This window comes from Ursus americanus, chromosome 14 (assembly GCF_024610735.1).
Source record: "Ursus americanus isolate L20-20 chromosome 14, mUrsAme1.1.p, whole genome shotgun sequence".
NCBI lineage: Eukaryota > Metazoa > Chordata > Mammalia > Carnivora > Ursidae > Ursus > Ursus americanus.
The window spans coordinates 5,783,026-6,028,697 of NC_142140.1; the positions used below are offsets into that span (position 1 = coordinate 5,783,026).

Sequence of the window (245,672 nt, forward strand, 5' to 3'; positions counted from 1 at the left end):
AATATTGGTGGCAGCATTATTTATGATGGCAAAAATTGAAAACAGCACAGGGAAACAGGTAACCAAGGGAACAAAGTAAAAGTAATACCTCCATTAAAAAAAAAAAAAAAAAGATGATACCAAAGCCTGCAGCATCATCGGAAAGGCCACTGTGAAATATTAAATGAGAAAAAAAGCATCTGCAAAACATCCTGGACACTCAGCAAGTTGGTGTAGGGGTAGAAATAAAGTGGGGGAAAAGAAAAAAAAAAAACATTGGAAAGGTGGGAGTGCTTTTTTCTGTTCTGTTTTTTTTTTTTTTAACTTTTCCCCCACTCCTTCCACTTACATTCAGTTTACTTTTTCTTCTTTTCATTTTTTTCTTTTATTGGGTATCTTTCTTATATCAGTTGGCAATGTAATGTTTACTCCAGGGAAGTCAGAGAATATAAGAACATTAAAATACTCCCACTCACAAAGAAACAACCTCTAGTAACACCTTAGAGCAGTGTTCTCGAACATGTAACCAGCATCACCTGGAAGACTTGTTAAAACCCAGAGTGCTGGGCCCCACTCTAGAATTTCTGTACGTGTGAGGCGGGACTCAAGAATTTACATGTTAAACAAGTTCCCAGCTGCTGCTGCTGCTGCTAGTCCCCAAGCCGCACTTAGAGGACCACTGCCTTAGTATGTAACCTCATACAGTCCTTGTATGTGTCACACGCATGGATTCCTCACCAAACTATGATGGGCATTTAGGTGGCTTGTCCAGGAGCATTCTCGTATTCTAAATCTTTGATGTATCCTTCATTATTATCCGAATAATGAAGATTGTCATAATTATTAATTATCTTAATTTTTTAATTATTCAGATGAAGTTTCCAGTTCTAGACACAGAATCGTTGAGTCCAAAGACCTGTGTGTTTTTTACGGTTTTAATATATATTGTCAAATTGGCACCAAAGAATCTAATGTTTGCCATGTACTGGGCAAACGGGTCATCTCATTTAATCTTCACAAGTTTTTCATTCAGCATATATGCATTGATTGCTACTTTTTTAAAAGACTTTATTTATTTATTTATTTATTTATTTATTTGACAGAGCAAAAGCAGGGAGAGCAGGAGAGGGAGAAGCAGGCTCCCCGCTGAGCAGGGAGTCCAATGCAGGAGTCGATCCCAGGACTCTGGGGTCATGACCTGAGCCAAAGGCAGATGCTTAACTGACTGAGCCACCCAGGCACCTTTAAGTAGGCTCCATGCTCCACGTGGAGCCCAAAGAGAGGCTTGAACTCATGACCTGATCGAGACCTGAGCTACTTTGTGCCAGGGCCTTTAGGGACTCAGGATTAAGCATGATGAGGCAATCCAGTGAGGTAGATACTATTATTATTCCCATTGTATAGCTGAGGAAACTGAGATCCACGCGATGACTTGCCTAAGAAGACTCAGCGAGTAGCTGCATCCTGGGGCTGGCTGCTTCAATCATTTGCACAAAGAAAGTCACGGCCTGCTCCAGGCATGCTGCATTGTTCCACAGCGAAGGGAAGATTTTAATTTTGGGTGGCAACTCTTTTCCCTCCTCTTTTTTTTTTTTTTTTTTTTCCATCACGATCCTGGAAAAGTCAAATGAGGAAACATCCTGGCATACAGCATTTGGAAATAAAATTCATCCATAAAGCTGCCAGGAATAAAAGCTAACAAAACTTTCTCAACTGGGCTTGATTTCCCACTGTTAAGAAATTAGGCAGAACTGGCCCCATTTGATCCCAAAGTTAGACTTGTTAGAAAAACCTCTAACAAAAAGCACGATAGATGTGTATGGACATGTAGCAATTCAGTCAGATCTTGTTTTCCACTTTCCCAAATTAACTAATTACAAGCGTGGGCTGTGTATCTCATAGGGTTAAATGCAAAAGCTTGTGAGTCAAACAGATTTGACAGAGCAGAGGATTTTACAATAAATTATTATAACCCTGGAAGCTTCAGTTTCCTCATTTGCAAAATGGGGCTAAGAATCCTTTCTTGATAGGTCTTGATATAAGATCTAAAGGATTCAGGGGTGGTGGTCACCATCTATCTCCCTTTTAATCCACTACTCTGCCCCGTGCAAACCCCAGCAGTAGCCCATGCCCCAGTGGCTGTGTTGCTTGAGGCAGCTTTCCTGGACAGAGTGACATGGCTTGAAGTGCATGTTGTCCAACTGTGGATCTGGCTTATACGTTCTTTTTCATCCCTAACAGGAAAAAGGTCCAGAGACAGTTCACTCTTTCGTAGGGCAGACAACGATACACATTTATAATCTATCTCAAGGCTGTGTTCTCCCTTCTGTTCTCTGTCATAATAAAGGCTGAAGGGACTGGACCATCAGACATTCTGCAAAACATCACATTGGTCCACTCTCCTAGTGAAACCGTGTTTATAGGGCTGGATGAAACTGGTCTGTGTCTGGAGAGTAGGAGATAAACCCTATAAGAATTCAAGGACTCTAGAGGATAGGCAACTCCCCCGAGTAAGTGTCGGGGGCTCACCACATCAGTGTAGTTTTGGGGGAGCGGTCTGGGGCATGCTGGGACAGCCCCTGCAAAGTAAAGAACATGTGATTACATCTTGTACCTCCCTCCATTCAGAAGGAAGCACAGTACCCGGTAGGCTTCTGCAGGCTGAAGTCAGCATATTTTATACTTAGGAATAGGAATCCAGCCTATTTTCTGAATGGCGTGGATGGCTGTCATTTTCCGAGCAGGTCCTGGCCAGAAGAGAGCTCCGCCGTAGATCAAGGCTGGACTGCAGGCTTCTCTGCCTCCAGCGCCACATGGCCCAGAAGACCTTACGGTCTTCAATGTCTCTGTGGTGGGAAAAGGTGCCACATGTCTATGGCAAGCCCAGTGAAATAAACACCATCTAGACCCCAGGCATTCTGGAGCAAGGCCATTCAATCTGCAAGAGAGAACTATCACCATGTGAGAACCTCCTCCCGGGGTGGGCACTGGGAGAGATGAAGAAACTGACCAGGCACATTAAGGAGCCTATAGCCAGAACGGCCCATTACCAGCTGGGATTGTGAGACCTACCAAGTCATAAGGTCGGGCGGGCTTGACAGTCATCCGAAGTAAGATGGTGCATCTGGGATCAGGCACAAGCGGGGCTGGAGGCCACCAATAAGCTGCACACGCAGGTGGCCTAGACCCCATGTCATCCATCAACATTGCACCAACCCCTCTCCTTCATCTCACACCTACGGCGGCATGGGGTTCCCTTATGGCCAGCTAACAAGGCGAGGAAGGCTAAGCTTGATTCCCAGGTGGGTCTGTTTGGGAGGTGGGTGTAAACGGAAAATGGAGGACAGGTACGTTAGAGTGTCACCCAGAGGTGACCTTTAAAGACAATAAGGAGGTGGAATCTCACCAATGGACTGGGCCTTGGGCAGAGCACTTGGGCGTCCACTCTGTGGACAAGCGAAGTAGCAGGAGGGAAGAATAAATACAGACTCTGGGCAGTGGCAAAAACAGACCAGATAAATATTGAAAGACTGGGGACAAGGCGGTGGGAAAGAAGGTTGCGTGGGGACCCACGGGCATGGGCACAAAGCGTGAAGATCTTGCATCATATGTTGACCTCCATCAGAGAGCATCCATTATGGAAGAGGTACTAAACAACCAAGCAGGCCAGAGTGACTCGGCCAGGTCATCAGTCAGTCTCTGCCACCCCAGTTTTGGCATAATAGACTCATAACGAAGAAGCCACGAGGCAGGAATAGACGTTCCACATTCACTAAGAATGATCTAGCTACTACTGCTGCCGAATGTCCACTTTTCCAGCAGCAAAGATCAACATGGAGCCATCAATGTGGTGCCATCATTCGAAGAACCCCACCAGCCACCTGGTGGCAAGTTAATTAAATTGGACCTCTTTTACCTGGAAGAAGAAGCGATTCATCTTGACTGGGACATATCTTCCTACTACGGATTTACCTTTCCTGGCTACTGGGTCTCAGCCAATCTAAAGACTTGCAGAGTGTTTGGTCTATTAATGTTTGGTCTCAGATAACATCATATTAGACCAAAGGACTCCCTTTACAGAAAAGGAGGTGCAGCAGTGGGCATAGGATCATGGGCTCCCCCGGACTTATGACATACCACGTTGCCCAGAATGCTGACCTCTGGAGGACTTTAGACTTTGGAGGATTTGGGTGCCGAAACCTACGTCCAAGCCAGTCAAAGTGGAGCTCAAGGAAAGAACAGGTTTTGGGTCTCCCAGTTCCAGCCCAGGAGTATCTCATTTCTACCCCCACAGACTTTTAAAAAGCAGGCTCTTTAGTTCTTAATTCTTTCTGACTTGTGTTCTTTCTCTCTTGCACATATGCAACCAATTCTGCCTAAAAGCCATTGTACCATCATGCTCTCTTGAGTACCACTGCCATGAGCCTCTTCCCACAGACCTCCCTGGCCTGCCTGGAGGCTTTCTTGGTCAATAGCTGGCAAGGCTCCAGTCCTGTTGGGCCAAAGACTCTGTCATTCCTTCCCTTTCCCAAACATCTGAGCAGATCCATGACTCCAGCTTTCTAGAGTCATAGGCAAGGAATCTTGGTAGGAGGTAGGCTCAGATTCAATTTCTGTTCTTTTCCCAGATGCGTTCAGCTCTTGCCAATCTAACAATCTCTAGAAAACTCTATTTTATGCCCAAAATATGTGATGAGTAGAATCCTGAGGAATGATAAGGCTCCTCTGGGTAACAACGACTTTCCTGTTGTCTTCCAGCTGGATCCGGCGAGGGATCTACAGGTGGTGATGATACCATGTTAGAGGGTCCTACTGAACCTAGAGGCCACCTTAGAAAGGGCTCGAAGGCCCCTACGCCTCTGGCTGCCCTGACTCGTCCTCTTGCTAAGACCACGTTCTCACAGGCAGCATGGGAGATGGTGGGTGAGAGAAACAGTCAGGAACCTGAAAACCTTCCCCTCTTCGCTCCGCAGCCCTGCGTGCTGTCCTGTGGATGCTCTTGTGATCACAGTTTGTATATGAAGGAGTTTATATTTAAAATGTTAGGTAGGCCTAAAAATAAAAAGTACTTTAGCTAGAAAAAAAGTGATGCAACTGAGGCACCGATTTGGAAATGACACTCTGCAGGGAAAGATACACTGCAAGGGGGCAGCGTGCACCCTAGACCAAGAGCATGGAGGGGTGCGGTCTGCAAGCAGAATAAATGGATTCGGGAAGCAGGGGGTGGAAATAAGAGCAACTCCTCTCACCATACTCCCAGCAAGCCACTGGGAGAATTTGGGCTTCCCATCCTCACAACTGGGTTCTGTAGATCGAGAGGTCCTGGTTCCCGAGGGTGAGGGGGGGCAGGGGGTGCTTCCACCAGGAGACACGAGAGTCCCATTGAACCTTAAGCTGTAGCTGCTACCTGATCATTTCAGGCTCCTGGTGCCAAGAGACCAGCAGGCAAGAAGAGGAGTCACCCTTCTGGCAAGTGAATTGACCGCAACATCAGGAGGAAGCAGAGCTGTCGTTACACAAAGGACAGAGAGAAATACATCCGACGCTCCAGGGCACCCACTTGTGTGTTTCTTGATGGTAAATAGACAGACGGCAAATACACAGACGCAGCAACCACAACTAAGACGAGCACGGCGACGACACAGACGCAGCAACCACGACTAAGACGAGCACGGCGACGAAGGTCTCAGACCCCTTCGAGAGGAAGGGCTGGGCCATCTCGCTGGGGAAGCCCTTAGACAGCAGAGGTCTGAGCTGAGGGTTAGGGAGTCTAGAACGGGAGGGAGATCGCGAGTATACCAGCTGCAGCGCGAGAGCTGGAGCTCATTCCACCAACCCGCTAAAGCCGCCCCAGAAAAAGAGAAGGATCAGAACGCTGGAGGAGTCGCTCTCAGATGGTGTTAACTTATTTTACAAAGCGAGGGATCCACATGATACAGAAGCGTAGTGAACGCGGTGGTGCGTGCCCACGTCTCCTCCTGCAGAAGCCGCACGCGCCCTCTGCGGCTGCCGGGAGTCGTGCCCTGTACGGATGGGGCTGCCTCGTCCAAGGTCATGGTTCCTCTTTGGAGATAGCCCCAGCCAGTGACTGGCCAATGTCGGGGTACAAAGGCCTGGCCCCCTTCCATCAATTCAGGACATCTGTAAAGAGCCATCCCATTTTCAGAGCTCCCAGTGCCTGAGGTCTCTGTTGTCACTCCCTTGCACTTCTCCCTTGTGAAATTCTGCTGTCCTCGCCCCCTCGCAAATGTTGATCCCAAGAGCACTTCATTAAATCTCTTGCGGGCGAACCTCCTCCCCCGAGTCTGTCTCCCGGGGAACCTGGCCCAGCACACCGAGCACACCCTCAACCACACGAGTTAATGTCAAACCAGTCCCAAGATGGTTGTACCAACTTACATTCCTACCGACAATGCATGAGAGTTCTATTTGCTCAACATCCTCGCCAAATCCTGGTATTGTTAGGCTTTTTATTTTTAGCCAATCTGATGGGTGTGAAATGGAATCTCATTGTGGTTTGAATTTACATTTCCCTGATGACTAATGAGGCTGGGCACCTCATGGGTTTACCGGCCACTTGGGTTCACTCTTTGGGAACAGCCCCGGCTCCCTCGCCAGTTCGTTTCACAGACCCACTCCTGTAATGCTGTTCGATAAGGGAGCGAGGCCACCAGTCTCAATGAAGCCCTCCGCCCTCTTCTGACTTGGCATCTGAGCAGTGGGACATTTGATAGACCACATCGTCCCCCATCACCCTCTTTTCTTGGCTTGCTTGACATTGCACTGTCCTCATCTTCCCCTCCCTCACTAGCCGCCCTTCGTCGGTCCCCTCGGCAGGCAGAGGCATGACTGTCGCGTGTTGGGGGTCCTCAGGGAATAGTCCATGCTCTCTTCTCACCGCGCTCCGACCCCCTCTGCAGGCACGCTCACACACACCCTCAGCTGCGGTCACCATCATCACACACCGAGGATTCCCACGTTCCTCTCCGTTGACACTTCCTCACGAATGTCTCAAAGCCTTTCCACTTCCATCCACACAAAAGAGAAATCGTGACTTTCCCCCCCAAACCTGGTTGTTGGCCAGCATTTCCTGCTCAGTAACGGTGTCACAATCCTCCTGATTCTAAACATCGAACACCCAGGAATCCCTCCCTCTACCTGATTCAAGCCATCAGGTTCAAAATTGGTGATCTTCAGTTTACCTCCATCCTACTCCGTTCTACTCTCTGCCTCAGGAAGTTGATTATATGGCCACCATGAATGGGCTTCCTCGTTCTTCAGTTTCTGATTAGGTTGGACCAATGGTGTTTTAGTTATTGGGGTGTAACAAGCTACCTCACAACTTGGCAGCTTAAAAACACCACTACTTTATTGTCTCTCATGATTCTGTGGGTAGACTGGGGTCATCTGGGGTCAGGTCTGCTCCACCTGATGTCTGCAGTGGTGGCAGTCCCTTGGGGACTCAATTCTGCTGGAACATCCGAGATGGCGTTCTCATGTCTGGCCAGCTGGAGCGGATGGCTAGAAGTCTGGACTGAGCAGGAATAGGAAGGCTGCAACTCTCTTTTTCCAAGTCATATCAGGCCTCTCCCTCTCCCTCAGGCCTCTCCCTGTGGTCTTTCCAGCACAAGGTAGACAGACATCTCATAAGGCAGCTCAGGGTTCCCCAGCCTGCAAACGTTGGAATTGCCAGGCCCTCTCAATCCATAGGCCCAGAGCAGTATCACTTCTGCTCCTTCTGTTGGTTAGAGTAGGTCACGGGACCAGCCCAGATACAACACGGGAAGGGAATACACAAAGGCATGAACATCAGGAGGCATGATTCACCAGGGGCCATCCTTAGAGACTAGCCACCCTAGTCTGCTTTCTGGTCCCCAAGGTCTTTCTTGCGTGCAAAATAAAATCTGCCCCTCTTCCCACAATCCCCAAAGTCTTATCCATTACAGCCTCAGACTCGGGCCTGACGTCATTTTCCATCAACTAAATTTCATCATGGTTGAGGAGGCACTTGGGCATGGTTTCTCTTGATCTGAAGACCTGCGGACTGGAGGAAGAAGTTATCTGCCCCCACATACTCAACTCACACTCCCATTCTACAAGGGGAAACACAGAGGAGTCGCAGGTCCATCGCAATTATGAAATTCCTCCGAGTACAATTCCCTTTGCTCCGGGGGTAAGGAATGCGTGCTGACGAAGGCCTGCTCGCTGGGACTGGCTCCACAGGCTCGTCTTATTTTGTTGCACTTTATTGTACTTAGCAGATATTGCAGTTTTTACAAACTGAAGCTTTCAGACTTCCATGGAGGGAGTCATTGCAGACGCGGTGGGAAGAGCAAGAGAACTAGAAACCAGAAGTGGAGCCTGAAGACGTGACTGAATTGCGACGATCTCATGATCAAACGTGAAAGGATGAGGAACTGCTTCTTACGGATGAGCAAAGTGGTTTCTTGAGACGGAACCTACTCCTGCTGGAGATGCTGTGAAAACAGTTGAAAGGGCAATAAAGGATTAAGAATATGCCATAAACTCAGTTGATAAAGCAGTGGAGGGGTTTGAGAGGACAGACTCCAATTCTGAAAGAAGTTCTACTGTGGGTAGAAAGCGATCAAACAGCATCACATGCCACAGAGAAATTGTTTGTAAAAGGAAGTCAATCAATGTGGCCAATTTTATTGTCTTCTTTTGAGAAACTGCCGCAGCCACCCCAGCCGTCAGCAACCACCCCTGAGATCAGCCAGCAGCCGTCCACACCGAGACAGCACCCTCCAGCGGCAAAACAGTTAGGACTGCTGAAAGCTCGGATCATGGTTAGCATTTTTTTAGCAATAAAGCATTTTTAATTAATGTGCATTTTTTAGACATAGTGCTATTGCACACTCAAAACTACAGTATAGGATAAACATAACTTTTATACACACTAGGAAACCAAAAATGCGCTTGACTCGCATTATCGAGGTGCTCATTTGATTGCGGTGGTCTGGAACAGAAGAATCCACGATACCGCATGTGCTGTCTGTGGCTCTTGGCCCCACCCTCTGAGGCATCCTTCTTTTCCATAAGAAACGCCCCATGTTGGCCTGTTGGGGTCACAAAGGCTCCTTTTTGTTTTATAATGTCTCTGTTCTTTTCAGTCCAAGTTAGTCAAACAGAAAAATGTGTGATTTCCTATATAGCAAATCACCCGCTCCAGTAGACAAAAGCCAGACTTCCATTTCTGCCCAAAACAGGCCCTCTTCTACTTTGGGCCACAGGCAAGCTGCTAAGGGACAACGGCTCCAGAGAACCTCAGAAGCCTTTTTGTCTAGCTGAGAGGATCTACCTGAAAATACCCATAAATCCAGCAGAAGTCCCAACACAGGGTTGCGTGGCTGCATGCTTCATCTAACCTTGACCCTGAGGCCACAGCTTACTGGCAGCACCCCATATTGGATCTTTTTAAAGATTTTATTTATTTATTTATTTATTTATTTATTTATTTATTTATTTATTTATTTATTTAAGAGAGCACCAGGGCCAAGCAGGGAGAGGAGCAGAGGGCGAGGAGCAGAGGGGAAGGGAGAGGGAGAGGGAGATCATCTCCAGCAGACTCCCTGCTGAGCGTGGAGCCCAATGTGGGGTCTGATCCAATGACCCTGAGATCATGACCTGAGCCGAAATCAAGAGTTGGACACCAAACCCACTGAGCCACCCAGGTGCCCCCTTAGATTTGATTTTTTGCCACCAGTTTCCCTCCGTCTCCCTAGGTTTTTATTTTCTTTGAGAATCTTTATTGGGCTATGCAGGGTGGGAATGAGGTGATTTCCCAACCGGGCAAGCTTGAGGTTAGAAGCTTTTCCTTTAGATTCACTTGAATACCAAACAGTTCTTTCGCTGGGCCATCTCTCTACCCATACCTCAGCTAAAGTGAACCATTGGCTCTTCCAACGTTCTGCCTTGAAATCTTCTTAGCCAAATCAACAAGTTCATGAACTAAATTTTCTATTTTCCACATTATTACAAGGAACAGTTTAACTAAATTGTTCTGTCAGTACGTAAGTTGGGTTCCCTTTCCTCAGCCTTTTATAACAATTTCCTCACAGTCCTTCCAGGTTCCAATAACAACCTCATCAAGGCCCTTTGAGCCTCTGCCCACTGCCCTGTCCTTCAGCCAATGTCCCAGCTTTTGGTGGTGTTTATTGGAACTCTCCACTTCTCAACAGCAATTCCTGTTTTGGCTAAAGTTTAAACCAGCAAACATTTATGATCTTCCACGATTCCGCGGATTGACTGGGCTCAGCTCCACACAATGTTGGCTGGGACAGCAGTCATCCAGGAGCTCTGCTGGGCTGGACTATTCAAGATGGCTCACCGGCATGGCTGCAACTTGTGGGGACAGCTTGAAGGCTGGGCTCAGCTGGGGCACTGGGACACTGGGCCTCTCTCTTTTCATGCCTCTCTCATTCTCTCGACTTGGCTCCTCCGTGTCGTCTGTCCTGGTGGTCTCTTCAACAGGGCAGGAAGACCTAGGACAAGTTTCATAAATTCTCTGCCCCTACCTCTGCTTATTCCTCACCTGTCCCTGTTCCCCCAAGAAGGCTCTGACTCTGTACCTTTCTGACAGAGCAGTTGTCTTGTTGAAGCCACCATTTATGGCCCACTTGGGATTGTTCTGTCCTGTGCTGAGCCCTGTGCTAGGGATTGGGCATGTATTTTTTTCCATTAAGTCTCAAGCAATCCCTGTTCGGCAGACACGACTTTCTCATTTTGTAAATCAGAAATGTTCTGTGACTTGCCCAAGATCATAGGACTAGATAAGGGGCAAAGCTGGACTGGAATCCAGGTCCATCCAATGCCACGGTCTTTGCCCTCTTCAGTCCACTGTCAGTCAGTGAACCCCAGGACTAGGTCACTGCTGGTTGAGGAGAATCTCGATTTTTTCAGGTATAACATACACTTGGCAAATTCATAAAGTTTCCTAACCTTCCTTGTACAGCTCAGAGATCTTTACGTACGTACACACCCACGCGACGGCTATCGAGATCAAGATACATACGTACCACATCTGACCTTAACAAGCTCCCTCCCTCTTCGCAACCTCTACTCCTCTGACCTCTGCCGTCATCCATTAGTCTTGTGTGCTTTTGAACCTCGGAGAAATGGAATCATAGAGTATGGGCTCTTTGGTCTGGCTTCTTTCAGTCAGCGTTGAGTCAGGCTATCAGGTTTGCTCCCGGTAGGCAGCTAACAGCAGACCCTCTTCACTGGCTGTGCTATTCCGTTGCTGGGACACATGACAATTTCGTTATCTAGTCTCCTGTGAGTGGGTGTTTGGGTGTCTCGGTTTGGGGCTGCTGTGAATACAGCTGCTAGGAACATCCATGTACTTGTTTTCGTGTGGACTTCAGCACTCGTTTGTGGAATAGAACAGCTGTTGCATAGGGTAGGTATAAGTTTAACCTCACAGAAAGTACCAGTTTTCTAAACTGGTTGCTCCATTTTACATTCCCACCAGCAATGTATGAGCGCTCCAGTTAGCAGATTGAGATGTAATTCACATACCCTAAAGTCCACCCTTTTAAGGTATACAGTTCCGTAGTTTTACTATACTCACAGAGTGGTATGACCATCCCTGCTAATTCCATAACATCTCATCACCCCAAAAGAAGGCCCACGTTCATTAGTAATCATTCTGCATTCCTCCCTTCTGCTCCCAGCCTCCCCTCTCCTGGCAACCACCGATCTCCTTTTACTCTCTATGGATATGCCTGTTCTGGACATTTCATGCAAAGGGAATCCTACAAGGACACCTGGGTGCCTCGGTCAGTTAAGTGTCCAACTCTTTTTTTTTTTTTTTAAGATTTTATTTATTTATTTGACAGAGACAGACAGCCAGTGAGAGAGGGAACACAGCAGGGGGAGTGGGAGAGGAAGAAGCAGGCTCTCAGCAGAGGAGCCTGATGTGGGGCTCGATCCCAGGACTCCGGGATCACGCCCTGAGCCGAAGGCAGACGCTTAACTGCGGCGCCACCCAGGCGCCCCAAGTGTCCAACTCTTGATTTTGGCTCAGGTCACGGTCTCAGGGCTGTGAGATCGAGCCCCACACCAGGCTCTGTGCTCAGCTTGGAGTCTGCTTGAGATTCCCTCCTTCTCCCTCTGCCCCTCCCCCCCACCTGCACGTTCTCTCTCTCTCTCTCTCTCTCTCTCTCTCTGTTAAAGGGGTGCCTGGGTGGCTCAGTCAGTTAAGCATTTGCCTTCAGCTCAGGTCATGATCCTGGGGTCCTGGGATTGAGTCCCATGTCGGGTTCCCTGCTCCATGGGAAGCCTGCTTCTCCTGCTCCCTCTGCCTGCTGCTCTCCCTGCTGTGTTCTCTCTCTCTTTCTCTGTGAAATAAATAAATAAAATCTTAAAAAAAAAAAAAAAGAAAAGAAAGAAAGTCTTAAAAAAAAAGGCAATCATACAATCAGGCCTTTCGCGTCTGACTTCTGTCACTTCTCGTAATGTTTTCGGGTTCCATCCATGCTGAGGCCTGGGTCAGTACTTCACTCCTTTTGATTGCCAAATAATATTCTATTACATGCCAATATCACACTCTGTTCATCCAGTTAACAGATGATGGACATTTGAGTTGTTTCCACATTATGGCTATCATAAACAACGCTGCTGTGAACATTGGTGTGCAAGTCTCCGTGGGGACATCCATTTTCTATTCTCGTGTGTGTGCACCTAGGAGAGGAATTACTGGATCTCTCTGGATCTTACAGATCCAGGGAAAGAATTCCTGCTGCAGAAATTTCCAGCATGAAGACAGTCCACCCATACATCTGGGCCTCATCATCCACTCTGCAGAAGATGATTCACAGCTGGGAGGCATCCAGAGTCTTCATGATCAGTGGCAAAGTTAAAATCTAGATTTATCTAGGCGACAGTGTGCAGAGCAACCTCCTGGGTTATAAAGGACGACAGACCTGAAATCCCACAGTTCGCTGTTTCCTAGTTATGTGAACTTGGGCAAGTTACTCAACCTCTCTGAGCCTCAGTATTCTTATCTGTATGATGAGCACAAATATCCCCTGCTTTACAGATAGCAATCTTCTAGCATTTTGGTCCTGACCCGCGAGAGAAGCATGGATCGAGTAAGCTCGAGTTCCATCCCCTTTTGTCTTTCTTCATCCGATTCTTCCTGTGTCTGAAAAATGTGCTACTCTGAGCAAAAAATAACTTCAGGCAGGAGCACTGGCTCTCAACTCTGGCTGCGCATTAAACTCACATAGGGATTTTTTTTTTTTTTTGAAACATCCCAGTGCCCAGTGCCCAGCGCCTAGCCCAGGAGTGCTGATTTAACACTCCTGGGTTAGAGAGTGGGCATCTGCTTTTCACTGAAGCTCCCAGGGGATTCCGAGGTGTAGCCAGGGCTGAGAACGACTGTGCTAAGTAATGAATTAACTGCGATTGAAAGGCTGAAAGAAGGTTCTAGCGACCAACCAGCTGGTTTGCCCAGGACCAACAAAGTTTTAGCACTACAATTTCTGCATCCTAAGAAACCTCTCAATTCTGGGCCAACTGGGCTATTTGGCCACCCATCAGGAAGATGATAGACAGATGTTGAGATGTGGAAGATATTTAGGATTTCCTTTCAAGTTTCAGGTTTGAAGACAAAACTCTTTTGAATTTACAGAATAAAGACTATAAAACTGCTTACTACACTCCAGCTCATCTGTGGCATCTCAGCACAGAGTTTGAAATGCACAGGGAAGCTACCAGCTCTGCAGCTCCCCCACAAGCAGTGGGAAGGAGACAAAGGTCAGGAGGGAAGGGACTAGTTAGCACAGTACTTCCCAAACTTAAGTGTGTATGAGAATCAACGGAGAATCCTATACTGTAGCTTCTGATCCAGCAGGACTGTGGTAGGCTTGGGATGGCGCTTTTCTAACAGGCTCCCAAGTGGCTCCAAAGCTGCTTGGTCTAGAAACCACACTTGGAGAAGCTAGGGTCCAGGGACAATTTTCGGAGCATAAGCTTTGGGTGCAAGATGTAACTTCTCTCTTAAAATCCACATGACTCTGGAGAAATTCCTTCTTCTTTCATTTTCTTACTTCTTGCAATTTATCAGCTATAAAATGGGGATAGAGGGGCGCCCTGGTGGCTCAGTCAGTTAAGCATCTGCCTTCGGCTCAGGTCATGATCCTAGGGTCCTGGGATTGAGCCCCACGTAGGGCTCCCTGCTCAGTGGAGAGCCTGCTTCTCCCTCTGCCTGCCACTCTGCCTGCTTGTGCTCTGTGTCAAATAAATAAATAAAATCTTTAACAAAATAAAATGAAATGAAATGGGGATAAGAATATCTACATCACTGGGAACATCTAGAAGTTCCGACGCAGTTTAGGAAGCAGGTTGTTGTGAAGATCCCACATGCCTGACACATATTAAGGGCTGGCTGAATATTGGTTCTCTTTCCATCCCCATCTCCACCCAATTTTACCTTCTGTTTCTCGAAGGGCTCTGATCAATTTCTTTTTTTTCTTTGTTGTTGTGTTTTTAGAGAGGGTAGGGAAGAAGCAGAGGGAGAGGGAGAGAGAATCTCAAGCAGACTCCGTGTCCAGCATGGAACCCAATCTGGGGCTCCATCTCACAGCCCTGAGATCATGACCTGAGCCGAGATCAAGAGTAGGACACTTAGCCGACTAAGCCACCCAGGAGCCTTTCTGATCAGTTTCTTAACAGCACAGTCCTTCATGTTGTAGTGGGCATTGTATTGCCCAATGAGAAGTAGGCATTGAATTGCATTGCCCAATAAAAAAACTATTGTTAGGGGCGCCTGGGTGGCTCAGTTGTCTGCCTTCAGCTCAGGTCATGATTCCAGGGTGCTGGGATGGAGTCCCACATCGGGCTCCTTGCTCAGCAGGGAGTCTGCTTCTCCCTCTGCCTCTGCTGCCTCGCCCCGCCGTTCATTCTCTCTCTCTCTCTCAAATAAATAAAAATTTTTAAAAATTTTTAAGCAAATAAAAAAACTATTGCTGAATTGTTCAGAAGTGCTGAGTAGAGGCACGTGACTGCAAACCTGCCAGGATTGTGGGGCCAGCTGTACCTTTAATTTAACCAATTGTGTGCTACACAGAGGGAAACCTCTTTTAGATAAGATGCAGATGTTGGCACTCAACAGTTTTTGTTTCAAGGAAAAAGAAAAAAAAAGAGAGAACAAAAGAGAGAGAGAAAAACCATGGGAGGACATTTTTTTTTCTTAATTTGCAGTCTCAAAATGCTGAGGTGCATAGACAGCCCTAGAAGCAATCGCTTTGGGGGGCGCCTGGATGGCTCAGTCGTTAAGCGTCTGCCTTCTGCTCAGAGCGTGATCCCAGAGTCCTGGGATCGAGTCCCGCATTGGGCTCCCTGCTCCGCTGGGAAGCCTGCTTCTTCCTCTCTCACTCTCCCTGCTTGTGTTCCCTCTCTCACTGGCTGTCTCTCTGTCCACCTCCCTCCAACACCATGCTTCTGTGACTCCTGCCCACCTCTCACCAGTCAGCTGCTGGGTGTCAGGCTTCCTCTGCGGAAGCAGGGCCATTGAAGCAGGACGCCCGAGGGAGTCAGGCTGCAGGCTGGCAGCCGGGGGCCAAAGGGCTCTGCATCTTTTGTTGTTCAATTTGAGCCAACCTTAAACCTTCAGGGACTTCTAAATAGCATCCTAGAGTTACACGTCCCTCAGAAAATGCATCGGATCTAAAAGCACTGCCACCCCTTCCAGCCGCAATTTTACACTCTGCAGCTTGCTACAGGCCTTATCCTTTCGAGTACTGACAGCTGTGGCGGCTCTACCGCCTGCCCACGCCTGCCAGGCCTTTGCCTTCGCATCTCCTTGCCCTTCCTCTACAGTCTGGGCTATCAGATGGTGGCAGGCTCTCATACGATCCCTACTGCGAGCCAGCCCGACGTTGCCGAGAGCGCTTTGCACTCGGCAATCCGCATGCGCATGTGCTGACGCAGGTGCTATTATTAGCCTCCACTCCCTGAGTGAGGAACCGAGCAGCAGAGACGCCAACTGATCGACCCGAGGTCACACAGCTGGGAAGCGGCACCGCTAGGATTTGAAGTCAGGCGGCTTAAACACTACCCCCACTGCTTCTGCCAGTGCCGTTGAGTGCTTGCTCCTATTTCTTTTTCTCAAACTAGCATTTGTTTTTCTGCTATTAAAAAAGATACATGCTCATAAAAAAAGATACAGAAAGCTTTAAAGAAACAAGGAAAAAAAGTCTCAAACTTGCACTCCCCATCCCTCCCCAGAAGTAGCCCTCGGAGGGCGTCTCTGCGGCCATATACAAATACACGGTATACACAACTGGATAATAGCCTACAAAACAAAACCCGCAATGACGAGAAAATGATCCAGAACTCACCCTTGGCACCCATGCAGCCTCCGTTCCGCTGTCCCAGGTCATCCTCTGCCTGTGTGACCCCTGGGCAGTTCATCTAAGTTTCAGTTTTCCTTCTGTAAAATGGGGCTGATGATCATCCAACCTCATGGTTGACCTGAAAATTCAATAGCAATACACGAGGAGTACTTAGCATGGTTCCTGGAATTCAGTGAGTGCTCAATAAAAATGTAGCTTCCATTATGATTATTCAAGGCTGATATATGCTCCTTAGGTCAGGGAGCCTCCAGAAGGAAGATCCAGATTCCGGCCACAGAGAGAAGCAAAAAATGAAGGCTGGTTGCACATGGTCTAGGGGCTGAGATGAGGCACCCAGCACGAAAGCCTGTGCTCAGGACCTGGAGGTCTAGAAGCAGTTTAGAAAGCAAGGTGCACGGAGAGTGGGGGGTGAGGGGGCGCCAAGATGGGGATTATGTACTGGGGGTGGGAGTAAGGGGTGGAGATGCTCCTGGAGTAAAGTTGTACTCGCTCTCCCGGGTCTGGAATAATCCCCCCCGGCGCTGAAACGTCCCTGCAGCCTCCTCCCTCCAAGTAAATAGGTGTTGCTATTCCAAGCAATGCGTGTGATAAAAATACTTGCTTTGCTTTGGAGGGATTTTTTTTTTTTTTTTTTTTTTTTTTTTTTTTTAAGCCATGAAAATAACAGGGCAGTAGGCTGTCTATTTTAGTTTGGGGCCTTTGGCTCGCTTTCAAAGTCACGGCCCAAATGAGATCTATTTAGAAACAGGTCACTGCACACTCTGCACGCGTTGATCGTCCGGTAGAGCAAGCCTGGATGGGTGCACCTAAGAGACTCTGGGGCCTGTACCCGAGGGGCAGAGTTGGAGCGAATTGCATTGCGAGCCATTGTTTATGCCCGAATGTAACAGCGAGCCCTGGCGTCTCCCCTGGGGGCCCCAGAGCCCTCCCCACGCCCCGAATTGTCAGGAGGCGGAGCCGCCAGTCAGCCTCTGTCTCCACTTCAAGAATCCCGGGTCAGGGTGGGGCTGGGATGTGGGAATGCTCTCCACCTTCTCTATAAATCTGCGGGGCACGCAGCGGCCTCGGAACCAGGCAGGCGCTCCAGTCCGGGCTGGCCATCTGGAAACGGACTGAAAGTTTTCCATCCTGTATAGACCAAAGAGTGCCTTTGGGAACTGAGAAAGACACTCTGGAGGGGATGGCCTGGGGTGGAGTGAAAAGAACCTGAACAGATTTAAGTTTGAAGCTTGGTCCTGTCCCTCACTAGCTGTGTGACTTTGGGAAGGTAACTTCACGTCTCTGATCCCTTCTTATTAGTGAAATGGAGGTAATAAAGCAAACCTTACAAGACTGTTGGGAGGATTAAAGTAGATAATGTATTTTAAAGTATCTTGTATGTATAGAGTGGCCATCAGATCTGGAAACAGATGGATTTTCAGAGTAAATGGTTTATTGGTAATACATAACAAAATTCTATTTCCAGATTTTAGGGTTACTTTTTGGTAATAAATAATTGTTAGCACTGATATGGTACTTATAATGTCCAGGGCACTATTCTAAATGCTTTGCATATATCAACTAATTAATGCTTTTTAAAATTTTTTTAAATTTTTAAAATTTAAATTGAAGTTGGCATCAACTCATTAATCTTTTTTTTTTTAAGATTTATTTATTTGGGGGGAGGGGCAGAGGGAGAGGGAGAGAGAGTCTTAAGCAGACTCGGTGCAGAGCCCCTTGCAGGGCTCTATCTTACGACTCTGAGATCACGACTGGAGCCGAAATCAAGAGTCGGGTGCTTAACGACTGCACCATCTAGGCGCCGCAACTCATTAATTCTTAATAACCCAAGGAAATAAGCACTACATCATCTCCATTTTACAGGTGAGGAAACAGGCTCAACAGTCAAATGACTTACCCAAGGCCACACAACTAGCAAATGGCATAACCAAGAATCAAACCTGGGCAGTCAACCATTGCACTAGAGCTAACCATTATGCTATACTTGTTTTTTTCTAATACAATTGATGTCTTGACACTCAGATGATGCTAACAGGTAAAAATAATGACAGCAACAATTATGGGTCATAGAGTCTCAGCATTGCAAAGAATCTTAAGAGGTCACCCAGTGGGAAAAAAAAAAAAAGAGGTCACCCAGTGGGGGCGCCTGGGTGGTTTGGTCGGTTCAGTGCCCGGGGTCTTGCTTTTGGGTCCAGTAGTGGTCTTGGGGTCCTGGGGTAAAACCCTGTGGTGGGCTCTGTGGGGAGTCTGCTTGGGGATTCTCTTCCTCTCCCTCTGCCCCTCCCCCTCATGTGTGCACACACTCTCTCAAATAAATAAATAAATAAAATCTTAAAAAAAAAGGTGTCACTCAGTGATTGTGGTCTTAACCTTCTGCCTTTCCAGTCAAAAATACACTGAAAATATTTGGAAAGTAGTTAACAAGTGATTTTTTACTTCGCCCAATCTGATAGGCGAGAAGCGATCTCTCAGTGTGGTTTCTCTTATTTGGATGGCGGCTATCTTTCTCTGATTTATTTGGATGTTCCTTTTTGTGAATTGTTTGTTCCTATTTTCCAACTATTTTTCTGTTGGGTACTTGGTCTTTTCTTACTGATTTTAGAGCTCTTCTTATAGTAGAGAAACCAACTCAGGATGAATTGAATTGCAAGTAGTTTCCCCCCAGTGCGCCACTTGACCTTTGAGCGTGCTTACGGTATTTATTACCATGCAGAAAGTTGACTTTATTGTGGTTGAATTTATTAACCTTCTCTCTTTTATAGCTCCTGGCATCTGTATCATGCTTAGAAATGCCTCCCCATGCTGAGAAAACTTTTTTTTTTTTTAACTTTCACACGTTTTCCTCTGGAATGTCTACAGTTTCATTTTTATATTTAAATCTTTCAGTCATTTGAGTTTCATTCTGGTATTTTGGTATTTCCCTAGGAGCTAGGAAAACAGCACTCTTGGTCCCATTCTTCTCCATGCCTGGCACTTCCATGTTCCGTGTGAGATCATTTCTGTCCAGTTCTCCTTGGTTCCAATTTTGATACGAACATTTGGCCTTAACTTGGCGTCTATATTAGTTTCTAGGGTTGCCTTGACAAAGTCCCACAAACTGGGTGGCTTAAACAATCAGACATTTATTCTCTTGTGGCTCTGGAGTCCAGAAGTATGAAATCAAGGTGTCGGCTGGCCTGTGCTCCCTCTGGGACTCTGGGTCCAATCCTTCCTTGCCTTTCTCTTAGCTCCTGGTGGTGTCCGGCAGTGTTCCCTCCGTGGCTTGCAGCCACCTCACTCCAACATCTGCCTCTGTCATCACGTCGCCTTCTTCCTGTGTGTCCGTCTTCTCCTCTTCTAATAAGGACACTAGTCCTATTAGGCTAGCGCCCACCCTACTCCAGTACGATTTCATTTCCACTTGGTCACATCTGCAAAGACTCTATTTCCAAATAAGGCTGCATTAGCAGGTGCCGGGGATTAGGACCACAACATAGCTTTTGGGCAAGACACGATTCAACCTATAATGTTTGGTTCCTCAAAAATAAGCAAGCCTCCAGAGAGACAGCTTACAAGTTATAGAGTAGGGGCGCCTGGGTGGCACAGCGGTTAAGCAACTGCCTTCGGCTCAGGGAGTGATCCTGGCGTTATGGGATCGAGCCCCACGTCGGGCTCCTCCGCTATGAGCCTGCTTCTTCCTCTCCCACTCCCCCTGCTTGTGTTCCCTCTCTCACTGGCTGTCTCTATCTCTGTCTAATAAATAAATAAAATCTTTAAGAAAAAAAAAGTTATAGAGTAAATCATAAAGAAACAGATGAAAATACAGGTGAAAGACACCTGTAGCTTAAAACCCTTCTAAACTGGCACAACAGTTATAACTATAAAATCACTACAAATAAATGAAACAGCCTCAAAAAGGCAAAAAAAAAAAAAAAAAAAAAAAGAAAGAAAGAAAGGGAGAGAGACTAGGAACAAACATTTGTCATCAATATTTAAGAAGTAAATAATTCACAAGAATTCAACACATGTTGATAAGAAAAATATGCCAATACCCCCACAGTCGAAGGTCATGCACAGATAAGTCAGAAAAGCTGTATGTGGGAAAACATTCACCTGCGTGATTAATCAAAGAGCTGCAACTTAAAGCAGTGAGAAAGTACTTTTCTTTTTCTAATAACCAACCGAAAAAAAGATTATAATATTTCTGTGCTGGCGCAGTGATGGTGAAACTGGCAATCTCACACGCACCGGTGGCAGCGCCCTTCTAGAAAACAAGCTGGCAATAGAGATCAAGGGCCATAAAGAAGTTTATTCCAGTTGATCCAGTAATTCCACTCCTGGGACTCTATTCCAGAGAAATAATCTGAACTGTGGAAGCTGTTTGAAAAGGCAGAGCAAAGGGACACATATTGGATCGCTGCTTGATGCCAAGCTCTTTACATATCTTATCTTGATTCTCTCAATAACCTTGTGAGGTCCATTTACAGATAAGGAAACCAAGGCTCTCTGAGGTTAGGCCTCTGTCCAAGGTCACACAGCATTTTTTTTTTTTAAGGATTTATTTATTTATTTTAGAGAGACAGAGCCCACACTGGAGGGAGGGGCAGAGGGAGAGAGAGAATCTCAAGCAGATTCCCAGCTGAATGTGGAGCCCGAAGCCTCGATGTCACGACCCTGAGATCACGACCTGAGCTGAAATCGAGAGTCTAACACTTAACTGACAGAGCCATCCAGAGACACTGGGCTCTGATCTGAGGTCTTTTTTTTTTTTTTTTACGACTTTATTTTTAAGTAATCTCTACCCCCAATGTGGGGCTTGAAGTCGCAACCCTGAGATCAAGAGTCACATGCTCCACCAACTGAGCCAGCCGTGCTCCTGATCTGAGTTCTAAAGCCACTGGGCTCTCAGCTCCCCCTGGCTGGTTGGGAGGCAGAGCATCTAGTCCCTCCTTCAGGCCCGCTCACTCACCTGCCAAACACGAGAGGCAGCGAGGGTTGCCCCAAGGGTCTCTAAGATTTCTCCGGACTCTGAGGTTTTGTGAATCTATTTATTGCTGTAGGTAAACCTCAGGAAGGATAAATACAGAAATGAGTAAGAATTATGCAGACAATATTCAACACACTTCGTTTCCACCTTCATTTGGGACTTTCAGCCAAGATTGATCTTTGTTTTGGATTCTCATTTTGGGTCTATTGATGTGTTCTTAATTAAGATTCATTACTATGTTTAAGTGTCTATTTATTGAACAAATATATTCTAATGATTAAAAGTACAGAATCTATATATGTGAGCTCATTATAGTACTGTTGCAAATTTTCTCTTTGAAATTATATAAACATAAGTAGCTATTTTTTTTTAAAGTAAGGGGAGAGGCACCTCTTATTAAAAAAAATAAGAGGGGATAGAATTGAAGTGCTGGGAATTGCATCCAGAACTCACTCCCTGTTAGCTTTGAGTCCTCGCCTCAGTTCCTTCATCTGTAAAATGGAATGGTAACGGTACCTGTTTTGCAGGATTGCTATGAGACTCAATCACACGATTTATTACCATATGCCATGGCATTATGCCTGATATATAGTTAGCTCTCAATCACTGCTAGCTATTGTTAATATAAATTCCCTTTCTATGTTAACCAACTTGTTTTGGAGTCTTTTGGCTTCTGAAATTGTTTCTAAAAGAAAACATTGATCTCTCTCTGTCTCTCTCTCAGATAAATTAAACAAACAAACAAATAAATAAACAAATAAAATTTAAGAAATAAAGGGGGCACCTGGGTGTCTCAGTTGGTTATGCGTCTGTCTCTTGATTTTGACTCAGGTCATGATCTCCGAGTCTTGGGTTCAGGTGCTGCATGGGCCCCACACTGGGCTCCGTTCTCAGCATGGAGTGTGTTTGGGATTCTCTCTCTCCTCTCCCCATTCACACCCTCTCTCTCTCTCTCAAATAAATAAATAAATAAAATTTTTAAAAAAGAAAACATTGACTTTCCAAATGTGGACAGGACACCAACATTATTGAAAGGACTCTGAGGAGGAAGATAAAACCAAAGTTGCCCAGAGGAAACGAACTGAGAGAAAACAATCTAGAATTTTAAATGCGCAGATCATATCCAAGGCTGAGAAAAAGGCTGTACAGATGGGCCCAATTTCTATTGCTCTGGTGTCAGAAGGCTGCCCTCTTGTATCATTCTGCTAAGCCTTTCCCTTCTAGAGAGGTAGGCGCAGGGGTACAAATTCAAGCTGGTTACCAGAGGATCCCATCCCCACCTACTGAACAAACAAAACTCCTCAGTTCTCACCTACTCAAAGTTATGAGGCCAATGTCTACTTGTAAAGGATGCAGATATTGCTAATAATAGAATACCCAAATTCTCACAATGTGCTTAACCTAGTGTGGTGAAGGTGGAGAGGCCAATACCAAAAATTGTGCGTCCGCAAGAGCCTGAGAGTCTGGCAGGGTGAAGCAGGCCATTTGAGGGCACAGAGCAGAAGAAGGAAGGCTGCAGGGTGCTGGGCAGACTTCTCCTTCAGTGGTCTTTGGGGCCTGGAACACTCTTCAGTTCAAAGATGCTCTCTCTGGAAGTGTGTGCATAGCCCCCCCCCCCCCCCCAGTGATTTCCCTGTTCTAGGAGCTGGCTCTCGAGAAGAAAAAGAAATGACCATACTAAATGTCCATATCGTCAGAGGAAAGCAACAGGTAATCACTGGAACATCTGCTAGAACTTTATTACAAGTGAAAAAAAACTAATTAAATGGTTTTAAGTTTAGAAAAAGGGAATATAATGCTGCATGGAACTGAAGAGCCCACATCTGGCTGGTTGCAGGTCAGGTTGGTTTCGGTGCTTAACAGATGTGAAGGACCCTGCAAGCCCCCAGGCTCAGCTCTCATCTGTAAAGGTAGCTGAGGCAGCCCCAGCACCCCCCCCCCCAAGTTCAAGTCCATGGGAAAATTCAGAAGACTCATTTGGGAGCAGCTTCAAAAAGCTGGAGATCCACTTTGATTGGATCTAGTTGGGTCATGTGCCCATCCCTGAACCAATCACAGTGACCAGTGCCACGTGCCACTTAGATTGGCCTGCCCTGGATTACATGCTCTGTGTAACACGGGCGCTATAGAGACGGTCTGTTATGTTTGAGTTCCTCGAACGTGGCTGTGCTTCACTTGTTCCTCCCTTTTCCCCCCCACCGCCACCCCCCGCACAGTGAGCCCCTGGAAGGCAGGGACCACGCTGAGCATCTTTACATCTCCAGCGGCAGGCTCGTAAGTGACCCCCAGCATGCAGATGTGCTCAGTAAATGTTCAATGAAATACTTAATTGGAGATAATGAAGAATGAACTGGGCGAACTGAGATGTTTGTCCATAAGGTTCATGCAAAACAAAGCAGCACAAGCACACCTCTAGCCCTGATTATTTCATTCTCCCTTTGGAATCAGCCAACCCAAGCTAATGAAGTAAACTACCCATTTTAGACTCTGGACATTGGTGACAATGAAATAACCGGAAATTAAAGTTTTAGTTGTTCGGTAAGCCTTAGGATTTGCTTCCAAGCTGGAGCCACAGTTCCTCTTCTGCCTTAGTGACTAGTGAAATTAGTGTATATTAAGCACCAACTGTATGCTCAGTGGTACATGCTGGGGGATGAGGGTGGTAGAATATCTCAGAAATGAATAATATGGCCCTCATTCCAGAGACCGAGGCAGGCCACAGCCGCTTCCATTTTCGATGCTCCTGGTATATTTTCTTACATGTACAGGTGCCAAAGCCGATATTAAAACGTTGCCATAGGGGCGCCTGCGTGGCTCAGTTGTTAAGCGTCTGCCTTTGGCTCAGGGCGTGATCCCGGCGTTCTGGGATCGAGCCCCGCCTCAGGCTCCTCCGCTGTGAGCCTGCTTCTTCCTCTCCCACTCCCCCTGCTTGTGTTCCCTCTCTCGCTGGCTGTCTCTATCTCTGTCGAATAAATAAATAAAATCTTAAAAAAAAAAAAGTTGCCATAATGTATTTTAAATGCTTATATTCAACAAATTAATGTGTTTAAACCATAACCTCCCATTTCCAACATAACACAAATTAATAATGCTCTTTACAAGGTAATGACAACACTTATTTTGGAAACTTAACTCAGAGTTGTGGCTGATGGTACTTTTCACAGATGGCTGTATCCCACAAGAGTTTCTGTAACCTTGCCAGTCCTCCCATCAAGAGACGGAGCCTGTGTTCCCCGCAGTTGACCTGCGCAGGACCGTGACTGCTCTCCCCAGCAGAGTGCACTGGCGGGGATGCTGGGCGACTGAGTCATAAAAGACCGCAGCTTCTGCCTCGTTTACTGGTGCTCCGCAAAGCCACGTCGGAATTCTGACTACCCCGAGGCCACCGTGCTGGAAAGGCCAGCTGGAGGTGCGTTGGCAGACAGTCCCGGCTAACCACTCCCCCTTCCCCCACACATACCGTCCAGCCATCTCCACAGAGCTGCCAGCCAGAGGAGTGAAAAACCATCTTGGAAGCGGACCCTCCAGCCCCAGCTATTCAGGTCACCTCCGGCCATCAGAGCCCTGACACCTATGGCCCCAGACCTCCCGGAGCAAGCCATCCCTGCCAGGCCGTCTACATTCCTGACCCACAGAATCTGTGAGCATAACAAAATGCTTGCTGTTTACACCCCTAAGTTCGGAGTGGCCTGTTGCACAACGGGCAGCTGCAATAATAGTCCACCAGAGACAATGTGGTCCGCTGATAAGGCTTCAGGTTAACCGTAGGATGAGTGCTTTCTTTTATTCTTGTCAGTGTAACCTCTGTGACTTTGCGGAGAAGCTTCCAGGGCTCTGTGGCCCTCCTGACCTCTCTCCAGGGTCATCTACATAATTTGTGGGGCCCAGCACAAAAACGAAAATGCAGGGCCCCTCGTTCATAAAGTAGGAAAAAATGACTTGAAAGGTATTAAAATGTAGAACTTTTCCCTTTCTCTCTCACCTTGTCATGGTGTTTTGCCTGTGCTATTTAATGTCCGATTCCCTGGGCGTAGGGATACTCAGGGCGAGGGTGGACCACCGACCGCTGCGTGTGTGGACCACCGACCGCTGCGTGTCTGCTAGCTGCCGGAGTCCCGCTCCGGGCTGGCTGCCAGACTGAAAGGCTAGACCTGGGCCGGAAGCAGGAAAGTCAATCTCCCCTTCCCATGGACCCACATCTCAACTCCTGGTGGATAGTGTGACCTCAAGGGACTGCAACCTCTGTGCCAGGTTGTGCTCAGTACCTGGATCACAGGTGAAGGGAGCCCTCCCGGACCCGGAGGGCCCCCCCCCCCCCCGCCCGCCACGTTGCCTGGATCAGAGGTGAAGGGAGCCCCCCCACGTTGCCTGCCAAATGTGCAGTGGTCCTGCCACACTGGCGAGGGCACATCAAGGTTAAACATGCCCTCTCCCTCGCCTGTGCCTACGCCTCCCCTGGGCCACGGGACAGCAAAGGTTACTGGGTGGGAGTGGAGACAGTGAGGCTGGGCAGGACCCGGCGCGGGTGGGGGGTGGAGGGAAGTGGCAGAGAGGAAGGGGAACAGGCAGCTGAGAACCCCAGGGAGGGAGAAGCCAGGAGGCAGGACCACTTGTGAGCAGGGCTTCCAAGCCTCTAGGGTGTATGCTCCATTGTCCCACTGGACTTCACTTAACAAAACACAAATTCAAAGATAAAATTTATTATGCATTTCAAAACAGAGACCACGGAGCCTTAAACCCCAAGAGGTGGGCCTTCTGAGTGCAGGGGCCTTGTGTGACTGCACTGACCTCGTGCCCATGAAGCCCACCCCGGCTCTCCCTAACACAGATGCTTAAATCTTAAAAGATTTTTATTTTTAAGAAACCTGGCATGGTGTCGAACTCACAACCCTGAGATCAAGCATCACCCACTCCACCAACTGGTGCCTGAGCCAGCCAGGTGCCCCTCCCCAACACAAAACGCCTTAATAAGGATCTCAGCTTCACCAAAGTCTTGTGAGGTGGGCATATTATCCCCATTTCAGGGATAAGAAAATCTTTCAGACAGATGTAGTAGCTTATTTGCCTGGCCCGGAGTCACACAGCTAATAGAACAAGGAGATGGAAATCAACGTCTGCTTCCAAGGACCGTACCTTTCCAAAGACCAGCTGAGGCAATGAGAGGTCAGGAAAAGGCTGCGTAAGAAGGTGTGGGCTACCGCAGGAGCTGCATGGCAATTCAGAGAAAGGACAGAACATCGGAGGTTGCAGCTGCCAGAGCAGACTTTGTGGAGACACATGGCCATTGAGCTGGGATTAAAAATAGGGAAGAGCGGGACGCCTGGGTGGCTCAGTCGGTTAAGCGGCTGCCTTTGGCTCAGGTCATGATCCCAGGGTCCTGGAATTGAGTCCGGCGTTGGGTTCCCTGCTCAGCGGGGAGCCTGCTTCTCCTTCTCCCACTTCCCCCACTTGTGTTCCCTCTCTCACTGTTATTCTGTGTCAAATAAGTAAATAAAATCTTAAAAAAAAAAAAAAAAGCATCTGCCTTCAGCTCAGTTCATGGTCCTGGGGTCCTGGGATTGAGTCCCGCATTGGGCTCCTTCCTCAGTGGGGAGCCTGCTTGTCCTTCTGCCTGCTGCTCCCCCTGCTTGTGTGCTCTCACTCTCTCTCTCTCACTCTCTGACAAATAAATAAATGAAATCTTAAAAAAAAAAATAGGGAAGAGCATTTCCAGCAGAGGGAATAGCATGAGCTGTTTCACCTCGTGTGCGGGGTTCCACAGGCCTGAGAGGAGAACAGGTGTCATTCACCGGACGGGAGGCGTTAGACCAGTGAATTAGGAGAGAATTTCTACAGGAAAAGAACGCTCTTTACCAAATGTCATGAAGGGCACTGAGGCCTCGGCTTGAGAAACTCTTCTGGAGGGATGTTTCAGTGTGAAGGAGAGGCATTTCAAAGGCGGACTGTTGGGGCTTAGCGGAGGGATGGGTGAGAGAATTGAGCCTGAGTCTAGACCATTTTTGGACAAATTTGGCCCTAAAAATTTGGGGGAAAGGGAAGAAAGAATCAGGGTGGTAACTGGAAGGGGGAAAGGGACATTTGAAAGCGCTGGTGTTTTTCTTTGTCAAGATTGGCAGAGTTGTCCAGAGAGAGCAGAAAGCAGTACGTCAGGGAGAGACATTGGAGAGGGAAGGGAGGAGGAGGAGTGCTCCCTGAGCACCTACTGCGTGCCAGGGCCTGTACTTTCCTGTTTCATTTCCTCCCAAGAACCCCTGATGGCAAGTCTTCCTGCTCCTGCACCATCTGAGGGAGAGGCCAAGAATCGACCGCAGTGAGGACAGGGCTGGGATTGGATCTCTTATTCGCCTGACTTCAGAGCCCAGAGCCTACCCCTCTGAGCAGAGGGGAGATGAAGGGTTGGGTTTATCAAGGAAAAAAAATGTGTGTTCTCCTCAGCAGCTGCTGCAGGAGGAATCTGCTGGAAAGAGGGCAGTGAACAGCGGCTCTGGCTCCTGTTGCGGGTGGGTCTTGTGGTGTGGTCTGAGGCTGGGAGGAGGCAGGTGGAGGTTAGCCAAGGAGGTGGTGGGAAAAGGCTGTGCACTGGCCAAGCCCAAGAGGCAGGTGGACCCCATCAGTTGTTGCATGTGGGGCTGCCTATAATCTCAGGGCTCTGTAGCTGAGGAGCTAGCTTGGAAAAAGGGATGTGCTTCTGGGAAGCCTGGTGAGGTGGGCCAGGCACCGGAGGGCATTGCCTGAGGCCTAGCCCTTAGAGTCCTGGGCGATTAGTCTTGGTGAAGGTCACATTGAGTCGGGCTGGGGGCGGGGGCGGGTAGTTTGTGTGGAGTGTGAACACTGGAGAAGGTGGGAAGGCTGTGGGACAGACTGTTGACCCCCCTCTCCCCCCTGTTTCTTATTCCCCCATTCTCAATGTCCATTTCCAGTGTGCGTCATTTCATTGCACCTCCAGGCCCGGGTTGTTTTGTCGTTTTTAATTAAATTTTTGAGTGGGTAACACACTCACATGGTTCAACAGTTAAAAATTATTAGAAGTTTAAGAAAGAAAAAAATGAATACAAATAAGATCAAAATTCTTTAAAAATTAAAAAGGAAAGAAAACAAAAGAAACAAAAAAGAACAAGTAAAAATTATAAAAGGTAAGGCAGTGCAAACTATTTTTTCCCCTCCTATACTCCATACTCCCAGCTCCCACCCTCCCCCTCGCCTGTGATCACTGTTAGTAGCATTTTGTGTGTCCTTCAGACTTAATTTAAGCAGATGTTTTTCTTCCTTTTCCCAAAAAGTAGCATACAGTTCACACTGTTTTGTCCCTTGTTGTTGTTGTTGTTGTTGTTGTTTTTTTACTTCAATAGTATTTCTTGGCTGTCTTCCCATATCGGTACATAAGAGAGTTCATCTTTCACCTAACTGCACGACATTTCTTTGTTTAGATTATAAGCAACGTAGCAAGGAATAACCTTGTACACACATCACCTCACACACAAGTGTATCTGTAGGATACATTTCCGGGAGACTACCTTTGACAAAAAGTATACACGTTTATAATTTTGATATTGCCAAATTGACTTCCATAGAGATTGTTCCAGTGTCCCCAAGTAATTTCTGAGAGAACCCAGGTATTAATTTCGACTTGGTTTCCAAGATGACTCCTCTAGGCTTTCCTGTATAAGATACCACAACATGTATTGTGGTTAACACCCCAGTAGCCCCTGAACCACTCCTCCACCCCCGTTAAGGACTGCCTCATTATGGTTTAAGGGAGACTGACTCTAGGGGAGACATCTTTTGTCCCTCCAGACCTCCCCTTTACCATTCTCTTCTGCCTCAGGGAGGCAGTCTCCAACTGAGAACTGCATGCTGTTTCCCAGACTATCCATATTGTTCCCACCTCCTGCCCCGTCCTCCCACCCTTCTCAGTCTGGAAAATTCTGACTCCTCCTTTAAGACTTAGCTTAAGTGTTGCCTCTGCAGAGGCCTCTCTGACTAAACGGGTCACTCCCTCCCTCCTCTGGTGTGGTACCACGGAACTCCGGTCTTCTGGCCTTTAGAGCACATTTGGATCACCAGGTGGGGTAACTGTTTGTTTACAAGGCTCTGTCTCTCCCAGCACCCAACCCAGGTCAGGCCCACACTTCAAACTCCTCTGTAACTAAAATTAAACTCACTGGAGAGGCAGGTTGGCATGGAAAAGCATGGAAGTTGTGGGAGTCAGACTGCATATGACTCCATCCTTTGTCCTCTTCCCACCTCACCCTCCCTCATTCTCTGTGCTCTAAACCACACTGGTCCCCACTCCTTTCCCACCTCATGTCCCTTCACGTGCCCGTTCTCGATGCTCTTCCCCTGGCTTCCTCATCCTTCATTGCCCAGCTTAAGTCTTACTCCCTAAGAGAGGCCCTCCATGGCTGCTGAGCCTAAAAGCACATCCCCTTCCCATTCTATCATTTTCTAGTCATTCCCTTCATTGATTGACCATGATCCTAGTTCTTAGGTTGATTTGTTTACCAGTTTGCTGCATGTCCTCCCCCATCAGACCTTCAAGTCCTTGAGGGCAGAGACCTTGGCTTATTCACTGCCACGGGACCAGGGCTAACACAGGAGCTGGCCCATGGTAGCACAAGGAAATCTTTAGCAGCTGAATGATGAATGAGTGAACAAATGAACAGGTCCAAACCCCCTCTCCATCACTTCCCAGCTTTGTCCTTGGATTAATTACCCTCTCAGAAGGGTTCCTCATTTGAAGATCAGAAATTTCAGGTAGTAATGTGTACTGGAGATTGTATAAAATGCCTGATACATGAAAAGTTTCCATAAATGGTAGCTATCACTAGTTTTTCTTTCCTTCACCTGAAAAATTCATCCTTTTTGCTAGGTTTAAAGACCGTGTACATTTTTACAAAGAATTTTTTATTGAGGTGTAACACATGCATAGAAAGAACACATATCAATTTCCACACACACACACACACACACATACACACACACACATCCATGTAACCACCTCCCAAACTAAATAGAACATTCCAACACCCAGGTAAGTTTCCATGTTAGCCTCCCCCTACCAATGACACATATTCTTTCCCTCCTCTCTTTGATCTGAGATCATGGCATGTCCATTCTTCCTTCAAACTATTTCTGACTCATTTCCACCCCTATTCCTCTTTCTTTTCTAAGAACTCTAGCTCTTTTGACTTTCCCTACCACCATGCCAGAGGTTTTTAAAGTAGAGGACATTCAACCCAGTGGGGTGCGAGATGATGTCTGCAATTGTACTCCTAGGTATATGCCTAAAGGAACTGAAAATAGGTACTCCAACAGTACATGTATACGCATGCTTACAGCAACACTATTCACGATAGCCTAAAGATGGAAACAGCCCAAATGTCTATCAACCAATTGTGTATGGTGGAATATTATTCAGTCATAAAAAGGAATGAAGTACTAATAAATGCTGCCGCGTGGATGAACCTTGAAAACATGCTAACTGAAAAGAACCAGACACAAATGGTCAATTGTTGTATGATTCCATTTATATGAAATATCCAGAAAAGTTAAATCCTCAGTTATAGAATGCATCTTGGTGGTTGTCAGGGGCTGGGCGGGAATGGGACAGAGAGAAACTGCTTAATGGGTAAGGAGTTTTGCTTCGGAGTGATGGAAATATTTTGGAACTAGAAGTGGTGATTGCACAATACTGTGAACATATTAAATGCTATTGAACTGTTCACTTTAAAAGGGTTAAGTTTTTGCTATGGGAGTTTTACCTCAATAAACTAATTTTTTTTTAAGATTTTATTTATTTATTTGAGAGAGAGAGAGACAGCGAGAGAGGGAACACAAGCAGGGGGAGTGGGAGAGGTAGAAGCAAGCTCTCTGCTGTGCAGGGAGCCCAATGTGGGGCTCGATCCCAGGACTCTCGGATCACGACCTGAGCTGAAGGCAGACGCCCAACAACTGAGTCACTCAGGTGCCCCTCAATAAACTATTTTTGAAAAAAATAAAATAGCCACTTTTACTTGTCCGCTGAGAGGTTTGAATGAAGCACAGGCTCCCTAAGCTTTCTTAGCTGTTAAGTGCTGGGGTAAATACCAGCTGGGGACCACCAAAGGAAGAAATGGCCTGGGGGTCGGCAAGTGTGGTTTTGCTGCTCTACCCTAAGTAGTAATGGTGTTATGAGAAGAGATAGCTATAATAATTACAGCTAACCCTTCTATGTTTAATTCGAGCCAGGCACTGTTCCAAGTGCCTTACATCTTAAACTCACTAAATCCTTACAACTCTAAGAGGTGGATACTATTCATGTTTTCTTTACAGATGAAGAAACTGAGGAACTGAAGTTTAAATGACTTATCTCAGTCACAGATGAGGAAGTGGCAGTCAAAATATGAAACTAGGCAGTCAGACTCCAGGTACTGAAGTCTCAACCCCCAGGCTCTGTGCTAAGTGCTTTCCATGTTTTATCTCATTAAATCCTGTGAGGTAGACATTACTGCTATTACTCCTATTAAAAAAAAAATAAAAACAACTCTCGTGGATCTTCTATATTCAATGTCCTCCAGTCTTTCCTCTGAATTTATTTCCATGTTGATCCTCACATAGTTGTCTTTATCTCACATTGCTTCATCTTCATTTTTCTATAAACTGCACATATTACTATCTGAATTTATTATTTATGCTTTCTTTTGTTTTCTCATCACTAGAAGGCAGGACTTTTGATTGTAGATTTCCCAATAACCAGAACAATGTGTGGTACACAACAGGCTCTCATAAAAATTTAAATAAATGAATGTTGTACATGGTATTGGGCAGTTTTGTGTGCCTGTGTTTGAATAAATAGCATCATACCATAAAAATGTTCTACTTACAAAAAATTGTAATGTCTTGGATTAAAAAAAAATCAGTGCATAGATCCTGCTCATTCTTTTTTTTTTTTTTTTTAAGGTTTTATATATTTATTTGAGAGAGAGAGCACAAGCTGGGGGAGAGGCAGACTCCCCGCTGAGCAGGGAGCCCACACGGGGCTCCTTCCCAGGACCCTAGGATCATGACTAGAGACCATAACCGCAATCTTTTTAAGACAGATAATATCCCATACTGTGGGTGTAGCACCGTTTAAAGTTTTCTAATTAACTCACATCTTTTCCAGTGTATCTCTAATGCAAACAATGTGGCAATAAACATCTTAGCACATGCCTGTTTGTACTATGGGTACACATTTCTCTAAAATTAGTGCCTAAAAGCGAAATTGTTGACACGAGGGGTATAAACATAAAAAATGTCAGTAGATAACGCCAAACTGCCCTCCCCATAAGCATTCCTGCCAGCGCTGAATTAGGGTACAGGGCAGGTTTTCATATACTTTGGACCAGACTGGATATTATCAGTCCTGTTAACTTTTTGCCAATCTGATGGGGGGAAAAGTTCCCCTAATTTACGGATAAGGAAAGTGAGGCTCAGAAAACTTTTATGGTCGGGGTGCCCGGCTGGCTCAGAGCGTAGGACTCTTGATTAGAGTCCTGTGTTCGAGTCCCACGTATGGTGTAGAGATTACTGACTTAAATAAACTTTTTTAAAAAACGGAAACTTTAGGGGCTTTCCCACACAACCCGTAAGTGGCTGAGTGGCGATTCGAATTCCGACGTGCCTAAGGACAGGACGCGCCAAAGCTATATACAGTATACTGTGTGTCCTCCGGTAAGTCTGGTTATCTCCGGGCCTTGTGATGCTGGCACACTGGCGTTGCTCTCGCCGCTAGGCCCCGGACCCTTCCGGGAGTCCGAACACCGACCCTTCTCGATTACGGACCCCCTCCCGTGCCGGGCGCCGACCAGTACCAGTATCAGTCTTCACGGCTCCGAAATGGCGACGAGCTACATCGCGAAGCCACGCCCCCTCACTGGGGGGCGGGGCCTGAGTTCAGGCTAGAGTGATAGATGCCCGAACCAAGTTTGAAGTCCGCTGCCAGGCGGGCTCGCGCAGAAGCAGAGAGCTGGTGGCGCCGCAGGTCGGGAGGAGGAGCACCGAGTGGAGGGCTGGTTTGCCGGGGCCGCCCGAGAGTCTCTTCGTCGCGGGCGTTGGGGCCGCCATCTTAGATGGCGGGAGTAAGACGAGGACGAGCGTGAGACAGGAAGGCTTTCCTGCCGCTCTCCTTGGGCCCGGAAGAGGGCCAGCTGGCCCGGCTTTGGGGCGTGTGCCCCGAGGCGCGGAGCGCGAGTGCGACGATGCGGGGACTGCCCGGGGCCCCGTCCCCTGGGCTGGGGACGCGCCGAATGTGACCGCCTCCCGCTCCCTCACCCGCCGTGGGGAGGAGGAGCGGACCAGACGCCGCCGCCGGACGACGGGACACGGAGGCGGCTCGGCTCCTTCAGGTAGGCGGCAGGGCCGGGCCCTGGCTGCCGGGGGATCCGGGCGGCGAGGTTGAAGGGGCAGAGTTCCCCGGCGTCCGGGGCTGGGCGGCGTTGATGGAGCGACCCTGCGGCTGCCGGGTGAGGGCCCGGGCCAGGCCTCTGTCACCCCGGGTGGCGCTGGGCGGGCGGGAGCCCTGGGGCCCGGTGTCATGGCCGGCGAGCCGAGTTTCCACATCCCCACTCAAATTTCCTTGTGTTTCGGGGAAACGTACTAGCGCCACCCCTGTACTCGGTGCACATTCCTTATATTTGGCAATGGAAAAATCTGCCCAGAATTGCCCCATATCTATGTTGTCATTCAGGTGAACTAATTCCTTTTCTTTCTGAGCGCGGAGGGGGTCCGGGTCTTGCATCTTATCTGAGTCCGTCACTCAAGTGACACCCTTACGGGGAGGACGAAAAGAATCGGGGACGAGAGGAGGAAGTGGGCCAGTGCCCGACCACAAAGGCACTGGGGCCTCGCCTTGGGTTTCGGGACTCTGTGGGTTACTAATGAAAGGTTTGGGATGCGTATACTGAGGTTTGGCCCTGGGATGCTTTGGAATGAAGATCCGGGGCTGTCTTTGTGTAAAGTGAGAGCCGCCGGGACGCTTCAGTTCTGCAGCTGCAGAGGTTCTGCAGAGAACCTAGTCGATGCCCAGAAAGAGGAGTTTGGGCATCATGAGAGGAGAGGCGGTTGTGTTCATTCATTGTTCTCTTTTCAGAGCTCTGGGTGTGCCCTCTGGTATTCATTTCTCTGGTGGGAAGAGTGTTAGGATCCCCTGTGCCTCCTTGAGATGTGACCGGGCTCTAGAGGGTCGTTTAATCTAAGTAGGGACGAATTCAGCTCACGTTCATGGAGTATTTCTGCTTGCTTCGTCTTCTGTGCTTTGAGTGGAGGGAACCTGCTCTTCTTTCTTTCCACCAAGGCGTGAAAACAACGCGCTATGATAAGGATGGACTCACCGAGTGTTGTGGGAATTTGAAACAGCTGGTTTTCCTTGGGGGAGTTGAGGAAGCCTGAACACTGGAGGGAACTTTTGCGGCCGGTTTTGGACTGTTGAGTAAGTGCTTACCAGGTGAGGAGGAGGGGAGAGCATTATAAGCTGAAGGGACCGCTGGTACAAAGGCATAGACGTGCAGGAGTTGGGATGAGTTTGGGGTGCAGGAAGGAAGTGGTGAGAGATGAGGGTCTAAAAGAAAAGTCGTGAAGGATCTTTCTTTGTTGGAGAGAGTGAAGTAGTTGATTTAATTTGAGATTTAATTTGCAGAATATGAATTAGAATATGAATATTCTGTTTTTTTCTTGCTGATAACTAATTTCCCCCTTGATGATGTTGAAGCTGATGGTAGTTGAAAAGATTCACTGTGTTAACCCATTTAAGAACATTTTTGATAAGTGCTTTACGTCAGATGTTTTGCACTTACACAGTGGTGAATGAGCTGAACTTCATATTCCTAGGTGCTCTTGTAAAAGATTTTTCTAAGGTTTTTCTTGGTCACCAAAATGTTGACTTTATGCATGTAGTGCACGCTGCTAATACTGTATTTTAAATGGCTCTTGGCAATAAAAACCACGCTCCCCAGCCGTGTAGAAATTGGGAGATTATATGAAACAGCTGAAAGTATTTTTAATTTATTAAGTGTGTTGTATATAGTAAACTTTCTTTGCATTGATTCCATGGTTTCCAGTTTTGTTATAAAGTCGTTAGCTCTCTAAACATAATTTACCCCAAGTTGCTGTATTGTTGTAATTAATGCTTATGCTAAAGTGATTATTACGGACTTAACAGACTTCAGCTAGCAATTCCTGAGTTTTTCTTGGGTTGTGATGGTTATATGCCACTGAAGAACATTAAGATACTTTTGGCTTGTTTTCACCCTTATCACTTCAAGGGCTAAGCTGTTTAAAATGCACCAGAAACATTTGACCCGGTTGAACACTGGGTCCTTGGGAAAATAAACCTGTTAGTGTTTCTGCTGGAAAAGCTTATCTTTTAGGTATGTGGTGTTTGTGATTAAAATTTGTAGTGGGGTTGCTTAGCCTTGTTAAAACTTTTGTCAACAGTTGAAAAGTGTAAGCCTTCAAAGTAGAAGGCTTGAGTGAAATACATTAGAACATATTTTGTGGGATTTGGGTTAGCAGAAGAAAACAGGGAAACAGATTAAGCTGGTCATTTGTGATGAAAAGTATCTAAAAGTTGAAATGGAGGATGGTTAAACATCAAGTACTGTATTACAACTGCTCGGAAACTAGTTGTGTTTAGTTTAAAACGTGCCATTTGTGAAATCCAAAGTAGGTGGTTTAAACAACAATTTCATGGAAGTTAAATTTGAGTTTTCCAGAAATACTAGGTTACTTATTAAATGGAAAATACAATTAATAACTTTAAATTACTATTTCAAGTAGTTTGTTAGTGGTAGATGTATGGTTCTACTACATTTTAATTTCAGATAAAACTTTGTTAGTAACCTGCCTAAAAATAGAAAACTGTTACATGAGGGAGTGCTTTTGTTTGCATGTTAGGAACATAATAGGCCATACATAATAATCCTGGTCTTGGGAGGAGCTTGTTAGCCAAACAGAATGCTTTAATGTTGACTTGCAGAAGAGAATTTTAAATATTGCTTTTGAAAGGCAGTGGACTCTGACAGTAGGGGGTTTATGAAACCATAAAATGGAACTTGCAAAGGTTTTTTGTTTTTCAAATTGTACAAGTCATGGAAGTCATTTCTTTAAAACTGTAGTTGGAAAATTGCTCACCTTGACTAAGTTAATTGGAAAACCAAGGAACATTGGACTTATTTATGATGAGGTTGTGTAGAGTTTGAGGTTGTCATATTGTGTGTGTGTGTGTGTGTGTGTGTGTGTGTGTGTATGGATGGTTAAGAATTCCTATTTGCTAAACTGGGTGCTAAATGTAACACTAGATATTTGTGTTACAATTTAGTATTTCTGGTATAGGGCTAAATTACCTTGCCTATCATCCTCATGATAGTAATGGCTGGGTATTTTATTTTTGCCCTAAAAGTGGAGTGAAAATTCCTTAATTTCATATTAAAGTTTTCATCTTTTATTTTGCAGTGGTTGAATCATTTTGTTCCTCTATTTCTCCCAGAATACTTGTGTAGCTCGCAATGGTTTTCGTGATTAACTTCAGAGCTTTTAGCCTTTCTTCTAAAATTGCTCCTAAAATCTCAGTTTAACCAAGGAAAATGTCAAGTGGGTGTTGTTTCTTTGTTATTGGTTTTGGCCCAGGCTATCTCAAGTCTCTTTGGCAAATCACTCCCAAAGTGTGTTAATTGCTTCACATTCCAATCAGTGTACATAGTTTTTTCTTGAGGAACACTTGACACATAGTTTTATTTTTAGACCAGATTCTAAAGGATCTTAGGGGGTGGGGATTAACAATCCTAAAGCTAGTTTCAAATTTTAAAATCTTTGTGATTTTGAGATTGTTGGTATTTTTGGTTAACTAATGGAAAGCAGCAGGCAATGACAATGTTTTAGGGGACCCAGTATTTTTTAAATGCTAGTGAGGACTTTGTGGACTTTACTGGTGTCCTCTTCCTCCTCTTTCTACCTGTTGGATTCCATTTATTGTCATACAGTTACAAGCATAAGTACATTTTTACTGTTGGAATCAAGGTCTTCTATTTTTTTTCTTCCATCCTGCTATGGAAAGCAAAAGTGGTCTGATTTCTTTGAAGCTACTTAATACTAGGCATTACATTTGGACAGTGTTTACTTTTTTCCATCCCTGTACTTTTCTGATGGAAGAGCCAGGCTAGTTAATGTTTAACTGTGTTAATATGTCTTTAAAATTGTGAATTTTCATTCCTTTTTTTTCCCCCCCCAAGTAATCTCTACACCCACCGTGGGGCTCGAATTTACAACCCTGAGATCAAGAATTCGCACGCTCTACCGACTAAGCCAGCTAGGTCTTAATCTAGGTATTTCTGAGGCATCCTTTTAACTATGGATAGCTTTTAACATCTGTCCATGACCTGGGTTTGGAAGAGATGAAATCCTTAATTTTCCCTGAAAGTATATGACTTTTGTTCTTTGTGGCAAATCTGATTAGGAAGCTCAAAGTTTCTAGGAGAGGCATTTCTCTGGATCCAGAAGATCATTCAGAAAGGAGCTGCCATTTGCATTTAAGAGAATTGTTTACAATAGAAAAGACTGGAAAGAGTTCAAATGTCCAACAATAGTGAAATGATTAAGTAAACTGTGCTACAGCCACTTGATGGGGCACTGTACTTGTCATTAAATATGGATTATATGAAGCATTGATGACATGGAAAATGCTGAACACAAAATTGTGTATCTGGAATGATTGCAGTTGTATAAAAAATACAGTGGAATATTGTTTAGTAATAAAAAGAAATGGTGTACTGATACATTCTCCAGTATGTATAAACCTTGCAAACATTATGTTAAATGAAAGAAGCTGGTCATAAAAGACCACATATTGTATGATTCCATTTGTATGAAATGCTCAGAATAGGCTAGTCCACAGAGGCAGAATGTAGGTTAGTGGTTGCCAGGGCCTGGAGGGAGTGGGGAATGGGCAGCCACTGTGATAGGGGTTTTTTTGGGGGGAGTGATGAAAATGTTCTCAAATTGATTGTGGAGATGGATGCACAACTCTGAATATGATAAAAACCATTGAATTGTACACTTCAGGTGGGTGAGTTGTATGATATGTGAATTACATCTTAAGCTGTTTAAAAAAAAATCTCAAAACCTACACATAGGGAGAAAATACATGTGGATGTTAACAGTGGTTGTTAAACAGTGGAAATAAGGACAGTGTTTTTAAACTTTCTGTTTTCTCTGAATGTGTTGCTTTTATAATAGAAGAGTACATTTAATAAAGTTATTTAATTGTATTCATGGTGTGGGTCTTTATGTTACCTCAGACATTCAGTTGCTGTCAGATTCCATTGACAACTACATTTTTGAGCTTCTTTCAGCCGTTTTCTTTTTTCTCCAGATTAGTTCAAGCTTTTCTTACTATTTGCCTTGACTGTTCTTAGAACCTCTGAAATGAACTCCTTTTTCTTATTTCTTCCCATGGTAGCGCTTTTTCCACATTGATGTCAGATTCACTCTTACTGTGCAAATTCTTAAAAATTAAGTTTTATTAATTTTTTTGAATAATACTGTCACATGCCACAAAATTAAAAGGATACAGAAATTTAGGCCGATTAAGTAAGGTTGTGCAGAGTAATTCTACCTCTCCCTTTGTTCCCCAGCTACTCAGCTTTCTTTCATGGAGGGAAATAATGGGGTTTTTATGTATCCTTTTTTTTTTTTTTGGTAAAGATTTTATTTATTTATTTGACAGAGAGAGAGAGAGCATGAGTGCGCAAGCAGGGGGAGCTGGAGGGATAGGGAGAAGCAGGCTCCCTGTTGAGCAGAGAGCCTGATGTGGGGCTTGTCGTGGGGTTTGACTCCAGGACCCTGGGATCATGGCCTGAGCCCAAGGCAGATGCTTAACCGACTGAGCCACCCAGGTGCCCCTTATGTATCCTATTTTGTGATGATAACAATATTCTAATGTAGATATGCTGGCCTTCTGTTCGAAAATCTTCCAAAAGTCTCCATTGCCTACCAGACTAAACATAGTTCTTGCTTAATGTAGATTCCTCATACTATCTTTGGTGGAATTCAAAAGTCTTTTTTTTTTTTTTTTTAAGCGCTTATGTAGGCGCAGGCTAGTGAGCTTAGTGCAGTGTGAATGAGGCAAGTTCCTGCCTTCAGCGACCTTATCTAATGAGGAGAGATTGACACAATTTCCTCACTTTTATCTGTTCCTCTTTTAAGAGCCATTTTGAACACCGTCTTCTAAATATCATTTCCTGATCTCTTTTTCCTCTTCTCACTCATTATTTTATTTCCTTCCTTGAGCGCCGCCTTAAAACTTTACTTTGCATTTATTTTTCTAATGGCCTCTATCATGTAATCTGTGAGTTTATTATCCCGTTAGATTATAAACTGAAGGGGCGCCTGGGTGGCTCAGTCGTTAAGCGTCTGCCTTCAGCTCAGGTTGTGATCCCAGAGTCCTGGGATCGAGCCCTACATCGGGCTCCCTGCTCGGTGGAAAGCCTACTTCTCCCTCTCCCACTCCCCCTGCTTGTGTTCCCTCTCTTGCTGTCTCAAAAAAAAAAGATCATAAACTGAAATTAATGCTTTCTGATACATATGCAATTCCTTATTTATTGATATTTGTAAAAAATTTTCCCTTTGAGAGGCTGAGGGGCCATGTTTTGTGTTTCAGTGAAAGTGTTGAGTCTACATTCCAGCACTTAATACTAGGTTTTATAAGACCTTCTATTTAAACTTAAATGATTTTTTTTTGTACTATGCACTATAGATTTTATATGTATTTATTGTGACACATATGAAAGTATTTGTTTACTCCTTTCCCTAGAAGATTGTATCTTAATCACCTTTGACTACCCAGAGTTTAGCATAATGGCTGACATCTGATGGCAGCCAATTTGTTGAGTGTAAGGTGCTAAATAGTGTTAATTGAATTGAATTTTTTGTATAGATATCCTCCAACTCTGGCTAGACTTAAGTTCCTTAAAGGTGGGGCATATCTTACTCTCATTTATAAATCTCCAGTTCTTAAAACTTTGTCTTGATTATTTAACAAACATTAACTGAATGAGTGGAGATTCAGAGATTAATCGCCTGTGGACTTAGTTCCTTTCTCCTGTCCATCACAAACACACAGATGCTTACTATTAAGTGAATATGCTTACTACCAACTCAAACTCAGAACTTTGTAACTTCGGATATCTTAGCGTCCCCCTCTATGGGGCATTATTTGTAGATTGCTCTGAGTTCTCACTGCCAGCTCCATGAGGACGTTTGCCTGCTTTAGCAGCTCCCTTATTCACTGGCCCACGCGCTTTTGTCATACTGGCTACTTCCTTTGCATTCATAGGCTTTATACATGGAAGAGAATTTTAACCAGAGGGAATGTGAGAGGGTACGTGATAATTCTACCTTCCTTCACGTTAGTCTGGACTAAAATTAGAGTGCAGTTGTGAATTGTGAGCGTAGAGATCATAACCTTTGTGACTCATATTTAGCTGACAGTGTGAAATGGGCCCCTTACGCTTTTTTTGGAGGGGGGCAGGTAAACTATACCTAAAATTTACCATTTTAACCATATTTAAGTGTACTATTCAGTGGCAGTAAGTACATTCACAGCATTGTGGAGCCATCACCACTATCTGTTTCCAGAACATTTTCATCAACCCAAAAAGAATACTCTGTACCCATTAAACAAAACTTGCCATTCCTTCCTATTTATCTCTGGTAAATTCTACTTTCTCTCTATGAATTTGCTCATTCCAAGTACCTCATATAAGGGAAAATCATACAGAATTTGTGATACTGCATTTGGTTTGTTTTACTTAATGGTTTTCCAAGGCCCATCCATATCGTACCATGTATCAAAATTTCATTCCTTTTTATGGCTGAATAATATTCCTGTGGGTGTGTGTAAGGTGTTTTGTCTGTTCATCTGTTGATGGATTCTTGGGTTGTTTCCACCTTTTGGCTGTTGTGAATAATGGTGCTATGAATATTTGTTTACAAGTATCTGTTTGAGTCTCTGCTTTCAGTTCTTTTGAGTGTATGACTACGAGTGGACTTGCTGGATCATGCGGTAATTTGGTTTTAACTTTTTGAGGAACTGCCAAACTGTTTTCCACAGCAACTGCACCATTTTATATTTACACCAGCAATACATGAGGGTTCCAATTTCTTTCATCCTTGTCAATGCATGTTATTTTCCGTGTTTTTGTTTTTGTTTTTGATAATGACTATCCTAATGGATATGAAGTGGTGCTAGGCTTTTTTCTTACTGCTAATTAAATCTAATGAGCAAACAAGAAACTTAGAAGTTGGCTATATTTGCATCTGATGGATTTTTTTCACCCTTATAAATGTATTTGTACATAATCCTCTTCAAAGAGATATCACACAACTAATGACTCATCTTTTTTGAAAAGAATAAACTTTTTTGATAAGCTCGTATATGTAGTTGGTGTAGTTACCCTCTTTATATCCTGTATCCTCTTAATCTAAAGTGTATTCTGCCAAGTAGTGAAAGATGATTTCAGTTAATCCTGTTAGATAAGTTCTATTAAGTGAAAAAAGTCGAGTACTAAAATTAATACACAAAGATCTCATCTGTATAAAGAAAAATATTTACAAGTATATATTTATGTATAGAAAAGATTGGATACATATGTCCACGAATGTTGGCAAGGGCCATCTACAGGTTATTATTTTTTTGTGTTTTTTCATATTTTTCTGACACCCCTTCCCCCCATGAACATGTATTCTATAATTAGTGTTTTGGGTTTTTTTTTTTTTTTTAAAGATTATTTTAGAGTGCTTGTGCGTGAGCACGGGTCGGGAGTCAGAGGGAGAGAGAGGATTCTGAAGCAGACCTCTTGCTGAGTGCGGAGCCCCACATGGGGCTCAGTCGCAGGACACTGAAATCATGACCTAAGCCAAAATCAAGAGTTGGCTGCTTAACCGACTGAGCCACTGAGGTGCCCCTGTAATTAGTGTATCTTTTAAAAGAACTAATAGATTGGAAAATACAAATTATTACAAAAAGCCTGTGTATGCATGCGCATATGACATCTGTATGGGCTTATAAACATGGAGAAGATACCAAAAAAGTAATTGGAGGTTGTTAACATAGGTTACTTGGTGGGGTTAGATGGAGGGAAGAAAGGGAAGGGTAAAGCAAAGAAGGGATTTTAAAAAACATTTAGGTGCTATAGAAAAATAAGGCAGAGTAAAAGTTTTAGAGGGTACTGAGGATGGGGAGGGGCTGCTATTTATAATGGATATGTTTGTAAAGTCATTAAATATGAAGATTTAAAATAAAAGGAAAACAAAATTGTGTAAAAAGTAAAAGACTGTACTATTCTTCATCAGACTTGTTTCCAAACTTTTCGTCTACTCTTACTCCCTAGATACACTTTGGCTTTTGTCTTACCTCTGCATCTATCTTTTGAAATGCTACCCCTTCTAGTTCAAGTACTATAGGGAAAGGTTTTTCCACGCTCCCAATTTTAGAGTTTTCTTAAGGGGTGCCTGGGTGGTGCAGTCGGTTGAGCAACCCACTCTTGGTTTCGGCTTAGGTCATGATCTCAGTGTCGTGAGATCGAAATTGAGTTCAGTGAGGAGTCCGCTTCAAATTCCCTCTCTTTCTTTCAAATAAATAAATCTTAAAAAAAAAAAAAAAAGTCACCACCCCCTTCCTCTCCCCAAAAAGGCTGCCACCTTTTGTTGTAGGACTGCTTGTAATCCTGAAAGTTCTTAGCACAATGCCTAGCACACAGTCAATCTTTGGTAAATGATGGTTCTTTTCTTCTACTTTAAAAGCTTCTGGGAGGCAAGGGGCAGTGTCTTTCTGAATTGTATATTCTTCAGAGCAGCTAGCAGTTGAAAGTAGATTCTTAGAAATTGTGGTTTTTTTTTTTTTTAATTTTATTTATCTATTCATGAGAGACAGAGAGAGGCAGAGGCAAAGGGAGAAGCAGGGAGCCCAACGTGGGACTCGATTCCAGGACCCTGGAATACTGACCTGAGCCGAAGGCAGATGCTTAACTGATTGAGCCACCCAGGCACTCGATTCTTAGAAATTGTTGACTGAATAGTGCTCCTTATTCTTTTTTTCTCTCAGTTCTATGCCTGGTTGCAGTATATACAAAAGCATCTGGTTCCTTAGATATTTTTATGTGGTAGATAGTGATTTAGTGTCCATGAAAAAGGTTAGGATAATATTGTAATTATATCTTTTCTCCATTAACATTTTATTCAGGTACTTGAGCACCTAATTTTATGTAAGGTGTACTATACTGGATGACGGAGTATAACAAGATGTAAGAAATACATATAGTTCTTTTCCTTAAGGCATTCATATTTTGGTATATAATTACGTAGGTTACATTTTCATGTTTTTTTTAATCCTGTGGCGAAGTATCTGGGTATAATTTAGAGCTTTAATGAATTAATGGTCTAATTACAGGGAAAACTTGTGCACATGTTCTTGTTTTAAGAAAATTACTTTTTTTTTTTTTTTTTAAGATCTTATTTATTTGACAGAGACAGCCAGAGAGAGGGAACACAAGCAGGGGGAGTAGGAGAGGAAGAAGCAGGCTCCCAGCGGAGGAGCCTGATGTGGGGCTCGATCCCATAACACCCGGATCACGCCCTGAGCCAAAGGCAGATGCTTAACGACTGAGGCACCCAGGTGCCCCAAGAAAATTATTCTTAAAAAGTTGCTTTAAAATATTTTTTGAAAAAAAAAAAAAGATACTATAGATTTTTATAGGTGCCTTCTTGTAATTCTAAAAAGTTCTTAAAGCAAGCAATCTGGGTACCTTTGGGGATACCACTAAACACTAAGGAAATCTTTTCTATATGAGAGCCATTGACTCTGGAAGGAATTATAGGAGATTTGACTGAATCAGGTGGTTACTTCTTGAAATTGTTCTGCCAAGTGGTAAACATGAAGAACTGCCTCCTATCTCAAGGATAAATTCCAGTGTCTGCCTGTGCCAGTGTGCATTTATTTATTTTATATTTCATGTCTTTATTCTTGAGGAAGGCAAAATGCTATCTTTTAAGTTATTTGTTGATTATGCAAGATTTGCCACTAAAATTCATGCCTTTTATGTGGATTAGAAATTAGCAGTACAAGACTGCCTGGCTGGCTCAGTTGGTAGAGCATACAGCCCTTGATCTCGGGGTCTTGAGTTCAAGCCCCACATTGGGCATAGAGCTTACATTTAAAAAAAATTATAAATAAATAAATAATATAGTGATACAAAGTTAAGTCAGTGTTTCCAGGTATTAGCAGGGTGAGATATCTGGTTGGTTTTTGTTTCCCTTCCTACCCCTTTGACTGCAGCTATTACCTCATTATTATATGGCCATCAGAGTGTTCATCCCTAAACCGGATTTTATTTGTGCGTTGTATATTTTGGTACACTTTGTAAATGGGTCTGTGCATTTTAAAATTAGTAGTTACTGCCTAAATAAAGAAACTGACAGGTTTGGAGATGAAAAGTAAAACTTGGGCTGAAAAAGAGTTCAAGATAAAGTGACTTTTAATGAAAAATAATGAAAAACTAATTTGTGGCAAGAGTTAAAAATGAAGTTGTTCCTAGAGGTCTTTTACTGTGGGGCTGATTGCTTTAACATACTGTTTTGAACTAGCTGATTTTTAACTTGTATTTTTAAACTAATTAAAAAGTTAGAATCTTTTCTAAACTTGGGCAGCCCTGGCTTGCTAACTTTTCAAAGGGTAAAGTGTCACATTTCCTCATGTGCCTTTATGCTACCCAGTCATCTGATGAAGTTGCCAGTTTGTGGTCAGAAATTGAGAAAGAGGAGTGAGGAAACTCAAAATATTGACACACATACCACCTTGCAGTGCATCAGAGTGCCCTTTTGGACTGGTTGGAAAACTGTAACCTAAGCCTTTTCCAAACTAGACATATTATTTCCTAGCTTGGATGAGATGACATTTGATTTTTTTAAGTATTTGACCATGTCTGTCAGCAGAAACTTTTTCTATGTGAGGGTGATTTTTTTCCCCCCAGGATTGTGTGACCAATTGAATGATGATGATGATGATGATGATAAAAAGAACAAAACACTTACTAAAGGAAGCTTGGGGAAATCATGCAAAATTGATCACCCGATCTCTCAGCTGGACCAGGGCTTGACTGAAGAAAGGAATGAGCTTAAAGGAGAAATGAATAGTGAAGTTGCATTATATAAGCACTTTAAAATATATTCAGTTATGTTTTCGCTCTGCCAAAAAAAATAAGTTTTTTAATAGTGCAGGCAATTTCAACCACCATTACTCATACTGAGTATATGTTCTTGTGAGATTTTTATTGCATTTGAAAAAAGTGATCTTTTGTTATTCTCAATTCTCGCAAGCCTTATAATTTGTGGCACAGTTGAGTGTGCTTTTTTGTCTAAAGATACATTAAAAACAAAAAAAAAGAGACTTATAGATAATAGCCTACCTATGTTGACTGCTACCTGCCATGTTCTTTTAATAGCTGACCTTAATTCATTTAATCTTCCCAACAGCCTGATGATACAGGTAAATTATGATCTTTATTTTAAAGAGGAAGAAAGAGAGACATAAATACCCTAAATACAGCCCGTCAATTTAGGGAGAGATTAAAGGGATTTTCCATGGCAATTTCGACTTCATCCTACACCCTGTCTTCACCCTAGAATTTAGTGCCTATGTATGATGCAGACTTAGTGTTTTTGTTAGAATTCTGGGAATGCCTTCCACTTCATAATTTTCTTTATGATCCATGGTAGTTTTATTTCCTTCTTACAGACCTTATATTGTTGACCCCTCCTAATCCCTGTTTTAAACTAAATTCTGAAGTTATTGAAGGCAGAGATCCAAGTCTTAAGCTAATTTGCCTCTCCAAGTACTTATTTTTCATAGAACCCTCAGAGATAGCCCCTTTGAAGAGTTTTCTTTCCTTAACTTTTGTTGACCTAAGTGGAAATACTTATTTCCATTACTTTTTTTGTAAGACAATAATGAACCATTTTGCTGATACTTTATCTGTGAAAACTTTTCTTCAATATTTGATTTAGGGATTTAGTTTAAAATAACACTTTAGAAAAATTCTTTCTAAAATGTTCTCTTTCCCCACTAATCAGTGTTTCATAAACTTCTAGGAGACATCTTATGTGTAAAGCATACCCAGTTTATTCAAGCACAGGGTGAGGATTGTGTGTCTACACGGAAGCCTTTAATGTAAAGCTTGGAGTGATTGGTGGTACTCACCTGGTATTTTATCTTAAACATTTATCATTTAATGGAGGGAACTTCTCTTTTTGGAAAGTTTTCTGTGCTAATTTTGCCAGTTCTTATGAGAGTGTTTAAAATGCTTGGAATCTTAGGGGTGCCTGGGTGGCTCAGTCGGTTGAATGTCCGACTCTGAATTTCAGCTCAGGTCATCATGTAACGGTCCTGAGATTGACCCCTGGGTTGGCCTCCTCGATGGGCATGGAGTCCGCTTGAGAGTCTCTCTCTCCTTCCTTTGCCCCTCCCCCTGCTCACTCACACTCTGTCTCAATAAATCAATAAGTAAATACATAAAGTCTTTAAAAAAGAAGATTCTTGGAATTTTATGTAATAGATAATTCTCTGAAAAATGAGAATAGTGGAAAGATACCTAAAATGATTGATTGGCTTTTATTTTATAAAAATAAAATTATAAATATAAAATAAAATATAAAATTATATTTTATTTTATACAATTAAGTAATTAAAGCTGAGTAGAGACACATCTTTGGAATTGTATTGTGATCAGAATGGCTATTAGTGGCTTTAAAATTTATGAACTATTTCGTTTATTTCATTGTTACCATTTCTCCTGCTTTATGTTCCCAGTCTATTTTCTAATTTTCTGATTTATCAGAAAGATACTTAAGTGTTAGATTACTTGAATTAGTTTACTGGTTAGAATATAAACGACATATACTTCAAATACAGCTGTATACCATGTAGTGTTAATAGAGCTACTTTTACCCGTATTTTACTTAAAGAGCAGTGAATTGGAATATTTTATATTTTTCTTACACATTAAGTCATAAGTTGTACATAGCATTTGGCTTATTATCTCTTATCTTTGATATTAAATTTTATTTCTCCTATCCTGACAAAGTAAAAATAACCTTTTTGAGGAAATGATAAATCCAAGCAGAAAAATATTTTCCAAAAAAGTTGTGTTGGTTAATTGTAGGTAATTTAGCAGTGTGTTGATGTCATGTACAAGTCCAAAATAGGCTAATGGGTAAAGTATCCAGAATTGCCCCATGCAGGCTCTGCAGAAGATCTCTGGGAATATGGAGACACTTTGCAAAAAAACCAAATGAATAAGATAGTGTATAGCCAGTGTTATTCTGAGTAATGTGAGAGCTAAACAAGGTCTTTCACAGTTGATCTGTACTTTGGAACTTGGGGCTTAAGTTTTGAACACAGTATAGCATAGTGGTTAAGAGCTTTAGGCTTTGAACTCAGGCTGGAGGTTTAAGGGCTATTTAGAAGAGTTCCTGATTATTATAATCAATAGAACCACCATTGTTTAGATACAAATGATAATGGGTAACATTTTCTATCTCAGGCTAACGCTATGTGCTTTCCATATGTTATTTAACCTTTACATCTTAAAAAACCTGCCCAGTAGAGGAGAAAGAAATACAAGTAAATCTTAAATTTAGATGACAGTAAGTAAAAGGCTATTTAAAAATACAGACACCTGGGGCGCCTGGGTGGCACAGCGGTTAAGCGTCTGCCTTCGGCTCAGGGCGTGATCCCGGCGTTATGGGATCGAGCCCCACATCAGGCTCCTCCGCTATGAGCCTGCTTCTTCCTCTCCCACTCCCCCTGCTTGTGTTCCCTCCCTCGCTGGCTGTCTCTATCTCTGTTAAATAAATAAATAAAATCTTAAAAAAAAAAAATACACCTATGGGACACCTGGGTCGCTCAGTCGGTTAAGCATCTGCCTTCGCTCAGGTCATGATCCCCGAGTCCTGGGATTGAGTCCCGCATTGGGCTCTTTGCTCATCGCGGAGCCTGCGTCTTCCTCTGCTCCTCCCCCCACTTGCGCTCGCTCTCTCACTCACTCTCTCTCTCTGGCAAATAAGTAAAAATCTTAAAAAAAATAAATAAAAATACAGGCACCTTAGTATAGTCAGGTCATTTATGCCAGATGTGTAGAATTTTAAAGCTCTTGCTGTCATTCCTCCTCCTCTCTGTTTTCAAAACAGAGAAACTCAAGGCAGCTAGATAAAATTATCACAGAACTCTAGAGTAGTGCCCAGGTTATTTTGATGTATAGGAATTCTTTTATATTGACTAATATTCAGAATTAGTGAGTCATGGTTTATAATTCAGCAGTCTTCTACTTACATGGGGATTTTATCTAACGTGCATTTATTACCAGCTCTGGGGAGAACATTTTTGGAATGAATGTAAAAAAGAATTACTTAGAAATCTATGTAATCTTCACTGTTTTGTATTAAATTCCTATCCATTTGTTGCAGATTATAAGAGCTTTCTGAATAACAGATTATATTTTTGATATATTCTCTATTCTATATTGTTTAAAGGATAAAAAGAAAGGCCAACTTAGAAAAAGCAGTAGAAATACAACTGCTGTAAGGTAATGAATTTAAATGAAATCGCTAATAATTTAGAAATAAAGTAAAAATCTTTTAAATATGAAGAGTAATTTAAATTGCTTGTGTTATATAAGGCATGGTATGTATTTTCCCGTCTTCACATACAGGTTTGATGCATTCCTTATAAACAGTATTTATTTCAAAGTAGTATTGTAGTAACAACATTAAGTATTTTTATTTTATTTTTTCCAAGATTTTATTTGAGAGAGCGCGCGTATGCACACACACACATACACACACACACGTGGGGCGGGAAAGGGCAGAGAGAGGGGGGGGGGAGAAGCAGGCTCTCTGCTGAGCAAGATGCCCACAGGGCATAATCCTAGGACCTTGAGATCTGACCTGAGCCAAAGACGGATGCTTAACCCACGGAGGCGCCCCTAAGTATTTTTTATTTTATTTTATTTTTTTTATTTTTATTTATTTTTATTTATTTATCTATTTTTTTAAAGATTTTATTTATTTGACAGAGATAGAGACAGCCAGCGAGAGAGGGAACACAAGCAGGGCGAGTGGGAGAGGAAGAAGCAGGCTCATAGTTGAGGAGCCTGACGTGGGGCTCGATCCCACGACGCCGGGATCACGCCCTGAGCCGAAGGCAGACGCTTAATCGCTGTGCTACCCAGGCGCCCCTATTTTTTATTTTTTAAATCAGTGTGTTGTAATAGAGTTGGAATTTACAGTCTGAGGATTTGAAAATTTTTTTGCTTTGCTTCTTTTAAATTGTGACTAACTAAGCCTTTTGAATTTCACATTTTCTTCATCTAAAAAAGAGAGAGGAATAGTACCTGCTTTAGCCTAATTCTAACAATCCTGTGAGGTAATGGAGAGGAGAGCTGAATAAACTGTGAAGCTTGTCAAATTTTAAGTTCTCTTGACTGAGGTAGACTTTCTGAAATTAGTCTCAACCATACGGAATGCATTGCTGCTTTCTCAGAAATTAGATTTTAGGTAGATTGCTTAAGAAGTTCTTAAAACCTCGTTTAACACCAGCATGCTGGCTGCTTTAGGTATGTTTGCTCTACCACTTTAATATTTTTAAGTGAAATGTTAAGACAGTATTTGAAGAACTAAAAAATGAGATTTTTTGAAATGTCTGATTGTTAGAAGAAAATTTAAAATGTGGGCAAAGTATTTACATTGTTTGGGGTGTGTGTGTGTGTGATCTCAGTAAGATATATTTGGCACATTGGCTTGGCCAGGGTAGGGAGAGGTAAAACAAAGCTTTAACCCCAAGTTTGCCCAACTGCTTCTTGACTCTTTAGGCAGAAGTTTTAGGACTTTTTTATTTTTATTTTTTTTAAGATTTTAAATATTTATTTGAGATAAGAGCGAGAGAGTAAGCATGAGCTGGGGGGAGGTGCACAGAGGAAGAGGGAGAAGCAGACTCTGGAGGGAGCAGAGAGCCCAGCTTGATCCCAGGACCCCATGATCATGAACTGAGCCAAAGGCAGATGCTTAACTGACTGAGCCATCCAGGCGCTCTGACTTTTTGATTCTTGTATGCTGAATTCCTGAAAACCTCCTGATTTAATCAGGATTGTTAAAATTGATTTTTTCTTACCATGGTTCAATGGAATCTAACCCCATCTTTTAGCAGAGGAGCTGTGATAAGATAATCAATGAGAAGTGTTCAGTGAGCTCTCTAGTCTCCATCTCCAGAAGTTGGTAGAGTAGCATTTCCAGACAAACACTTATGCCTCAGATTAGGCTTTAAGGTGGGAGATGGACCTTGAGGCAGACGACTCCGATCACTTAAAATTATACCCTAAGAACTGGTAGTTACATTTTCATAATTATAGTCGTTTCAGATTTGACTTGTCCTGAGGCTACTTAAAAGTACTTTGTATGTGTTGCTCCCTAATAATCTTGTGCCTTAAACATAGTCTTGTTTTCAAAACATTTTTTAATACCATCTGCTAAATTCAAAATGCAGAAACAACAAGACCCTCCCAGGGCTTTTGAAAAGTTTATTTTCTAACTTATGTTTTATTAATCTGACATGATTTTTGGAAATACCTCTGAGTGCAGCAATTCACTGAAACTATTGTTGGAGCTGGGCCACAAGGGTGAGAAGGCTGAAATGAATGGGTTGAGTTTAAAATTGTGCCGTTATCACAACCTGGTGTTCTCCTGGATTATGAGCATCAGAATAAATTATACAAGTTTTTTTCTAAGATCACTTCTCTACAGCATATTAGGAATTGTACTAGGAAATAATTTGATTTCTTTAAAATTTTTCACAAACATAGTATGGCCCTATATTTACTACCTTCTTACTTTGTTTGATCCTTAACATGTTTACATACCCAGAGTGTTACCTGCTGTAACCGGTTTCTCAGCTACATGGTGCTTTGTGTAGATGGGTGCATGAGAATTGTGGGAACAGTTCTCAGAACTCTGCAGACTCTCTGGAAATGTTAGTAAGCTTTTTGCCTTTGCCAACAGAGTGGAAGAAGGGCAGTGGTTGAGTGGTAGATGCTGTTCTCTTAATAGCCATTTGATCTGTTGCCTGAGAACAGAAGTGCAGTATTATGGGGAGAATTTATACCTTGCCTTACCAATGTTTAGATGTTTAAAAAGTTAATCGTATTTCTGGAAAGTGTAAGGAGATGAAAATCAGTGGCCTCCTGCTTCCGTTGTCTTCAGATGTTTCTGCTTGGAATATAGTAGAAAACTCATTGGCTATATTGGTGTGTGTTCATGGAAACCCTCAGGAATGTATTCCTGATTTTATTATTTTTTAAAGATTTCATTTATTTGAGAGAGAAAGAGACAGCGTGAGAGAGAGCACGAGAGAGAGCACGAGTGGTGTGAGCGTCAGGGAGAGAAGCAGGCTCCCCGCTGAGCAGGGAGCCCAGTGCAGGGCTTGATCCCGGGGCTCCTGGATCATGACCTGAGCCGAAGGCAGACGCTTAACCAACTGAGCCACCCAGGCGCCCCTGTATTCCTGATTTTTTAAAAAATATGAATTTACTGTAAAAGATAAGTTTTTCGTAACAATCCTATATTTTTCAATTATTCAGGAAGGAGTTTGAGGAATTTATGTTGAACTGTAGAAATCAGCTAATTAGCTCTGGCTGATAAAACTTGACATTCAACAGTCTTTTGTTTTTAGTCACAGAGAAATTGGTTTTATCCTTTTACTAAAATGAAGAATTATTCTTAGGGCTCCTATTATGGCCTATGGTATTTGAACCACAGGAAATACAGAGAAAGTAGTGACTGCTATCCAATTAGAGAATCATTTGCAAGCAAGATGTGAAAATGTGGCAGCTTCCCCAAATTTTAGCTTTTGCACGTTCTGGAAATTGTTGTTTTTTCCTCCTTAATTTTACTGAATGTCTGGTTGGTTTTGTGGTTGACAACATATGTACATGAAGAACATGTTAAATTAACATCCGGGAATCTAAACTATAACTAGCATTGTATGGTTATGCTTAAGAAAGCGTTCTTTTTTTGGGACATGTACCCAGTATATTTGGGGATTATTGTATTTTCTTTAAGCTGAACTCTTCCCACTCCCCCATTTGAAATCGTTCTCTTTGTAGACATTCTTTTGCATTCTATGTGATCTTATGCTGTTTAAAAACACAGTTCTATGTTTTCTTTAGTAGGGGCACTGTGGTTTAAAACCATTTTTTATTTTCAGCGGTGTGTATTTAGGACAAAGTGGATATTTGTGTAGGTGGAAAATGTTTAGTTCCATGTGCCAGAGCAGGTGAACAAGAATGGTGCTTGGTTTTATTTTTAAAATAAAACAGCTGTGAAGGGAAATGCCAAACAACACTAGTAAATCAAACTTTGGAAATAACTCCAGCATTGTAGAATTCCATAATGGCTTCAGTTGGGTGTTAACAGCTGGTTTTTGTCTGTTTGGAATCTGTATGATGAGCTCTTATGTGAGTTTAGCTGACTTACAGTCAACGGTTGTATTGTGCATATTCTGCAGTCGTAGAATTCCGTAATTGTCTCGTGTTTTAGTCTTAGAGTGTAGCCGCTTAGCATAGTGTGTTTCATAAATGACTGCACTGATGATTTGTTAGAACTCCGCACTCATTGGACCCAGTTGCCAGCATCTGTTATTCCCGGAACCGTCTTAAGGACCTGCTGCTATATGCCAGACACTGTTGTTGTTGTTGTTAAAGATTTTCTTTATTTCAGAGAGAGAGCAAAAGAGCCCAGGTGTGAGGGGGGAGGGGCAGAGGGCGAGGCAGACACCTTGCTGAGCAGGGAGCCTGAGTCAGGGCTCAATCCCAGGACCCTGGGATCATGACCTGAGCTGAAGGCAGACACTTACCCAACTGAGCCACAAAGGCTCTCTGATGCCAGACACTGTTAAAGGTGATGGGGTTATAAGGGCGAACTGAACTTAGCTTCTTGGAGCATACTATCTAGTGGGGAGGCAGATGTTAATCATTGGATAGGCAGATAACTAATATAATTTCAAAGTATTCTGTTAAATGGTGTAAAATACCATGAAAACTATAAAGCTGAACAAAGGGAAAAATGACGGGGAAGGGCAGAATACACTTGAAAAGGGGATGCTGGAGGGCAGTTTATTTGGAAAACTAGGGAAGCATGTTCCATATTAGAAAATTTAATATATGTTAGGTTATCATGACTAGAATCATGGTAAGATGTTAAAGCTAGAAAGGTCAATAAAGGTCATCTCACTGAACTCCGTATTCTGCAGGGGATGTAACTTGAGATCCAAAAAGGTAGTGACTTATTTATGGTCTAGGTTGCATAGATTAGATTTAAACTCATTTAAGGCAAAATTACATAATTTTTTTTAGGTTTTATCCTTAATTGAAACAAAGAACATTTTCCTCAGAGTTATGTGGATTAAATGAAATAGAGAACAAACACCTGTATATATGCTCAGGGCCTAACTCATGGTAGTTGCCTGGAAGATGCTGGGTTTTGTTTTTCTTTATCTGTCAAGTCTCTTTTATTATATCTCATATTTCACTTTTTGGAATTTTTATTTCCCTGCTCCTCGTAACAGATGTGTTCCAGAGAAGCAGCTGAACAAGAATACTTCTGATATCATGTCCTCTGCCTGTTCATAAGGCTTTAGTCTTCCAGGGATCATCCCCTGAGATTTGCTAGAGACCAGAGCCACAAGGGCTTAAGAAGACCCATGTTGCTTGCTTGATTTGTCATGGGTGGGTGTTGTATGAAGAGTGTCAGTGTTTGAGAAGCTTGAAGTTAAATATATTACCTGAATTTTGGTTTCTACCATTTTTTTTTAAAGATTTTATCCATTTATTTGAGAGGGAGAGAGCGCGCTCTGTGGGCGCCCACATGCAAGCATGAGGGCGGGGGTGGTGCAGAAGAAGAGGGAGAAGCAGACTCCCCGCTGAGCTGGGAGCCCAACGCGGGCTTCAGTCCCAGGACCCTGAGATCATAACCTGAGCCAAAGGCAGATGCTTAACTAACCGAGCCACCCAGGTGCCCTTTGGTTGTACCATTTAAGAATATGCCCAATTTAAGGATATTTCTCTAAGTTCCTCCTTTAATCCCTTGAGTTTTAGTAATTGTTACCTGTAAATGACTGAAGTAGACACTTGTTTCTATCCCCCCCTCCCTTCATGGTAACTGTATCCCATATTTTTCTCTGAAGAACTGTCAACCCTTACTCCCTATTATAAAGCCATTCAGTTTGGGTTTTGTTTTTTGTTTTGCTTTGTTTTTAAGATTCATTCATTTGAGAGAGCATGTGTGCTCGCGCATGCACAGGTGAAAGGAGGAGCAGAGGGAGAGAATCTCAAGCAGACTCCCTGCTGAGCCTGATGAGGGACTCATCTCATGACCCACGAAATTGTGACCTGAGCTGAAAAACCAGGAGTAGGATGGACGCTTTAACTTACTGAGACACCAGGTGCCCCACAGCCGTTCAGTTTTAATGACATTGACCTTATCCTTAGCGTTAGGGGAGAGTTTGGTTAGCTTAAAGCAATCAGTAAAGCCCAGCCGTTGGGACACAATGATTTGCTCACAGTGACTCACTGAAGGTCAGTGAGATGTGAAGTCATGTTTGGGGGTTCCTTATTCCAGAGAGCTTCCTTGAGAAATGCTGTTTACCTCTTAGACTTAGATGAGAATGCCCGTAGCTCTCACAATCTGCTTGCAGTCACTGATACTTACGGCTTGGGGTGGGGGATTGCTAGCCTTAGAACAAAAACACCAAGGAAGGCAGAGAGAAGAAAGCAGAAGAAACCAGATCTTTAGTGATATCATTGGACCAAGCTTTCCTGAAGCCATTCTACCTTTGGTCTTATTAGTTAAATGACCCAGTAAATTATTTTTATTTATGCAATTTTAGTTGAGTTTTCTGTTACTTGCAACCTCAAAACTTTTAAATAGTAGCACCCAGCTTAGCCCTAAACCACCTGTAATTCACTTCAAATATCTGGGAGCCTGTACTAAGGAAAATCAGTGCAAAGAGTATGCTGCCAGGTGAATTAAATTTGTCATTAAGTACTGGTTGAGCTGCTCATCCATTCATTTATTCAGTTTATGTTTGAGTACCTACTCTGCCAGATCCCATGCAAGGTGAAGGAGCTGAAGATTGATTCCTCCCCCCAGGGAACTTATAGTTCAGAGCAGTCAAGTCCTATATCAAGTAATAGTTAAGTACTTGTCTTTTTTCTTGAAATAAGCTCCTCCCTACCATTGTCTCGGTTTTCTTTTAGAATGTGCTGCTCTGTCTCATTTGTATCTCTTTATTGTAATATTTCTACCTTACAGTGGAGTGTAGTTTTACTACAGTTAAATAATATATATGTATCCCCCATCTCATTTGTTAGTCTCCATAAAAGTATAGTGGGTATATATACTTGAACTGTTAAAAACTGTGTTACTGGCATATAAAGTGGCAAGTTAGAAATGAGCAAAGGTCAGAGGGTTTCTAATTGCTGCTGATCCTTCTCCTAGTGATACTTGATTACTTATGGATCATGCATTGCTTTCAAATGTCGATAGAAGCTAAGGACACTCCCCAGAAAGATGTAAATATGCACATGCACAAGATTCTGTATTCAGTTTCTGGGAGTTCTTGAATTCACTCGAACTCTCACAAGTTGAACTCTCAGAGGTCTCAAGTTAACCTCCATACCTGCTACTAAATGTTGCTCTAGTTTTTAAGCTTGCTAGTGAGCATAATATACACCACCCAAACTGAGTAAGTTCAGCTTCCCACCTGAAAAATTTGTAATAGAAGAGGTGCACAGTTTTTGCTCACTTTCAGAATGCTGTGTACTAGACACTAAGCTAGGTACTTTACGTACATTATCTTATTTATTCTTCACTGTGATTTGGTACTGTTTGGACTATTACTGTTTTAATTTTATAGCTGAGGAATCTGAGACCCAGGTAGTTTAAAAGTAAGTTGCCCAAGTGTAGATAAGACTATAAGTAGTGAGGTTGGATTTCAAACCCAGTACCTTTCCTCTTTCCACTAACTGTTCTGCTTCTTAAGTAATTGATAGAAAGTGCTTAGTTTGGTCCCCAGAATGTAGTAAGCAATCAAATTGTTGCTGCTGCTGCTGCTGTTCATTTATTTAGCAAATATTTTTTTGAGTGCTCTTCTTCATACCTTTACTTCTTAAGGATAGAAATGTTTTTTCTTAGGACTCTTAGATGCAAGAAAAAGTATCCTTTTCAAACTAGATTAAATATAACAGTGTATCTTGTGGGTGGATACTTGTGGGGCAAGAAAAGTTGCAGGATGTATGAGAGTGGAGTCAGGGAATAGTTCAGAAACCCAGATGGCCACCACTGAATTACTGCAGACCTGCGTTTTTGCGAGATAATAGCTTTATTGAGATATCATCCACACACCATGCAATTCACCCATTTAAAGTAGATAATTGAGTGTTTTGGGGGGTATATTAACACACTTGTACAGCCATCACCACAGTCAAATTTAGAACATTTCCATCACCCCCATTAAGAAACCCCTTAGCTATAACCCTCCAAACCTCTCTATCTCCCCAGCCCTAGACAACCGCTAATCTGCCTTCTATCTCTATGAGCTTACCTGTTCTGGACTTTTATATGAATGGAATCACGTATTATGGATTTTTGCGATCGACTTATTTCATCGTCCATGTTGAGGCATGTATCAGTACTCCATTCCTTTTAATGACTAAATAATATTGCATCATTTGGATGTTCATTCCTCTGTTGGGCGTTTTTGCTATTAGGAATAATGCTGCTGTCTAAGGTTCTAATAACTTACAAGTGCAACCTAATTTTAATTTAGGTTTTAACTGTAATTTCAGGCTGTAGGAAAGAGAGAAGCCTGATTTTTTTTTTTTTTTTTTTTATTGCTCTGGGCAGTCTTTTGGAAGAGAAAAGGATAATTTTTATTAGGTTTTATTTGGAAATATTGAGAGTAACAGGAGGATGCTTTTTTTTTTTTTTTCTTTTTTAAAAATATTTGAAGTCCCTGGGTTCAAGACTTTAAGCTAGGAGTAGAACTTACCTACTCCTACCCACCTCAATTATAAGATGAAACCATAAAGTCCAGGGAGGTATATGGGTTTCCCTAGTGTCTCCAGTTTTAGTATCTGTGATATTAATTGTTTGATCATAATAATCAACATGCAATCTTTTTTTTTTTTTAAATGACAGTAGGTTTAGGCAACTGTACATTCTTTTTTTAAGAAACTTTATTGTGGTAAAATACACATAACATAAATTTACTACCTTAACTATTTTTATGTGTACAGTTTAGTGGCATTAAGTACATACACACTGTGCAACCATCCACCACTATCTGTCTCCAGAACTTTTTCATCATCCCAAACCGAAACTCCACTCTCATTGAACTCCCCAGTGCTACCTCCCCCTGCTGCCCCTGGCAACTACAATTCTACCTTCTGTTTCTATGAATTTGACTAGGTATGTAAGTGGAATCACAACAATATTTGTTTATTTTTATTTTTATTATTATTTATTTTTTAAGTAAGCTCTACATCCAGCATGGGGTTTGAACTCTTGACCCTGAGATCAAGAGGTGCATGTATCAGTACTTCATTTCTCTTTTATGTCTAAGTAATATTCCATTGTTTGGATGTACTACATTTTATTTATCCACTTACGGGTCTGTGAACACTTGAATTGTTTTTTGTTTTGTTTGAACACTTGAATTGTTTCCAGCTTTTGGCTTTAGGAATAATGGTGCTATGAACATGGGTGTGTGTATTTTTTTTGAGCCCCTGCTTTTAATTCTTACGTATGCTTTAATTCTTCAAGTAGACGTGCTGAATCATAGAATAATTCTATTTTTAATTTTTTGAGGAACTGCCATACTGTTTTCCTTGGTGGCTGCACCATTTTACATTCCTACCAGCAGTGCTGCATAAAGGGTTCCAATTCCTCCACATTCTTGCCAATACTTCTTTGCTTTTCTTTCTGTCTTTCTGGTTAATAGCCATTGTAATAGGTGTGAAGTGGTATCTTGTGGTTTTGATTTGCATTTCCCTCATTAGTGATGTTGAGCACTTTTTTGTGTTCTTTTTGGCTGTTTCTATATCTTCTTTGACAAAATGTCTATTCAGGCTCTTTGCCTAATTTTTAAATTTGGTTGTCTTTTAAATTATTGAGTTGTAGGAATTCTTCCTCTAGAATATTCATATTGTATATGCAGATCCCTTGTCAGATATATTATTTGCAGATATTTTCTCCTATTCTTTGGGTTGTTGTTCACTTTCTTTATGGTGTCTTTTGAAGCACAAAAGTTTTTAGTTTTGATGAAGTCCAGTTTATTTATTTTTTCTTTTGTTGCTTGTGCTTTTGGTGTTGTATCTTAAGCCACTGCCAAACCAAGATCATGAAGATTTACTCCTGGGTTTTCTCCTAAGTGTTTTATAGTTTCAGAGTTTTAGCTCTTACATTTAGGTCTTGAACCATTGAGTTAATTTTTATGTATGCTGTGAAGTAAGGGTCCACCTTTATTCTTTCGCAGTTGCTATTCAGTTGCTGCGACCATTGAATTATTTGGCACGCTTCTCAGTTCTGTTCCACTTGTCTGTATGTCTGTTCTATGCTGTTACCACACTGTCTTGGTTGTGGTAGCTTTGTAATAAGTTTTGAATTGAAGTGTGAGTCCTTCAGCTTTGTTCTTTTTCAAGATTGTTTTGGCCATCCTGAGTCCTTTGAGTTTCCATTTGAATTTTAGGGTTAGCTAGTCAATTTTTATGAAGAAGTGTATTCTGGTAGGAATTATGTTGAATCTGTAGATAAGTTTGGAGAGTATTGCCATCTGCAGTAAACTGGCTGTTACTGTTTTGGACCTACATGGACCAACATTCTTATCTTTTAGCTCCTGAGTTTACGTGTTTTCAGTTCAAAGGACCATTCTGTCTAGTCTCTCAATTTCATAACAAGTCCCCAGCTTGGATCCTTGCTGCATTCTGTTGTGGGGCTGAGAGGGGCAGGATCATGAATATGAACATATAAACATTGCTGCTCTGGGTTTATTCCTGTGGGTGAAGGAAAGAAGTTCTCAAAAGAGTAGTGTGGGTTTGAGAAACAACATAGAGTTGTCCAGCATACTTTTTACTGACAGAGGCAGTAATTCAGGGTAGAAAGGCTGTGGAACACTTGAAAAGGGAAATAGAGCTTTACGGTAGTACATCCATGGTTGAGCCAGCAAAACAGATAGAAGAGATACAATTGGGGACAGAAGAAACCACTGGAAGTGCAGTATAATGGAAGTCTGTCTGTCTTTAAATTTTCTTTCTTTCTTTATGGAAGTATAGTTGACACACAATGTTACATTATTTTCTGGTGTACAACATAGTGATTATATGTAATGCTGTGCTCACCACAAGTGTAGCTACCATCTGTCACCATACAATGCTATTATAATACCATTGACTGTATTCCCAATGCTATACCTTTTATCTTTGTGACTTATTCTTTTCATAACTGGAATGAAAGCCTCTTCAGGAGGAAGACAGAAGGACCGTTAGGCTGAGAAAAGCTCTAGATTTGATTGCTAGGATTTTATTCATGATAAGACTGGCTTAAAACCTGAGAGGTAAGTAATGGCAAAGTACAAGCTCATTTATTTAAAGAATATTGCCTATTTTAGACAGAGATGGCTCAGTCGGTTAAGCGTCTGCCTTCAGCTCAGGTCATGATCCCAGGGTCCTGGTATGGAGTCCCGCATCGGACTCCCTGCTCTGCGGGACTCTGCTTCTCTCTCTCCCTTTGCCTCTCCCCCCGGGCTTGTGTGTGTGTGTGTGCGCTCTCTCTCTCCCTCTCTCGTTCACTCACTCTCAAATGAATAAATAAAATCTTTAAAAAAAAACCACAATGAGATTATCACCTCACAGCCGTCAGAATGGCTGTTACCAAAAAGACTTGAATTAACAAGTGTAGGTGAGGATGTGGAGAAAAGGGAGCCCTTGTGCTTTGTTCGTGGGATATAAATTGGTACAGGCACTATGGAAAATAATATGGCGTTTCTTTAAAAAATTAAAGATGGAACTACCAAATGATTTAGCAATACCACTTCTGGGTATTTATCCAAAAAAAAAAAAAAGAAAATGTCAATTTGGAAAGACATGTACCCCTGTGTTCATTGTAGCATTATTTACACAGTAGCCGAGATAATGGAAGCAACCTGTATCCATCAGTAGATGAATAGATAAGGAAGATGTGGCATGTGCGTGTGCGCCCACACACAGGGGTATTGTATTACTCAGCCATAAAAAGGAATGAAATCTTGCCATTCGTGACAACATGGATGGACCTAGAGGGTGTTATGATAAGTAAAATAGGTCAGGCAGAGAAAGACAAATACCATATGATTTCACTTACATGTGGAATCTGAAAAGCAAAACAAATGAACAAACAAAACAAAAAGAAATAGATTCATAGATATAAAGATATAAAGAACAAACCAATGGTTTCTGGAGGGGAGGGCAGTTGGGGAATGGACCAAATAGATGAGGGGGATTAAGAGGTACAAACTTCCAGTTATAAATAAGACATAGGGTGTAGTGTATAGCATAGGGAATATAGTCAGTAATACTGTAAAAACTATGGATGGTGACAGACTGTAAGTAGTATTACACAGTGATGATTTCATAATGTATATAAATAATGAATTACTATGTTGTATACCTGAAATTAATATTGTATGTTAAATATACTTTAGTAAACAAATATATTGCCTTTGCTAGACTAGTGTTTCACCAACTTTAGTTACTCATGTACTACCTACCTTTTACTAGAACAGAGAATCTTCTATAGTATTACTTATTTAATATTTTAAGTAGGTCATGTTTAAAAATTAAGTATATTTATAGTATATGTATTGTTTAAAGGAAACTTTAAAACTTTATATAGAAAACCAATATAGGTATTTCTGCCACAATGTGATAAATGTTCCTGAAAATCCATACATTTTTGTCAAATCATACACCAGAAATAACAGGGCTTGTGGGTAAAATGAGGACAGACCCCATAACATCTATTCCAGCCTCCTAATATCAATGTGAACTCATAAATATTAGCATAGTTCCAAAGACAGCTTAAATTCTTAATAAATATATGCCATAGTAAATATAGAGCTTTAACCTTTTTTTTATTATTATTATTAGAACTTTAACTTTTAAAAAGGTGAAAGTAGTTTGGTGCTGTTGAGTTACAGAGTTAAGGGCTGAATGATAACATCATCCTAAAATGCAGAGGCAATGCGGATACAAGTTTCTTTGCTGAAACTGTAGTGATGTATTAAGGGTGAGTGGATGTGACTCAGTATCGCATGTTGATTTCTTTTTCGCAAAAATGGAGAGAACCATGTTAAAAAACACTTTCAAAGTACATAGTCAAAATGAACCCAGAAGAAGCTGCTAGGAGAATAGGAGTCACATGTAGTAGTAGATTCCTTGCTGCTGTTTTAATGAAGACAACAGTATTAGTTAGTTAAATATTATGGTCTGTCAGGTTAACTGTCACTTAACTATGTCTTTTTTTGAGTTGGAAATCTTTTTATGTTTTTATTCTTTTTCATTAAAAAAATTGGGAAGTGCTAAAGAAGTATTAAAGATACCAAACTGAGACTTTTTCCTTATCATGATCTTTATCTGTGTTGTTTTATGTCATGTCCACAAATTTCCTAAAATCATTTTATAAACCATGAATAATATATAGGCTATGCTTTGGGAAACCCTATGCTGTTAAGACCCTTTTATTCGTGTTGTTCAACTACCTAGAGTATCTCAAGACCCAGCACAGGTCTCACTACCTCCTCTACAACAGTGTTTTTAAAGGGATATAGGAACATGTAAAACTTAAAAGTGTGAGCTTTTCCCCTACTTTTTCAATCCTCTGAAGAAAAGAAAAAGCCATCATATGGATGAGTGCTGTTGGTGGTAGTTTTAGGTTGCTAATCATATAATTATGGCCTCTTTAAAAAAAAAAAAAGATTTTATTTATTTGAGAGAATGAGTGAGCCTGAGTCGGGGTGGGGGGGAGGGGGGGCAGAGGGAGACACTTAACCGACTGAGCTACCCAGGCACCCCATAATTATGGCTTCTTGTCCCTGATGCACAATTGTTACTTAGGGATTTCCCTCCACTGGCCTCCTGGAGATTACATTTGTTTCTTTCCTGTGTGGATGCCATTTCCTAGCTTTCAACTTTTTCTCTTTCTTGATTTACTGTTACTCATCTAACAAATTCCTTGAGGTAAGGATCATGAGGAATAAACATTTTGTAAATTCGAATGTCTGAAAGTAGCTCTCTTCTACCTTTATTGATAGTTGGGCTGATAATTCTAAATTGGAGATAATTTTCCTTCAGAAATTAGAAAGCTTTGCTACATTATGTCTTCCAGTGTTGGGAAATTTGAAGCCATGTTTTTTTTCCTTTTTAAAAAGATTTTAGGGCACCTGGGTGGCTCAGTCAGTTAAGTGTCTGCCTTTGGCTCAGGTCAGGATCCCAGGGTCCTGGGATTGAGTCCGGCATCAGGCTGTGGCATCAGGCTCTCTGCTTGGTGGGGAGTCTGCTTCTCCCTCTGCCCCTCTCCCCATCATGCATGTGTCCGCATGTGCTCTGTCTCTCTCTCTCTTGCAAAAATAAATAAAATCTTTTTTAAAAAATTAAAGATTTTATTTATTTATTTTTTTAAAGATTTTATTTATTTATTTGACAGACATAGAGACAGCCAGCGAGAGAGGGAACACAAGCAGGGGGAGTGGGAGAGGAAGAAGCAGGCTCATAGCAGAGGAGCCTGATGTGGGGCTCGATCCCACAACGCCGGGATCACGCCCTGAGCCGAAGGCAGACGCTTAACCGCTGTGCCACCCAGGCGCCCCTGAGCCAGCCATTCTTATTCCTGATCCTTTGTAATTTTTTCTCTAGAAGTTTATAGAATCTTGTGGTCTCCCATTGTAGAATTTAATGTGGTAGGCATTTGACGGGCTCTCTTCTGGTAACTCCAGTTAATCTGATAGCCCAAGTCATTTAGTTGTGTGTTTTTTCATGGATGGTCTTTATCATCCATGTTAGAGGCTTTGCTGAAATGTCTGGTAATTCTTAGCAGTCTGTATTTTTATTTTTAAAAGGATAGGATTAAACGGCTGATGGGAATCTTTGCGTGCAGTGGATTAAGCTTGTTGTCTTTGAGCTTCATTGTAAGGTAGGGGAACTCATGTCAGTTTCATTAGGCCCCAGTGCCCAACCATGGAAGAAGCTGTTGGTCTCTGCATTCAGTTAGCATTGTTTTCAGAATGGCATGCATGCCTTCACCTGTCCCTGGCATCTGCCACTCTAGAGACCTTCCATTTTACCTTTCCAGGAATAAAGACCTGGGCCGTCTCGTTAGAAGGGTTTCAGAGAGCTCTTTGGGGACTAGGCATTGAGTTCTAATTTTCTTTGAAGGAGTATTAAAAAAACACAAAATAATCTCACTCAACACTTAACCTGCTGATGGAAAGCTGACCTAGTATGAAATTCTTAAAATGTTTCACCTACTGATACTGCCTTTATCAGTCTGTATCTTTACCCTTTCTAAACTTTTAGAAGCTTTTATCGCTTCTAAGAAGTTGAAATAGCATCACAACCCTCCTTTTCCGGGTTAAACCTCCCCCTACCAAAAAAAAAAAAAATAGCGGCCAATTACTTCAGAAAATAAACTTAGCTTAAAAACAAAGTCACTCAAGGCCAGTTTTAAAATACTAAAAATATGACAGTAGCAACACTCATACATAATTCTTTTTTACTCAGTAATTCCATCCCTAGGGTGTTAGGCAAAATACCTTATATACCTGAAGGTGTTTATTTCAAGTTCTCGGATAGCACAAATAAGGCACACTGTTGTTTGTAAAATGGGTTCTAATTTCAGAGATTTTAAAATTTGAAAAAATGTGACTTAAAATAGTAAGAATTACATCCAACACAATGGAGTATCCTTACAGAAATGATTATCAAATATTTAAAATTAAATTGGAAAGAGAATAATGTAGCACAGGATTTGGGTCAAAAATACAATTGTGCATATATATGGCCAAGGATTAAGGCCATGACCAGCTCTGAGGCACCATTGCTAAATAGCAAAAGGTCCATAGCTCAGATAGCAGGGCTGCCTCCTTCATATAAATTAGGAGAATCCCTTCCTCTAGGCTGATGCTATCTGAGTTGAGTACTAGGCACATTGCTTAGCAAATGAAGCATGGGCTGAATTTCTGCCCTCTCTTATTTTCTATGGTAGGTGTCCTTGTATATGGCAGATGCTATAACTGTATCATTTACTGTGTAAGGCACAGTGCTAAGATCTTTATAAACCTTGGACAATTTTCATTATAACTCAGTGAAGTAAGTATTATCTTCTTTTACAGTTAATTCTTCAGCTCAGGCATCTTTTGAACTCCGTAAGTATGAACCTACTGCTTGTGTAGTTAATTTGCATTATAGCAGCTGGAGTAGTCCTTTTGTTAACACCTAAGACAGAGTGTGTGTTTCTCTGCTCAGAACCTTTCAAAGGCTTCCCATTTCACTCAGTTAAGAGGTAAAATCCTTACAGTGACCAATAAGGCAGTATGTTATCTGCATTGTCCCCCCTCCCCTCAACCGTACTTTGACTGCACTGAATTTTATGATCTCTTTGCTGTTCTTTGTACACAGGACACTCCTGCTTTAGGGTTTTCTCTGGCTATTCCCTGTGCCTTAAATATTTCCCCAGCTACCTGCAAATCAAACTCCCTGACTTCCAAGTCTTGGCTCAGCTGTTACCTCCTGATTGAGGCCTACACTGACCAGTATAAATTGCAGCTTGCCTCTATTCCCCCAGCAGTGATTATAACCCACTATCATATTATATAATTTATTTTACTGTGTGTCTCTCTGCTGGTAGATGTACTTCTGACACCAGGGATCTTTGTTTGTCATTCACTGAGGTAACCTAAACATTTAGAGCAGCACCTGGTACATAGTGGGTGTTCAGTAATGTTTATTGCATGAATGATTGAGTGAAAATGGTGTGGGAGAAGTTAGGCATTTTGGCAAATGTCCACACAGCTAATAAAAGGTGGAGGTAGATTTTGAACTGATAACTTCGTGTTGTGTTTCTACTGTTAGAAAATAATATCCAAAGAACGTGTTAGGATGAGTAAGATTATGGATAACTTTTTTATCCTCTCTCCCCAAATTTAATTTTTATTATGTCCTATTTTTTTAAAAAAAGCATAATTAAAAAATAAGTTACCAGAGTAGAAGGAAAAAGCCAGCTATCAGGAAACTAGAGTAGGCAGCCACAAGGTTGAAATCTGGCACCACATCTGAGGAAGAGCTTGTCTCACAAATGCACTGATCTTATCTGCCTTACGAATAAAGAATGATGGTGTGATAAAGTCCTGGTAAAAGTTGTGAGTGCTTTTGACCTTAGATATTTTGGGAGTACTCTTGGTGCTCTGTGTAACCTTAGACAATTTCACTTAACCTTTTTGGTCCTTCAGAATCAGGATAATAGTCTCAGAGTTGTTGGGAGGATTAAATGATATGGTATGTAAAGAACTGATACTTATTATGTACATATTGAAATATAAAGAGCTAAATACTATTATACATAATATTGTATGTTCTTAATAGTGTTGTACACACTGAAATGTAAAGAACTCCATAGCTATTAGCTAGTATTATTATCTCAGCAGGCAGGAAACCGAAGGCCTCATGGCAACAAAGATCATTATAAGAAGTGATAAGTGAGAAAGTAGAGGAAGGGCTATTTTTAGAGAGAGATGAAATTCAATAATTAATTTAATAAATAAGACTACATAGCGTAAGAACCATGGGTCTATACCTTCCATGCCTTAAAAATGGCTTATTATTGGGGTGCCTGAGTGGCTCAGTTGGTTAAGTGCCTGACTCATGGTTTCCACTCAGATCATGATCTCAGGGTTGTGAAATTGAGCCCCACATTGGACTCCACACTGGGCATGGAGCCTTCTTGGGATTCTCTCTCCCCCTCTCCCCCTCTCTAAAGAAAATGGTGTATTGCTTAAAGTCAACCATGTTAACCCAATCAGCATGGGAGAATGGTCTCAGATTGCTGTCAGTGTATCCATTAAAGTAGATATCTTCACAGTAAATTTGAATGATAAAGTCACAAAATAAATGAAACTGAGAAAAGAATGAAAATTTAATACATGGAGTTTTTTGAGTACACATAGCAATGAGACATGAAAACGGGAAGACTTACATGAAGTAGGAGAGATGACTATTTCTAAATGTAATATAAGGTAGAATTACACACAGTGCAAGTTCATTAGGAGGGCTAAGAAAGACTTTGGGACTAGATGGATCCTTTAAAAAAGTGATCAAGGGTACGAAGATGTATTTTGTATGGATTAATGCATTTGCAGAAATCGATGTAAGGTGGTCTAGGGATTCTGGGCTTTCAAAGTTAGTGGTCCACATTAAACAGTACTTTAAAAAATTTTCTTAAAGTAATCACTACATCCCATGTGGGGCTCAAATTCACAACCCTGAGATCAGGAGTTGCCCGCTCCTCCGACTGAGCCAGCCAGGAACCCCAAAATGTACATTTTTATAATGTGTGTGTACCTGAATCAAAGATTCCTCAAAATAGTACTTATCTGTACTATGTGTGATGTATTCTGTTCTGTCTCATTTTTGAAGAAAGCTGATCATAACTCACCAAAATGATTTCCTGACAACTAATGGAACATACCACATAGTTTGAAAAAGTACTCAGTTACACTCTAGGAAAGAAAGAGACTTGAGTTTTTGAAGTCTCTTCTCTGGAGAATCTGGCTGTTAAGGTCCTGATTCTTGGGGTGCCTGGCTGGCTCAGTCAGTAGAGCATGTGACTCTTGATCTCGGGGTTGTGGGTTTGAGCCCCATGTTGGGTGTAGAGATTACTTAAAAAGTCTTTAAAAAAAGAAAAGGTACTGATTCTGTCCCTATTTGAAACCATGTTGGTGCTATTTTAGTTATACCACAAAAAGGACTCAGGCTGTTTCACCAAACAAGTGTTTAAGATCAGGGAACTTTTGTGATAAAAAAGCTACTACTTTGTGCATAGGTGAAGAGAGTTACCTAAAAAAAAAAAATTGTTTTTTTTTTTAATCATTGGACAGAAATGAACTTTTAAAATTAGATTCCATATAAACTCTTTGTTACCAAAGTTATCTTCAAACGGTGTACTTAATCCTCTTTTAAACAATATACTTTTATGTAAGAGTTGAAAAATTTGCATAAATACCAAGAAATACGTTATGAACAATTTTAATTTCTTTTTTTTTTTGATGTTTTACTTTTGACACTACACAACATGTATAGTCCTTTATTTTTTTTTTAAGTCTATTTGTTTTAGAGGGAGAGGGAGAATCTCCAGCAGACTCCCTGCTGAGTGAGGAGCCTAATGTGGGGCTTGATCCCACGACCCTGAGACCCTGACCTGAACCAAAATCAGGAGTTATATGCTCAACTGACTAAGCCACCTATGAGCCCTTATGGTCCTTTAAAGTATTTTAAAAGTTTATTGCTGACAGATAACATGACATTGGCTTCATTCTGACATTATGGAAAATAATTTACCATTTTAGAAGTGAAACCCAGTAGTTCTTTTTCCCTTAAATGTAAAAGTATATAAAATACTCCCTATTTAAAACTTAAAAGTTTTCTTTTTAAAAAGCTTTCTGAGGCAAAACAAAGTAGGATTTTTCATAACTTTTCATAGTGTTTTTCCTAGACAAAGAAGTCTGGTTAAATATTCTTTAATTAATTAATTTATTTATTTAAGCTTTTATTTATTCAACAGAGATAGCGAGAGAGGGAACACAAGCATGGGGGAGTTGGAGAGGGAGAAGCAGGCTCCCTGCCGAGCAGGGAGCCTGACGCAGGGCTCGATCCCAGGACCCCGAGATCATGACCTAAGCTGAAGACAGATGCTTAGCAACTGATCCACCCAGGCACCCCAAATATTCTTTATTTTTAAAATTTTAAAATTTTTAATTGAAGTGTAATCGACATAGAATATATTAGTTTCAGGTGTATAGCATAGTGAATGGACATTTATATACATTACAAAATGTTTACCATGGTACCTGTCACCAAAGTTATTACAATATTATTGACTATATTCCCTAATGCGGTACTTTTCTTTCCTGTGGCTTATTTATTTTATAACCGAGTTTTTACCTCTTAATGCCCTTCACCTATTTGGACCATTCTACCACTCTCCTCCCCTCTGGAAACTACCAGTTTCTTTTCTGTATATAGAATCTGTTTGTTTTTGTTTTGTTTTTTTTTAGATTCCACGTTTAAGTGAAATCAAAAAGTATGTGTCTTTCTCTGACTTATTTCATTTAACCTACTACCCTCTAGGTCCATCCATGCATCCATGTTGTCACAAATGGCAAGATCTCTCTTTTTTATGGCTGATATTCGTGGTGGGTGGATGGGTGGGTGTGTGTGTGTGTGTATGGATGTAGCACGCACCACATCATCTTTATCCTTTCATCTGTTGTGAACTCTTGGGTTGCTCCCATATCTTGGCTGTTGTAAATAATGCTGCAGTGAACATAAGGGTGCATATATCTTTTCAAATTAGCATTTTTGTTTTCTTTGGGTAAATACCCAGAAGTGGAATTACTGGATCATGTAGATCATCATCTATTTTTACTTTTTTTAGGAACTTCCATACTGTTTCCGTAGTGCCTGCACCAGTTTACATTCCCACCAACAGTGCACAAGGGTTCTCTTCACAGTCTCACCAACACTGGTTTCTTAAATATACACTAGCCATTCTGACAGGTTTGAGGCGATAATCTCATTATGGTTGTGATTTGCATTTCTCTGATAATTAGTGATGTTGAGCATTTTTTCATGTGTCCATTGGCTGGCTGTATGGTGGTTTTTTGTTTTTGCTTTTGTTTTTTGGTTTTTTTTTAGAAATGTCTTCAGGTCCTCTGCCCATTTTTTAATCAGATAGTTTGGGTGTTTTTTTTGGTGTTGAGTTCTGTGAGTTCTTTATATATGTTGAATATTGATCCCTTAGATATATTGTTTGCAAATATCTTCTCCTATTTAATAGGTTGCCTTTTCATTTTGATAGTTTCCTTGGCTATGCAAAAACATTTTCATTTGGTATGATCCCAGTTGTTTATTTTTGCTTTTGTTGCCCTTGCCTGAGGAGGAAGATCCAAAAAATATTGCTAAGACCAGTGTCCAAGAATTTTCTGCCTATGTTTTCTTTTAGAAGTTTTATAGTTTCAGGGCTTATATTTAGGTCTTTAATCCAATTTCAGTTTTTGTGTGTATGTGTGCGTGTGGTAAAAGAAGGTTATTTCACTCTTCTGCATATAGCTGTCCAGTTTTCCCAGCACTACTTATTGAAGAAACTGTCTTTTCACTACTGTATATTCTTGTTTCCTTTGTTGTAGATTAATTGCCAGTGTAAGTGTGGGTTTATTTCTGGGCATTCTGTTCCATTGAACTATGTATGTGTCTGTTTTTTTGTGCCAGTGCCATACTGTTTTGATTATTATAACTTTGTGGTATAGTTTGAAATCTAGGATTGTGACGCTTCCAGCCTTTTCTTTCTCAAGATTGCTTTGGCTATTTGGAATCTTTGTGGTTTCATATAAATTGTAGGATTATTTATTCTACCTCTGTGAAAAATACTGTTGGTATTTTTGTTAGGAATTGCACTGAATCTGTAGATTGCTTTGGGCATTTTAACAGTATTCTTCCAATCTATGAGCATGGTGTATTTTTTCATTAATTAATTGTCTTCATTTTCTTTTTCAGTGTCTTAATAGTTTTCAGAGTACAGGTCTTTCACCCCCTTGATTAAATTTGCACCTAGGTATTTTATTCTTAAGATCTTTTTTTTTTTTAAGTTTTATTCATTTGAGAGAGTGAGAGCGTGCACACAAGCGGAAGAGAGGGAGAGAATCTCTGAGCATGGAGGGAATCTCTGAGTGTGGAGCCCGATGCAGGGCTTGATCCCACAACCCTGAGACCATGACCTGAGCAAAAACCCAAAAGTCGGATGCCAACCGACTGAACCACCCAGGTGCACTGCTGGGTTTTTTATTCTTTTTAATGCAATTGTAAGTGGGACTATTTTCCTAATTTCTCTTTCTACTAGCTTGTTATTAGTGTGTAGAACTGCAACAGATTTTTATATATTGATTTTGTATCCTGAAGCTTTACTGAATTCATTCTAAGTTTTTTTTGGTGGTCTTTAGGGTTTTCTATATATAGTATCATGTCATTTGCAAATAGTGACAATTTTACTTCTTCCTTAGCAATTTGGATGCCTTTTATTTCTTTTTCTTTTTTTTAAAGATTTTATTTATTTATTTGACAGAGATAGAGACAGCCAGTGAGAGAGGGAACACAAGCAGGGGGAGTGGGAGAGGAAGAAGCAGGCTCACAGCGGAAGAGCCTGATGTGGGGCTCGATCCTACAACGCCGGGATCACACCCTGAGCCGAAGGCAGACGCTTAACCGCTGTGCCACCCAGGCGCCCCTGGATGCCTTTTATTTCTTGTCTGATTGCTGTGGCTAGTACTTGCAGTGCTATGTTGAATAAAAAGTGATAAGAGTGGACATCCTTATCTTGTTCCTGATCTTAGAAGAAAAACTTTAAGCTTTCTACCCATTGGGTATTATGTTAGCAGTCAGTGTCATATATGCCCTTTATTATGTTAAGGTATATTTCCTCTGTACCCACTTTATTGAGAGTTTTTTATTTTTAATCATGAATAGATGTTGAATTATTAAATGCCTTTTCTGCATCTATTGAAATGATCATATGATTTTTATTGTTGATTAATGTGTTGTATCAAATAGTTGCAGCTAATGAACCATCCTTGCCTCCCTGAAATAAATCCCACTTGATCATGGTGAATGATCCTTTTAATATATTGTTGAATTTGGTTTGCTAATATTTTATTGAGTATTTTGTAGCCATGTTTATTGGGGATATTGGCCTGTAATTTTTTTTTTTTTTGTAGTGACTTTGGTTTGGTATCAGGGTATGCTGGCCTCATGGAATGAATTTGGAAGCATTCCTTTCTCTTCACTTTTTTGAAATAGTTTGAGAAGGATAGGTATTAAGTCGTCTTTACATGTTTGGTGAATCTGGGACACCTGGGTGGTGCACTCAGTTGGGCATCTGACTCTTGGTTTCAGCTCAGGTTGTGATGTCAGGGATGTGAGATTGAGCCCTGCATCGGGCTCCTTGCTGAACACAGAGTCTTCTTTAGATTCTCTCTCCCTCTCCCACTCGTGTGCACGTTCTCTCTCTCAAATAAGTAAATAAATCTTTTTAAAAAATTAAAAAAATAAATGGTAGAATTCACCTGTGAAAGCATTGGGTCCTGAACTTTTGCTTTTTTTAGGAGTTTTTTGAATTACTAATTTCATTACTAGAAATTGGTCTTTCCAGATTTTCTGTTTCTTCCTGATTTGGTCTTCTAAGATTATATATTTCTAGGAATTTGTCCTATTTCTTCTAGGTTGTCAAATTTGTTGGTGTATAATTTTTCATAGTCTTTTATACATCTTTTCTATTTTTTTGGTCTCAGTTTATTTCTGTTCTTTATTATTTCCTTCCTTCTACTAACTTTGGACTTTGTTCTTCTTTTTCTAGTTTCTTTAGGTGTAAGGTTGGATTGTTTGTGATTTTTTTCTGTTTCTTGAGGTAAGCCTGTATTGCTGTAAACATCCTTAGAACTGCTTTTGCTGTGTCCCATAGATTTTGAGATCAAGCGTCGCAAGCTCCACAAACTGAGCTGGCCAGGTGCCCGTATGTCCCATAGATTTTGGAACATTGGGTTTCCGCTTTCATTTGTCTTATTTTTTTATTTCCTCTTTGATTTCTTTGTTGACTCATTAGTTGTTTAGTAGCCTGTTGTGTAGCCTCCACATGTTTGTGTTTTTTCCTGTAATCGATTTCTAGTTTCATACCTTTGTGGTCAGAAAAAATGCTTGATAGGATTTCAGTCTTCTTAAATTTGTTGATACTTGCCGTGTGGTCTAACATGTGATCTATCCTGGAGAATGTTCCATGTGCACTTGAAAAGAATGCACACTCTGCTGTTTTTGCATGGGATTTTTTGTGTATATATATATGTTAAGTCCATCTGGTAATGTGTGTCATTTAGAGTCACTGTTTCCTTACTGGTTTTCGATCTGTATGATCTGTCATTGATGTTAATGGGGTGTTAGTACCCTACTATTACTGTATTACTGTCAATTAATTTCCTTCTGTCCCTCCCTTCCGTAAACCTATGTCCAACATGGGACTTGAACTCATGACCCTGAGATCGAGTCACATGCTCTACTGACTGAGTTAGCCAGGCGTCCCTGTCAACTTCTTTCTTTATGCTTGTTAATATTTGCTTTATATATTTAGGTGCTTATGTTGGGTGCATAGATATTTATAATTGTTATATCTTCTTGTTGGATTGATCCCTTTATCATTACGTAATGCCCTTGTTACAGTCTTTTGTTTTCAAGTCTATTTTGTCTGATACAAGTGTTGCTGCCCCATTTGTTTTTGTTTTTGTTTTTCATTTCCATTTGCACAAAGTACCCTTTTTTATCTGTTCAGTTCAGTCTGTATGTGTCTTTAGGTCTGAAGTGAGTCTTTAATAGGCATCATATAGCTGGGTTTTGTTTTTTTAATCCATTCATTCATTCACCCTGTCTTTTGATAGGAGTGTTTAGGTCATTTACATTTAAAGTAATTATTGTGGTATAGGTATATACTTATTGCCATTTTGTTAATTGTTTTCTTGTTGTTTTGTAGTTCTCTGTTCCTTTTTCCTTCTCTTACTTTCTTTCCTTGTGATTTGGTGACTTTTTTAGTGTTATGCTTGAATTCCTTTCTCTTAATTTTTTTTTTTTTTTTTTATCTATTACAGGTTTTTGGCTTGTGGTTACCATAAGGTTCATTTATAATGTCCTATGTACATAGTAGTCTATTTTAAGTTGATAATCACTTAAGTTCATACATTCTAAAAACACTACATTTTTACTCCCTCCATGTTTTTTTTTTTTTTTTTTAATTAATTTATTTGTGTGTGAGAGAGAACGAGGACAAGCAGGAAGAGCAAATGGAAAGGGGGAGAGAATCTCAAGCAGACTCCATGCTAACCACAGAGCCCAACATGGGGCTCAATCTCACAATCCTGGGATCAGGACAGAGCTGAAACCAAGAGTTGGATGCTTAACCAACTGTGCCACCCAGGTGCCCCCTCCCTCCATGTTTTATGTATATGATATCACATTTTACATTTTTTATTTTGTGTATCCCTTAACTAATTATTGTAGACATAATTGATTTTATTGTTTTTGTGTTTTAACCTTCATAGTAGCTTTATAAGTGATCTGTTTTTACTATATGTTTGCTTTTCTTTCTTTCTTTCTCCCCCCGCCCCCGACAGAGAGAGGGAGCACAAGCAGGGGGAGCAGGAGAGGGAGAAGCAGGTTCCCCACTGAGCAGGGAGCCTGATGCGGGGCTCGATCCCAGGACTCTGGGATCATGACCTGAGCCAAAGGCAGACACTTCACTGACTGAGCCACCCAGACGCCCCTGTATGTTTGCTTTTAGCAATGAAACTTTTTTTCTTTCATTATTTTCTTACCAGCCTATTCTTTTCCACTTAAAGAAGTCCCTTTAACATTTCTTGTAATGCTGGTTTAGTGATGGTGTACTCTTAACTTTTGTTTGTCTAGGAAGCTCTTCAGTTGTGAATGATAACTTTGCTGGGTTGAGTATGTTTGTAGGTTTTTTTTCTTTCAGTGCTGTGACTATATCATGCCACTCTCTCTGGACTGCAGAGTTTCTGCTGAACACTCAGCTCATAACCTTATGGGGTATGAGCTTTCCTCTTGTATGTAACTAGTTGCTTTTCTCTTGCTGCTTTTAAGATTCTCTGTTTATCATTAATCTTTGACATTTTAATAATAATGTATCTTTGTGTGGACTCTTTGAGTTTATCTAGTTTGGGGCTCTTTTTGCTTCCTGTACCTGGATGTTTATTTCCTTTCCCAGGATAGGGAAGTTTTTGTTGTCATTGTTGTTTTTAATGTAGGCTCCACACCCAGCATGGAACCCAGAGTAGGGCTTGAACTCACAACCCTGAGATTGAGACCTGAGCCAAGATCAAGAGTCAGATGCTTAACCGAGCCACCCAGGCACTCCTAGGATAGGGAAGTTTTTAGCTGTTATTTCTTCTAATAAATTTTCTGTCCCCTTCTCTCTTTTCTCCCCTGGGACCCCTATAATGCTATTATTATTACAGTTGACATTGTTTCAGAGTTCTTGCTCTTTTTTTTTTTTCCCCCTGTTTGCAAGAGATGCACTTTATTTTTTTAAGATTTTATTTATTTGACAGAGAGAGGGAGAGAGCAAGCACAAGCAGGGAAAGTGGCAGGCAGGGGAGAAGCAGGCTCCGTGCCGAGCAAGGACACTGACATGGGGCTCAGTCCCAGGACCCTGGGATCATGACCTGGGCTGAAGGCAGATGACTAGCCAACTGAGCCACCCAGGCACCCCGTTTCAGAGTTCCCTTAAGCTATCTTCATTTAAAAAAAAATTTTTCCCTTTTTGCTATTCAGTTTGGTGATCCCACTACACTGTCTCCCAGATTAGGGATCTGTACTTTTGCATCCTCTAATCCGCTGTTGATTTCCTCTAGTGTATTTTTCATTTCAGTTATTGTATTCTCCAGCTCTGATTGGTTCCTTTTATATTTTCTCTTTGTGGAAGTTCTCACTGAGTTCATCCACTCTTCTCTCAAGTCTGGTGAGTATCTTTATAACCATTACTTTGCTTATTTCTGTTTCATTTAGTTCTTTTTTTCTGAGGTTCTGTTTTATTTTTTCATTTGGAACATATTCTTCCATCTCCTCATTTTGTCTGACTCTGTTTCTGTGTATTAGATAGGTCACCTGTATCTCCTAGTCTTCAAAGTAGTGGCTTTAAGTAGAAGGTGATGTGTGGATCCTAGTAGCTGAGCAGAACCAGGTGTTTCAGGGGTGTCTCCTGTGTGGCCCTCCTTGACTGCTCTAGGCATCTTAATGGTTGGTGCTAGCCCCCAGCTCAGCTGGCTGCAGTGACTGGGTGTAACTACTGTGGGTGCCCTGCTTGGCAGGACTGGCCCTGGCACAGCTGGCTGTTGTGGGCATGCTGGTGGGAGGGGCACCAGTCCTGTCTGGGGCTGCCTACTGGGTGTGGTGGGGCAGTAATTGTTTTAGGGGATTGCTGGTCTCTACTGAGGGTGTCCACTGGGTGTGGTGGGGTGGGAGCAGCTTTGGAGGGTCACCTGCTACAGTGGTGGGCAGGTGAGTGGTGTAGCAAGGTAGAAGGGGAGTGTCAGAATTGGTTCCCACCAGTTAGGCTGAAGGAGGGCAAAAAAACCCGATGCCCATCAACTCTTCGTTTCCTGGAGAAAGTTCCTACAGATTTTGCCCCATTAGCACACACCCTAAAAGTAGTTAATAAATCTCCTTCATATATAATTCAGGTGCTTTTCAAACTGCTGCCTTTGTGCTGGGTCTTGGAGTGACTGATACAGTGCGCTGGCCATTTAAGAACAGTCTTAGTTTTCTGTAGCCCTCTGGCTCCCTGGAGTTAAGCCCTGCTGATTTTCAAAGCTAGGTGTTGTGGGGGCTTGTCTTCCGGGTGAGGATCTGGGGCAGGGGTTGCCTTATGTACGGCTAGATTAGTTTGCTTCCCTGGGAAGTCCTACATGTGTGTGATATCCCTCCTGCTTGTGAGTTACCACACTGGGGGTTTCAAAGGTTCTCAGCTGTCTCAGCCCCTCTTAACCTTCTCAGTATAGTCCTTTAAAAAACATCTTTAACTATGAAAATACTATTTTGCTAGGCTTTGGGTTGTTTATGGAGTCAGTTGCACTGAATGTAGTTGCAGCCTTGATGCGTCTGTAGGAGCAGGTGAGCTCAGTATCCTCCTACTCCACTGTCTTCCCAAGCTTTCCTGGATAAATACTCTTTAAATTAGACCTTTAGCCAGTGTGTTGGGGTAGCATCCTTCCCTGGGAGGTCTTATTTTTGTAAACTAGTCTTGCTTTAAATTGTTTCTAGTTTGGTTTTATGGCTTTGGCTCTGAAGTAGTTTATTGATGTTACAAATAATGCTGCAGTAAGTATTCCTTAGTAGTGCTGGGTAGTCCTGTAGCGCTGGCTGTTGTATTACCCCTGTAGGGTAGATTGTCAAATGGTATAGAAATTCAAATATTTAAATGCCTGTGATGGATATTTTCATTTTCAGCCTTAAATTTTATAAATCTGATGTTAAAAATAGTATTTTGCTTTTCAGAATTCGCATTTCTCTACTATATGTATGTGTGTATATACACACACACACACACACACATTTACACATGTGCTTCTATTCTGTGAATTTAATTCCCTGGTTTTTTCTGTGGCATTGTTCATGTTTTTGTTAATTTTCAGGAGTTCTTTGTATGCTAGGAATAGTAATCCTTTATAGAAAAAGAGAGATACACTTTTTAAAAAATGATTGCTTTCTTCCAACATAGTGAATTTCTCCATTCATGAGAGAATGCATTTATTTCGAAACTTTTCTTTGGAACCGAGAAGGACTTTACATTTAGAATTTCATTTCTACTTTGGGCTGTCTACTTTTAGTATGTCTGTAGGTATGTTTTTTGAGTATATATGTGTTTTTAGCTGAGATTTGGTCAACAGATCAGAAGGAGAGATCAAAATATTAGAAGCTAGGTTTACATTTATGTTACATTTATATTTATTTGAGAGTAGTATCAATGGGGTTTCTGAATGTCTCCAGTTAAGATAAGTGTGTTGATGCTGAATGGCTTTTAGAAGCTGACTTTTTCTTGTTTTCAGATGTGTGCCCTTTAGTAATTAAGGAATACCTTAGAATAGAACTTCCTGTCATGAACAGGTTAGTGGTGTATCCATCCTCCCTGGGGCAGCTGGTAGGGCCCTTGGTCTTCCTAACCTGTCTGCTGACCTCAGCATGCCTTACAAACACGATTCGTCATTTTGTATGAGTGACGTGAAAAAGGTTGGGAAACACTGACTTAACGTGCTTCTTAGCCTAGTAAGTGGTCTTAACAAACCCACAAAGAAAAATAAAAATAACAAATGATAGTCTAAAACTTGAGAATTTAAGTGGGTTTGCTTTTATTTTGTCACTTTTAACAAACAGTTATTGTAGTAGTTCTATACTAAGTGCCTTTGAGACTTAGAATTCATCATGAAAGATGTATGTTCTTGGAGTTAGGCCACATTTAAGTTTTGTAAGTGGGTTCTTTAGCTAATAATTTATGGTACAGTCTCTCCACCCCTCCCCCCAATTAAATACAGTATGCTGTTTACTGCAGTGTGTCATTTGCTGAATGGTAGATATTTTTTAAAGGTATTCTGAATGGAGATTTAACTAACGTTTACTAGTTCTGACAGGTCTGTTTAAAAAAATTATGCTGTATAAATCAATTAATCCAATCTTTTAAAAAGGCAGGATGGTGTGGGGCACGTGGGTGGGTGAGTCGGTGAGCACCTGGCTCTTGGTATCAGCTCAGGTCATGATCTTCCGGTCCTGGAAATTGAGCCCTGTGTCTGGCTCCGCGCTCTGTGGGGAGTCTACTTGAGGATTCTCTCCCTCTCCCTCTGCCCACTCACGCTGTCTCTCTAAATCTTTAAAAAGTTACATATGTTTTGCAACATTATTCTGGTTTCTAACTTAATTCGTTTAATGTTTTGAGTGCCTTCAGGTTCTAAGTACTGTATTAAGGACTAAGAATCAGTAGTGAACAGGATTTGGCAGGGTCCTGCCTTTGTGGAGTAGGAGGGTGGAGGGTACTAACCTAACTCTGTACTAACTAAATCTGAACAATTTAACTGGGAAGTAAGTGCCATGAAGAAAATAAGGCAGGGTTATTTAATAGCAGTAGGGAGGAAGGTCTCTTGGCTGGGGTGGCTAGGGAAAGCATCTCTATAAAGTGAGCTGTAAGATGAAGGCCTTAATGATGTGAAAGGGCCAGCTTGTTTTTTTTGAAGGTGTCAGCCTTCCAGGTGGAGGGAACAAGAAGTTCAAAAGTCCTGAGACTTTCAGCTTGACATGTTTGTTCAGGAAGGAGTTTGGCTTATATTCTGAGTCTAAAATCGGGGAGAGTTTCATCTTTAAGATTGCTCTAGTTGCTCTGTATTTCTAGATCAAGGGAGCCACATCATTTCAGGCTAGTGAGATGCTCAGGTGAACCCTCTTTCCTCATGTTTTTCTCTCATCTAGTTCTAAACTTCTTCATCTCTTCCTTTTTTAGTTGGGAAAAAAGATCTAGGGAAAAGAGGAGCTGTGGGTGTCTCTAAAAAGTGACCTTATGGTAATGAAGGGATAGAATTAGGAGTGTGAAGGGGCTGAGGTTTACGTGCCAGAGGTGGAAGGCAGTGTGCCATGGCCCTGCCACTTGAAGGCTGTGATATCTTGTCCTGCCTCTCCTCCTTACACAAATAAAATAGGCTTTATAGAAGTTTATAGTTGTAGTAGTAAAACACAAAAATACAAAAAGTAGATAGATAACATATAGAAAGTAAAAATTCCTCACAATCCGGCTGAAATAATCAGGTAATACTTCATTATTCTAGATTTTCTCACCTCTTTATGATTCTGGATTTTCTCCTTCTAGATTAATATAAAGGAGGTTCAAATTCTATTTTTCATTTTTTGTTTTGTCTTGGATAACTTTTTTCCATCTGCACGTACAGATTACATTTACCACATAGATACTAGCATTTGTTTAGTTCCCTATTAGGTATTTGGTCTCTCCCAATTTTTAAGTACATGAACAGTGCTATAGCAAAGATGCTTGTACATATATCTTTTTTCTTTTTTTAAGTTTTTATTTAAATTCCTGTTAACATAGAGTGTAATATTAGTTTCAGGTGTACAATGTAATGATTCAGCACCTACATACATCACCCGGTGCTCATCACAAGAGCACTCCTTAATCCCCATCACCTATTGAACCCATCCCTCAAACCCCCTCCCCTCTGGTAGCCATCAGTTTGTTCTTTGTAGTTAAGGATCTGTTTCTTGGTTTGCCCCCCCCTTTTTCTTCTCTATGCTTATTTGTATATATCTTTATACACTTGCCTTATACTTCTGTAGGATAAATTCCTAGAGTGCAATTGAATTACTAGGTCAGTCTTTAAATGTTTTCAGCTGTAAAATGGGGATGTAAGTCCTACCTAGAATATTTCTCTAAGGATTAGGTTGGATAATACTAGTGGGGTGTATGCAGTATATTCTTCCTCATAATAGTAGGCACCTAGTAGATGGTAGTGAAGGGAAGAAGGTGTGAGAAGGATGGGAATCCCTGTCCACATCACCATTTTCTAGAGAAGGAGATAAACCTCACTTCTTCATGATTGCCAATTCCTAGTCAATGCCAAGGGCAAGGTGTGTACTAACTGCACAGTGTCTGACTTTATTGTCGTTGTGTGACTGTGGACTTCTTTTACAGTTTTCTTGTTGCCCACTTAAAACATTTGGTTATTTTTGGTTAGGTGACTCTCTGCTTGCTCCTGTTTGTAAGTTCGTTTTTGTAACAGAACTGAACTGTGAATGTTATGGTGGACAGTTCATGAACTTTAAATTTGAACATCCATAGAATCTGGTTATTTTACCTATCATTTGGTATTTGGGGGCAAGTGTGATTTTTCTGTGCCTCATTTGTTTAAAAGGTAGATGGAGGATGGGATTTAAAGTCTTTGAGGTTCTTATACACATTGAGATCATTTATGTATCAAGTGTCTAATACATATCCCAGAAATACAAATTTCCTTCCTTTAAGGCAGAAAATTATGGCTTACAGTTCTTTTTTTTTTTTTTTTTTTTTTTTTTTTCACTTCTCATGGTACTTACATGTTACTGATACCAAGGGTGGTCACTTGCACTTAATATACAATAACTAAAAAAGAAGAGAAATGTAATTTTAAAACTATTAGAAGTCAGGAGACCTGGGCCCATGGTCCAGGCTGGCTTTTAACTGGTGGTATAACCCTTGATGAGTCTTTTGATTTCCAGTCCCAATTTTGCTCATTTTTTAGTTGTCTCCAAAATATTTTATGGAAATACACTAATATAGAAGTTTCCCAATTTACTTAAGCAGAGGGTGTCACTTAAGAGAAAGTCCACATACTGTTTTCTAATTACTGTATCTATTGTGTTGAGTTACTTGCTTTTGTTCTAGAATTAAGTTTGTTTTTTTCTTTTTAAATCTTGATCAGGTTTAAGTATTGTGTAAGCTGCATCAATGGAGCACATACAGGGGGCCTGGAAGACGATCAGCAACGGTTTTGGATTCAAAGACACAGTGTTTGACGGCCCCAGCTGCATCTCCCCTACAATAGTTCAGCCCTTTGGCTTTCAGCGTCGGGCATCAGATGATGGCAAACTTACGGACTCGTCTAAGACAAGCAACACTATCCGTGTTTTCTTGCCAAACAAGCAAAGAACAGTGGTATGTAAATGTTCCTCTCAAAAAATTTCGCAGTCCTTCTGCCTGTGAAAAGCATTTTGGATAATTTTACTCACCTTGTAGATGGGCAAAATCTTCACTGTCACTTAGCATCTTTATTAATTGGCTTTCCATTTGCCGATTTTATTCCTTTATATTGCTGTGTTCCTTCTACACCCTCTACTTTCCTCCCACTCCTTGGCCTGCCTTTTATTATTACTCTTGCCTGGAATGTCTTCTGTCCTGCCACTTCATTCAAACAAATAGTACGTTTTTATGGGTGTTTTCTTGAAAAGACTTTTCTTTTGAAAAGTTCCCTCAGACCTTTCCAGCCAATTTTGTGTATGTATTATGGATATTAAAATGCTCACTAAATTTTTTGGACATTATAGTCAAGTATATGGAAGAAAATAAAATTACCTAGAAAAAATTATTTTGGTAAATTTTGTAGGCCCCAGGCAAAGCTGGAGATAGCTTAGAAAGCACAGTAACTTAGAAACTGCCACTCGGTTTTCTGACATAGAATCCCAACTTTTCCAAGAAATTACTGCTCAAAATGGTGAAAAAACCCCACCTGGTTAAATCAGGAGAGTGAAGTTGTGCTAATTTTGCTTGGTGGGACATTTTGAGAAAACCTTAGTTCAAAACCACGTCTCCTCCTGTCCCACCCCCCATTCTTTGAGTAAAACCAGGGCATTGTGTTTTTTCTGTGTACCTAGGTGAGACAAAGTTCCAAGGTTGGGAAGTCCAGTCCAGAATTTTCTGTTTGTTTCTAACAGTTCCACTCTCCTCTCCCCAGTTGACTAATAAATTCCGTTGTACTTCTTTTGTGACCTTCAGGAGCCTCCCAGTTAGAGTGTTGTACATTTATGTACGTTTTGAACTGAAGGCAAAATTCAAAAGCTATTTAAAGTTTGAGTAAATTTATTTTTGTTCCCCTTACTAAAAATAAAAGTTACATTGCTGGCAAAATAAATAGTAATAACCTCCTTATATTTCAACAGTGGCCTTTCATTTGCAAGGTGCTTTTTACCTATTATTACTCATCAGTTTTCTTTCTAACATTAAATGGAGAGCCCAGATGCGGAGTGTGAAGGTAATGGGAAGCTGAAGACCAGCTGAAGACCATATAGTACTGCTTCAGGGTGTTACTGTGCTTGTCTTCCCTATTCTCCTCTACTACCAGATTGCCTGAAGACTGGGAAACTTTGTTTGGCATAATGATTAAGTGTATGGACCTTTAAGACAACCAGGCCCCAATTTAAATCTCTGTATTGCCTTTTATTAGCTGTATCATCTAGACAAGGTACACGATACTTCGAGCCTCTGTTTCCTGACCTTAATGAAATGAGGCCCATGCTGACTACAGGAGCTAGTTTATAAGAAAATGGGAGCTGTGATTATTTGAGTTTTTTCTACATCTGTGTAGCCCTTGACAGCTTTCAGTTGAGCACAACTAGTGGTTGGGAACCAGTGACTGGAAGCCTGACTTCTCGTACAGCTTATAAGAAGGGTCTAGGGGAGAAAGTTGCTCCTATTTCTTTGGCAGAGGGGGATCATCACTGTCTGGAAGAACCGCCTTCTTTCAGCAGGCACCCATCTTTAGGGGACCATTGGAAGAAGGAGTCATTTGCTGGCCCCACAATGAGTCAGTGGTTTCTAGGCATCCCCAGGTTGCTTCACTGCTTGGAAGCCAGAATGACTCTCATAATCACTTAGTGGGCTCCAGAAATTAGTCAGACTTAACTAATTTCAACATGTATCCATGGGGAGTTGTAGAGAAGAGAATGACCGAAAGGATTACATATATGATTTAAATAATTGTAGAAGTATAATTGGTAGTTGATTGGGGGGGAAAAAAACCCCTTTTTGGGGCGCCTGGGTGGCACAGCGGTTAAGAGTCTGCCTTCGGCTCAGGGCGTGATCCCGGCGTTATGGGATCGAGCCCCACATCAGGCTCTTCCGCTATGAGCCTGCTGCTTCCTCTCCCACTCCCCCTGCTTGTGTTCCCTCTCTCGCTGGCTGTCTCTATCTCTGTCAAATAAATAAATAAAATCTTAAAAAAAGCAAAAACAAAAAACCCTTTTTCTTGTCATTTATTTGTATGTGTGTCTCTTTGCCACTGCCTGTTTATTGGATGGGTGCTTAGACCATAGCTGAGGACCATTAATTTACCATTAGAATTACCTGACACGGGTTAAAATACGTATTCCTAGGCTTCATTCAAGATCAAGTGAATCAGAATCCTTGGATGTGTTGGAGTAGGTAGGCTGGGAATCTGTATTTTCAAAAGCTCCTTGGATGAGTCTAATGCCAGGTCACATTTGGGAACCCCGCTGGATTAGAGACTACTTAAAGAACTGTCTAGCTCTTAGAGTCTGTGTCTTTCATATATTTATTTTTAAGATTTTATTTATTAGAGCGAGCATGAGCGGGGGCGAAGGTACAGATGGAGAAGCAGAGCTGGGCAGGGAGCCCGACGTGGGACTCAATCCCAGGACCCTGGGGTCATGACCTGAGCCGAAGGCAGACGCTTAACCAACTGAGCCACCCAGGCGCCTGAGTGTGTGACTTTTAATGAAGATTAATGATAGAGCACAGATAGCACTTTATATTTTTCAGGGCCACATTACACAGTATTTGATGTACGTAATGATTCTGTTAGTGTGTGTGTTTATTACTCTTCATTGTCCTCATTCTTGGTGTCTTATCTTCATAGTTCAGATCAGTGTATCTCACTTTCACTTAGTTTTGTTTCTGAAAAGCTGGAAGTTAGTGGCTCTTTCCCCCCTTGTGCACTCACTCACTCTCTCTCAAAAATAAAATAAAAACAAAATATATAGGGCTTTTATCAAAACTCATAAGGTCTTAGTCGAAATTTTTATATAGCTGCCATTACTAGCACCCAGAGTACTCACACTTCTACTAGGCCTCTGAGTGCCTGCCTAGCTTTTGAGGATTGGGTATAGGAAAATGTGGAGGGACATACACTAAGACAACCTGGTATGGTGTGCACATTTATTTAAATTCATGGTGTGTGTCCTTGTAGCAGGACAGAAGCTCTTTTTCCTCTCCTTGCTTGCCTTACAGGTGTGAAGTGTGTATGAAATTGAATTTTTCTTAGGAAGATAAACCATTTTGTTGAAAACAGATTGAAATACAAATTTTGACCAGAAAACCTATTGTTTGCTTATAGATGAGATTGGTTTATTTTCCTTTCTGGTGGATGTTCATGTTCGCATGTACGTTTCACTGAGTTAAACAAATTAGAGCTGTGTAAAGGGAAGTTTGATCATTTTATCTCTCTCAGCCACTCTCCTGATGTTAATAGCTAGAGGTATATCTTTTCACGCTCATGCAACATATATAAACATATATGGGTTTCCCGCCCTTTGAATAATCTGAGTCTTTGTATGTACAAATACTCTTTGTATTTTCCCACAATTAACATATCGTGGACACTTCTCCCTCTAGGTCATTATAAATAATATAGTAATGGCATAATGTGACATATGCAGATATTCTAGGCTTTATTCAAGCACTCATCTATTGCTGGACATTCCACCTATTTCCTGCGTGTGTATGTATTTACCATTACAAACATTGCTATCATAAATCTACATAATCCTTATAAACTGGTGCATTTATTTCTGTGCTCACTAAGGAATGTGCAGTCTTTGTTGGTTCTGAGTATGGTCTTTTGTTTCTAGGTCAATGTGCGAAATGGAATGAGCTTGCACGATTGCCTTATGAAAGCACTCAAGGTGAGGGGCCTACAGCCGGAATGCTGTGCTGTGTTCAGACTGCTCCATGAACATAAAGGGTAAGAACTCAAAAGTCAGCTTCTTTTGCATACTAGTAAGGAGCTGATGGCTTCAAATAATAACACTTCCCATTTTTTAAAAAGTGTACTAGCTTCCTATAGAATATTATGTATTTATATGCTCTTGTTCATAGACAACTCAGAAAAATAAAGTGCTAAGAACTTGAAATTATTTCTTGAACATTGCATTGAAAAAAGAATACATGTTAGGTGTTGATAGTATTCCATAGATGGAAACAGTGGTGTCAGGTGTGTTTCTTGAGAGCAAAAATTTTTGTGTTTTGTGGAATGCATTGGACAGAATGGGTACTCAGAAAGTGTTTGCATTATTATTTATAAAGAGTCTTATCCTCAAGAGATTAACTCTTTTGTAATTTATTCATTCATTTTTTTAAAAGTTTTATTTAAATCGCTACACACTCAATGTGGGGCCTCGAACTCAGGACCCCGAGATCTAGAGTTACATGCTCTTCTTATTGAGCCAACCAGGTGCCGCTCATTCTTTCGTTTTTATACAGTTAATCTTTACAGTTAATCTGCAGTTCAGCAGACATAGGACTAAAAGTGCAGGAGAATTTCTGCTTCAAGGAAGATCCATAGTTAATATTTCTGATGGGGGTGGCAAGATAGAGGCATCCCATCAAAAGGCTAGGAGTAATAACCCAAAGCTTCCATGATTATCCATTGTCCATTACTATCCACCCCCAATTTGGGGGAAATAATCTTTACTTTCTTCTTGGAAAATGCTGGTTCTGTTACTGACCTTTAGCTTACATCTTTTCTCTTTCAAGGAGTTCCCCATTTTGAGAGAATAGCCTAGAGAATTTATCAACTCAAAAGGGCCATCATAAATTCCATTATGCTGTTCCTCTCAGCTTAGGGGGCAGTTTGTTGATGTGCAGATCTCTGAAGCAGATGTCAGCTTTATCTGGATATAGGCCCAGGGTTGGTCTCAAGCTAATCTGTAGTATTCCTTAAAGACTAGAGGGATTCTGGTACAGTGAGGGGCTTGTCCACTCTCATCTAAGGCCATGTTGGTTTGGAGCTACCCTCACTTTTCTCTTGGACAGGGCTTGCCCCTCTCTGTCTTCGTTAGGGCGAAATAGGACTTTGGAGTCCTTGTATAGGGAATTATATTAAGGAATGGATTATTTACTATTGGGTAACCAGAAGAATGGCTGGAATAGGCTTCTGGTAGGCAAAGGGAGAAGTCTGAATTGTGCTATATATGTGTTGTTCTCTCCCTGCTTGAGAATATTCTTCCTTCAGGAAGTGGGCCTGATGAACTAACTACACAAGACATGAGAAAGGAGCTTCATTTTTTTTGAAGCTTTTTACTTCGTTGTATCTATTTTCTGTGTTGTCTAGGCACAGAAAGAATGGTGGCAGAGTAAATGTTAAGACAGTTAAGTCCCCTGTCAACTTATATTTATAGACCCTGCAAACAACTCTACAGATGTGAGGCTATTATTAATAGAAAAGTGCGTTTCATTCACGATTCCTTTGTATTTATGTATCTGCCTGATTGAAGTAGGCTACCGAAGATTAAATTTTGCTATTACAGCAATATTTATGCCCAATTTTAGGATTTTAGAATTTTTAAAGGATTTTAGTATCACAAAGTCCAATTTATTACATATTTACTTTATCATGAGATCGTTATAGTTCATTTTTTTATGCTTTTTTTTTTTTTAAGGGAAAGAGAGAGAGAGAGTGGGAGGTGGGGAAAAGGGAGAGGGAAAGGAGAGAATCCCAGGCAGACTCCCGCTGAGCACAGACCCTCACATGGCTGGATCCCACAACCTTGAGATAATGACCTGAGCTGAAATCAAGAGTCAAGACACATAACCTACTGAGCCACCCAGAATCTCCGGTGTATATAGTTCATTATTTTAAAATAAACTTTATTCTAAGAGCATAAGCTTTGGAGTCCAGCTGAGCTGGATTCCAACATAGGCCTTTACACTCACTGTGTGGCCTTGAGCAAGTAACTTTCTTAGGGCTCCCATTCTCTCAGTTTTAAGGTGGGGCTAATAATGTGTACTTGACAGGTTTGTTGTATGAATTAAATAGCTAGTGTTGTATGGGATTAAGTTTTATGTTTATATAATAAGAGATAAATGGTGGCCGTTGATGTTATTGGCCTTGAACTCTTACCTTGTTTAAACATTTCCCTTTTATATTATGTTTATTTTTAAATACCCTTCAGTAAAAAAGCACGTTTAGATTGGAATACTGATGCCGCCTCGTTGATTGGAGAAGAACTTCAAGTAGATTTCCTGGATCATGTTCCCCTCACAACTCACAACTTTGTAAGTTACAGAGCTCTTCCCTTTTGTGGCACGTTGGGTGCTTTGGCTGGCATAATAGGACTTCCTCAGAGGTACTAGGCATATATATTGTTGGATTGTTCAAAGTTGTCATTATGCCATTGTTTACAGTAAGGCAATTTCGGTTTAATTAGCCATAGATAATACTCTAATTTCTAGGCATGAATCTTACAAATGTCGGAAGTACAGTTCTTCATTCTGTAAGATCTCTTGGGGGCCAAGAAGGAATTTACTTTGTCTTTTGTTGTCTTTCATTTATTCAAGGTAATTTACACCTGTGTTCTTGTTGTAGGCACGGAAGACCTTCCTGAAGCTTGCCTTCTGTGACATCTGTCAGAAGTTCCTGCTAAATGGATTTCGTTGTCAGACTTGCGGCTACAAATTTCACGAGCACTGTAGCACCAAAGTACCTACTATGTGTGTGGACTGGAGTAATATCAGACAGCTCTTGTAAGGCATCGTTCTTATTTCAAAGAATTTAAGTGGGTGGGGAGGTGTAAACTCTTTTGAAACTACTTATTGTATATTTGACTGACAAGTTGGGATTTAGACTTATTAAATGAATTATCATGATCTGGAAACCATCTACTTTAGAAACATGACAGTTCTGAAGCCAGTGAGTTTTAGTGTGGCATAGCTCTCTAAAACAAGCAGGTATAGGACTGTTATCTGTCAAATAGGGATTGATGTGCTATGATTCAGTAAAGCAAAGAACAAAAGGATATGAAAACCAAAAGACTTTTGGCTTTTCTCTCTAAACAGTATCATTTATTAGGTTGCTAGTAGACACTGCTCTTTATTTTGTTAAATATGCTAAACAGACCTTTGTTGTTGAGAAGGGGCAGAAAGCATAGTTGGTGTTATTTTCTTCACCTCAAACTGGAGAAAACATTATTAGTTTTAAAGCGACGTAAAACCTCAGAAGATACTTGTGTTTAGTGAGGTTTAAATTAAAAGTACGTGTTCCAACTTGCCTCTTAAGAACTGTTAATGGGGGTATGAAAAGTCAAAGTTTGATCTCAAGAGTACTAGAAAAACAAAGGGATTGTTATCATTAAACCATGATGGGAATGCCTTTTTTGCTTTTGTGGTAGTCACATTGCTTTTGCTTGTGTAGCCTAAGTGGCACAGGCTAGGAGTTCAGTAGACACGGGTGAGAATCTTAGCGTTACTATTAACTAGCTACAATCACCGCTGAGCCTCAGTCCGCTCATCTGAAGAAAAAAGGTAGTACCCTCCTTGCAGGTTTCCCGCGAGGATTAACTGAGGTGGCTAACCTGTGAAATTGCCGGGCGTAAGTGCTCGTCTCATGGAAAGAAGATGTCCAGTTAATGCTAATATCACTTTTATATATGATTTTTGGTGCTGATTGACATTTATTTTTCATATTCAGTCTTTTCATCATTGCATTTCTAAGACAGAATATTTCCAGAAAAGTTCTATGTGACTTAGGTTATAACGTGCCCTACGGTAGTGTTAAAAGGCATTATTTTGATATAACTGGATACTGGACCAGTATTTTTTTTTTTTTTTTTGTAAGAAATGCACATTAGAGCCTGTATGTTTATTAGCAGGTCAGTATTGTTCATATTCTGTACTCATTCAAACCCAAGTCATTTGGGTTGGTGGTCCCTTTTGCTCTGGGTAGCCTAAAATGATCAAGCAAAATGTGACTAGAAGATTTAGTTTGAGTAGCTGTTAGCAAGAGTAGTCTGACTCTATAAAATTACTGCAATTCTAGTAAACCAGTCTTCCTCTGATTTCATGTAGATTGTTTCCAAATTCTACTATTGGTGATAGTGGGGTCCCAGCACTGCCTTCTTTGACAATGCGTCGAATGCGAGAGTCTGTTTCCCGGATGCCTGTTAGGTAATTTTTTTACTTAAAGCTTTTCTTTGGAAAATTACATTGAGGTGGGTGGGATTGAAAGCCTGAATACAAAAGGCTGGAGTTCCTTTGCGTTCGCCTCTCTCTCTGTGTAAACCCTGTACTACTTCTGTGGGACTTAATATTGGTGTTAGAGCAAAATGTGGTCCTGTAGCTTTTATATTCTGGAAAGTGACTCTGACTACAGTTTTCTTCTGTTATCATAGCATGTCCCTTAATAGCTCATCACATTTTAAAGAGCTTCCGATTTTGCCTCCCTCAGTGTGGTAGCAAGTTGCACCTCAAGGGAAGGGTCCCAAAACTATATACAATGATCCAATAAAAATAAAACTCTTAACTTTGAAAGGCTAATTATGGCCTTGCATTGCTAAAACCATAGTATTTAATAGACTGCGGTCTTTCAAAAGAGTCTAGATTTTTAATACAAATATCCTTTCTAATGTGCCTGTGAGTTTGGACATAACTTGTTTTTATTCTGTTCTCCAGCTTTAAAGTCAGAGCTTTGTTGAGTTCACATGTCTTGTTCAGTGTTACACATGAATTTGGAACCTAAAAAAGAATCTACTTCTTTGTCAAAGTATCTGACTTTAATGAATATCATTTAATGACCTTTTAAAAACTACCATGGACGTTGTTAAAGGCAGCATATATCTCAACAAGGAATTTGTATTGAAATGATATCTGGATATACATTCGTTTATGACTTTTATTTTTCTTGATAATTTGAAAAGCAAGTCTGACGAAAATTGAACATGCTTCTGAAGATTTCATACTAGAAGACCAGCTTCTGAGGGCCTAAACATCAATTACCCGAGAAGGCAATTTTTCAAGGCAGTAGAACAGTTTCTCTTAGAAAAACTAGCCTTCTATTCCTAGAATTCATGCATGGTGTTACTTGAATCTGAAAAAACTCAAAATAATCTGTAGAGCAAATAATGAAAATGTTATGCTTACTGCATTTTCCTAGTGTGGTTGATGGGAGAGTGGGGTTGGCTGGAAGAGGTCAGTGATTATTTCCCAGTTGCACATTGGCATCCTGAAAACTGAGTTCACGTTAACTGACTGAGAGCTGGTTAAGTGGGGAGAGGGTGCAAAGTGGCTAAAATGCTGGCCTTGTTGCAGGGATGCTCAATAGTTTGTTTTAACTGTAAGACTCTTCCTTTAAGCTCTCTAAATCAGTCTCTCAACTGGGCAAGTGCCAGCTCGCTTGGTTGGTGGTGGCATGGTTGGCAAATGCTACTCTATTCTGTCCTAGAGATGGTCTGCAAATTTTGTATATTCTATAGAGGTGATTTATTAAAAAGACAAATTAAAATGTATTGTTGTTTTCACGTGAATTCCAATTCGCATATATTCTTTCCTTTTCAAAAACTGGCATGCAAAAACACCTAGACAGAAACACCTAGAATTTTTTTAAGTGGTGCCTGTTGAAAGAAAGGAACATTTTGTCCAAGGTTTTAGTACAAGTAGGATTTGCCCGAGTATCTTAACGAAGTGCTCAGTTGATGGACTTTAACCAGTGGGGAGGTCTCAGTGTCATTCATGGCGTTTTCTTTTTCCTCCTCGGCTAGTTCCCAGCACAGATACTCCACACCCCACGCCTTCACATTCAACTCCTCCAGCCCTTCCTCCGAAGGTTCCCTCTCCCAGAGGCAGAGATCGACGTCCACACCTAATGTCCACATGGTCAGCACCACCCTGCCTGTGGACAGCAGGATGATTGAGGTAATGGGGCCCCTTCTGGGTGGTGAGGAGTATTGGAATTGGTTATTGGGGTGGGGTTGACTGTTGTGTCAGAGAGTTGGGTTTCAAACCTGATAAAAGAATGTTGCTGTGCTTTCTCAGGACCCTGGACTTTGTGAATTTATTGAACCACTACATTTGTAGACTGGCTGAATAATCCAATTGGTATATCATTCAAGTGGAGAACTAAAATTCCCTGAAGAAACGTTAACATTTGAACTCCTTCTTTCCATTTTAGATTTGAATAGGACTTGAGTGAACTAGTGAATGAACTATATAAAGAATAGTTTCATATTGGTATGGGAAAGAAAATAATAGTGATGGAGAACTACAAGCTCTCTGAGAGACTGTAAGTGGTTTTATTTAGAAATAGAAGGGTGGAGTCATCGGATTACTAAATAGGTTTTAGGGAGATGTGAAAGTACTCAAAGCTAATGTTTTCAAACTGCTTTTTCTTTTCTTGGCTTTTTGGTATGTTCTGTTTGTTTGGTTTGCTTTCTAATTCATCTTTAATAACAACTGAATACACTTAAAATACTTCCTTTGTTCTTTATTCTTCTTTATTTCTCATTGCTTTGGACTAGAATAACAGCCTGAATGCTTCTCCCAGGGCGTGGTCCAGACGATTTTGTTTGAGGGGAAGAGTAGGTATTCTTCTTCATGCCTTTGCTTTCTTGTACATTAACAGGATTGCTAAGACTGTCGGACAGTAGCCTATCAAAAATGAAACAGTCACTAAGTTAAATTTATATTTCTTGCCAGACTTGTTTTCCTGTTTTCTTTTTTGACAATAGAGTATATAGGAGTAAAAAAAATACACACACACAGTGTATGTGGCATTGCTGACAGGTGAAATAAGTTTCTCAAATGAGATTTTGAGGCCAAGGGCATTAAAATGTTTTTTTAAAAAATTATTTCCAACCAAAGACTAATGCTGGATTTATCTAGTTGGTGCTGTGAGCATCACTGTTGTATTTATACCTCATTTAGAAACTGGATATGCCCGTTTGGTTGATATGCCCTGAAGATCTTTTGCTAACTCTTATCAGAGACAGCTATGCTCTCTCTGCATTATGAATTGTTCTTGAAAAATCTCAGGGACACCTGCCACTGCGGGTACAACTGTACCTCACTTAGACCTTGAATCACTTTCCATATACTTGTCCTACCAGTCAGAGGTGGCAAGGACTCAACAAAAATGTTGACTTCTGAATGTGGGGCCTGAACTGGCCATTTGGGGGCCAAGTTTGAACAGCACAAGATTATTGTGAGGAGGTCATGTGTATGCAAGCTATGAATTTTGTTATTTCTGTTCTGTCATGATTAGCCCTGATAATAAAATGATATACTAGTGACTTCTGTTATATGATTTGTTTCTGTGTAAACACCCTGATATTTAAAGGGGACATTAAAGGTGAAAATTCTTGAATTTTTATTAAAAAATAACTGGCACTATTATATTAATTCTCTCTCAGCTTTAGAGGCAGAGCAAATTTTGATCCTTTTTTAAAAATCACATATGATTCAGCTTTTTTTAAAGGATACATTCTTTGTTCAAACCGTTTGTCATTGTCTTTAATATTTAGATTCCAAGATGATTGAAAAGTTCTTTCTAGGGTAAATCCAACTTTAGAAATCGGCTCAGAATAAAATGTGAGGTGTATAGTGGATACAGGGAAGAAAATCACTGTGACATTAAGAAAAAAATCCTAGTGCATGAGAATATAATTCTTGTCAGTAGAAGTACATTGTGACATGCTTTGACCAAAAACAAAGAGTGGGTTAGTTGGATAATAAGGCTATACCTGCTGAATATTCTGTTGAAATTCAGGTTATTTTTGGCCAATGTTTTGCCCATCTGGCAGTCATCCTGTCTACTTAAAAACAGAGATTCCTTCTTCCCTCCCAGAAATGCTTAATCAGTCCTAGTTGAGGGAAGGAGGAATCTGTATTCTTAAACACCTCTCCAGGTGATCCTGAAGACTGGCCGGGTTTGGGAACCCCAGGTCCAGGCTTTATTGCTTGGGTGGGGCTGCCAAAGGTAGGGGGAGGGGTAGCTTGGTTTATGATTCCTTTTATCTTGTAAAAATGTTATGGATTGGAAACATTCCATTAATAGTTGTGTGAAAAAAGTTATCTATTGTGGTTACACAAAGAAAACAGAGTTGGGGTTCCCAGAAAAATACCTTTTTGAAATACGGAGACCAAATGGTTTTATGTAATAGTTATTTACATATTGCACGTGAGGATTTATAAAATAGGTATTTAGGCCTTATGGAAGGCCTTGTGATTTAAACTGTTCTACCCAAACAGTTTCTAGTAAGTTCTAAAGGCAGCCGTTGATTTCTCACCTAAGTAGAATGTGACTAATTTCAGAGCTTACCCATAAGGTCTCAGGAGCATTTTGTGGTGAATGAGCTCAGGGTTGAGGTCCATGGGTGATGGTTTCTGGTTCCGTTTCTGCCACCTACTGGCTGTGTGATCCTGGCCAAGTCTCTTTATCTGTTTATATGTGTTTACTTATATGTAAAATGTAGGTTTTGGACTGAGAGATTTATGGTCCTTCCAGTGTTTCATGACTTTAGGCTTGGATACAGTTGCGTAGTCATGGTGCTTACCCTTATCAAATCCAACTTCTGGTCAGTGTGCCCTGAATTCCTAGAAGAGTAAGAGTGAGTTTGCCACCTAATCCCCAAGTTCTGTTCTGTTTTGTTTTGTTTGAGCCTCAGTGGAGCAAGGTCCTCAATCATTAAAAAGATCTCAGCTGATAGTAACTTTGCTAGCGTTCCTGCATGAGTATCGCTTTGCTATATGTGCATTGCTTCCTCCTGAGAAAAGGAATGTAGTTTCCATTCCAAAAGAATGTGGTATACGAAAAAGCTAACATCAGTTCTCCTAATAATTAATGATAATCTTGGAGATAATCGGTCACTGACATTTGGTAAATTCAATCAAAGAAAAGTTAAGAGTATATGATTAGACATTCTGTATTTTAGAGGTTTTACAATTTATTTTGTTCCTGCAAATTCTCCTCCTCCCCTTTCCTTCCCCCAGAGAACATCTTTTCTGGTGCAGAAATTGACCAGCTTTCCTTTTCTGTTTCAGGATGCAATTCGAAGCCACAGTGAATCAGGTACTTGTCCAGAGTTACTTAGCAAATAATAATGGGCTTTTTCTCTTTATGCTGTGTATCTTCTGTTGGCTTATCCACGTGTGGATTCTATTTGTCTCGTCTATTAAGCCTCACCTTCAGCCTTGTCCAGCAGCCCTAACAATCTGAGCCCAACAGGCTGGTCGCAGCCCAAAACTCCTGTTCCAGCACAGAGAGAGCGGGCACCAGGATCTGGGACCCAGGAGAAAAACAAAATCGTGAGTATGGCTTACAGTGCCTCCTGCATGTTAGGATTTACCAAGAAAAACCTAGTCAGAAATGAGAATACTTTTAATTGGGGTGGGGTGGGGTGCTAATAAAAAAAAACACTTAATGAAGGATATTATAAACGTCAGTGCCATTTTTGGCATGCTTATGTTGAAGAATTTGTTGGCTTATTATAAGGCAGGACACAACTAAAATGCTATTTTTTCAAAATATCAAAATTGGAATTACAGTTAGTGTTCAACTTTAAAAAAGATAGGAGAATGGGTGGATTTGGGGGTGTTCTTTTCTCTGACACCCTCATTAAACAGAGCTTTACCATTCCATGGAGTATGTTAATGATCTCTGCTGGTTTCAGAGGCCTCGTGGACAAAGAGATTCAAGCTATTACTGGGAAATAGAAGCCAGCGAAGTGATGCTGTCCACTCGGATTGGGTCAGGCTCCTTTGGAACAGTGTATAAGGGCAAGTGGCACGGTATGTTTGGGGCACTCCCTTTATCGCAAGGCCCAGAAAGGGCCAAGAAGGGGGTACTGTTGATTCACTGCTGTGCCGCTCACGGTGCTGCTCTCCAGGGATACTTGATTACATCTGAAGATTGAACTTAATATTTCAGTGACATTTCATAGCATTCTTTTTAGATTCAGTGATGCTGTAATTGGTATGATATGGTTTCCAGGTGAACCTGGAAATTGGTGAACAAGAGTTGAGCCCTCCAGTCAAGTGTCAGGAACTGATTAAATACAGGCTGCACAGGGGATATGCTTTCAAGTTCCTTAGATGAGTAAGAGTCTGCTGCTGTGAGGGGGGCATGGATTCTAGAAACGGAAAGCTGGAAAGAGCCTTAGAGATTTGCGTGTAGAAAACTGAGGTCCCAAGCAGGGAACTAACATGCCCATGGTCACACGGCTGGGCTCAGGAAAGCCAGGCGCCTCACGAAGCAGGTTCTCTTGCGCTGCCCTGGGTTGGTTGTGGGGAACCCCCGTCAAGCAGGGAACGTACAGACTTCGTTCTTGAATCTGTGTGGGGTGTTAGTGCTCTTATTGTAATGGAAACGCTTTGTCACTTGGAAGAAATGTACTATTTTAATATCTGTGGCCACAGCTTGTGTATTTTGGCAACATACCCAACATTTTTCCCTCAGATTTTTAATGCTTTAGGATGTTAGCAAATATAGGGAGTATTTTTTTTTTGAAAATGCTACATGTTCCCCAAAAGGTGTCCTCCTAGAGTCACATTTTAATGATGCAAAAAAACAAAAAAACAAAAAAAACAAAAAAAAACCCTAATGTGCCTAGGTATATTTCTAGTTTGGATGGTTTCATGTTTATCTTTATACATGGAGGGGCAGAGATTGAGAGAAGTTAAGAGCATCAAATGAACAGAACATTAAAATCAAGATGTTGAAAACTGAGAAACGCCTCCAGTCTTCTGAGTTCCTTACGTTAATTAATATATGGGTTTGCCCCTGGTAGCTAGGTAGATAAATTTCTTGTTCTTTAAGGAAACTGGCATAAGACTGAATGTGTGATTTCTTTTCCTTTGAAAATCGTATCTAATATACTACTGGCTTGCCTCCCCGGGTCACACAGAATTTATGCTCTTGCAGAATATTTCCCAAATAGACCTCATAAATGTCTTGGCGATTCCCTCAGAAAGGAAAACAATTAAAATATTTTTTTACTACTGAAGTATAGTTGACATATGATGTGTTCGTTTCAAGTGTACAACGTAGTGATGTGACAGTCCTGTACGTCGTGCTCGGCCCACGGAGTATGGCCGCCGTCTCTGTCACCCTCCAGTGTTATGGTATTACTGACTGTATTCCCAACACTGTACTTTTTATCCCTGTGACTTACCTATTTTATAAGTGGAGGTTTATACCTCTTAATCCCCATCACCTGTTTGGCCCATCCTCCCACTCCCCTCTCCTGCCACCACCGGTTCTCTGTATCGCTAAGTCTGTTTCTGCCTTTTTTTGCTGTTTGTTCACTTGTTTTATTTTTTGGATTCCACATGTAAGTGAAATCATATGGTATTTTTCTTTCACAGATTTATTTCACTTAGCATAATACCCTTTAGGTCCGTCCATGTTGTTGTAAATGGCAAGATCTCATTTTTTTTTAATGGCTCAGTAATGCTCCATTGTGTATATATATGACATCTTTATTCATTTATGGCTGGACGCTTAAGTTGCTTCCATATCTTGGTTATTGTAAATAATGCTGCCGTGAATGTGGGGGTGCAGATAGGTTTTCAAGTTAGCGTTTTCATCTTCTTTGGGTGAATGCCTAGCAGTATAGTTACTGGGTCTTATGGTAGTTCTGTTTTCAATCTTTTGAGGAACTTCTGTACTGTTTTCCACAGTGGCTGCACCAATTTATGTTCCTCTGAACAGTGCACGGGGTTTCCTTTTATTCTGCATCCTCTCCAGCTCTTATTTCTTGTCTTTCTGATACTAGCCGTTCTGACAGGTGTGAGGTGATATCCCATTGTAATTTTGAATTCTGATCTGCAGTTACTTGGTAATCACTGATACTGAGCACCTTTTCGTGTACCTGTTAGCCTTTTGTGTATCTTCTTTGGAGAAATGTCTATTTAGATCTACTCTTTCCATTTTTAAATCAGATTTGTCTTTTTGGTGTTGTGTGAGTTCTTCATATATTTTGGATATTAACCCCTTATATAAATCATTTGCAAATACCTTCTCCCATTCGGTAGGTTTTCTTTTTGTTTTGTTGATAGTTTCCTTCACTGTGCAAAAGCTTTTATTTTGGTGCAGCCCTGTGGAAGAACAACACAGTCTGTGGGGTAGAGCGCCTGTATCTGAGACTAGGCTGTTAGTAATTATAGGAAGTGGAGCAGTGCATATTGCTTTTAATGCTTCCATTAGGAATACTTAATCATTTTTTAAAAAGATTTATTTTAAAAATTTTTTAAAAAGATTGATTTAATTCATTTATTTTAGAGAGCGGGGAGAGGGGCAGAGGGAGAGAGAGACTCTCCCAGTAGACTCCTTGCTCAGCACGGAGCCTGACGTGGGGCTCAATCCCAGGACCCTGAGATCATGACCTGAGTTGGATGCTTAACCAGCTGAGCCACCCAGGTGCCCCTGCACTTAATAATTTTTATACCACATTTTTAAAGCATCAGCCAAAAGCCAATAGATGTAGTTAAGTTGTACTCAAATGTAAGTTTCCTCTTCTTGAGCATTTTTATTTGGGGGGATTCATAATTTTTCACAGCCTTAGTTAACATTTGCCACAGTACCGCCTGTGAGCCTGTGTTTTCTTTCAATTCTGTAAGCTTTTGGATTGTGGTAAGGGGATACATTTGTTACAGTGTTACTTCCAGAAAGACTTCTGTTAGAATGTAGATAACATATCTTACACTTTTAAGATTCTAGTTTATTCTAAGTTTCAAAAGTCAGAAGAGCAAGGAACAAAGGACTTTTATGTCAGCCCCTCAGAAAGCAAGCCATGGTCTGTGAATGAAGAAATAAAACAAGAGGGCCAGGGAAGCCACAATTTCTGGATTGTTTGTGCTATACTTGCTTTTGTGTGTGTGTGTGTGTGTGTGTGTGTGTGTGTGTGTTTTGTTGTTACTGTTTTTCTGGTTCCTGTATACAATATAATGTTTATTCAGTTTCTTAAAAACTACAGTTGTGATTTTTAAAATTTTTGATTCTGCCTAGGAGCTGTGAAAGTAGAAAGAGTCTCAGAGCAGCCAAGATAGAGGCCTCAGATCCATGAACTAAAGCTCGCTTACTTCGTGTAAGAAGCTGTCCTTGGGCTCACACACAGAGCTAAGTTTGGGATCTGATCGGCCAGCCTCTGCACATGGTCAACAACACAGTAACAGGGATGCAGACAGTAGCGCTGACGTAGCCGGGACGGACGGTCACCGACGGCCCGAGGAGAAGGCAGCAAAGCCCCTGGTCTCGGGCTGCTTAGTGTTGAGGCCACCACCCTGGTGGAACCTATGTCTTGGTCCCCATCCCAGCCTAGCACAGGAGTGGTGTTCATTCTATTCTGTTCTAGAAAGCAGCGATGTACCTATTAGGTTTTAGATAACCCTAAATGTTACCTAAAACAGGAAACGGGTGTTTTTAAAAAGGTAAAAACATTCCACATTTACCGACTGATAATAGCTCTTCCTTCTTCAGCGGTAGCTGAATGAGATACCAGTATCTTACTAAAAACACGATAAAATCAATAGGAGTGTGTCTTAACTCGTTTGTAGTACATTTGCCTCTGACTTCCCTGTTAAGGGAAAGTAAGACGCTTCCCGCAGTTTTGAGCTACCCTCCATGACGTGTTCCCTGGCCATTTCCCTCGGTCATTATATTACTTGCTAAAGGAAAGAAGTGCCATCCTTTATGTTATAAGATTGCCAACTATAAGGGTGCGTGGATAATTCCAGAAAGAAAAGAAATGTTAATACTATACAATTTTCTTTTTTTTTTTTCTGTTTTAAAGATTTTTTTTATTATTTATTTATTTGACAGAGATAGAGACAGCCAGCGAGAGAGGGAACACAAGCAGGGGGAGTGGGAGAGGAAGAAGCAGGCTCATAGCGGAGGAGCCTGATGTGGGGTTCGGTCCCATAACGCCAGGATCACGCCCTGAGCCGAAGGCAGACGCTTAACCACTGTGCCACCCAGGCGCCCCAATACTATACAATTTTCTAGTTATCTTAGAAACATATTCAAAGGAAAAGATTAGCAATAACCAGTGTTACTAAACGTCTATTACGTGGAGTGCTGGAGAGGTGGACTTGAGTGGTGGACTTGGCCCTGAGGACTTCCAGGGCAGGTTGGAGAGCAGCCTCTGTTGGAGGCCCAGACCTGATTGTGCACACCTGGGGGCCTCCAGCTGGGCACCGAGTCTCCGCTTCCCCGCCAGAAGCTGACTGCTGACCTGTGCTGCGAGCAGCCGGGTCTCTAGTATTCGTGCCAGCGGCTGTCCGCACGGACTACTCCAGAGCTTCAGATAGCTTGTCCGTTCATAACATTCCCTGCGGACAGTTGCACCCTAGAATTCATTCGTTTCTTTATCTGGTGTTTCCTGAACATTCTTCTAGTACCAAGCATTCTTCTAGGGGCTACGAGTGAAGCAGTGAACAAAACAGATAAAAATTCTTTCTCTTGTGGAGTTTCTATTCTGGTGGGGACAATAACCAAGCAAAGTAAAGTATAAAAGTGTGTTATAAGTGCTAAAGAGAAGAAAACGGAGGAAAGCAGGTACGGAGTGGCAGGCCCCGTGCCCAGTTCTGGTGGGTGAATAGAGAAGGGCTCTGCTGAGGAAGTAGCACTTGCATGACGCCAGGGGCTGGGCAGTACCTGGGGAAGCAGCAACGGGGGGTTCGAAGTGCTCCACCCGCCTGGCTGAGGAACTCAAAGAAGCTAATAGGAGTGAGGTCCAGGGATGGGGAGTTGTAGGGTCCCATAAAGATGTTGGAAATCAGTGGTCTCAGATTGTGCAAGACCTTCAGGAGGCTTGGCGAGCCTTGGCCTGAAATTCAGAACACTGGGGAGCTTATTACCGGAGAACGCATTCTAGTTCGGGGCAGTCCTACTAGTACAGAACCGTTCGTTCTTTATAGGAGTTGAAATCCATTTTCCTGTAATGTTTGCCCCTCGCTCCTGGCAGATTGAATTCCTTTTACGGCGGTGCCTGGAGTATTTGTATGAAAGTGAGGGAATGCTGTAGTACACAGTCTTTGGGTTTCGGTAAGAAATTGCGTATCACCTGTTACCCTAACTGCTAACCGTGAGCTGGCAGGCAGGACGGTCCTTGTAGGCGCCGAAGGGGCTCTCTGGTTTGACCCGATTCAGCCTTCCCGCCAGTGACTTGCATGAAGACACAGGTCTGGACAGCAGATACGACTTACACGGAGCCGTAGTGTCGATTCGGGTAATAGAGTTTAGAAAGACGAGAGGATTTGAACTGGCTCTGCTGATGGAACAAGGAGAATATGAACTCTGAACAGGGCTAGTAAGTCCTGCTCACTCTGCCAAGAAGTAGAGGCCGGAGGTGGAGGATATGTGTCCGATGGCAAGGTCAGAGTGAGTCACTGCAAGCAGGCTTTGGCTGCTGGTGAGTCTTCTGAGCTCTGAGGTTACATGTGAGCAGGTCCGAAATGGGTGAAACAGAAGGTGGTTTCAGTGACGACTGGAGTGCGCCCCTGGGAGAGCTGTAAAAAAGGGACGGTCCCAAGGAGCATCCCCTCCTGAGGGCCCATCCAGCATCTCCCCAAGTCTTCCTCTACCCACCCTGGTCTATGCCTTTAAAGCCCTGTCTAGTGCCTGGGCCACCAGCATTGTTCTTTCCTGGCCCCACCCTCAGTTGACTGCTGTGTCAGATCAGCCCACCTTCCTGGGGTTTCTTGCCCCCACCCTTCCTTTCTGTCACCAGTGTCACCGCTGTTGCCTGTATCTTGTCTGAAGATGCAAGGCTCTTTGGGCAAGACTCCTCCTGGCCTCCGTCGTAGTCTGCAGGGGCCCGGATCTCATAGTAGAGTTCCCCATACATAGCTCATGTTTCTTACACCCCCCTTACCTTACCTTTGTTCCTGGGGTATCTAGTTTGGAACGGCCTGTCCCATTTAGTTAAATCCTCCCTTGACTTATATCCCATTTGTTTCAGAAAACCTTTCTACATCCTCTGTGCAAACAGATTTACTTTCTCTCTGTCCCCCGCCCCCAGCATTCTTACCTTGGCTCAGACTGCTCCAGAATGAACAATTCTGCAGGAGACTCTTAACGTCCTACTCAGTCATAAGGAACTTTAGGTGGGCCTGCACGGTTTGTCAGCTCCATCTTCCTGGATAGAAAGCCGCTCTGGGCCCTCGGTAAATCCATGTGCCAGTGAATTGGATGGGCTCCTGCTATTGAGTGGGCACTTCAGCTCTGGATGATAAAACCAGAGATCTCAGGGCAACAGTTTGGGACCTGTCATAAGAACCATCTCTTTACCAGTTGGTTCTCAAGTGAGGTGAGGAATGCTCCCACAGAGGCTGCAAGGGGGTGCTGCCGAGGGGCCATGTTTGATAAGTGGAGGAATTCCGTTACCTCCAAGGTGCTGTCAACCAACTCCTACTTTGTTTGATCCTCAGAAGTCTGTGTTTTAGTAAAATTCATTTGCCAAGAAAATCCGAGGTCTTTACAGCGCTTTGTGTAATTTATTGTAATTACTATTATAAATATAGCGTAGAAACACTTCTGAAAGTGGCTTCTAAATCAGCAGCACACATAAAGTAGAATCAATCTCTGGATGTTTCTATGGTTGTGCAAAGAGGTTCACAGTGTGACACACTGTTGTCAGTATGGAAGTTAGAAGGGCAGCCATTGGAGTCAGGCCGGGGTTCTGATCTCGGCTCCAGCCCTTCTGGTTTTAGGCCATATGACTTTGGACAGTGACTGAGCTTCTGTGTTGTCTGTGAAATGAGGCTAACAGTACTTACGTCATAGGGCAGCTGTGGACTGAAGGTGATAATGCCGGTGAGGGCACACGCCATGCCAGGGCACAGTAAGCAAGCAGTGTGAATCACTAGGATTACTTCTTCATGGTATTAAAGGCAAAGAAGCTTAATTTCAGTGTCATCTCTGAATTTGTATAAGGCACCATCTCAGGTCTCACTAAAAATGTGGCTGCTGAGGGGCGCCTGGGTGGCTCAGGTGGTTAAGCGTCTGCCTCCGGCTCAGGTCATGATCTCCAGGTCGTGGGATCCAGCCCCATGGTGGGCTCCCTGCTCAGCAGACAGTCTGCTTCTCTCTCTCCTTCTGCCTGCCACTCCACCCCTCCCCTTGCTTGTGTTCTCTCTCTCTCTGTCAAATAAATAAAATCTTAAAAAAAACAAAGAAACAAAAAACAGAACCAAAAAAGGAAAAAAACAATGTGGCTGCTGAGTTTGGCATCAACTGCTTGCTAACTGGCCTGTCTCCTGGCCCCAAAGACCCTGTGCCTGCTGGCCCCCTCCGTGTCTGCCCGCCACTGCCACCCCCACAGGCCCGGCTTCGACCCTTCATACGTGACCTCACCGCGGGGGGGGCCAGGCTTCATAGGAAGAGTTGAAACCAAACCTGTTCAAGGCCTGTGTGGTGGTATTGAAAGGATAGTAGTGTAACACATTTAACTTTTTTCAGCCACTTGAACAGTTTAGAAATGTGCTGTTTGTTCCATGTGTGGGTACGTGATATCTGAATAAGTGATTCACTATCTTTCTCAAAACTAGGGTATATGAAAAACAACAAAATAAGGTCATTCAACTGATTGCACTGACTACAAACTAATTTGCAGGAGATGTTGCAGTAAAGATCCTAAAGGTTGTCGACCCCACCCCAGAGCAGTTCCAGGCCTTCAGGAACGAGGTGGCTGTCCTCCGGTGAGTAGGGTGCTGGCCCTTGCAGCCTCGCCGGCGGGGCAGCGCATGGGCATGGCTGGGGGGGCAGGAGCTGCGGCTGGTGCGCCGGTCTCTGAGGGCCTGCGGCTGGGACTGGTGCTTAGTGAGTGTTCACTGCCGAGGCCTGAGGCTGGAACTCCTTCCTTACCAGCGAAAGGGTGTGGAAGGTTTCCTTTCTGCTCACGTGGTTGTCAGACCTCTAGGAGAGCCGCCTGTGCTGAGGACACCCCCGTTCCGCTCCTCCAGATCTCTGGACACGCTGCACTCAACAGCCCAGGTTTTTCTCTGGGCTTTGGTTTGAGACAGGGAGAAATAGGTTCTATTTTTGCATTTATTTCCAAGAGCTCTTTTTTTATGGCCAATTTGCCTTATTCTGGGCTTACAGAACCTCAGCGTCTAAGTCCTTGAGTCATTATTTAGACTTGTAGGACTAAGGTGAATAATGCCGGACTCCACAGATTCAGGTCCCGTGACCCCTGCGGGAGGAATCGTGAGCGCACGCTGACGGGAGAACGCCCTCTCTCTAAAGGCCAGCGCCGAAGTGAGTAACAGTGAGGTTCTTTTGTCACAACACCAACTCGATGATCAGCAGTCTCACCTGTTTGCTTAGCCAGCCACTCGGATTGTAAGCACGGTGGCGACAAGCACAGACAGGATCCGGCGTCAGTGCGAAAGCGGAGTAGACGCTCTATTCTGCAGCGACTGAAGATTCAGAGCCTTTTTTCTCCAACCCTCTGTAGCAAAACACGGCACGTGAATATCCTGCTCTTCATGGGGTACATGACAAAGGACAACCTGGCAATCGTGACCCAGTGGTGTGAAGGCAGCAGCCTCTACAAACACCTGCATGTCCAGGAAACTAAATTCCAGATGTTCCAGCTGATCGACATCGCCCGTCAGACTGCTCAGGGAATGGAGTGAGTAGATGGCTTGTTGACTAGAGAGTCTGGGGTCCCGGCATCCGCGTGCCTTACGTCGGGACCTGAGTTAGGAAGAAGCCACGTCGGCTAAGTGGTTTCTGTGATGTTGCTCGGCCGGAGAGTAAGCCTCTGGGGTGGGCTGAAGGCGTGCGCGCTCCGGTTCCTCGCCCGCGCTGAGGCGGCCCGCCCTGGGGCTTAGATTCAGGCTGGAGCCGCTGCCCTCAGAATCTACCCAGACACCAAGAGCGTGGCGTGGGCTCCGAACCTTCTGCTTGGACAGCCGTGGCACTGCCGTCTGCGGGAACGCGCGCTCTGATGCGTGGCACGTGTGCTCGTTCCACGGCAGGGTCCGAGCAGATGGTTTTGGATAATTCACTTACCTTTTGGATGATGCTTTAAAGTCACCCCAGCACCTGCACGTAACACTACCCATGAGTCTCTGCTTGAACACATTTCTCTGTGAAACGGGTGTGAGTGTGTGTGTTGAACACATTTCTCTGTGAAAGGGGTGTGAGAGTGTGTGTGACACTTTCCCTCTCAGGTACCCTCTTACGTGGAAGAGCAGGAACACCTCGGCCCCGATGTCTGGGGTGCAGGCTGCAGCTGTGCTTGCACATGCTCTGTAGAACGCACGGTCTACTTTTGAAATTCATATGGAATTTACATTCTATACGTTCTAAGAAACAACTGGTCGGGGCACCTGGGTGGGTCAGTCAGTGAAGCATCTGCCTTCAGTTCAGGTCACGATCCTGGGGTCCTGGGATCGAGTCCCGCATTGGGCTCCTTGCTCAGCGGGGAGCCTGCTTCTCCCCGTGCCTGCCGCTCCCCTGCCTGCGTGCTCTCTTTCTATCTCAAGTAAATAAATAAAGTCTTTAAAAAAAAGTCAGAATTACTTTTTAGAAAAAATTATGGATATAATCCACATATTCAGTTCTTAAATGCATACAGCTCAGTGGTTTTTAGTACATTCACAGAGTTGTGCAGATGTCACCACTATCTAATTTTAGAACATTTGTCAAGAAAGATGATGAGGTCGGGGCACCTGGGTGGCTCAGTCGGTTGAGGGTCCAACTCTTTGTTTCAGCTCAGGTCGTGATCTCAGGATCCTGGGATCAAGCCCCACGTCCAGCTCTGTGCTCAACACAGAGTCTGCTTGTCCTCCCTCTGCTCCCCCCCCCCGCATGTTCACTTGCTCTCAAATAGAAAGATGAGGTCTTTTGTGTCTGGCTCGACTTAGCATAACGGGTTGTAGCATGTGTCAGTACCTCATTCTTTTCTGTAGCTGAATAATATTGCACAGTATGGGTAGGCCACGTTTTATTTATGCATTCATTAGTGGACAGACATTTGGGTTGTCAGAATTATTTTGAGCAGAAGTGATGCTTCACTCACTGTGGCCTCACCTTGAGGTAAGGGCCCATGTGGCCCAGCCTGCACCAGCACCCACCAGTCCCCACCTGTAGCCCCTTATCGGGCGACAGGCGTTCAGGTGGCTTCCATCCTAGCCGTAATTTGAAGCTGCTTTCTACCCATGTCCCTCAGATTGTTTTTAATAGATTTATTTTCCCTTCACAGCTATTTGCATGCAAAGAACATCATCCACAGAGACATGAAATCCAACAGTATCCTTTGATGGTGGCTTCATTTGTTCAGTTCTAAATTTAGAAAAACAGAAGGGAGACTTTTTAAAGTTTATCCCAGCAAAAGTGACTTTGGAAAGATTTCCACAGAAGTTGAGATACATGTTTGGGTTATGCTTGAAAGTTTTATTCTCTTCATTACTAAATTTAACTTGGAGGGATGGGGCTTTTGTCTTTCATGTTTATTTCTAGCATGTGGACAGTGTGTATCTGGTCAGAAAGTAGCTGCAGGCCAGATGTTTCAAGACTGTCAAAGTGACTACTAAACATTGTCTTTCTTCGGTGTACAGAAGTGGTTTCTTGAGAGGTCAGTGTCAGAACCAGCCCTTCCCCTTTCTGAGACTGTTCCTATGGAAGGGAACTGCAGATGGAGTTTTCGTGCTGTAGGGCAGGAAGTGTCACTGTTGTCCATGTGCCTCCGGCCCGCAGCCTTTCTCTCTGAGAGGAGTGTGAATGGCGGTACAGCCCTACTCTGCTTCCTGGCCAGTGAGAGGAGCACAGTTGGGTTGGATCGGATCGTGGGATGTGGCCTTTGTGGGCCACGTGTCGGAGGCATGGGATACATTTTAGTGATGGGTTTTTGGGAGTGACGGGTGTCCCATCGTGAGCGGAAACCCCGCAGATTTGAAGGAGGTACGTGTTACTGGGCACTGGCAGGTCCCAAGTCAGCTTTAAACTGCCTGACTTCTTTATCCAGAAATGAGGTGAGTTTGGTCCTGATTTGAAGTCACCAAGCGGTACCTCTTCTAGTGAGAAATCTTAGGACAGTATTCAGTGCTCAGTGAGGGATGTGCCATTTTGTTCTTCACACGTTTGTCATTTGAGGGCACAAAGCAGGCAGAGACAAATGTAAGCCATCACCAGCCAGGCCCGGCCCCAAGGAGCACAAATGGCAGCCCTTGCTCTTAGAAATCTCGGGGTTTAAGGCACCTGTGCTATATGGGAAGGTCAGAAGGCCAGGGACCTGGCACCTAGATGGGAAATCAGGGAGAAGCAGCACGGGGAAACTGCCTTATTTTTGGCCAGAGCCAAATCATCTGGCACCCTGAGCAACTGCGGCATGCCTCCTGGAGGAAGGGGCCTTTCAGAAGCACTTTTAAAACTAAAGAAATCCAAGCAAACCAGTGCAGAGAAGGCTGGGGACAGGTAGGCAGAGAGATGCTGTGCTCTTAAGACCTTCAGGAAGTGTTTCAAAATTAACTTGACCATTCTCTTGAAACCAGAGTCCTTAACAAGCATTGAGATATATTTCTCCATGAAGGCCTGACGGTGAAAATTGGAGATTTTGGTTTGGCAACAGTAAAGTCACGCTGGAGCGGTTCTCAGCAGGTTGAACAACCCACTGGCTCCGTCCTGTGGATGGTGAGGAGGCGAGGCTCCCACGAGCAGGGTGCAGGGCAGAAGGGGTGCCCTGGAGGTCTCTGTGCAAACTTAAGCGTTTGACATTCCCCCAATGTCCAGATACCTCAGTGAGGCCTTCCGTGACATCAGACAGCCCGAGGCAAAAGGGGGTTTCCCGGAAGCTGGGGATCAGAACCAGACGGGGGCATAGGTGCTGGGCCCCGGAGACGAGGCCTCCTGAGCCTGTGCGGGCCTGACCCGAGCAGGGAAGACTGTAGACTCTTGTGCCTGGGGGAGGGACAGCCTGGCACCTGGGTGTCTGTGGGGTCCAGATGGTGATGAATGAATGCGTTTTGTCCCTGTAGGCCCCCGAGGTGATCCGAATGCAGGATAACAACCCGTTCAGCTTCCAGTCGGATGTCTACTCCTACGGCATTGTGCTCTACGAGCTCATGACAGGGGAGCTTCCTTACTCCCACATCAATAACCGCGATCAGGTACGTGCCCCGGTGCTGACTGGCGCGGAAGCCTCTGGGCCTCCAGCCAGTTTGAGCAGCAGGAGGGTTAGAAGTTGCTGCTGTCACTGTTGTCCCTCCACCCAGTCCCTCAACTGTTTCCTCTTAGATCATCTTCATGGTGGGCCGAGGGTACGCCTCCCCAGACCTCAGTAAGCTGTATAAGAACTGCCCCAAAGCAATGAAGAGGCTCGTAGCCGACTGTGTGAAGAAGGTTAAGGAAGAGAGGCCTCTTTTTCCCCAGGTAAGACTTGGCTCCGGGCGCAGGAACCGATTCAAGTAGGAGACCCTAAATAGAAATGAGGAGGGAGGTGGGCTCGCGGTCTCCACCAGGTGCCGCAGGTGGGGTGGGAAGGGCGTGCGTTTGGACTCCTCACTGAAAGCTGCTCCTGCTGTGACACCACGGCCACCTAATGACACTGCCTCGTTTCAGATCCTGTCTTCCATTGAGCTGCTCCAACACTCTCTGCCGAAAATCAACCGGAGCGCTTCCGAGCCATCCCTGCACCGGGCGGCCCACACTGAGGATATCAACGCCTGCACACTGACCACGTCCCCTAGACTGCCTGTCTTCTAGCTGACTTTGCACCTGCACTCAGGCCACCAGGGGAGGAAGGGAAGTCAGCAGGCACCACCTTTCTGCTCCCTTTCGATGGAGGCAGAGAGCTCATTTTCAGAGAAGCTGCTGCTAAGGACCTTCTAGACTACTCACAGGGCCTTAACTTCATGTTGCCTTCTTTTCTACCCTTTCTGGCCCTGGGAGAAGGAAGCCATTGAAATGCTGGTTTGTCCTGCTCCCTCCCTGCATCCCTTATGCTCTTGAGCCGAGCGCCTTCTCCAGATGCACCCGCGGCTGCCCGATGGCAGTATGTGATCTGGGGCCGCAGCTGTTGGCTGAACGAGTATTTTTTTTAGGGCAAGAAAACGCACTCAGAGGGGAAATGAAGGTAGCAGACAAACCAGCCCTGATGTGGACATGTGGATTGTGGATATCAGCTCCTAGGAGGAATGCTTGTCATGGGAAGAACTCTTCTTCAGAGAGGGGTGTGGCGTCAAACAGGTAGTTTGCACATAACACACCGAACAGCCCAGGACTGTCGCGAGACCACGGCCGCCTGAAGGAGCGTTGGTACTATGGACCTTGACTTTGGGGACACTGCCTTTCCTTGGAGGTCTCCAGTGCATTGGGACGGTTTTCCAGAAGAGGCGCTTGGCCCGCCCCTCCCAGTCTTCGCCCTGTCGGGGAGCAGTCTTCCATCTCGCTGAATCTGTCTTCCAGGAGCTGCCCCTGTGGGGCGGGGCCACCGGGCCAGCCTCTCTCTTCAGTCACATCATGTGGATGCAAGGAAGCCAGGAATACAGGTTTTCTTGATGATTTGGGTTTTAATTTTGTTTTTATTGCGCCTGACAAAATACAGTTATCTGATGGTTCCTCAATTATGTTATTTTAATAAAATAAATTAAATGTAGGTTTAATGGCTGTTTCTTCCTTCTGCTGAGCTCACAGCTTGAACTCTCCCCCATCTGTTCATCTCTCCTGGAGCAAGAAGACAAGCAGCAGGAAGTGGGCCCAGAGCCTCTGCTGGGAAGGAATCTAAGTCAGCCTTTGTGCTGTCACCCTTCCCTTCCCTAAAGACTTAACTATAAAAATTATGCAAAAAGCACTCTTAGGTAAGAGTAGACCTTTTTCTACCCACACTTTAATGCATTTTATAAAATATTTGGTATCTATAGCTGTTTGTTTATAAAAATAGATTAATTCAGGTTTGGGGTGAGTTCTGATTCACAAAGTAAGTTCTGTTCCTTCAATTAAAGTCACAACCTAACGACAGCTGACTTATTTTTTTTCAGGACCATTCCTGGGTCAGAACTAGAAACTTTGGTGCCATTAACTTTTTACAAAATTTGAAATCAAAGCCAGGCTTTACACATCAAATGTGTGGCTTTGAGCAGGGGCCACACGTAAGAGCATATGTGTGTTGAACCCTCAGTAAAAGGACCCTTAGGGCATGAGCCCAAAGAGAGTCCCAGGGAAGCCCACAGGTGACAGCCGGGATGTGTTTCCCTGGAGCACGTGGCCCCAACACCAACCAGAAATGAGGGCCCGTACCTCCACTTCGCTGTGCTACACTTCCTGCTGCTCCGAGAGCCCCCGCGCTTATAGGGAAGAAGGTTTATAGTCTTTACTGAACACGCGGGCAGCTAGACTCCTGCCCTGGTGGCGGACGCCGAAGAGCACTGCAAGTTTCATGCTAAGGTGTGTGGTGCCCACGGTTAAGTTGATTTATACAGAGCTTTTCGAGAAACGGTTTTTGACTACACGCTATTTAAGTACACTAGGGAAATCCACTACAGAGGAATCGTCTCACGGGGGGTGAAGAATCCTTTGTCAAGAAGAACACATCTGCTTTAAGGGCAGTTGCAAGGGGACTGTTTCTAGGGAGCTAAAGCTCAAGGACAGGAGCCAGGCTGCTTTTAAAAGCAATCGACACTCTGGCTGGTTAACTGGTCCCCCTGAGGAGCCTGAGGTGCAACTAAAAAGATCAACTAGAAAAGCAGCGATTCCATATACTTGTTAGGTTATTTTATATCCTCCACTCCTCCCATGGCTGTAATAATGGAGAGGGGACGAGACCAAGGTTAAGTACAACCCCAACCAAATCCAAGCAACGTGCCACCGCGGGCTGCAGTAAAGGAAGCTCTGCACACCCCAGCTTGGGGAAGGCTCGGCCGGCAGAGCCCCAGACGCAGGGTAACCGTCTACTCCTTAGGGTTCTGACGACTCCACTCCAGACAGGTGCATGAAGAGGTCCCCAAGCTCTGTCATGTCGACATCTTCAGTGTTGGGGACATGCCGGGTTTCTCGATTCTCAATGAAATCCCAGAGCCGCACTGAATTCAAGAACTGCAAAAACAGCCAGCAAACACGCCTGGTTATTATTAACGGCAACACGAAGGCCAGTTTATTTTTCTTTGGTTACCCCATTCCCTGCTGCCAAAGCTATCAGAGAAGGGGGCTAGGAGCAGTACCTGGAAATGCCACCAGTAAGTGTCCTTGACAGACGTGGCAAAGTCCTTACCCTCACGGTGCCCTCGGAACTGAGCTGCTTCCGAGGCTTCTCCGGCTCTGCCAGCCGCCCATCAGGATAAGCGTGGCGGTAAAGGCATTTGCTTCCAAATGGGCACGTCCCCTTGCCTTGCTCAAAGTATTTACAAGCTTTTTTCCTGAAAAGTAGAAAGAAAAAGTCAGGAGGATGGTGGGAGAACCTGGGGCCCAGAAGAACCAAGGCCTTGCCTTCCTCCGACCCTGCCCATGATGCCAGAGCTAGATGAGCCTTACTTTCTAGGTGGGGAAGTTGAGGCTCAGAGAGGTTAGGATGCTGATTTCCAAGCTGGATCGTGTTGCCACGGTGACATGCAGCCTCACACAGAACTGAACCCCCATGGGGGACTCCGGTCTTTCAAGCTCACAGTGCTCCAAAAAGGCCTTCGGGGGAGCACAGACCTGACGTCTCCTCTGGGCCGGCTGTCTGGGCTCCAAGGTTCTGAAGCTGGGCTACTTGCCTCAGCTCAAAGTCCCAATAGGAGCCCCACCCAGGGAAATTTCCCTTCCTCCTGGCCAGCAATGATGTCAGGGGGAGCCTTGACTTAGGAGGGACAGAAAAGCAGTGAATATTAGTGGCTGCCCAAAGTTACAGGTCTCATTCCAATTTTCTTTGGTCTCCACCCTCTAGCTCTAGCTCTAGAGCGGGCTTCTTAACTCAGGTTAACTACGGACTCCTTCCCAGGGCAGTTTTTAAATGGATACGGTAAAACACACAGGCCTAAAACAGCAAAAAGTTAATTTTTTACCCTATCTTCAAATTCTACTCATAGACCCCTATTTTAAGAACCCCTGCTCCTGAGGAAAAACACAACCAACTAGAAAATTCCCATTTCTTTTTACGTAAATGAAATTTGACTTCTACAATCATAAATGGCCCATGGTGAAGAGGTGATGATGCCCAGGAAGGCAAGAGGGCGTCTGGGAGTGCTGAGGAAGGGAAGTTGCACAGAGAAAGCCAAATCACAGTAGGCAAGGGCAGGCTGCTACCAGGGGCAGCTGGGGTATGTGCCAGGGACAGATGACAAGGAAGGGGGACTCCCTGACGCCAGTGTTTCTCCTGTCTTCTCAGACAAGGAGATGGCAGAGACCGGTGATGAAGGTCTCTGAGACCTCAGAGCAGCACGAAGTTCCCTCACAACCGTCCGCCGAAGGGAGGAGTGCCATGCTTGCTCCCACCCGGTCTGACCCTGGTGCCGGCTGGGGAGTGGATCCAAGCAGAGTTGTGTGCATCCTCCCGTCACGGCCTCCGCCCCCGAGGCTCCAAGCCGACCTTCCGGTGACTGCTCAAGCAGCGAGTTCTCACCAGACTGCGGGACACTGGCTTTAATAAACTCAACAGGTTCAAGAAACCATTCTCTAGTCCTGCCCCCCAAATAACTGTGCTTTTTCCTTCCCCAGCCTTACCTGGTCACCAAGGACAAAAGCTTCCAGGGCACACGGACTGCCACCCGCTCTCAGCTCTCCCATCCGACTGTACTCCTGCTTACAGAGCACCTCCCCAGTCACCCCGTCCCTTCCGTCCCCACACTAATGAAGCCACAAGGGTACTGTTCTTAACTGGCCTCCTTCCCATCAGCTTCTAGCTTCTTCACACTACGACAGCGGAGCATGCCAAACAGCGTGTCACTTGTTCTGTCCATTTGATTTCACTCTAGTCTATCCCGTAGGTCCTACTATGTCCTTTTACACACCTCGTTCAACCCCACGGCCACTCCCACTGCTCCCCACGCACAACATCTGTACCATTCTGCACCCATGCCATTCCACTCACTCCCCCCTCACCCCCAACACACGCGGATAGCTGCTCGTGCTTCCTGGCTCAGGGTCCCCATGCTGCTTTCCCTGATGCTCCCAGGTAGACCCAAGTGCTTTCTCTGGGACATGTGGCTTGGGCCTCTCATGAAGAACGTGTCACCAGAACATGTATCATAATTGCCTTTTTGCAATTTCCCTTGAAATTATCTTACTAATCTGTACTCTGTGTCCCCCCCCCCAACTGGCGCTTAGCTTGAAGGTGCCTAGCCCGTAGTAGGTGTGCATTAAATGTGTGTGAAATACATAAAAACACCATCACCAATGAAAACTAAGGGCAGGAAAGACCCAAACAGAAAGAACATGAGAATTTCCAGACCACTCCAGCATAGCAGCTTCCTACAGGCTGGCCCCTCTGCCTTGCCACTCCTGCCCTCTGGTGGACACATGCTACCACATGCGGGAGGGGGAACCGGTAAACAGGAAAGTATTAGCCTTTAGTAACTGACAGGCAATTTGAAGGAACCATTAAAAGAGGTGACATGCATGGGATGCCTGGGTGGCTCAGCCGTTAAGCGTCTGCCTTCAGCTCAGGTCACGATCCCAGTCTGGGATCGAGCCCGCATCGGGCTCCCCGCTCAGCGGGAAGCCTGATTCTCCCTCTCACACACTCCCCTTGTTTATGTTCCCTCTCTCGCTGTCTCTGTCAAATAAATAAATTAAAAAAAAAAAAAAAGTGACATGCAGTGCCCTTTAGTACGGCCAAGCACACTTCTCCCAGAGCCGACCCCCCCGGCAGTTAACTAGCAATACCAATTTTTAGAAGACCTGAAGACACTGGAGAATGAACAACCAGCAGGAGGATTCTTTAAGAAATTAAGACACTGGGAAGAACAGAATGGCAAGAAAGGAGTTACCTTTCTCAGAAAAAAACAGCTTTTAGCCTAGAGCAAGCCAAAGTCAGGTGTCTAAAACTCCAGGGGCAAATCCACAGTCTCCCTGGCCTGAAGGACCAACGGGGCTGAGAGGAAAGCACCCGCTGGAAAGTGGGGAAGCAGTCCCACGCAGAGAAGGGCACAAGAGGGAGGCCTCCAAATAGTATGTATTAATTCAGCCCAAAGGGCTGGCCTGGATAGCAGAAGCTCATGGCCACTTAGCTGAGGATAAGAAAACCAGACAGAACAGAACTGCTGTGCAAGAGCTGGAATGTAAACACTTTACCTGCATATGAAAACATCAACGCTTTATTGTTTGACTTAAGAGAATCCAGAATCTCAACAAGATAACACTGGCAGTGTCTAGGCTACAATCCAAAACGGTTCAGCACACAAAGAATCAGGAAAACATGACCTAGAAACCAACTTCAAGATGACAAGGAGTTCAAAGCAGCTACTACTGGACAAGATAACCGTGGGGGGGGGGGGTGGAGGAAAGAAACGAGCAGACCCCAGTGCCCCTTTAGCAGTATCAAAAAGTCTGTAACATGTTATTAAGAGTCCCAGAAGAAGAAAGAACGGGGCAGGAAAAAAAATCTGATGGCCAAAATTTCCCTAAATTTGGTTAATAACCTTACAGATTCTCAGAAAACCACTCCCAGGCAAAATAGCAAACTGCCGAAAACCAAGATAATGAAACAATCTTGAAAGCAACCCCAGAAAAACAACATACTACAATCAAATTACCACTGACCTCTCAGAAACTAGAGGCCAGAATATAGTGGAACATTTGCAAAATACTAAAAGAAAATAAACTATTAACCCAGAATTGTATTCACTGAAAAAGGAGACAAAGATGGAAATAGTACTGATCAGACCAGTATATTCAATGAAAATATCCTTTAAGAATGAAAAGAAAAGCTATTTCTGCTAAAAAGAAAATAATTCAACAGATCAACAAACGTTAAAGGCAGTTCCTGAGGCTGAAGGTAAATTATACCGACTGGCAGGAAGTAAATACCAAACCACAGAGCACTAGAAATAGTGAATATAAGTAAATATAAACCACCTTTTTTTTCCCCTTAAAAAAAGAATCACAGTATTTACCTTGCTGGGTTCTAATGTATGTAAATATTACATCCATATCTCGTACCTATAAAATTGCAGGATACAAAATCAATATATAAAAAACCAGGTGCCTTGCTACAGACTAACAATGAACTACTAGAAAGAGAAATTAAGAAAACAACCCCATTTACAATTGCATCAAAAATAAAATACCTAGGACTAAATTAAGCAGAGGACGTGAAACAGACTCGTACGCTGAAACTATAAGACACACTAAAAGAAATGAAAGGCATAAGTAAATGGAAAGTATCCCGTGCTCATGGATTGCAAGAATGTTGTTAAGATGTCTACACTACCCAAAGCAATCTGCAGATTGAAAGCAATCCTATCAAAATCCCAGCAGCATGTTTCAAAGAAACAGAACTCCAAAATTTGTACAGAACTATCAAAGACCCCAAATAGCCAAAGCAATCCTGAGAAAGAATAAAGGTGGAGATGGCACACTTCCTGATTTCAAGCTACAAAGCTACAGTAATCCAAACAGTACAGTACTAGCAGAAAAACAGACACATAGAGCATAGAGGATCATAGATCCTCTGTGGAATAGAACAGAGGGCCATGAAACAGGCCCTCGCAGATATGGTCAATTTACGACAAAGGAGCCAGGGATATTCAATAGGGAAAAGACAATCTTTCCAATAAAGGGTGTTGGGGAAACTGGACCACTATCTTACACCACACACAAAATCAGCTCAAAATTGAAGACTTGAACGTAAACCCTGAAACTATAAATACTCCTAGAAGAAAACACGGGGTAAGCTTCTGGACATTGGTCTTGGCAATGCTCTTCATGGATTTGCTGCCAGAAACAAAGGCAACAAAAGCAAAAATAAAGTGAGACTACATCAAACAAAAAAGTTTCTGCACAACAAAGGAAACCAAACAAAATGAAAAGGCAACCTACTAAATGGGAGAAAATATTTGCAAATCATCTATCTTATAAGGGGGTAATATCCAAAATACATAAAGAATTCATGTAAGAGCAAAAACCACCACCACATTCCATTTAAAAACGGGCAGAGGAACTGAATAGACATTTTCCCAAAGAAGACATGCAAATGTCCAACAGACACATGAAAAGGTGCTCAACATCACTAATCGTCAGGGAAATGCACATCACAACCGCAATGAGATAGCACCTCACCCCTGCTAGAAGAGACATCTACACTTCCATGTTCGCTGTCACATTCGTCAATAGCCGAGACACAGAAAGAACCCAAGTGCCCGTCAACAGATGAATGGATAAAGACGACGTGGAATATACATACAAGAGAATACTATTCAGCCATGACAAAAAGGGAAATCCTGCCACTGGTGACAACATGGATGGACCTTGAGGGCATTATGCTAAGTGAAATAAGCCAGAGAGAGAAAAACAAATCCTGTATGAGATCACTTACATGGTATCTAAAACCAAACCCAAACACAAACTCACGTAGTACAAAAAGGGTTGCCAGAGGCTAAAGGGTAGGGTAAATAAGGAAAAGTTGATACAAGGGTATCGACCTTCCGCTATATGATGAATAAGTGTCTCATGTAAAACACGGTGACTAGAGTTGACAACACTGTGTATAAAACTGAAATCTGCTTAAGAGAGTAGAACTTGGAGGTGTTCACAAAAAAAACCCACAAAAAACAAAAAGCGATAGATATGTTAATGAGATGGGAGTATCCTCTCATCATGAAGATCAACCATGATGACACTTGAAATAAGTTTTATTAATTATACCTCAAAACTGAAATTTTAAAAATTACATTACCTTGTGGGGTTCGAAGTTATGTACGTATAATGCATTTGCCAGGCAGGCACCGAATCCTGTCTGAACTCAAAGTAACTTACCCCATTCCCTGTTTGAAAGCTTCAATCAACTCGTTCTTTTTATTCTGATCTTCTACCCAATACACACTTGGAATTACAAACTCGGATATCACACGGCATTCTGGACAAGACCTGAAATTAGAGTAAAGGTTAGTGTGGGAGAGATGAAGTTATAAATCCTGCACCACCAAGCCGCTTGCCCAAATGCATGAGCACTCCATGTTTCCTAACCGAAAATTCCACAAGGTGCAATCACAATCCTCTAAGAACCTTCTTTACTGTTTTCTTTTTGAAGTTTTTACTTAAATTCCAGTTAGTGACCATATAGTATAATATTAGTTTCAGGTGTAAAACCTTACTTACTGTTAAAAACATGTTCTTCTCAACAATAAGACGAAAGCCCAATTTGGGGCACCCGGCTGGCTCCATCGGTGGAGCACACAACTCCTGATTTCGGGGTTGTGAGTTCAAGCCCCACTTAGGTGTAGAGATTACTTAAAATATTTAAAACAAACGAACAAACCAACTTTAAAATGGGCAAAAGATTCAAGTAGGCATTTCTGCAAAATGGCCAAGAAGAAGATGCTCAAGATCCTTAGTTATCAGGGAAACGCAAAGAAAACCACAAGTACCACTTCACACCTACTAGGATGGCTACAGACAGACAGACAATACCAAGAGTTGACGAGGCAGGGGAGCAACCGGAACCCTCCTACGTTGCTGGTGTGGCCACTGTGGAAAGCAGCCTGGCAGTTCCTCAAAATGCTGACCAGTTACCATATGGCCCGCAATCCCACTCCTAGCCATCTACCCAGAAAAATAAACGGGCACACGACAACTCGTCCATGAGAATTCGCAGCAGCATTATTCATAATAACCAAGAGAAGGAAACAATCCAAATGCCTATCAACTGAGGACCCCACACAGGGCCATGCCCCCCCGGCCCAGAGGAGGGAGGAGCGCTGGCGCACGAGCCGGAAGGCGGGAAGGCGGAAGGCGGGAAGGCGGAACGCGGAGAGCAGACGGAGAGCTGTCTGCCGGCCCCGATCTAGTGTTGTAGGACTCCATTTACAATCAATGTCCGGGCAATGCCAGAGGCCAGAAAATAGAGGAGTGGCTGCCGGGGCCTAGAAGGAGCAGGGAGGAAATGGGCAGTGAATGCACAGAGAGGTTTCTTTTGGGGATGATGATAACATTTTACCATTAGACTCAAGTAATGGTGGCTACAACTGCCAAAGGACTAAAAACCACTGAACCACACACTTTTATCTCAATAAAGCCGCTATTTTACCACACAAATGTGTGACTTCAGGCACGTTACTTGACTTCACTCTACCCCAGTTTTCTTATCCGTAAATGAGAATGATCGCTGGGCCTGAGAGAATTAGGAGTTATGAGAATGAGGAGTTATGTGTGCGAAGAGCTTCTAACAGTACACAGCACACATTCACTTTTCAGTATGAGTAAGCTCTTCCCCATCCCTCTGCAGAATTTAAGAATCCTGGGTTGTTACAGGTCACGGATATCTCAATAAAGCTGGGGACAAAAAGAACCCTGCACTGGCTCCACGGAGCACATCTCGTGTATCATACAGGACATGAAGTGTGTAGATGTTTTATTCCATTTACAACAACTGTATTTTACAGATGGAAAACAAAGGCTGAAAATGTCGAGAGGCAATCAGCCTAAAGGCAAACTACTAGTAAACTGCTAGTAAACTACTAGTAAACTGCTAGTAAACTACTAGTAAACTACTAGTAAACTGCCAGTAAACTACCAGTGCTAGAGTCAAACGAGCCGGTGCTATGAATCCCTTCTCTCACAGAGGGACCCCGCCGAGTGTCCCCAAACACCCTGACGGTCGGCAGCAGTTATTACCCATATTTTAAAGGAAAAGGCACTTGGGCTCAAGAAGGCTGCCTGACATGCCCGGGCTCCTGCAATCACGGGCTTGGATGCACTAGTTATCTTCAATCTGGAGGACAAGGGGAGGGATGAAGAGTAGACAGAACGCCCCCAATCTAACGCTCTCCCCAGCTTCCAGAGCTAAGACCCCTAGCTGGACTTACTTAATGATTGGGTTCTCAAACTGCTTGGCACATCTCCACTGCCGGATGCAGGACAAGCAGTACGTGTGATTGCAGTTGGAGAGAATCCCAAATCTCCTCTCAGAAGCAGACGCCTTCTCAAGGACCACTTCCATGCAGATACTGCACACTTTGTCCTGACTTGCTTGGAAGGCAAAGGCCTTTTCCATCTCATGTTCGAATGTTGACATGCAGATCTGAAGTACGGAGAGAGGAGGGCCACACTGTTAGGTTCTGGGCTGCTGGACACAAAGCTCTTTCAGACCACAAAAAGGACTTCAAACCATCACCTGCCCAGCCCCTTGCTTTCCTAGCATGGTACGGTCACCTCCGGTTCAGAGCCAAGGCTATGAAGGTCCCAAAAGATTCGAGGACCAGCGTGGAATCACAGAGTTCCCAGAGCCTGGGACCCCGGTCTCCCGGCTCTTCTGGGCACTCGTCCCCACTCTGAACTACACCAGTATCAGAAATGCTGAACAATCCTTACCTTGAAACATCAGGCTGGTCAGTCAGAGGTAAGCAGCACCACTTCTCAAGAGCGCAAGTTATTTAATAAATGTATTCAGTAAGCGGGTGCTGAGTACCTCCCAGGTGAAGCACCGTGTATCGGGCATGAGTCAATGCGAAGAGCATGAAGACCCAGACTCTGTCCCTGGGAGCTCATGATGGACAGATGGGAGACACACCAACACGTACAGCACAAAGACCTCAACACCCTGGGTGCAGCTCTCATTCTGCACTCACCTGAACCCCCCCCCCCCAGGGGAGACGATGGAGAGTGGAGACTCAGCCTTCCTTCACACACCATGGCCAGCTCACCGTCGTGAGCTCCAACACTGAGGCCGTGGGCTCCTTTCTGTCCCTCCTACCCATCTTCATACCAAGCACAGAGCCTAGTGTGAGGCGGCACCTCCATAAACACTGGGGACCTAATGACCTGAAAGGTCCCTTCCAATACTTGGCTCCTCAAATTCTCTAGAACTTGGCCCGGCTGGACCCCAGGCACAAGGATATGTAAACCTAGGCAGGATGTGTGTGCCCCTCTCTCTCTCTCTCACACACACACACCCCCACTCCTGAGTTAAGATTCATTCTCTGAACTTTGCATGCTTTATGTTTCCAATGCCTCTTCCCTTTTTCTTTATTTTAAATAATCAAAAATTGTCAAAATGACAAAGGGGAAAAAGGACTTGAAAATATGATTATAAACATGCCAAGTACACGCTGAAGGCATTACTGGTAAAGAGATGATTACAGAAATACCAACAATTTTGTCACTTAGCACATTTTAAATTTAAGTAAGTTCATGCAAAAGCTTGCAATTTTACCTTCTCATGAGTTTTCCTTTGCTCTGGGTCGAAGGGATGCAGGACTCGTAACCTACAGATTTCACACACTTCTCCATGCAGGTAGACACAAGCATCCCCAAATCGGCACTCCCCAGCCGCCGCGTAGGGGCACAGCTGCTGCTCACTGCTGTAGGAGCTGCTGGCTTCTAAGTCATCAAGGCCACTCCTGATCGCATCGAGGTAGGAATGTGGCTTCATCTCTGGGCTGTTCTGGGGATCACTGCAGCCTCCTGGATTACTCACGACACTTGGGCAAGTCTTCTCCTCAGCCATGCCAGAGAGATCTTAATACAAAACACACAGCACACACATAAATGAAAACTGGCCTAAACTTTCTGTCTGGTAAGCAGTTAGTGAAAACCTAACAAATTAAGTAACTCTGACCTTGGGAATTCCACTCTTTGGATCATACAGAAAAACAAACAAACAAACAAAAAAAAAAAAAACAGGCCAAGAGGGAAAAACAGAAGGAACAGTACAAAATGTTCATAGGGACATTACCATAATCGTGATTTGTTTTTTTTTTTTAAAGAAAAAACATAATTGGCAACACAGGAAATTTGCAAAACAGACCAAGATATACAAAAGAACAGTAAAGTTGCTGTTTAAAAATGACAAATATGGAAATGTCAACCAATGGACCAGTTAACACTAAAAAAATAATAATGATAATTTTTTTAAACACCAAAATTTAAGTCATTGGGAATTTAGAATGAAGTCAATAAAAGACAGTACTTTCCTTTACATTAGTAAAGATACCTATCATTTTAAAGTAAACTAGAATGAAAATCAGTGAGTCTTTGGGTCCCAAGGCCAGTGTTGAACCCTCCTATGGCCCCCTTCTCCCCTATAGCCTTCCCACCGCTTGCACTTCTGGCCTTTAGAGGGAGGACATTCGACTAGCATGATTACTTGTTTGGTTAGGATGGAATCTACCTATCTTACGCCACACAATTCCAAGAACCAGAAATCCCTTTACTTGCTGAGGACCAGCCAATAAAAATAACTTTTATGATCTGTAGCCTACTTCCTCCCCAAACCCCAGTATGTTGCTCTATTACCAAAGCTGCAACTGAAAATACCAACACTGGCTGAGCATAACAACTAAGACTGTGAACTGACCCAGAAGCAAAATAGTGAAACATAAAAATATGGAGCTTTGAAATGAGTCGCCTGGTGCTCCTCATAATTGGGGAACCACCCCATGGAGACAGCAGTTACACACTGACAAAGGTCCCTTTGTAAGTCCTGTCAGGCCAAACTTGGCAGTGAGCCTGGCCTGCAGGCAGAACGCATCACCTAAACGCTCTGCAGCCAAAGGAAGCTGTCTGCAGGACAGCTCTGGTGTCTACACTTGAACAGCTGGCAGGGGGACTAGATGAGGAGCCCTCTGACAAGAGAGGGCCAGAAAGGAGCATCACGAACAAACAGGACCGCTTTTCCAAAAGAGGCAACAAAAGGACTCTGCTCACTCACTTCGGTCTCTAAGTACCAACGTTCTCTTTTCACGTTTCCCAGGCTCATGTAAGTTAGTTTTCACAATAGACGCAGTGAGGTCGGAAGCAGGGTGAGGACCGTGGAAACCCGGGGAGGGCACACCGTGGGGCACAGTGCCCACGGCACCACCAGCTGCAGCAGAAGGCCTCGTGTGATCATATCTAAACAAAACGCACAGCAAAGGCATTAGGGACACACTAGTTGCACATGCCTCCCACGCTACCTAGACGGGGACCATCTTTTCCTCCGCTCCACTTGTGGAGGTGGAGAATGGGACAACCTTTTCCCATATTTTGAATGATAAAAGGCTTATCAATTAGTAAGAAATGCCTGGTAATTCAGAGTGAGTGGTCGGTACACTGCCATCTGTCACCACTCTTGGGAGATGTGATTGGGGCAGACAAAATACCGCAGACCACACACACAGAAATCCTGAAAATTCCAGCCAGATGTTGAAGTGAAATCTCCTGACACCCAAGCCAGTGTTCTTCTGCCAGGAGTCCCCCAAAAGTTAACGATGGTCAATGTAACAGCTGGAGACAGGCCTTTCCTGGACTGTCTCTCTGGGGCATGCACTGGTGGGGCGGGCGGCAGGGGGGCAACTTCTACAGCCTCCAGTCAGCACAGGAAAGAACATACCAGCCCTTCACTATAAAAGCACTTCAACAGGTTTTTGGAATGTTTCCCTGTTTAGAATTTACAAAACTTGCCTATACATGTACGTGGGAAAAAGGCAGACTCTATATGCATATAAATGTTCACTGCAAGGGTACTCATAGCAAACCCCCCCCAAAACCACCCTGGAAACCATTTAACTATCTAAGAGAGGAATCGTTAATAAAATGATGGTATGTTAACATTATGAAACATAAAATTACAAAGTAGTGCTTAGGGAAAAGCTTGTGACATGTTAAGTGAGGAAAAAAGCAAGATATATATACTGTGAGTGCAATTTTCTAAGAGACTCATAAGAATAAGGCCTGAAAAGTGATTTTGAAAAATTAAAATTACTTTTATTGTAATGAAACTGAGATTTCAAAATGATCTGCTGTACTTTTTGTTAAATTACTTTCAAATTAGAACTTTCCCCTCATCAGGGCGCCTGGGTGGCTCAGTCGGTTAAGCGTCTGACTCTGGATTACAGCTGAGGTCACGATCTCAGGGTCTGGAGACTGAGCCCTACATTGGGCTCTGCACTGGGTGTGGAGCCTGTTTGGGATTCTGTCTCTCCCTCCCCCCTCTGCTCCTTACCCCCCATGCTCTCTAAAATAAATAGAATCTTAAAAAAAAAATTTCCCCCTCATTGACACCCATGCTCCAAATGAAGGATCTGAGTCCCGATAATGTTTAAGCTAACAGAATAGTTGGGAGCAGCTGTGGGGTTCTTGCCTGCAACGAGTCCCATAGGCGCAGTAGCCCTTCTGATAGTATTTGCAGATGGTGGATGGCTTGCTGTTCGCCAAGTCATGTGAGAACAGGCACTGGTTTCCTTCCCGACACACACCATGCATAAAATACCTGAAAAGACAAGCAGAGGTATAAAACTTTTATTAAAAGGCACACTTTGCTTTCTAAAATCACCACATTCTTGAACCTAGTGTACAAATGCTTATAATACATGTATTATGTATCACGGCTCTATTAGGCACTGGAGTTTACATATTTCCTTGATTCTAAGACACAGTGATTTTTGACGCATCACAACTAATTCAATGACAGTTTTCTGGAAGGAAAAAAATCCCATAAATTTGTTTTAAGATATACCCTCTTGATTTGAGATGCTACATATGTAAATGTGAGGCTCCAAACTGAGAAAGTAACTCTGAAAAACTGTTCTCTGCTCTCATGGAGCTTAAAGGGTATGGTTGTAAAGGAATCACAGACCTGGACCCAAGATCCAGCCCTGCCATATACGAGCAAGTCACAACGCAAACTTCCCTACGCCTCACCACCTTCATCTATGAAATGAAAATTACACTATCTACTTTACTGGCTTGTGGCAAGGATCAGACTAGATAGTGTAGCACCAAAAGATATACAGAAGAATGTTTCACTGAGAGGTCTCGTTCTGGTCCTGAAGAAATAACGGGGAGGCATTCTAATTCTGTCCAGCTGGAGTAGAGAGACCTGGCTAAATACTCAGAGGAAATAGTAGAGAGATTTCAAAGGCACATGCCCTGGTATTAAGGGTAAAGAGTCCTAAAGAGTATTTTTAGACCCACCCTTACAAAGCTTAAAAACAAGTTTCAAAAGGATCAAGCTGATAGTGAATTAACTGTCAGCAAAAGGTACTTGAACACTCTTTGAAGGAAGACAATAAAATCCAAATGCTCAAAAATACTCACAGTGGCATCCAGTAAAAAATAAGCAGTTATGCCAAAAAGCAGACAAATGTGACCCATAACAGGAGAAAAATTAGTCAATTATAAGAATGACAGATGATGGAATCAGTAGACAGGACTTTAAAAACAGCTATTATAGGGGCGCCTGGGTGGCACGGTGGTTGAGCGTCTGCCTTCGGCTCAGGGCGTGATCCTGGTGTTGTGGGATCGAGCCCCACATCAGGCTCCTCTGCTATGAGCCTGCTTCTTCCTCTCCCACTCCCCCGCTTGTGTTCCCTCTCTTGCTGGCTGTCTCTCTATCTCTGTCGAATAAATAAACAAAATCTTTTAAAAAAATAATAAAAAATAAAAACAGCTATTATAAATATGTTCAATTATGCTAAGCATGAAGAGAAATGGAAAATATAAAAAGAACCAAATGGAACTTCAGAAATGAAAAGTACAATATCTAAAATGAAGACTACACTGGACAAACTTACTGTAAATTAGGATGAAAGAAAATCTCAGAAGACCTGAAGACACAGCAAAGGAACTACTCACACTGAAGCACAGAGAGAAAGAAAGAGAAAGAACAGATTTTTGCTTCTAGCTATGAAGGAGCATGGAATTTGCCCTCCAAGGTAAAAAAAGTAGAAAACAGAACAATATATATGAAACAACTGCTCTGAGACAGAGACAAAAGACAACACAAGACGGTCTTTGAGAGAAGGGAAGCAAGGGATGTGAGCCCAGGTTCAGCCTGGCTTTCTGCTGGGAGGTGTATTCTGGACCTCAATGGAAGGTGAACCCTGAGCAGAGCACAGCAGTCTTGCTGAGCTGAACAGACAGACTGAAGTTCAAGGAGGTGGAGGCAAGCTCTTCAAAAAGTTGTAAATAGTCACACACACATGATCAACTGACTTTTGATAAACGTGTCTGGGCAATTCAATAGGAGAGAGAATTGTCTTTTCAACAACGAATGCTGGACCCAGTATCTACATGGAAAAAAAATGAAGCTCAAATATTATATTATGTGTCTGCTGATGTGACCCAATATGAATTAAGTATAAAACACAGCCTGGATACATTCTAGCCAAAAACATTTAACTCGAATCCAACAAAACTCCAGATCTAACTCACAGTTTCTAGGAAATACAGGCGAATGGGAACAAGCTAAAAGCCATCATGCAAAAGCAATTAGATAAATACAAAAGAGGTGGTATGTGAATCAGGTTTCTTTAACAAGTGTCCTGGAAGGTGGGAAGAGGGAACCTGAGCTTGGAAAATAGATTGGTGTTTTTTTAAAAACTTAAATTTACCATATGACTCAACAATTCCACTCCTGGGTGTTTACCCAAGAAAAATAAAAACATCTATTCATACAAATACTTGTACATGAATGTTCATATAAACATCAATCATAATGGCCAGAAAGTGACAACCTGTACAACTCCGTCAACTGGTGAATGGGTAAGTAAAATGTAATATATCCATACAATGGGATATCATTTGGCAATAGAAAGGACTGAAGTACTGATGCATGCGATAACTTGGATGAAACTCAAACACACTATGGTGAAATGACCCAGACACAAAACACCACATTTTGTGTGATTCCATTTACATGTAATGTCAAAAAAAGGGGGCAGAGGCACCTGCCCGGCTCAGTCAGAGCACATGACTCTTGATCTTGGGGTGGTGACTTCAAGCCCCACATTGGGCACAGAGCTTATATTAAAAGGGGGTGACAAATCCGTAGAGACAGAAAGTAGATAAGTGGTTCCCCAGGCTGGGAGAAGGGGTAATGGGGAATGACTGTGAATGGGCACAAGGGGTCATTCTAGGGTGATGAAAATGTTCTAAGATTTAATTGCGGTGTTGTACAACTCTAAATTTACTGGAAATCTTTGACTTGTATGCTTAAAATGGGTGAATTTTATGGTATGTAAATTCTACTTCCATAAAGCTGTTGAGAAAATTCAGGGACACCTGGTGGCTCAGTCAGTTAAGTGTCCGACTCCTGATTTCGGCTCAGGTTATGATCTCAGGATTGTGAGATCCAGCTCCCTATCTGGCTCCACGCTCAGAGGGGAGTCTGCTTCTCTCTCTCCCTCTCTCTCTGCCCTCCCCTCACTCATGTGAGCTCACTCTCTCAAATGAATAAATCTTAAAAAAAAAAAAAAAGAATAAAGAAAACTTTAAAAAGGAGACAGCTGTGCTAGGTTAGTAGATATTACATAAGGTACATAATAACCAGGTGCAATATTTAGTCCAGGATTATACCCTGGTTTGAACAAACCAGATGAACACACATTTTTGGAACAAATGGGAAAATCTGAATATGAACTGGGCATCAGATAAAATGAAAACTTATTGACATGGGAAGTTGAAGATTAACTGAAAAAAGCAGATTATAAAACAGCATTTACAGTAAAATGGTGCAGTCACTATGGAAAACAGTATAGTGGTTCCTCAAAAAATTAAAAATAGAATTACCATATGACCCAGCAATTCCACTTTTGGATACATATACAAAAAAACCCCAAAGCAAGGACTCAAGTATTTGCACACCCATGTTCCTAGCAGCATTACTCACAGTAGCCAAAAGGTAGGAACAATTCAAGTGTCCATCGATGGATTAATGGAGAGACAAAATGTAGCACATACATACAATGGAATATTATTCTGCCTGAAAAAGGAAGGAAACCGACACATTCTACAGCATGGATGAACCCTGAGGACACTGTGCTAAGTCAAATAAGTCAGACACCAAAGGACATATACTGTATGATCCCACTTACATGAGGTTCCTACAGTAGTCAGATTGCTAGAGACAGAAACAGCATGGTGGCTGCCAGCAGTTATGATGAGGAGGGATGGGGAGTTAGTGTTTAATGGCGACAAAGTTTCAGCTTGAGGGGCGCCTGGGTGGCACAGCGGTTAAGCGTCTGCCTTCGGCTCAGGGCGTGATCCCAGCGTTATGGGATCGAGCCCCACGTCAGGCTCCTCCGCTATGAGCCTGCTTCTTCCTCTCCCACTCCCCCTGCTTGTGTTCCCTCTCTCGCTGGCTGTCTCTATCTCTGTCGAATAAATAAATAAAATCTTTAAAAAAAAAAAGTTTCAGCTTGGGAAGATGAAAAAGTTCTGGCGACAGATGGTGATATGGTTCCACAGCAGTGTGAATATATTTAATGCTACTGAATTGTACACTTAAAAAATTGTTAAGATGGTAAATTTATGTTATGTATATTTTACCACAATTAAGAATTTTGAAAATAACACAGTACATTCTCACTTTGGAAAAATCAACATTTAAAATACATACACATATACATACATACATGAGCTTTAAAAATCCAGAAAGAACCATAATTGCACATTAAGAGCAGCAATTCTTGTGGGTAAGGTATATGGTAATTTTATTTTCTTATTTTTGCTGATCTGTACATTCTAACATTTCCACCATGAATATACACTGCTTTTGGAATAATAAATGATTTTAGTTAAAAAATATATACATTTTGGTGAGGCAGGGTTAAAAAAAATTAATAAAATGCTCAGCTCAGTACTTCTCTCACAGCAGGTACCCCTAAAAGCTCCGCTCTTATTAAAAGTCCAGTAAAGCACAATGACAATTAAGCTGACAGTTACAAAAGTGACCTGTGCCTTATTACAAAGCACGCAGAGTGCTGAGGAGACACATACCATGGACTGAGAGAGGGCAACATCCCAGAGGAGGTCAGGCCCAAACACAGTCCGCAAAGTGATGCGGGTGCCAATGGGAGAGGACAGAGAAGACAGAAAAAAAAAATGCACAGAAGGCAGGCACTGTGAGGGAATGCAAACAGGCCTGCCAAGGGACGAGGCTGGAGTATCATTAATTGTGCTCCAGGCTACCCTGGTGTCAGCTGAAATATTGATGAGTGCATCTTAAAACAAGGAATAACAATGGGCCCGTAGTCAAATCAACTTAGGAAATGGCACAGTCTAGTCTTTCTCAGAGATTTACAACAGACAGTAGCGGAGGAAAGGTTCGAGAGTCCTGCCATAAAGAAAACTGTTTACAGGCATAGCTCGATTTATTGTGCTTTGCAGATACTACATTTTATAAATTGGAGGTTTGTGGCAACACTGTTTCGAGCATGGTGCTATTTTCCAACAGCATTTACTCACATCATGTCTCTGTGTCACATTTCGGTAATTCTTGTAATACTTTAAACTTTTTCATTATTATTATATTTGTTATGTGATCTGTAATCAGTGATCTTTGATGTTGCTATCGTAATTGTTTTGGGGTACCATGAACCTTGTCCATAGATGATGGGGAATTTAACCAATAAATGTGTGTTCTGACTGCTCCACCAACAGGCTCTACCCCACCTCTCTTCCTTCTCCTCAGGTGGCTCCCCATTCCCTGACATACAATATTGAAATCAGGCCAATAACCCGACAGTGGCCTCTAACTGTCAAGTGAAAGAGTCACATCTCTCACTTTACATCAAAAGCCAGATATGATTCAGCTTGGTGAGGAAGGCATGTCGAAAACGGAGACAGACCAAACGCTAGGCCTCTTGCACCGAACAGTTAGCCAAGTTGTGCATGCAAAGGAAAGGAAAAGAGCTACTGCAGTGAACACACGTGGTAAGAAAGTGTAACGACCTGAATGCTGATACGGAGAAGGCTGTAGTGGTCTGGAGAGAAGATCGAACCAGCCACAACATTCCCTTAGCCAGAGCCTAAAGGAGAGCAAGGTCCCGACTCTCTTCACTTCTGTGAAGGCGGAGAGAGGTGAGCAAGCTGCAGAAGAGAAGTGTGACGCTGGCACAGGTGGTTCGTGAGGGTGAAGGCAAGAAGTCGCCTCCGTGACATGAAAGCGCAAAGTGAGGCAGCGAGCGCTGATACAGGAGCCGCAGCGGGTCACCCAGGAGATCTCGCTGAGATCATTCGTGAAGGTGGCGGCACGAAACAAGGGATTTTCAGTGCAGATGTAACTGCCTTCTAGGGGAAGAAGATGCCATCCAGGACTTTCAGAGCTACAGAGAAGTCAGTGCCTGGCTTCAATGTTTCAAAGGACAGACTGACTCTCTCATTAGGACCTAACGCAGCTGGTGACTTAAAGGGGAAGCCATCATTTACTAGATGAAAATGCCCGGGCCCTGAAGAATGTGCTGGATCTCCTGTGCCTGTGCTCTGTGCCTGGAACAGCAGAGCCTGGGGGACAGCACAGCTGCTTACAGTGTAGTTTACTGAATATTTTAAGTCCACTGTTTAGACCTGCTGCTCGGAAAATAAGATTCCTTTCAAAATATTATTGCCCACTGACAATGCACCTGGTCATCCAAGAACATTGGTGGAGATGTACGAACAAGATTAATGTTGTTTTCATGCCTGCCAACACAACATCCATTCTGAAGCCTAGGGATCAGGGAGTGATTTCAACTTTCAAGTCTTCTTATTTAAGAAATACGATGTGTAAAGGTATAGGGGCCATAGATAGCAATTCCTCTGGTGGATCTGGGCAAAGTCAACTGAAAATTTCCAGAAAGGATTCACCATTCTAGATGCCATTAAGAACATTTGTGATTTGGGGGCGCCTGGGTGGCTCAGTCATTAAGCGTCTGCCTTTGGCCCAGGGCTTAATCCCAGCATCCTGGGATCGAGCCCCGCATCGGGCTCCTTCGCTGGAAGCCTGCTTCTTCCTCTCCCACTCCCCCTGCTTGTGTTCCCCCTCTCGCTGGCTGTCTCTGTCAAATAAATAAATAAAATCTTAAAAAAAAAATTTGTGATTTGTAGGGAAAAGTCAAAATATCAACATTAATAAGAGTTTGGAAGAAGCTGATTTTGACGCTCATGGAGGACTTTAGGGGTTCAGGACTTCCCTGGAGGAAGTAACTGCAGATGCAGCAGCAACAGCAGGAGAACTAGAACTAGAAGTGGAGCCTGAAGACGTGACTGAATTGCGAAGATCTCATGATCAAACTTGAAAGGATGAGGAACTGCTTCTTGCGGATGAGCAAAGAAAGTGGGTTTATGAGATCTGCTCCTGGTGGAGATGCTATGAAGCCTGCTGAAATGGCAATAAAGGATTAAGAATATGCCATAAACTCAGTTGATAAAGCAGTGGAGGGGTTTGAGAGGACAGACTCCAATTCTGAAAGAAGTTCTACTGTGGGTAGAAAGCGATCAAACAGCATCACATGCCACAGAGAAATTGTTTGTGAAAGGAAGAGTCAATCAACGTGGCAAATTTTATTATCTTATTTTGAGAAACTGCCGCAGCCACCCCAGCCATCAGCAACCACCCCTGAGATTAGCCAGCAGCCATCAACATCGAGACAGCATCCTCCACCAGCAAAAAGATTGCAACTTGCTGAAAGCGCAGATGATGGTTAGAATTTTAGTAAGAAAGTATTTTTAAATTAAGGTATGTGCATGGTTTTAGACATATGCTATTGCACACTTAATCGACTACAGTATAAACATAACTTTTATATGCGTTGGGAGACCAAATAAGTTCATTTGGTTCACTTTATTGTAGAATTTGCTATATTGCGGTGGCCTGGAACCGAACGTGCGCTGTTTCAGAAGCATGCTGGTATGGTTATTACACACACCCTCTCCCAGGCTTTTTTCAGAAAAAGTCAGTTGAGCTGCAGGGTAGAAGACAGATATGGAGAGGGCTGCAAGCACAGGGGAGGAGCCTGTTAGGAGGGTGCTTTGTAAAGGAGCTTTATCTGTGAACCCATGTTTTAACTTATTTAAAAAAACATTTTATGGAAAATTTCAAACATATACAAAAGTAAACTAAAGGGCAGAATGAACTCTCAAGATGTCCCATGCTGAGGCTCAAAGAGGAGCGATGACTTACTTACAGAAGGTGAAACTGCTAGGATGGGGACCCCAACTCCGGTCTTCCCAGATAGCCCTGACCTCACACAATTCACTTCCCTGTCACTCTGCCTTTGCCCATGCTGTGGCCCCTGTCAGAAACACTGCACCCCATCTTTCAGTGCACTGAATGGTTATAAGCGCCTTCCTTCGTGGACCAGCCCAGGAAGACTTCTCACCCTCCAGCCTACTGTGCACTTTCCCTCCTTCAGCCCAGAAGACTCACTAGTGGCAGCCACACACTATGGTGCTTCCCAGCCTGAGGCCTCTGACCGGAGCAGGCCCGTGCTCTTCAACACACAGTCGGGAACATGTGGTCTCTAATGAAGAAAGCCTGGCAACAGCTTCAGGAAGGCACAGCTGGAACATCACTAAATGTGACTGAACACAGAAAGCCTAAACCTAACCAATTACATGCCTCTGCCTGTAAGTGGAGATAGGCTTGGCAACAGAAGGAAGGCAATGGAAGGCCTGAGAGACCAAGGCTGCCCTTTCCAGAGAACACAAGTGACAATTCATGCTGCACATCAGACTCTGCGAGGGGTCTGGGAAGCTGGCTCAGCTGGAGGCCACAAGATTCGAAGACCTTCAATCCCTCCTTACTCACTAACCGTACTTCCCACTTTCCACACCTGTTCATCTTCCCAAAAGCAGAGGAAGTGTTGACCAGGCCCACCTAACAGTTCCTTTTCTCTCAGGAAAGTGAGAAAAGGCTATCTAGTCGTTAGGTCTCTCTTGAGTTTAGCTAACAGAGCCAGCTCTAAGTACACCAACAGAATCAAACTTCTGAGCCTACAAAGATGAGAACAGGACCCTATGACATCAGTGACCATATACAGGTGCCTCCTACAGGGTTCTTCCTAGGTGATAGCTAGGTTTTTCCCAGGCAACACCTCCCTGGGGGTCTTCCACTGGATCAGAGGTTATACAGTAACTTGCTTTAAGGTGGCTGTAGGTTAACCTAAGGAAAAAAAAGGGGGGGGGGCACCGAACCTGACAAACTATACAAAAGAGTATTTTTTTTTTGTTGGAAACTAAAAAGGAACTTAAAAAAAAAAAAGGCTTATACCAAAAGGATCTTTTTATTCACAGCACTGTCTTTAAAAGTGTGCAGAAAAGAGTTAACACAGCAAGTCTGAGCCTGCTATCCTTAGAAAATCCTATTCACAAGCTGGCTCCTGCCTAGCCTCTGGAGCTAGACTGATAAATAGTTTGCTATATGGTTAGAAAATTTCCCTAAGTGATAAGAATGGCTCACTGTGCTTAAACTCTACAATGTGGTTTGTGCTGAACATCTGCTTTCCTTCTGGGAGACTGGAATTTTGGAAGATGCTAAGCAGAGGGTGACCAGCCTGGGCACTGAATCTCTAATGGGCTTCTTTGGGTACATGTTGCTGCATTTTTGTTGCTGGGGGAAGAGTATGCTGTGTGACCTTCTATGGGAAGGAGTGAAAGCAGGAAGCCTGCACACTGGTTCCTGCGGATGCTACCTGTGCCTTTTCCCCATACGATCTAGCTATGACTTCTTACTGTATCACTGTAGTAAATCTTAGCCTGCAGTACAACCATATGTGCTGAGTCCTGTGAGTCTTTCTAGCCAATCTCTGGATGTAGGGGTGGGTCCAAGGGATCCTGGACACAAAAGTGTATTACACATCTAAAGAGTTGAATAATTCTTCTGAGAAATGCTATAAGACTACATTATTTCAACAGTCCTTAAATACGGCCATCTTTGAATGTATAAAAGTTTAAAAAAAAATTCAGCACCAAAAGCCAACTCTGAATGACAAGGAGGTATCAGGATTAGTAAAATCATACATACTGGAAGAGAACAGGCTCAAAGTGGCTATATGAACAGCTCCACAAGTAAGATCTAATAAATACTTCATTAATAGTTTATTTTGGAGAAACTGAACAAGAAGAGTTCCTTAAAGGGGGGGGGTTGGACAGTAGAGGTAGGAGACTACCAGAGGTTCTTTACCAAATACTATTTGTTAACCAGGCATGCAAAAGGGCAGATACTTAGTGGTGGTCCTACAAGGGCACCTTTTATAATTCTACCGCCTCCCATAAGTCCTATTCAGACAACCTGCCTTTCAAACTCTACTATCTTTCTCATTAAGAAAACAAATATTTAACCATCAACTAGAGCTTCTAGTTAGTTTCGCCACCTATAAGCCAGTGACTTCATGCAAGGCATTTCACTTCTGTAAGTGATTAAGCTGAGATTTAAACAGCTTCAAAAAGAACTCCTAGACCACCATCAGTGCATTCAAGAAAGGGGAGCATGAAACAAGGGTTATATAAGAGATGATACCAGCCCAGTCCTATTTTTGTAGCATATGTCATCATTTCCACTCCCCAGTGACAAATACAAAACTAGCTTGAACATATATTGCTTGTCCTTTGGGGCATCTTGTCAACTGCTTAGAGCTATCCCTCCCCATCTACGTTATACTACGCTTAACCCAGGCCTCTTTCATATAGCACCCTGTAATGAACTTCCAACAGCTCAAACTTCCTAATGGTCAAACCATCCCTTGTATCTTCTTAGAGAGAAGACTGAGACATGAATTGGGGTGGGGGTGGGGGAAGGTAGTATGAAGGGGGAAGTACATAACTGGAGACCCAGAGTAGGGAGATTTCTGGGGGACACTCCAAAAGGGTCTTTTATGCTGTGTGACCCCAAAGGACTGTTTCAGACAGTGTAGCTATTATATGTTGCAAAGGACATTGGGTTCACTTTTAGCCACAGAACCACTAGCAGCTCTAGCTGCAGCTGAGGGCTGAGCCAAACAAAATCACTCTAGTTTCTTATAAGCCTTTCAACGGGGCATATCTCTAGCAAAATGCTTCTGCAAATCATATCTGAGTATATGGGTAATTTGCATTCTCAGTGTCACTTTTCTTTACATTTCTCTACATATTTTCAGACTTAAATTTTATGGCTGTACTGCATGTGATAACAGATCTACTGAGGGGGAAAGGGGTTAATGCTGGGCCCAGTGGTAGACCTGAAATAAATGTATGAGAGGTAGGGATGAAGTATAATTTAGTGGTTAACACTCCGAAATCAGAGAACTTGCCACATGACCTTGAGCAACTTATTTAAATTTCCAATTTCCCCATCCCTAATGTAATGATTGTATTTCATAAGCTGCTGTGATAGACTACTCTGAGGTTTGGCTGAGACAATGCAAGTAAGTGCTTAGCCTACCACACCAAAAATACGATCATTTGTTGTTACTATCTAATCTGTTAACCAACCCTGCTAGTCAGGCATTATCAAGTCCATTTTACAGACAAGGAAGTTGTGGCACAGGTGGTACCAGGATCAGAATCCAGAACCACCCAACTCCAGAACTCAAGCTCTTCTACCACTTACTAGCTGACAAGGTCCTTTATGTTTTGTGACTTCCAAAGAATTAAAAGCTCTAAGCTTGATGCTCTAAGGAAACAAATTCTAGGTCTTCACCTAGTGATGATAAGACAAAGGGGCCTCCATCATAAGAGGAAGAAAAGAAAGTGGTTGTTAAGCTATCATAAAGGCCTGCACCAGCACTTTGAAAACAGATTGGAAGACACAGGGAAACAGACACAGGGAAATGGTTAGCAAGAAGAACCAGCAAAAAATAACCCCCAAGTTGAGATTCTAGTTAGAGTGGCATGCTGAAAAATCAGGAGAGCTGACTGACAGCACAACTGTGAGAGCAGCCATTCTTGCCATTCCAAGCGGTAAACATATGGAATGTCTTTGTCATTAAACTTGGGAATCCTAGCATTTCATGTCCATCTCCTGGAGAGACATCTGTGTATCAGAATAGAAGCAAAACTAATACTTTCTGTGTTGCTGCTATTCAGAATAAGCATGTACATCATATCCCACAGCCAGGAAAACAAACCCAAAAAACAATTTGCACCCTCAGATAAATTAAAACCAGCTGAGCACCCTGTTAAGGTCCACTCCCCAAAATAAATCGTTATCTTTTTTTTTTTTAAAGATTTTATTTATTCATTCGACAGAGACAGCCAGCGAGAGAGGGAACACAAGCCGGGGGAGTGGGAGAGGAAGAAGCAGGCTCCCAGCGGAGGAGCCTGATGTGGGACTCGATCCCAGAACCCTGGGATCACGCCCTGAGCCGAAGGCAGACGCTTAAGGACTGAGCCACCCAGGCGCCCCCAAAATAAATCCTATCTTGAACATTTCCTGTGAGTTACCAACGTCTGGAGGTAAGACTTTAGTGAATAAGATAATAAAGTGAGAAGAGGTTTTCTACCATGAAACATTAATGTAAACTTGGTACTCTAGGTAATATTGCGGTTTTTTTCATTTAAATGTGTTCTGGTTTTGGGATGCCTGGGTGGCTCAGTTGGTTAAGCATCCGCCTCTTGGGACTCCCGGTTTCAGCTCAGGTCATGATTTCAGGATCCTGGGTTCAAGGCCCATGTCAGGCTCCGAGCTCAGCAGGGAGTCTGCTTCAGATTCTCTCCCTTACCCCATCCCTGCTTGTGCACTCACACGCACTCCCTCTCAAATAAATAAATAAATCTCAAAAAAAAAAAAAGTGTTTTTATTTGGTGAGGCAATCCTTGTGAGATCTGACTCCTTCAGACCCTTTTGCAAGTAAACTTCTTCTGCTTTCTATGTCTTCGCATGCATTTTCCTTTCAAATGTGCATGTGAAAAGCTTTAAAAATTCCTGCAGTGAAGAAACTTTAGCATCTCCCAAATTTCTTTGGAGGCCAACCAATCAATGAAAGTATGGACTCTGATGCCACACCTTGGCCACTCAGAAGCTGAATGACCGGGGCCAATCACTTCAGTGCTGAGGCTCTGTTTCACAACCTGTGCAACAGTGAGGGTTGTTGGGTTACATGCTGTGGCTGGTAGAGCACCTCAAAGAGCACGCTGCACATTATACGGTCCCCACCAAACAACAGTTAGTACTTAAACAGAAGTGATCCCTCTCCAACATTCCAACCCACTCCTGACTTTATATGCAACAACATCCTGCAGGATGCCCCTGCCTGGGAAACGCAGAATTAAAGTTTTCAGGTTAGGCCATTTCCCAGTGCAGAAGAAAAAAGCCAAGATGATCCTGATTTAAATTTTTGCTCCTGCATTTCGATGTGAAGTTAGGGGCAAGTCTCAAGTTCTTCTGAACATAAGATTCATCCATAAATCTAGATACTACACAGAGTTAAGATTCAATTATAAAGCATTATATAAAAGCGTACTATTTTGTGGACACATCTTAAGAGGAGTAACCAGAATTTGCTATACAATTACTCAGAATACTTGCTTCATAAAAATAAAAACAAACACACACAGGTCATCACAAAGGATATTCTAGCACAAATAACCAAATAAAATTATTTTCTATAGACCCTAAGTGCAAATTTCTAACAATTGCTTCATATAAGCCACCTGGGCTTTGGATAAACTGTTTGAACAGTTAATATATACTAATACTAACAGAAAACTTTTTACATAGTCCCTTCTCAATTATTCATGCTAATGAAGAAAAGGAACAACACAGATACTTAAACTGTGTATTACATAATCAAACCATACGAATGATTTTGGGGGCATTGTTTTCCACACAGGTTTTACTGAAACCAATTATTAAAATCAAATGTGCACTCTCCAAGTATCAGTTCTGTAAGACTAGGAACCCAGTACTGATAAGCCACAGGTTCGCCAAGGAACGGGGGTGTTACACAACCAAGCTCTTTCTGCTTCACAGGAGCAGTCACACTGCAGCATCCGGTTTTGAATTTTCTACACCATCCATCCATCACCGTTGTATTTCTCCACGTAAATGGATGTCTCAGTGAGAGTATCCCTTAATCTCTTTCAGTCTGAATGCCCTGCACTGTAAAATGGGTATCGTATCTGCTTAGTAGCGTTACTGTGAAGTGTACTGACAATGAATACAGAGCACTTCGAAATACGCGAAGCACTTCACCAACTTCCAGTAAACGCTACCCGCCATTATTATTTTCGCACAATTCTTACTTGCCGACTCTCTCTAAAAACTCTTAGGAAACGAAGACCGCTTTCGGGCCCCCAGCTTCTTCGAGGCCCTTATCATCGATCAACAACCTATTCCTGTGTGGTATCCCCATTTGTAAAAGGCCATTTAGCTTCCCTTTCCCCAAATCTCCTTTTCCAGCTAAACTCTAAGTTCCAAGGGCCCCACCCCCACCCCCGGGCCCCAGCGCCCTGCACGGCTCTGGCTAGCACGCCCTTCCAGCCCACAGGCCCCGCGCTGGCGTCGCCCGGGTCTCGGCCCCAACACACCGCCACACGCACGCCGGGTGCCCGGCTCCGGCCGCAGCGCGAGCTCCGCGCGGAAAGGCCAGACAGCGAACAGCTGAGCAACTTCTCAAGAATCCGCTCCAGCCTCAGTTTCCCTGGCGGTGGGGCTGTGGTGCGCCGGCCGCCCGGGGCGGGGGAGGGAGGGTTTGGGGGGAACAGAGGGGAAGTGAAGTGGCCTGCCGCTCCCGGCCCCCGCGGCGCCGCGCACTGACCTGCAAGTGACCTGCTTGGTGCTCATGGTGGTTGGGCTTGAGGGCCCTCGTCGTGCCGCCGCCTCTAGCACTCGCCGCCGCCGTCGCCGCCGCCTCGGCCTCGGCCCTGCCCATCCCGCGCGGCCGCGTCACGCCGGCGCACACCGCCCCTCCCGTGTGTCACCTTTGTAGCGCCGGTCGGAAACCTAGGCGCCGTCATAATTGGTTCCGCCTGGGGGCTGAGGCCGGTCCGACTCCCCATGCCCGCGCTCCAGGTTAGGCATTTCCGAGCCTGCCGGGCCTCCCAGCCTCCCTGGCGTCCCAGTCCTCGCAGACTTATCCCGGGTGTTGGTTTCTACGAATCTTCCCCCGTCCGGTCCTTAAAATCGCCTCACTCCACATGATGCCAAGTTCCCGCTTCCTCAAATGCGCGCCTTAATCCCAAAAGCTTTTTCTTACCTAAACTTGCACCCTTTAGGTCCCTTTCTCTGGCGCCGCCTCAACTGTTCCCGACCGACCTCGCCTCCCCCTTAAGGAATTCCTCAGCTCTCTCCCCGCTGATCTTTGTCAAGAGCTCTACTCCCACCCCAAGTTTTAGTTGTCTTCCATTTCCTAGGGTGAATACCCAAAAAGATGCTCGTGGCAATTCCCTCTGCTTCTCTATATCCTTCAGATCTGCTCCCACACCTCTCTCCAGTGCGTCCTCTCATTTCCCTCGTCACGGTTCCTGTCTAAGCAACCATTACTTCTTGCCTGGACCTCCTACCTGGTTTTCCTGCTTCGGCTCCCGCCCTCTTCCAGTCGGTTATCACCCAAAACATATTTTTAAAAACATAAATAGGATCATCTCACTCACCTCCTTTAACCCTTTCAATGGTTTCCCATTGTTTTTTTTTTAAATACTCTTTTTAAATTTTTTCAACGTTGGGATGTAACAGTCTGAAATATACAAAACACATACATGCCTCTGTGAATTTTTAACATGTGTATAAAATCATCACCAGATCAAGATGAAGAACATTATCCATACCCCAGAGAGCTCACTTATGCCCCTTCTCAGTCAATACCTCCCAAAGGTAACTGCTTGTTCTCACCTGTCACCACAAATTAGTTTCGATTGTTCTTGACCTTGATATAAATGATACCATTCAATATGTACTCTTTTGTCTGTCTTCTTTTGGCCACCATTAGGTCTATGAGATATATCCGTGTTGTTGTATATAGCTGTATGTTAATCTTTCTTTCACTTTGCTGTAAAAATATTAAATCTTACAATGAATGAGCATGGTATAAACTTCCAGTTACTTAAAACTTGAAATTCTCTCAGAAATTTAGGAAGTATATTGGAAAATTAGTGTTTTCAGTATATAGGTCTTCAAAGACTTTTATCAGATTTATTCTTAGGTATCTAGATGAGTTTTTTTATGCTATTTTAAATGATTTTTTTAAAATGTCCTAATCATTTGTTGCTTGCCATATGCTAAATTTCGTATATTAATTCTAGTGTGTTCACTGTTTGGGATTTTCTACACACACAATCATGCCATCAGCAAAGAATGACAGTTTCCAAACTTTATATCTTGTATTTCTTTTTCTTGCCTTTCTTGCCAGGGCACTTTTGAGAACCTTCAGTGTAACCTTAAATAGAAGTGGTAATAGTGGAGGGCCTTGTCTTGTTCCTGAATTCTGGGAAAGTTTTTAGTATTCACCCTTTAGTAGCCCAAGGGTTTTTGAAGCCATTTTCAAATTAAGGAAGTTCTTTCTCTTTCAAGTTTTCTAAGCTTTTTTTTTTTTTAAATCATGAATGTGCTTTTTTTTTAAATCAAGTTCTTCCCCCCCATCTATTGAGAAAACCGTATTGTTTTATCCTGTCTTCTGTGTAAATTGTATTAATTTTGTAATGTTAAACCAACCTTGAATTCCTCAGACATACCCCACTTGGCATATTATTCTTTCTATAAATCATCAGATTTTATTTGTTAATATTGTGTTTAGGAGTTCTGCAACCTTTTTTTGAGAGATAAAATTGATCTGTAATGTTCCTTTCTAGTAATGTCCCTGTCAGGTTTTAGTATTTGAGATATGCATAAAATGAATTCTCTATCTCCCTCTTTTCTCATCTCTGGAAAAGTCTGTGTAATATATGTATGAATTTTTTCCTTAAATATTTGGAAGAATTTACCACTGAAGCCATCTCAGCCTGCAGTTTACTTATAAGAAGATATTTGATTAAAAATTTAATTGATGTATTACATATAGGACTCCAGATTTTCTCTTAGTGAGGTAGGTTTGGAAAACTTCTCCACACGCCCCCAGACAAATTAGTCCAGTTCATCTAAATTGTTGAATTTATTGTCATGGAGTTGTTAAAATCTTCTTTTTTAAAAATGTCCATTAGATCTGTAAAAATGTCTCTTTTTCACGATTGATATTAATATTAATGTTTTCTCTCTTTTTAAAAAGTCAGATTAGGCGTTTATCAATTTTATTAAGCTTCTCAATAAACAACCTTTTGACCTGTTCATTTTCACTATTGTACATGCGTCTTCTATTTCACTGATTTCTGTTTATATCTTTACTATTTTCTTTTTCTGTGTTCTTTGCATTCAAATCCCTCATTTTCTACCTTCTTGAGATGAAAGTTTAGATTACAAATTTTCATAAGTTCTTCTTTTTTATGTATTTAAAGCTATAATATTTTCTCTAAGCAACTTTTAGTTGTATTCCACCAGTTTTTATGTCATATTTTCCTTATCATTTGGTTCAAAATATTTTCTCATTCTCACTGTTATTTATTCTTTGACCCATAAGTTATTTAGAAGTGTGTTGCTTAATTTCTAAACTATTGAGGATTTTCTAGTTATCTTTTTCTTCTTGATTCATTTTCATTTCTAGTATAATCCCACTGTGGAATTGTCTATTCTTCTTTTAGTTCGGTCAACATTTGATTTATGTATTTTGAAGCTATGTGTTTAGGTTCAAACAAATGTAAGATTGCTATATTTTCTGTTTTGCCAACACATATGACTAAGAAATGTCCCCCGTTGTGCTAGTCACACATGTGAATCAGGACAGTGCTACATCAGTACATGTAAAACACATGTATAAAAGGTGTTTCTAAGAATGCTAGTAGTTTGTTGCATCAGGGTAATGTTTTCAATGAGAATGTGTTGACCACACTGTAATGCATGCAACACACTGTGTAAAGACAATAAAAGATGTTCCTGAGAGTGCTAATTTAAAAAGGAAAAGTCTAGCAATTCTTGTCTTAAAGTGTACTTTGATATTAACATAATCATATCAACTTTCTTTCAGACAGTTTTTGTGTGTTATATCTTTTTCCATACTTTTATTTTCAACTTACTGGGTATTTTTATATCTTCACTGTATTTCTTATAAATGGCATATGGTTAATTTTCAAGTTGGATAATGTTTGTTTTTGAATTATTTAGTCCACTTACATTATATGTAATATAGTTATATTTAAATCCATCATCTTGTTATTAATTTTCCATTTATATCATCTGTTATTTGTTCTTTATTTTTCCTTTCTTGGATTGCTTTGAATTCCATTATTCTACATTTTCTTCATTGGTTACACAATTTCAAGTATACATTTTAAAAATTATTCTTTTAGGGGTGCCTGGCTGGCTCAGTTGGTAGAGCATGTGACTTTTGATCTTGGGGTGGTTTGAGCCCCATACTGGGTATGCAGTTTACTTAAATAAAAAATGAACTTAAAAAATTATTCTTTTAGTGATTACTCTGGGCATTACAATATGCATCTAAGACTTATTAGAGTCTACTTTAAATTAGCACTATTACCAGTTCCTAAACAATGCAAACAGCTTAACTGCATTTACTCTCCTCCCCACTTTCATGCTACTCTTGTCATATGTTTTACTTCTGCATATGTTTGAACCCAACAACATACTGTAATAAATGTTTTAAAATCTGTATTCTTAAAAAATAAAATAAAATAAAATAAAATAAAATAAAATAAAATAAAATAAAATAATATTTGGTATTCTTCATTCCTTTCAACCATTTCATGTTTCCATTTAGGATCATTTTTTTTTTCCAGCCAGAAGAACTCTTTTAGTATTTCTTTTACTGAAGATCTCCCAAGAATTAATTTTCTTAGCTTTTATTATTTGAGAAAATATTCTCTACTCTTTAAAATATACTTTTTTTTTAAGTTTTTTTTTTAATTTATTTATGAGATAGAGACAGCCAGCGAGAGAGGGAACACAAGCAGGGGGAGTGGGAAAGGAAGAAGCAGGCTCACATCAGAGGAGCCTGATGTGGGGCTCGATCCCATAACGCCGGGATCACGCCCTGAGCCGAAGGCAGACGCTTAACCGCTGTGCCACCCAGGTGCCCCTAAAATATACTTTTAAGATAGTTTTAGATCTACAGAAAGTTGTGAAAATAGTATAGACTTCCCATATACTTCACAACCAGTTTCTCCTTTTAATAGTATCTTAGTATATATGTCATCATGAATGAAACCATATTAATACATTATTAACTAAAGTCCACAGTTTATTCAAATGTCCTTACTTTATACCTTTTTCTATTCCAGGATCTCATCCAGGATGCTACATTGCACCTAGTAATAATGTTTCCTTAGGCTCCTCTTGGCTGTGACAATTTCTGAAGTTCTCCTAGTGTTTGATGACCATGACAGTTTTGAAGAGTTCTGGTAAGACATTTTGTAAAATATCCCTCCATTGGGATTTGTCTGATACTTTTCTCGTGATTAGACTGGAATTACAGGTTTTGGGATGAGGAAGCTGGACCTAAAATGCCATTTTCGACATATCATATAAAGGGTATGTACTGGGATGCCTGGGTGGTGCAGTCGGTTAAGCATCTGACTCTTGATTTTAGCTCGGGTCATGATCTCAGGGTCCTGGGTTGGAGCCCTGCATCAGGTTCTGTGCTCAGCATGGAGTCTGCTTGAGATTCTCTCTCTCCCTCTCTCTCTGCCTCTCCCACTCGCGCTGTCTCTCTCTCGCAAACAAATAAAATCTTAAAAAAAAAATAAAGGGTACTACAATCAAGATAACATCACTATTGATGGTAACCTTGGTCACCTGGATGAGGTTGTGTTTGTCAGGTTTTTGCACTGTAAAATTTCCTTGTTTCCATACTGTCCTCTCTCAGAGGAAGTCACTATACACGGCCCACATTTAAGGAGTGGGGAGTTATGCTCCACCTCCCCGACAGTGGAGTATCGCCATAAGTTATGTGGAGTTTTTCTGCATGGGAGATTTGTCTGTTGCTGCCCTATTTATTTAGTAATTTATGTATATCAATATGGACTCATGAATATTATCTTCTACTTTGGCTTATAACCTAAGACTAATTTATTTACTTTATTGTTCAAATTGTTCTGTCTCTGGCCACTGGGAGTTTTTTCATTTGGCTCCTGAAAATACTCCCTTAATTGAGTTTTATTCTTTTTTGAGGACTTCACCACTATCTGGGACTATAAGATGTTCCAGGCTCATTTTGTATATCACCTACTTCAATCCTAGAATCAGCCATTGCTTCAAGGGAGCCAAGTTACTTCTTTTGGAGAATGTTATTCAAAACCAAGATCCAGGTACTAGGTATATTCATTGCTACTGGTATGTCATTGCTTATCAGCCATCTCAGCTGACAAAGCAAGCAAATATATGTGTGTGTGTGTACTAATTCATGTATTGATTTTGTTTTTGAAGGGTATTTTTCCTGGATATATAGCTCTGGGATGATACTTTCTCCCCTAAACACTAAAATGTCATTTCCTGGGCACCTGGGTGGCTCAGCTGGTTAAGCATCTGCCTTTAGCTCAGGTCATGATCCCAGAGTCCTGGGATCGAGTCCTGCATCAGGCTCCCTGCTCCATGGGGAACTTGCTTCTCTCTCTGCCTCTGCCTCTCTCTCTTTCTCTCTCTCTCTCTCATGAATGAGTGTATAAATAAATCTTTAAAAAATAATAAAATAAAATGTCATTTCCTTGTCTTCTGGCTTCCTTTTTTTCTGTTATAAGGCATTCATCGATCTTATATTTACATCCCTGAAGATAAATGTTCCTTTTCTCTGAATACTTTTCAGAGGTTTTATGAAGTTCTAGAACAGCATATAAGAACAAACAGGGAATGGAGAGAATTTGACTTTCAGAATTGTCACGTTATATTATTTAAAATGCCCAGTTGTCAACAAAAATTACAAAACATTCAAAGAAAGAAGAAAATATGGAAATCAACAGAAATTATCCCTGAAGAAGCCCAGATCTTGGATTTCCTTAACAAAGATTTAAAAGTCAGCTATTTTAAATATATTCAAGGAACTAAAAAGGAACCATGTCTAAAGAACTACAGGAAAGTATGAGAATGATTTCTCATCAAATAGAAAATATCAATAAGACGCAGCTAATGAATCATCGAGCTTTGCATCAAAAACCATACTGTATGGTGACTAACATAATATAATAAAAAAAGAAAGAAAGAAAAAGAAAATATCAGTAAGAAGATAGAAAGTATAAAAAAAAAGAACCAAGTAGAAATTCTGAAGTTGAAAAGTACAACAACTGAAACAGAAATTTACTAGAGGAGCTTAATAGTAAATTTGAGCAAACAGAAAAAGAATCAGCAGTGAACCTGAAATATGAGTCAATTGAGATAATCTAGTCTGAGGAACATAATAAAGAGTAAATAAAAATGAACAGATTCAATGGGTATAAAGTTTCAGTTATACAAGATGAGTAAGTTTTAGATATCTGCAGTGCAACATAGTGCTAACAGTTAACAAAACTCTATCGTACACTTAAATTTTTTTAAGATAGTACATCTCATGGTAAGTGTTCTTGCCACAAAACAATACAACAGCCAAAAAACAAAAAGGCACAAGAAAACTTTTGGCAGTGATGGCTATAACTATTACTTTGATTGTGGTGATGATATTATGTGTGTATACATATGTCCAAACTCATCAAATTGTATATATTAAATGTGTGCACTGTTTGTATTTCAACCATACCTCAATAAAGCTGCTAAGAAAAACAAAACAAGAAAAAACAAAACAAAACAAAACAAAAACAAAAACAAAAACAGAGCCTCGAAGAGCTCTGGGACATTCAAGCATACCAACATATGGAAGTCCCAAAAAGAGGAGAGAGAGAAAGAAGCATGGAGACTATTTAAAGAAATAATGGCAAGAAAACTTACCCCATTTGATGAAAAATATTAATCTACACATCCAAGAAGCTAAACAACCTCCAAATAGAACAAACTCAAAGAGATCCATATGTAGATACATCATAATAAAAATGATGAAAGACAAAGAATTTTGAAAGTAGCAAAAGAGAAGTAGCTTATGATGTACAGGGATTCTCAATAAAATTAACAGCTGATTTCTCATCAGAAAGCATAGAAGCCATATGGCATGGAAAGACATAGTAAAAGATATGAAGGAGAAAGATTATCAACAAAGAATTCTATATCCAGCAAAACTATCCTTCAAAAATGAAAGAGAACATAAGAACTTCAGATAAACAAAATTGCAAGAATTCCTCCCTTGAAAACATGCTCTACAAGAAATATAAGAGGAGTCCTTCAGGCGGAAGTAAAAAGGGACTACACAGTAACTTGAATTCACATGAAGAAATAAAGAGAACAAGTAAAGGTAACTACATAGATAAATATAAAAGGCAACATAAATGCATTTTTTTTGTAACTTTAAAAAAAAATATATCCTATCTGGTTTGAAAGACATCTCCATTAAGAATTATAAATCTGTATTGATGGGCACACATATATAAAGATATAACTTGTATGACAACAAAGGATAGGGAAGGGAATGGCACGATATAGAAGCAATGTTTTTGTATGCTACTGAAATTAAATTGGTATTAACCTGACCTATATTGTTATAATTTGTTAATTGTAATTTCCAGGGAAACCACTGAGATTTAATAAATTTCAAAATATTGAGTAAAAGAAATAACAAGGGAAATAAAATGGTACACTAGGAAAAAATATATATATTTCACACAAAAGATAGCAGTAATGGAGGAAAAGAGGAACAAAAAGACATAAGACATATTGAACACAAACAACAAACATAAATCTTATCTCATCAGTAACTACATTAAATGTAAATGGATTAAAGTCTTTAATTAAAGGCAGGAGTTGGCAGAATGAAAGATAACAACTATGATCTGACTACATGCTGTTTACAAGAAACTTACTTTATAGGAATAAAAGTACACTGAAAGTGAAAGGATGGTGAAGGTATTCAATACAAACAGTTACCAAAAGAGAAATGGAGTGACTAGACTAATATCAGATAGAATAGATGTATGACAAAATTTTTACTAGAAACAAAGCTTTTAGAATGATAAAAATGTCAACCCATTAATATAACAATTATAAATATATATGCACCCAAAACAGAAGCAGTAAAACCTCACAGAACAGTCGGAAAAATAGATCAACAATATTTGAAGACTTCAATGTTCCATCTTCAATAATGGATAGAAAACCTATACAGAAGATAAATAGAATATAGGAATAATGCTATAAACCAACCAGACCTAACAAATATCTATCAAACTTCCAACCTGACAAAAACAGAATATACATTCTTTTGAAGTGCACAAGGAAAAAATCTCCAGGATAGGCCATATATTAGGCTATAAAACAAGTCTCAATAAATGTGAAAGGACTGAAATCATACAAAGTATTGTCTCAGATGGACATGAAATAAAATTACAAATCATAATTATAGAAGAAAATTTGGAAAATTCACAAATACGTGGAAACTGAACAACACACTCTGAAATAACCAATGGTTCAAATAAGAAATTACATGGAGAATTTTAAAAAATTCTGGGATGAATAAAAATAAAAATGCAACACACCAAAACATAGAGCATGCATTGAAAGCAGTGCTTAGAGGGAAGTTTATAGCTGCAAATTACTACGTTAAAATGAAAACATGAAAAGATGCTCAACATCACTTATCATCAGGGAAATGCAAATCAAAACTACAATGAGATATTACCTCACAACTGTCAGAATGGCTAAAACCAACAACACAAGGAACAACAGGTGTTGGCGAGGATGTGGAGAAAGGGGAACACTCTTGCACTGTTGGTGGGAATGCAAACTGGTGCAGCCACTCTGGAAAACAGTATGGACATTCCTCAAAAAGTTAAAAGTAGAGCTACCCTATGATCCAGCAATTGCACGACGAGGTATTTACCCAAAGAACACAAAAGTACTAATTCAATGTGATATGTGCACGATGACGTTTATAGCAGCATTATCTACAATAGCCTAATTATGAAACATCCCAAGGGTCCATCAGTTGATGAATAGGTAAAGAAGATGTGGTGTATATATACAATGAAATATTACTCAGCCATAAAAAAGAATGAAATCTTGCCATTTGCAAGAAGGTGGATGGAGCTAGACAGTATTATGCTAAGCAAAATAAGTCAGTCAGAAAAAGACAAATACCGTAAGATTTCACTCCTATGTGGAATTTAAGAAACAAGACAAATGAGCAAAGGGGAGAAAGAGAGAGAAACCAAAAAGAAACTCATTTTTTAAAAAGATTTTATTTATTGAAAGAGACTCTTAACTACAGAAAACAAACTGATGGTTATTAGAAGGGAGGTGGGTGATGAGATGATTTAAATAAGTGATGGGGATTAAGGAGTGTAATTGTAATAAGCGCTGGTGGTGTATGGAAGTGTTGAATCACTATACTGTATACCTGAAACTAAGATTGCACACTATGTTAACTACTTGGAATTTAACTAAAAACTTAAAAAAAAAATCTTAGGTCAGTAATGTAATCTTCTACTGTAAGACACTAGAAGAGGAAACTAAACATAAAACAAGCAGAAGTAAGAGAATAATAAAGATCTGTGTGTAAAGAAATGAAATAGAGTATAAAGACACAATGGTGAAAATTAATAAAACAAAAAGTTGGTTCTTTGAAAAAAATCAACAAAATTGACAAACTAGTTAGAATGACAAAGAAAAAAATAGAGAAGACTCAAATTATTAATATCAGGCATGAAAAAGGGGATATTACTACCAACCTTACAAAAATAAGTTATAAGCTAATATTATGAGCATTTGTATATCAACAAATTAGATAACTTAGATGAAATGGACAAATTTCTAGAGAGACACAAACTACTGAAACTGATTCAAGAAGAAATAGCAAGGAGTGCCTGGGTGGCTCAGTCAGTTAAACATCTGGCTCTTGATTTTGTCACAGGTTGTGATCTCAGAGTCATGAGGTTGAGCCCTGTATCAGGCTCTGTGCTGGGCATGGAGTCTACTTGGGATTCTCTCTCTCCCTCCTCCTTCTCCTGCTGCTCATGAGCGCTTTCTCTCTCTCTTAAATGAAATAAGATAAATGTGAAAGATGAACATTAAAAAAAAAAAGAAATGGAAAATATGAATAGACCCTTAACAAGTAAAGAGATCGAATTAGTAATCAAAAAACTTCCCACAAAGAAAAGCCCAGAACCAATAGCTTCACTGATGAATTTTACTGAACGTTTATTTTATTTATTTATTTGAGAGAGAGTGACAGTGAGAGCTGACTGAGCCACCGAGGTGCCCCTGTACTGAACATTTAAATAAGAATTAACACTAAAGTTTTACAAATTCTTGCAACAACAAAAACAAACAAACAAACAACAATAAAAACAGAAGAAATGCTTCCCAACTCATTCTTTGGGGCCAGTACTACCTTGGTACCAATCCAGACAGAGAAAACTATAGATCAATATACTTTAATAATAAAAACATAAAAATCCTCAACAAAATAATAGCAAACCAAATCCAGCAGCATATAAAAATGATTATACACCATGACCATGTGAGACTTATCCCAGGAACACAAGATTGGTTCAACATACAAAAATCTATCAATGTAGGGGCACCTAGGTGGCTCAGCAGTTAAGAGTCTGCCTTCAGCCCAGGTCATAATCCCAGGGTCCTGGGATCAAGTCCTGCATTGGGTTCCCTGCTTCTTCCTCTCCCTCTGCCTGCCACTCCTCCTGCTTGTGCTCTCTCTGTCAAATAAATAAATAAATAAATAAATAAATAAATAAATAAATAAATAAAATCTTTAAAAAATATATCAATGTAATTCATCAAGTAAATAGAATAAGCAAAAATTAAAATCATATGGTCATTTCAAGAGATGTGGGAAGAGCATTTGAAAAAATCTAATACCTTTTCATGACAAAAACACTCAAAAAACTAGGAAAAGAAGAACTTCCTCAACGTGGTAAGATCATCTACCAGAAACTCACAGTTAGGGGCGCCTGGGTGGCGCAGTCGTTGAAGCGTCTGCCTTCGGCTCAGGGCGTGATCCTGGCGTTATGGGATCGAGCCCCACATCAGGCTCCTCCACTATGAGCCTGCTTCTTCCTCTCCCACTCCCCCTGCTGTGTTCCCTCTCTCGCTGGCTGTCTCTCTGTCACATAAATAAATAAAATCTTTAAAAAAAAAAAAAAAAGAAACTCACAGTTAACATTGGACTTAATGGTTAAAGACTGGAAGTTTTCATTCTAAGATCAGGAACAGGGTAAGCATATTCACTCTTCTCACTTCTATACAACACTGTACTAGAGTTTCCAGCTACAGCAAGTAGTTAAGAAAAAGAAATAAAAGTTTTTCAGATTGGAAAGTAAGAAGTCAAAGTATACTTATTTGCAGATGACATGATCTTGTATATAGGAAATCTTAAGGAATCCACAAAAAAAAAAAAAATTAAAGAAAGAAATGAGTTCAGCGAGGTTGCAGAAAACAAGATCAATACACAAAAATCAATTGTATTTCTATACACTAGCAATGAATAACCTGAAGAAGAAATTGAGAAAACAGTTCCAATCTACAGTAACATTGAAAAGAATAAAATACTTAGGAATAAACTTAACAAGGGAGTGTGAGATTTGGACACTGAAAAGTAAGAAAAAAAAATCATCAAAAGAAATTAAAGAAGACCTGAATAAATAAACTAACTGGAAGATCTGCAGTTGTTAAGATGGTAGTACTCCCCAGTTGATGGTACAAATTCAATGCAATTCCATCAAATTTCCCACTAGCTTCTTAGCATGAATTGAGGAGTTGACCATAACATTTATATGGGAATGCAAGGGACCCAAACAAGCTCTTGAAAAAGAAGAATAAATTTGGAGGACTCACACATCCCAATTTAGAAACTTACTAGAAAGCTACATTATTCAACACTGTGGTACAGGCATAGAGATAGACAGAGAGATTAATGAAATAGATTTGAGATTCCAGAAATAAATGCTCACATTGTGGTCAATTAATTTTTGTGTTTTTCTCCCTGTTTTATTGATGTATAACCGACAAAAGTGTAAGGTATTTAAAGTGTACATGATGGTACTTTGATATACGTATACATTGTGAAAGGATTTCCATCATCTATTTAATTAACACATCTCTCACCTCACATGTTTAACTTTTCTGTCTGTGTGTGAGAACATTTTAGTTCTATTCTGTTAGGAAATATCAGGTATATAGTACATTGTTATCGACTATAATCACCATCTTTTACATTACATCCCCAGACCTTATTCATCTTTTAGCTGAAAGTTTGTACCCTTTTACCAACCTCTCCCTATCTCCCCCATCCATCCTCCTCACTGCAATCACAACCATCATCTCTACTCTTTGTTTCTATGAGTTTGACTTTCTTTCTTTTCTTTCTTTCTTTTTCTTTCTTTCTTTCTTTCTTTCTTTCTCTTTCTTTCTTTTAGATTTCACATATAAGTGATAACATGCAGTATTTGTCTTTTTCTGTCTGGTTTATTTCACTTAGCATAATGCCTTCAAGGTCCATCCATGTTGTTACAAGTGGCAAAATGTCCTTCTTTCTCTTTCTCAGGGCTGAATAATATTCCATTGTATATCCATACACCACATCTTCTGTATCCATTTCTCTGTTGATTGACACTTAAGATGTTTTAATAACTTGGCTATAGTAAATAATGCTGCAATTAATATGGCAGTGGAGATAACACTTAAAAATATTTTATTTATTTATTTGAGAGAGAGCAGAGTGAGAGAGAGAGAGAGAGAGAATACACCAGCTGGGTGGGGGGGGGGGGCAGAGGGAGAGGCAGAAGCAGGCTCCCTGCTAAGCAGGAAGCCTGATGCAAGGCTTGATCCCAGGACCCTGGGACCATGACCCAAGCCAAAGGCAGACACTTAACTGACTGAGCCACCCAGACACCCTAGAAGATAACACTTTGGGATTCTCTCCTCTCCTTCTGCCCCACACCCCACCACGCTCTCTTCCTCTCTCTAAGAATAAATAAATAAAAATTTTTTAAAAATGTGGTCTATACATTACAATGCACTATTATAAAAAAAACGGATACATGCTACAACATAGATGAACTTTGAAAACTTGATGCTAAGTGAAAGAAGTCAGATACAAAAGACCACATATTGTATGATTCCATTTATGTGAAATGTCCAGAGAGACAGATCCATAGACAGAAAGCGGACTAATGGCTGCCAGGAGCTGTGAGGAGCAGTGGATAGAGAATGACTGCAAATAGGCAGAAGCTTTCTTTTTTGGGGTGATGCAAATGTTCTAAACTTAGATTAGACACAAATCACTGAACTGTAGACTTTAAATAGGTGAGTTTTGTGATGTGTATATTTATTTATTTATTATTATTATTTTTTAAAAGATTTTATTTATTTATTCGACAGAGATAGAGACAGCCAGTGAGAGAGGGAACACAAGCAGGGGGAGTGGGAGAGGAAGAAGCAGGCTCATAGCGGAGGAGCCTGACGCGGGGCTCGATCCCATAATGCTGGGATCACACCCTGAGCTGAAGGCAGACACTTAACCGCTGTGCCACCCAGGCACCCCTGTGATGTGTATATTTAATCTCCGTTTTTAGAAGTAGTGAGAAATACCAAAGCTAGGCAAAGGGATCCAAGAAATTCTTCAAGAATTTCTTGAAGAAAGCCAGAACAAAGAAAACAGAAAAAATACTCAACATTACAATTTATGAAAAATTTCCTGAAATAAAAATGATGTGAAACTACATATTCAAAGAACACATCACAACCCTGAGTAAATCAATGCCAAATAACCAACATCAAGACATACTGTAATAAAAATATTGATCTTAAAAAGAAAGAAAAAATTGGGGCACCTGGGTGGCTCAGTTGGTTAAGAGTCTGCCTTCAGGGGCACCTGGGTGGCTCAGTCGGTTAAGCAACTGCCTTCGGCTCAGGTCATGATCCCAGGGTCCTGGGATTGAGCCCTGCATCGGGCTGCCTGCTTGTCGGGAAGCCTGCTTCTCCCTCTCCCACTCCCCCTTCTTGTGTTCCTTCTCTCGCTCTCTGTCAAATAAATAAATAAAATCTTAAAAAAAAAAATCTGCCTTCAGCTAGGATCGTGATCTCAGGGTTCTGGGATGGAGCCCAGTGTCGGGCTCCCTTGCTCAGTGGGGAGTCTGCTTCTGCCTCTCCCTCTGCTGCTCCCCCAACTTGTGCCCTCTCTCTCTCTCAAAAAAAAATAAATAAAATTGTAAAAAAGAAAAAAAAGAAAGAAAAAATCATCTGGCCATATTGGCAAAAAAGAACACATGGAGGGGTGCTTGGGTGGCTCGGTTGGTTGGGTGTCTGCTTTTGGCTCAGGTCATGGTCCTGGGGTCCTGGGATGGAGCCCCGCATCGGGGGGGGGGGGTCCCTGCTCAGCAGGGAGTCTACTTCTCTCTCTCTCTCTGCCCTCCCCCCTACTCATGTGCTCTCTCTCTCTCTCTTTAAAGTAAATAAAATCTTAAAAAAAAAAAGAACACATGATTTACGAGAGAAAGATTAGTTTGTCATCAGGCTTCCGGACAGCAGTGCTTTATGCCAGAAGAAATGGAATGACACATTAAAGAAAATGGCAGCCAAGGATTCTATATCCAGCAAAACTGGCCAAGTATAAAGAACAGAGAGAAATTGTTACCAACATGCAAAAACTCAGGAAATACTTTCCTTAAAGCCCTAAGGAATCTTCTAGAGGGTGAACTTCAGATAACTATAATTACTAGAGAGTGAGGAAAAGACAAGTAGTGACCATTAAATATCAGTTTGTGTGTAGAGCTAAGTCTCAGTGAGGATTGAAGGAGATTATTATTTACAATGGCAGATGCTCTGACAACGAAGATATAGAACAACCCTTTAAATAAAGAAGGTGAGGAGAGTATATGCAAAAATAATGTTTAACTCTATTTAGTAATCATAATTGGAGGTGGGGTATTGCTATTCTTATCCTGAGATTGTTGTATGTGTAAAGCGGGGTTAAGCAAATGACTAATTATGGAACATTCTAATTCCATACCCCCTGTATCCTTGAGAATGAAAATTTTCAGTGTGGAAGAAAAGAGATGCAAATGTAATATAGAAGAGGATAAGTAAAAACCCTGTAGTCCTGAATTTGAATTAGAAATAGCAGTCTGAACTCATGAAGTATTTTATCTTCATGTGTGCACTTGCTTTATCCCGCTCTGCTCAGTGAAAAGGTGGAGAAATAACCAATAAACATCCTTAGTGAGAAGACTGTACTCCTGAAATACCATTTCCCACTGAAAGAAAGGAATCAGGGCTTCTTGGAGAAATGGCCGATCCCAAGTCTGGGTTTTGGAAAGGTCTGAGATGAACCTGGAACAGCTCGATGGACTAGATGGCAAGGAAATCATCAGTGACTAGTAGGTTCATGTGGAAAGGACTCAGGAGCCATTTGAAGAGGCCAAAACGGGACAATCTGAGCTTTGACAAGAATTAAAACCACATTGGGTTGAAAGCCAGCTAATATGTTCACATCTAGGAGTTCATTAAGTGATATTAGAGTAAAACAGATATGAAACCAACAGGGCACTTTCTGAGTACGTCAGAGATGTCCTCATTATCTTGAAATGTGAATAAGGATTCAGGCACCTATCCAATCCTTCCAGTCTGCCTGTGCCGCTGTGTAAGTAAGGAACAGCTGAGGGGAAGCATCTTCTCATGCTATTATTCCATCTAATGTATGAAAACAACACGATGGGCTTAGAATAGCATCACTGTACCACTGCTGGTGAATGAATGGATCTCTGAGCACTGAGAATAATGGGGACCAACATAAAAAAAGAGTGAAGACCAGATGTGATGTGATGAGAGAACACATTACCACCCACAGTCTTGACAAGAGGATCAGACTTCAGTCTCTGGAACGAGCTGGGAATTTGAAGGATCTACAGAAGCCACAGCAGTGCGTTGAACTGAACCCCCGAGTAAGCAGTCGGCAACAGACCGTGGGAGACGCTACAGGTCCAGTGATCTGGATGCTTCACAGATATATGATAACAAAAATCAAAGGAAGGAAGGAAAAGCAACCAAAACTTAAAATACAGAACACAAACGTTTAAGTGGGTAAGACTCAACCATGGTATTTACGGATGCACACTGGATGCTGAAACCAAAATGAAGCACAAGGAGTCATTACTATAAAAGTGGGGGTGGGGGTCACTTTTGGAGGAAGAGCGGGGATGGACACGGCAGGGGCCTCTGAGACGGCTGGAAAAGTTCTAGTTCTTGACCTGAGTGGTACTTACAAGGGTTCACAGTAAAATAAGTCCTTAAACTATACATTTGTTTTGTGTTTTCATCTGTATCTATGTTTTATTTTTACCAAAAGATTTTTAGAAATAGAGAAAATAAGGTAAAAAAGGATTTAAGATGCCTGTGTTTAAGAGTTTTTGAATTTATTTTTAAGTAATCCCTCCACCCAACGTGGGGCTCACACTCAACCCTGAGATCAAGGGTCACATGCTCTACTGAAGGAGCCAGCCAGGTGCCCCAAGATGCCTGTGTTTTTTGAGAAAGGGAATGCTAGTATATTAAAAACCTTTATCAAGGCATGATGCCTCAGTTCCTTTTCATAAGATTAAAAATTCCTCATGAAGATGAATATATTCTCAGTTGAAAATAGAGGCACCTGGGTGGCTCAGTTGGGGGCACCTGGGTGGCTCAGTTGGTTAAGTATCTGCCTTTGGCTCAGGTCATGATCCCAGGGTCTTGCTCGGCAAGGAGCCTGCTTCTCCCTCTCCTCCCTGCTCATGTTCTCTCTGTCTCTCTCTCTCAGATAAATAAAAAAATATTAAAAAAAATTTAAAATTAAAAGAAAAGAAAGTAACTTGGGTCACTCAATCAATCAAAAAATAGCTGCATGGTTTATGTATTAATAATGAACCACCACAGACCTTGGTCACCCGAGCTGGGCATCTAGCTATAGCCTGTCTGCCTTCACTGTAACAAGAGAAGATGGTTGAAATGATTTCTAAGGTTTTTTCTAGTTCTGTGAGTCTGATGATTATTTTCATATTATTAATACTTAATATGCACTTTTCTGCATTTCAGCGTACTGTAATCTATTTAAACGCATGCTATGAAACACTTTTCTAAAGCAACTATACCCATCATGATACCCACAGGTCTTCCCTTTACCACTGCTTTTCTCTGGAACTATAGGCATCGACAGGGAATTGGTTAAATAACGTATGGTGCAGGGTGCCTGGCTGGCTCAGTCAGAAGAGCACGTGACTCTTGATCTCGGGGTTGTGAGTTCAAACCCCATGTTGGGTGTAGAGATTACTTAAAAAAAAAAAAAAGTGTGGCGCAACCAAACTATGGATTCCTATGCAGGAAGGATGAGCTGGACCTATAGTCTTAATACTGTAGATAAATTTCCAAGATGAGAGAAATACACACATTTCAAAACAGTACTGTTATCGCAACACTAGGATTTAAACAATTATGTGGAAATACTCATTTACCTTACTATTCGTTTTCTCAGGGAACATGGTGAGTGGAAAAATGTGATGGAGGAACAGGGAACATTACTTTTTCTTCCCTTTTTTTGCGGTTTCTCAAAATTACTTTAAAATTGAATAATCATACAGTGCATGTAGTAAAATGTCCAGCTCGATGAATTTTTGCAAACTGAATACTTAATACAACCAACCCTTTGATAATGAATCAGAGCAGCTCCAGGCTACAGAAACTCCCTCCTGCCCTCTCCTAGCCAGTACCTGTCCCGCTCCCACCTAGGGTGACCACTATCCTTATTTCTAACTCCTGTTAATTTTTTATGAGCAAGATTACTTCTACGATATAAAACATCAAAAGAAAACAGCCTCCAAGGATATCACATATTTATCCAACAGCATAATAACCTGTTCTAGAAACACAAAAATAAATGTGGGTCCCTAATTGCAAGAAGCTCATAGACTAATGACTGATGAAATATCAGAGCCCTAGTAGAAACACAATTCCATTTCTGCCGGTGCAAGGGAATGCTCAAGGAAGCAAAGGACGGCTTCACAGAAAAGTAGGATGGGAGTAGGAGCGGTGTGTTGACAGTTGCAAACATACGAGGCTGGAAAGAAACTTCGCAAGTGAGCGCAAATGATAACTAGCTCTTTAAGACACCAGTTTTTGGGGCGGTCTGGTTACTGGTTAATCCCACTTGGTTTGGCTTCTGAAGCCGTCAATCAGAATGACATCACTGTGGTTCAGGTTACTGGGGAGGCGTAAGCTTGCTAGCCAGGTAATGAGGAAAAGGAAGTCTTGGGAAACCTGTCCTGGTTGCCCAGGACAGGAAAGCCATGCAGCGTCCAGAGGCTGGAAAGCCTTTAATTAAATTCAACCACTGTAAGAAATACATCTACAGTTTCAGCATGCCCCAATGCTGCCCCCTCTGCGGCCAGGTCACGGGCTCAAGGAAGCTGGAGGAAGCACCCGTTAGCATCTCCAATCCATTTACCAACGGGCATCAAGAAAAATGTTCATTCCTCCTCAGACCAACTCAAGGGACATTTCTTAGGTACAGTGTTTTTTGAGTGTTATATTAAGTGATTCTGTAAACTTTTCCTTCTGTGTTGTAGTCACTAAAATTTATTCTTTAAAGATTTGAGAGAGTGCGTGCGGGGGGGGGGGTGTTGGGTGTGGGGGGGTGGAGGGGCAGAGGGATAAGAAAAGGAAGAGAGAATTTCCAGCAGACTCCCTACAGAACGCAGAGCCTGTTGCGGGGGGCAGGTCAGGGGGACAACGCAGCCCAAGGAGATCCCGTGAGCCTGAGATCATGACCTGAGCCGAAACCAAGAGTTGAACACTTAACCAATCAAGCTATCCAGGTGCCCTGGAAACTTTCTTTTTCTAACATGTACTATACAGTGTGAGGTTTGGTGGAAAATCTTGCCAGTGTTTTGGCATTAAATCCTAAAACGTAGGCCTATTCATTTCATAAAGATAGATGGTGTATGTACTTTCCTAGAGTGATAAGTGCAAGACTATATGAAGAATAAGGGAAGGTCAAACCTGTTTATACAATCTTAAAAGAGGAAAACTCAAAGCTTGAAGCTTTTTCTCTGCTCATAGATTTGGTGCTAAGGGGCTAACTGGGAAAATGACCCAGTATCTACTTTAATCAAAATAATTTCTTTACTGCGCGTTAGTCTGTAATTTTTGACAAACAGGTACAACATACGAAGCCTGAAGAAAGGCCACATACAGACTATTCCGCAATAAAGATGAATTAAATTGAAGACCAGAGGTGGTCTACCACAGTGGTGGATACCACCTGACTTTAAGAAAGATTTCAGAAATCAAAAGAAAGGACTGTGCCTGCTTAGTGTCCCTGTGGAGTTTACAAATGGAATTAGAATCAGCCCAGCAGGAGCCAGGTGTGAGAGCACGGACACAGACGTTACAGAATGAGCACCCCTGCGACCTGATGCTGAGACCCCCGGCCTCCTGGAAATCTACCCTCTCGACTCCCATGTGCCCTCGAGAGCACTGGTTTGGGATAAGACAGTTGGAGTGGTGTCTTCACTTCCCTGCTTACTGACTGCCTTGATTTCCTTCCCGTCTTATGTGGGTGAAATGAACCGAAGTGTGCAGAGCGCTGCACGCCTGCCCCTTCCCGGAGGCTGCAGGGTGCAGAGAGAACAGTGCAGGCTGTGTTGCCACAAAGCCCCCAATTCCTATCTCAGTTCAGACCAGCTCCAGACCCTCCAGTCTCTGCTCCTCATCCGCAAATTGAGGGCCCTGCTGACCTGGCAGGGTGGTGAGGTTCAGTGATAAGGCAGGTCCACCTGCTCAGGCACCTGTCCCCATGTTGAGCCAACATACTCCTTTCCATCTTATTCTTTTTTTTTTTAAGATTTTATTTATTTATTTGACAGAGATAGAGACAGCCAGCGAGAGAGGGAACACAAGCAGGGGGGAGTGGGAGAGGAAGAAGCAGGCTCATAGCGGAGGAGCCTGATGTGGGGCTCGATCCCATAACGCCGGGATCACGCCCTGAGCCGAAGGCAGACGCTTAACCGCTGTGCCACCCAGGCGCCCCTCCATCTTATTCTTATACTCGGTTCTGAATGTAACGGGCAGAACCTTCTTTTCCCTTACCTGAATCATGAAGCCCAAAATGTTTCATAAGATCCCCTCACTCATGCTAACTTGGGAGGATTAACTGGCTGGATCCCAAAAGCTTTTGAATAAAGTGACTAAAACTCAGAACTTGTTCGCCATAACATTGGTTCATTCAACAAATACCTTACTGAGCAGTTCTGTGTGAGAAACCCTAGGGATGTCACCGTGAAGGAGCCACAGCCCTGCTCTCTAGAACATGACAGGCTTTCAGGCTGGCCCCTAATAAGCATTTATTTATTCTATGACGTGGTAGCAATACTGATGGGCCTAGCCTTGTTTGGCATCAGCAGAAGGGAGGTGGTGATGTTTAAACAGGTTACATGCTTTGGCATCTTCCCATCCCCGCAGACCAGGATCTGCAGAAACCTAAGTAGCCCCTTGCCCACCAGACCTTCTACCGCCAACTTCCAAACTGTTCCTTTCCCTCTCATCCAATTTCCAAAACCTCAGGACTGACTTCCACAACTCACCTTGAGACAATTTCACCTACTTTGTAAAAGAGAACCCACAATAAAGGAATCACTGAGTTTCTTATCAAACTAGGTTAAGATCTCTCAGGGCTGCCACATGTGGTTGTGCAGGGTGTGGACTGCACAAAGCTGCCTCGCCAAGGTGTTTTGGGTCCTGAAACTTAGTCTGCACTGTACTTAACTAAGTCAAAAGCTCTGCGCAGAGCTGTATCTGCAGGAAGAAGGGGTACCTTTTCTAAATTTATACACAGGTGTTGTATGGGAGAGGAATGGCCCTGCCACTATGACATGCTTCTGTAACATTCTATATTTCTTTCCCCTTAAGAGCACTTAACTATTAAAAACTTGTTAAACTAAAAAGTCTTCTCTGGAAGCGAGCAAACTCCAAGACGGCATAGACCTCGTCAGTCTTATTTCCTGTTGTGCCACTACCCTTCACTTCAAATGACAGGCCCACAGTTCCCACCCAGTAAACATCCATGCAGGACTGAGAAACCACTGAAGGATGGGGGAGGGAAGGAACAGCTGGGACTCGGGCAGGAGACAAAGTGCCATGACACGCTCGGGCAGCGATCTCAGGGTAGATGACATGGTAAGTGCAGCGCTACAGTCAGACTGGTACTGTTTTACCCAGCTTCATTCTCAGCTTTGAACACATGGGGTCTCAAAACACTCAGAGTGGCTGCAAGAAGATGACCTGGGGGATCACTCTGAAGGTGGGGCAGCCGTTTGTGTTCTTGGTCATTTTAAAGCCTGGAACTGCTTGCTTTCCCGAGGAACCTGCGGTCTCATGAAGGAACCTTATCATTTAACAATCACCTCTGATTTATTCAACACCTGTATGTGGCAGACACTCAACAGGCATTTTATTCTTACAACCAGCTTGCTGGGAGGTTTGTGATATTCCCATTTCACAGACGAGGAAACTGAGATCAGAGAAAGTGACTTGCTCATGTCCCAGGGCTAGTGAGTGAATGGCCTGGGATTGTACACAAAGATTAAATCATATGGAGTCACAGATTTAATGAACACTCTCAGGTAGAGAGTAATTTCAGGAAACAAGGGCTGTCCAGGAGAAGTGGGTGTGACCGTGGGCTACAAAGACCAAAAGACGCTGTCTCAGTTGTGATGGTAGAGGTCCACTGAGATGCACCCGGGATCCTTTCCCCAGTCGGCCTGATGAACAGGCCGTAGCCTCACCTATCAGGAGGAAAGAATGAGGAGCTCCTTCAACAACCGACCTCCAAGTGCGCCCCTCTGCTGGACAGCCAGGAGTTAAGCTGACTTTATGCTCCAGCAGGGCTGGCCTTCCAGCACACTACCTTCAGTAATGGGTGGCGGGCTAGAAAATCCAGGTGGGGGGCCAGGGGAGTATTTTCTACCTCGAATGTACTCTTGGCTCAACCAGTTTTGAAACAGTGCTTCCAGGGCGCCTGGGTGGCTCAGTTGTTAAGCGTCTGCCTTTGGCTCAGGTCGTGATCCCGGGGTCCTGGGATGGAGCCCCACATTGGGCACCCTGCTCGGCCGGAAGCCTGGTCCCACTCCCCCTGCTTGTGTTGCCTCTCTCGCTGCCTCTCTCTCTGTCGAATAAATAAATAAAATCTTAAAAAAAGAAAAGAAAACAGTGCTCCCACTCACCTGGCCACTGATGGCAAGTTCCGGCACTAGCCAAGATCGCTCTCCTACTTTAAATACCGACTCTTCGTTTCTTTCAGGGAGTACGATGGAAGGTCCGATCTTCATGTCGGAATAACCAACACAAATGGTGAGTGCATGGTCACTGCTTTTTTTTTTTTTTAAGCTGAAAAACTCCCCACAATACCTAGTTAGGGGACAGTGGTATTTCCAGAGAAGTGATGACAACATTTAACTAGGGAATTCCTCTTTTCCCTGGGTTCTCCTACTGCACTATGAGGTGTGTGATGCTACCCTCCAAGAAGAGAAATACTTGACTTTACAGCAGCTTAGTACTGACAACACTAAATATTTGAAAGCTCTTTGTTCTGTCAGCCAAGAGTATCGCAAGCCTGTTTTGTTAGTTTTTTAAGAGAGGAAGAAACAGATGTGTGCAGAGGTTGAAGTGCCCATCATTTCTTCTTGTGTTGGAAGTGGAATCTGGGCCCAGCCCACTGCTACTGGGTCCTCACACTCCAGGATCTCCAGGGTCCAGGAAGGGGTCTCAGGGATAAATCAGGGGATAGAGCCCCTGAGCATGTGGTGGGGCCCACTGTTGTTCACTTTAAAAAAGAGGGGGGGTACATTTAAACAAAGCAGTTCCTTTGGCCAGAGTTAGTGTTGAGGGCACAGCCTGGAAGCACCGAAACCAGAACATCTGGTCTGCAGGCAAAGGGGCTGGCACCCCAGCCACAGGGAGGTCTGGGCCTGGGGATGGCGAGTGAGGCCAGGCAGGGGAGGCTGTGATCACAGGCCTCACAGGTGAAGTCTGAATGCAGCCTTTCTGTACCTGCTCCAGGCAGGAGAAACACACCCGTGAACAGAAATCCAGGACTGGACTCCCGTTTACTCACATGAGCCATCAAACTTACGACCCATTGTCTCAGTGGAAATTTAGTGCTGATTTAAGGAAACTAGATAGACCCCACTTGTACATAGAAAACTTCAGCAAGATTATTTGGAGATGATTATGGCTCTACTGTTGTCTCCGTGTGCTGGGGGCAACTTCCCAGAGCCGAAGAGCGGGTGGGGCAAGAGCTTGGTTTCCCTGAAAGAAATGATGTGCTGAGGGCAGGAGAGGCAGGGGCTCCGACACCCCCATCCTCCCTGCCTCTAGGGCAGGCTCTAGATCTGTTCGGTGGGTGACTGCCTCCGCAGCTTGATCCTGGAGGGGATTCTCGTGGTCTCCTGCTCTCGGACAGGCAAAAGAGAGTGCGATCTGGCTAACTTCCTGTACTGACCGCGGTGGCTGTTGCCGTTTCCTGCTGACCCCTTCTCCCAGAGGTGCTTCCCTTTGGCCTCCGCGTGACTCCAGTTTCGGTTGCAGGAATTGTGTATAATTACACCACGCATGGCGTGCAGCGAGATGAAGCAGGGTGGGAGCAGAGTGTGAGTATCCCGTTACTGCAGCCTGGCATGTTTGGACTGATGGATCAGTGGGACAAGTACCTGGAAGACTTCTCTGCCACGGAGCCCTGGCTGCCGCAGAGGTACGGGGTGGCGGGGACCGCCTGCTGCCTGGCCCTCCTTCCCCACGCAGGCGTGGCCGCAGCTCAGAGGGCTCTTGAGCTGCGTTGAGTCCATGTTGAGCCTGTACTGAGGCAGTAGTACCTGCAACAAAGCTTCCGCAGGGTTTGAATGGCTTTGGGTTTCCTGCAGAGCTGAGCCCGCCTACGTTTACACAACAGAATCACCGGATCTTAAGAACCCAAAGGACCACAACTTAGTACTCCAGTTATTTGATTAGACATTTTTACATACTTAACATTTAATTTGTATAGCAAAAGCCATATTATAGTCCCTTAAAATTTTAAAAAGTTTAAAATGTAAAACTACCTAAAACTTTTTTTGGATTTAGTGATTTTGAAATTTATTTCTCAATTTCTTGCTCCCTCAACACTTGGATATATAGCACACTTGTGGACCTAATTGTTTTGAGGCTTCCCTTAAAATAAGTGTGGACACAGAAATGGAACTCCATTTCTAAAATGTCAGTTCCCCAAGCTGGCGGTTTTGTACAACTTAAGTCAGCACTCTGAACATCTAGGTGAGTCCACTCCTGTCTTACTTAAGTTGCAAGCAGAAATAGCCCGAGCTGCTGAGCGTCCCTCAGAACTGCACTCTGGGAGCTCAGTCGTCCAGGGGGCCAGCAGACCCAGTGTGCAGGGAGCCCCATTTCAACCCTGCAGGCCCTCGGCAGCTGCACGGCCTGTGCCTGAGCCGCTTTTAAACCCCAGCCTTCCCCTCTCAACGTCCTTGTTTTGTAAGGTACGAAGAAGACCATCACAACTGCTACAGCTACACCCTCACATTCATTAACTGCGTTCTGACCGCAGAAGGCAAGGAGCAACTGGGCAAAGGGGAGTTCACGGAGAAGTATGTGGTTCCAAGGACGAGGAAGGCCTCCAAGTACATCACGCTCTACCGGGCGATAGAGGAGCGCGGCTTCTACGTGACCGACCGCCCTGATGAAGAGACAAACCCTCCTGAAGGGAGCGGTTCGTGCTGAGTGCGCTAAGAACACACGGACGGCACCCTCAGCAGGTATGAAGGATTTCTACGTGTGTTCATCTGTGGTTAATAACAATGTGTTATGGCTTTCTTTTTAGCACACTTCTACTTACTGCAGTATAAATGTTTACGAAATTAATAAAAATTGCCCTGGGTTTTAAAAATTGTATGCATTACAACGAAATTATTCTCGTAATGGTTAGGTGTTGAAACTGAGGTTCCATGTTACAGCATAAAGTGGCAGCATCTTTTATTTGTAGAACAATGAAACTTATTCCCATAATTAAAGCTGAACAAATTCACTTCTCCATGTGAACCCAGAAAGGGGATTTGTAGGAAGGTGAGCAAGACACAATTTATGAAGTAAATTCTCCTGATTGTTTTTATTTAAAAAGCACATGGCAACCTTTGACAGTCAGTAATAGTCTGCAAGGAAACAAGCAAGGGTTTCTAAGTTAGGAAATAGGCTCCACTTCTCAATTAGCCTTTCTGAACCTATATGCAAAGTGGAGGGCAAATTCCTCAAGTCCTCTGTTTCCCTCTCATATTACTTGACCTGACGTGAGGAGACTGGGGTGTTGCGTTGACCAAGGCAAAGTACATCCCCTGTCTACTGTATTTATTTTTTAAACTTTATCTATTTAAAATAATCTCTACACCCAACATGGGGCTCAAACTCACAACCGTGAGATCAAGAGTCGCATGTGCTTCTGACTGAGCCAACTGGGCGCCCCCTCCTGTCTACTTTAAATGCAGAATTCAGGAAAGACACAATGAAAGGTTGACTTCTTTCTTTAATACCTTCAGGGGAGGAAGGGGACAACTGGGATGAGTAATTATAAAGAAATGAGGTGATTTTTAACAATCACATCAGAATTTGTATACCCAAAAGATCACTGAGCTTTAAGTAGCCAAGGAGCAAAACATTTCATCATTCCTCTCTGGAAACTGCTTCCAGACTTCTTTGTTTTTGACCAAATGTGATATACTACCACACCTAATCTTACTCCCCAGCTAGGGCACCAAATAAATGATGCCCCATTTCCAAAAACCAAATCCATCTTCAAGGAACCAATAATTCACTCATAATAAAGATATTTAGAAAACTTGTTATAGATCCCTCCAAAAGGGCAGTTGGGTAATGTTTCAGCACTTGGGAGTTTCAGTGGGAAAAAAACGCACGGCACACCATTTGCATCTATAAGTTCTGGTACTTTTAAGAAAAACAAAACTTCTCACCCAGAATATGACACCACTTTAAACAGAATCATGACTACTATTCTGTGGTGTTCAGGACGTCATAAAGACTGCACCAGGTAAAGATGGAAGAAGTGCTGAGTGGGAAATATTCCAATTTGTCCCTATTCTCTTAACACACTATTTTAGGACTCTACTTTTCTGGTCTAATTGTTTACCAATTACTGATCATCAGAGCAGGTGCATTTAATGAGTATCATTAAGGATTCCACACCTGCATAAACTTAATCTTTCTCCCCTTTTAATCCTTAAGACCACCTTGTGAGGTAGGTCCTAACAATATGCCTGTTTTACAGATGAAAAGGGAAACTGAGGAAATGACTTGCCCAAAGTCACACAGCAGGAAAATCAGAGATCAGACCTAGGTTTGCCTGCAAAGTCTGTGCACTTACCTCCTTGGGCCACCCGGCAACCTGAAGGCAACCTGGTACCTGGGATGTGCGGCAACTGGGTCACCGATTTGCCATCATTAGAGAAGATAAAGGAGAAAATAAAGATTTTGCTTTCATTGACATTCAAATATGGAAAGGAAATAAACATGTCCTAAAACAATTCGGATAAGAATGGTTAATGCTAGGGGCGCCTGGGTGGCACAGCGGTTAAGCGTCTGCCTTCGGCTCAGGGCATGATCCCAGCGTTCTGGGATTGAGCCTCATATCAGGTTTCTCCACTAAGAGCCTACTTCTTCCTCTCCCACTCCCTGTGCTTGTGTTCCCTCTCTCGCTGGCTGTCTCTGTCAAATAAATAAATAAAATCTTAAAAAAAAAAAAAAAGAATGGTTAATGCTAGAAATACCAGGTTCATGCTTTCTCTTAATGCTTCTCCCCTTAATTTTCAAACAAGGCTTTCATGGTCCCCAGCCCGTTTAGGGGCTGCTCTGAAACCTGGGGGTGACCACAGCAGCAGGCAGCCTATTTCTTCTTTCACTTCAGGACGCCACAATTCCCTCTCCTAAAAATCACAGTACGACCCTACAAGCTTCACCCAATAGATGGCAATGTTGCTCAGTTCTACAGAATTAATAACTGAGACTCCTTCCATTAGGTTTCTTTTATCGTACCAGCTAAACGCTAACTGAAGGACCAGGAGACTCAGCAATGGCACCAACTCTGCTTCCCAGAAGAGTTCTCCCTGGAACCCCCCACAATGCGCCTCATCTCATCCCCGAGTGCTGCCCTGCCACACAGCTAGTCCTCACCAACACCCACACAACGACCGACCGCTGGGTTCCTTCTCACAGCAAGGTCCTAAAGGTTGCCTTAGTGTTACTGATTCGAAAGTCTAAAATGATCCACCCAAAGGCATCTTCCCAAAGCCTTTAGAGCCTTCATGAATTACCCCTATCACCAGGAAAACCCAATAAACATGCTTTAAAACGCGCGCGCACACACACACACACAATGGTCATATCTGGCTCCCTTTGCACAGGAGGTGCTTACTACAACTCTCCCCATCTCCAGAACTGTCTTCGCTACTTTACCTCAAACTATTTTTCTGTCACTTCCCTCTCCAACACTGTGTCACCTACCAGGGCATAAAAATTGGCTGTGCATTTCCTAGAGAAAGCAATTATGGCACTGCTTACACTTTTGGTTTCTCTGAAAGGGAATGTGCCAGACCCTTTCATTGGTCATTTCATTTAGTTTGCAAAACACACTCAGCAGGTAGTAATTATCCCCATGTCACAGGTGAGCAAACTAGGGTTCAGAAGCAAGAGTTCCAAGGTCACCACCATCTCCCTAGTGTAGACTAGGAATTTGGACCCAGGTTTTTCTGATGCCACTTTTTTTACTCTATCAGAATGTGCCATTTGAAAGTTAGGAAGAAGAGGGGCATCTGGGTGGTGGAGTCAGTGAAGCATCTGACTCTTGATTTGGCTCAGGTCCTGATCTCAGGGTTGTGGGATTGAGCCCCGTGTCAGGCTCTGTGCTCACCAGGGAGTCTGCTTGAGATTCTCTCTCAATCCCCACTTTCTCTAAAATAATCTTTATTATTTTTTTAAAGATTTTATTTATTTGACAGAGAGAGACAGCCAGCGAGAGAGGGAACACATGCAGGGGGAATGGGAGAGGAAGAAGCAGGCTCCCAGCGGAGGAGCCTGATGTGGGGCTCGATCCCAGGACTCCAGAATCACGCCCTGAGCCGAAGGCAGACGCTTAACAGCTGAGCCACCCAGGCGCCCCTCTAAAATAATCTGGAAAAAAAAAAAAAAAAAAAAGGAAGAATATCTACCTGTGTAATATTTCTGAAAATGTAAAGATTCTAAAAAATCTTAAATGCTTGCAAACTTTCACTTAAAAAAAAATAGTGAGGGGCGCCTAGGTGGCTCAGCCGTTAAGCATCTGCCTTTGGCTCAGGTCACGATCCCAGCGTCCTGGGATGGAGCCCCACATCAGATTCCCTGCTCAGCGGGAAGCCTGCTTCTCCGTCTCACTCCCCTTGCTTGTGTTCCCTCTCTCACTGGCTGTCAAATAAATAAATAAAATCTTTAAAAAAACAGTGAATTACTTTGAAATACAAAATACTACCTCTTAGTTTAAGTTTCACAGATATGTGTTCATATTATGTATTCCTAAGGCATCCCTGCATTTCACAAAATGGCAGAAAGATGAAGTTTTTTTCAGCTTACATATAAGAAAGCAAAGATTTACGATAAATTGAGGGGCTTTTTATTTTTTAAAGATTTTTTTATTTTAGAGAGAGACACACACAGTGACAGCAAGAGTGAGGGGAAGGGCAGAGGCAGAGAAACTTAAGCAGACTCCCTGCTGAGCGCAGAGCCCAACATGGGGCTTGACCCACCACCCATGAGATCACAACCTGAGCTGAAATCAAGAGTTGGACAATTAACCAACTGAGCCACCCAGGTACCCCAAATTGAGGGGTTTAAATATCTCTCAATTTTAGAAATGGACCTCCATTAGTTTTAAGGAAGTTAACATTCATGGTTTAATTACTGGAGTTTGTAAACAGTTTTTAAAAATTCAATTCAGTTGGTACAATCATAAATGGAAGGTGGGTGGTGGGAGAAGACACCTTATTTCTTTTTAACCCATGTACTCCCTGACAAGGGGAAAACTAAGTTAAAAATCACATTCAGATAAATAGTAACTTAAAAAACAACGAAAATGCTTTAATGATAAGGGGGAAAAAAAGACAAAATTTTATTCCACAAGTAACAGTGACTTTTCAGACTTGCACACTATGTTCAAAAAGGAAGAGAAATCTAACCAACTCCACCCTGGTAAACCTGCCTAAATCCATGCCCCATTCACATTGGTTTAATCCCTGCCAAGCATAATGTTATGAATGAATTACTTTCTGGAACGGCATCTCCTTACAGGAGAACTTAGGACAGTAGAGGCACAGATGTCGCTATTTCCCCTCAGTTCAGGAATGAGGTCAGAAAATATCAGCCTCTAAAATGGAAGCTAAGAGAATCAACAAAAAATAATCAACTACACAGATAACTGCTTTAACAAATGGTAGGTATGGTGGTTCTTACAACAGGAGTGCTTTCGCCCCCCAAAATGAATCTGAGTGGCTGGAAGGGACTGAAAGTCATGTGTGCTGTATTTCTGATTTCACATGCTTTTCTAGGCTGGTGTCACTTTAGCTGTGGAGATCTTGTAAAGGCACGAAACCCAGGACCGAGAGCTCTTGGGTCAAGTCCTCCACTTGCACTTTGTGGCGGTGGGGTGTGGTGGCCACCTCTCTGAGACTTGAACCTTCGTCCTAGGGAGGGTCCCACCATTTGAACTCAAAAATCTGTTGTGGGAGAAGAACACAAGTGTCTGCCCCACCTTAACGCCCACTACCTGAATATGTGCTATAACAATTTTGCAAAAAAAATGGTATACAATACTGGCTATCAAAAAACAAAACAAAAAAATGAGCGAGTCTGCAGCAAAATCACTCAAGTTGTGTGTGGACCACACAGCATGTGCTGGTCTTAGCTGATTGCACAACGCTTGTTCTGTTTTGATGTGTGGTGTACGGTCACAACATTTCCCCCGCTTTATTAAGTAAAAATGTCTCCTATGGAAGTGGAAAAGCCCACGAAGAAAGTAGGTGAGTTTTAAAGGTCTACGAAATTCCCTTAGAAAAAAAAAAAAAAAAGAGATAACGTATAGAGAAAGGTGATCCTATAAAAGATAGAATCTTGGCCAAACATGTGTCCCCCCTTATTTGTATACGGTTTTTTGCATTGGGTTTTTTGCAAAAAGCGTTGGTTCCACAAAGTTTCGTGGTGTTCTTGAGTGTGGCATGCTTTCATAAAGCCAGTGAAATTCTCGTATGGAGGGTGCGCGGCCGGTCAGCACGATGCCCCTGAGCACATGCCGCTACACTGGGCAGCTCAGAGCCTTGGGAGAGCTGGAAAGTGATGGAGCAGAGGAGGATTTGGTGAAGAATTAGTTTTAAAGCAAGCCTGGAAGGTTCGAGATTTGAGAACCACGTAAACACACTCTGAAGAGAGCAGCTGAAGCAACTTCTGTTCTCAGTGAGGCGGCAGCAACTCCCCCAGTGAAGCGCAGCCACTCCTGAATGTGGTTTTATCACAGAGCAAATTTCCAACCTTGCCGAACCTGAGCTTTTAAAAAAAACACATACCATCTGTTACATTTATTCAGAAAGTAAGAAAAAAGTTCCACGAATCCTGCTTTTAGCCGGTAACTGTGAGGCTTTGCTGGTACATGATTCCAGAACCCCAGGGCCCTCGGGTAATGCTGAAGAGCGCACGGCCTGCTACATGACGTTCAGACCATACGTGAAGAAGGAAAATCGCTCCTATAAGGCTTGTCTAAAGATGATGCTTTTGGACATCCTTCTAGAGCTTTCAGTTAGAAATAATACCTGTGCGGTCTTGTGGCTTTTCTACATCTTTCCCGTAGCCGTTACATGAAAGGAGTCCCCACAACCTTGAAGGCACATCAGCTGATGATAAGATGTGACGTGGAGTGCTCACAGGAGGATAGTACTTTGATGAAGGATTCACGGAAGAGTTTTTACCATAAAGGCACATGAAATATCACCACCAATGACAAATGAAACAGGGAAAAAATGGCTCCTGAAATTTCTGCTGACTTTCAGGGTTTTGAGAAAGTGATGCTTCAAAGCCAAGTCTTTTACTTTGCTAAGCAGCCTGGAGAAAGCAAAGCCAGTAATACAAATGTTGAGCTATTAGCATCACTAATGAAGAGCAAAAGGACTTACTACTAAGAAGCTATTTCAAACTGATGGTCATTACTGGTCTGAGGCAGGGGCAAAAGAGGACGAGCTTACAATGTAGACCGTGCAGATATGATGATTCTGTTGTGAGAGAGCAGGAACATGTCATGAACAGAAGCACCGTGTGCACACACACAACTACAAGCAGAATCGCGGGCTGCCGGGAGCTCCAGGACCACGTGTCAAAGGAACGCACAAAGATACCCGTCTTAGTCATCTTGCAGATTCCGGCTCTTACCGTCCACTTGTGGGGTATGTAGTGCCAAGGAGACGACTGCCTGCCAGTGTCATGAATTTGGACACTGGATCAATCTGACGTGTTTCCCTGACTGGCTTCCCCTCTGCGCATCTACCCCTCCACCCCTGCCGCCCTGCAAACCTTCACTGGTATGTAACCAGCTTCAAAAAAGGCTCGGTTGATTGTGTTTTACCAAACGCTAATTGCATTCATTCTGTACCTCCATACATTATTTCCCAGCATTTTTAAATTTTATAACAAGTTCACTGAAGACGCAATTTTTTCTAATAGTGTACAATACTGCTGTGTACTATACACAAACATGTCCATCAGTGAGTTCACTGAGAGTTAAAGATTAGGTTTTAAAGGCTTTATGACACGGAAATCCTTGACAAAACAGATTTTTAAGCGTTTGAGTAGTTGGTTCAAATTCTTAGATAAGGTGAGACACATTATTTGTTCCATTTAACATAATGGAACATAGAGGTTTACAATTCCCAAATCTCCTCTCTCTCCAGCACTCTCAGAAAGCAACTGGAGGTGAGTAACAAGAGACGCGTGCATACACAGTGTTGGGGAAACTATACTGGGATATCAATGTAAACTACTGTCATTCTCGGGTAAAATCAGACAGTAACAGAATTCCCCTGTTGCTGGAAGAGTCCTCGTGGGACTTATCTAGTCTGACCTGCTTACTGAATGGGGGAGGACACAAGCCCACAGACGAGCAGCTCAGCATCAGTCAGGAGTCAGTAATTGACCCAAGGACAGAATGTGAAGGCCAGGATGGGGCTCTTTTTGCTCCCCTTTATAGTTTTATCTTGTAAAATACTAACTGCTTTTTGGTGCCGGGACTGTTATGCCCTTTAAAACTTCTCGATAATCGGGCGGTTATAATAAGAGGACTCTACCTCACACTGAACTTGGCTTACTGCAGGAGACTCACAGTATGTGTTGGTAAATCAGAATTCTGAGGCTGAATTGTTAAAGTTCGTCTTGGTCACTCCTCTCTCGTGAAGAAACCCAACGGCTTAGAATCACCTCCTGTAACCAATGAAAATAAAAAGGTGACTAAAAATTTCAAAGATGGAAATGAAAGAACATGCTAGGAGTGTGAGAGCACAGCAACATTTCACAAAGAACTGCCCATATAATGATGACACCTGTTCCCATTCCTCGTCATGAAACACCTGGGGGAAAGGTGAAGGCAGCAATGCACACCTTTCATGCAAATACTATCTACCATAATCACACCAAGACCTTAAAAGCTGAACTTGCCTTGGGAGTGGTATCCCACTAGCACATTTTGGGAATGGGGTGCCAGTGTGAAAGCTAGCACTTCACATTAGAACCAGCTCCAAGGTGGCGCTGGTATATCTGGGCCCGTGCTGAGGAGGGGAAGTGGGTCTGGGCTGGCCCTCGATGAACAGCTAACCTAGCGGGCACGAGCAGGACCAACTGCACGGATGAGGCACGGGGCCTGGGGAGGCTGCCTGGTGAGGCTGCAGGGGCCACAGCAGTGCAAACCAGGAGGAAGGGTGCAAGGTTAGAGACAAAGAAAATCAACCACGTGCTGGATGTGGGGGAGGAGTCACAGGGCACGGGGCAGAAATAGTAACTAATATTGGGAGACAGGATGGCAGCCCTGCCAGAGAAACACCTGCCAGGACTCAGAAGCCAGAACCCCAGAAGCCAGACAAGATCGAGGTGGGGGAGTGAGTTAGCAGCACCACTTTGGTTTCTGGGAATGAGATCTGGGAGAGGCCTGGCCAGGAGGTCCCAGGCCGTCTGAGAGAGCAGTGTCAGCTGAGTGGTGGGGACGGAAGCTAGATGACATGGCAGATAAAGCAGCAGCAGGAATTACAGGGGAGTGAGAGCGGGCTCAGCAGGGAGAGGGCCTGACGGGGCTTCCTGTTATAAAGGCAAGATGGTTTTCATTTCTTTTCTTGGGACCACATGTTCCAGAAGACACAATATGGTGGACAGAATCTTTGGGATGCCATGAGTTTGTCTCTGAGATGACCTACCTGAACTTTAATTTGTTTCATACATTCTGGTGACTCCATCTCTTGGTCAGTCATGGTAGAGGGTTTAATCAAATAGCACAGCATCAGTTCCTATTGAGAAATGAAGAAAACTTCCACATCCCACACAATAATAATAATATAAATTTGGGTGCAGGAAATGCAGGCAGTCTCCATTTTCTCCCACTGTGTATTCTTGGAAACTCACAAAGCACATTGGTTTCCTCCTAGGAATGTGACTGGGCCCAAGATCTAGACTAAGGACCTGCCATTTAGTCATTGTTGACATGGCAAGAAAATGCAAATAAAGCAAATATACGGATTATAAACACAACATTTAAAATATTAAGTATATGCTACAAGTTCCATAAAATGGGTATAAAAATACTAGAAACATTATGGACTCCCTATTTCTAAAAGAGCTACTTTTTATAGGCCACGCATAAGCAACTTAACCTGTACTCAAGGCAGTTGCCACCTGGCTTCTACTGGACCCTCTGGTGCCCCCCTCCCACTGTGCCTCCAGCAGCACTGATGCAGAGTCAGAGGGGGGTTCACAATCCGTGTTCAGTTAGCAAACTGTTCAGTAACAGAGAACACACAAAGCTTTCATCCTTAGTAGTCCTTGTGTAAGATGAAATTTCCCTCCTATCCTGATGGCAGCAGAATGCAGCAGAACACAAGCTAGGCAGTCAGACGACTGACTCTGGGTTTGAATCCCAATTCTGCATATAAGCTGCATGATCTTGGGTTTGTCACTCAACATCTCTGACTCTGATTCCTCACCCTTAGGGATGAGGATAACAACAGGGTGGTGAGAAAACATGAACACTGCTTAGCCATAAATATTAATATCCTTCCTCTCTCCTCAAGAGATCTGCTAGCTCTGAAAAGAAATTTATCAATGTTTTGACTCCCTTGTGAATGTGTGTGAATTTTGAGCATGTGCTGATGGCACCCTGGGAAGGAAGGCAAGGCCCACCTACATCAATCACTACAGGAAACTCTGAAGCTCAGTTCTTGGAGCTCAGCACCAGTGGGTGATAGCAGGGAATGTGAGAGGACGTCAGCTTTTAGCCCCATCTTTGAGAACCTCACTGGAAGTGTGAAGTTCCTACAGATGACTTTTATGATTCTATTACATTTAAGAAAAAAAAAACAACTAACCATTTAAATGACACGTGAATGCCAAAGTTGATGTTACCTTGGAGACGTTAACTGAAACTCTGCTCAAGGCAGCCAGTGACCTCCAACTGAAAGGTCTGCGAAGAGAGCCCTCAAAATGGTCATCAACTAATTCGACAATGACGGAGTAACTGGAAGACACATAGAGGGCATTGTGAAAATAAAGAGCATGAAATCAACCTCCTTAAAAAGAATAATGCTTGTTCTACCAAGAACAAAGATACAGAAAATAAAACATACATCGTCTAATCCTAAATGCTCCTGAAACATTATTAGGGAAAATATTAATGAAAAACACTTACTTTACATTACAAACTTTAGGCTCATCTCAACACTGACTAGGAGAGAACGGAAATATTTCTTCCAAAAAGAAAACCATGAATTCACTCAACTGTTTAGATACTAACACTCACTGATATTAAGATGAACAATTACTGCATAGATTAACTCAATGCATAACACTACAACACATCTATCATAACCTATTTATTATTTTACATATAGTGCAACAATGTTAGCATATAAGGCACAGATTTAGAGCATCTATTCCTCATAGGTCAAGAGAAACATGATTGTAATAGTTTCTGTGACACTGAAAATTACACTGGAGGTCAGAAATTTCCTCCTGTCGCTTTAAGCCATTAACTTATTTAAAAATCACTCCAAACCTTGCATGGTAAAATGGAGGGCCTTTTCGATACAACACTGCAAAGAAAAAGAAAGAAAATGTATAACCACTTGAAAGCATAATCTTACTACTGACATTTTCTCTTCTCCAAAGAGACATAAATACCCAATTATCTGGATATGGGTAATCTGCAATATGCCCTGTGGTCTATTTTTAAAACCCAAATTGTTTTCTTCCCCTGGAACAAAATGCAATTAGTAAAGCAAATCTGTGGCCAGGATCCTAACAATTTTATCTCACCCTCACCCCATAAATGAAATCCAAATTCAAATACAAGTGATTTTGGTCTTGCCTCTTGTCTTACACTCTTCCAGAGGGAGAATGTGAAATTATGTCAAACATGTGAAGTACACATAATGTGGGATACTTTGTTATTAATTTCAAATCAAAGTAATTCAGTGTCTGAGCTACTCCAGCCAGGTATAAGCTGCCTTGAGTCTTGGTGCTAGAGATGAGTAAGGATCATCACTATTTTTAAGAAATTCAGTCAGGTGGGGAAAATAGTCACATAACCACACAGGCCATTTGGAGATCAGTCTGCCCTACTAATTCAATCTGTGAAGGTCAAAAGCCAGTGCCCACAAGAGCCTGGGGCAAGGGCTCTGCCCCTCGGACTCTGCAACTGCATAGGGAACCCTTCAGAGGCACAACGTCTATGGCAGGGAGTGGCTGTTTATCAAACAGCCCTTTCTTTCCAGGCACGTGGCTAGATGATGTCTCTTAGTCTCCAAGCAGACAGGCTGGCCCAAAAAACCCTGCCATGTACAGAGTCTGCACTTATTCCTTTTTGAAGATGACCTTGAAAGCCATGTGGTGAAGACCAGAAAGCCACAAGGAAGAAGCCTGGGCTCCTGAAGCACTTTTGGGAGTTGATCTGCTCACCATTCAGAGATACCAGTTTTCAGATTTCACACGAAAAATTAACTTCTTGTTGTTAAGCCTCTGAGATTTGGGGTTTATATGTAACTACAGCTGTAAAGAATTACCTTTACTAATACACAATTACATCTGTAAGCTTGTGGCTGTCCCCAGTGCAAAATCAATGCAGAAAAGCTTTTTATCCTTTGAAGAACTGATAGAATTTTCCTTTTTGGCCATACCTGTACTGTAGCTCTAGGCTCAGCAAGCTCAGAAAAACCTGATAGCATGAGTAGTAACCCTGTAGGCCCATGGACAATAAAGCACCCCCTCACCTAGACTACATTCTCTAGCGTTACGTTTCCTTTTTATTATACTTCCTATTTAAATTATATTTAAAGGATTTGGCAAGTCAGCTCAAATTCACTGCATAAGGGCACAAATTTAAATAAATACCCCAACATACAATCCTCAACTTTTTGAGATGTGGTGTAGTGGAAGGAAACCACCTACTGGAATGAACTTGAATTCAGGAGTTTTGTTTCCTGCCCGGTTTCTACCACTCACGGTTGTGTGACTTCAAGCAAGTTACTAACATCCCTGAGCCTCATTTTCCAAAATTACAAAATGAAGAACGAGGGGGAAATTGAGATCTTTTCTAGCACTCCAATACCATTATTTATGATCAGGCAAACATCTGTAATGTGCATCTGGAACACTGGAACATTACACAGCTGGAAAGCAGCTTCCAACCACAAGTCGGGTCATTTCAGATGACTGATGATGGTGGTATAGCTCAGAAGTTAAAAGCATGAACATGGAATCAGACCCAAGTTCAAGTCTTCTCAGGGTCAAGACCACATGAGATGCCTTGTGTTTCAATCTCCTTATACTGAAATCTGGGGGTAGTAATTGAAGATACAGGTGTTGGCACAGTGGGTGGCATAAAGTGAGGGTTCAGAATGTTACCTAGGATAGTAATCCTAATGATGACAGTGTATTCAGAGTGAAAGATAAAATCGTTTTACAAAAACGCCTCTCAAGCAGAAAGATAGAAACTTCTGAAGTCTTAAGAAATCCCGGGTATTCAAAAATAAAGTCTGAAAGAACGGGGTAAAGAAGAGAAAGCTCCTTCTTATAAATGAAAGCCAGATATGGCATGTGGAAGGAATGACAGAATTAGAAAAGGATTAGGGCAATAATTAATTTGGGCAACTGTTATAATTATTGGAGACACGGATATGCCCAGTCTCATCCTACATATTACTTGTTAATTACAAAAGGAAATATGCATTTTTACAACAGACATCTGATAATGGTCACTTTAGCCAAGTAATCAAACTTAGTATCATCAACAGTGGGACAGCCTGATGTTAAGTACCTCCTGATGGGGCATAATACACACAACACCTATGCACGCAAAAGAATGTCCACGAGGGAACAATTAAACATATCTAGAACGTGGAATATCCTCTAGGACTCTTCAAAAATTCAATATCATGAAAAACAAACAAGGTAGAGAAACTGTTACAGATAAAAAAAGCTAAACAGGCTGTGGTGGGGTGAATGGAGCCCCCAAAAGATACATCCATGTCCTAATCCCTGGAATCTGTGAGGGTGGCCTTCTTTGAAAAAGGCTCTTTGCAGAGACTGGAGTGATGTAACCATAATGCAAGGGACACCCGGTGCCACTAGCAGCTGAAGAGGCAAGAGATTGATGTCCCCTACCACCCAGCAGACTTCCGGCCTCCAGGGCTGTGAAGAGCAGTGAGAAAATGAATTTCTGTTGTTTTAAGCCCTCCAGTTTGTGGTAATTTCTTATGGCAGCCCTAGCAAAATAAAAGAGAAACCTACAACACCAGATAGGATACATGGTGACTAGAGCCTGTATTAAAACAACAACAAAATCCCCATAGCTGCAGAAGACATTGTGGGGACAAGAGGGAAATTTCAATTTTCTGGTATTTTGATGATATTGAAAGTTCTGACTTCTCTCAGGTATGGCATGGTATTATAGTTATGGAGGAGAATGTCTCTATTCTTATGAGTTGCATGCAGCAATACTATGCATCGTGTGTGCAGATGTGGAAAATCTTAACAAAAATATTTAAAAAGCTTGTCTAGAAAAATAAGCCAAGAGAGTGGTTTAGGAAAGAACCAAGACGTGGGAAGAAGGCACAGCTCTTTGCGATGAGTACAGAGGAGCTGTTTCGATGCCTCTCCCTGGAGGCAGAACCAGTTACCAGCCTCTGAGCTGGGCGCCGTGAATAGGGAGGGCTCCTTCAGGCTCTGGGAACCCTGTACTCCGCTGGCTTCTAATGGCTCCCATCACTCCACTTGTCTTGCGACTTCTACTTCGCAGGCTGCTGTGAAATTACATGACCAAACTCAGTCAACGCGACTCCAAAACTGGAGTGTGTGGGAAGGCGGCTTAGGAGTAACTGGATCTCAGGTCACATCGACCAGTAGCAGCACACGTCAGAAAAAAATATACACCTGGAGTTGGTTTTCAGCTTTCTGGCTGGCGACAGCAGTTTGGTGTGGTGGAAGTACACAGACCTTGGACCCAGACAGAGCGAATCTCCATACTTAGCTGCTGTGGGACCCTCGGCAACTTCCCTGACCTTTCTAAACCATAATTTCCTCAGCGTCTTATAAAAGGAGGTGAATGCCATATGTCTCACAGGAGTATTAAGACCAAATAAGATGAGGGAAGAAAAGCACCAAGGCAAGGCGCCGGCTCACAGTAAGAGCCAGAGGCTGGGGGAGCTTTTGGGTGGGGAATGTAAGGAAAGGCTCCCACTTGGTTTCTAATCTGGTTTTCACCAGTGGGTGATCAAGGTCAAGTAGCTCGGCAGCTGCACTCAATTTGAGATCCATATCATTTTTTCCGAGTACTGCTCCTGGATGAAAAGTGATTCATAAGATTTATTCAAGGGAAGAGTTTCCCTGATAAGATGTGAATTTCATAATGGCCCTTTGTCATGGGTCATTACCTCTATAAGCAGAAACAATGGTTAAGGGGATGTCCTGGGCTTAACCTGTGTTGACAGTTCTAGGGTATGTGTGATTAGATCACCGACCCTCAAAATTAAAATAATATTACTGTTAAAAAGCAGCAAGCACCAAGCAGCTGTGCCCAGAGAAGAGGAAAAGTTTAAGAAGCTCTTCCTCTTTTTTTTTTAAGATTTTATTTTTAAGTAATCTCTACACCCGATGTGGGGTTTCAACTTACAACCCTGAGATCAAGAGGTGCATGCTCCACAGACTAAGCCAGCCAGGCGCCCCAGGAAGCTGTTCCTCTTATCCCAGGCTAGCACTGCTTGTGAACCCCTGCTAAAGCAGGAAATGTGAAGACACTCCTCATGTTGCTGCTGGGTCAGAGACCTGCTCTCACATTAATTATACAAGCAGCTAGAAGTACATGATACGACCCAGCTGTGGCAAAGGCCTCCAGAGAGTTGGGAAAGAACAGTTGTTTTATTTCTTAAAAAAAAAAAAACAAACAAAAAACAACTGTCTGTTCTTTCAACCATCCCTATAAGGAGGTTTATCTTAAAAAAGACTCTTCATCCACAAATGTGGCTTAGCACTGAAAATACGTGAGATGAGGTATGCTTAGAAGGCACTCAACAAAGGCCCCTTTCCCCTGCAATTTTTAATTCCTTTTTTGTAAAGAAGACCGTGTTATCCGTGTTATATGATGAGCAAAAGGATACTCAGAGAGATGAAGTAACTTGGCTGAGGTCACACAGTAAAGAGGTAGAGCTGGCTGTGAACCCAAAGAGCTCTCTTCACTAGCTCCACGCCACCTCTGAAAGTATCCCTGCAGCCTTATCGACTGGAAAATTCTAACTCAAGTTTCACCCATACAACGAGAAAGTTGAAGACCTGCCAACCGTTTGCACCAAACGGCTATTCTTACAGGAGTATGAAAAGGAGAACAGGGTGGGAAGCCAATGAAGGAAAATGAAACAGGCACATAAGTTATTAAACACTGTGAACTGCGGCCAACACAATTATGTGGAAACCTAGCAAACTAATCTCAAGCTAATCCTGACCATTTGTGTGCTAACCCCGAGTTAGCATATCTGTACCTGAAATCCAGGCATGGAAGAAACAAAAGAAACCATTTATCTCAGAGGGATAGGAAATCCTTAACCTTTATTTTGGACTGCTGACACCCTCCCCATTTGAGAATTTAATGAAAGGTGTGGACTCCTGACCCAGAAAAACACACCAATCTACAAACACAGTATTTTATGCTGGGGTCTCCTAAAGACTCTCCTATGATTTCAGGTTAAGCACAATTTCAGAGCATTCAAAGATTTAAAAGATTGAATTGGCTTTGTGTATTAAAAAAAAGGCTCAAAACACATGAAACAAGCATATGACACAGTTCACAAGACCTCAAGGGCCATGACTTCTCAAATATCTTGACATTTTTGTTTGAGCCTCAGAATTCTGAAAACATCCAGGAAGCACTCTCACTTAGCAGATGTCTGAGGGACTTAGCAGTGACATGGAGTGCTGGGAGGGACCCCAGGAACTACGTCCACTCATCCGGGCCTGTGGCTTTGAGAGCTGCTTACATAATGACAACTCCAAATTTATATCTGAAGGCTCTCCTGTGCTCTAGAATCATCTCTCTTCATAATATCTCCACTGGACATACTTAATACGTCCGAAATACAGGTATGCAGGCATTATACCTGATTCCTCTTAATTGAAATTCCGACATCCATTCTGTCTTCAGGGCTAGTTGGGCTCAGCTTTCCTAACTAAGTCTGTCTGCTTCATTTTTGTCCCTGTCCCACCCTGCAGTCTATTACTAACAGAGCAGACAGAGGGTCCTGCTCATTTTAAGTCACTTCTTTGTTCAAAATCTCCCAAGACTTCCAATCACCAGAATAACAACCAGGCCCTACATGCTCTGCGTCAGGCTGACTTGCAGACATCAACTCATGTCACTCTCCCCCTGGGATCTCCAAGTTCTAAACACACTATCTAAATGCTGTTCCTGAAACTTCCCTGCCTCAGGGCCTTTGTACTTGCTGTTCACTTTGTGCCTACTATGTTCTTCACTCTTCCCTGGGATCTCTAAGTTCTAGACATCCTGTCTTTATGTTGTTCCTGAGACTGACTGAGTTCATCCCTGCCTCAGGGCCTTTGCACTTGCTGTTCACTTTGTGCCTACCATGTTCTTCCCCAGATTCCCAAGTGACCTGGTTCCCTCGCTGTGGTCACATTTTTGTTTGTGGTCACATTTTTCAGAGTCTTTTCCTAACTAACTTTCTTTACTCCCTATCCCTTTTTTCTGTTTTTTCTTAGTATTTAATAGTCCCTGAAATTACATTATATATTTACTTATTTGCTGATTCATCTCCCCAGCCAGAAACACAAGCAGCTCCATCAAGGCAGCTTTGTGTTTGTCTCATTCACCTCTGTATTCCTGGCACCTAAGACGACCTGGCCCACAGGAGTCTCTCAGTAATTCTCTGTTGAATGAAGTGCCCATCTGGTCCAGAATCCTTACTTATTAAGATAAGAACAGGCAGTTTCTAAGAGCGTGGGCTCCAGAATTCAAAGTCCAGCTCTGTTAAGTTGCTGGCCCTGGAAACTATTAGGGGCAAATGACCCATTCTCTCACAACTGCAATCTCCCCATCAGAAAAAGATTAGAATAGTAAGAGTATCCATTGTATAGGACTGCTTTAGGAATTAAATGAGATAATGAATTTTAAAATGCTTGACACACAGTAAGTGCTCAACAAAGGATGGCTGGGATTATTACAATTGTATGATTATTCTCATTTGCCAGATGAGACAATTGAGGCCTAGAGGGTAAGGGACTGCCTTATATCACACAATCACATGGCTAATGAGAGGAGGGGAGTGGGGGCTGTAAACTCTTTTCTCAGATTACAGAGCAGAGGAGAGGAAAATTTGAATACTTGGGGTACAGGCTTCTATTTCCAGGCTTTCCCCTTAGACTTCCTTTTCACTCCTGGACAAACCCTCCACCCCAACCCAAATAATCTAAGCCAAAATGAAGACATTATCTTAGAAAAAAATCAGCAACAGCACACATTACCAATTCAGTTTTCACCCTGGGATCTGCTGCAAATGCTGGTTGAGAACCAGCGTTCTACTGAGTCAAGAATTACTTACGTAAATCTGTCCCATACTTAAGTCCCACTTTGGGCACCCAGCCCTTGCTCCGGAAGTAATGGTATGCCATGTACGTAGTCCTGAATGTGGGCTGAACTACAGGGAAAGCTTTCCAGAGCTTCATGACTGTTAAAGGCTCCTAATGTTGGTGAAAGGAAAAAAGGGCATTATTATGTATGTATTCGCTCATCATTCAGCCAGCGAACTGACATCTATACCAGGTGTGGAGCTGAAGCAGTAAACACACACAGCGCCCGTGACAGAAGACTTAACAGAGGATCTAGGCCTGTCCTGTCCAGTGTGGCAGCACCAGACGTGGGCCAGAAGGGAGATGTGCCTCAAGTGGAAAATACACACTGAATTTCAAAGACTTGGTAAGAAAACAAGACTGGTATGTTGAGTTAAAGAAACTCTGTAAATAATATGACTTTTTGTCTTTTAAACCCTTTCACGTGGCTACCAGAAAATTTAAAATGACGCACGTGGCTCCTGTCTGAGGCTTATATTCACTTCTATCAGACAGTGCTGCTCTGGGAAAGGCTGCCCTGCAACAGCAACGTCTGAGATGAGGAGGAAGTAGCCAAATGGAAGGGAACGGCGTGGGGCGGGGGGGGTGGGGAACCTAAGGCTGCACAAGAACATTCTGGGCACAGGAACAAGCGTGTGCTGGGTGCTCGAGTGTGACAAGTCCACCAGAGCCGGAGGGCAGCATGTTCCAAACATTTCACAGACCCAAGCAAGTAGCTACTATGTCAGGCCACATTCAGAAAAACCAAAACATAATTTTGTGAAAGCTTAAAAAAAGGATGCCCCATTTAGTCTTTGAAACTAGAGAATTTATCTCATGGCACAAATGAATTCTCCAGTTGCTTCAAAGAGAATTTTGTTTCTAAAGGAGGATATGAAGAGATGGTGAATGGCTTGGTTCAGAGAACGTTCAATTCTCCGGTTGGTTGAGGGCTCAGTCAATGAGACTTTCTCAGTTTGTCTCAGCCTGAGATTTTAAATCCATAAATATGAGCTAGAGTTTTTTTCTTCCTTTTTTCTTCTTTTTAAAAAATTGTTCCTAAGGTAGAAACTCCATATATGTGTGGCCTTTAAATCCCAAAGCAAGGAAACACTCAGCCCCCCTGTAATAAGCAACAGTCTTGTAGGGAAGGCTGAACTTCCAATATGGAGAGCCCATGATGTTCCAGAGGCTGAGGATTCTACATAGCAGTGGAATATTCTCGTGAATTTCAGCTAAGGCCCAGGAGAGGAGGCAAGGTGGGCTAAGAATGGCCACCATTTGGGAGAATGAGTCACCCATCAGCCAATACCTATTTTCAAACCAATGGAATACTCTTGAAAAGAATTTATATAATTAGAATTAGATGAATGATAAAATTATGTACTCCCAAGAACAGAACAAAATATGCTTTCTCTGTTCTATTTATTGTTCTGCTTACCTTTCTCTTTTTAATTCACTTGAATTATTTTAAATAGGTATTATATTCACATGGTCCAAATTCACAAAGCATAAAAACGTACAGTGAAGTCTCCCTTTCTACGTGTGTGCCCAGCCCCCCAAGGCCTCTACCAGAAGGTAAGCAACGGTATCAGCTTCTCATGGGCCTTTCTTCTAAGGGAGGCAGGCTACAGTACAGAATCACAGGCTTTGGAGAAATCTTCACATAGCTTCAAGTATTAATTCTAACCAGACTAGCCGTGTGACCTCTGGTGAGTTACCTAATTCCTCTGAACCTGTTACCTTATTTGTAGAATTCTTACCAGGCAGAGGCAAGGATTGGAAGTACCACCTGTAAGGTACCCAACATATAGCCTTTAACGAAGTAGGCACTGAACACTGGCAGTTTTAATTTTTAGTACAGTTTGGACACCTATTTCCTGATCATTATCTAAGATATTGCTCTTCTTCTAGTCTCTGGAAATGAAATTCAATCTGAAAGAGTCAAAGCTGGCTTCTGCCTTAATAATCCCAATTCAGGGGGTACCTGGGTGGCTGAGTTGGTGAAGCATGTCACTCTTGATTTTGGCTCAGGTCATGATCTCAGGGTGGTGAGATCGAACCCCACATCAGGCTCCACACTCAGCATGGAGTCTGCTTGGGATTCTCTCTCCCCTTTCCCTCTCCCCTACCACCCTCCTCCCGGCTCGCACATGCTCTCAAATAAATAAATACATACATACGTACAATTTTACCTCCCCTCCAAAAAAAGAAAGAAAGAAAAAAATCCCAATTCAGGGCCCAAAGCCTAAACTTAGAGAAAAAATTCAATTCCAATTTTGTTCAGTGAAAGCAGGTGCATTTGTATTACAGCAATACGAAAATTACTACAGCCCGCTTTTAACACAAGGAAAAGTGTAAGTGGATTTTATTTAAATATAACATCTTACCTTCTTATAGTAAATACTCAGACATCCCAGAGCATAGACCAGGAAAAACGCCTAAGAACAGAGCAAGCAGGAAATGTTCATTAGAAACTGTCCCACATTCTCGAGAAATTATTTTACAAATTGATTTCTCTTTGCCTTAAGTACAAATTAACGTCCTTAAATCATCTTCAAAATGGTCACATATTTTTAATATAAATGGTTCATGTAAATTTCAAGGATTAAAAAAAATCTAAGAAAATATGAGTCATAAACTGATTAAAAATCAGTAAAAAACAAAGCATTTGTATATTTTCCATGTATTTTTCCCTTTAAAAAAACGACATAGCTAAACTGAAAAAATGATGTAAATAACTGTAATAGAAACCTTTCCTCATCAGATTTTCCTCTGTAAAATTTAACCATATTAAACTGAGAAAAAAATTTACAGAAAGAAATATATAGAAATTTGTGAAAAGTGGGCAGTGTAGATTTGGCTTGCATAACAAAACATGAGTTTCTCAGTCACCCTTGCTGTAATGTGATTTCCTATTAAGTAATCCCTATCTTCCCATGAACTTCAATTATACAGTAACATGTTTTACCTGGATGGGGAGGCAGGAGGAAAAGCAAAGAAAGTCAGCTGTAGTTGAGTAAAATCACACTTACATGGAAATAAAAATGGCCTTTAAAAAAAAAGATTTTATTTATTTATTTGACAGAGAGAGAGAGAGGGAGAGAGAGAGAGAGAGAGAAGGTACAAGCAGGGGGAGCGGCAGGCAGAGGGAAGAGGCTCCTTAGCAGGGAGCCTGATGCAGGGCTCGATGCCAGGACCCTGGGGCCACAACCTGAGCCAAAGGCAGATGCTTAACTAATGGAGCCACCCAAGAGCCCCAACAGCTTTTTGTTTAAGTTTATTTATTTATTTTAATAATCTCTACACTCAACACGGGGGGTTCCATCTCTCAACGCCGAAAACAAGTGTCACATACTTTACACCAACTAAGCCAGCCAGGCGCCCCAATTGCTTTCTGATAAAAAGACAACGCCAAACGCTGATACCACCAAACAGGCCCTGCTTTTAACTCTACTTGTAGAGGGGGATAGGATCTATGTTTACACCTGAACAGACTTATATGCAAGATTGGTATGTCACAGTGACTAAATGGTCGCTATCAGTAAAACCGGGGTACTTTCTTTAGAAATAGGAGGATGGAAGATTATAACCAAACGAAAACCATTCTGCTGCTGCCGTCACATGGCACAGATGAGGGCCCTCATATGTAGGGTGGCGACAGAGATGCAGTCCCCCGCCCTGAGCCTGTACATTTCCGTTCAACAGCACCGGCGCTTACATAGCTTGCTTCCTCACTGCCCCAGCACACAGAGGAACAAACCAGAAGAGGATTTAAGAGAGCACAGGCTATGGAAGTGTAGGGGGTTTCAACCAGCGATGAGGTTTGTTGCGGAAACACCTCTGTGATCCCCAGGAATTGCCTGAATCCACCCACTGTCATTTTCTCCTGGCTAACTGATGGCAAGTCTCTTTACAGCAGTGGTTCTCAAAAGTGTGGTCTGGGGATCCTGGAGTCCTGGAGACCCCTTTCAGGAGGTCTCCAGGTCAAAACTACTTCATGATAATAACACATTATTTGCGTTGTTCCTGCTCATTCTCTCCAGAAGCTCCAAGACATGTGGTATCACAACAGACTGAATATAGCAGCAGATGTGGGCATCCAGCTGACTTCTATAAAGCCAGACCTTAAGGTGACTGCCATTCTTCTCACTGAATTTGTTCTGTTTTGAAAGAATATAGTTATTTTTCATAACATTTTATTTATGTTAACGTATAATGGATTTATCATCATTATCTTAAAATGAATGAAAGAGCAAATATTTAAATTTTTGTTTTAATTTACAATTTGGTAAACAGTGACAGATATAATCCACATAAAGATGTTCTTGGGGTCTTCGAGAATTTTTAAAATAGTAAAGTGGCTTGAGAACTACCACTTCAGTTTCACTCAGATCTAAACCCAGAGCTTCTCTGAAGATTCAGGTGACCCCGCTTCTCTGGGTCCCAGACACCTCTCCCTGCCGGGACTTCTCAAAGGCCCTTTTGCTCTGTGCATTCTCCACAGCAGCCATCTCTTTCCCATGTGAAGCTCACGCGGCTCCCATGACTAAATCCCTCCAGATGGCTTTACGGCACTTCGCTTCCCTGCCTCCAGTCCCTGTGAGAACTGACCACACTCTTTCTGGCCATGTTGGCTCCATGTCTGCCCCTGGACACACTAAGTGCTACTCCAGTATCTGGCACACTCTGCCCCAGACTCAAACGTCACTTCTTGGAGAGGTCTTCCCCTCCACCCTCGTTAAGCAACCCCCATTCTGATGATCTTCAGAACACTTTTGTCTGAAAACATCTTTCTTACATGCGTCTCTCCAACTCGAATGTAAACTCCGTGAGAGCAGAAACTCTGCCTGCTGTTCCCCTGGCCTGGGATGGAGTCTAGCACATGGCGTTTGCTCAGCGCTTATGCTGAGAATCGACCCTGAGTTTAGGACAAAGCCAGAGTCACCAAGAGCAGGTCTCTGCAGGCCTGGCTCTCCAGCTCCTTTCTCCTCACGTGGATGCTATATGCCTCACGGTCCCTTGCAGCTACTGGTGACAGACTTCCCAGGTGCCCTACAATCTTATTTTGACCTTTTGTCTTCCTGTGGCACACTACTCACTAACGCAGAGCACCAGTGTTTCTCAGATGCACACAGATGGTGGCCAGAAGGTGCCACGGAGGAGATGAACTTGGGTCCTCAAAGTGCTTCCCCTTTAGACTTCTCCCAGCCGTCACTTCTTGGTTGAGAATGGGGCGACAGGAGGATGAACTCTGGGATGGCAGAGCTGGGCTGAAATCTTCATTAACAGCTAGGCCCTTGGAAGTGTCACTTAAGCTCTCCTACCTCGTCTACAAAATGGGGATGAAGATGCCTCATTAAAGATATAATGAGATTAAGTCTCATAAAAATTTTAAAGGCTATGCAAAGTACCTAACTGCTCAATTCATTTTCGTTTCCTCTCCTTTTAAAAAACCATTTAGATACTGTAGCCTGGAAAAGTTCAATCATCTCCTTGCCAAGCAACGGACTCCTGCTTGGTGTCTTTTAGAATTTAAGTTCTTCAGAAACTTTCCATTATCAGTAAACAAATGTTTCTCTAAGAACTGATGAAACCAATGCCTCATTAATATTTCCTGGCCTAAAATAAATGGCTTTTATGAATGTACACAAACTGCTCACAGGCACTTATTACAGATGGAGTGGATCTTAATTCAACCGAGCTGGCTTTACTTAGAATTAAATCATCAGAAGACTGGGGAAGTCTGGAGAGGTAGGTGATTATGTCCCTTGAGATCTCATTATAAGTTTTTACTGTAAAAGCAAAGTGGAGGGAAGAGTTTAATGACGGTTTTAATGTCATCACTAAATCTAGTTAGGTCCCAAACCATTCTAATGGAAAAACAGTTCTCAGTAACAGATCTCTAAGAGACAGATCTTTAAGTCAGCTGTGGTATTATCATTCCCAAGCCCCAGAGAGAACGGCTCTGAGTCACCACAGAAGGGCTGCCCGTGTTCCTGACGGACATTTATGGAAACACATTAAACTGTACAAGTGGTGTACCATACACGGGTGATTCATTGAGAGGAAATCTGCCAAAACAGCCCGGAGAGGCAGAGCTAGGTTTAATTACACACTCCCTGAAAACTGCGACACCTCTCTGGAATGTCCTCAGGAACCGAAGAGCTTCCAAGAATGCAGAGCAACCTCATCTACCTCCCATTACTCTTGTCTTTCTTCAGGGAGTGTTTGGGAGAGAGAGAAGCAGACAGCGACACCTTAAACCTTTTTTTGTCGGTAAAAAGCATCTCATGGAACACAACTACTGAACAGTGAGGCTGACACCTAATGCTCTCTCTCTGCCTATGGCTGCCGCCTCCCAGAGCTGAGATACTGGCCGGCTCCTCCTGGCCTCAGCCCTCCAGCCCACCCTCCTACTGATGCCAGTTGCAGTACCTGCCCTTCCCTGACGTAGCCGCCCGCAGTGCACCAGTGCCGCCAGGTAGATACCTGTAGACGTGCCCTCCACGATCTAGCCCTCCTGTGTTGCCATGCAGGGCTGAGCTGCAGGAAAGAGCCTATGTTGTCCAGTGTCCAACTGGCAATCCCCTATTTATCTTTTAACATCCACAGATACAACCGACTCTGTGAAGTCTTTCCAGCTAGCTCACGTCCCTTTGGACCCCACCGGTTTCTGTGCAAATTCCACACATTGTATGCATCCATTTAACAAATAATTATTAAGCACCTAACAGATGTCAGACACTGGGTACAAGGATACAAGAGGAGCAACACTGGCACAATCCACAGACCACATGGAACGTAATTATTTCTGGGCTATCTTTAGGCCAGAGCCATATTCTGTTTATTTCTGTATTGTTAGTACTTAGCCCAGTGCCTGGCACAGAGTAAGTACTCAGTGAACATTTTTGGAAAATATTGATTACAAAAGAAAAGGTTCCAACTAGCTACTTAATAGCTTCTACAAGTAATTTAATAATGATGATAACAAAAAGAGCAGGCACTAACACTTACTGTTTCCTTTGTATCAGGCACTGTGCTGAGCCCATTACATGGGGTAGTTAATTCCCAGAACATCTTATGAACAAGGTGTTGTGTAACCCTCACTATACAGAGAAGAAATCAAGGCCCAGAGAGCTCAAGCACCTAGAGAAGGGGTATCTATAGTGTTGTCCAGCATCGCTTCCTATGATGACGACGGTCTACACCTGTGCTGTCCAATACGGTCACCACTATCCACCTGCGGCTGCTGAGTGTTTGAAATTTAGCTTGTACAACTGAGAAACAGAATCCTGAATTTTGCTCAATTTTAGTTAGTTTAAATTAAATAGTCACACGTGGCTAGTGGTTACTGTCTTTGACAACAGACTCAGCTATCTCATTTATAAAACGAGGAGATGTAGTAACTAATTCCAAACATCCTTTCCTGGTCTGTTCTTTGTACGTTTGGCCTCACTGCAAGGAAGGAAGTACAGACAAGGAAATCCAGAGAACACGGAAACACAACTACTACTCTGTGGACTCGCCCATGAAGTCACCAATGTGGCTGCACTCAACAGGCACTTCCTGAGACCCACACCTACACCGGGAACCGTGCTAGACACTGCAGGGGCTATCCAAGACAAGCAGGAGCGTTCCCGGAGAGGAAGCACACGACGCTGAGGAAGGAGTGCGATTCTCCAGGGAAGAAAGGACATTTCTGTGTACAGTTGTACAGTATAAACAGAAGCAAAGAAGGAGGGACTGAAAACACGAACACAGGTACAGGAACTCTAAATCAGAGGGAAAATTTATGATACAGTTTTTAGAAAGTCACTTTTAGCTAACTTTTAGGAATGTAGCTATTATATTAAAAGAACATGTATTAGTAATTCTGCAGAAAGAAATACCTAGAATCCATTTATGTAATTAGCAGCCATGACATGACTTGAAGCACGCATCATAGCTTACTAAAAGCTGGTGAAACTTCACGAATATACTAAAAACCACGAACTGTATACTTTAAATGGGTGAATAGTATGGTATATAAACTGTATCTCATGATATAGGAAGGCCCCCCGAAATCTTAGGCTTGATGAAATGAAGGCCAAGGAGTGACATTTAGGCAGGCCTACTTTGGAAGCTGCCTATGGTCATTTCAACACCGACCTGTAATGTTCAGTTACTGCCTACTCAGTTACTGAATCACACACAGAACTGCACTTACAAGTGGACTGCATTACAGGCTGCCTGGGCCCTGAGACCAAGAGCTGAAAAAGTAACATGCAGGAAACATACCTCTTCTAGGCTAAGTTGCAAATACTCCAAGATCCTATATGGATTTCTCCTGCATACTAATCTCTTTTTTGATGCCAACTGAAAAGAAATAAAATACATACAGAAGAAATGGAAACACTACATATTACATAGAGCAGATTGCATTTTAAAACACTTTTCTTACAAATTTCACAAATTCACATTTATTAAATACTGTTAAAAATATATTTTTTATTATTATGTGGAAAAAGACGTTTTAGGTTTTTACTATTAACATTTTGATTTATTTCCTATGTTCCCCATGAATTTTTCCCACAGTTGTGATCCTTTTGTTGGTTGAATTTACGTATTTCTTTCACCTCGCAAGTGTGGGCTTAGCTTCTTTATCAGGTTTCATAAACCCCATTCCAAAGGCTAGATAAGATTTCTTCAAGCAGGTGTTTCACAAACTATTTGGCCATTGGATTTGCTCATTTTTAGCTAGTACAGGTAATTCTAGGGCAACTGTCTGACGGCATCCCTCCGTGGAGCGGCTCTTGATCTTCCCAGCGCTTCTCCTGTGCGGGCTGACCTCCGTACCCGGGACTGCCTGCACTACAGTGACACCCAACACTAGGTGTAATGACCACAGCACTGCTGTTTCTCCCACCCAAGGGAAAGAATATTATTACACATGCTTTAATTTACACATTTTTTTAAAGTTAAGTTATTCACGAACTTTGAGGTTTTCGTAGAAATAGCCCTCACAGCTACTAAGTCACCAGGGCTGGGACCCAGTGCCCGTTGGTTCCCCCAGAGCATCTCACCACCTCTCACGTACCCTGGGCACTTAATATGGGCCTACTACCAGTTCTCAGTAAGGGACATCCTGGTTAGCCCACATCTGCTATGGGCCAGAAACAGATGGCTCTGGAGGAAGTGAGTGATTTTCTTCTTCAGTTGATCCTTGAACAACACAGGGGTTAGGGGTGCTGACTTCTTGCCAAAGAAAATCCATGTATAACTTCTGACTCCCCCAAAACTTAACTACTAGTAGTCTACTGTTCACTGGAAGCCTTACCAACAACATGAACAGCTGATTATCGCATAGTCTATATTAGTATTAGATGCTATATTCTTACAATAAAGTAAACTAGAGAAAAAATGTTATTAAGAAAATGATATGGCAGAGAAAACACACGTACAGTATTGTATTTATCAAAAAAACAAAAAACAAAAAAAAAAACCCAAACAAAAAAACCCCCCAAAAAACCAAAAAACCCGAACACCAATCTGTGTATAAGTGGATCCATGCAGTCTGAATCCCTGTTGTTCAAGGGTCGGCTATACTTACCTCTTCACCTGGGGCACATTCCTTCTCACTCACATCACACGCATCTTCCTCCACCAGCACGTACTCATCACCAGGCCCCCTCTCTCTGGCACAGAGGAGACCTGCTTGCTGGCTCCTGGCCCCAGGCTGAGTGTCAGGCAGGGGGAGGAGAACATCTGCTTTGCCACAAGGAACTCGGGGCAGGGGGCGGTGCTGGAGGGTGGCAACCTCTACCACAGGTTCATCCAAGCCGTTTGGAGGGAGCGGCTCAGGCCCAGCGCCCTCCTGCAAGTGGTCTGATGGCTTGCTGGGACCCTCCGTGTCAACTGACTTTCCTGCGTCTCCATTCATCACAGAAAGTTCCTCTCTATCTGCGGCACTTTCCATTTTGGAAACCATTTCAGAGTTCAGCTCATCATGCCATTGAACTTCTTCATTCCTTCTTACACCAGGATGCTCGAGTGGTTTTGTGTAATCCCGGAGGATTCTCTGCACTGTACCCTCCTCCTGCCCCTGTCTTCGCATGAGCTCTGCGGCCCATTCTACACTATGCTGATACCTGCAAGATGGAAATCCTGTCAGTAACACTTGAATTTCAACACTCAAAACACAACAGAGCATGCAGAAAAGACGGGGAGGTAGTATGCCAAAGCGTTTATAGCAGTTTTTCTCAGCAGTGGGCTATACGTCAATGTTTTCTTTATATTTTGTGTTTTCTGTTTTTCAATTAAGTATGTGTTACTTTTGTTTTTATTATTAGAGCTTCATTTAATTTTCTTATTTTGAAAAAAAACTTGAGCCCAGTTTGACAAAGCATGAATATTTATGTAATATAAAACTGGTGGACCAAATGACTGAAGTAAGTACAAAGAGAATATGGCCATCTTCTGTCAGGATTTCTTTTACATTAGTCTCAATTTTGGATATCACAACATTTTCAGAAAAATATCCCGCTCATAGTATACACAGCCTTTGCTCTGTATTGGAATGCAAAACGAGAATTTCAATAAATATTTTTCACGGCACCTACTAAGGTCTCCACTGCACATGGCAAGAAAGGATTACGTGCTGTACATATGGCCAAGCATCCTAGCAGAAGGGCCCTTTTTCTCATAATAATTTTTGAAGTACAGTTTGATGAGGAATACCTGCTTCGTTCTTCAAATGTAAAGGCAACCCCTGAACACTTCCCAAGTTACAAAAAAGTCACAGGTAAGACAACGGGGTTCTGCCCCAGTGAGATGTCATGACCTGATGACGCCGCTGGGATGCGTCCATGCAGGTCAGGATGCCATATGGAAATTTCATCAGTGGGAGAGCTAAAGGCAATGCAAAACTCAAGCACTTTTGCATCTACCTACAACTGTTGGCCTGGAAAGCACCTAAGATGGCAGTTTGTGGGAAGACAGAGGTAATTTTACTCATCACTTTGAGTATTTTGCTTTGTGTGTGGATGACTGAATACGTCATAGTTCATCAACTGTGACATCTCACACGTTATCGAACAAGGAAGCCGGCCTCTGCTATATTTAAGATTTGTGGCTGCTTAACCCTGATTCCTCAGAAGACTCTTCAAGCTGTCCACATCCCGTCTATTCTATAGAGGGATGAGTACGCCTTCCTATATATTGGGAACTGTATCTTAGATTTTTAAAAAAATTGTATTTATTTATTTATTTTAAAGATTTTATTTATTTGAGGGAGGGAGAGAGAGACAGCGAGACAGAGAGCATGAACAGGGGGTAGAGGGAGAAGCAGGCTCCTCACTGAGCAGGGAGCCTGATATGGGGCTCGATCCCAGGACCCTAGGATCATGACCTGAGCTGAAGGCAGACGCTTAACAGACTGAGCCACCCAGGTGCCCCTGTATCTTGGATTTAAAGTGCAAAACCTGGCAAGGCTACTCTCACACCTAAGAAGCAGGGTAGACACCATGATTGTACACATGAACATCAGCCTGACTCTTTGACTTGTAACTATGTGACAAAGACAGTTACTTCTTTGTGCCTGTTCTGCCACCCGTAAGTTGGGATAATGGCACTACTACTGCACAAAGGGGTTATGTATTACTTTTAATAATCAGAATAAAAAATGTAGTTGCTCATGGTCTTCTCTGGCCACTGTTGCATACGGTTGAAAGAACTTTTGTTTGAGAGATCTAAAAAGAATCTTTGCTCTTCACACCACCTACAGCACTGGCTTTATAGGCTTCATGGATCTACGTATCTCCTTTAGTTGAACGCAAATTTTTGTGTCAATATATCTTTCTGGGGAATGGATCCCCAACTTTCATCAAATTCTTTCACTCAAAATATGTGAAAGAACCACTGAATGAAAGGTTCAACAACTGCCCCTTTGAGCAGAAGACCTGGAACTGAGAGAGAGAAAGAGCACACACAGGCCACTGCTCTGCTCTCTGCAATAGGGTGGTCAAGGCAGACAGGAATTCAAACTCTCATTCCATCGTGTTTCTTGTACTAGCTACATGACCCCCATGAGGCTCAGTTCCTCATCTGTAAACCAGGAGTAACCGTACTGACATCATGGAGCTGTTGCAAGGATACAAGGAGACAAGAGGTGGACAATGCTCGGCACACAGTAAGTACTCTATAAATATTTGTTACTATAGGATTGTGGGCTTTTTAGGGGGAGACTTAGAAATAAAATCATTTTGTCTCATACATATTATGTAACAAAATACAAATAGCATTTTTAATGAATGGAAGTGTACACCTTTATTAACTGCTCTCTGAGAGCAAGGCCAGTCATGTGGGGACAAGTGCGGCACCAGATCTGGGTTCTGGAGTTGGCTCTTTCGTGTGACTCTGAGCTAAGCCACTTAGCATCCCTACACCTTTTTGCTCTTCTGCAAAAGGCCAGAATCACACCTGCATTCCTGCCTCATAATGACCTCAAATGTTCATTTTATGGAAGCTCAAATGAGACAGTGGCCACAAAAGCATGTGGAAAAAAGCCTCTGAGCAAGACTGGTGATGAAAACAGCCAGATACACAAGTGACTAAGACATATGGCATATGAGTCACAGAGCAGGCGTCCTCTCATTGGCTAACAATGCATTAAAAAGCCAAGTCCTGCTGCGATTAACCGCAGACACTGCTGGAGAAGCAGCAGGAAGAGAAAAGTGAAAAGTAAAAGTCAGGAAACATAAGGGAGAGAGTGGCAGGGGGAAAAGGTGGCAGCTATGATTAGAAGCAGCAATGAGACTGGTGAAAAGCAGACCCATCTCAGCGCCACCAGACTACAGAACGGTGTAGCATCTGAATACGCCTCTGCTTCTTCTGTCTCTATGCCCTCGAACACACCTCTTCTGCTGCCATGGTGAATACCCCTCTCCCCCACCTACTGATTAACGCCTACCTATCATTGGAAGTTCACAGCAAAGCAGTTTTGAGTCAGTCTGCTTAGGTCCAAGTACTGCCCTTATGCAAGTTACATAACCTCCTCTGGTTGCGTTTCCTCACCTGTCAGATAATAACAGGCGCTACCTCTAGGGGTGATGTGAGGGCTTTAGGATAGTCCACAAATGTGTTATCCGCACAGGACCTTGTCCATGGAATATGCCCAAGAAACGCCAGCATGTGCAACCACGTTATTGTTCTCACTATGTGTCAGTTCCTTGGAGGCTCTGGAGCTGAACCGGTTCGTCTGATATAATGAGATGGAAATGACTATGCCTACCTCAAAGGCTTCTTGAGAAGATGAACTGAGATGGTCAGGTAAAGCATCCGGACTGGTAACTGGCACTGTTGGAGCAACCAGTACCTGTTAGCTATGACGGTGATCGCAGTAATATCTCCCTATAATATTTATTACAGAAGAGTGCAATTGTTTGTTTACTTCTCTTCCTCTCCCACTAGACTGTAAATCCCTCGAGAACAGGGACAAAATCCTGTCCCCCTCTTGTATCTGCAGCACCTACCCAATGCCTGATGCACAGGCACCTGCAGTAAATGCTGGCTGAATAAAGGACTACAAATGAGGGGAGAGCAGCCCCCCGTCACGGCTGGCCCTTCAAGGACACAACCTATAAACTTCAGTCCCCTAGGGCATCATCCAAGGGTCCGGACACTCACATCCAGAGAGAATTACATGGAAGGTTCTCCTCACCCAAGGACAACTATTGTTGGAAAACAGCCAATCAGAGTGAATTCCCTTGAGAAAGGGATCAGAGTTTCAGAGGGAATAGTAAAGAAACAATTCTAACAAGCACTTAAGCTGGAAAATTAACCTAAAAATATAAAAATGAGCCCATTTATTTTATTTTTTATTATGTTAGTCACCATACAGTACATCCCTGGTTTCTGATGTAAAGTTCGATGATTCATTAGTTGTGTATAACACCCAGTGCACCACGCAATACGTGCCCTCCTTACTACCCATCACCAGCCTATCCCATTCCCCCACCTCCCTCCCCTCTGAAGCCCTCAGTTTGTTTCCCAGAGTCCATAGTCTCTCATGGTTCTTTTAATATAACAATTTAGATTGTGATTTCAATTATCATGGCCAAATAATTAATCAAATATTGATGGGGGCATAATTTTCTGACAGAACTGTCAGATATGGTTAAGTCCTAACCCCTGGCACTTGTGAATGTGAACTTCTCTGGAAACAGGGTCTTTGCAGATGTAACCAAGTTAAGAAGAAGTCATAATGACTGGTTTCCTTATAGGAAGAGGAGGGAAATTTGGATAGAGACACAGACATACACAAGGGAGACCTCCATGTGATAATGGAGGAAGAGCCTAGAGAGGAGCATCTATAAGCCAAGGAATGTCAAAGATTGCTGGCTACCACCAGAGGCCCAGACCAGGCATGCAAGATGGACGGATCCTCCTCCAGAGCCTTCTGAGGGAGCACAGCACTGCTGACACCTTGATTTTGGACTTCTGGTCTCCAGAAGTATGAGACTAAATCTCTGCTCTTTTAAGCTACAGTAGCCTGAGGGAACTAATACAAGGATCAATAAAATGCTTGCAGTGTTATTACTGTAGAACTTACAAAGAGATAACCTCAGGCAGGTGACAATCTCCCCCATCCAGAACCTCACATACTCAAACTGGCTTGACACCATGTCATACCCACTGCCAGCCCGATCAGGATGCAGTTCTGAGGGGCAGGGTTCTGCTTTGTTTCTGAGTCCTAGTGCTGACTGCAGCTTTACTGCAGCTACTCCTGCGATGGGGGCTCTGCCAGGTTCTCAGCAGGTCCCTCCCACAGACTAGAACCTACCCCCAAACCCAGCCTGTAGGTATAGCCAGAGCAGCCACTGAGATCTCCCTGGTGTCACTGCCCCCAGCCACTCCTCTGGCCATGGGGTGACCGAGCACGTAACTGAATAGCAGCTGTCAGATTCTGCCAGTATATGCTAGAAGCAAGATGAAAAACCATCCGGGGCTTCAATATTTTTAGAATGTGTACAGAAGAGTTGCAACTTGAGCTGCCCCTCAGGGCATCCTGCTCTCCGGGAACTAACAGTCTAACTCCAGGTGTATGATGGACGGCACAGCGAGGGGCACCAAGGCAGACCGTGTGGGAGCCCGAAGAACAACCCCAGCCAACGGAGGGTGGTGGTGATGAGAAAACCTCCAGGAGAGTGACATGTAAGCTGGATCATGAGATGAGCAGTGACAGCCAGGCAGTGTGCGTGCTTGGGGGGTCAGGGAGGAAAGTTCCGGGAAATGGGAAAAGCATGAAGAAAAGCCAGAGGAAGGAACTGTGATAGTGTGAGGGGATGAGGAAGAGCCTCTGTGGAAGCCTTTCTTTCATCCTGCAAGTGTAAACGAGGAAAGAGACAGGGCAGGAGGCCAGTTATAGACCTAAGTGTAAGCATCTTAGCACTTAAAGACATACACATTAGAGGGTAATTGTTCATATTTTGGAAGGAATTCAAGTGGCAAAAGGTTTGACCTAGGATTATTTAAAAAAAATAAACTTAGTGCATTGCAAATACGATTTGATCCACATTAAGGTCAGACGTAATTTTCAAGGACACATCTACTACCCTTGCCCCCCGCCCAAAAAAGCATGACCTACCACATTGGAAAAGGTTATCTACAAACAGATCTGATTTAAGCCACAATTCTGGCCAAGGCCACCATGACTTACTTTTTTGACGTGATTACAGGCATGTCTGTCTTCATATCTGTAACAACAAAAAAGTTCTGTTCAGACAAATTTTCCTTAATGGAAAAAAACCACTGAAAATCCAGAAAAGACAAAGAGAATTTCAAGAATCACAAAACCACACATCTAGAAGGCTGACTAATCCTGCCCAACCAGCAATGGTGTGCTTTATATGCCATCATTCCCTGAACCCACCCCCTGAACCCATCGGAAAGCGATGCTGACGGATCACAGTGCTCTTGCTGTGCCCAGATGTGACCCTGAAATACTCAACTCAACACTGCAGCTCGGCAGCAATGGCATGCAAGAGCAAACCCATCCGCACCCTCTGAACTTTTGGATGAGAATATTCGATGCCCTAAAGTTTTGCACTTTACCCCTATTTTCCCGTGCTCCATAAGGCGTCTTCAGTCAAAGCACCCCACATGTACCTACAGAAAGGGTTGCTGAGATGCATTTCGTGGCAGTGTTGGTTCTGGGTGTGGACCTGGGAGTTCTGGGCTCTAGTTCTAGCTGTGGGCATCCGGCTGGTTGGGCCTTTCTACCTACAATGTTATTTATTGATCACCTGATGCTATGGGTTTTAGTCCTCATCTGCCCTCACTCTGCCTTTGGGCAAGTTATTTTTCCTTACCCAAACTCAGCCTTCTCTCCAGAGCATCAGAGGCTTGGAACAGATGATCATCAGCTTTAAAAACCCTAGTTCACAGACTCCTACCTCCTTAGGAATTTGTCGAGTTTTACTGACAGCCATCCATGTGCCAAGCACTAGAGATGCAGAAGTAATAAAGCAAATCCCCTCCTGAGATACTCACAGTCTAGTTGGGGAGACAGACCAGAAATGATTGATTCTAACCCAAGGTGATATACGATCAAATAAAGGATTATAAAAGGACTAGCTCACTTTGCCTGAAAGGCTTAGTGAAAAACACCGAGGAGGAGGAGGAGTAACTGAGCTGGGCTCTGAAGAACGAATAAGAGTTCACCAGGCAGACCAGGGGGGAAACAGGCAGGGGAAGCCATGCAGAGGCTGAGAGAGAGAGTAAATGCACGCAGGTTCATGGAATGGCAAGCAGCCCAAGGTGGTTCTAGGCCAACAACTAGAAGACAGTGCATAGAGAGGCTGGAAGATGAGGCTGAAGCCAGAATTTGAAGAACCCCCTAAAATGGACATTTGAGATTTACTTCTTTAGAGCAGTCCACAAGCTTAATTTCTGTTTCCTTGGCATAAATTCATTTCCCTCAAATTTCTATTACTGTCTAAAATCTAGTTACCACACAGATCAGGAAAAGACTCTCAATTGTTAAGATCATTATACTATTTGAAAACTTTTCTATGTTTCTGGACAAATATCAGTAACTGCTGAAGCTGGAATGGTGGGGGTCATTATGCTATTTTCCCCCCCACTTTTCTCTCTTTTTGAAACACTCATTATGAAAAAATTTTCAGACATACAAAAGTAAAGAGAATAGTATAATAAATTCCCATGTTGCCACCCCTTGGCTTTAACAATTAATTCATGGCCAATCTTCCTTCATTCGTTCTTCTGTTCACCCCCCCCCCCAGATTATTTTGGAAAAGATCCCTCACATTCTATCATAGCATCTCTAAGTAGCTCATTATGTATTTCTATATAATGACTTAAAAAAAAGAAAACATAAAAAATGACTTGTATAAAAAAGGGGGGGAGCCTCGCTGGCTCAGTTGGTAGAGCACGTGATTCTTAATCTTGGGGCTGTGAGTTCTAGTCCCACATTCGGTGTAGAGCTTACTTAAAAACAAAACCATGGGGAGCCTGGGTGGCACAGCGGTTAAGCGTCTGCCTTCGGCTCAGGGAGTGATCCCAGCGTTATGGGATTGAGCCCCACATCAGGCTCCTCTGGTATGAGCCTGCTTCTTCCTCTCCCACTCCCCCTGCTTGTGTTCCCTCTCTAGCTGGCTGTCTCTATCCTGTCGAATAAATAAATAAAATCTTAAAAAAAAAAAAAAAAAAAAACAACACCAAAAAACCAAAAACCAAAAAAAAAAAAAAAGAACAAAAAAATTGCAATACCATTATTACTTTTAAAAATTAATGTTAATTCCTTAGCCTCATCCAAAATCTATGGGTTGCCTCAATTTTTAAAAGTTGGATTCAAAATCCACAAGGCCCATACATTACGACTGACTGAAATATCTGAAGTTGATTCTAATATATGTTACCCGCCATGATTTTCTTCCCTGTAATTCACTTACTGAGCAATGGGTCTTCTGTCCTATACAGCTTCCCCCTGGTCTGGCCTCGGATGATCACATCCCTACTGTGCTGTAAACATGGTGCGCATCAAAGGAGCATGTCAGTGCTGTCCTCGAACTGCTCGCGAACGGTCCAAGAAGGGCCTGCACCAACCTTTAAGCAACCGTCTCACTCAGCACACGGCTTAGTTCAGCTCACCTTGTTTTCACAGCCAGATTTGCACAGAAAGAGAAGCCGTAGGTAAACAGCTAACTAACACGGGATCTATTTCCATTCTGGTACAAAGGACTTATCTTGTGATACTTCAGTACTTTGAGCAGCACAGGCTTAATACATTCTTTGACCCTGTTTCCTGTAAATTGGTGGAACTAGAGGCTTGATCAGATTCAGGCTCAATATTTTGGGAAGCCTACTTCATGGGTGGTGCTGTGTGTTTCCCTTAAAAGACAAAAAATGTGTTGTCTGTTTGTCCGTCATCAACACCACTGGTGATCAGTGTTTTACTAGAGGATGCAAAACGGTGATATTCTAACCCTATTATTCCTTGTTTATTAGTGGGAACCTTCTATATAGAGAAACCCCTCACTACTCAGTGACCGTGAGAACCAGTTCATGTTTACCAATTTCCAAAATGGTGAATCCTCCACAGGTGAACCATGAATTTCTTCTGCATGTATCAGTACGTACCAGCATAAATTAAAAGATTCAAGCATTTTGGGGGATATTATTACCACTGACTGAATTTTAAAACAAATTGTAGTATTAGTCCTTTTTTGTTTTTTTGAGAGAGAGAGAGAGGGAGAGAGAGATCTTAAGCAGGCTCCATGCTCAGCACGGAGCCTGATGTGGGGCTCCATCCAGGACCCTGAGATCATGACCTGAACCGAAATCAAGACTTGGACGCTTAACCGACTGAGCCACCCAGGCGCCTCTAGTATTATTCTCATTGATGCTCAAATGTTTCCCTCTTTGGCCTGGGAAGCCTCTTTTGAAACAAGCCTAGCAGTTTTTGATAAGCTTCCTTGCTTTCTGGTATAGATGTTTCATGTGAAAATCCTGGCTCTCAACCTTACCAACATAATTAATCATTTGCTTTTTCACACCCTATACATACAACAGTCAGTTGTACCAATGCTATTATCTGTAAAATAACTGCTGAAAGCAATGTGAAGATTATTTTGCCACTCTTCCTTTCTTTAGAGTATAGGGCAGGCTGATTGCACTGATGGCCCCAATTCTTCAGGTCTTCCACCTGCCAAACACCTTGACTCTAGACCAGTTGGAATAATAGCAAACATGCTGTGAGCAGAGGCCCAAAAAGCACTGACACACTGGGGCTTGCCCATGACCCTCCACCATAACCACGAGAACATATCTGGGCTAGCCCGCCAAAGGATGACACACATGGTGTCGTCCCCCGCCCCTCATCCCAATTGAGACCATCCTACAGCTGACAGCCAACCATAGACAACCAGACACTAGTGAGTCCAGCTAGATCCATTACCGGACTAGAGCCATTAGAGCAGCCAGCTGATCTCCATGAACTAACCAGATGGATGAGTACATCTGGCCACGATCAGCACACCTACCTAGCAAACCTGCAGACTTGGGAGCAATCTGGATGCTGCTGAAAGCCACTGGTTAAACAACACTGTGCCAAGAGATAACGGACACAGAATGTATCCTATTAGGACTGAACCTCAAGTTACCATGTTTTACAGTCACTAGAAGAGTTTCCCTCTGTGGCTATACCACCAACTTGATATACAGGTTCCACTTTTTTTTAAAATTACTTTTTTAAAATTTAACTTTGTTTTGTAATCATAAATACATTTACAAGGTTCTAAAGTCAAATCTATAAAGTCTCACCTCTTTCTCTATCCTGTTCCATCCCTCCCCCATAGGCATTAAAAAGACTTTATGATTTATCCTTCCTTGAATTTCAAAAATATATTTATATCCCCCCACGTTCAGATAAACCACGGCGCACTACACAGACTCCCCCTTACTGTGCTGTCTTCGCTTAGGAATACATCCCAGGGATCCCTCATTCTGAGCTCAGCAACATGGTACTTCATTATATGAAGGCAGGACAGTGTAATCGACTAGCCCCCTCCTAATGGACCTTTGGGTTGTTCCTAGTCTTTTAATCTAAGAAACAATGTTGCAATGATTAGCCTTGTGCGATTTCTTTTCCTATTTTTGTCAGTGTATCTTTCAACTAAATTCCTTGAAATGAAATTGCTGGGTTAAAAGTAAATGCTTATACTGGATATCCATGGGCAAAACACTGAAACTGGACCCCTACTTTATATCACACACAAAAATTAACTCAAAGTGGATCAGAGACCTAAATTTAAGAGGTGAAACTGTAAAACTCTTAGAAGAAAACACGGGAAAATCTGCATCAGCTTGGATTTGGCAATGGTTTCCTAAATGACACCAAAACTATAGGTAATGAAAGAAAAAAAACAGGTAAACTGGACTTCATTAATATTAAAAACTTGTACCACTTCACACTCACTAAGATGGCTATCATAAAAAACAAACAAAAAACCCCCAAACCAGAAAACAGCAAGTGGAGAAATTGGAAACTTTGCGCTCTGCTGGTAGGAATGTAATAATACAGGGCTGGTGTTGTGGAAAACAGTTTGGCATTTACTAAAAAGATTAAAACAGAATTATCATTAAGATTCAGCAAGTCCACTCCTAGGTATATACCCAAGAGAAATGAAAATTTATGTCCACACAAACACTTGCATGTGAATATTCACAGCAGCACTATTCGTAACAGCCCCAAAGTGGGAACAACCCAAATGTCCATATTTGGATGAATGGATAAACAAAACATGGTATATCCATAAAATGGGATATTATTCAGATGAAGTTTTGATACATGCTGCAATACGGATGAACCTTGAAAACACCCTAAGTGGAAGATGCAAAAGGCTTCACAATGTATGATTCCACTTAGGTGAAATATTTAGAATGGGCAACCTCACAGACACAGCAAACATATTAAGGTGACCAGGGGTTAGGGGGAGAGGAGGACTGGAGGGGAAAAAAGGCAAACGTATATATAATTTTATTAGACACTGCTAAATTCCCCTCTGTGACAGCTGTACCACCTGCATTCCCACCAGCAATGCATGAAGAGTGTTTCTCTGGGCCTCCCCAAGGAGAATATTGTCAACTTTTGGATTTTTGCCAATCTGACTGCTAAATTGGTATCTTACTGCAGGTTTAATTTGTATTTTTTCTTACAAAAAATCCTAATTATGTTTTCATCTGCTGGCATTGGTTCTGTAATCACCATGAGACTTCCTTAGACAAACCCACTCAGGTAAAAGATTTTTAAGTTAAAGAAGGCAAGTTAAGCAATAAGAACTACACACATTAATGTTTTAACAAATTCATTAATGTTATGGTTACTGTTGTAAATTCTAATCCCAGAAATAAAAAATATAAAACTCATTTTGCATACAGGTGAAGAGTACTTACCTACTAGTACCTTCCGAGTGCATAGTACCCTGCTAGTCAGTTTAACAACAGAAAAACATGAATAACAATTTTGGTAAGTCCAGAAATTAGATAAAACATATTTTCACCAACCATCAGAATCCTTTCACTTTGATTAGAATTATTCTAGTTGCTGGTTTTAGCAGTAAAATTGCCACTGTGCATGTTATGTCTTCTCCAGAGAATTTTCCTATGTAATCTGAAGTGTAAGAATTTTCCTATGTAATAGTCTGAAGTGTAAGATCAAAGATGAAAGAAAATAATTTGCCAAAAGAACTGAATGATGTACAAATTTACCTTTCCACTTAGCAACGAGCTTAGGATCTGAAATTGTGAAGTTTGGACGGCTTCTAGACAGGATACCTTTTCCAAAATAACCCTTTCGGGAAAAAAGAAAACAAAGTTAGTTCATGTTTAGTTACCAATTTTTTTAGCTGGGGGAAAACAACTATTTGAATTAATAAGAGATTCATTCTATTTTTCTTAGCTTTACATTTTCCCTCTGATTACCTAATGATTACTAAGGAAGATCTTTTTTTTTTTTTTTTTAAGATTTTATTTATTTATGTTACAGAGAGACAGCCAGCGAGAGAGGGAACACAGCAGGGGAGTGGGAGAGGACGAAGCAGGCTCCCAGCGGAGGAGCCCGACGTGGGACTCGATCCCAGAACGCTGGGATCACGCCCTGAGCCGAAGGCAGACGCTTAACGACTGCGCTACCCAGGCGCCCCTACTAAGGAAGATCTTAGCACTTATATCTGATTGTTTGAGGAGTTCTAGTAAGTTTTCAGTACACCTCATGTGTCTTATACCTAATGATTTCAGTCTGGGTTTGGTAAAACTCAAGGCAACAGAATAGGCAGAGGCAGGGCCTGGCCTAGACTCCCATCTCACCAGGATCAATGGCCACCTGCTGTATCCCACTTTGAGAAGCTGGCTACAACATATTTATTTTATATGAAATGTTTGGAAAGGCCCATTTTAGAGAGGAAGTAGATCAGCGGGTGACATGGGCTGGGAGCAGGAGCAGGGATTAAGTGCAATGGCACAAGGGAACTTTTTGTGGTGATGGGAATGCTCCACAACTGGACTGTGATGGTGGTTGCACAACTCTATGAATTTACTACGATCATGAATTGCACATTTACAATGGGTGAATTTTATGAGACTAAATTATACCTCAATAAAGCTATTTAAAAAAATGCCCCCAGCTGGGGCACCTGGCTGGCTCAGTTGGTACAGCATGTGACTCTTGATCTCAGGGTTGTGAGTTCGAGCCCCACACTGGGAGCAGAGATTACTTTAAAAAAATAAAAATGCCTCCAGTAATGAACTGGCTATGGAGTAAAGTAAAAAGTAAAGTAAAATAAAGTAGAGTAAAATAAAACAAAATAAAATAAAATAGCAAGCAAGCTATCAATCTCAACCTGAACCTATCATTGGTGGAAAACAGCAAAAACCAGAACTTGTCCTGATCTAAGAAGAGGTCCCCAAAGAGAAGAGACCACAGATAAGGAGCCAGAGTACATGCTGAAGCCTCATCTGTCCAGGAGCCAGAACAATATGCCATCCTGGGTTTACCTCTGGAGATGGAATGGCAGTGGGGAATTTTTACTTTTCACCCATTACATTTCTGTAAATTGCTTGACATTTTTATGAACATGCATGTCTTTTATAACTGAAAGACAAGAAAGGCCAATGCACGAACCCGACTTTATTGTTGAACCCGACTTTATTGTTGAAACGGGGGTTTCAGGGTGGGGGAGTCTTCCTCATTAACATATGGCCTCAGGGCACCTGATTCAAATTGTGCAGCTCCTCTCCTACACTGGACTGAATGGCAAGGAAAGAATATGGGTCAATTAAGGTTTGCTTTTGGGAGTGGATGGGGGGAAGCAAAAAGGATAGCTGGCTCGGGACTGTCAGAGGTAGCCATACCAAAGCCATCAGCACTTACTTACTTTCCCATAGAGCTGCTCCATATCTTCTGCGTTCCTCACAATTACATTGTTGTTTATCATCTCTGCTGTGAATACCTTGAAGTCTTGCTTAGGCCCACAGTCCTGACCAAAAGGGATGGGCAGCGGAGACTCATAACTCTCATACACTCTTCTTTTCCGCTTTGGGGCACGGAAAACTGCTTCTGCCATTTCTCGAGGGGAGCTGTTTTTTAAAAGAGTATAATACAGAGAAAGAAACAGCCAATCCGTCACTATGTTGATCAAAAATGGGGGTGCATTTATCTTTAGGCTCAGAAAATGTCATGGTCTGTGGGAAAAATAAAACATTTAGAAGCAGCGAAGTAAAAGAGGGAGTAATGAGAACATTTTGTACAAGCACTACAAATCCCAATCACCTAAAATATCTCAATTCCCACAATCATGCCCAAGAAGTCAGTGGCAATATTTCTAACTATAGTGGACAAGACTGAGGCCTAGCGGCATGTCCAAAGTCATAATGCCATGCAAAAGTCTACTGATAGCAAACACGACAGGATTCCTGTTTATTAGGATTATTCCCATTCTTTTGCTCAGACAACAGACATTTATTGAGTACCTACCAGGGCCACCTGATAATCAAAGGTGCTGGCAATATAAAGCCAAAAGAGACACTGTCCTCAAAGAATTAAATCCAGTCAGTATTTTTTTTTTTCCCTAAAGAAGGACCTTAAAATACATTCTAAATCTTAGGTCAATCATCTCCGAATTTCTCAGGTAAGTCAGTAAATAATAACAACAAACGACAGAAACAGCTTAGGGTCTGTTATGTACCACCAAACGCGAGTGGCGAAGAGCAGGAACTCCAAAGCCAGAGCACCAGGGCTGAACTGGCTTTACCATGTCCTGTGTGATCTCGGGCAAAAGCTGCTTAATCTCTCCGTGCTTTGGTTTCCTCATCCGCAAAGTAAGGATAAAAACAGACTCTATCAAGGACCTAGAAGAGTAGCTGGTCCATAACGAGCATCATGTGTGTTCTTTGCTTTATTGTTATGGGGAGAGCACTACCAACTCTGGTTTACAGCTGAGGAAAACAGGTTCAGGTCAGAGAGATTTTGTAAAATGCCCCTTTGGACGATCCCAGGTCTGTTGAATTCCAGAGCCTACACTCCTCTCACTGGGGTTCTGCTGCAAGCACAGGCAGCATCTGTCCCCCTTTGTCTGAAGGTCTACTATTTCTCAAGGTCAGGAGCTAAAGGGTTCCGTAAAATTATGGAATTACTTAGTGTGCACTCAGCACCCTGGGGAAGTAAAGGAAGCCAAAGTCAGTACCTCTCCCTTCCAGGCCTTAGACTCAATCTGAGGAGACAAAACAAGCCCATAACACACAAGAAAGCAAACTGAAGGTAACACAACAGGCTGCAATTCTGTAATGGCTAAAGGAAGGAAACGAAGTTGAGCGCACTGTGTGATAAAGAAACAGAGCCACAGCAGGTACATCTAACTTAGGAAAACTCAACCACATGCAAGGGAGGAAAATGTAAACAGCGCCAGAGGCTGGGCCAGGCACTGCACTCTCCCAACAGACGCCCTGGAATGAGAGGGGAGACATGAACCTGCTGCTCCCTTCGTCCTGGGCCCAGCTTGATCGAAGCGGAGAGCAGATCTGGTGCGTGAAATACAGTGGAGCCCTAGCACACGTTTCACCTACATGGATCCAGAGAAAGAAGTAAGACTGCTTATTAAAATGCCTCCCGCACTTCATACCAGCATCCACTGGGCAATGGATGCAACCAAGCCAGAAAGAGCCAGTGACAGTGGCCAAAACTATGGAAGGTAAGTGGTTTTATGGGTTCGTGACCATTAAAAAGAAACTGAACGCCTTGTCCAGTGTGTGATGATACCTTTATCCGCCCTCTCAAAGAAACTGAGGAATTAGATGAGGACAAAGGAAAACTCAGACCAAGGAAGAGTTACAGAAATTGATAAATCAATTACAAAGAGAACAATGAAAAATAAGAATCGGCAAGTTGAACCTTCATAGAACAGACCAAGTATGCTAAGCAGCAAAACACTAGAATAATTGAATTTTTAAATAAGATACCTCAATGGAACTACATACTGAGCATGACTCATATGTGTATAAAATGTGTATATGTATAAATGTATAAAATGTGTGTATAAATATATGTATACACACATATACACACATTGCTGTAAAGCATTCATAACAAAACTTTGTATGTTGCATGTTAATGGACAATTAAGAGATTTTCTTCCAAGAGCATTTTAATTAAATTTTCACTTGCCAACTTATCCCTCAATCCAAGCCAATGATTGCATTTAGTATTCAACAGAAGAAACAGTAATTTATTCTAAAACTTAAACAATGCTGTGTCGGCTTTTTTGAGACAGGATGTTGGAATCTAGTGAGAAACTTTCTAGGCATTTCCAGGAACAAGTCGGGCTTTTATGAGATTTTTCACTTTTATAACTTAACTTCTGGTTAATATTTAACTTGTATATGGCTTCTACATTAGGAATTTTTTAAAAAAGAGAAAACATTAAATGGCTAACTTTAAGAACTCCCAATTAAATTCCCTCGAACAAGTGACAATGAAATTTTATTTTAATATGGCTGGTTTGGAATTTTCCCTCAGATTGCTGCTATACTCTTAAAAAAAAAAAAAAAAAGCAAGAATGAGCTAGGATACTTGATGGCGAGAACTCTGTATTCCAACCCACGTGTGTGTGACAGAAAGGTTCCTGCCACAAAACATTCCGTTTTCCACAAAACCTCAAAGTCTGTGATCTGGTGTTACCTCTGCCCATGCGGCAGAACAAGGTTCAAGAATCTGGCTCATAGGCCTCCTAGATATACAAACCTGCCATTATTACCACGTGACCTTGCACAACCCACTTAAGCTCTCTGAGCCGTTTCTTCATCTTCAAATTGAACAGGACTGGAAAACAGTTTGGAAGTCACTCAAATGTTAAACACAGAATAACCATATGATCCAACAATTCCACTCCTTGGTATAGATACAAGAAAACTAAAAACATGTTCACACAAAAATCTGTACCCAAATGTTTACAGCAATGATTCATAATAGCCAAAAAAAAAAAAAAAAAAAAAAAAAGGTGGCAACAACCCAAATGTCCATCAACAGATGAATGGATCAACAAAATGTGGTGTATCCATATATAATGGATTATCAGCAATAAAGGAACGAAGTGCTGATACATGCTACAGTGTGTATGAAGCTGGAAAGCATTACGTTAAGCGAAAGCAGTCACAAAAGATCACATATTGTATTAGACCATTAATATGAAATGTCCACAATAGCAAATCCATAGAGGCACAAAGTGGATTAGTGATCACCAGGCGCTGAGGGAAGGGAGAAATGGGAAGCGACTGCTAACAGGTACAGATTTGAGGGTGATGAAAATGTTTTAAAACTGGACTGCAGTGGTGGTGATGGCTGCCTAACTGTGAATATACTAAAAATCACTGAATTTTGCATTTTACAAGGGTGAGTTTTATGGGATCTGGTCTCTCAATAAAACTGTTATTTAAAAAATTTAATAGGACAAACCAAATGATATCTAGTTTCATGGTTTTGGGAAGGAGTTGTTTTGTGCTGAACTTGAAAGGCGAAGCAGGGGATAAAGGACTGAATTCACTATTCTCCATATCTGCAATAGGAACTTAAGACATGTTTCTTTAGTGCCATGATAGGAGAACATTAATGTAAGATGTGGCATATGAATACAATTAGTAGAGGTAATCATCATCCGTAGGTAGGACACACTAGGCACAGACTGTGCCATATACTACACACATGGGTGCTACTATCCTCTTTCACAGACAAGGAAACCGAGGCTTAGAGAGGGCCAGTCATTTGCCCAAAGCCCCATGCATGGAAACATAGCATTGTAAGACTGGCCTAAAAGAGGACCCATGTCTGAAGCACACACATATGTATAGGAATGAATGGGCTGGTTGTCAAGGGGTTTGGAATGTGAAGGCTGGTTTAGACTTGGAGTCAATGCAGACACTTAAGCAGGGAACTGAAAAGAGATTAATTAACCTGGGGTGGTATACAATAGTGGCTCTCAAGCTTGGCTGCCCTTAGAATCACCTGGGGAAGTCTTAAAGCTCCTAATGCTCAGAACTTACCTGCAATTACATCAGAAATTCTGGAGCAGGACCCAGGTGATTTCAACATGTAGTCAAAGTTGCCAACTAGTGTTACAGGATAGCCTATTCAAACTCACTTAATCCCAACAGCCCCCCTAAGTACTATTACTATTCCCATCGTTCAGAGCAGGGAGGGGACTCAGAGGGGCTGAGTGCTATGCACCTGTAACGGACTGTTGCTTTCCCTTTCCCAAACCAGGGCATACTGGATTCCAGACACAAGGAGTGTTAAGCATATTTACTTTACTATCAAAAGCAGGTCTTGTTCCTTATTCTTCCCTTGAGCAGACAAGCTAACACTGTTTAGGTATTCAGTAAATGTTTATTCCAAACAAAACAAAGCAAAACAAAAATGGGGGAGGTAGCTCCATTTAATTTTCCAAACCCCTGGAAACGCCTTGCCAAACAAACCTGGTTAAAACTTCCCACCCAGTAAAGCTCACCTTCTCCCAACATTAAAAAATGTTTGAAGCTCCAATAGTGTACCTCCTGGGCTAAGGGAGACAAGGATGAAAGGGACAAACAACCCAGCCCTTGGAGAGCTTTCAAGTTAGAACCTGAGACGAAGCCACATAAACAAGCGATAACCCTTTGAAGGCTGTTGTGAGGATTAAGTGGGTAACTGTGTGAAGGCGAAGGAGCCTCGTACTGGCCTGTCACGTGCAAAATGCTGGCCAGACGGGGACTGTAACTGCAGTAAAGACTGCACAAAGTCAGAAAGTGTTAAGGGCCCACCAAATTCATAACTCCCTGTCTTAATTCATCCCCCTGCGAATTTCCTTGAGTGCCCGCCACCCCGCAAAAACCGCACTAACGGCTGAGGCTCCCCTCGGGCAGAGACTGTGTCCTATACACCTTGACGTCCCCAGCCCCCAGCACTGAACTGTTCTTCGGAAAAGAACGAAGGGAAGTGCAAAGGGCTCCAGGTGCTCGGAGAACGGGAGAGGCGCTAATTCCGGCGGAACCAGGAAGCCTGGCTCCCTGGCCCGGCCCACTCTGGGGTGGCTGTGCAACCCAGGGAAAGTCTCTATACCCTTTCCGTTCCCTCTCCCGAGAGCTTTCGGAGAAGGCGACGTCTCCTCTCGCACCAGAACCCCCACCAAGAGCCGCGGCCACCACGCTCAGAGCCACCACACGCCGCTAGCCGCCCGCCCCGAAGCCTTACCTTCCTCAGCCTCACGCGCTCGTCGTTACTCCGGCAACGCCGGCCGGAGGGCGGTTACCGCCGCCGTCAAGCAGTGCGGCCGCAAAGCCGGGCGAATGCGCAGCCGCAGACCCTGAGGGAGCGCGTGCTGGGTCTTTGCGGAGAGCGCCTGCGCAGAGCCTGAAGGCGCGTTTTCGGTACCTGTTGCTCGCCTTTCGCCGGGTGTAAGTGAGGTCTCTTTCCTGCCCTCCTCGGGATTATACGGACAGCCTCCCGCACAGATGCCACTTTCGTTTAATCCTCACAACAGTCTCGTCAAATTCATTTTACATGAGATCTTAAGTTACTCGTCCGATGTCACATAGCTGGGAGGTAGTGGAAACGAGACTCTAACTTAGGCATGAAGACTTAGAGCCTGTCCCGAGGCGGGGGTTGGGGTGGGAGAGTTGAAGCGACCAGATTTTATTGTATGACCTCGCCCTGAAAAAAACGGGTCTGTAAGCTTAGCCCTGATGCTGACCTCAGCTTTCTCAGTGTAGATGTATATAAGCTGGAGCATGCCCAGAACCTGTAAGGAAGCGGCCTCTCGCAGACACCTGACTAAAAGCCACTGTGTGCACTGGCTGTCCTGTGCAGTGTGAAGGACCACAGCCAGGAGTCAGAGTTGCATTTGAATCCCTGCCGCCCCCCTCACTGGCTGGGTGGTCGGGAGTGACTTAACCTTTTCGAGCCTCAGTGTCCTCTACGGAAAAGTGGATCGTTAGAATTATGCCAGATGAGCAAAACAAAAAAGTGTGGGGAAGTGTGAAAGTTATTCCTGACCTGGTTATTTTAAAGGAGGTCTAGTAGGGAGTCCCATATATACTTTTCCAAATACGAATCCCAGGGTTCCCAGAACGCATACCACACATGCTGGGCAGGTGGGGGAAGGTGGGTGACAGGGAAGGGTGGCAAATAAAGCCAGAGAGATTCATGGGGCTAGGTGTGATGGGCTTCGAAATCCGAGCCTTTCCCAAATTTCTCTTGTCTCCAGGACTTCACACACACTTGCCTTGGCCTGGAACATCCTTCTCTTCTCTGTTTGTGGCTGTAATTCCTGGTCCCCCCTTGGGCCTCAGCTCATATATCTCTTCCTCCAGGAGACTTCCTCTTGCCTCCCTAGGCCGGCTTGGGTGACTTTCCTCTGTGCTTCTGCAATGGTCTGGTACACCCTGTGTTGTCCCTGTTTCCTGGTCCTTCTTAACCAGAGGGCTTCAGTGGATGGTCTGCCTGCACAGGCCTTAACTGCTCAGCTTTGAGTTCAGACTTTGATTTAGATAAATCAAATTTAGAACAGCTTCCTGGTTAGAGTGTTGCAAAAAAGAGAGAACTTCAGCAAGGTTCACAGAGTAGTGGTAACAGGATGAACGGGGGCAGGGAAGAGAGAGTGGGCCCAAGGCTGTAATATTATACCAGAACATGCCAATTTAGGAAATACTGGTTTCAGAATGAGAGGGTTTTAACAATGAAGGGGAACCCAGAGGTTGTCCAATTCAATTTCCTTATCTAATAGATAAGAAAAAAGGTTCAGAGGCACTGTGCATTGCCAGAGGTAGCAGAGCAAGTCTGAAGTGGGGCCGAGACGACAGCCAGAGCTCCTGAACCTCTCCGCCTGGTACTCTGCATTCAAGAGCTTGAGATTCATCCATAATGAGATCTCGGGTGGCATCACTGGGAGCCCTGTCCCCACAGAGGGTCCAGAGTGAAAGCTACCGGATAAGATATTCTTCCCCCAAGATTTCCTCAATCTGTTTTTTTTAAACCTTTTGTTATGGTCATTTTCAAACACAAAAGTAGAAAGAATATTCTAATAAATCATTACTTCCACGATCTTCAACCATTGCTATCTTGTTTCTTTTATACTCTCTCTCTCTTTCTATATATATACACCTTTATTCCACTGCTGGAATATTTTAAAGGAATCCTAGACATCGTTTAATTTCACTAACAATATTTCAGTATGTATTTCTAACAGATAAATTTTATTGCATATTATACATTTTCATGTGCATATGCATAGCTGATGTTTATATATACATGCATATGAAATGATATGTAGTTGATTCTCATTGTTCACAGTAGTCCTACAGAGTCACCATGAACACTGAATCAGTGAATACTGAACCACTGCTCATGGGGAAATACAGCGTTAGGTTCTTGCCAGACTCTGCCACAATATTTTTATCAACTGATCAGTACATAACCTTACTTTCTGTTTAAAGACACTAACAGCGCTGGAACTCATGCCTGAACGAAGCTTATCTAACAGGTATTTTCTCTGTAAGTCACATCACAGCCTGTTTGGCTTAGGAACACTAGACAACACTTCAGCACTCTGCTTGGTGTCCATTTTAAGCAGTGACATCAACAGAAAGCACAAAAATGAGAAAAATTGGTACTAAGGAAATTGCCAAAAGCAAACTTGTTTACAGTATGAGAGCGGGGACTTCAGCTGGGAATTTGCATACTGGGAGACTTGAATTTTTCTCCATTCTATGCATGTGCGTGTCCGCGAATGACTAAGTGCTGTGAATATTGATTTTGGCATGACAAATAAATGTGAGCCAGTAGGTGCATTTGCAAACACAGAATCTGCCAATGTGTGTGTGTGTGTGTGTGTGTATATCCCCAATACCATTAGCACATCTAACAAAATGAACAATAATCCTTAACATCATTTGTGAAATGTTACACAGAACCCCCAGCTAATATTTGGGATATAAATTTGCTGATCTGAAATTCGAGTTCCATTACGTGTCCTATATGTAATCGGACCAATCTCATGATGATTTATTGGGTGTTTATACGTGCTGGCCATTTTGCATCCAGTTGTATTTAATTCTCACCACAGCCCTGTGAGGTAGGTGCTCTCACCTCTATTTCACGGTTGAGGTTCCCTCTCTCTTTCAACTTCTCAGAGCTGGGAAGTATGGAGCCCAGATAAGGATCCAGATCCACGGGGCTGCAGGGCTTGCGGTCATTTAAATCAATCATGTTAGGTAAGGGAGGGCAGTGCATTGACAAAACACAGCTTTAAATATGGAAATACAAAAATAACTAACAGCGAGTGTTGGCGTCAGGTCAGGACGGGTTGAAGGGCCCGCAGGTCTTCCGGAAAGAAGTGGCCTTTGAGCTGAGCCTGGAAGGAGGTTTAGCTTCGGGAGAGTGGCCAGGAGGAGGGAGACAGTGGGCTGGGGCACAGGGCAGGCCCGTGTACCAGGCAGGTGGGGGTTTTGAGGTTCTGGCGGGGAGGAGCTGGGCGGGGCCGGGCAGGAGGTCGCCGCCAACGATAAGGTCCGATAGGCAGGGCGGGGCCCGATTGCGCCGGCGCGCGAATTCCAGGCTTGGCATTTGGACTTTACCCCGCAGACAATGGGGAGCCACCGGCGTTTCTGAGCAGGGCAGGGCGGCCCCAGCTGTCGCCCCATTGTTTTTCCCAGACAGGGCCGAACTCTGCAGTATTTCAGCGAGCCCACTAGATGGAGATATTTTAGCAAATTTAAAGCGCCCAGCCTTTCCTGGACACCAATTTCCAGGGAGAAAAACAAACATGGGGACCCCGCAAAACCTCCGTGTATTGACTCCGCAGCATCCGCAAGGTAAACCGCAAGGGCTGTGAAACAAAAATCAAACCAGGGACAGTGCAGCTCTGAAGTCCTGCCAGTCCTGCCAGTGAGACGGGACCTCAGGTCATCGCACAGCTTTGAAGGAGAAAGGGTCCTGGAGGAAAAGGAGAGGGCACAGTATAACTAGGGCCCTCCACTTACTACCTAGCCTTTAAGGCTCACACCATTCCTTTGAGGCAGGTGTTATGCCATTTTACAGGCAACGAAACTGAGATGCTGAGAGGTACATTTGCCCAATTACTGAGGGAGCAGACGCCAGGCCAGGCCCAGGGATAGAGTTGACAGCATATGGTAACGTGAGTTGGGCCAGCCTCTGAGGCATTGCTTTGCTGGGCCCGGGATCCCCTGTGCAAAGGGTTGGGCATTGCCTTTTGATTCTTCTTCAGTTGCTAGAAAAATCTGTAACAAGAAGGATGAGAGCTACCAGGATCCTACCGTTTGCACTATTCCAGCAGCTTTTTAGAGATAGTTTCACTTAATTCTCTCACAACAACCCACTGAGTTAGGGATTATCACACACCCATTTTATAGGTAAGAAAACAGATTCAGAGAGGTGAAATGACTTGTCCAAGGTCATGCAGGGAAGAAGCACCCATGGGGGGAAGTGGATCCCAGGTATGGCCACGTCTGTTCTGTTCTTAGTAGTTAAGCACATTCGACATCTGGGGAAATTCCTTAGAGAATCTGGGGCACAGATGTTCAAAGAGACACATACAGAGATTTTTTTTTTTAAATCGAGGTTTGTAATTTATCATGGTTGGTAATTTTTAAAAAGTGGGGGGAAATAACCTAAATGATCATCCCTAGAGGAAAAGACACATAAAATGTGGTATAAAAGGTTCCTGTGGAAGAATACTATGCAGCAGCAGTTCAAAGGAGCGAGCTACCTCTTATGTACATAACAACGTGGGTAGATTTCAAAAACACGCTTGGCAATAAAAGACAAGCTGCAGAGCAATATGAATTACTTAAATTAAAACACACCCCAAACAATATCAAATACTGAATGTACATATAGGTACACTGAACTGTTTTAAAAAACAGGGAGGGGGAATCTGGGTGGCTCAGTTGGTTAAGCGTCTGACTTTGGCTCAGGTCATGATCTTGGGGTCTGGGGATTGAGTCCCATGCATCCCAGGCTCTGGGATCACCAGGAAGTCTGCTTGTCCCTCTTGACCTCCCTCTGCCCCTTGGGCCCCCTCCCTGCTCCGGTTCTCTCTCTCTCAAATAAAGAAATAAAATCTTTAAAATAACAGAGAGGATGGGCACCAAATTCATTAGTTATCTGTGGGACTTGGGTAGTAAATAAAGGGACATTAGCTTGTTTTGTTTCTTAAAAAACAAAACTAGGAGCAAATATGGGGGTGGGGATATAGGTGATTTTTAAATTATTTGTTGTATTTCTTCATCGATTTGAATATTTGCACAGAAAGATAATTCAGGTAAACAAATAAATACGAAGATAGAAAACCACAAAACCAAAGTAATTTTCCTATTTAGCATCAATAAGTTGATGATGGCAGTTGCCAGTACTCTGGGTCTGAGAGGAACCTGGGAGAAGGGGATCAGAGGAAGTGGCAGACAGGTTCTGACCCTAGGGTGAACAGGCCCACGCTCTGTGATGAGAATGTGGCTGGTGGGGTCCAAGGCACTAGCACTTTCAGCATAAGAGCCCATCCCGGCATCCTGCACGTGGCCCCAGCACGCTGTGACTGCCGTCCCTGCCAGGGAGAAGCTAGCGCTGCATGAGTTGGTGGGGACCACACCAGGACGACCGAGAGGAGCAGGAGAGGGTGCAGGGGCCTTGGCTGGAAACGGCCACACCCTCTGGCTCCTCTCCCTCCTTCCCTTCCCTTTGGTTATTTTCTGTGACCTCAAGGTTACAGACCATTTCTTAATGTGTGTCCTTGAGGGGGTCACACCCGCTTTGCTCACCAGGTGCTCCCACCACTAATGAAGGGTGATGCTCGCTTTGCCCATCTTCTGGGGCTGAGGTGACAGGCACGTAGAGTTAGGAGGGCGAACGTTCTTTGCAAACTATCAATCACTACAAACAAATAGAATTCTTCTTTTTCCTCTTCCTTTACATTTGTATATTCCACAAAATAATATGAGATATAGAGAGAGCCTAGCACTTTCCTTGCATTGGCTCATTTATTGCTCTTAACATGCCTCTTAGTGAACACTTCTATTCTCGCCTTTTGAAGATGAGGAAAGTGAGTCAGAGGGGTTAAGTAATTTATCCAAGGTAACCCAGCTAAGAAGTGACAAAGGTAGGATTTAAATCCAGGTCTACCTGACTGCGGGGCCACTGTGCTGTATTGATACAATATGTTTAATGGTCTCATAAAAGGTCTCTTATTCTAGAAAGGAGGTACAGAGAATATTTGGTGGTTTTCTTCTTTTTCATAAAATTCTTCTTTGCTCCAAGTTGCTGTTGTCTTGCGTGTGACCCCTTACAGATACCCACCTCTGAGCTCAGGATCATAATTTCCTTGGTGGCTGGTGGCTGAAAAACTCTCTGCTCTGCTCACAGGAGACAGGGCAGAAGAGGCCCGCCATGGCCCAAACCTGGCTTTCCTGCTCTCCTGGGTATGTCAGCCTCAGATGTCAAAGGCCTGAATTCCAGGCAAACCAGGAATAATGCCCCAGTCATCAAATTTGAAACCAAAATTCAGCAAAGACATCTATTTGCTGCCAGAAAGCAAATCGCTTTTTCTTTTCTTTCTCATTTTTTTTTGCCCAAACAAAACATCCTCTTATGAAATATGTCCAATTTGCAATATTTACTTTCCCTTTATTTAATAACAGGAAAGGGTTTGCAGGACTTTTGTTGATTTTTGCATTTCTTATTAAAATTCTTAAGGGGGTTTTGGGGGAACTTAATCAGCAAAAAAGGAGGAGGAAAAAAAATCTCATCTGCATTCCACAGGCCTTATTAATGGAGGAAACTTGCTGTTTGTTTAAGAGCATTTTCTGATGGGAGAAGGCAAATCATCACGTGTTCCACAGCCTTCCTGTGAATCTTTTGCTTGACTGTGCTTCCTTCTCAGCTGTCTCCAGAGCTCTGAATCCCTTGTTTCAAGCTTTCTGCCCAAGAAGATGGAGCTGGGGTTTATGCCCCACTGCCACGCTGGGAGGGAAGCTAACACTCATTGAACATCCCCAGCTCAGTTGTCTGCACCCACAGTCTCACTTCACCTCAAATCAGCCCTCCTGGCAGCCCTTAGTTGGCAGATGAGGAAACTGAGGCTAAGAAGGATTGAGTCTCTTGTCCAATCTCCCTTTTCTTGTAGCTTACATTCCTTGGGAGTAAAAGGAAAGGACCTCCAGTATTCATGCAGTCCTATATCCAACTGAGCCCTCACAGCAACCCTCTGGGATAGCTGGACAATCTCCAACTTTCAAAGCTCAGAGAGGTGAAGTGATTTGCGAAAGGTCACACAGCTGGAGGGCTGCAGAGCTGAGATTTGAGCTGTGCTCTGCCAGACTTTCACGTGCATGTTTATTTCACTTAACCACACCACTTCTTTGGGGCCAAGGCAGCATAATGTTTCTTGTAATGAAATACAATGCTCCCCCAAAGTTAAAACTCCCTCCCCTTGAGAGGCCTTAGTCCTGCCTTCCTTGGTTCCAGAACTAGATTGCATGTGACTTTAAGGACTTTGTTTTTATATTTCATTCTACCAGAAATATTTATATACATTATATATTATGTTACATATAATATATACATTGTATATCATACAATGTATATATTACATACATTATATAATTGTGTTTATTTCTAGAATAGTGCCTGTACAGAGGTAGTCTTAATAAAAAACTTGTAGATAGATAGTCAAGTTCTAGTGCACTCCCTTCTGCAGAGAAGGGAAGTGAGGACTAGAGAGAAGAAGGAATTTGCCCAAGGCCCCACAGGGTAGGAACCAGAGCTGGGACCTCCTGATTCGCTCCACATGGTCTACAACAGAGCACAAGTGAGTCTACAACAGAGACCTCCTCATTCATCCAGCCCTACGATGTGGGGCACCGTGCTGGAGGGTAGGACACCCAGATAAACCAAACACAGTGTTTGATGGCGGGTCCTCATGGTCTAGCAAGGGAGGATGCTTGGAAAAGTTACACTCTCATAAATGTGGTAAGTGCCACGATTAAAGTTTCAGGAAGGACGGGGGGCTCAGGAAAGACTCTAGGGTGGAGTGGACATTTGTGCTGGGTCTTAGAAAACAAGGAGGAGTTGGCCAAGTTGGGGAGGGCATCCCAGGCAGAAGGCTCTGCCCAAGCAGAAGCCTGGAGGTGTGAACACACGTGGCATGTTCAGGAACCATCCAGCAGTCTGCTGGGGAAAAGCAGCAAGCCTGGAAGGGAAAGCTGGGGCCAGGCTGTGAAGGACTTTGAATGCCATCCTTGGGAATTGGGAGTTTATCCCACGTGTGGTGGCCACACAGGAAGGGGTGAAGGAGGGGAGTAGCTCTGTCAGATTTGTTTTGGAGGGTCACTCTGGAGGCCTGGGGTCGAGGAGGGTAAAGAGGGCTGAGGGCCACCAGGAAGGAAACCCAGGCCTTGCCCACCTAAAATCCTCTGTCTCCTTCTGCCTTCAGACAACATCTCTCCTGTCCTTCCTGCTTCAGGCACCCTCCAGACCACACACCCAGCTGAAGCTCCTCTTTCTAGTTCCTCGAGTTCTTATTCTTTGGACCATGCTGGTCACATCTTCCCTTCCACTCTTGAGTCCTCGATAGCAGTGGATCTTAACCTTAGGGAAGTCAGAGACCCCCGGGAGAGTCTAAGGAAGGGCTTGAAAAAGGCACGAGCCTGTAACTGTTCCGCATGTGGAAGGTGCAGACGCCTGAAGCTGCTTTCACCTACGGAAGGGAGTCAATTCCAAGGCAAGGGGGGGCAGACACCCCAAAAGCCATCAGCTACAATGTGTAAATCCCCAGGAAATGGGAAGGTGGTCCAAGGAGGCAAAGGGATTAGGGATGAAGATTGCCTTGAGTGTTCAAGCATACGACCAAGGAGGGGTCCTGGGCCAGAGGAAGCCCTAAATGAATGTCGGGATGTCACTAAAGAAAGAAACGCCCATCTGCAGAAGAGCTGGGCAGCCAGGGAGGCCGAGGGAAGAGAAAGAGGGAGGACAGCCATGGTCAAGGATTCTGTGGACCCCAGTGGTAGGTCTAGCTTGCCCTGATGCCTTAAATCCTGGAGTCCCATAACCAACCCCTCCCTTTTTCTCATTCTGTGCTCACCAAGCATCTTCTGATTAGAATTTGGCATCCTGAGGAGTGTGCCTACAGGGAGCTGGTGTGTTGGCTGGAGGACACGTGTATCCGGTCCCCTCGGCAGTTACATTTCTCGTTGTAAATTAGTAAATTGGGAACAGACAATTCACAGAAGAAGCAATACAAATGACTAATAAGCACATGAAAAAAATGTTCATCCTCACCAGTATTCAAAGAAATGTAAATTCAAACCAAAACCGAGATTGTTTTCTACCCATTAAATTAGAAAGGATTTCTTTTTTTAAGTAAATACATATTGCTGGGAAAGAGGTGGTGCAAGGGGCGCCCTCGTGTGCTACCTGCTCGGACGGGCAAGTCTTCTTCCCATTGTGTCTGTTCTCTAAACTCCCGTGGAACAGATCCATAAAATCTCATCTGCCTGGAAGGAACGGCCGGAGGGGATCTCTTCGTGATCTGCTCACCACATGTTTACCGAGCACCTATTATGCGCCAGGCTTATGAGGCACTGTGTTGGGGAGGGGCCACATAGAAATCTTAACCCCAGTGCCAAATGATCTCAAGTCAAAAGAGAGGCTGGAGGCCAGTCCCCGGGGTGGGCTGGAAAAGGAGGAGATGGAAGGAAGGGAAGGTGAGAGGAAGAAGAATCGGCTAACCTTCACTTCTCCCCCCTCCCACCATCCAATTCTCTCTGAAGTTCCAGGTCAGCCTGAGGCTCTTGATAGAACACCAGGCATGTCCTAGAGCCAAGCGTTTCAACCTGTGTCCATTCCCAGAGATTGATTTGATTGGTCTGGGATGGGCCTAGCCACAGTCTTCTAAAAAGTATCTCAGGGATTTCGAATGTGCAGCCCTGGTTGAGAACCACTGAGAGAAGGGAAATTGGGAAACGCACACAAGTCCTGGTTAGGAGGGCAGTTTTTAGGGCCTGCTTCAAGGGCCAGCCACTGACGGCCGGGTCATGTCCAGAAAGGCGCTTCCTCTCTGAGCCTTGGTTCTCTTCTCTGTGAAACCAAGAGCAACTGTCTGCTGCGTGTTGCCATGAGGATGAAAGGAGGCAGTGCCTGTGAAGTGCTTGCCCCGGTCACTGAGATTCATGGTCATGATCATTAGTGATCAGCCAAATACCAGCAGAGGCTGAGATCTAGCAGGAACAAGGACACAGGGCTCCCAAGTTTTCTGAAAACTGCACAGTTGGGAAACTTTCCACTGAAACAGCTCTGACCATCCACTTGGTTTTGTCCCATGATTTGGGAGACGATCCCCACAGCTTTACTTGAGCTCCAGGAATTCTCCTTCCAGCTGCCGGTGCAGTGGGGAAACGATGCGCCATTCTAGCCCAAGAATCATACCGTAGGAAGGATGGAGCTCAGCAGTGTCAGGACTGAGCTCACTTTACAAAGCCAAGTTTGCCGGCCCCACTTCTATGAAGATAGCAATTAAGAGCCCGGGGCTGGCAGACCTAATTCTGCCACCACATACTAGCTGTGTTACCTTGGGTGAATGACTTCACCTCCCTTTGCCTCAGTTTCCTCTCTAACTTGGGGGTAATTCTGGTCTTTGCCCCAACTGGCTATGAGGGAGGATGAAATGGGTTAATGCGGGTAAAGCTCTGAGGCCAGGATCTGGTGTATGTTAAGGCCTCGATGAATGGCTGCCATATGGGCCTCTCCCCAGCCAGGAACGGCCCTTCTCACAACAGTCTGATTCCCTTGTGGCCCTTACCCCACCCCCCCCACATGGGGCTTGGGGGTATAATTGCTTATGTGTGTGTCTTATCGCGGGCCTGGCCTGATTCACCCCCTTCCTTCGGTTCCATGGTTCACCATTACATTGAGCTACTGCTCAGGGAACATGTGTGGAACTGAACTAAACTCTCTGCTTTCCCAGATAAGAAAACAGAGGCTAACGGGGGTGGGAATGGGGGGAGGCTGGGGTAGAGAGATCACGCACTGGGTGCAGGGTCCTGAGGCTCGGCTCATTGGGGAAGGATTCTCAAAGGGGCACATTTGGGCTGAGGGCTTGGGACCTTCCACAACCTTATTGGGCAGTGAACTTGAATGGGGGAGCAGTGGAGAAAAAGGTGACCGCAGACAGCCCCTGGGGACCCTCACCAAGAGGTCGTGAGGCTTTGCAGGTGGCCAGCGAACCCGGGCCAGCAAGTGGAGGGGGAGGGGCCGAACAAGTAAAATTCACACTGTTACGGGTAGGGTGACTCATTTGTGCCAACAAGCTGGTGAGACATAGAGAAACTTCGGGTACAGGAAGATCAGATGGGATAACGAATTTGAAAGTTCTTTGAAAATGGTACATCAATCTAAGAGCAGGGGCTCTGGCTTCAAATAGACCTGAATTCAAAGCCTGCGTTCTAGAACTTACTTGTGACCTTGGGGCAAGTGGCTTGACCCTTTGGAGCTTCAGTTTGCTTATCCGAAAGGAGGGAGTAGGAGAAGCAGCTACCTCAGTGGGTTGCTCTGAGGATCCAGTGACCAAAGGAGGATAATGCCTGGCACAGAGCCTGGCATGTGGCCATCCATGGTAGCCACAGTGATCGTGAGAAAGAAGTTGGGACCTCGGCCTGGGGTGTCCTTCCTCACAATGTCTTCCTATCCAGTTCCTATGCATCTTCCGGCCTTGCTGATTCCCTGAGACAGAAAGGCCCTGTCCCTTCTGTACACACTCACGACTTTTTATCGAAGCCTTCCTCACAGCACTTCTCAGAGTGGGCCCTGCATTCACTGCTATTTAATGAGCATGCCTGATGAGCCCCGGTGGCTCGGGTCTTCCTCGTCCCTGCCCACTGTGCCAGCACAGAGCCTCCACCCTGTCCAGGGAGGTGTCTCTGAGCAGTGGGATGGCCAGCAAGCCAAGAGAGCAGCTGGGAGGCAACTGTCCCAGCCCTGATACCAGAACAGAGTATGTCATTTGCACTAATGAAGTACAGAGAAGAAAGGAATTTGTAAATACAGTTTTTAACAATTCTACAGACTTCTTTTGATTGATATGATTGAATTCATATTTTTTAAAAATGTATACAGTTTCCTGTTTGTTTTGTTTTTAGGCCCTGATACAGATGAAATGAATGAAAACTTCCCATTTAACCCACCTGCATAAGTGGTTGATAAGTCCACTTGGAATATTTGTTAATGAGTCAGACAGGGAAAGTTTGGCCCAGTTGTAGAAAACCCTATCGCTGGGCATCAGCAAAGGCCGAAAGAGATAAAAAGAAAAAGTCTCTACTCTCTGAGATTGGAGAATTCAAGAGCTGGCACTTACGTGTCCCTCGTGGGACACGGCCCCCCCCCCCCCCAGCCGCAGGTTGCTCACCTGTACGATGGGGGAAGCAGAGCTTAGCTCGCAAGGACGTGGAGAGGTTTGAGGATCACGTGCACGGAGCCTGGCTCAGTACCTGGCAGGTGGTGCGTCCATACCCACGGCTGGATCCAATCTGCAGGTCTAATTACGGGACTCCTCACTCAATGATGCCGGCTACTCTTACTCTTACGACTTGGCAATGACATGAACTTATTTTTTGGGCTTCTTACCTGACAGTTAAGAAGAGTTGTACATAAGAAAATGAACTGTATCTATCACTAAGAGTGAGCCCAGCCCAATACCTCTTAACTGGACAAACCTTTCAAAATCCAGATTTTGATCTTGAGTCTTGTTACATGGGTGTAGCACGGAAGAAGCAGGGGAAGGTCAAAGAAGAATCGGGCAGGGCAGGATGGGTCTCCAGGAGCTAAATGCCTGGCTGCCAGGGTTTTCTTTGGTAAGAAAGTTCAGGGATTACTTCAACCAGGCAACTGAACCTATGCTTTGTCCATTACTGATGACCCTGAAAACCACCCAACCAAGAAATAAAACCATTTATCTTCTCAATATTCACTGAGCTGAGAAGACTTCTCTTCCTTCCTTCCTTCCTTCCTCCACTCACCCTCCCTTCCTCCCTCACATCCTCTCCATCAATGCGAAGTCGCCTATCTGCCTGGTAATTTCCCCATCTAACTCTTCAGGACAGAAACACCTGTGGTGTTTCTCTGCCCTTCGTCCTGCCGGTCACCCGGTAAATACCCTGCGCCTTTGTGTCCCTGATCTGCAGCCAGCGTGGCCGGGCCCAGTTCACGGGGCTGGATAGCCTGGCTCTGGCTGCCTGACCCTCGGGCCAGCCCCGGGTCCTCCCCCTCCCTGCCTTCTCCAGATGCAGGTGCCGTAGCAGCAGGTAACACTTCAGGCCCTTCTGGCTCAGCCACTGTAACCTCAAGGAGGCCACCTGCGGGTCTGGGGCCCGACCCACTGGGGTTCCATTCCCCGCTGCGCCACTTTACTGCTGGGTGGCCTTCAGCAAGGTGTACAATCACCGGTGGCTCCACAGGGGACTAATGCTGGACGCCCCCTTTAGGGTCAGGATTAAAGATGTTACATACTGAAGAATTCTACTTGTGCAAGCACATAGTAAGCGCTTCATAAATGCTTTCTACTATTGCTATTGCGCAAAAGAGGGAGCAACGGCACATCAGACCCATCTCACACTGACAGTGGGGCCCTGTCCCTGGGTTCACTCTCTGCCCATTCATAAATGCACCAGCCCTATTTGCCAGCATTCTGGCATCTCATGATGTAACACTAGTGAAAGGGCGAGGTACAGTGGCTTCTAGAGGAGCTCAGTCTAGGTCAGGGCCATGTCCCTCCTGCCCTGGGTATCCAAAGGTCTCCCGACCTGGTGCAGGGAGGGACACATCAAGCCAAACAGATCGTGTAACTGGTAAATTCTGTGCACCTAGCAGAGGACTGGAGGGCACAGGCCCAGCCCACAGGCAAAGAGATCCAATGAGGTTTTCAACGCCACCAGCCCAACAAGATCCCACGGCTGGATCCAATCTGCAGGTCTAATTATGGGACTCCTCACACTGCACAAGTGCTTGCTTTGGGCTTGAGCCATGGGCCTCTCGCCACGTGTATGTATGAGTGCACGGAACAGCTTTATAGAGACATAATTCTCATACCATGCAATTTGCCCTTTTAAAGCGTACGATTGTTTTTCTCCCCTACTACGTTCGCAGAGTCGTACAACCATCACCACAGTCGATTTTAGAACGTCTTCAGCATCCCAAAACCAAATGCCCTACCCATTAGTAGTTGTTCCTCTTTTCTTCCTTCGTCTAACCCCTGGCAACCACTACTCTACTGTCTGTCTCTATGGATTTGCCTATCCTGGACATGTCATGGAAATGAAATCATACACTATGTGGTCTTCTGTCACTCCCTTCTTGACTTGGCATTATGTTTTCAAGGTTGATCCACGTCATAATGTCTATCAGTATGTCATTCCTTTTTTTTACGGCCAAATAATATTCCATCATATGGACAGACCACATTTTGTTGATCCATTTATCTGCTGATGGACTATTCCGTGGTTTCCACTTTTTGGCTTATGTGAATAATGCTCCTCTGAACATTCATGTTCAGGTGTTTGAGTAGATATATGTTCTAATTTCACTTTTAAAAGTACCTAGGGGCACCTGGGTGGCTCTGTCAGTTGAGTGACCAACTCTTGATTTTGGCTTGGGTCGTGATCTCAGGGTCCTAAGATGGAGCCCTGCATTCGGCAAGGCCTGAATTGGGCTCCGTGCTCAGTGCAGAATCTGCTTGAGGTTCTCTCTCTCCCTCTCCCTCTCCCTCTGCCCCTCCCCCCACTCACACGGGCTTTCTTTCTCTTGCTCTCTCTCAATAAAGAAATAAAACCTTAAAAAAAAAAGGAAGTACCTAGGAGTGGATGACTGGCTCATAGGCTAAAGTGTATATTTAACCTTATAATAAGTGCTGTACCGCATTCTTTTGCGTGTCCATCAGAAGCACAGAGAGTTCTAGTTGCTCCACAGCCTCACCAACATTTGCTAAGGTCAGTCTTTTTAATTTCAGTCATTCTGATGGAGGAACAGGGGTGTCTCGTAGTTTTAATTTGCCTCTCCCTGTCCTCGCTCTGAACCGCTGCAGTTAGCTGCCTGGCCCAGCATGTTCTCCCTTGAGGTGAACAAAGACAAGTAGGTGTTGGTAGTAGAAAATCGGGCGAAGGAAAGAAAGAGTGTTTGGGTGGGCAGGAGAGGAGCCGGACAGGGGCAGAGCAGAGAGCTGCCTTAGCAGTTTGCAGGTTGGCTGTCTTTGTTTTTCCGGCACATTGGAATCTCCTGGCTCCTGGTCTTTGATTTCCTTTAATTAGCCTTCCCTAGTGACAGCGACAGGTCAAGATTTGTAGGAAGTGCTCCAGACGACTCTGCCTGACAGACCCACATCCCTGGGCGTTCATGCCTTAGGGCTGAAATGCATCCTATTTCTCATCCTCTGAGCTGACTTAGGGGCTGGCAAAGCGGTCGTACTTCTGGTGGGTTGACTTTTCATTCCCTGCTTTACCTCCAACACAAAGGAAGTGTATTATTTACAAAATATCACCTAGAAAATATCTCCCTGGAAAGAATTAAACAGTTACACATTAAACCCTTTTAAAAAGGCAGGCACGCATTAGCTGCCATTAGGACACCAGCACTGCAGACCTGTTTGGCGTCTATTTGGTAGAAAAACAAGCTACTAAAGCTTCCAGGCAAAGTTGGCTCGCCCGAAGGACTTTGGGTTGTAAATCTGACCCTCAGAGATTCCTTAAACAGCAATAGCCATGCTGGGGAGGGAAATTTCCTAAATGTGGTGAGGAAATTTTAAGAGTTTGGGACAAAGTACTCAGAAATCAATTCCTCCTGAGCAGGAAACAGATCTATGAAAAAAATAAATGGTAGGATGGTGTGATAGCTATTATGACAGAGAGACAGACAGGGCACAGAAAGGCAACTGTTTGGAAGATGGTTTAGGGCTATCTGACAGAAAAGGGGACATTGAAGTAGTTGGGCTTTGAAGGATGAATAGAAGTTCGTTAGAAGCTAACAGAAGGAACAAGCTACCGGTGAGAAGAGCATGCATAAGGCACTAAGATGTGAAACCACGCAGGTTCAGGAAACTGTGGGTCCTTAAGTGGGTCTAGAGCATAGGGTGTATAAGAGAAATGGTGGGAGGGAAGCTGCTGAGCTCAGTGGAGGCCAGATCCCAGAGAACCTCGAGGGCCAAAATAAGGAGCTTGGTCAGAGTATGTTCTTGAGAGAGCACCCTGGTTACCATGAGGGGGAATGGATGGAGAGAGCAGGGTTAGGTACGATTTCACCAGGGCCTCAGTGCCAGGTGTGGCCCAAGGATGTGTGATGGGCCAACGCCATGCTGTGTACCTGGGATTGGAAGTCAGCTGGCAGCACTCCCAGGGGAGGCTACGGTTGACCAGGGCCTGAAGGAGGGTACGAATCCTTCCCAGTGGTCACCCAACTCATTCTCCACAACCAGAGAGGGCTGTGGACCCTCCTCCCCCTCGGGGCAGATCCTGGACACCATGGGATTCTTATTCTAGGACGGGAAGATGACCAGGACTCAGCCGGGACTGGAACAACCCAAATGCTCCAGGCTCCATCTCCTTGGTACTCAAGCCCCTCATGACCTAGTGTCCTAAACCTGGCTGACAACCCAGCTCCCCTCCCAGCTATGTCGCACCCTGGGAGTCGGGCAGGTCAGGACTGGTCAGAGCCTTTGCTTTCCCAGAGTTGGAAATCGAGGTACACATGAGGCCTGGGCTTGCCAAGGCTCCCAGGATTAAGAAAGGGTCAGGTCAAGACTCGGAAGAGGGTCCTCAGGTTCCCAAGTCACTTTTCCAGGCTGCTTCTCACAGAGGGTCATGAAAATGAACACTGTGCCGTGAAGTAAACATAAATTTTCTTACTTTCATTCTCATGACCATTCCCATTTTGCGGATGAGGAACCGAGGTCCACACGAGTAACAGAACTGGCCATCTGATGTCTCAAAGACGCACCAGGCTGTCTTCTCAGATCTGAAAACAGACTTGCATCAAAAGGTCTTTCCACACTGGCAGCTGTCAAGCCTGCTTTGCTAAGCAAGGACCGATGAAGACACAGGCCTCTGGAGACCGTAGTGTTTTCTGCATTGGCATATGGCAAGTGACTTGCAAAATACCACGGCGCTAAGAGACGTTTTTTGCCACAGAGCTCTTGTGACAAGGTGAAGAGGCCATGATGCTCTGGGACTCGTGCTTCTTTTTAAACATAACCATTTTTCTCTTTCTGTCACATAATTCAGATCCCAGGCCAGCGTCAGAGCAGGCAGGGGAAGTTGCCCTCCGCCCCCCGCGGCACCCACTTCCTCCGGGGCCCAGGAGAGAGTGGGCCTGCTATCTCCCAGGCTGCTGCTCTCCGAGCCGGCCCCAGGTACCAGGAGTTTGTTTTATGGATGGGTCTGTCGTGAGTCAGTATGATAATGTTTCCTGTGAGAACTTTATTTCCCTGCATTGTTTGCAAAGTCTGTGTGTGTGTCTGAGCACGTACTCCTAATCTCGGCGGAGTCTGCGCCTTGGTTATAAGACACCCCTGAGGGTGGGGGTAGGGGCCCAAGGAGACCAGACGTGGGTTGTCCCCGGCCCCTCTGGTGGCAGGGAGAGGTGGGGGGTGACTCACACGCTTAGGTCTCGCCTGCAGCCTGTGATGGGCCGGCTTCTCTGCTGAAAGCCACTTCAATCAGTCATCTCTCGCTGGCACTCAATGTGGGCCCAGGCCACGCTGGCGGCACCCACCCGTGGCCGTCTGGGACGCTTCTGAATTAGGGCAGCAGACGACCCTCTCACTTAGCTTTTAGCTCCTTGGTTTGCAGGTGGGGAAACCCAGGGAAGTTACGTGGTGTGTCTAAGCTGAACCGACCACTGGGGAGGACCATGGTACAGCAGTCAAGCCGGGTCTTTGGAGTTCCCTGGTCCTAGGTTCAAATCCCAACTCCGTCACTTGTCACCGGGCAGGTCACTTCCTCAATCTCCGTCGCTTCGACTGACAAATGGTGTTAATCACGCTCAGCTTGCAGACCAGCTGCAAGCATTAAATCAGAGAACAGATACAGAGCAGGTGCCACAGAAGGAGTTTGGAGAGCACTCTTTCTTTCCCCATTTCCTTAGCAATACCAGCCTGAGCTGGTGGCTGTCGCAAGGGCTACACAGCAGGTGCCTCCGCGGAAGGCAGCAAGGGGGCATCAAGCCACCTTGCTCACAACAGTTCTCTTCAGACCACTTAGTCAAAGCCACTGGACTCCCGAGCTTTCCAGAACAGACAGGATATGGCCCTGCTGCTAAGAGATGGCTATCAGTAGTAGTGAGTAGCTTAGCCAAGAGTTTTAGTAGAAGAAAAAAGAAGAAGAAACTCTAAGTTGTCCCAGTTCTCCTTCACATCTTCGCCCACTGCCCGCTGGCTTCTCTGATCCTGCCTGCCATGGCATTCAGGGGCAGCCCCACATTTGCAGTTCTGTGCTTACCTGCCTTGGTGGCATATCTATTAATTCTTTCAACTCTCACTTTCATCTTTTGCTGTTATGGAACTTTCTGGTGGATATTTTTTTCCTAAAGATTTTATTTTTAAGTAATCTCTACACCTAACATGGGGCTCAAACTCACAACCCCAAGATCAAGAGTCACGCACTCTACCTACTGAGCCAGCCACGTGTTCTGGAGATTGGTTGTTTTAATCTGCCCAGCATTTACCTCTTCTTCTTCTAGAATCAGAACCCGGGTTTGGTTTTGAGTCCCTCCCCTAAGCCTCACTAAACAGTCTTTATAGACTGTCGATACAACTATTTTTTTTTAAAGATTTTATTTGTTTATTTGACAGAGATAGAGACAGCCAGGGAGAGAGGGAACACAAGCAGGGGGCGTGGGAGAGGAAGAAGCAGGCTCCTAGCGGAGGAGCCTGATGTGGGGCTCGATCCCATAGCGCCGGGATCACGCCCTGAGCCGAAGGCAAACGCTTAACCGCTGTGCCACCCAGGCGCCCCCGATACAACTATTTTTGGCTAAAGGAGGACATGTGATCCCACCCAAGCTAATCAGATGCTCTTTTCCTGGGTTCTGACTCTCAAGGGGGGTTACACAAGGACTGAAGACAGTTCCAGTTGCTTCATCCCACAGAGGTTTCCTAAAGAGATGAGCCAGGTCTGCTGCCTGGACCCGTGGAACTACTTTTGACCCGTCCTTTCCATGGTGTGATCTGCGGGCTCTCATCCCCATACCTTCCCAGTTGGTTTTGTTTGCCCTGAAGTTATGGTTGTAACTTACAACGGACACATCCTCAGTAACACACAGTGTGCATACAGTAGCCCCCTTATCCATGGGGGATATGTTCCAAGACCCTCAGTAGATTCCTGAAACCACAGATGGTACTAAACCCTACACACGCTGTGTTTTTTTTCCTAAGCATACATACCTATGAGAAAGTTTAATTTATAAATTAGGCACAGTAAGACATTAACAACAACAATAATAAAACAGAACAATTACAACAATATACTGTAATTAAAGTTATGTGACGGTGTCTCTCAAAATGCCTTACTGTACTGTGCTCACCCTTGTTCTTGTGATGACGTGAGATGATAAAATGCCCACGTGACAAGACGAAGGGGGAATGACGTAGGCCCTGTGACCTCGGGCCAGGCCACTTCTGATCTGATGGTATGTCAGAAGAAGCATCACCTGCTTCAGGGGCACCGTGGGTAACTGAAGTCATGGAAGAAGAAACCGCGGGTAAGGGGGAGGGGACGACTGTATATATACCCTGATATCTGGCCTTCCCATTTTGTCTCACGAGCAGGGACTGAGTCGTTTACTCATTCACTCATTTATTTATTCAACAAACCACGGCCAGATTCCTACTTTGTACGAGGTCTGTGACGGGAACTGGGTGTTTGGAAAGGAAAACACAGTTCCTGCCTCCAAGCAGCCTGAAGTCTGGTCCACCCTTGTGAAAACGTACAAGTTACTCCGCAGTCTGTCATTCATGGAATGATGCTCGCTGGGCACCTCCGGCGAGCCTGGTGCTGTGCTGGGGCTGGGCTGACGGCGTAGAGGATGAAATCCCTGTCCGCACATCACCAGAGCAATCCGCACGAAGCAGGTGCTAAAAATGAACCCAGGGTTCCAGAAGGTCAGAGTCTGAGGCCATCCAGAATCCACACAGTTCTGCCGGTTTTTGAACAATCCTGTGGGGTACTGGGGACTAAGTATTGTGGTTTCATAAAATATTCTAGTTTTTTACAGCTTTATTGAGGTGTAATTTACATACCATAAAATTCACCCATTGTAAGTGTACAATTCAAGGCTTTTTAGAGAATCTATGGTGTTGTGCAACCCTCACCACAGGTCAGTTTTAGAAGGTTCCCGTCACCCTGTGGTTCTCTCGTGCCTGTCTGCAGTCGACCCCTGCTTGAAGCATTCTATTTTTTAGAAAGGCTAAAGGAAAATTTGAGAACCAGTCATCTATTCTAACCCGCTTTCTCTACCGATGGGGAAGCTGAGGCCCAGAGACGAGAAAGGGCCCTGCTGAGGACATGCGGTGAGGCAGCAGCCCTGCTGAGATTCAATTCCAGAGCCGCCTGACTTCAAAGCTGGGTTCTTCTCACTTATGGGAGGCGGTGCCAATAGTGGTTAGGGATCCCAGAACCGTGCAGTGTGAGCTCAAATCCTGGCCCCCCCATTTATCTGCTGTGTGACCACGGGCAAGTTGCTCAACCACTCTGGGCCTCAGTTTCTTCACTGGCTCGTGTGCAGAAGGACAGTACCTACCCGAGAGGGCCGGTGTGTGGATTCCACGAGATCACATATATGAAAGCGTTTAGCACAGTGCAGGACGCCGAGTAAGTTCATGGGGAAAGTTGGCTGATAATGATCATTTCACCACATCGCTGTCTCCCAGTTTCCCCTCAGAAATTTGGAAGTGAAAAACACAGTGATGAAACAAAACCAGTCCAGGCCCCAAATGGCACTGCATGTACAGAGGCAGCTTTCTAAGAACGTGGTGCAACACCCCACCCTGGGGCATCATCGCCCGGCTTGGCCGATGGAGCAACTGCCGGGGGCGTTGCTCAAGCTGCCCGGGACCCAGCCGGGAGCCGCGGCGGTTGCTGTTCCTTCCTCCCCGGTTTCAGCATTGCCCAACAGGCCCACAACAGACACATTTCATCAGCGTCCAGGGAGCCTGGCTCCCTTCCCACTCCCACCCTGAGGGGCCAGATGTGTGATTCTGGCAGCCGGTCAGGAGGGGCCAGGCTCCGCCCCCTGGCCCGCCCCCGCCGCTGCCCAGCCGTGCAGGAGGCCTCGGAGCCGCGCGCAGACGGGGCAGGGCACCCAGGAAGGAAGGGGACTCAGCGCTGCATGCTTTGTGTCTGTTATCTCTGTCAGCCTGAGAAGGAAGCTATTAATATCATACCCCGTGACAGCTGAGGAAACCGAACTTCAGAGAAGGGGGGTGAGGGTGTTCGCCCAGGTAGGGAGCTCCCAAAACACATTCCGTCCCAGGAGAGGTGGGATGCGATCCGGGTAACGCTGCTTCTATGAAGCAGGGTGGGGTTTTGTTTTGTTTTTGTTTTTAGCACACACACATTAGACATACTTGAGACACGGTGGAAAGAGCTCTGCCTTTGAGACTAAGCATGTCTGACTTCGGGCAAGTTGCTTAACCTGAGATTTCATTTGGGGGAAAACACTGCCTCGTTTGCTAGGTTGCCATGGTGATTAGAGAGCCTGTCTGTAGAAAGCACCTAGCATGGTTTACTGAGCTGCTCCTGGGGGCAGGGTGTGAAGGACACATAGCTAAAACAACATCCCCAGCCCTACGACGTTCCAGTGTATGTGACAGGAGACAACATCCTATGGTAATCTAAGTTCCATTTTGGGGGGAGGATTTTATTTATTTACTTATTTTAGAGAGAGAGCGAGCAAGAGAGTGTGCACACACAAGTGGGGGGAGGAACAGAAAGGGAGGGCGAAGGAGGGAAAGAGTCTCAAGCAGACCACACACTGAGCACTGAGCGTGGAGCCGAGGCAGGGCTCGATCCCAGGACCCTGACATCACCACCCTGGCCGAAACCAAGAGTTGGATGCTTAACTGACTGAGCCACCCAGGTGCCCATGTAAGTTCCATTTTGATGAAGATTAGAATAAAAGAGCCATGGCAGAAACTGAGGAGGGAGCCAGGAAGGGTTCTGGCTTTGAATGGTGAATGGACTGTTGACAGCAAGAGAAGGCTGGAAATCAGGATGTGGGAAAGGGAGGTGGGAGGTGAAGCTGGAAAAGCCCGCTGAAGTCAGACGGTAAGGATCTTGAACAGTGGAGCTTTTAAACTTTATCATGTAGGTCATAGGGAGCCATTCAAGGTGTTTGAGCAAGGGCATGACTGGGCCAGGGACCCTGATCCGTTGGCTGCTGCACTAAGGTTGACAGGCAAGGGCCCTTCCCTGGGCTCCCTGACTGAATGAGTGTGTGAACGCTGACGGCCTGCCATGTGGGAGGCACCTGCTGACTTCAGAAATGACTTAAATATGCGGACCACTTTAACAAGGTAGTAACTCAGCCACCAGAGAGCAGGTGAGAACTTGGTGAGCAGGGAGCACTGCTGAAACCCGACATTAACGAGAGGTGCCAGCGCCCAGCAAAGAAAGAAGTACCACAGGACAGTCAGGGAAACAGTGGAGCTCGCCAGTTGGGCCATTTGTTTAGGGGCACATAGCTCCACAGCAGCTGCTCTGTTGGCGTTCATAATGATGACACTGGCAGGGAGAGCAAGTCACCATCGGTCGGGACACCCTGTTTGCCAAAGCAGGGAATCGCTCATTTTATCACTACCATAAAAAATAAGGATGAGTATGCACATAAAATAAGGTGATAGAAACGGTTCCTCCCTCTGGGTCCTTCTTGGCTATCCGGGACAGCCTGCACCATGCTCCAGCGAAGCCAGGCCAACTGGGAGAAGCCACAGCTGGGGCTGGGGCACCGAAGACCACTCTTTTGCCGTTGGGGTCACTGGGTTAGCCACCATCCATCCGCCTATCACCCACTTTTATTTCCAGACACTCCAAGAACCCCCTCCTCTTTATGCCTGGTCTTGGGCCACCTTGCACAGATGTTTTGCCATGAACCAGGAAAGTGGCCACCAGCCTTGGGCTTCCATATGCTCCAGATGACGCTGAGGCTTCTGCTGGGTTTCCAGATTGTTCCATGGGAGCCACAAATACCAGGTTTACCCCTAAGGTTGGGCTGACACTTGCTACTCTGGCTCTACAAACCCATCCTAGGAGCCTCTATGTTGCACTGGTGGCAATAAGGTTTGGGGACAGATGTCCTCTGTCCAACTTCATAACTCTCAGTCAAGAGCCACTCCTGCTTAGCCCCCAGCCACTTCCTCCAGGGTACCCCCAAGGGCAGATGCAGACCCCGACCTTGCGGTGCTCAAAGACCAGCCACATCTGGCTACACAGCAGTGGCCCGAGTCGCCCCATCCAGGGTGATGATCCATGAACCTGAAGCCTTAGGGGTTCGAAAGAGAGTGAGGCCACTGAGGGCTGGGATGACCAGGAAAGGGAATTGAGAAGGAGAAGGAGAAGAGCTTGAGCAGCGGAGAAAATAAGATGAAGAAGAGAGGGAACAGAAAAGATGACAAAAGCCCGCACTTGCATTTTTGTTAAGTGTAGGTGTATGCTTTGGGCAGGATAACTTGTTGGCACATGAATTTCAGACTTGCCCTTGCGAATGTAAGAGACTCAAGGAAGAAAGAGGTAAAGCATCTCCATCCCTCCACATCAGCTTTCTCGCCAAGAATTTACCAGCCTTTTCCCCCCTAAAGCCAGTGCTCCCAGAATTGACGACATTGGATGGTTCTGGATGGAGAGGGGTTCAAGGGTCAGAGGGAACAGAAGTGGGAAGGAAAGGGCTGTGTCCACTGAGACTTGGGCGGGGGGGTGGGGGCAGGAGGTAGCTGAGCCACTGATGGGTGTGCCAGCAGGGAGGCCATGGGGGCAGATGCTGGAGCTGTGACCCCGGGGACCCTGGCTTGATCTGCAGGGATGGAGTCGCCTGCGTCTGAGAGGCCAGGGAGGATCGCAGAAGCAGCCACAAGAGACTGAGGACTAGAGGCCCTTCCTCCACTTGCCAGTTGCCCCACCCTAAAAACATACTTATTCGATTTAGAAAGAAAATATATTTACTTTTACACTCAAATACTGTGGAAGAATTTCATACCTCGTTCTATAGGCACCGAAAAATGGATTGAGAGGAAATCACCACTGAATATCGACATTGGTGGTCATGTTCACTTTTGTCTTTGTGCCATTCACAGTTTGTCCGTGATGAACAGGAATTAGTTTTGTCATAATGCTGTTTTTAAGACAATGAAGCAGGCTTCCAAACAGCATTTTGGTAAAAAAAAAAAAAAAAAAAAAAAGTACGTAAATGTCCGTGCGTGTGTATTTCTACTTAGACCAGAAGCTTGGGCAACGGTAATGGCCCTTGTCCACTTGTCTCTCAGTGGTCAGGTTGCAGCTGATTCTTAGTTTCACATTTTTCATTTTGAAATGAATATTTGAAATGAGTAGGGAATTTCATTCTCTATTGACTATTTTTCCTATAATAAAATGAACTGTATAGTAAAGAGAAAGAAATGAAGTATTTTCTAAAGGGGAGGTAGGAGGCCTGCCCACCCCCTCCACCCACCTTGGGGCAAATGAGAAGGACATTGGGGTGGGGGGGCTGATGTGGAGGTGGCTGAGTTGAGGCCAGTCCCCATGGGAGCCTGTGTTGAGCAATGAGGCTGGGCTGGGCAGGGAGGGGGGGAGGGACTGGATTCCAAAGGCTGCCCATCAATCCCTTGTCCGTGCCCACAGTAGCATTTGCATCAGACTTTGGTAAAAGTGACCTTATCTACCCCTGCAAAGTATACCCCCCTCCTGCGTGGCAGGCATCTGTCAGGTCCAAGTTGTGCTGGGCCCTGCAAGACAGAGATGAATGTGATAGATTTGGTGGAAGGAGCATGAGCTCTGAGTACCAGTCTCACCTCTGAGGCTGTGCAGCCTTCAGCAAGTTCCTTACCCGCTCTGGGCTTCAGCTCATTTCTCTGTAAGGATAAGGATAATGCCACCTCCCCCGAAGGGGGCTGTCCCTGAACGGGGTTCCCAGGCCCCTGTGGAACTCAAGGTCCTGGCTCTGGGGTCTCTGATCCCCTGTCTGTCCTTTAGGACAGCAGCCCAAATTGATGAAAAACCACCCAGTGAGTTGACGACTATTTCCTGAGTGCTTCCAAGGCGCTCCAGAGGCATCGGCTCCTTGACCTGAGCAATTTGCCACGGACATTTCCACTGCGTGCTAGGTTCCGGAAAACGGAGACTCACATGGGCCAAGGGATTTGCCCCGAAGCCACAGAACATGAAGTGGCAGATCAGGACTTGGATGCAGGTCTGGTCAGGTGCCTAAAGCTCCAGCTTTAACCCCTGGGTGACCCTGCAAATGCAGACACTCGCAGCAACAGGGATCCTGCGGTGAACACACAGAAATGGCCTCGCACCCGGCCATGAGCCTTGGTGCAGAGAGCCCGGCCTTAGAACGCAGGTGGCAGACTGGGCTGGGGGTCGGAGAGTCATACGGTCCTGGGCTCAAATTCTGACACGGGCGCTTAATAACTCTGTGACTTTGGGTGCCGTTTACCCTATCTGGGCCTCAGTTTCCTGATCTGTAAGAGGGATGGAAGTGATGATGCTTCCCCCAGCCCAGGAATGCTGTGAAAATATGAAATAATGTATAGCTAGTGCCCTGGCCTGTGGCTGCCACTCAATAGATACCCAAAAAACCTTGTTGTGTTTGTATCTATGGAGCCCAGCATTGTTTATCGGGGCTTCTGACTGGCAAACCCTTGACCCAAACCGTTGCACAACACCGGTCCTGATCATATGAGCCTTTGCACCAGAGCTCAGTCCCCTGAGTCCCCATGGCCTTATCCTAAGATGCTGAGCCCCGTGCGTGTGGCAATAACCGTCTCACATGGCGGCCACCCTTCCTGCAATGAGTGTGGAGGCAGCCAAAAGCCCCGTGGTGTCACCACTGTGTGCTCCATCCCAGAGCGGACGCTCTGCTTGGGGATTGCTAAACATGGCCCTGTGTCCCTGGCACCATTCAGGGAGTTCATGCCAGGGCTGGAGGGGGCTAGAGATAGACACGGTCCCCAGTGCCCACTGTTGGTAGGGGCATAGATGTCCGACTCCACCATCTCTTCCATTTGCCCACCTTCTACCCTGCAAGACCATGGACTTAAAGGTCAGAGAGACTGGGGTTCAAATCTAGGCTCCACCGCTTCTTAGCTATGTGACTGTATATAGCACACTTTCCTTCCCTGACCCCATCTGTAAAATGGGATTTATCATTCCTACGGTTCCGGGTTGCCATAAAGATTAAAGGACGTGATGGGTGTCAAGGTCCCAGCAGAAGGCCTGGCCCCAAATGGCTGTTGAGTATGTCTACTGGTGACCTTAGATAACCCCCTTTTCTCTCTGGACTTCAGTTTCTTCACATCAGACATGAGACCTGATGGCCTCTTGGGGCCTTTCTAGCTCTCACAATCTTCAGGCTTGTCCCCGACTGGAACAAGAGTCATGGATGGTGTTCACCATCGGGCAGGAAACAGAGGGCAGAATCAGCCCAATGTCACTTAGCCATTCAGCTAGAGGCTCAGGGCAAGCTGCAGAGAGTGGGAGCTTCCTGCCCCAAACTTCCAAGCAACAAGGAACTTCCCTTGCAGGGTCCGAATAAGGACTCAGCTGGCTCTCTGCCTGCCATTAAGGTGTCTGGACACTCCCCTGGGCCACTCTTAGCCTTCTGAGCCTATTCAGTTCATGGTTCTCTTGAGCACTAGCTTGTGCTGGCCTCTCCTTATTCAATCTCTATTTTAACTTTCTAAAAAGAATGTAAGCTCTTCAGTCAAGGGGCAGGCCTTGCACAGGGCTAAGGCAGAGTCAACACTCACCAATCACTAACCGAGTTATCTGTATATGTCAGGCTCTGTGCTAACATTGGGGTGGTTACCAGCCTCCAAGATGCCCCCCAATGATTCCAGCCTCCTAGTATCCACACCTTTGGTAGTTCCCTCCCACAGTGAATAGAGCTGAGTTGTATGACCAATAGGGTCTTGTAGAAATGACAAAATTGACTTCCAAGCCTAAGTCATAAAAGGGCAGTGTGGATTCCACATTTCACCAGCTGTCTTGTTGTGAAGACACTCAAGTGGGGGCTGGAGGGCTTACTTGGCAAGGAACTGAGGCCTCCTGCCAATATCATGTGAGTGGGCCATCTTGGAAGCAGATCCCACAGCCCCAATCAAGCCCTCAGATGATGCAGGTCCGGCTGACATCTAATGCAACCTTATGAGACACTCTGGCCCAAAACCTGCCAGCTAAGTGGCCTCCAAATTTCTGACCCACAGACACTGTGTGAGATAATCAATGATTATTATCGTTCGGGGCCATCAGGATTTTGGCACAATCTGTTATACAGCTGTAGATAACTGATACATTCAAAAGTATAAAATGATATATCAGTATAATCAACCACTCATTCCCTCTTCTGAGGGACTCTGACTTACTCACAGCCCTAGTGCCTGAAACATGGTCTGTTGTCCTGCATAGCCATTTTCCCAACCATGGTTTACTGACCATCTCTTTCAGGAACACGCAGGATGCTTGCCTATAGTGCAGATTGCTGGGCTCCACACAAGACCTATTTGGCAGATGCGTGTGCCTCTGGTGTCATACCACGTGGCAGGCCCATCTGATGTCACCCACAGCTGCGGTAATGGGTCTGTGCATGCTCAGCTCCCCTTGAGCTGTCAAGTGTCCCACGCCCGGTATGTGCGGCACATCTTTTCACATCCTGCCCAGGACTTTCTCCAAGCTTGTGGGAGCCCACATAGAAAGAGAGTCAGGATGCCCCTGGGGGAAATCCTTCACCAGTGGGGGTGGGAACTGTCCTTCTGGCACATACTCTTGGCGTATTTATTTACTGAGAGAGCAGTGACCTCAGCAAAGCACACCTATGTTGACTTTTCCTCCTTCCCTGTCTTGTTCTCCTCATTCTCTCACTACTGCTTCCTGCAGTCACCTCCCCCAGACACCATCTGCACCCATGGTCCTGTCTTGGGCTCAGATGAACACATTTTAAGACATACTGAATCAGTCTCTGAAGTGGGTCCCAGGCAACTGCATTAATGAAAGCTCTCTGGATGATTCTCCAGCACCCTCCACGTTGAGAACGCTCTTTGAAGTAGAGTTTCCCAGTGTGGGGACCAAGTGCGCTGCTTCCGAGAGTTGCTGGGTTGTCAGATGTGCTGGACACCTTCCATCTGCCCGTCCAGTTCCATGCCCACCTTTGTCCTAGATACTTTGCCCCCGAATGTTTGGCATCAACAGGCATCCTCTCTCTCTGGTTCCTGGCCAGCTTCAGTCGAGGGGACACACGCAGGAGTCCGGAGGGGAAAGAGAGAAGGTTTGGGAGTTTATTCCCCTGGTTCCCTCCCTGTGGTGTCCCCATGAGCTGGCTACCTCTTTGGACCAAGGTCACTGCTTCCTTCAAGCTATCTTCTTCCCACGGCTTGCTTTCTCTCCAGGTTCTGGTTACTGCTCTGTGTCACTGTGCCTAGCCCCATGTTCTGCACTATCCCTGTGGTTTCTTTACACTCTGCCTACTCCTTTGTAAATAATAATCCCTTTATTAAACTCTCTTCAAATTACCCAATCTGAGTGTGCCTGCTATTTCCTGTTGGGATCCTGACACAGTTCTGTTTGCACCACGCCTTGTTGTGGTGGAATAAATCACGTTTCCCTCACGGAACTATGGTGGTTGCAAGGTGTTTGCTCCTCCAGAATCCATTTCCTTTTCCCTGACCTTTGTTTGGGAATGTTCTCACCTCCCAGCTGCTTCTGGGATGGGTGGGACACAGGGATAAGCTCACTGGCTTTTGTACCCCCCTGGACACAGTGGTTGGTTAGGTGGTATGTCATGTGACTTGGGCTGGTCCAATCAGGCTGAAGTTCTGGTGGGGGCTCCCTGAAAAGATCAGCAGATCCTGATTGGGGGAGGAGGGGTTGCCTGACCACGCTGGACTTTCTGGGGGTGTCAGCTTCACCTTGGGCAGAGGTGCAGTTGGGAAATTGGCTCCTTTCTCTACCAGCTTAAAAACTGTGTGCTCTTGGGCAAATTACTTAGCGATTCTGTGCTTCAGTTGCCTCTTAAAAGGGGGTATGAGAATTTAACAAGTGCCTCAGTGGATTCTTTTAAGACCAAACCAGAGACTTCATGAAAATAAAATAGATAAAAATAGAGAGGGAGACAAACCATAATAGACTCTTCACTACAGGGAACAAACTGAGGGTTGTTGGAGGGAGGGGGGTGGAGGGATGGGGTAACTGGGTGATGGGCATTAAGGAGGGCACTGGATGTAATGAGCACTGGGTGTTCTATGCAACTGATGAATCACTAAATTCTACCCTGAAATTAATAATACGCTATATGTTAACTAATTTGAATTTAAATAAAGCCAAAAAAAATTCATGTAAAGAACCTGGAACAGAGATTTTATTAAAGCAGCTTTTAGGCTTTACCTAGAGGCCTCTTCTTTCCTAGGACTTCTTTCCTGGGATAGTCAGTGGAGCTGGAGAGAGTTAAGTGACAACCTGCTGCTTGTGCTCAGAAGTGCCCCTTTCCCCACTGAAGACTTTGTTAGCCAATCAGCCTTCTCCACACCAATTCACAGGCTTCTCTTGCTCACAGGGACTGGCTTTCTGTGGCTCCCTTCCGCTGGCTCACTTGACGTGCCCAGGAATGTCTGAATCACCCCTTCCCTGTACCCACATAAATTATAACCCAGACCTGATTCTCCCGTATTTCCAATGGACAGAGATCTCTGAGAAGAAAGGGAGCTGGATCCTGGGAGGCATCCTGCCAGAAAGTGGCTTTAATAGCTGGCGTTTGCTGGCTGAAGAGGGGGAGCTCCATGCTGCCCGCTGCTGCCCTTCTGGTCTAATCTGTCCTCCAAAGCCTTTGTGAGTCCTTGCTGCAGAGATGGCCCCAGCACCCTTTGCAAACAACCATCTGGTCACAGCCAGGCCTGGAACATCAGGGAAGCAGGACAAGGAGAGGTGAAGGACCTTGCTTAGCACAGCTATTCCTCTGGTGTCCGAACCTCATCAGAGCTGCATTTCTTGGGATTAAACACTGCTTTGTTCAGATTTCCCTTTTAAAAATGTAAATACTGGAAAAAGGAAAGGCCTTTAGGATCTGATTCTGCCTCATTTCCCATTCTTCTTTCCTAGGAGCCATGTCCCATCCCCCGTGGACAACTTAGTGTTTCCAGAACCAGGCCAGGCTCTATTATATCTGTGTACCTTTACCTCTACCTTTCCTTTCCCTGGAACACTTCCACACTTTCTCTACCTGATGGACTCCTTTGGATTCTTAAGATTCAGCTTAGTTGTTGCCCCCTCCATCCTTCGTGCCGAGTTAGGGGCTCTGCACTGTGTTCCTGTGGTACCCTGAACCATATTCTGCCATTGCTCATATCACTCTGACAGGTCACTGTTGGTTTACTTGTCTGCCTCCCTCGCTAGACAGTTCCTTGGATGCAGGGCCCAGGGCTGGGCCACTCCCAGCATCCTCGGCACCCAAGGTCTAGTATATAGTAGGTGCTCAGGGTGTTTTCACTGGCTGTATGAACGGGTAAATGCCCCTATCCTAACTGGCTACTGTCATTACTAACCAGGTGTTTTAGTTTGGGCTTCCCCACTAGCAGACCCTAAGCAAGGATCTGAGTATAAGCTGTTTATTGGGGAGGTGAGGAGAACGCCATCAGGAACCTGGAAAAGAAGTCAACCAGATGAAGTGTGTTTATAAACTGGATCCTAACCCCACTGGGCATCTCTGGCAATATAGATTGTATCTGACCTGGGGAGTGAGGGTGCTGGGCGTTTGCCCCCCACTCCTATCAGTCCTTGACTGGGGCTGCTCTTGGAGAACATTAAGACCGTGGCAAATCCTATCAGGCATCAAGCAGCGCAGAGGCTGGCGGCTGGGGCCGACCTCTTGCACTGAAGCTGGAAGGGCGAGGGGGAGCATGGACTCCTGCCCTTGTATTCTGCAACCTCCACACTCCCCCTTCCCGTCCAAGGACTACACACTCCTTGAGGGCAGTGACCGCCCATTCATCTTTATGTTCCCAGCATTCAGCAACAGTGCCTGGCTCAGAGAAGATGCTTCATGAGTACTGAATGAATGAATGAATGAATGAGTGAGTGAATGAGTGAGTGAAAACAGTGGCTATCAGGTTAGCAGCTTTCTTCTTCCCTGGCAGGAGAAATTGGGGGTCTGGAGGTCCCTGGGAGCCCAGAGAGAATGTAGATGGGTTCAGGAGGAATGGAGGGGGCCAGTCACTGGGAAGGGGGAAGACTGCCCCACAGCTTTGAGGCTGGCCGGCCAGGTGGCCATGAAGAAAGGCTCATTTCATGTATTTTATGGGGTGGGGAGGCTCCCCAGGCTCAGGGCTTGCTGCTGTGGGAATCAGTTTCCGCCCTGGGCCTGTGGGCTTGCGTGACTCCAGGAATGCTGGGCCCAGGGCGTGGAGGCAAGCAAACGCCATTAGCCGTATCAGTGATCTCCCGGCGCAGATATGGAAGTTTGAGGAGGCCCAGCCGGCTCTGCCCAACTGTAAAGAGACCTGATTGAGGCAGGTCATGGGGAGGTGGCGGTGATTAAGGGGGGTTGAGTCTTGTGGACTTCCTGCCCAGCAGGTAGTGGTGACCGGGGGAGTGAGAGGATGGGATATTAGTCATAGTGTAAACCCTCTCTGAGCTCATAAAACCCGGGCAGAAAGCTGGTTCAGGAACCTCCAATGGCTGCAGGGAGAAAAGCCTATTCCCTCCGGTGGTATTGTAGTGCGCCGGGCTTATCTTCCTTCCTAGTCTGGGACAGAAGCGTCTGGCTTCGGTCTTGGGTGCACCTGCCCTGAGGCCTGACTCAGGGAGCCAGGTGCAGAGAACAGCTCTGTTAAGGTACCAGTAATTCAGTGGCCCCTATGAATTTCTAGTTCACAGTGTTTGCGAAGCACTTTCTCCTCTCCCTGCCTCAACTATCCTCCAAACAGCCTTGCTATGTCTGTAAAACGGTTATAACCTCCACTTCATTGGTGAGAAAACTGAGGTCCCAAGGTTCCAGGCCTGAGAAACATGGGAGTGGAAAGGAAGAATACCCAGGGAGTCAGACTGGGGGACTGAATTTCAATGAGAGCAAGTCTAGCTTTTGGCTCTGGCTGCGGCCCAGGGACGCGGGCTGGGGTGAGGCAAGGGAAGGGGGTTGTGTTTCCTAGGCTGGGAGCTGGAGGCAGGCACCTACTGGGAGAAAAGAATCTAAGAGTGAAAGGACTCTGGCCCTGGGCCCTGCCATCTGTCTGGGCCACTGCTTCCTGATAATAAAACTCTCTCTAACAGCAAAGACAGGAGCTCTGGGGAGGTTTCTGCTGAGTTATGGGACAGAATAAAGTCCTACGAAGGAGTCAGAACAAGATACACGTCTTGAATTGTATATGTGTGTCTGTGTGTGTAGAGATGGGACTGAAACACCCACAGGGGCCCCATTTATGCAGGTCTCTAAGCCCAATTCCTGGAGGTGATAATGAAACGGAGAGAATATTCATCTCTCATGGTCACTGTGTGGAGAAATGAGATGACATATGTCCTTGCCCGTGGGAGGCTCTGAAGAACTGGGAGTTAAATGGAATCCTATTTCTCCAACAGCCCCTAGCATGTCGAAGGCACTCCTCAACATTTAGGGAGCCAATGGATAAAAAGAAAACAGGGAAAGTGAAACCTCCTTTTGACCTCACTGGGAAAACAGGGCTTAGAGAGTCAACACAAATCTTTGGAATATTCGTTGGTCTTCTCTTTGACTGTCTCTGTCCTGTGACTGTCCTCACCCTCTTGCACTGCCCCCACTGTGCCCCTCCAGCCCACCTCACCTCTCAGCTGCAGACACCTGTCTACCTAACAGCTAACCAGACCCCCACCTGAATGTCCACTGGGTTCCTACCCTTAGTATTTCTAAAACACAACCTGTTATCCTTCCCTCGGATAAGCCCCCATCTCAATGAAGAGCATGTCCCTGTCCTGCCATGTCATCCAGATCAAACCCTGAGAATCACCCTGGAGTGCTCCCCTACCCTCCCCCCCGACATCAAGCAGGTCCTGGACTATTCCTCACCACTGTCCACCTCCTCCAACCCCATTGCTCATACCAGCTTCACTTCTTGTCCACATGACAGCCAGAGCCTCCTAGAGGTCCTCCCACCTCCCCATCAAGTCTCATCTCTTTGCTGGCTGACAGAGTGAATATATCTGATTTGCCACTTCCCTGCTTAAAATCTTGCATGGCTCTCTACCCCCCCTAGGATAAAATCCAAACCTCCTCATCCATTAGTATAGGCCCCAGCCTAATTTGATTCCATTCTGTTCCAGCCATTTCTCCCTCCACCCCCCAGCACCCTTCTGTTCCAGCCACAACAAAATACCCACCCTGCCTAACACGCCATGTGGCTTTGCCCACGAGCCCCTTGCCTGGACAACCCTTCCCTGTCTGTCTGGTCAATCCTTACAAATCTTCTCAGTCCATCTCAAATGTCACCTCCTCCATGAAGCCTTCCCCTACCCCCATCCAGAGTTAAATCTTCCCTGCACTTCCATGGCAACAGAAACCAGAGAGCTCACATTCTCTGGGAAATTTATGATAACCTATTTTGACATTGGATCGCTAGGGCAATTTTTGGTTGGAAGAGCATGGCTGTCCCATGTAGCCCTGACATGCACAGTCCTCTGTCCCAGTGTTTATCACAGCATGAAGATGACGATGAATTCACATTTGCTAAGTCACAGTGCTGCATGCTTTCAAACTTGATCTCTTTTTCCTTCACAGGAACTTTATGATGTAAGTATGACCTTGCCCAGTTATAAAAGAGGAATTACAAAACCTTTCTAGTCCAAGGTCATACTTGCCCAAGGTCATACCCCCAAGAAGTGGCAGAGAAGGGGCTTGGAGCCCACCTGCCTGCCTCCGAAACTTCTGCTTCCTTCCACTTGTCAGGTGGTGTTGACGTTGCCAGCTTAGATGCCTGGCTCTAGGATAAAGTGAGCTCCTAGATGACTCGAGTCACACCAGGCATATCTGAGTGTCCCCAGAGCTGGGGACAGAGAATGTCTGTGAACATTTGCTGATATTGAGCTCAAACCCCTTCCTCCTCATCCCTCCCAGGCTGACCACTAGTGACTTTTTTCCCTTTTCAGGCTCTATTTTGGCCAGATTTCCTTTCTCTCAACCATGCAGGGAGCAGGGTCATGGGACTCCAAGTCTGATTATCAGCTATAAGGTGTTGGGCAAGTACATTCTTTTCCTAAAGGATACTGGGGCCTGCTCTCCGCAGAGTAGGGTACATGGTCCATTCTTAGGGATACTTAAGGCCGTGGAAAACATACCGCACCCTTCCGTGGGGAGCCTTTTTCTCCTTTAATTTTTCAGGTAAGTAGAAATAAATTAAGTAATTTAACTTCTAAGCAATATTTTAAACATTAATTCAAAATAAAAAAACTTTTTGGCATAAACTACAAAGTTTATGTTAACTTTTAGGATAAAACTTACATGGGGTAGCTTTAGGCTACATGCCTCACGTCTCCAGGGAATATGATGGAAAGATGTGGGAAGTACCCAGTAAAATCGTGTGGGTTCCCAGCTACCAGGGCCCACCCTCGCTAGGGGTATAAAGAGATGCTGATTGCATCAACACTCCCTTCTTCTTGCTCTGGTCCTTTCGGTCTTCTCCTACAGCTGGTTTAATACAATGAAAAGAACTATGTCTCTGGAGCTAGACAGACCCGACTTTGAATCCTAGAGTGGACAGTTACTGCTCTGGGAACTCAGACTTAAAATTCTCTGTTTCCTTTCAGTGTCATGGGCTTAATGATACCTCCTACCCATGCCGGATATACTGCTTGCCCTGAGGATTTGCCCTCCGCCCATCCCTACCCTGCTCTGTGCCCCGTGAGCCTGAATCCTATGGATGGTATCAACTGGTTCTTTTGTTCCCTGGCTTTCGGTAGGATCTGGCCAATGGGAGACTCAGGCGGAAGGATGGGAAGAGAGAGAGGAAGGGTATTTATCCCCCAGTTTGTTCTCTGCCATCTGGAGGACAGCAGCGAGAATGTTCCTCACTTCCTTGGGCCACAGCTCTTGCCACTTGGCTACAGCTCTCTTGGGTTCCAAACACCTTTCCCTCCCCTGGCCTCAGGGCCCTGGCTAGCCAGGGGGTTGGGGGGGGGCAGGTCTCACCACCCTGTAATGGTTTCCTTTAACCCTCCCAAGGTTTATAAATAGTGCCCCCCCAGCCTGCACTAAGCACTCCCCAGGGGTCCCCTCCTGAGTATGCCATTGTTTTCTGTGGGACCCTGACCCATAAAGCACCTCACTGGGGTTGGGGAGGATTAAATAAACGGCTGCGAAGCAGTTTATAAGTAAAGCTTGTACTCGGTGTTTGAGAGGCACAATGGCTGTCACTGGGGACCGACTGGAGAGACTGGGGAGGGCAGAGGCAGCCCTGGTTAGAATCTTGCCAGAAGGAGGCAACTCCTAAAAACGTCCTCCTTCAGCAACAGCCGCTCCCTCTCCCGGAGCCCTGGGAGGCCTGGCCGGGGACAGGCTTTTTCAGGGCACGGTTCCCGCTGCTGTGGCAGCAGCGGCAGCATCGTCGGTAACACGCCGGGCTCCTGGGAGGCCCTCCTGGCTGCCTCGCATCTGGCAGGCTCCGGCGGCCAGGGAGCCCCCGCGGAGCCGCCAGCCCGCTGACTCAGCACAACGCCCCTCTCTCAGCAGCTCGGCTTGGGTGGGAACCGACCGGCCATCCGGCGGCCCCTCCCCTCCCCTTGGAGGCAGCACCCCCTCTGGCTGGAGCAGCTCCAGGCCTCTAACGAGTGCTGGCTGTTGTCTTGTCCAGCCCCGGCCGCGCTGAGGGAGAACACGCTCGGGCAGCAGAGAACACGGTTGGTCAGCCAGAGGACTCTGTCTCCCTTCCAGCCTCCCCCCTGGAGGCGTCCAAGGACTTGGGGTGTCAGAGCTGGAAGGACAGGACAGAGCCCCTGACGGTGTAGATGAGGAAACTGAGGCCCAAGAAAGCAATTTCCGAGGGGCCACTGCACACCGCCAGGCCAACACTGGACGATTTCTCACAGGCTGGAGTCTCACGGTGTCCTCTGTGGTTGAGGACGTCGCTCACCAACGCACGGCCCCAGGCCGGAACAAGTACCTAGCAGATTGTGTGAGGTTGTCTTAGAGGATTTTAATTATTGAGGGGCTCATGGGACCTCTAGTCCTCACAACAATCCTACAAGGTAGGAATTGGGATCATCACAAACTAGGTGAAGAAGCTGAGGCCCAGAGACAGGAAGCGGCTTGCCTGACGCTGCACAGCTAGTTTGCGGCAGAGCCAAAATCCAAGCTGAAGTCTTCTATGCCATAAGCAGGCAACACTGTCTTGGCATCTAGCAGGGTGCAGTAGAAAAGAACCCTCGGTAGGGTGGGCCTCAGCAAGCCAGAAGTCTAGCCTCAGCTTTGCCTCTGCCTTTTATTTGCGTAAACGTGGGCTAGCTCCTGTACCTCATTGCGGCTCACTTTCTTATCTGTGAATATTGGTGAGCTGGCCGGCCCTGCTTCCTTTCTTTGATAGTCTATAAGACATGCCAGGTAGGTGCTATTATTCCCATTTTACAGATAGAGAAACTGAGACCCATTCCTTTATTCATGATGACTATATTAGATGTAATTTGCTAAAGGACTTCTTTCTATACGCCAGGTTCTTTGTCCCCAGAGAGGGAGGTGACTTGCTTAAGGCCACACATCAAGAAGTGGCAGAGCCAAGCCTCAAGCTGACAGTGGATACTTTTAACATACACTTCATGGCCTCCAGGATTAGGCAAAAGTGGCCACAGGATCACAGTTTTCTAACTCTTGCAGAAAGCCACTTGGATCCTCCTTGAGCACAGCCCATGGCACTAAATAGATCCCAGGAATGCTATTCTCCTGGGAACTTTTGGCCTGGAACATATTTACAAAACTCTAGAGGGGATGGAAATATCCCAACCCACTCCCTACAGACTCAAATTAGCAATTTTCTTATTCTTTATAACCCCTCTGGAAATGCAAACTATGTAATATTGGTCTAAAATTAGGAGCATAAGTCACAAGAGAAAAGTCCCACTACTTTGGAGAAAATGTTTTCTTAGCCTCATCCTGGCATTTTTTCTAAATCAGAACACAGCAGTTGTCTTTCAAATAACGATTTTCTCCTAGTGTGTATGGACTGGAAGCAAAATACTTTTGAGAGAACATGTTTTTTACTGTAGTGCCAAATATTGAAATCCAACCCCTTTACCTGGCTTCCAGTCTATTCAGGTATGGCCTAGAATACTTGAACAGGAAGAAGAGCCTGTTCTATGAGCCCAGGATGCCTTCTTGAAGGAAGGGCACTTTATAGTAACAACGGCCATAATGTTATCTGTCACCAACACAATTGACAGTAAAGATGTGCCAAGGAGCTGTGTGAAGTGTTTTATAGCCACTATTATGGTTAATCCTCACGATAACCTATAAGATGGGTATTATTGTCCCATTTTACAAATGAGGATAATTAAGGTCTCGAGAGGTTAAGAGATTGGCCAAAAGTCATATGGTTATAGGACAAGTAGTGGTAGAGATAGAATTTGAACCCAAACCCGTGTATCTCTGAAGCCCAAACTAAGATA

At 43.6% G+C, this 245,672-nt stretch overlaps 4 protein-coding genes and 1 long non-coding RNA gene across 19 annotated transcripts; 2 read left to right on the forward strand and 3 right to left on the reverse strand.

Moving 5' to 3' along the window:
* Positions 1-6,429: 6,429 nt before the first annotated feature.
* Positions 6,430-16,905, reverse strand: LOC148108903 (uncharacterized). The gene is made up of 2 exons (XR_015726591.1): positions 16,344-16,905; positions 6,430-8,456 (listed from the first exon to the last, which is right to left on the reverse strand). It is a non-coding gene; the product is annotated as an uncharacterized LOC148108903 (long non-coding RNA).
* Positions 16,906-33,550: 16,645 nt separating this feature from the next.
* On the forward strand, positions 33,551-108,470 carry RAF1 (Raf-1 proto-oncogene, serine/threonine kinase). 7 transcript variants are annotated; one of them, XM_087866761.1, is made up of 19 exons: positions 33,552-33,689; positions 34,637-34,786; positions 80,795-81,027; positions 84,735-84,847; positions 87,057-87,159; positions 87,470-87,627; positions 88,948-89,046; positions 90,636-90,789; positions 91,392-91,451; positions 93,913-93,940; positions 94,049-94,176; positions 94,542-94,659; positions 102,483-102,567; positions 103,326-103,502; positions 105,081-105,127; positions 106,389-106,507; positions 106,852-106,983; positions 107,111-107,245; positions 107,435-108,470. In XM_087866761.1, the coding sequence occupies exons 3-19, from the start codon at positions 80,821-80,823 to the stop codon at positions 107,576-107,578; spliced, it is 2,007 nt and encodes a 668-aa protein (XP_087722887.1). In that variant the 5' UTR covers positions 33,552-33,689; positions 34,637-34,786; positions 80,795-80,820; the 3' UTR covers positions 107,579-108,470. The 7 variants fall into 7 exon arrangements, with proteins under 7 accessions (XP_045668415.1, XP_045668411.1, XP_087722887.1 ...); XM_087866762.1 differs by having other exon boundaries at positions 34,637-34,771; XM_087866763.1 differs by lacking the exon at positions 34,637-34,786 and adding an exon at positions 64,856-64,888.
* MKRN2 (makorin ring finger protein 2) lies at positions 108,365-136,554 on the reverse strand. Of its 2 annotated transcripts, none has more exons than XM_045812462.2 (8): positions 136,417-136,554; positions 122,064-122,192; positions 120,654-120,835; positions 119,157-119,461; positions 117,811-118,025; positions 115,763-115,873; positions 110,082-110,226; positions 108,365-109,906 (listed from the first exon to the last, which is right to left on the reverse strand). In XM_045812462.2, the coding sequence occupies exons 1-8, from the start codon at positions 136,440-136,442 to the stop codon at positions 109,769-109,771; spliced, it is 1,251 nt and encodes a 416-aa protein (XP_045668418.1). In that variant the 5' UTR covers positions 136,443-136,554; the 3' UTR covers positions 108,365-109,768. The 2 variants fall into 2 exon arrangements, with proteins under 2 accessions (XP_045668418.1, XP_087722890.1); XM_087866764.1 differs by having other exon boundaries at positions 110,032-110,226.
* An 18,471-nt stretch (positions 136,555-155,025) lies between these two features.
* Positions 155,026-163,390, forward strand: MKRN2OS (MKRN2 opposite strand). Its single transcript, XM_045812446.2, has 5 exons — positions 155,026-155,319; positions 159,112-159,161; positions 160,398-160,560; positions 161,339-161,614; positions 163,135-163,390. The coding sequence occupies exons 1-4, from the start codon at positions 155,102-155,104 to the stop codon at positions 161,577-161,579; spliced, it is 672 nt and encodes a 223-aa protein (XP_045668402.2). The 5' UTR covers positions 155,026-155,101; the 3' UTR covers positions 161,580-161,614; positions 163,135-163,390.
* Positions 163,391-165,946: 2,556 nt separating this feature from the next.
* TSEN2 (tRNA splicing endonuclease subunit 2) lies at positions 165,947-208,089 on the reverse strand. 8 transcript variants are annotated; one of them, XM_045812319.2, is made up of 13 exons: positions 208,012-208,089; positions 202,670-202,871; positions 201,006-201,087; positions 194,935-194,971; positions 188,830-189,367; positions 187,518-187,595; positions 181,628-181,678; positions 179,231-179,369; positions 172,183-172,219; positions 171,534-171,645; positions 170,333-170,422; positions 169,252-169,349; positions 165,947-167,424 (listed from the first exon to the last, which is right to left on the reverse strand). In XM_045812319.2, the coding sequence occupies exons 2-12, from the start codon at positions 202,856-202,858 to the stop codon at positions 169,290-169,292; spliced, it is 1,413 nt and encodes a 470-aa protein (XP_045668275.1). In that variant the 5' UTR covers positions 202,859-202,871; positions 208,012-208,089; the 3' UTR covers positions 165,947-167,424; positions 169,252-169,289. The 8 variants fall into 8 exon arrangements, with proteins under 8 accessions (XP_045668275.1, XP_045668274.1, XP_087722894.1 ...); XM_045812318.2 differs by having other exon boundaries at positions 165,947-167,429; XM_087866768.1 differs by having other exon boundaries at positions 165,947-168,148.
* Positions 208,090-245,672: the final 37,583 nt, after the last annotated feature.

Coding starts and splice junctions, on each gene's coding strand:
- RAF1 (XM_045812459.2), top strand. CDS start 80,821: ATGGAGCACATACAGGGGGCCTGGAAGACGATCAGCAACGGTTTTGGA. Junction 89,047..90,635: donor GTTTCCCGGATGCCTGTTAG/GTAATTTTTTTA, acceptor CTCCTCGGCTAG/TTCCCAGCACAGATACTCCA. Junction 107,246..107,434: donor AGAGGCCTCTTTTTCCCCAG/GTAAGACTTGGC, acceptor GCCTCGTTTCAG/ATCCTGTCTTCCATTGAGCT.
- MKRN2 (XM_045812462.2), bottom strand. CDS start 136,442: ATGAGCACCAAGCAGGTCACTTGCAG. Junction 122,193..136,416: donor ACCAAGCAGGTCACTTGCAG/GTCAGTGCGCGG, acceptor TTGTCTTTTCAG/GTATTTTATGCATGGTGTGT. Junction 109,907..110,081: donor GTTCCGAGGGCACCGTGAGG/GTAAGGACTTTG, acceptor CTGTTTTTGCAG/TTCTTGAATTCAGTGCGGCT.
- MKRN2OS (XM_045812446.2), top strand. CDS start 155,102: ATGCAGCGTCCAGAGGCTGGAAAGCCTTTAATTAAATTCAACCACTGT. Junction 155,320..159,111: donor ACTCAAGGGACATTTCTTAG/GTACAGTGTTTT, acceptor CGTTTCTTTCAG/GGAGTACGATGGAAGGTCCG. Junction 159,162..160,397: donor CGGAATAACCAACACAAATG/GTGAGTGCATGG, acceptor TTTCGGTTGCAG/GAATTGTGTATAATTACACC.
- TSEN2 (XM_045812319.2), bottom strand. CDS start 202,858: ATGGCAGAAGCAGTTTTCCGTGCCCCAAAGCGGAAAAGAAGAGTGTAT. Junction 187,596..188,829: donor AATGTGCCCCAGGTGAAGAG/GTAAGTATAGCC, acceptor ATTTCTTTTCAG/TTGGCATCAAAAAAGAGATT. Junction 181,679..187,517: donor TGCAACTTAGCCTAGAAGAG/GTATGTTTCCTG, acceptor CTCTGTTCTTAG/GCGTTTTTCCTGGTCTATGC.